The sequence below is a fragment of the Homo sapiens genome, chromosome 18 (assembly GCF_000001405.40).
Source record: "Homo sapiens chromosome 18, GRCh38.p14 Primary Assembly".
Classification (NCBI taxonomy): domain Eukaryota; kingdom Metazoa; phylum Chordata; class Mammalia; order Primates; family Hominidae; genus Homo; species Homo sapiens.
This window is the reverse complement of record NC_000018.10, coordinates 3,043,107-3,331,464: the sequence shown is the minus strand read 5'-3', so window position 1 is coordinate 3,331,464 and position 288,358 is coordinate 3,043,107. Positions and strand designations below refer to the sequence as shown.

Sequence of the window (288,358 nt, the reverse complement as noted above, 5' to 3'; positions counted from 1 at the left end):
CTCTCCCGTGCCCTTGGAAATGCTCAGTTAGGAAAAGGCCTGTTGATGTGTCTGGATGTGATGACTAGGATCTCAATGGCCATCTAGGGAGAGGATTCAACCTGCACCATATAAGGGAAACAGCAGAGGTAGAGAAGGAAGCTGAAGTGCCTACCACATCATGACTGGGGCTACCCTATCTCTGGACTTCCTATGGAAAAGAATACATTTCTTGATGGTTTATATGGATCCAAATTGTGTTTTTCTATTATTTGCAGACAAAATAATCTCACAGACATAAGAAGTTATTAAAATCCATAAAACAGTGCTTTCTGACCATTTAAACTAGTAAGTGGCAGAGCTGGGTTTGATTCCACTTAATAGCCACATGTCTTTGGGCAAGTTGTTTGACCTCTAAGTGAAACAGCCTCATTGTCTGGAGTCACACCCGAGGTTCATTTTCTCATGGCCACGGAGAACAATAATGAGGACACATAAAGATTGAGGTTGAGAGCGGAAGTTTAATATGCAAAAGAAAGAGAAGAGTTCTCTGCTGCAGAGAGGGGTCTCAGAAAAATGGGTTGCCGGATCCGCGGTGAAATGCAGGAGGTTTTATAGATGAGCTGGTGGGGAGGCGGCGTCTGATCTACATAGGCAAGAAAGGGCAAGAAAGACTGGTTAGACCAGTTGTGCTATTTGCATAGGGCACGAATCTCTGGTATCCCCCATCCTAACCTTTTTTTATTATCCAGGCGCGTCTCTGCCTGAGGTGCACCATGTTGCCCATTTCTTTATTACTGTACACGTGATAACAAAAAAAGAGAAGATGGAGCCTCCATGTTGGACATGGCCGCCCCCAGGTAGTCCTTTTCCTTTTCTATTGGCACAGCTGCCGTCATTCCCCTGTGACAGCTTCCATCTTGTGTATCTATGTATCTATGTTTGCAACTCAATTTTTCAGGCTTCTCTTTGTTATGAAAAGAAATGATTTTGAGGGCTGCTTTTTGTTAGAGGGGAAGCTCTGCTGAGGACTCTTGGGCTCTCACTATCTGCCTAAATAATTTCTTTCTACCTCCTGTATCATCAGCTTCACTTTCTTGCAGTGTTGTTGCAAATGCAGAGCTATATAGGTAAAGCAGGTAGTTTAGTGTCAATTTCTTTAACTGTAAAATGAGGATATTATTAGTATCTAGCAAATACCAAATGCTAGATACCGAATGGTATCTAAAACCTCATTGTTATGAGGATGAAATGAAGATCTATGTAAAGCCCTTAGAACAGTGTCTGATACACAGATATTTTTGTCATTGTTATTTTCAGAATACCAGAGTGGACTACAAAGACCCTGAGGGAGTGTGTCCTAACAGTTGGGCCTAATGGTGAAATTTTACAGCCTTGCCTTGCACAGTCCCTCTCACAGCCACACTATCTCCTATCTCCACTCCAGGTCTGCAGTAGGGAATTTAGGGAATTTAGAGAATTTATGGGTCTTTGGAATAGCAGTAGTTTTGGAAATATTGCCCCAAGGGATTCTGGAGATTTAAACCAGAGAAGATGGAGTTCTAAAAGTAGTTAATATTTGTCACTCATTCCTTCTAGCAACATTTATTGACACGGGGGTTACAGAGATGAACCTGACCCTCATAAACTCAAACTCCAGTGGAAGCAGAGAGACCTGTCCCTAAAAAAATTTACACCAGGTGCTGTGATGAAACTATGCTGAGTGCATAGATGGCCACAAGGGAGAAGGATGCTTCTCTTCCTGGGGGAGTCAGGAAATGACTTACAGGTGAGGCGATGCTTGGGAATGTTGAGTAGAAGCTTGAAAGATTGACTGAGATGGGGAGGAGGGGCGGGGAAGCGCTTCCAGGGAGGCGGCAGGGAGTTAAGGCGGTGCCTTTCCACTCTGGCTGCACATCCAGAATCACCTGAGGAACTTCAAAACATACTCCTGCTTGGGCCTCACCCCTGAGCAGAGTAATTGGAACCTTTAAGGGTGGGCCCAGGCATTGTCTGTTTTTAAGACTTCTCACATGCCTCTAATTTGCAGTCAAGGGTAGAACCATGGATCGAAGAGTAGGATTGGAAAAAAGTGGGTGGTGTGGCAAGGTTGGAGAGCTTAAAGAGAGAGTCTGGTTTGAATTGGGAAGACTGGCAGGAGTCATATCATGGACGATGATAAAACTTACTGTTTTGCAAGTAGCTTTGTTCCTAATTAAAAACGAAAACAAAAACTAACCCGAACACCATGGGCCTCGAGGGGACTGCTTTCATAGAGATGGTAGCATCAGCACTTAATCTTTATCTGCTGAATAAATGAGTCCACCAAAAGCCCAGTCTTTACAAGTGAAACGGCTTTTCAGGAGTTTCCTTAGAATCCTTACCAGTTTCTCTTTTCTTCCAGTCTTCCAATCAAAAGTCTGGCTAGCTTGGCAGTGATAGTGATCATGAACCAGTATTCAGAATTTTGCTTGTTCTAGAAAGGCACTTCCTCATCAACCCCTAACCTTGGATGAGGCTAGCTGCTCCCAATCTAATTTCAGCAGTTCAGATTTCAAGCAAAGTATCTACACAACTAATAATCTCATTCTATTAACATTCCCCTAATCTTCTATGTCTAGTGTGTAATTTGAGGAAGCAGTTGGGCCCTGAAAGCTCTTGGCAGACCTCTTGTCTGATAAATATTTTAGTACTTTCAGTAGCCTTTTAAAATTGGCAGTTCTTGCTCTAAAGATTCATTCAAGTACATGTGATAATTTGAAATTAACATGCTGCCAGATTTTGCGTTTATACAAGTAACTTTGATAGTCAGTACCAACAAAGGGATTTTGTCAGCCATGAATGGATAAACACAGCTGTTTTCTTTACTCATGAGAAGGATAGAAAACTAAAATTATAGGGTAGCCTATGGGCCTATGATTTAAATTCTTACACTGACTCTTCCAAAGTCTAAATAAATTAATGATGTTTATTGGGTTTAAAAAAGTGCATTGCAGTCCATGGTGTAAAAATCAAAGGTTTTAGAGTAAAATTGTTTTCATTATTTTCTAAAATAGTCAAAGGAGTGCCTAAAGCTGTTTAATTTACTTGAAATCCCTTATTGGGTAAAGAGAAAAACCCATAACTCTCTTTAATTCACAGAATCTTAAGGCATTCCCTTTTTTTTTTTCCCGCCAACTACTCAATCATACAAAAAGAAGAGTATCTTCAAAATATGATCTGTAAAATCTCTCCCAATTTAAATATCAAATAGAAGATAAATTTGTGTAATTAGAAATAACCTCTGGAGAGGAGTAAGTCTAAAAGAAGGGTGAAATATATAGGTAAATAAACATTCTTTTTAGAATGTTAATCACATAGTAAGTTATTTTCTAGTTTTAGCTTGGTAAGAAATTAGCTTGTTCAGTAAGATATGAACAACTAATCCCTATTAATCTTCATTTGTTCATTCATCTATTGAAGGTCTACTTGCTTTTGGGAATGATGAGACACATGATTAAATTACAGTCCTATCTCGGGTCACCTTACAAGTTACTGGGGAAGACAGACATGTAAATATATCATTATAGGGTAGTGTGGTAAGAGATGTAGATAAGATATTGCCAAAGAACTACCGAATTATTGGGAAAAGAATAGCTGGTTTTTAGAAACCAATGCCAATGGATTCTCCATAGAGGAAGTGCTGTTTGGACTAATCTTTACAGAAGGGGTAGTCCTACTTTTTGGGTAGGGTGATGCACTCAGGGCTATATGCTGATGTCTTCCAGATCTCCATCTTCAGCCTAGATCTCTTCATTGGCTTTTGGATTTGTACATACAGATGTCTACCAAGGAACTACATCTAGAAGTACCTCAGGCATCTCGAAGTCCAAAACAAAACCTATTTACCCCACCAAACCTATTCTTTCTCCCACATTGTCTACCTCAGTTAATAATATCACCCTCCCTCCAGTCACTCAAGCACAACCTGGTGTGTTCTCTGTGTTCTGGCTCTTTAATGCTACAAAATAAACCTCCCCAAAACTCAGTGGTGCAGCAATTTCTTACTGTCCTTCCTGATTCTGGAGGTCCATTGGCTCAGGCAGGTAGTTCTTGTTGGGTTATCTTAGGTCATTAAGGACAGATGTTGTCTGGGGCTGCCGTCATCTCATGGCTCAGCTGGACTAGCTGCCCAAGATGGCTCACTCCTGTGGCTGGTGGGTGATGCTGGCTGGTAGCTAGGAGCTCAGCTGGGTGGTTTGGGCTTCTCACGGCGTGAGAGCTGGGTTCTCATTCCAAGAGGCCCAGGCAAACCTTCCTCCAACCTAGCCTTGGAAGTCATGAGAAGTCAACGTAGTACCATCTTGCCTCATTCCCTCAGTTTGAATGGCCCAGTCCAGAATCAATGTGAGACAACACTACTGGGTGTGGTTCACTGGGAACAATCTTTAGAAACTAGCTACCACACCCTGACTTTACCCTTTCCTCCATTTGCTTTCGAAAGTTCCCTAATCTCTCCATCCCAGCTATTAATGTCCTAGTCCTGCTTCTTGTCCCCTGACACCTGGATTATTGCAATAAAAAGCCTCCCTCAACCCAGCCACTCTTCCTGACTTCTATCATGCGTCTCTACAATTCATACAAGATACTCTTCTCAAAGATGGTAAGAGATCCTTAAAGAAAAAAAAAAAATAGACTTTAGGCACAGGGGTAATCCCAGCACTTGGGGAGGCTGAGGCAGGAGGATCACTTGAGACCAGGAGTTTGGGACCAACCTGAGCAAAAAAGTGAGACCCCATCTCTACAAAAAAATAAAATAATTAGCCTGGCATAGTGGCATGTGTCTATAGATCTAGCTACTTGGGAGGCTGAGGTGGGAGGATCGCTTCATCCCAGGACGGTCCAGGCCATAGTGAGCTGTGTCCACACCACTGTCTTCCAGCCTGGGTAACAGAGCAAGATCCTGTCTCAAAAGAGAGAGAGAAAAAAAATAGACTTTATATTTAGCAATACAACCTGCTTACAGAAAAGGGCACAGAATATAAACGTACAGCTTAACACATTTTTATAAAGCAAGCTTCCTATAACCACAAGAAATCAAATATTGCCAGCATCCCAGAAGCCCCCTCACATTCCTTCCCAATCACACCATTCCCCTGCCCCACCAACCAGAAGTACTGTCTTGACTTCTGTGGAAACTACGTCTTTGCTTTGTTTGATTCTTTTATCACCTAAGCATTCATCTTGAAAATACCTAGTTTAGTTTTACCTGTTTTAAAATTTTATACAAATGGAATTATACAATACATAGTCTTGTGCCTGGCTTCTTTCATCCAAAATTGTGCAGATGTATTCATCTCATGCCTGTATCTGTAGTTCATTCATTTCATTGCTGTAGAGTATTCCATTGTACGAATATGCTACATGTTATTTATCTATTCTAGAAATTGAGTACGCTGATTACTTCTACTTTATTTTTCTTTTTCAAAATCATTTTTGTTATTCTAGTTTCTTTGCTTTTCTATGTAAATTTTAGAATGATCTTGTCTATACAAAAATCTTGCTGAGATTTTGATAAGAATTGTGTGAAACTTCAATTTGGGGAGAATTAACCATTTTTCTATGTTGAATATTCCAATCCATGAACACAGGATGTATCTTCATTTATTTAGATCTTTTCCAGTTTCTGTCATCAGCATTTTGTAGCATTTTGTGCATGAGTCCTATACATGTTTCAAATAAATAAATAAATGAAATGAAACATGAGTCCTGTACAGGTTTTGTTAGAGTACACTCACATATTTCATTTCATTCATTCATTTATTTGTTTATGTATGTATGTATGTATTTTTAGAGACAGGGTCTCGCTCTGTTGCCCAGGTTGGAGTGCAATGGCGCGACCATGGCTCACTGCAGCCTTGAACTCCTGGGCGCAAAGCGATCCTCTTGCCTAGCCTTTAAACTCTCTTAACATTTGTTTTTTTAATGAATAATTGGTACCTATTTGACATTATAGTCACAACATCTATTGACATATAAAGTATATGGGAATAAAAGTTATTTAGAGAAATATTACTTAAGAGAGAAAGCTTTCTGTTTTACTATTTTAAAATGTGTGTTAAACAAATGCTTTATAAGAAAGAACTCATCTTTTGTTGCAGGATTTTCTAGCTGGCTCAACCAGTTAAAAATAATTTACCTAAGCAGCATTATTTGAAAGGTAGAAATTTGGAATTTGGTCTTTAATGTCTACTTTATCCACTGAGATTCTTAGTCTGTAAAATGGTGTTGATGCCTACTACTTGGAAACACTAGATATTTCTAGAAGGTGTTTAATGTTTGTAAAAGATTAACATTATTATTACAGTTACGTGATTGAACACCTTCTTTAGTCTAGGCATTGTGCTAAGGCTTTTGCGTACATTACCTCTTTTAAGAATCACAGCAACCCTGCAAGGTACAGATAATAGCTGTTTTCTAGGTGAGGATCCTGAAGCCACAGGCCACAGCCATGTGGCGGCAATGACCTCCCTCCATTGTCTTTGCTTCCATGCCACCACACTGCCCAAGGGCTCTAACAATTCTTGTCCATTTTTTTTTAAATCATTCCTAAATCAATTTTAGGATATTGTTTTTACTTTGATTAGGTAGAACTGGAGCTTTTTCTATGGTGTTTGGCTGGACCAAAGTGGCTGTTGTCTAAGTGTTCTGTTTTGCTAGGCTGTTCCTCACCTGGTCCTTTGACTAGAGAGACGAGGACTTTGTTGTTACCAGGTTGGTGCAAAAGTAATTGTGGTTCTTGCCATCACTTTCAATGGCAAAAACGGCAATTATTTTTGCAACAGCCTAATATTTTTGCCTGTACTCGCCATCACTTCTGGGTTGTTGACTTCTTCAGCTCCAAGTATTAGCTATACATGGCAAAAAGCAAAGCCAAGCAACTCATTTTTTTGTTACTTGAGTCTCAAGGTTCTTAACAGATTTACTGTTTTCTTTCCACTTTTCAGAGTTTTCTTATGTGTGTTCACATATTATGTCCAGGGTTTAACGTTGTACCTAATGGGAGGAATAGAGAAAATTACATCCACTCTATATTTCCTGAAGCAAATTTTCCCTTCCATATTTTTAGCATGTATTGTAAATGTTCTCTAAATGTCTCGTTAGTAACATGAATTCTATTTTACACATCTAATAATACTAGTAGGTGTCCTAAGAGAGCCTTTCAAATGGACACCTATGACCTTGTGTAACTGGTGAAATAAATTAGGCAGGACCAACACAAATTTGAAAATAATTCTACCCTCCCCTGTTGGCCCCTGGCTGACCCTGTATTCTTCAGCCTGACTCATCACTTCCCTTTTGTTCGTTTCTAGTCTTCCTCTCCAGCCTCTCCATCTGTCGTTCTCTAACTTCTTCCTTTATTTTTCCTTTTCTCGGTTTCATTGTGATTGTTTTAAAAACCACGTCTATGGCAAATATACCCACAGGTACTTTTTAGAGGGCTTAATGACAGTGTTTATCAGCAGACTCTAGAAATGTGTTCATGACAGATCAATGCTTATTTTTGTGGTTCAAAAGAAAGTTGTAAAAATTTTTAGAAATTATTAGTATTTTCTTGCGGGAATAGTGAAAGTTAGTTGTGTGTGATCATTTTTTAAGCATCAAAGATTGGAAAGTCTGAAATTGTGTTTCAGGTGTGTTCCAACCTACTGACTTTGAATTCATCACTTATTGTTACTGAGGGTCATTTTTCCTTTCTGTAAATATGCACATTTTCACCAACTATTCCCAGGGAAATCTAGGAAGTCAGATGCAAATAGAATATGGTTGATATTCAACAATATTCAGCCTGAAGCAATATCAAGGTAGGGTATGTACTCTGCCCTTCTTGAAGGACTAGCAGTAGCTGTTAGGGTGAATCCTACTGGATCAGTGAGGAAAATCTACAATGAGCTAACCTGAGAAAACTGTGCATGCTTTGTAAAGTATAATCTATTCTTCTGAGTCGTTCTAGGAGCTGCCATATCACAGGACACAATGCAGCCATTGACGTGTGTGTTCTGCTCTCAACTCTATCAGTTAAATTACAGAAGGGCTGGACACGGTGGCTCACACCTGTAATCCCAGCACTTTGGGAGGCTGAGGCGGGCGGATCACGAGGTCACGAGTTTGAGACCAGCCTGACCAACATGGTGAAACCCCTTCTCTACTAAAAATATAAAAATTAGCTGGACGTGGTGGTGCACGCCTGTAATCCCAGCTACTCAGGAGGCTGAGGCAGGAGAATCGCTTGAACCCAGGAGGCGGAGGTTGCAGTGAGCTGAGATTGCGCCATTGCACTCCAGCCTGGGCAAGAAGAGCAAGACTCCGTCTCAAAAAAAAAAAAAAAAAAAAAAATTACAGAAGATGTGCCCACTAGGGGGCACATTTTCTGAAACAAAATAAGGTACTAAAACACAATGCAAATGTCAGGTGAGTCTTGATATTCTTTAGTTGCACAACCAAATCTAGTTAATTGTTAAACTTCCAACGTTATCATATACTAAATTGACAGCTGACAAATGCAAAACAAACCAGTTAAAAATGAAAGAGCCTCTTTGGTAGGCCAAATACAAGAAATAATCAATCTTACATCATTCAATTCTGATCTTAAAATCTGTCACTTGCCACATTTTTATTTATAAGCTACAAAAAATGTTAAAAAATGGATAATGCTCAGTGTTGGAAAGGAGGGACAGAGAAGAGGCGCCCTGCTACATGGTCAGTGGCAGGATAAATTGGCAAACATTTTGGAAGGGTAATTTTACAGTCTTCCAAAATTTAAAACACACATCATTTGACCCAGTAATTCTACTACTGGGAATTTACCTTATGGGATACATTTGCAAAAGTATTAATTAAATGCATACAGAGATGTTCATTAGAACTTTAATTGTAATGAAAAAATTCTGGGCCGGGCACCATGCTCAAGCCTGTAATCCTAGCACTTGGGGAGGTCAAGGTGGGCGGATCACTTGAGGTCAGGAGTTCAAAACCAGCCTGGCCAACATGGTGAAACCCCATCTCTACTAAAAATACAAAAAAAATTAGCCGGATGTGGTGGTGGGCGCCTGTAGTCCCAGCTACTCAGGAGGCTGAGGCAGGAGAATCACTTGAACCTGGGAGGCAGAGGTTGTAGTGAGCCGAGATGGAGCCACCGCACTCCAGCCTGGATGACAGAGCGAGACTCCATCTCAAAAAATAAAAAAAACAGAAAAAATTCTGGAAATAATCAAAACATCCATTAGTAGGAGACTGATTAAATAAATTGTGGCATACAATGAAATAATGTGTTGCTGTTAAAAAGAATGAAATAAATTTACACATTTCACATAAAGACTTCTAAGATATATTATGAAGTGAGAAAAACAGCAAAATTTAGTCAGTATTTAATATATCATTTGCATAAATGTTTTCAAGACTATACACATATATGCTGATATTTGTATAAACAATTCTTGAAGGATAAATAATTACAGACTCTAATTATATTTAAAGAAAAGGGCTGGAAGTTGATGGAGAGGAAGACTTCATTTTATATCATTTTATACTGTTTGGATTTTTTTTTTTTTTTTTTTTGCCATCTATGTATCTTATGTTTTAAAACATCGCCTCTCCCATGGGGAGAGATAACTGCCCAATACATCCATTCAAACAGTTTATAAAACTCAAAATTCTATAGCCTCATAATTCTAGACTTGAGATCTTCTTGTCTCATAAATAAGAAAATTGAGGTTGAGAGCATTCAGATGATTGAGACTTGAAAGTGATTCAGCAAGCTGGTAACAAGCCAAGATGAGGCCAGGTCCTCATCTGACATGGCCCCAGGCCAAGTGACTGACTATTGCACTCCACTATCTTGATTGTGTGGTGTCTGGGAAATTTCTCCAAGTGTGCCTCAAATTTCAATTCATTTAGATCCCAGTATTAGAGAATCATTTCCTGAAAAATGTCATACATTATATGTATTAAGCAATGGCCTCAAAGTTAGTCATTGTTTTTCACTGAATAATTTTGAAGTGGCTTAAATGCATGGGAACTAACAATCCCCTTCAAACTGAGGTTACTGCTGGTGGCCAGACACCCCTCAGATTCATGGGTGATTCAATGCACCTGCAAAGTGCAGTGTAGCATTTCGGTCCACAGTTGTGTTCACGGAACACACGTGTGAGCTGTCAGGCAGCTCAGGGCATTGCATGAAGGTAACTAGAAACACAATTTCCACCTCTTTTTAAACTAGTGTAGTTCAAACCTTCCCTCATTTTTAAGTTCTTTTTTATTGAGGTGTAACTTACATTCAGTAATGTGCCAAGTCCTATGTGTTCAGGTCAATAAATTTTTACAAACACACACACATGTGCACAACCCCCTATAGCCACCACCCAGATCAAACACCCAGGGGGCTTCCTCAGGCCACCTCTTATCAATTTCCCACAAAGGTAACCATTATTCTGGCCTTTAACACCAAAAGTTCATTTTCAAGCCTTCACTATTAAAAAACAACATCAACAACAAAAAACAAGCAACTAATGGCATGGGATCGTAGGCTGGATAAGGAAGGGCAGCCAAGAGTGTTTTAATCAATTTTATTTAAAAAAAAAAAAAGCAAAACTCTGTTACTATCTTTTAACTTATCGTCCTTGCTCACTGTGTTCTTTTAAAATATAACTGTGTGAAAGATCTTAGATTTAATACATCTCTTTTAAAGGAGAATTTTTCTAGACTTCTCTTTTTATGGTTTATTTGTGCCTGAACTTTTGGCATGCTCTAGAGATCAGAGAAAGCCTAACGACGCGGAAGGAGGAACATAATTTCAGAAGGACATTGATTTTCTTTTTTAGTCTTAAGTTCAATTTTCATACCTGTTCTATTTCTCACTGCTTTGACTCTGGACCAACACTTAGCTCTAAATATTCACCAACGTGTGTGCATACTATTGCAGAATATACATATTGAAATATTATTGTTTATTATTTAATGCTTTAGAATAACTGCAGGAAGATTGCATAGTTTCAGCATAGAGATTTCAGGGAGGAAGCAGGTTCTGAAATGGATTTTGTTTAAAGTGTGGGGGTAATTACTCTGGAGTCCCAAAGCAGCAACTTAAAGGATGCTGAAATTGGACCTGAGTGCAAAGGGAGTGTCTGGTATGGAACATCAGTGTACTGGGGGTGGGGGTAGTTCCTGATTGGGTGCAACCCAACCCAGAGTTCAGCATCTGGCCATCAGCTGACCTAATGTGACCCTTCCTACCAAGAGTAGATGCCCTCTGCTTACATCTGTTGGGACTGAGAACACTCCAACACCCTTTCAGCTGTGCTGAAGGAAGCTAACAACTTTCAAGAGGCTGGAGGTGGCAGTGGCAAACCCAGCTCTGTCCCCTACAGACAGTAGCCCTGTACCCTACAGACAGTAACCCTGTCCCCAGACACTTAAAGTCAGAGAGCTAAGACTTCAATAGAAAAGCTTACAAAACAACTGGATGCAATCTTCATGCAGCATCATAGTGAACAGTAAAGATCAGATTCATGGCTGATCCGGTATAAAACTGTAAAAGCACTCTTCTCTATACGTTCAAAACGTGGAAGCAAAACTGATCATTGATATTTATTTAAAACCTTGATTGTCCCGCCATGCCACATACTTTTCCTTTAGACTACTCTCTACAAGTATTTTCTGACGCTATTTAACAACAAATACAAACATACTGAGAGTGGTGAAAGAAAATAGGAGTGCTCTTAATTAGAGGTAAAACCACAAGCTGACACAAAATGATATTTTGCTCTAGAAATGAGAATTAAGAGGTGGGAGACTGATGCTGCTGTCTTTTCAGATGGAGCCCCGGGGGGGCCGTGGCTGGCCTGGAGCTGGGGTGGCAGAGTCTCTCTCCTGGTTTTGCTCTCACAGAGCGTGACATCTCCCTGGAGCAAGGTGGGACCACTGCTGAGCTCACATCAGTCACTGTACTTCCTAGGAAGTTTTCTGATACAACGTCATTTCCTGTAAGTTGGGATTTTTGCACACAGGACAAAACAAAGATGACAGCTCATCTCTCTTGACCCTGGTAGGTATTTAAGTGAAAACCGGAATCAATGATACATTGCCCTGGGATTTATATTTTTCTGGAAAAAGAAAAGAACAATCTCTGCCTACATCTGCATACCCAAAAGATGGATATAAAATGAAAGCCTCCCCTACTCCAAAAGGGAAGCAAAAGAGTGTTAATGAAAATCAAATGACCAAGGTCATTGACCATGTTATAGTACATCTGAGTGATGCAGAGGGGTAGTAGAGGTGATAGGAAACAGACACACACAAAGGGGAAGCTGCAATTTTGTCTTCCTTTCAGGAATGCGGGCAAGAAAGTGAGTAAGCAATATATGACAGTTCTCCGGACCTGTTAGGTTAGTATTATAATCTGGGAGTAGGGGGGAATGTCTACAATGTAAGTGTCTCATTAAAACAAAGAGGAGGGGGCCGGGCATGGTGGCTCATGCCTGTAATCCCAGCACTTTGGGAGGCCGAGGCAGGAGGATCACTTGAGGCCAGGAATTCAAGACCACCCTAGGTAACATAGTGAGACCCCATCTCTACAAAAATTTAAAAAAAACTTAGTCTGGTGTGATGGTGTGTGCCTGTAGTCCTAGTGGGAGAATCAACTGAGTGAGCCCAGGAGTTCAAGGTTATAGTGAGCTACGACTGTGCCAATGCACTCCAGCCTAGGCAACAGAGCAAAACCCAGTCTCTAAGAATAAAAAGTAAATAAATTAAAACAAAGAGGAGGGGAAAGGAAGGATATTTCCATGTGAAATAAAAGAGTATAATTTTGAAAGATATAGTTGCACTTCTTGGCTGGGCACGGTGGCTCACGCCTGTAATCCCAGCACTTTGGGAGGCCAAGGGGGGTGGATCACCTGAGGTCAGGAGTTCAAGACAAGCCTGGCCAACATGGGGAAACCCCGTCTCTACTAAAAATAATAAAATTAGCCAGGTGTGGTGGCGGATGCCTATAATCCCAGCTACTTGGGAGGCTGAGGCAGGAGAATTGCTTAAACCAGGGAGGCAGAGGTTGCAGTGAGCCAAGATGGCACCACTGCACTCCAGCCTGGGCCACAGAGTGAGACTCAGTCTCAAAAAAAAAAAAAAAAAAGAGAGAGAGAGAAATATTTGCACTTCTTTATGGTATTAAGCTGTGCTTAAGCAAGGATATTATTGGTAAGCACTTGATAAATGTCAGCTATAATTACTGGCATATCTCATTTTACTGTACCTTGCTTTATTGTGTTTCACAGGTATTGCACTTTTTACAAATTGAAGGTTTGTGGCAACCCTGCATTGAGCAAGTCTATCTGTTCCATTTTTCCAACAGCGTGTATTCACTTCCTGTCTCTGTGTTACATTTTGGTAATTCTTGTAATATTTCAAATTTTTCATAATGATATGTATTATGACGATCTTTGATGTTACTATTGCAATTTTTTTGGGGTGCCACAAACCACACCCATATAATATGGCAAACGAAATCCATCAATATTGTGTGTTCTGACTTCTCCACCAAATGTGTTACCGAGTGGCCATTCCCTCATCTCTCTCCCTCTCCTCGGGCCTCCCTGTTCCCTGAGGCACAACAATTTTGAAATTAGGCCAATAAATACGCCTACAATGGCCTCTAAGAGTTCAAATGAAAGGAAAAGCACACATCTCTCTCTTTAAATCAAAAGCAAGAAACGATTAAGCTTACTGAGGAAGGCATGTCAAAAACCAACATAGGCTAAAAGCCAGGCCTCTTGTGCTAAACAGCCATGTTGTGAAAGCAAAAACAATGTGAAATGCAAAAGAAGAAAATGTAAAATGCTACTCCAGTCAACACACAAATAATAAGAAAGTGAAACAACCTTATTGCTGATATAGCTAAGGTTTGAGTGGTGTAGATAGAAGATCAAACCAGCCATGACATTCCCTTAAGACAAAGCCTAATCCAGAGGAAGCCCCTAACTCTCTTCAATTCTATGAAGGCTCAGAGAGGTGAGGAAGCTACAGAAGAAAAGTTAGAAGCCAGCAGAAGTTGCTTCAAGAGGTTTAAGGAAAGAGGGCATCACCATAGCATGAAAGTGCAAGATGAATCCCAAGCGCTGATGGAGAAGCTGCAGCAACTTATCCACAAGATCTAGCTAAGATAATTGATGAAGGTGGGTACACTCAACAGTAGATTTTAAATGTAGACAAAACAGCCTTCTGTTGGAAGAAGATGCCATCTAGGTCTTTCATAGCTAGAGAGAAGTCAAGGCCTGGCTTCAAAGCTTCGAAGAACAAGCCGACTCTCTTGTTAGGGGCTAAGGCAGCTGGTGACTTTAAGTTGAAGCTAGTGTTCATTTACCTTTCTGAAAATCCCAGGGCTCCTAAGAATTATGCTAAGTCTACTCTTCCCACACCCCCTAAATGAAACAACAAAGCCTGGATGACAGTATATCTCTTTTTCTTTCTTTCTTTCTTTTCTTTTTTTTTTTGAGACAGAGTCTTGCTCTGTTGCCCAGGCTGTAGTGCAGTAGTGCAATTTCAGCTCACTGCAACCTCTGCCTCCTGAGTTCCAGCAATTCTCCTGCCTCAGTCTCCCAAGTAGCTGGGATTACAGGTGCCTGCCACCACGCCTGGCTAATTTTTATATTTTTAGTAGAGATAGGGCTTCACCATGTTGGTCAGGCTGGTCTCAAACTCCTGATCTCAAGTGATCCGCCTTCCTCGGCCTCCCAAAGTGCTAGGATTACAGGTGTGAGCCACCATGCCCGGCCAACAGTATATATCTTTATAGCATGGTTTACTGAATATTTTAACCCCATTGTTGAGATCTACTGCTCAGAAATAAAAATTCCTTTCAAAATATTACTGCTCATTGACAGTGCACCTGCTCACCCAAGAGCTCCGATGGAGACGTACAAGGAGATTCATGTTGTTCTCATGCCTGCTGACACAACATCCATTCTTCAGCCCATGGGTCAAGGAGTCATTTTGACTTTCAAGTCTTATTATTTAAGAAATACATTTTGTAAGGTTAGAGCTGCAATAATGATTCCCCTCACAGCTCTGAGCAAATACACTGAAAACCTTCTGGAAAAGACTCACCATCCTATATGCCATTAAGGACACTGGTGATTCATGGAAGGAGGTCAAAATATCAACATTAACAGAAGTTCAGAAGAAGTTGATTCTCTGGAACCTCAAAGATGAACCCCTCAAAGTTCATCCTCAAAGTTGAACCCCTCAAAGTTAATCCTCATGGATAAAGTTGGACACCTCAAAATTCATCCTCATGGATGACTTTGAGGGGTTCAAGACTTCAGTGGAGGAAGGAACATCAGATGGGATGGAAATAGCACAAGAACTCGAATTAGAAGTGGAGGCTGAAGATGTGACTGAATTGCTAAAATCTCATGAACAAACTTGAATGGATGAGGAGCTGCTTCTATGGATGAGCAAAGAAAGTGGTTTCTTGAGATGGAATCAACTCTTGCTGAAGATGCTGTGAACATTGTTGAAATGACAACAAATTATTTCAAATATTACATGAACTTACTTGATAAAGCAGCGGCAGGGTTTGAGAGGATTGACTCCAATTTTGAAACAAGTTCTACTGTGGTGGGTAAAATGCTATCAAACAGTATCCTGTGTTGCAGAAAAATACTTCATGAAAGACAGAGTCAATCAATGAGGCAAATTTCATTGTTGTCTTATTTTAAGAAATTGCCACAGTCATTCCAACCTTCAGCAACCACCTCCCTAATCAATCAGTAGTTATCAACATTGAGGCAAGACCCTCCACCAGCAAAAAGATTACAACTTGCTGAAGGCTCAGATAATCATTAGCATTACCAACCCAAATGTCCATCAATGATAGACTGGATAAAGAAAATGTGCCACATATATGCCATGGAATACTATGCAGCCATAAAGAAGAATGAGATCATGTCCTTTGCAGGGACATGGATGAAGCTGGAAACCATCATTCTCAGCAAACTAACACAGGAACAGAAAACCAAACACTGCATGTTCTCACTCATAAGTGGGAGTTTAACAATAAGAACACATGGACATGGGGCGGGGAACATCACACACTGGGGCCTGTAGAGGGGTGGAGGGCAAGGGGAGGGAGAGCATTAGGACAAATACCTAATGCATGAGGGGCTTAAAACCTAGATGATGGGTTGGTAGGTGCAGCAAACCACCACGGCACATGTGTACCTATGTAACAAATCTGCACGTTCTGCACATGTGTCCCAGAGCTTAAAGTAAAAAAAGAAAAGAAACCAGTAGTTGCCCCTACTGTCTGTTCTTCCTTTTTCCTTACTAGAAAAATCTACACGTTTTTATTGGGCACAAGGCCTACTCAGAAGAAAATATATATTTCTACACCAGCATTGTAGCTAAGTGCAATCGCAGTGGTGAAGTCCTATGCAATATGTAAATGTTGTGAGAAGATATTTAAATGGAGTGGACATGCCCATTTCCTCTTCTCTCTTTCTCCTGGCTATAAAGTAGATGTGATGGCTGGAGCTAGAGTGACCATCTGGAACCACCTGGTGAACTTGAGCTTGAGACTCTAACACTGCAGAGTGTCATACCAACTGTGATGACCTACTCAGACTTCTAAGTAAGACAGCAATAAACTTCATTCTGATTTAACCCACTGTTACTTTGAGCTTTTTCTATTACAGTCAAGTCTAATCCTAACCGATATATGCTCCCTTCAACTTTTCCTCAGGCACTGGGAGAAAAGACAGAGCACAAAAGATGCAACCTCAAACTGAATTTCTAAGAGGAAGACGAGTCTCAGGGCAATGGGAAAAAATAATAAAGAAAAGTAATAAATAAAAATTCATCCACACTGTATCTGCAAAAATAGAAAACATGGATAGAGCCCCACATGTTAAAGAGTAGTATGGAGAGGAGTATATGAAAATGCAAAAATATAGCAAAAAAAAAAAAAAAAGGAACAAAAGATTAAAACTATTATCTGGAAAGAAACACACCTTTAAAATGTGAAGAAAAATTCCTAAAACCAAAGTTTTGTAGTCTAGGAAAAAAATTTAAAGTACAGATGGTCCCTGATTTATGATGGTTTCACTTGCAATGTTTTGACCTTACAGTAACGCAAAAGTGACACGCATTCCGTAGATGATGTTTGGTAGGTTAGGTGTATTAATGCACTTTTTACTTACATACAATATTTTCAACTTATGATGGGTTTATCAGGACATAACCCCACTGTAAGTTGAGGAGCATCTGTGTATGAATTCAATGAAACAAGAAATCAAAGGGACGTAAGGCAACAGAAAACTGAGATTGCCACGTGTGATGGTTAAATTTATGTGTTAAGTTGATCGGGCCAGGGTGTGCTGAGGCATTTGGTCAAACATTCTAGGAGTGTCTGTGAGGATGTTTCTGGAAGAGACTGAAATGTGAATCAATAGACCAAGTAAAGCAGATTGTTCTCTCTAATGTGGGTCGGCCTCATGCAATCAGTTGAGGATCTGAATAGAACAAAAACGCTGAGTAAAAGGAAGCTCCTCCTACCTGACTGCTTTGAGCTGGGACGTCAGTCTTTTCCAGCCTTTGGACTCAAACTGAGACATTGGCTGTTTTTGGGTGTCAAGCTTGCACACTTTTGGATAGGAACTTACGCTATTGCCTCTCTTGACTCTCAGGCTTTTGGGCTGAGTTAAATCTAGACTACAGCCTAAAATTAGTTTTTACATTTGTAAATCATTTAAAAATAGTTTTGACATATGAAATACCAATGTGTCTGTCCATGTAATTTTAACTGGAACACAGCCACACCCATTCATCTCTTACTATCTATGGCTGCATTTGCTATATAGGACAAATATGTAGTTGCAATAAGACTGTATGTCTGGCAAAGAGGAATATTTATTATTTTTCCCTTACAGATCTGATGTAGATAGAGCAAAATGTGGAGGAAAATTTAATAACCCTTCCTCTACATTAAATTGTCTGCGTCTTCCTTAAAAGTAAATAAGCTAAAAAATTTTGAACAAAAATTCCATAGCCTAGAAGATCTAAAAGTAAACAACCAGACTTCCAAGTTTCAAAAAGAAAAGTACACACTTAAAGCAAACAGAAATCATTAAGCAAAACAAAGGTTGTGTTAAAACTATAAATATATTCTGATGAAAAATTAACATCAAGTATATGACATATAAATAAAATAAATGTAGTAAATACATAGGAGAAAAAAATCAGATTGGGTTAAAAAAAGATTAAATGTCATATATAAGAGAGTTAGAAACAAAGTTATTCAGAAAGAAAAAAGGGAGGGCCTGGCGCGGTGGGTCACGCCTGTAATCCCAGCATTTTGAGAGGCCAAGGTGGGTGGATCACCTGAGGTCAGGAGTTCCAGAGCAGCCTGGCCAAAATGGCGAAACCCATCTCTACTAAAAATACAAAAATTAGCTGGGCATGGTGGCACGCACCTGTTGTCTCAGCTATTTGGGAGGCTGAGGCAGAAGAATTGCTTGAATCCGGGAGGCAGAGGTTGCAGTGAGCTGAGATCGCACCACTGCACTCCAGCCTGGGTGACAGAGCGAGACTCCATCTCGAAAAAGAAAAAAAAAAAAAAGAAACATAAAAGGGAAAGAGAGATTAATAAATCTCAAGACAATGAAAGCAAAAAGAGAGCTGGTATCAACATCAGTCAAGGATGAATTCAAAACAAAGACAAAGTTGAAAAATGATAAAGAAAAATTTTATGATGATAAAGAAGTGAGGCTTTACCTATCATAAATCTTTATGGACTAAATTACATATTCTTCAAATACATTAAGAAAAAATTGCAAATGCACAAAGAATTTTAAAAAGACAATAAGAGTAAAAGACATTCACTCCTTGGGAAATTCATTTCCAGTTCTTTGAAAAATACTAAAGAATAGGCCGGGCGCGGTGGCTCTCGCCTGTAATCCCAGCACTTTGGGAGGCCGAAGCGGGCGGATCACGAGGTCAGGAGATCGAGACCATCCTGGCTAACACGGTGAAACCCCGTCTCTACTAAAGATACAAAAAATTAGCCGGGCGTGGTGGCGGGCGCCTGTAGTCCCAGCTACTCGGGAGGCTGAGGCAGGAGAATGGCGTGAACCCGGGAGGCGGAGCTTGCAGTGAGCCGAGATTGCGCCACCGCACTCCAGCCTGGGCGACAGAGCGAGGCTCCATCTTGGAAAAAAAAAAGAAAAAGAAAAATATTAAAGAATAGCTAGAGGCCAGGCGCGGTGGCTCAGGCCTTTATCCCAGCACTTTAGGAGGCCAAGGCAGGCAGATCACCTGAGGTTGGGAGTTTAGAGACCAGCCTGGCCAACATGGTGAAACCCCGTCTCTACTAAAAAATAATACAAAAATTAGCTGGGTGTGGTGGTGCACACCTGTAATCCCAGCTATTCAGGAGGCTGAGACAGGAGAATCACTTGAACCCTGGAGGTGGTTGCAGTGAGCCGAGATTGTGCCACGGCATTCCAGCCTATGCGAAGAGCAAGACTCCGTCAAAAACAAAAAAAAAGAAGAGATAGAAAATAAGGAATATGATTACGCAAAAAAAAAATACTAAAAGAGAAGAGAATTGAGGGAGACTAATCCTAACAGAAGTGAGCACTGATTCCAAAACTTCAACAATTAACTGACCAATGGAGTAGATTAAAAAGTCCAGAAATAAAACAAACAAACAAAAAAAAGAAGTATTTTTAGGTGACAAAAATCTGTGGAACAAAAGTAATTATTCAATAAACATTGTTGGTTCAATTCACTAACCATTTAAAGAAAAGCATATTTTAACTCTTGCCTTATTCCAAAATAAATTTGAGGCAGAAATATGAAGCAATTGAAATGTTAGGAAATGCTAGAAAAATTGTGAACAAAGTGAGAAAATTTTAAGTACATATTGTTGAAGTAGATCTTCTTTCTAAGCAGAATACAACCCCACAAGCCAAAAAAAAAAAAAGCATACATTTAATTTGATGAAAATATAAGTTTTCTGTTTAGCTTTAAAAAAAAAATCACTCAGTATAGTTTTAGAAAACAAGCAACAGGCCGGGTGTGGTGGCCCACACCTGTAATCTCAGCACTTTGGGAGGCTGAGATGGGTGGATCCCTTGAGCCCAGGAGTTCCAGACCAGCCTGGGCAACATGGTGAAACCCTGCCTCTACAAAAAATACAAAAAATTAGCCAGGTGTGGTGGTGGGCCTGTAGTCCTAACTACTCAGGTGGCGGAGGTGGGAGAATCGCTTGAGCCCGGGAGGTTGCAGTGAGTCGTGATGGGGCCATTGCACTCCAGCCTGGGCAGCAGAGCGAGACCCTGTCTCCAAACAAACGAACAAACAAAAAAAAAACAGGGAAGTAGTTGCCACGCACATCATTGAAAAGGGCTAATTTCATTGACAGATTTAAAATTTCTTATTCAAAAAATATTTGATAAAATTGAGTTTGTGGAGTGTGTGAGTAAACACATTACAAACTCCTGAAAACCTTTTGTTTTATTTTTTAAAATTCTTTATTGAGATAACATTGACATGTAAAAAACTGCACATATTTAAATGATTTGATCAGTTTTGACGTGTAAATAAATCTGTGAAACTATGACGGCTTGAAAATAATGAAGATATCTGTCACCTCAAAATGTCCTTGTGTCCCTGCAATCTCTCCCTCCCTCACTCCTCTTTTCCACCCCCAGTCCCTAGGCAACCACTGAACTGTTTTTTTGCTCTTACGGATTAATTTGCATTTTTGTCATTGTATACAAATGGAATTATACAGTAATACTCTTTTTGTGTGTGGCTTAACTCAGCATAAATATTTTGAGATTCATCCATGTTGTTGTATATATCAATAGTTCATTCTTTTTTCTTTTTTAATTTTTTTTTTTTTTGAGACGGAATCTCCCTCTGTCGCCCAGGCTGGAGTGCAGTGGCGCGATCTCGGCTCACTGCAACCTCCGCCTCCCAGGTTCAAGCGATTCTCCTGCCTCAGCCTCCGGAGTAGCTGGGATTACAGGTGTGCACCATGCCCAGCTAATTTTTGTATTTTTGGTAGAGATGGGGTTTCGCCATGTTGGCCAGGCTGGTCTCAAACTCCTGACCTCAGGTGATCTGCCTGCCTCCACCTCCCAAAGTGCTGGGATTACAGGCGTGAGCCACCGTGCCTGGCCAGTTCATTCTTAATCATTGATAAGCATTCCATCATCAGAATGTTCTACAATTCATCTAGCCATTCACCTGTTGATGGACACTTGGGTTGTTTCCAGGTTGGAGTTATTGCAAATGGAGCTGCAATGAGCATTGGCGTACAAGTCTCATATGGACATATGCTTTTATTTCTGTTGGATGAATATCTATCTAGGGGCGGTAAATCCTGATATGGAAAAATATCCATGATATGTCACTAAATTTAAAAATTAAATATAGCATGTGTACTTGAGTCTCATTCATGTACATTTTTAAAAGATACACAATTTTATATGTGCTTCATCACTAACTTCACAGTTTGGCTGAACTCCAAATGTCTGACAATTAAAATCAATATTTCATTAAAACAATAACTAAAGCAGATTATACCACCATAGAACGAAACTGCTGGGTTACAAGAATAAATCTGGAATTAATTTAAAAATTCAAATATTAGTTAAAAATTTACTAGTCATATTTTTAGATGATAAACATCTGTGGGACAAGAGTAATTACTGAATAAGTGGTGTTGGTTCAATTGGTTAACCATTTAAGGAAAAACATATTTCAATTCCTGTCTTATTTCAAAATAAATTCAAGGCAGTGTTTCATGTAAAATATAAAGTAATCAAAATGGTTGAAAATTTTGTGTGAAATGTGAAATTTTAAAATATAATTTTGAAGTAAATTTTAAATATAATTTTGAAGCAGAGCACAACCCCACAAGTGAAAAAATAAAACATGCAATTCATTTGTGGAAAATATAAAGTTACTGTTTGGCTAAAATAAAAGTTACATAAATATAGTTTTTAAAAAACAACCAATAAAACTAAGAAAATATTAAATACCAAATAACTAAATAAAACTCTTAAGGTGTATTTGGCTTACCTAATTCACCAAACAAGTCTACAGAAATTTGAATTTTGATACTCTCTGATCTCAATTATTCTTCCTTTTATTAATACTTTTTATAAACACTTGTGGACTCAAAAAAGTGTTGGATTTTTTCTTAAAGTTATCAAACTATTTTTTTTTTTTTTGAGACAGAGTCTCGCTCTGTCTCCCAGGCTGGAGTGCAGTGGCACGATCTCGGCTCACTGCAAGCACTGCCTCACGGGTTCACGCCATTCTCCTGCCTCAGCCTCCCGAGTAGCTGGGACTACAGGCGCCCACCACCACGCCCGGCTAATTTTTTGTATTTTTAGTAGAGATGGGGTTTCACTGTGTTAGCCAGGATGGTCTCGATCTCCTGACCTCGTGATCCGCCCGCCTCGGCCTCCCAAAATGCTGGGATTACAGGCGTGAGCCACCGTGCCCAGCCTAAGTTATCAAACTATTTTAATCTGTGCACTGCCAGTCTATTGCCTTATTTATTTAACTATTTGAAAATTCTTAATATATCTAAATGAATGAATGTGGTAAGTTGCAATAAATATTTACAAAAGCAGAAGGGAGACTAGATTTCACCGAAGAGCTGTGAATTGCAGATCCCCTGACCTGGGTGATAATTGATCATGCCCTGAGAATGCTAGAATGGGGATGCTGAATTTGGCATTTGACTATTAAGTCGACCCCAGGCCAAATATGAAACCAGATAGATTATGGCAGAACATTGAGACCAAGGTGAACTACAAAGCTTCCAAAATATACACCAGTAGAAGCATCACGAAATTTTTAGAAAGATAAATAATTGTCTTGGTTATGTCTGGGGAGTGGAGACGAGGCTGGGGTAGGGAGACTTTTGCTTTTCATTTCATATTGTTTACTTTGAAGTTTTTATCATGTGCATTTATTACTTTAAAACAAAGTCGGCTGGGCACAGTGGCTCACGCCTGTAATCTCAGCACTTTGGGAGGCCGAGGCGGGTGGATCACGAGGTCAGGAGATTGAGACTATCTTGGCTAACATGGTGAAACCCTGTCTCTACTAAAAATACAAAAAAAAATTAGCCGGGCGTGGTGGTGGGCACCTGTAGTCCCAGCTACTCGGGAGGCTGAGGCAGGAGAATGGCGTGAACCAGGGAGGCAGAGCTTGCGGTGAGCTGAGATCACGTCACTGCACTCCAGCCTGGGTGACAGAGCGAGGCTCAGTCTCAAAAACAAAACAAAAAACAAAGTCTAAGGGCAATTCCTTGCTGAAGGACAGGATACACAGAATCAGAAAGTTTGCTGTTTAGTATCAAATAAATATTTGTTGTTGTGGCATTTTCTTTTTTTTTTTTTTTTGGACAGAATCTTGCTCTGTCACCAGGCTGGAGTTCAGTGGTGCGATCTCAGCTCACTGCAACCTTCGTCTCCCATGTTCAAGCAAATTTCCCCTGCCTTGGCCTCCCGCGTAGCTGGGACTACAGGTGCACGCCACCATGCCCGGCTAATTTTTTTGTACTTTAGTAGAGACGGGGTTTCACCGTGTTGACCAGGATGGTCTCGATCTCCTGACCCTCGTGATCCACCCGCCTTGGCCTCCCAAAGTGCTGGGATTACAGGATGAGCCACCTCGCGCGGCCACATTTTATTTTGAATAGAAGATTAAGATTAGCAGACCACTTTTCTTTGCCATCGTGGTGTGTGCTTGCCTTCGCTTCTCCCCATGTCTCCTCACAAGACTTTCAGGATTAAGCGATTCCTGGTCAAGAAACTAAAGCAAATCGTTCCATTCCCCAGTGGATTCAGATGAAAGCTGGTAATAGAATCAGGCACACTACAAAAGGAAACACTGGAGAAGAAGCAAGCTGGATCTGTAAGGAATTGCACATGAGATGGCACACATATTTATGCTGGGCCGAGGTCAGACCATCTTACCGTATCAAGCTGAAAATGCCACCACTATCTGGACAGTTGGACATATTTTATTGGGAATATATTTTTTCTTTCTATGTGTGCTATGAAGGGATTGGTTGGCTGGGTTCAGTAATGAATGTGTGAGGCCTTTACTTTAAAAAAAAGAAAAAGATTAGCAGACCTCTGAAATGCCCTTCTGATGATAATATATGACAATTCCTGTATCAGGATAATTGACTTAGTTGTGTTTTGGCACCCAACAATCGTTGCACAGGCAACCTAGGATGTATTCAAATGCTACAAAGGAATAAGGAACATATTTAACATATTGGACTAAATAATATTGAAAGACATGAAAACTTTAATTCAGTTCATTGATTATGTTTTTAGTCTTCTCTTATCATATTTATCATATCTTTGATTCAAATAATTTTTACCCAAAATGACTTTATAATTAATGATAATAATGTGCAGCAAGACAGAATATTGATCAATGAAACTTGGAGAAATATGAATGACTAATGTCTCTTGAGCACTTATAATGAGCCAGACACTATGCTAAGTGCTTACCATGAGCTATAATAATCACTGCTCATAACACCCCTGTGAAGCGTGTGCTCGTATTTTCTCCATTTTACAGGTGATAAACATGAGGCTTGAAAGGGTTTACAATTTTGTCCAAAATTTAAAGTAATATATATTTACTTTATATTTTACATGAAATGCTGCCTTGAATTTATTTTGGAATGAGACAGGAATTGAAACTTACATTTTCCCCTAGTTCTGAGATTCCAACCTAAGCAATGTGATTTGATATGTGCCTGTTATTTCCTGTTACTCTTGCTACCTGCCCCACGGGAGAGGACGGAGAGGATGATTCAGAACGCATTTCAGTTGCCTGTGGAAGCCACTTTATGACTTCCCAGTGGATCAGGAGGGACAAGGATAGGGAGGGTTTGGGGGGACAGAGTCACCTCCCCAGTGAATAAAATTGGTATTCCATTTCTGACAAAATGTCATTTGGGCTCAAGAAGAAACCTGTACTTTTTAGAGCATCAGTAAAATTTGTTCAGATTTTTAAATGGATCGGTGTCAGGTATGACTCTATCTGCTCACAGAAGAGTAATCGTAATGAAAAAAGACCTCAATTCAACATCACCAATTCTTCCTGTAACCTAAATACCCTAATGCGGTGGAAACACTACAGGGTTTCTCAAAATGTGTGGGAATGCCAATAACACACACTCGGCAGCAGGCTGACCTTGGGCGAGGGCCAGAGGAGACAGAAGACAAGAAGCAACAGAGCAGAGGAAGCGATGAGCTCAGGTCTGAGGGAGAGGAACCAGAGCCTTATCTGCTGCGTGTGAGTACGAAGCAACCTGTGGCTGGAAGAGGAAATCACATAAACATTTGAACAAGGAGGCTCCCTCTAATCCTTAGAAGTCCGTGCTTGCCCTCTGAATGACTGAAGCCCATAGAAAGATGAAATTTACAACCAAGCCACCGGTTTGCTGCAAACATTAGGGCCACAAGAGACAACCCAGCCTGAAAGGTCAGGGGCCCAAGGTTCCACGGCCCAGAAAGCTCTGGCCACTGTGCTCAAATGTTCCACTGTTGAATCTTTTCTCTTCTTGGTAAAGTTTGGCTTCATGACTGAAAACAAAGTACTGAAACTTGTAAATCACTTACAAATTCTGTTTCCATTTTTCTTGTCTGATATCCAATTATTCCGGAGCCTGGCAACTCTAAGTTCATCTAATTAATCTGAAAATTCAACCTAATTGGCATGTGAATGGTGCGGTATACAAAAGCACCAACACCACATTCCTGCACACAGGTAAATGCACGGGCTGCATTCATGCCTCAGCCGGTAAATGAAAAAACACATCCAGACTACCAAGTGCCTGCCAAGTATGAGAGTGCACGGAAACCCTAGGCCCTGAATAAATGCAGCCATGAGTCACTTAACCACAGGACATGTTCTGTGAAACACATGGTAGGCAACTTTGACACTGTATGAACGTCATAGAGTATACTTACATAAACCTAGATGGTCTAGCCTCCTACACACATAGGCTATACGTGATATCCTACTGCTCTTAGGCTACAAACCTGTACAGTATGTTACTGTACTGAATACTGTCAGCAACTATAACACAATGATAGGTATTTGTGTATCTAAACATAGAAAAGGTAGAGTAAAAATATGACAGAAAAGACTAAAAAATGGTACACTTGTATAGGGCACTTACCATAACTTTTATACCAAAAACTATAAAGATACCAGTGGAAAACTTCCAAATTGTTCAAATGTATATTTTGGAAAGAACATTAAAAGTTACAGAAAAGAAGGTTGTTTCCATGCAGTTCAGAAGATCCAACCATCAGTTTAGAGGGAACAGAAAAATATGGTAATGACATCATGATGCAACCATCAGAATGCAGACTGCAGGCAGCTCTAGACTTTGCTACTCTAAGTGTGGTCCATGGATGGTCAGCATCCACCTCACCTGGGAGCTTGCCAGAAATGCCACATCTCAGACCCACTGCAGATCCCTGCACTAAAGCAGAATCTACTAATTTATTTATGTATTTATTTTTTGAGACGCAATCTTGCTCTTGTTGCCCAGGCTGGAGTGCAGTGGTGCAATCTCGGCTCACTGCTCAACTGCAACCCCCAACTCCTCCTGCTTCAGCCTCCTGAGTAGCTGGGATTACAGGCACCCGCCACCACGCCCGGCTAATTTTTATACTGTTAGTAGATACGGGATTTTGCCACATTGGCCAGGCTGGAGAATCTACTTTTTAACAAGATCCCCAGGTGGTTTGTATACACTTTAGCATTTGAGAAGTAGCACTCTATTGGAGAAGGCACCCAATTTCTTCAACAAATAAATTACAACCAAAAGAAAAAGAGAGAAGGTAATAAATAGATTAAAAGAGGTAAGACAGCCTGAGCAACATGACAAGATCCCATCTCTACAAAAAATTTTTAAAAACTAGCCAGACATGATGATGTGTACCTGTAGTCCCAGCTACTAGGGAGACTGAGGCGGCAGGATCGCTAAGTCTAGGAGTTTGAGACTGAGGTGAGCTATGATCATGCCACTGCACTCCAAGCTGGGTGACAGAGTCAGATCCTGTCTATAAAATAAATAAGTAAAAGAGATTAAGAGACCTTCAATAAGATGCAATGTGTGGACTTTGCTTGGATTCTGAGATTTTATTTTATTTTTTTTTTTATATACAGTTTTTACAATTTCAATAGCTTTTGGGGTACAAGTGGTTTTCAGTTACATGGATGAATTGTATAGTTAAGTCTGAGATCTTAGTGTACTCGTCACCCAATTAGTGCACATTGTACCCAATATGTAGTTTTAAAAAATCTCTTATCCCCCTCCTACTTCCCCTTCTGAGTCTCTAGTATCCGTTTTACCACTCTGTATGCCTTTGCTTACCTATAGCTTAGTTCCTACTTATAAGTGAAAACATATGGTATTTGATTTTCCATTCCTGAGTTACTCCACTTAGAATAATGACCTCCACTTCCAGCCAAGTTGCTGCAAAAGACATTATTTCCTTCTTTTTTATGGCTGAGTAGTATTCTCTCGTGTATATATACCACATTTTCTTTATCCACTCACTGGCTGATGGCCACTTAGGTTGGTTCCATATCTTTGCAATTGTGAATTGTTCTGCATAAACATATATGTGCAGGTGTCTTTTTGATATAATGACATCTTTTCCTTTGGGTACATACCCAGTAGTCAGATTGCTGGATCAAATGGTAGATCCACTTTTAGAAATAGATCTACTTGGGCTGGGTGCGGTGGCTCACGCCTGTAATCGCAGCACTTTGGGAGGCTGAAGCAGGCAGATCACCTGAGGTCAAGAGTTTGAGACCAGCCTGGCCAACATGGTGAAACTCTGTCTCTACTAAAAATACAAAAATTAGCCAGACGTGGAGGCAGAAGCCTGTAATCCCAGCTACTCAGGAGGCTGAGGCAAGAGAATCACTTGAGCCCGGTAGGTGGAGGTTTCAGTGAGCCGAGATTGCGCTATTGCACTCCAGCCTGGGTGACAGAGTGAGATTCTGTCTCAAAAAATAAATAAATAAAATGAAATAAAATAAAATAAAACAGAAATAGATCTACTTGGATGGGTGTGGTGGTTCATGCCTGTAATCCCAGCACTTTCGGAGGCTGAGGTGGGTGGATCACTTGAGCCCACAAGTTCATGACCAGCCTGGGCAACATAGTGAGACCCCCATCTGTTTTTCTTAAGATAAATACATTTTTAAAAAAAGAAATAGATCACTTTGGTAAATCTCCGTACTGTTTTTATAGAGGTTGTACTAATTTACATTCCCACCAGCAGCATATAAGTGTTCCTTTTTCGCCATATCCACACCAACATCTATTGTTTTTTGACTTTTTAATAATGGCCATTCTGGCTGGGGTAAGGTTGTATCTCATTGTGGTTTTAATTTGAATTTCTCTGATGATTAGTGATGTTGCACATTTTTCACATGTTTCTTGGCTATTTGTGTATCTTCTTTTGAGAAATGTTTTTTCATGTCACTTGTTCACTTTTTAGTGGGATTATGTTTTTATTTTCTTGCTAATTTGTTTGAGTTCCTTGTATATTCTGCATATTAGTCCTTTGTCAGATGCATAGTTTGCAAATATTTTCTCCCATTCTATGGGTTGTCTGTTTGATGATTATTTCTTTTCCTGTGAAGAAGCTTTTTAGTTTAATTAGGTGCCATTTATTTATTTTTATTTTTGTTGCATTTACTTTTGGGGTCTTAGTCATAAATTCTTTGTTTAAGCCAATGTCCAGAAATATTTTAGCTAGGTTTTCTTCTAAAATTGTTATGGTTTTATTTTAGCTAGGTTTTCTTCTAAAATTGTTATGGTTTCAGGTTTCAGGTCTCAGATTTTTTTTTTTTTTTTGAGACAGAGTTTCTCTCTTGTTGCCCAAGTTGGAGTGCAATGGCACGATCTCGGCTCACTGCAACCTCCGCCTCCCAGGTCCAAGTGATTCTCCTGCCTCAGCCTCCCGAGTAGCTGGGACTACGGGCACCCGCCACCACGCCCGGCTAACTTTTTGTATTTTTAGTTGAGACGGGATTTCACCTTGTTAGCCAGGATGGTCTCAATCTTTTGAACTCGTGATCTGCCCGCCTTGGCCTCCCAAAGTGCTGGGATTACAGGCGTGAGCCACCGCGCCTGGCCTCATGTCTTAGATTTAAGTCTTTTATCCATCTCGAGCTGATGTTTGTAGATAGTGAGAGATAGGGGTCCATTTCATTCTTCTACATGTGGCTATCCAGTTGTCCCAGCACCATCTATTGAATAGAATGTCTTTTCCCTGATTTATGTTTTTGTATGCTCTGTCAAAAGATCAATTACTTGTAAGTATTCAGCTTTATTTCTCGGTTCTCTATTCTGTTCCATTGGTCTATGTGTCTACTTTTATACCAGTATCATGTTGTTTGGATTACTATAGCCTTGTAGTATAATTTGAGGTTGGATAGTGTGATGCGTCCATATTTGTTTTTTTTTTTTGCTTAGGATTGTGTTAGCTATTCGAGCTCTTTTTTTGGTTCCATATGAATTTTAGGATGGTTTTTTTCTAGCTCTGCAAAAAAAGATGTTGGTATTTTGATAGAAATTGCATTGAATCTGCAGATTTCTTTGGGTAGTATGATCATTTTCATGGTATTGGTTATCCAAACCATGAGCATGGGATGTATTTCCATTTGTTTGTGTCATTTATGATCTCTTTCAGCAGCATTTTATAGTTTTCTTGTAGAGATCTTTCACCTTCTTGGTTAAGTATAGTCCTAGGCATTTCATTTTTTTATAGCAATTGTAAAAGATATTGAGTTCTTGATTTGATCCTCAGCTTGGTTATTGTTGGTGTTTAGCAGTGCTACTGATTTGTGTACATTGATTTTGTAACCTGAGATTTTACTGAGTTTGTTTATCAAATCTAGAAGTCTTCTGGTGAAGTCTGTAGGATTTTCTAGGTTTATGATCATGTCATCAGCAAACAGATGTTTGACTTCTTCTCTAATTTGGATGCTTTTTATTTCCTTTTCTTGCTTGATTGCTCTGACTAGGACTTACAGTACTACGTTGAACAGAAGTGGTCAAAGTAGGCATCCTTGTCTTGTTCCATTTCTTAGGGGGAATGCTTTCAACTTTTCCCCTTTCAGTATGATGTAGACTGTGGGTTTGTCCTATGTGGCTTTTATTATTTTGAGATGCGTTCCTTCTATGCTTAGTTTGTTGAGGGTTTTTTATCACAAAGTGATGCTGGGTTTTATTAAATGCTTTTTCTGAGTCTATTGAGATGATCACATCGTTTTTGTTTTTAATTCTGTTTATGAGATAAATCACATTTATTGACTTGTGTATGTTGAACCATCCCTGCATCCCTGGAATGAAACTCATTTTATCATGGTGAATTCTATTTTTGATGTGCTGTTGGATTCAGTTTGCTAGCACTTTGTTGAGGATTTTTGCACCTATGTTCATCAAAGATATTGGTCTGTAGTTTTCTCTTTTTATGTCCTTTTCTGGTTTTGGTATCAGGCTGATACTGGCTTTGTAGAATGAGTTAGGGAGGAGGCTCTCTTTCTCAATCTTTTAGGATAGTTTCAGTAGGATTGGTATCAATTCTTCTAGAATATCTGGTAGAATTTAGCTGTGAATCCATCTGGCCCTGGGTATTTTTGTTCTAGGTGGTAATTATTTTTCTTTGAGATAGGGTCTCACCTTTTGCTCAAGCTGCAGTACAGTGGCACAATCACAGCTCACTGCACCCATGACCTCCCAAAGCTTAAGTGATCCTCCAACCTTTGCCTCCCGAGTAGCTGGGATTACATGCGTGCACCACCACATTTGGCTAAATTTTGTATTTTTTTGTAGAGATGGGGTTTCGCCATGTTGCCCAGGCTGGTCTCTAACTCCCGGGCTCAAGCGATCTGCCTGCCTCTGCCTTCCAAAGTGCTAAGATTACAGGCATGAGCAACCATGCCTAGCTGGTAATTTTTTATTACTGATTGAATCTCACTGCTTGTAATTGGTTTGCTCAGAATTCCTATTTCTTCCTGATTCAAGCTAGGAGGGTTGTATGTTTCCAGGAACTTATTCATTTCCTCTAAATATTCCAGTTTTTGTGCATAGAGGTGTTCATAGTAGTCTCTAATGATCTTTTGTATTTCTGTGGTGTTGGTTGTAATGTCTCCATTTTTATTTCTAATTGAGCTAATTTGAATCTTCTCTCTTTTTGGTTAATCTAGCTAATGGTGTATTGATTTTATTTCTCCTTTCAAAGAACCAACTTTTTGTTTCATTAATCTTTTGTAATTTTTGTTTCAATTTCATTTAGTTCTTCTCTGATCTTTGTTATTTCTTTTCTTCTGCTAGTTTTGGGTTTGGTTTGTTCTTCTTTCTTCAGTTCCTTAAGGTGTGATCTTAGGTTGTCAATTTGTGACCTTTCAGACTTTTTGATATAGGGATTTAGTACTATAAACTGTCCCCTTAGCACTGCTTTTGCTGTATTCCAGAGGTTTTGATACCCTGTATCACTATTATCATTCATTTTGAATAATTTTTAAATTTCTATCTCAATTTCATTGTTAACCCGAAAATCATTCAGCAGCAGATTGTTTAATTTCCATGTATTTGTATAGTTTTGAAGGCTCTTTTTGGAGTTGATTTCTAGTTTTATTCCACTGTAGTCTGAGAAGATACTTGACATTATTTTGATTTTTTAAAGTTTTTTGAGACTTGTTTTGTGGCCTGTCATATGGTTTATCTTGGAGAATGTTCCATGTGCTGATAAGAAGAATGTATATTGTGCAGTTCTTGGGTAGAATGTTCCGTAAATACCTGTTAGGTCCCTTTGTTCTGGAGTGTAGTTTAAGACTAGCATTTCTTTGTTGACCTTCTGCCACAATGATCTGTCTAGGACTGTTAGTGAAGTGTTGAAGTCCCCTACCATTATTATGTTACTGTCTATCTCTCATCTTAGATCTAGAAGTAATAGTTTTATGAATCTGGGAGCTCCAGAGTTAGGTGCATATGTATTTAGGATTATAGTATCTTCTTGTTGGATTCATCCTTTTATCATTATGTAATGACTTTTTTGTCTTTTTTCTATTGTTCTTGCTTTAAAGTCTGTTTTATCTAACATAAAAATAGATACTTCTGCTCACTTTTGGTTTTCTTTTGCACAGAATATTTTTTGCCACTCCTTTACCTTGAATCTATAAGAATCCTTATGTGTTAGGTGAGTCTCTCGAAGACTGAAGATATGTGGTTTGTGATTTTTTATCCATTCTGCCCATTTATACCTTAAAGTAGAGCATTTAGACCATTTACATTCAACATTAATATTGAGATGTGAGCTACTGTTCCAGCCATCATGTTGATTGTTACCTAGATATTTTGTTTTCTTCATTGTGTTATTGTTTTATAGACCCTATGAGGTTTATGTGTCAAGAGGTTCTGTTCTGGTTTATATCAACCTTTTGTTTCAAGCTTTAGAAATCCTTTGAGCATTTCTTGTAGGGCTGGTCTGATAGTGACAAATTCCCTCACCATTTGCTTATCTGAACAAGACTTTATTTTGTCTGTATTTATAAGACTTAATTTTACTGAATACAAAATTCTTGGCTGAGGGTTATTCCATTTAAGAAGGCTAAAGACACTTTGGGAGGCTGAGGCAGGTGAATCACAAGGTCAGGAGTTCGAGACCAGCCTGACCAACATGGTGAAACCTCGTCTCTACTAAAAATACAAAAATTAGCTGGGCTTGGTGGCATGTACCTGTATTCCCAGCTATTCAGGAGGCTGAGGCAGGAGAATTGCTTGAACCTGGGAGGTGGAGGTTGCAGTGAGCTGAGATTGCACCACTGCACTCCAGCCTGGGCAACAGGGCAAGACTCCATCTCAAAAAAAAAAGAAGGCTAAAGATAGGATTCGAATTCCTTCTGGTTTGTAAATTTTATACTGAAAAGTCTACTATTTGTCTGATAGGTTTCCCTTTATAGCTTACCTGATGCTTTTGACTCACTGCTCTTAGAATTCTTTCCTTCACACTGACTATAGATAGTCTGATGACTATGTTCCTTGGTGATATCCTTTTTGCAATGAATCTCCCAGGACTTCTTTGAGCTTCTTGTATTTGGATGTCTAAATCTCCAGCAAGGACAGGGAAGTTTTTCTCAATTATTCCCTCAAAGAAGTTTTTCACTTTTTTTTTTTTTTTTTTTTTTTGCTTTTTCTTCTCCTTCAGGGACACCAATAGTTCTTATACTTGTCCATTTTACATAATACCATATTTCTTGGACGCTTTATTCATTTCTATTAATTCTTTTTTCTTTATTTTTGTCTGATTGGGTTAATTTGAAAGCCTTGTCTTAGAGCTCTGAAATTCTTTCTTCTATTTGGTCTAGAATATTGTTAAAACTTTCCAGCTCATTTTGTAATTCCCTAAATCCCTAAATGTGTCCTTCATTTCAAAAAGTTCTGGTTGATTTTTTAAAAAAATCTATCTCTTTAGAAAATATTTCATCTATATCCTGAATTGATTTTTAAATTTCTATATGTTGTTTTTCACCTTTCTCTTATATCTCCTTGAGTAGCTTAATGATCAACCTTTTGAATTCTTTGTCTGGTAAAGATTTCTCAAATGCCAGTAGTAGTAGTAATGAATTGGTCATGTGGACAGACTCAGGACCCCCTGGTTAGCCAGAACGATGCAGGCAATGGTGACAGCTGAGGTCATGCACAAGTTTTCTCCTTCCTTGGTGCAGTGTTACACTACTTGGAGATGCTGTAATGGACTGTCAATTGGCCTCCAGCCAGAAGGTGGCGCTTGCCAAAGAGCACCAGCTGCCGTAGTAGCAGTGGGATTTGTGCTTGCCTCATGTTACCCAGGGGAGGTACTCTGGTGACTCAGGTAATGGGTGGGGCCATAGAGCGCCAAAAAATTTCTGTCCTTTGTGTTAAGCTACCAGAGCAAGTGAAGGAGCAAAGCCAGGTGGCGGCTGGATCAGGCAGGTTCACGCTGTGGCTCCCCACATGCGGGGTAAGCAGTGGCCCCTGTGGGGGTCAGAGAGCATTTTTCTGGCCGCAGGGGTAATGTTGCAGGGAGGGGTGCAGCTGCCTCTGCTGCACAGAAGTCTCTCTACAGGGGTTGGGGAGTAGCAGGCGGCAGTAAGCCCCACCAGCGCCCATGCACTTGGCAAGGCCGGTCCCTCACCCGCAGGGTTCCGCTTGCAGCAGCTCGTTAGAATCCAGGCAGTCCGCATTCAGAACTCAAGACTGCCCCATGCCATAAGCCTTCCTGAAGGAGAGAACAACCAATGCTTTCAAGCCACGCCCCTCCCAGTCTGCCCGTGAAGCAGGGGCGCCCAGCTCCTGCACCCGTGGCTGCAGCACATTTCCCAGTCACTCCTTGGTTCTGCCCAAGGGGGTTTGTCCCCATTCGGCATTATATTGTGAACCCAGTTGGGAACTTCTGCCAACCTGTGACTGCTGTCTGAGTTAGCTGGCAGATTTCTGCACAGTCCTCTGTGAGGTAGGGTCGGGAATGTCTTCCCTCCATCCTCACTGGAGCCTGGGAGTGCATGCAAAGCCCGTCCCAATGATGCTTTTTCTCATACATTCCCCACTGCTCACTAAAATCAGCTCCATTGCTGGATAGGGTTAAGTTCTTCCCTCATGGGCCTCTATTGCCAGATTCCCAAGTGGGAGTGTATGTTCCAGAGGCAATTTATTCCTCTTTCACTCTGGGGAACTTAGTTTTCCACTGGCTTATGGTGTAGGCTGCAGCCCAGTGCTTCTTTCAAAGGGTCAGTGGCTTCTTTCAGTTCTCCTGTTAAGTTCCTGTGTTGCTTCTAGGAGAAAAGTTCACAGTGTGTGAGTCTCTACACACTATCTTGTCTTTCCAAGTGGAAGAGGCATGCTAACACTGCCTCCAATCTGCCATCTTGGGAGCAACAGAGTGAGAACTTGTCTCTTAAAAAAAAGGTGGGGAGGCCGGGCGCGGTGGCTCACGCCTGTAATCCCAGCATTTGGGAGGCCAAGGCAGGCAGATTATGAGGTCAGGAGTTCGAGGCCAGCCTGGCCAACATGGTGAAACCCCATCTCTACTAAAGATATAAAAAATTAGCCGGGCGTGGTGACGCCCGCCTGTGATCCCAGCTACTCAGGAGGCTGAGGCAGGAGAATCGCTTGAACCTGGGAGGTGGAGGTTGCAGTGAGCAGAGATAGCGCCATTGCACTCCAGCCTGGGTGACAGGGTGAGACTCTGTCTCAAAAAAAAAAAAAAAAAAAAAAGTGGGAGGGGAAGCGGTCTTTTGTTTTAGAGATATCTGCTTTAATATGTATGAACAAATATCAGTGATTTGCTGACAAAATGATTTGTCAGTGATTTACTTCAAAGTAATCTAGTGATGCAGGTAAGAGGGCTGAGGGATAATGATGAAAGGAAAATGGGAGGGGTTATAGATGAAACAAGTTTGGCCATGAGCTGATTATTATTGAAGCTAGGTGATGCCTACAAGGGGATCCATACATTATTTTCTCTTTGCAATACAATCCTGACCTGGAGTAAGGTCAAATTTCACAGGTTAAGGGAACAGCCACTCACAGGATGCCTCTTACCCCAGATACCAGCTGTTATATGTTCCAGGGTTCCTGAGCCACCGGTGCTTCTGACCAACTGACCACAAATGCAGGGATTCCCACTAACTCCTCAGGTTTAATAATGGACCAGAACAACTCACAGAATGCAGGCACGCACTATACTTAGGCTTAGTGTTTCATTATAAAAGACACAAACCAGGGACATCCAAATGAAAAGGTGCAGGGAGCAAAGTCTGGGAGGGTCCCAAATTCAAAGCTTCTTTATGCTCAGGACCTGTCATCCTCCTGGCACACTGATGTATGATTATCAACCTGGAAGTTTCCCCTAGCTTTCATGTCCAGAGTTTTTATTTGGGTTTTATTTTGTAGGCATGATTGGTTGAATCATTGGCAGTGTGATCGAATTCAGTCTCCAGCCCCCTGCTCCTTCCTGGGGGTCAGAGGTCAGAAGTCAGGCTGATATCCACATTGCTCAAAGCCCCAACCCTCCAGTCACATGGATGGCTTTTGTGGCATGTCCAGCCCCTATCCTGAGTGATATCATTAACATAAAGTCAGGCATGATCTGAGGATATTATTTCATAGAAATACAGCCTTCCACAAACGTTGGAACTGGTTAAAGAGTCTCTGTAAGACTGTAGTCCTTTCATCTGGTACTGGAGCTTGAAGTCCAGAGGGCAGAGAGTTGGAAAGCGACAATGGATATAAAGTGAGGAAGATCAAGAAAAGACTGGAACCCACAGCATGAACTAGAACCCAGCAGGACAAATTGAAACTCATGTCAGTTCATATTCCTTCTGGTGTTGATAGTGGGGACCCAACCTCATGGAACTAAACACACACACACCAGGCCCAGGAGTCAGGGAAGCTGAGGGAAAACCCAGTGGAAGGTAGAGCAGGCCCAGCTGCCGCTTCATGCTGATGAGGTGAGTCAGCAGATCAGCAACAATGTGTGTGAGCTACAAAATGACTGCAGCTTCCCATCTGCTTTCTGAATCTCACAAGAATCTCCCTCATGGCCCACCATAACCAGAAACATACAAGAAACAAAATTGTGGAAAACGTAGTTCAGCTTAGCCAAGTCAATACATTACAAGGCCACCACACCACACTTAATAAAAAGTAAACATTTGTAAATCAATCAACCAGTGCCTGGAAGTACTTATTTAAGAGCCAAATTATTTCACAAAGTAAACTGAAACACACCTGGTGAATCCCACCCACCACTGGATACATATTTGCATTGCCACCCATTATTCCTTCCCTCTTCTCCTGTAAGAGAATACGATCTCCTACCAATTCTCCCTCCACCTTTTATTCTCTCTCAGTAATCATGCTTCATCAATTAACTTCTGTCTCTGGCTGTTCTTTATCTTCAGCTTCTTTTTTTTTAAGCTTCCCATGATTCTGTAAATCCCTATAGCAAATAACTTTTTTTTCTCTTTTCCATTACAGCCAAGTGTTGAGTACAAAAAGTCTATTTATGCTATCGTTACTTCTATAATGTGATTTTTCTGTAGTATTTGAGAATATTCAATTCTTCTGAAATTAACAAGAGAAACAAACAAGTAGAACAATAGGTGACACTCATAAAACATGTTGAGGAATGATAGCAAATGTACTAAGTTAGAAATCTTTTAGGTTAAACATAAATAGCATATACAGAACATATGTTTGGTAAGCATAGATTAAAAGAATGGAAATACCAAGTGTGCTACTTGTAGATAGGAAAGGATAGAAGGACCAAGTAAACCTAAAATATTAGTAAAATCACAGATCATGTATCCTCCTGAATGACAGCTATGTCATATTTAAATCAGCTGCTGAATCGTGACAGCTATTCTTGCCCCAGGTGACCTCTGTCCAAGATATGCAGATAAATCCACAGCTCCTCAGCACTTCATTGGTGAATTTCAGTTGTGCACAGGCTCCTTGTCCTCCATCTCTTTGAAAGAGGAAGCATGTGTTGGCTTCAGGCACCTTCAATTTGCTGAGTCTCCTTGCTCACCCTTGACTCTGGTCACTGCATCAGACCATGCCATCAGTAGGAAATTCTGATGTGTCTTTGTAGGTGAGAGAGATAGGATATGAACATTGTGTGACTCAGGATTTTTTTTGTATGGCTCTTACATCCAACTTGGATCCTATCCTTAGTGTGATAACTTATCTCAGTTTCCACTTGCTTCTTGCTTTGTGTTTAAAATTTACACATAGGCTGGACATGGTGGCTCAAACTTGTAATTCTAGCACTTTGGAAGGCTGAGGTGGGAGGACTGCTTGAGCCCAGGAGTTCAAGACCAGCCTGGGCAACATAGCGAGACCTTGTCTCTAAAACAAAAATAAAAACAAAAAATTAGCTGAGCATGCTAGTGTGTGCCTGTAGTCCTAGCTACTAGGGAGTTTGAGGTGGGAGGATTGCTTAAGCCCAGGAGGATGAGGCTGCAATGAGCCATGATGACACCACTGCACTCCAGCCTGGGTGACAGAGCAAGACCCTGTCTCAAAAAAGAAAAGAAAACATAAATAAACCTTGTGATTCCAGCGTCTTTGCAATTTTCTCTCACCCTGTCTCTTTTATGAACTCTAGAGCAGCCTGCCTGATAGTGTACTTGGAGGTAGCATGAACAACTTGTCCTGATTTGTAGCTTTTGCACGCAAATCCAGTATCCTAGAAACCCCCTCAGTTCTGTGCAAATGGGGACAATTGGTCACCCTACTTGGAAGTAATTATTACATCAAGTTCATTTCCCACTGAAGCAGTCCCCTTACCTCTCCTTTTCTTCTTCAATTATTGTAATCTGGTTTCTACTGACACAAATTGCTATGGGTTGAATGTGTTCTCCAAAGTTCATGTGTTGTAAACTTAATCCCCAATGCAAAAGTGTTGAGAGGTGGGACTTTTAAGAGGTAATTAGGTCATGAGAGCTCAGTCCTCATGAATGGATTAATGCCATTATTGTGGAAATGGATTTCTGATAAAAGGATAAGTTCAGCCCTCTTCCCATCTCTCTCTCACATGCTTTATTGCCCTTCTGCCTTCCATGATGGGATGATGCATCAAGAAGGCCCCCTTCAGATATAGGCCCTTCAATCTTGGACTCCCCAGCCTCCAGAACTGTAAGAAATAAATTTCTGTTCTTTATAAATTATCCAATCTCAGATATTCTGTTATAGCAGTACAAAATGAACTAAGACAGCATTCTACCAAAAATGTTTTCACTGGGAGCACCAGTTACTTCCATATTGTCAAAACAAATGGACACTTATTTGATTTCACTGAAGCAATTAACACTTTTGTCACATTTTCTTTCTTGAGATTCTTTTCTCTTAGGTTCTACGACATCTCTTGCATTACCTAGATGCTTTCTGGATTTAATGTGGACCAGTTGGATACCAAGCATCTGTAATTCAAAAAGTTCAAATAAGGGTTATAGGCCTTAAAGGGGAGGTAAATAGAGAGATCAGAATAGAAAGTTTATTCAAAGGAATAATAACAGAGAACTTCCCAAACCTAGAGAAGATATCAATATTCAAGTACAAGAAAGTTATAGAACACCAAGCAGATTTAATCCAAATAAGACTACCTCATGACATTTAATAATCAGACTTCCAAAGGTCAAGGACAAAGAAAGGATCCTAAAAGCAGCAAGAGAAAGAAACAAATAACATACAATGGAGCTCCAATACATCTGGCAGCAGACTTCTCAGTGGAAACCTTACAGGCCAAGAAGGAGTGGTGTGACATATTTAAAGTGCTAAAGAAAAAAACCTTTTATCCTAAAATGGTATGTCCAACAAAAATATACCTTAAACATGAAGGGGAAATAAAGACTCCTCCACTGTACCCCAGACAAAAAAAAAAGAGGCCAAGGGATTTCATCAATGCTAGACCTGTCTTACAAGGAATGCTAAAGGGAGTTTTTCAATCTGAAAGAAAGGGACGTTAATGAGCAATAGGAAATCATCTGAAGGTTCAAAACTCACTGGTAATAGTAAGAACACAGAAAACAACAGAATATTATAACACTGTAATTGTGGTGTGTAAACTAGTCATATCTTGAGTAGAAAGACTAAAAGATGAGCCTATCAAAAATAGCCACAACAACTTTTCAAGACATAGTACAATAAGACATAAATAGAAACAACAAAAAGTTAAAAAGTAGGGGATGGAGTTAAAGTGTAGAGTTTTTATTAGTTTTCTCTTTGCTTATTAGTTTGTTTATGCAATCACTATTATCAGCTTAAAATAATCAGTTATAAGACTAGTTATATATGCAGGCCTCATGGTAACCTCAAATAAAAAAACACACACAAAAAATGAAAAGCAGAAAATTAAAACATACCACCAGAGAAAATCACCTTTACTAAAAGAAAGACAGGAAGAAAGGAAAAAAGGAAGAGAAGACTATGAAATAACCAGAAGACAAACAACAAAATGGCAGAAATTCATTCTTAACATGGAATGTAAATGGACTAAATTCTCCAATCAAAAGATACCGAGTGGCTGAATATTAATAGATCTTAAAAAACAAAACCCAATGATCTGTTGCTTACAAGGAACACACTTCATATATAAAGTCGCACATGGACTGAAAATGAAGAGATGGAAAAAGATACTTTATGCAAATGGAAACCAGAAAAGAGCAGAGATAAAAAAAGAGATATTACAACTAATATTGCAGAAATTCAAAGGATCATTAGAGGTTACTATGAGAAACTCTCTGCCAATAAATTGGAAAACCTAGAAGAAATGGATAAATTCCTAGACACATAAAACCTACTGAGATTGAACCACGAAGAAATCCAACAGCTGAACAGACCAATAACAAGTGATGAGATCAAAGCCATAATAAAAAGTCTCCCAGTAAAGAAAAGCCTAGGACCTAATGGCTTCACTCGTGAATTTTACCAAACATTTAAAGAACTAATACCAGTCCTACTCAAACTATTCTGAAAAATAGGGGAGGAAATATCTCCAAACTCATTCTACAAGGCCATTATTACCCTGACAGCAAAACTAGACAAAGATACATCAAATAAAGAAAACCACAGGCCAATATCCCTGATGAATCTTGATGCAGAAATCCTCAAAATAATATTAACAAACCAAATTCAACAACACATTGAAACTTCATTCATCATGACCAAGTGGAATTTATCCCAGAGATGCAAGGATGGTTCAAAACATGCAGATCAATCAATATGATGCATCATATCAACAGAATAAAAACAAAAACCATACGATCCTTTCAACTGATGCAGAAAGGCATTTGACAAAATTCAACATCCCTTCATGATAAAACCCTAAAAAAAACTGGGTATAGAAGTAACATACCTCAAGATAATAAAAGCCATATATGACAGGCCCACAGCTAGTGTCATAGGCAATGAGGAAAAACTGAAAGCCTTTACTCTAAGATCTGAAACAAGACAAGGATGCCCACTTTCACCACTGTTATTCTACATAGTACTGGAAGTCCTAGCTAGAAAAATCAGATAAAACACAGAAATAAAGGGGATCCAAATTGGAAAGGAAGAGTTAAATTATCCTTGTTGGCAGATAATAGAATCCTATATTTGGAAAAACCTAAAGACTCTACCAAAAAACTATTAGAACTGATGAACAGCCAGACACAGTGGCTCCCACCTGTAATCCCAGCACTTTGGGAGGCCAAGGCAGGTGGATCACCTAAGGTCAGGGGTTTGAGACCAGCCTGGCCAACATGGTGAAACCCTGTCTCTACTAAAAATACAAAAATTAGCTGGCTGTGGTGGTGTGTGCCTGTAATCCCGCCTACTTGGGAGGCTGAGGCAGGAGAATTGCTTGAACCTGGGAGGTGGAGGCTGCAGTGAGCTGAGATCGTGCTACTGCACTCTAGCCTAGACGACAGAGTAAGACTCTGTCTCAAAAACAAAAAAAAGAAAAAAGAACTGATGAACAAATTCAGTGAAGTTGCAGGATACAAAATCAACATACAAAAATCAGTAGCATTTCTATATGTCAATATTGAACAATCTGAAAAAGAAATTAAGAAAGTAATCCCATTTATATCAGCTAAAAATAAAATAAAATATCTAGGAATGAACTTAACCAAAGAAGTGAAATGGGCATGGTGGCTCATCCCTATAATCCCAGCAATTTGAGAGAACAAGGTGGGAGGATCACTTGAGCCCAGGAGTTCAAGACCAGCCTGGATAACATAGCAAGACCTCATCTCTACTAAAAGTAAAAAAGTTAGCTGGGTGTGGTGGTGCATGCTTGTAGTCCCAGATACTCAGGAGGCCGAGTTAGAAGGATCACTTGAGCAAAGTAGTTTCAGATTGCAGTGAGCTATGATAATACTACTGCACTCCATACTTCAGCCTGGGCAACAGAGAGAGACCACCTTGTCTCAAAAAAAAAAAAAAAAAAAAAAAGGAAGAAGAAGTGAAAGAGCTCTACGATGAAAACTATCAAGCAATGATGCAAGAAGTTGAAGACACACAAAAAAATGGAAAGATATTTCATGTTCTCGGATTGGAAGAATCAATATTGTTAAAAATGTGCATACTACCCAAAGCAATCTACAGATTCAATGTAATCTCTATTAAAATACCAATGACGTTGTTCTCCAAAATAGAAAAAAAATCCTAAAATTTACGTGAAACCACAAAAGTACCAGAGTAGCCAAAGCTATCCTGAGCAAAAAGAATAAAACTTGAGGAATCACATTACCTGACTTCAAATTGTACTACAGAGCTATAGTAATCAAAACAGCACAGTAATGGCATGACAGACACATAGACCATGGAAAAGAATAGAGAATCCAGGCCAGGCACAGTGGCTCACACCTGTAATCCCAGCACTTTGGGAGGCCGAGGCAGGCAGACCACGAGGTTAGGGATTCGAGACCAGCCTGACCAACATGGTGAAATCCCGTCTCTACTAAAAAAAAAAAAATACAAAAATTAGCTGGGCGTGGTGGTGCACGCCTGTAATCCCAGCTACTCAGGAGGCTGAGGCAGGAGAATCGCTTGAACCTGGGAGGCAGAGGTTGCAGTGAGCCAAGATTGCGCCATTGCACTCCAGCCTGGCCTGGGCGACAGAGTGAGACTCCATCTCAAAAAAAAAAAAAAAAAGAATAGAGAATCCAGAAATAAATCCATGCATCTATAGTGAACTCGTTTTTGACAAAAGTGCCAGGAACACACATTGGGAAAAGGACTGTCTCTTCAATACATGGTCCTGGGAAAACTGGATATCCATATGCAGAAGAATGAAACTAGACTCTTATCTCTCACCGTATACAAAAATCAAATCAAGATGGAGTAAACACTTAAATTTAAGACCTCAAATTATGAAAACACTTTAAGAAAACATTGAGGAAACTCTACAGGACATTGGTCTGGGCAAAGATTTCTTGAGTAATGCTCCACAAGCACAGGCAACCAAAGCAAAAATACACAAATGGGATCACTTCAAGTTCAAAAGCTTCTGCACAGCAAAGGAAACAACAAAGTGAAGAGACAACCCACAGAATGGGAGAACGTATTTGCAAGCTATCCATTTAACAAGGGATTAATATCCAGAATATATAAGGAGCTCACACAACTCAATAGGAAAAAAATCTAATTATTCAATTTAAAAATGGACAAAATATCTGAATAGACATTTCTTTAAAGAATATATACAAGCCAGGTGCAGTGGCTCATGCCTGTAATCCCAGCACTTTGGGAGGCCGAGGTGAGGGGATCACTTGAGGTCAGGAGTTTGAGACTGGCCTGATCAACATGGTGAAGCCCCATCTCTACTAAAAACACAAAAGTTATCCAGGCATGGTGGCGCATGCCTGTAATCCCAGCTACTCGGGAGGCTAAGGAAGGAGAATTGCTTGAACCCAGGAGGCAGAGGTTGCAGTGAGCCGAGATCATGCCACTGCACTCCAGCCTGGGTGACGGAATGAGACTCTATCTCAGAAAAAACAAAAAAAAAAGATATACAAATAATCAACAGGTATATGAAAAGGTGCTCTACATCATTGATCAACAGAAATGCAAATCAAAACAGCAATGAGATATCAATCACCCAGCTAAAATGGCTTCTATCCAAAAGATAAGCAATAATGAATGCTGGAGAGGATATGGAGAAAAAGGAAACCTTGTACACTTTTGGTAGAAATGTGTGTTAGTACAACCACTATGGAGAAGAGTTTGGAGGCTCCTCAAAAGACTAAACATAGAATTACCACAAGATCCAGCAATCCCACTGCTAGGTATATGCCCAAAAGAAAGGGAATCAGTATATCCGAGAAATGTCTGACTCCCATGTTTATTGCAGCACTATTCACAATAGCCAAGATCTGAAAGCAACCTAACTGTCCATCAACAGATGAATGGATAAAGAAAATGTGGTATGTATACATGGTGGAGAACTATTCAGCCATAAAAAAGAAAAAAGAGTTCCTGTCATTTGCAACAACATGGATAGAACTGGAGATCATTATATTAAGTGAAATAAGCCAGGCACAGAAAGACAAACTTCACATGTTCTCACTCATTTGTGGGAGATAAAAATTAAAACAATTGAACTCATGGAGATAGAAGAAGGATGGTTACCAGAGGCTAGGAAGGGTAGTCGGAGGCAGGGGAAAGTGGGGATGGTTAACGGGTACAAAAATAAAGTTAGAGAGAATGAATAAGATCTAGTATTTGGTAGCGTAACAGGGTGACTACAGTCAATGATAATTTATTGTACATCTTTAAGTAGTTGAAAGAGTATAGTTGGAATGTTTGTAACACAAAGAAATGCTAAATGCTTGAGGTAATGGAAACCCCATTTACATGGATGTGATTATTATGCATTGCATGCCTGTATCAAAATATCTCATATATGCCATAAATATATTTGCCTACTGTGGACCCACAAAAATGAAAAATTAAAATTGAAAAAAAAAATGTTTAAAACTGAACTCGTCATTTTCTCCCCCAAAACTTTGTCCTGAACTCTCTATCTCTCTTGACTACACCTCCACCCACTCAGCTACTCCGTAAGCCTGAAAGTGAGTGATCCCAGACTCCTATCCATCCCCATATATGTGTTCCCTGTGTCTCCTTCAGGGCTCCTAGTATGCTCACCAGCAGCTGCAAGTGACCCACAAAATCAGGCCACTCTGGCATCTACTTGCACTTTCTCCCTTCACTCTCCATCCCACCTGGTCTGATCCTTTAGCTCCCTCCTCCTGGCGAAGTTGGATGCATTTGATACTGCCTTTGCACGAGTTCCCTAGGCCTTGATCTGACATAGGCTTGGATGTTGATATGGTTTGGCTCTGTGTCCCCACCCAAATCTCATGTCGAATTGTAATTCCTAGTGTTGGAGGAAAGGCCTGGTTGGGGTGGGTGTCCCCCTTGCCGTTCCTGTGATAGAGCTCTCACAAGATCTGGTCATTTGAAAGTATGTAGCACTTCCCCTTTCGCTCTTTCTCTTCCCTCCTCCCGCTCTCTCTCTTCCTCCTCCTCCCGCCATGTAAGACGTGCTGGCTTCCCCTTCAGCCATGATTGTAAGTTTCTTGAGGCCTCCCAGCCAAGCCTCCTGTACAGCCTGCAGATCTGTGAGTCAGTTAAACCTATTTCCTTTATAAATTACCCAGTCTCAAGTATGTCTTTGTAGCAGTGTAAGAACTGACTAATACAGATGCTGTCTGTCCATTTCTACTGATACCTTCAAGTAGACCTGCAGCGACATCCTGATCCCTGTCTTCCAGGGGAGGGAAAGCACGGTGTCACTCCTATCATTTCTGCAACTGCCCGCTTCTTCACCATCTCACTCCTTTTTGGCCGAAGTGCTGCAGGAGCTCCTTAACTAGTCTCCTACTTCTAATATTAGAATATAATATTTCCCACCCCCAATGTATTTTTTTCTACTGCTATTAGTGATCTTTGTTGTTGTTTTTTTCTGGGATTGGTTTTCACATTTGTATTGGGGGCCACAGGGAAGGGAGCTCTTCCCTGTCAATAGAGGAGCTCACAGATTCTTCAGTCACTCCTACTTCTTCAGAATCTTCTTCCAATTCATTCATTTTCTCAATCTCCACCACTCCAGCTCAGATCTTTCTAAGAATACGGGTGAACCAATGACAGGGCCAGGAAGGTGGCATCCAGGCCCAACCAACACAAACACCAAAGTTCTCACCATCTTTGCCGTAGCACTGCTATCAGGAGCCCCCGAACCCATGGTACTCAAGAGCCACTTGCTTACTTGGGAACATATGCTTGGCCCTTCAACATCTCTGTAGTAAAGTCATAAAGGAAAGATAACCCACTTTAACCTCCCTTCAAACTGAGGTGACAACTAGGATTTTATTCCCCTTATGCCAAGGAAGAAATTGCTTAATGGGACTACTTTGAGATTTTTCCTATGCTTGTAAAGAATATATCCTTTAGTTAAGATGATTATCATATGTTTTAGTTTTAATGGGAAATGCAAGTGCACATTCTAAAATTTTAAAAAGAAAGTGTTTACAATGTAATTAAGTTTTCCTCTCACCCCTGGCCCATGGCTACAAATTCCCACCACAACAGCAACTAGCTTCTGGTGTGTCTTTCCAGAGATGTTTGATTTATGGCTGCATGAACACACATGTGCACATATGCATGGAACACACATATTATATATAAATTGATTTCAAAATACAATACCTGGGCTCTATTTTTTTTGTTGTTTTTTGAGAGGGAGTTTCACTCTTGTTGCCCAGGCTGCAGTACAGTGGCGTGATCTCGGCTCACCGCAACCTCCGCCTCCCGGGTTCAAGTGATTCTCCTGCCTCAGCCTCCCGAGTAGCTGGGATTACAGGCATAGGCCACCATGCCCAGCTAATTTTGTATTTTTAGAAGAGACGGGGTTTCTCCACGTTGGTCAGGCGGTCTCGAACTCCCAACCTCAGGTGATCCGCCCGCCTCGGCCTCCCAGAGTGCTGGGATTAGAGGTGTGAGCCCCTGTGCCCGGCCTACCTGGGCTCTATTTTAAACCAAAGCCACAGATTTCCCTATCTGCTTGTCATTTCTGACCTCTGTGACACAAGCACAAAAGCTGGAACACATACTTGTCCCTGACTCACACTGCCCTGGCCTGGACAACCCCGACCTGCACCACAGGTCCTCACGGCCGGCCCATCCCACCCTCAATCTGTTATCAGTGTCTCTTTCACAGGTGAGGAGGTAGCTAATTTTGATACCTATGTCCAATTTAGCCCAGGTGCAAAGAAAGTAGGAGAGTGCCTTTGTATTTTCTAAATCAAACGCATCTTTTCAAATAAAAGAAAAATGTGCCACGGAAGAGTTTCAAAATCGAGGTCCGTTTTCACATATTCAGGTAAAGTAGCAAAGTGGTAGCAGTGACATGACAGATAGGTGCAACATATGAGGTCAAAAAGAAAAAAATCACAACAAAAATCATATGCATAAAAACACAGATATGCACTGAAAAGGTAAGCAAGAATCTAACCTTTTCCATCTCCATGATTATGCAGAGTAGAAAAGCTTATTTTTCATCTCTTTAAAATTACCTTGTCTGTTTCCTCTTGGCAATAACTTGGTCACATCCATCTGTCTTCTGTTTCACTTGATTTACTCAGGCCTGGCCAATGCTGCCAGCCTGACAATGAGCCCGGATTTGCACGGCCAGCCCGGATTTGCAGGTCTCTCCAGTGTGGCCGCTGTGGACTGGCAGTGGGCTCTCCTCCGCCCCTCCCCTCCACAGGGCAGGATGGGCTTGCTTCCCATCTGCCAGGCAACTCAGGGTCCGCAGCTCTGCATGGCAAGCCCATCAGATAAAGAGGGATTCCTGCTCTTGTTTGGTGGGTGTTCTATGACGAGGTTGGGGTTTTGTCTTTTAACAGGGAAAGAAATAGCCAGACTCACAAACAAGGGAGGGGCAAGGTTATATAAATGTGATATTGTTCAAGGAGTGTGCTGTGAAGATCCCCTAGCTACCTTAGACTGGGAACTAAGACCAGATTTGGAGCAAGGAGAGAGGCCCACCCCAGAGAGACACAAGCCTTTTTTGCTTGGGAAGAGTTTCTCAGCACCACTGATTAAAATTTGCCGTTATGAATGGCAAATGTTCTAGGGTTGCTGAGTTTATTCCCATGAATGCGGGCCTTGTTTCCTGCTCGCTTCTCTGTTTACAGATCCTTGTCTTTTCCTGTTGACATCCTTGGTGTTTTCATACCCACGGGGAAGAGGAGAAGAGCAGCGCAGAACTCAAGGGCAATTCCAAAACAAAAGGAAAAGCTCTGGAGTTGGGTGGGGCAGACAGATCCCACTGCCTGATAAACGGGGTGAGACCACAGTGGCTAAGAAGAAGCCTGGATTAAGAGGCTAGATCTGGAGGCTTTGGGGCCTTAGTCTTCCGATCTGAGAAGTGGGAGCATATCTCTCAAGATGCCTTTCAGCAAGTGGTCCCTGCTCCCAAATGTTTATCATCTGGCAGCGATGAAACGCAGGTCATCTACTGAATTTCGTTAGCTTGTCTGTAAAATAATCAGGAAATCCTGGATATTTTCAATATAAAACTCTTCAAATTGAGGTTTTTCTATTTCGTGCTTGCTTGAGTTCTCAGCTATGCGATTGGCTGGTATGAAGGCGATCAGCGGTAGCACTGAGAGAACAAACATCACTGTCAGGGCAAGCATTTCTCAAAGCTCTCTTTGACCTCTTCAGTGAGCAGTTAGACACCCGTCGCAGCTCCTGAACAGCTGTTTGGCACCCTGGTAACAGATAAGAACTCACATTCGTTACGTGCTTCCAAAGTGCTGGGCATTAAAACACTCCCAGAGAGTAGGGTCCTAGTTTCGCTATCACCCTCGGCTCTCAGATGTAATGTACACTTCAGTAAGTAAGAACTGAATAAATAGATTGAATAAAAGATTACTTGAGAAAAAGTACAGTAAGCACAACCTCCCAAATGAGCCAACCTCAATTTACACTCGGATTATTAAAAAATGCGAGTAGACGAAGGTCCTCAGATTGGTTTTCGCTGTGCTAGTTACCAGTGTCCACGAGGAAATATGAATCATCATCAAGTTCATTAAGAATGACTGTCTGAAAGGAAGCCTGTGTCCTGGCAATACAATCAACTGCAGTTAAGTGCGGCTGGTAAAAGATTAGGCTGGTCTCCTGTGAGACGTGTTAGAACAGTGTTTTATATTTAAACACCCCCATTCATACGCATCTCACAAAATACTTTTCGTACCTTTTGAGACCAGCCTGGCCAACATGGCAAAACCCTGTCTCTACTAAAAATACAAAAATTAGCTGGGCGTGGTGGCAGGCGCCTGTAGTCCCAGCTACTTGGGAGGCTGAGGCGGGAGAATCTCTTGAACCTGGGAGGTGGAGGTTGCAGTGAGCCGAGATCACGCCATTGCACTCCAGCCTGGGTGACAGAGCAAGACTCCATCTCAAAGAAAAAAAAAATAGAAGCTGTCTCATAGTCATTTGTGCTAGACCTGTTTTTCATCAGCTTAGGTGCCTTATTAGAGTATATTATCTAGAACTATAATAGATACAGTTCTCAACATTCCTGAGGTGGTAATAATAGCATTCCTATATAAAGCATAATTTTACAGAGTATTTTCATACATAACCACTAGCTCTGTGCTTTAGCCTTCTCATCTCTAAAATTGAAGTGATGGTAACAAGAACGACTTGTTCAAGTCAGTAAGTGGAGGAAGTCTGGTCTTTTCAGTGCAAAGCCTATGATCTCATGTTCAACAAAGGTCATTATTTCGGTGTAAAAGCCACTGGAGCCAAGCTGAGATTCTGGCACTTTCCAAGCACTCAATAAATACTTGTAAATTAATGAAGGAAGGAGGAAGGAAGGAAGGAAGGAAGGAAGGAAGGAAGGAAGGAAGGAAAAAAGAGGGGAGGGGAAGGGGAAGGAAAAGGCAAAAGGGGTGGAGAAGGGGAAGGGAATTTGCCATTGATATTTGTAAAAAGGAGTCCTAGAGATTATTCCCTACATTTGGGGCTCATGAAATAGTATGAATTTAATTGTAAGACTTTTCATCAATTATTTAAGAAACAACTTTGAGAAAGTCACAGCATTACTGACAATAATGCTGTCTAGATACTCATGATTTGGCTGCTTTATCTCAAATTCATTAGGGAATGGGTTAAGACAGTACTATATTAAGAACAATAGTGCCACCTAGTGACACTTCTAGTTATTGTCTCTAAAATTGCCTATGACAACCATTCTAAAAAAAAAAGATCCACTTAAGAGACTGTGTGATATGTGCAATCCATCATCTTCATCATTTTTCTATACAAGAAACCTTTTCTTGAAATTTTAGTATGTGATAAATCTTTACATCCTCATTCAGATTTCCCAGATGATGTTTCTAAGGGATCTTTTTATACCCGATTTTTCAGTAGTTTATGTTTCTATTTCAAAAACTGTGTTTCTTATAATTTAAGAAATATAAATTTATTTTATATTTCTGTTTCTTATATTTTAACACATATCAATTTTGAGATGCAAATCAGTATAATTGCTGCTCGTAGGATAGACAGTATTAAATATATACATTGTGAGACATTCTGATCAGGCTACAGGTACTAATTATGTAATTAGGAAATTATAGGTTTAATGAGAAGCACCCATCTCGGTCAAAAAGGTTAGAAGCTCGACATTTCTCTAGCTTCTTTAGTTATACAAAGTTGAGCAGGTCAGGTAACTTCAGTAATCTCATCTGTGAAATGGGATGACAATTCCTACTTTATCCACTTCCTAGCGTTCTGAGGATCAAGCACAATTCACAAACGCTTGTAAAACTGGCTCATGACCATAAGAAACTATCGACGGTGTTTCCATAATCACTTTCTTGGGAGGAGCACAACTGCCTGCGCTCAGGTGACTGCCCCACTGCTTATTCCCTGTGTAACTTTGGGAAGTTACTTCCTTGCCCCCTGACATTTCATTTGTAGAACAGGGATAACAATACCTACCTCAGGCCGGCCGCGGTGGCTCATGCCTGTAATCCCAGCACTTTGGGAGGCTGAGGCGGGCGGATCACTTGAGGCCAGGAGTTTGAGTCCAGCTTGGCCAACATAGTGAAACCCCATCTCTACTAAAAATACGAAAATTAGCCAGGTGTGGTGGTGCACACCTGTAATTCCAACTACTTGGGAGGCCGAGGCACGAGAATCGCTTGATTGAACCTGCAAGTGGAGGTTGCAGTGAGCCAAGACTGTGCCACTGTACTTCAGCCTGAGTGACTCTGTCTCAAAAAAAAAAAACAAAAAAAACCCAAAAAGACCTACCTCAAAGGGCAGTTGTGTAACGTGCTTCGTACATAGTGAATACTCAGTGCATTTTCACTATGTGACCACACACACACACTCACTGCAGTGGCCACAGAATCAACCATCAACTTAGGAGATTGTCACTATGTGGTTCTCAAAAGGAGATATTAAGTAGACAAAGTTTTCATCGTCATCATTAATAATATTTACTGGACACCAAAAAGAAACAAAGTCTTGGCCCAGGTGTCTTCCACTACTGGATTCCACAACACTCTTCACAAATAATACAGATGAAACAGAACAGTGTGTCAGGTAAACGTAAGGCAGTCGAGAAACAACTAAGTTTTTTTGTTTTTAATCTTCAAAACTTTTCTCTCAATTTTTCAAATCTGGCTTTAAGCAGATCAATAAAATAAGCACAGTTACGATTATGCCAGAGATGGAAACAAGGCTGAGCTGGAGGGGAGGAAACAGATAGGACCCGGAGAGGCGTTTTATAGCTATCTCCCCTGGACCTGAGTCCATGCTGCCCCCTCTTGCCTGGACGACGGCAACAGCCTCCATACCGGCCTTCTTGCTTCTCTTCGTGCCCCTCCATTCAAGACACAGCACCAACACTGATTTTAAAAATATAAATCACCTTTCTTCCCTGCATTTCACATTAGGACTCTGCTCCAAATACCCTCCCTGGACCCGTATCATCCATGTGCTCTCCCGATGCTCCTACCACACGACAGCCTCGCCCTGATCCTCACATGGGTCCGGACCTCCTTCCTGTCATTCAGATCTCAGCTTACCACCCAGAGGCCTTTCCTGACCACCCTGTCATGCATGCCCAGTTCTCTGCACAGCACTTAACCTGAAATTGCACATGGATTGTCTGCCAGCAGAGAATGCAGTCCCACGAGGGCAGCATCCTTGTCTGTCCCACCCCCCAGTTATCCCCAACCCTTACAACAGTGTAGGGTACATAACAGGTGGTTGACAATGGTTCAATAATCATCAAGATTATCCCACCGTATTTTTCTGTTTCCTGTGAAACACACAATTCTCCACCTGGTTTTGTGACACATTGTGGTGAGTTTAAGCTTCTAAGTGGAAAAAAGAGCCAGATGTAGATTCTTATATTTGTTAGATCTTGGGCAGGAGCTTCAGTCTAAACTTCAGGTCTATTAATAAAAAGTAGAACTGATACCTCAGAGACTAAGAGGATTGGGTGATAAATGTGACAGTTCATATGAGCTGCTCCCTCATTCTAATGATAAAAGGAAGCCCAGGCAAATTGTTAGCAAGTGAATACAGACCAGCCTACTGCCCCAAGTTGTAAAGCACCAATATTAAACAACATATAAATGCTTTGGTGTTAAGCAGACAAAATACCATCACAATACTTTTAAGAGGGGAAATCGGTATTGAACAACGTTGGGTAATTTTTTAAAACGGATTTTTTCCTTTTTTAGATTGTTCTCTTTATTCTCGTATTGCTTGGCCTTGAGGATTCTGAGCTCACAGCAACCTTGTCTTTCGGCTCTTTTCTAGTCTATATATTACATGAAGTGCCTTCAAACACACAATAGTATTGTTTATTTTAACCTGGAATAGAATTTTCTGAAATTCTGTTCCAATCATCAATTACCCCAAGATTATTTTAAATTTCAATAATGACCACAGAATTGTATCATAATAGAACAGAAATGTCTTGACTCTTTTAGACATTTGGGGCTTTTCAGAGACAGTATCGTGGTTCCAGCACTGTGAGCTCTGAAGTTAGGTGCCCTAGGTTGGAATTCCAACTCATGTCCTAATAGTTACCCTAATCAACTGCTCAAGTATGCTAGGTCCTCCCACTTGAAATACAGGGCTAATAAAAATCCCACAAGGTTGTTGGGAAGATTCAAGAAAAATTGTGTAGGCACAACGCTCCACATATAGTAAATGTACAATAACTAATCTTCGGAATTTTGCCTCTTCTCAGAATCTTAGATGAACGCAATGTTTAATGTTTTCCCAGATACATTCTATATTTATCATTTAATAAACATCTGACTAGAAGCGTGAAAAACAATGGCATAACTAGTTTTTACTGCATAATAATGTTAAAGGGTACTTAAAAGTTCTGAAGAACACTGTCCCATATATGTGAAAAATCAATTTTACCATAAAACCTGAATCATATGAAGTTGAAAACCTGAAAAAAGGACTACCCCCACCTATCAATCATTTGTTTAACTTGCCATTACATTGCATTTGAGTCAGCATAATCTTTATTTCAAAATAACATTTTTATTATATAAAAATGTAAAAATCCAGCAAAACCAGAAATACGAATATATTTTTCTGGGCTTTCACATTTGTTGATTTTTATTCGCGATCTTTTTCAATACAATTTACACCCTCATCCCCATTTCCAGTCTGATTATACAAGTGCTAAGTGGCAGAAAGGTCTGGAATAAATACATCAAAAAGAAGAGGCAAAGCTGTGAAACTAAGTTGCATGCAACAGGTTCTATGAGGGTGGGGGAAGTGTCTGAGAAGTAAAAGAGAGTAAGACAATGTAACTGGAAGATTTTAGCTAAAGTTCTTTCAGTCATCTTTGTCTTTGGCTCCATGTTTCAGGATGCGTGTGAACTCGATGTAATTGAAATTCCCCTTTTTGTCAATAGGTGCTTCTCTGTACAGCTCATCCACTTCCTCATCTGTAAACCGATCCCCCATGGTTGTCAGCAGCTCTCTTAGGTAATCTTCCTGAATGGTGCCTGGAAGACAATAGAAAGAAGAAAGCAGTCATCAATACTTCCTGGCACTTTGATGGTTCATTCCTAAAGCTTGTCAATCGTATAAAATATTTCAGAATATCCATATCTATAAACAAAGTAAGTTAGTGAACTAAGGCTATATGAACTATATCATTATGTTTTCCAATTATTCTTAGAGTTCTGTGTTAATATTAGATCAAATCATTTAAAAGCTCAGAAACAGATCATATGCTTACAAAATTATTCTTAAGCAAATATTTTCTAAAGGTAAAAAAAGAAAACCCCTTCTATTTCACAGAAGTACTTTATATAGTGTGGAATGAGGCTGGGCATAAACAAATAGCACTCACCTGTTGCTTCTTCATCAAAGCAAGCAAAGGCGTTTCTGATGACATCTTCAGGATCTGTGCCATTTAACTTCTCACCAAACATGGTCAGGAACATGGTGAAATTGATGGGCCCTGGGGCCTCATTCATCATGGCATCAAGGTATGCATCAGTGGGATTCTTCCCTGTAAGAATACACATTTTAACATTTAAAGACAAAAACATTTAATTTCAATAGTTATTTCACTATTATTATGCTCCCCAACATATTTTTAAAATGTACATCATTTGAAACTAATTTTTCAATTAACTTTAAGAACATTTTAAAAAGATTATTTTTGACAACTTAAAAAATATTGGATACATCATTATAAAAATGTATTCCAGGCTTATATTGAAGGTTATTTATTCGTTTATGTGAACTTTCTGTTCATTATTTTTCATTAAAAACAAAACAAAAACCTGAAGCCAGGCAGTGCCACATTATTACATCTTAATTTTTTTTTTTTTTTTTTTTTGGACTATAGGCATGTGCCACCATGCCCTGCTAATTTTTTGTTTTTTGTAAAGACTGGGTTTCACTATGTTGCCCAGGCTGGTCTTGAACTCCTGAGCTCAAGTGATCCACCTGCCTTGGCCTCCCAAAGTGATGGGATTGCAGGCGTGCATCACCGCGCCCGGCCTACATCCTGAATGTTGATAACATCAATGGTCCATCGGGGAGTCAGTTCAATACCAGTCATACAAAAAAATCTAAATATTCACACTTCCAGTTGTGGTACAGATGCCCATAAGTTGATATGCTTCAAAGTTGTATTTATAAGTTGGCCATTTAAGTTTAAACTATTAGCATGGTTTTGAATTGGCAGCTTATTTTGAACAATGTTAGATATCTTCAAACACTGTTTACACATGTCATTGAACTGTGGTCTTCTTTGGTATTGTTTGTAATGGGAAATCTTAATCTCCATTCCAAGTGTGAACACTTCTTTTAGTGCAGTGGTGAGGGAACTCCCCTGACCTTTCCCTAGGAGCTGAAAGAAATCTCCCTGGAATGGCCAGACATGGTGGGAGTGTTTTTGAGGCCCCGTGGTGTGGGAAAAGCAGCACTGAACCAAGGATCTGGAATACTGGGTTTGAATCCCAGTTCTACCACTGGTTGTGTGATATAGGAGGAAGTGGCAGAACTGGCATTCAAACCCAGTATTCCAGATCCTTCGTTCAGTGCTGCCTTATGTAGAATTTACTTCTTTTTTTAAAAAAGTCTAACATTGACTGGTTAAAGTTGGTATCTCAAAGGTATCTTCCAACATTAAGTTTATATGATTTTACATGAAAAGAACATCTATTAGTCAGATATTCATATCTAAGGAACCATCTCAAAATTATACCCAACTAAGTCAAAGCTAGAATGACAATCAAAGCTACCATTATAGTTCATATGTAAGTTTTAATTCTGGGAATTTGGGTGAAATGTAAACATCATGTTGGCATCTATTTCACTGCATTGCAGTCCTACCTGATTACACTTACTCAATGTTCCAATATCAAAATTAGCCCAAAATTAAACTCAAGATTCACTGAATAAGTTAAAGTAGCTAAAAAGATCTACTTTTCTACCTCCAGATTTAACCCAACTCACTTGCAGCATTTTTTGGGGGGAAGAAAAACTGTAACCAAAAGGTGTGAAGAGAACGCTAGGGTACAAAAAGTTACAGGGATTTAAAATGAATTGGTTTAGGCTAAGCACTTATGGACCCGCTCAAGACATCCAATGTAATCTGTTGATTTGAAAGGTAAATACGTATCTTTTAAAAATTCATATTTATTTAAATTGCTTTGGGTACACAAGAGGTGTATATATTTATGGGGTACATGAGATACTTTGATACAGGCATATAATGCAAAATAATCACATCAAGGTAAATGGCATAGCCATCCCTTCAAGCATTTATCATTTCTTTGTGTTACCAACATTCCAACTATACTGAGTTATTTTAAAATGTACAACAAATTACTGCTGACTGCAGTCACCTTGTTATTCTATCCAATACTAGATCTTATTCATTCTATCTATACTTTTGTATCTATTAACAGTTCCCACTCTTCTCCCTGCCCTTCCCAGTCTCTGATAACCATCCTTCTACTTTCCATCTCCATGAGTTCAATTATTTTAACTTTTAGCTCCCACAAGTGTGTGAGAACATGTGAAGTTTGTCTTTCTGTGCCTGGCTTATTTCACTTAACATAATGTCTTCCATTCCATCCATGTTGCTGCAATGACAGGATCTCATTTTTTATGGTCGAACAGTATTCCATTGTACATAAGTACCACATTTTTAAAATCCGTTCATCTGGTGACGGACACTTACGGTGTTTTCAAATCATGGCTGCTGTGAATAGTGCTGGAATAAACATGGGAGTGCAGATACCTCTTCAATGATACTACTGATTTCCTTTTTTGGGGGTATATACCTAGCAGTGGGATTGCTGGATCATATGGGAGAGCTCCTATTTTTAGTTCTCTGAGGAACCTCCATAATGTCCTTCACAGTGGCTGTACTTATTTACATTCCTACCAATAATGTATGAAGGTTCCCCTAAAAGGTAAATACATATGTTAAAGCAAACTAAATATGGCCTGAGAAAGACTCCGTACTTCTACAGTTGAGTCCTTGTGAATGAATTATAACCTAGCTTAATAGTCAGACAAGACTGAAAACCTAACTTAGGAGTATGAGCCTGTAACAACTGCTAAGCCTTGGCCAATCTCAGCAGCCATACTTCAACCATTCATACACTGCTGAGTGTTCAAACCATGTTCAAATAAGGCATATGCCGAGCTGTAATCAATCAAGCCATTCCATACCTCACTTCCAATTCCTGTACGTCATTTCCCTTTTTTTGTCTATAAATCTTCTTCTACCACGTGGCTGCACTGGAGTCTCTGTGAATCTGCTGTGATTCTGGGGTTACCTGATTCGCAAATTGTTCATTGCTCAATTAAACTCCATTAAATTTAATTAGGCTGAAATTGTTCTTTTAACACGTATCTTTAAAAGGATGGGTTTCTGCAAAACAGAAGGTCTCAAAGACAACCTCTGACTCTACCATGACTTGTTCGTTCAACAAATATCTATTGAGCATCTATTATAAGCAGAGTATAGACTTGAGAGTTCAATCTTTGGAAGATGGCTACATTCCTCAATTTTCCTCAGAGGCCTTCTTCAGTACTGACTTGCCCAAGAACATACTCAGACATTCTGAATGTGAGAAACACTAGGTTATAATCTAACTACAAGTCAACAAATCAGATAAAAATCTTTGATTCTACTCTCACCCTAGATAAAGAAAAGTTACAAAATGTTAACAATCAGTGAATATAGCTAAAGATGTATAGGTGTTCACTATAATGTTCTTTCCACTTTTTGTAGGCTTAAAAGTTTTCAAAATCATATGTTGGATAGGAATAAGTACACACCTAAACTTTACTTTCAATGTGTTAGGAGAAATAATCAAAATCAAAAGTTAGAAGAATAAAAGCTAGCTGATCATTTTGTAGGCATTAAAAGAGAGAAAAAAAAAACCCCCACCTCTTTCTTTGCCTTTTTGGCCAGTCAGCCAAGCAGGAGGACAGAGCGCAAAGTCTCACTGTAGGCCATCCCTGACCCACTCCCAGCCTGCCTCACCCCCTCCGCTTTGGCCTATCAAGGTCTCCTTTGCCTGCAGTTCCTTGACTCCCAACTGTAAATTAACTGCTGACTCTGGCCAGAACATGTAGGATGCATGTTAAGAAACAATAACAAAATCATACAAGGAATATTAACACCCATATACCAACATACAAATGGCTGTTTATGTGTGCTTTAAATCCTGTATCTTTACATTTTAGTTATTAAAAAAATCATACAAAATATTGTGAAAGTCTTCTTCACTGTGTTCCCTTTTCCAGTCGCACTGCCCCTCCTTCCCAGAGATAACCATCATCACTTACTGTCACTCCTTGTTTATAACCTGTACTCAACCTTTATTAAGTATATTATTTAGCTACACTTGTTTGAAACTCTGGTATTTTGCTGCCTAGCCATGCCCTGGCTTTCCATCTAGAGACCTAAAAAATTTAGCTAACAGGAACATTAGCCTACCCGGGCACAGCATCTGCCAGGTCCCCAACCTTGTAGGCTTATCTCCATATGACTGGCCAAGCCCCAAAATAGCACCTCCCACACCCAGAAATCTCTCCAGAGGCCTTTTGAGACAAGGAGAGAAATATTTGTACATCGCACAAAAAAAAGATTCATAAAGAGACAAATTATTATTTTAGGGAAAATACAAATAAAGAATATAAAGTCTACCTAGAGAAGCAAGCATATCATGCAAATCTTCCTTGTCGATGAAGCCATCTCTGTTCTGATCAATCATGTTGAAGGCCTCTTTGAACTCCTGAATCTGTGACTGGTCAAACATGGCAAACACATTGGATGTTGCACGCTGAGGGCGCTTCTTGGTGGTCTTGGTCTTTGCCTTTTTGCTCGACATGGTGGTTGTTTAATTCTGGATTAAAAAAAAAACACAAAAACGTAAAACAAAACAATGTATAAAACAAAGCAAAAACAGAATACATAATACCTAAAGTCTGTAGGTAAAAATATCAATAAGGAATTATTACTTCAATTGGGTAGGAATAAGTATGCACCTAAACTTTATTTTCAATGTGACAATTAAATGACTGAGTGGAAAAAAAGCAGTTTTGAAACATTAAGGAACAGAATTTGCCAGACACCAGTGGCTCATGCCTATAATCCCAACACTTTGGGAGGCCAAGGTGGGAGGCTCACTTGAGACTAGGAGTTCGAGACTTGCCTGGGCAACATAGTGAGACTCCCATCTCTAAAAAAGAAAGAAACACAATAGAAATTATTGATGTACCTTGTCCTAAACTTCAGGGGATCAATTTTTATGAAGTGAGAATTTAAAATATCTAACAATAGCTAGCATCTATGGAGTACTTACTCTGGCCAAGCACTGTTATGAAGGCATAGGGCTTCCTCAAAGAGAAAGTCTCCAAAGTTGATTTCTTACTCTGACAAAGACTGTCCCCATTTAATCCTCACAACAGTTGCCTATGGTAGGTACTCTTATTCCCATTTTACTACCAGTATAACATAACCTCTCTGAGCCTCAATTTTTCATCAGTAAAACATGATATCTACTTCAATGCAAAGAACTAATTGAGATAACATATGTAAAAAGACTAGTCATGTTCAAAAAAGGTCTCATCTTTATAAATATCAAACCCACCCTTTCATCTTTCTAGCTATCCCTGCATTTCCCTTTTCCCTTGACAAGACTTTCAGAATACCAGTCTAATGCTGAACTGTCTTCATTTTTCCTTCTGTTTTTTATTTTAGAGATGGGGGGTTTCTCACTATATTGCCCAGTCTGATCTTGAACTCTGAGGCTCGAGATCCTCCCAAACTGCTGGGATTACAGACATGAGCCACCGTGCCCAGCCCCTTTTCTCTTCTTCCCAATCATTCCTCCATTCTCCGTAATATGGCTTTGGTAGTAGCTTCCAACACTCTACTGAAAGCCACCAATAATTTAAATGTCAAGCAGAAAAGGCACTTGTCATTTCATTTTTAATTTGCAGTTTTAAATAATAAATAAAACACAAAAATACCATCAGCTCTGGAGTTAGGAAGTCCTGAGTTCAAATCTCAGCTCCACCGTTACTAGCTACATATAACCTCTGAAAACCTATGTATCTGTGAGCCTAACAGCTTTCAGTGAGTTCTGTGAGTCTTAGCAAATAATCAAACGCAAGGGTGGTCTTAGGACATCCAAACTTGAAACTGCTGTCAGAAATGATGGTCTTGCAGACTGTTTCCGTAACTTCCTGCAATGTGAAAAACAAATGACTAGAGAGGTCAATGACTGAGCAAGGGGATTTTGGACCTAAGTCTCCAGGACTTCTGGTATTGGGATTTTTTATATAAATGTATTGTCTACTTCTATTTATTCAAGCTAAAGAACATCCCACAGGGTGTTTTGAAGCTTGGCTTAGTGGTGTTGTTTTGAAGTACACCAGCCTTACAGTCCTTACTCTAACATTCCAACTCCTTACCCTCCCCATATACAAGTCCTAAATAAATGTTAATTTTCTTCTCTTCCTTGTAACTTAGTTTGTTATTTGACCTTAGTTATATCGAAGGTTAAATCAGAGACAGAATGTAGTCTACTAACAAGGCATTTGATTATGTTTTCATTCTTCTTCACATACCAAAACTTAGATTAAGGTTCATTCTCATGCTAAAAATTTTGACTCAATTTCTTCAAGATTAGTCAAATACATCTGAAGGCAAAAATTATTAGTTCTCTCTCAGTATCAGCAAGTAATTTTTGTAATCGAGTTATTTAGAAAAAGTTCCAAAAGAGTTAAATATTTATTTTTAAAAACGAATCAGGCCGGGTGCGGTGGCTCACACCTATAATCTCAACACTTTGGGAGGCTGAGGCCAGAAGACTGCTTGAGCCCAGGAATTTGAGATAGGCCTGGGCAACAAAGTGATACTCTGTCCCTACAAAAAATTTAAAAAATTAGCCAGGTGTGGTGGCACATGCCTGTGGTCCCAGCTACTATTTGGGAGGCTGGGGTGGAAGGATCATTTGAGCCTGGGAGGTCGAGGCTGGTGAACCGTAATGGTGCCCCTAACCTCAGCCTGGGTGACAAAACGAGACACTGTCTCAAAAAATCAAATCAAATCAAATCAGAATCAGTCAATTGTATCATGCTACTTCTACAGTTAACCCAAAAATATACTATATTTAAACATTTTTGAAGTTTAGTCCGAGTTCTCTAAGAAGCTGATACCAAGACAGAATGAAACACCCAAGGATTTTATTAGGGGAAATGCCTGTGAGAAAGAATAGGGAGTTAGTTAGCCTGATAACTAGAAGAGCCATCACCATCTGATGGTGACACCCAAGAGAAGGAAACAGAAGGCAAGTTGATGGAAGAGAACAAAAAACAATTCACTAACTGGTCCCAATCAAAATATGTTAGAGCAGATATAGGCTCAATGTAGTAATACTATATTTTAAATTTTTTTCATACTTCATTTAAAAACAGTGGTACATTTGTATACGTATATGGTACCTATAAAAACTACACATACAGTATCAGCTGAAAAGTGAGGCAAAGTTGCATCAAAATAATCAATCTGAAGGGAACTCTGGCCCCCAAAGAAATTACCACCCTCTCTCCTTCCCTTCTGAAATAAGTATCTTGGCTTCCTCCACCTTCTCACTTCCCACTCACTTTTCAACCCACCACAATCTGGCTTTCTGTTCTCTACTGCAACTGCTTTAATTGCCAAATCTGGTCTAAATCTTCTTGGATCAGTCTACTGCATCACACTATTTTATCCCTCTTTTCTTTGGAGAGACAGCCACTGTTAGCCTGGTGCTCCATAACAGTAGAAATGAACTTTCCCAGGTGGAAAGGGTCCCAACCTTGAAGAACTTACGCTCTAATCAGGAAGACTGCTAAGCATTATATTGGAAAGACTGATTATGTAAAATGGTGTATTTGACTTACTCTAGCTCAGTTCTCCTATTTCTAAGATTTCCTCCTCCATTTTCCTCTTAGATGTTTATCTCCGTTTAAATATTCATGTTTCCCAGTATTCTAGCAGCACATGGTTTAAAGTTCTTTTCAGTCTTCATTCCTTGGATGATCTCATCAACTTTCACTGTTATGACAATGCCTGCACCTCCTAAATCCGAACCTCCAGGCCTGACCTTTCCTTGGAGCCTTGGACTCAAACATCCAAATGCCTGTGAAAGGCACCCATCTGGATATGCCACAGACACTCATAATCAACATGCTGAAAACTCAATTATCTCTCCCCTCCTGAACTTTACCATCTTTGTTTCCAATCATCTACCCAGCAGCCAGAAACCTAGGAGTCACCCTCCCCAATCCCTCTCCCTGATGAACCAAGCCCTGCCTCTGAGAAATATTTCTCAGAGTTGCTCATCTTCCTCATTCCTCTGTCATCACCCTAAACTGGATCCTCATTATCTCTTGTGTAAAATATCTCTATGGCCTCTTCACTATCCCCTTGCCTCTCGGCTCTCTCAAAACTACCCTTAGTTTTCTAGGCAGGGCTGTCTAAAACATGAATATGACCTCATCATTCCACTTTTTAAAATCTTCTTTGGCTCTCCACTTTCTAAAGGATAAAGTACCAAGTTCCTAAACATGGTGCATGAGTCTTCCTTTCCCTACTCTAGAATGACCTTTCCAGCCTCCTCTCTAGCCATTCCCTGCTTTGTACTTTTCCTTTAGCAACACCAAACTGCAAATGTCCCCAAGGTACCATGCCACATCTTATCTTGTATATCTTTGTTCCTGCTATTTTTCCAGCCCCAGTTGCCCTGATCTACTTCTCTGCCTTAGGAACAGAGAGAGAATTAAAGATCTACTCAACTTACAGCTACTACCATTTATTAAGTGACTCATGTGCTAGAAACATTATGTACATTAAATGAAACATGCCCACCTGCCAAATGAAGAAACTGAAGGTCAAAGATATTAAATAATCTTGCCCAAGGTCACCTAGTGGCAGAGCTAGGATTCAAATCCCATTTGTTACAGGTTGTTTCTCCTTGTATATTTTCTACTTCCTACTAAATACTCTTCTAATTATTTTGAGTTCAGCACAAAATTTTTTAAAACTTGCAATGCCACCAATATAATTCAACACTGATTTCTGAGCACCTACAATCCTCTAAATTCAAATCCTAGACAAACTGAGTTTTCAAATCAAGTCAATCTACACCAGAAAAACCAAGGTACAGAATAGAGTTGCAGTGAGTAAATGAAATGTGAGTGGCACTCCCTGGAACTGTGCAGTGTAGTAGCCCTGGTTGGGTTTAGTCAGGTGGCAACTATCAGTTATGGCTTTCCTTTGAAACTTTGATCTAGGACTGTCCAATTTATTAATGTTTAACCAAGAAGCATTCAAAAACAACAACAAACAAAAACACAAAAAACTAATCCAACCCTTACAGACAGAAAATAGCCATACAGAACACAGCACAAAATGAATGTAATAACCCTCAATAGCAGTAAAAACACTTCTTCCTTCCTCTGCAACACTGTTACTCTGATATTGCTATAAATTTCTAATACAAAGTGAACTACAGGATATAAGTAGTACTCAGAGGTTACATCAAAGGCAGGCATGTAGGAATTGATACAGCAGTCCCTCCTTATCTGAGGGGGATATATTCCAAGACCCCAGTGGATGCCTGAAACCAGGGATAGTACCCAACCCATACAGTTAGCCCTCCATATCCACAGGTTCCGCACTCACAGATTCAACCGAGAATCAATTGTTCATTTATTTGGAAAAATACAACAATAAAAATACAAATAAAAAATACACTATAACAACTATTTATATAGTATTTGCATTATATGAGGTATTATAAGCAATCTAGAGATGATTTAAAGTATTCAGGAGGATATGTGTAGGTTATATGCAAATACTATGCCATTTTATATGGGAGACTTGAGCATCTGCAGATTCTAGTATCTGCAGGAGGGTCCTGGAACCAACCCTCTGCAGATACAGATGAATGACTATATACACTGTTTTTTCTTATACATACATACCTACGATAAAGTTTAATTTATAAATTAAGCACAGTAAGAGATTAACAATAATAAAATAGAACAATTATAATACACTGTAATAAAAATTATGTGAATGAGATCTCTCTCTGAAAATATCTCACTGTACTGTACTCACTTATTTTCAGACTTCAGTTGACCACAGGCAACTGAAACCGAGGAAGCAAAACCATGGACCGTGGAAAGAAGCATCATATAGGACTACTGTATTATGTATTATAGGTGGCTGTGGTATCAACATACTTAGTTGATAATAAAAATGTTTGTAAAGTCACCTGCAGTACTGATATGCAAACAGAAACATGGACACCATCATCATTAATAAGCAGAAATTGTCTATATACTTCAGCATATATTGCTTTATCAAAGCTTGGGGAAGATGCTCACAGAGCACATTCTGTCAGCTACCTATGATTTCCTCAACATTGTTTTGAGGCTTCTTCCTTTAAGTATCTCAAGTCAGCTAGAGCAAGTAAATACGGCTCTTAAAGCAGTTAAATCCTCTGGTTTCAATCTTGGCTGCACATCAGAATCACCTCAGAAGTTTCAAAAAAGTGATGCCTATAGCCTCAAGGTAATGGAATGTCTGGGGGTGGAGCCCAGGCATCTGTATTTTCAAAAACGCACCAGGTGATTTCAATGCACATTGAAGGTTGAGAACCACTTAGATTATTAAGTTAACCACTTAGATCACATTGGCTGTTTATGCATCTAGTTCCCCTTAGTTTTTCAATGTTGTCATTATGGTTTAATGGAGATGCTGGAGACATGGATTCCAATTCCAGTTCTATCATTCACAAGTTGTATGACTGCTGGTCATTTCGGCTTCCCCAGGCCTCATTTTCCTCATCCATTAAATAAGTGTTAAGTAGATCAGAAGTCATAACCTGGCAGCTACCAAACTACATGCAGTCTGCACAGAGGTTCATTTAGTAATCCCCAGGATGACCTTTAAAATGCCTCTTTTAAAAACTGAATTAGTTTGCCAACATTTAAAAAAAACTGAACATTTTACATAACCTAAATTTCAGATATTTTAAACAACTGTACAATAAGGAATCACTTGACCAGCATCCTGGAAATTCCTGCAGGCCATAAGTGTTCAACAAGCAATCCCCTCTACTCCCTACATCTCCTTATCCCAGCTGGTATTAGTTTGTTATCTGTCTGACCCCTCAGAACACTTTAACTTGCTCCTCTGGTCATGGTGGTAGCCAGGTTCCAAGAAAGCCCTCAACAATTTTCATGCCCTTGTGCAGTCCCCTCCAACAATGAAAAGTGTTGACCCGTGTAACCAGTAAGATATTGTGACAATAAGATATTGTGAAATGAGGGTGTTTGGCTTTGTCATAATACACCTTGCAGCTTTTGCCCTGCTCTGTCATGGATCACTCAATCGGCGGGAGCCAGGTCATGCAGACACACAGCCCTGTGGAGAGATCCATGTGGCAGGGAACTGAGGATTCTTGCCGACAGCCAGCACCAACTTGTCGGCTATGCGTCAGCCATCTTGGAGGCTGATCTTCCTTCAGACGACTGCAGCCTCCCCATGTGACCTCATGAGAGACCCTGTGCCAGAACCACCCACCTAAGCTGCTCTGGCTCTGACCCTCAAAAATTGTTCATTGTTTCTGAGGTGCTAGGTTTTGGAGTATTCTGTTATACACCAATAGAAAAGTAATAAAGCCACTGTCTCCTTGACCTCTTTAATGTTAAAATAGGGCAATGCCTTTATTTCAGAATTACAGCCACAGTCCAAGTTCCAAGGGACCGCAGTCAAATTTGCATAGCACGGGGAATTTTCCATTTCTGAACAGAAAAGTTTAAAGTCCTTCTACTCAGTTTCCATCCAAGTTCTGTAGGTTCTTCTCTTTACTGCACGAGTCACCCTTCCTCAACATTCCCACCACCACCATCCTATTCTTTTGGCTGAATTCCTCTGGCTCTGACCAGCAAATCACTTCCTGATTTGCTAGTTATTCCTGCTTTCTAATTGGAGTCTCAAAGCTCTGTCCTTTTTCCTAAGTGCTGACTGAAAACCTGGTAGTATAAAGCTACCACTCAAAAATGAGGTAATTGGGGAGGGGAGGGAGGAGCTGGTTTTGTCAGCAAAGGATGATAAATAACTCAAATTTTATCTGGGCCACAGTAGAATGCTAGTAGAGGACAGGACTCTGAGAGGGTCTTGTTAGCAGTGCTGATTTGTGAGCAGAGGCACAAGGTAAAGCCCTCAGAGTAGATGAACTCACACAGAAAAGCAGAGAGTAGTTCTTGGGCTAAAACCTAAGGTCATTTTTACTCCACCTCATCTTCACCAAGGTCTATCAGAATCTTTAGAAATTTCTCATGGATTCTTATGGTTATTACTGTAGTCAAGTTGAATGTTCTAACTGGAAGACTCAAATGACTGGATATATAAGCAACAGTCCGAAAACAGCAGTCATAAACAGAATTTAGTATATATCAAGTTAAAAATACTTCACAAAAGTAACCTCATCTACCTAATGACATATAATTGCTTTTGTGCTGCATATTTAGGCAAAAAAATAGTTCCATAAATTATTAGAAGTATTTTTTTTAGGGAGCCAAACTCAATTTTTTCAACTTTTTTTAACACCAGGGAAGCATTTCCCCTAGTACTCTATATGTATTTTAACACTTACCACATACACATTATAACAATGACATTTCTTTCTCTATTATAGGTTTTATGATCATTACAGTTGGCTGCAAACTTTCTATTCTCTGAGCTCCTATATCATTTTGTTTTACTGCAGTGAAATTTATATAGTCAAATGTACAAACCTTAATAAGTTTTTATAATGTGTATACCCATGTAACCATCACCCCCATTAAGTTACAAATGTTAACACTGTTCCAGAAAATTCTCTCCAAGTTAATCACCATCTCCCATAGGCAACCACTGTTCAGATTTCTATCACCATAGATTAGTTTTGTTTTTGAACTTCTTATAAATGGAATTGTACAGTATATATTCATATATATGCCTGTCTTCTTTCATTCAATACAATGTTTTTGAAATTCACCTCTCTTATTGGGTTTATGGCACAATCATAGTTCACTGTAGCCTTGAACTCCTGGACTCAAGTGATCCTCCTGACTCAGCCTCGAGCAGCTGGGACTACAGGCATGAGTCACCATACACAGCTACTTTGCAAGGAGTGGGTGGCAGGGTAGAGACAGGGTCTCGCTATGTTGCCCAGGTTGGTCTTGAACCCCTGGCTTCAAATGATCCCCCCACATTGGCTTCTCAAAGCATTAGGATTACAGGTATGAGCCACCATGCCTGGCCATATTCATTCTTTTTATTGCCTTTTGCCTTTCCACCTTGGACTGCAGAACTTAGCAGTGTGCCTTGCACATGGCAGGTGCTCAAATAATCCTAGTTAAGCAAATACATATATATATGTATAAATATATGTATAGTATACACAGTTGTATATAGTGTATATACATATATAGTTCTTTCCTGTCACAAACAGAATTACACATATATGTTCATTACAAGGTAGGTCCCGGATCTGAATTCCAACATGAGGCTTTTCTCTACGGTCTACCTATGGTTCCAGTCTCTTCCCCAAGAGATCCCTAAGGAAACTTAGTAGCTACCCACTGCTCCATACCTGGAAGAAGCAGTAGCAACCAGGGACAACTGGGTGCTAAAGATGTGCCAGGCACTGATTTAAGCATTTTGTATGTGTTAACACATTTAATCCTCACGACAACTCATCATATAGGTATTGTTATCATCCTCTTCTCTCAGATACGAAAATCAGGGTAAAGAGAATAAACAACTTGCCACACAGCTAGAAAATGGCAGAGCTCAGTCAGGATCTGTACTCAGGAAATCTAGCTCCAGAGCTTGAACCACTAGCCAGTAACATCCTGCATACAGGCAGCTGAAATTCTCTACCATGAAAATGTGGATACCTGGGCATAACAAGCAATGACACCCCAAAGCTAATGTGTAGAATGAGGAAGGAAGATCACAAAGATGCTGGCAAAAAGGGTATGATAAACTCATCCCCAGATATACCTGGAGCCTTTGAATCTTGGGAGAAAGGGAAAACTAGCCCCATGTCGGGGCTCTAAATCCTGTTCTTTCCTAACCCTAGCAACTCTTGTCTGGACATCTGTCCTTCAGAAATTGCAGTTCATCTTGTTCAAGCTTAGTTTCATCAAAGCATAAACGAACATCGAGTCAGCCATCATAAAAGCTGTTTCACTCAAAAGAGCCTAAAGCACTCAAAAGTGCTCTTAGTTATAAAGTCCAGGAGGGTCCACCACCTTCGACAAATTACCTCACCTCTCTGGGTTTCACTTTCCTCAGTTATAAAACGCAAAGCCTTCACAAGGTAATCTATCAGGTCCTACTGAATTCTAAATGCTTTGATTCTTCTCTTACCAAAAGACCATTCCAAATCTACCTTAAACTAAAGCGGCCAAACGAATCCTCTAAACATCCCTTTCTTATTACTCCGTTAGTGAAGACTCCAAAATTACTCTCTATGGCTTCTTAGATAATCTTTTCTTTCTCCTAAGTTTTCAAGACATCCATAAGAAGGTCCTACTTACCTATCTACCCTTATTTCCGACTATTAGTCATTACAGTTCTGTTCCATACCCGCCGGTGTCCCCACGGCCTGCTTTTCACAGGACACAATTCCCAGCTTTTGAGTTTTGCTCGTTACCACCTCCCACACATCTAGCCGGAAACGCTAAGTTCTCCCTCTTAAGGTTGAATCCAAGGCCTTCAGTGAGGTCACGACTCTTTTCCAAGTAACCTTTCCCTATTTCTGTTAATGGTCCTTTCTTCAATCAACACGAATAAACTAAACCTTTACAAGATGCAAGACACACTGAGCGAATTACAACTCTATGTAAATCATCACATTTGAGCCCGTATCAACCACACACTCGGTTACCGGCATGCTAATGGCTTCCTTGGAGGCTTCACCTTAGGCAAGACCGTGCAACAGGAGGCTCCTCCACCCTCCAAAGCATCTAGGATAGTGTTGGGCACAGGGCAGGTGCTCCACACGAACACGCCCGGGTCGGCCCCAATCCACCGCCAGGACCCGCCGCGGCGCCGGGAGGGCAGGCGTTGGCCGCCGGGCAGCCGGGCCGTCCAAGGCCCAGGTGTCTGAGGTCACCCAGGTGGCGCAGGGCCGGCCCACGCACGGCCGGGACCCGGCCACTTCTCCAGCAGGGCGTCTCCCCATACCGGCTCCATCGCCTGCAGCCTCCCGGCCCCTGGACGTCCGGGCCAGGGCCTCGCCACCAACCCTCCTCCCGCCGCCAACCCTCCTCCCTCCACCTCCGGCCCCGCGCCCCCTTCTCAGCCAGTCTGACAGGTCCTGCCGCCGCCTGGCCGCCCTGGGGCGGGGTCCGGCCGCAGGCGCGCGACGGGAGGGGGCGCGGGGGTACGGAGACGGCGGCCCGAGGGGTCTCGCGAGCAGAGTCGAGCGCGACTCACCCGACGCCAAACACCAGAACCGGGGCCGCCCTGCGCGAGACCACAAACGACAGCGAAGAGCGTTAGGCTGTGGCCGGACAGTGGCGGCGCCGACACTTCCTGCCTGAAGGGGCGGAGCGGAAGGCGCACCGGAAGGCGCACCGGAAGGCGCACCGGAAGGCGCGGCGGGACCAAGTGGAACGGGGGTGCGCTGAGTGTTCGCGCCCGGGCCGGCGGGGTCTGCGTGTCCGCCGAGCGGCGGGGCTGCTGAGGCCGGACGCACACGGCCGGGGTCTTAATTGCCCCTCCGGCCTGCTCCGATCCGCTGCGATATCGCGGCCTGCGCTGCGGCGGTCGTCCGCAGCCCGGCCCTCGTCCCCCGCTCCTTTGGTAGCTCCGCCACCCTTCCGCATTCCTGGGCCCGCTGGGCGCGGCTGGGCAGGCCGCTGGAATTTGACCCGAGTGGGCCGCGATCGGCCGAGGATTTGGGGTCCCCTTTGACCCAGGCGGGGCGCGATCCGCCTAGGATTTGGGGTCCCCTGGCGCCGAACCCTGAGTTGCCAGATGTAGCAAGTAAAAGTACAGTTCTTCTAAATTTGAATTTCAGACAAGACAGGTTTTAGGGTTCGTCTCATGTAATGTTGAGAAGGTGAGGGCGGCGCCTGGGCGGATTCTTCTCCGTTCCAGAATCCCTTTCTCTTTTCAAACCGCATTACAGCCCGAGTTAAATTCTTTAACCTACTCCTCTCTGCTTACCCTCATAAGGTTTACGGCCGTATCAGGCTACGGCCGCAGCCTACGGCTGTTTGATTCCCCTTTTGGCCACAAGAAAGTTTTATTCGAACTACTTGCTTTCCTTTATCAAGAAAATGGCAACGCACACACATACATGCACACACAAATAAAAACACAAAGCTACGTTTTTCAGGTTTTGTTCTAGATCGTGTTTGTGGCTGTGTTCTTCAGGATATTTTCCCTCACCTTGAGGTAATCTAGCATTACTTCATCTAGCATTACTAAAATAGCATTACTTCAGGATGGTGGAGGATCGGCAATCTAATAGCAAATCTTTATTGAACTCTTCTTACTGCCTTAACATGTGCCGGATGCTGAGAGATGAATTCAAAGCCTCTTAGGGAGTTTATATTCTAGAAATCTTTGATCAGAAATTCCTAGAAGAGAGGGACCTTGTGTTCAGCACTCTGTAGCAGTTCTTAAACAGTAGCACGCATAATAACAGGGCTTTTAAAAACATTTTTGAGCCTCAAAACCGGGTATCAGGATTCAGTGAGTAAGGGGTGGAGGATAATTCGAATTTCTGGTAAGCACACATGATGCTGATGGGGTGGTCGCCATCCCAGCAGCACAGCTCTAAACGCGGTTCATAACTGTGTGTATTTTCTCAATAGTGTTAGAAAAGCAATTGCTGAAAAGTCACACCTGGTTCTACAATATTTACTCTTAGGTTTTGGTTCGATAGTCTAAATTAAAAAAAAAAAAGTTTCTAGAATTGTGCTGTCCAATACAATCGTCACTAACCACATGCAGCTAAACTTAAATTTAGTTCCTCAGTTGTATTTGATACGTTTTATTTTTAGAGATGGGGTCACCCTATGTTGCCTAACCTGGAATGCACTGGCTATTCACAGGCGTGATCATAATGCACTACAACCTGGAACTCCTGGCCTCAAGCGATCCTCTCACTTGAGCCTCCCAAGTAGTTGGGACTACAGGTGAGAGACACCGCACCAGTGCGTCTGGCAGTATTAGACACTTTTTTTTTTCTTGAGACGGAGTCTTGCTCCGTCGCCCAGGCTGGAGTGCAGTGGTTTGATCTCGGCTCACTGCAACCTCTGCCTCCCGGGTTCATGTGATTCTTCTGCCTTAGCCTCCCGAGTAGCAGGGACTACAGGCCTGTGCCACGACGCCCAGCTAATTTTTGTATTTTTAGTAGAGACGGGGTTTCACCATGTTGGCCAGGATGGTCTCAATCTCTTGTCCTCATGATCCGCCCACCTGGGCCTCCAAAAGTGCTGGGATTACAGGCGTGAGCCACCGCGCCTGGCTAGTATTAGACACATTTTAAGTGCTCAATAGCCACATGTGGTTAGTGTCCTTATTGTATGGCACAGAGAGCATTTCCTTAATTACAGAAGCTTCTATTTGACAGCACTATTCTGAAGAAATAATTCTAAGGTATATTGTTCTCTCTAGATGCAAAAGAAAAGCCTATAATAGGCTTTGTTTAATCATGAATAAAAATTTATTCACTAATAAAAATAGCTGGATAGCTAAATATCTATCATTGGGAAATTGTTAATTATAGCATGCCCACATCAAAGATAACTGAAGTTAAGAATGGTTGAAAAAGAAATATACTCAAAACAATGGTGGCTATGCCAAAACATGAGATATAATTTAAGTAGTAAACGAAAAAACAAGTTGTAAACTCATTACAACTCTAAAATGTGTGTGGATAAATACTGGAGAAAAGTCACATTTCCTGCTATTTGAGCAGACACAGAGAAATCTAGACTAAAAAGATATAGGGACTTGGAAGATGGAAGAGCAAGTGGAAATGACTCGAATAAGCAGCAATGGGAAAACTGGGCATTTCTTCAATGTGGGATTAGCTACTACAATCCCTTTATGGACAGAAAAAATAAACTGTACCCGTGAAGAGGACCTAATTCGACACACACAAGTCTGGCATATTGGACCTGCTCAGGAAATCGAAAGTGAACTATTTCAGAATCCACTAGTACCAAACTGACAGGCATTTGTATGCATAGTCTTATAAAATCTTCCTAACAACCTGTTAATGAAATTCTACCTTGAAATCCATCCACTTTTCTAAGGGCAATCCTACGTGGTCTAGGTTCTGTCACATCCTAGCTCTTAGACATGATCCATTTTGTTTCACTAATTGTTCCCCCCTAGTTTGTTGTCTTCTACTCTGCCTATAAACAGGCTTGAATTTGAAGATATGCCCTTTGCCCCTTCTCACTGGCCCACTCGTAAACAAAATAACTACTATTTGGAGACCTAATGTGTCCCAGACCATTTGTCTTTCATGCTTCTAATTTTCAGAAGAAACTTGGATGGTATTGGCCATTTTACAGATGAGGAAACTGGCAATTAAGAACACAAAGTCAAATAGGCAGGTGCAATTCACTTAAGTATGGCTCCAAATCCGTGCTGCTCTTAATCACACAAATGCTGCTTTATATATTATGTTCCTAATATGAACCAACAGTATTATTTCCGTTTTATAAATGAATAAATAGGCCAAGGAAGTTTAAATAACTGACTTAAGGTTATAGAGCCATGACGTAGCAACAAACGGGAATTAAGTGTAGGTCTGCCTGACCCCACACCTAGGCATTATTCACTATCCTGTGCTGCATTATGGATTCTGCACTCAGAACTCTAATAACTCTAGCAAACATGACTAACGACTTGTCACATCTGGGAGGGTCTCATTTAAACCTTCCCATACTCCACTTTTCTGTGTTGGACACTGCCAACCTCCTTACTCTTGAAATTAACTAGGTTTCCGTAAGACTGTTTTTGTGGCTCTATTTACCTCTCCAAACTCTGATCATTTTTTATCTGATCCTCAAGTCTAGGTGTTAAGCCTCTTGCTGTCCTTCCTCTTTTCACTTTGTAGCAAATGGTTTCCTTTCCTTCTCAATTTGCTGTTACTTGTCTCTTATGCTCAGGCCTTCCTCCTTTCTTTCCCAGGAGCATTCAATTCCTGCTCTCATCAAGTTATAGATTCTTTCATCAAGTAAAATTTGGGGCCTGGAATCAAAATGACCATATCATCATATGCAGGTGGATAAGGATGCCACCCCCATTAGGCTGGTTTTGTCCGATTTTTGTTTTCTTTTTCAAGACAGGGTCTCGCTGTCACCCCAGGCTGGAGTACAGTGGCACAGTCAGCTCACTCCAGCCTCAAACTCCTGGGCTCAAGCAATCCTTCCACCTTAGCTTCCAGAGTAGCTGGGACTATAGGCACCCACCACCATGTCCGGCTAATTTTTAATTTTTATGTAGAGATGGGGTTTTGCTTTGTTGCCCAGGCTGATGTCAATCTTCTGGCTTCAAGCAGTCTTCCTACTTCGACCTTCCAAAGTGCTGGGATTACAGATGTGCGCCAACGTGCCTAGCCAGATCTTTTGAAATGGTTTAAGTATGACTTTCATCATGGAAACTTTTGAGACTGATTTTTCAGTCAAACACACCATTGAAATGGATGCTTTTACCTTTCTGTTGGCAATCACTCTTGTTTAAGCAAAGAATGCTATTACTAAATTAGGAGAATTATTTCATTCAGGGTACATCATTGTTCTTAATGCAAGTTGGTTCATTAAGCACTTATCTGAAAGGGAAACAGGGGCCCTGCAAGAGATCCTTTTAGTAGTACCTTGTTTTTCATATAGTGCAAACAATGCTATCTGTTCTTCACTAGAGATGTAACAAAGCATATGATAATTTTTTCTCTTGACATGGAAATTCAATTCAAAAAACAAGATTTTAGCACCATGGCCATAGCCTGGAAAAAGTATTTTGGCTTAACCAGTGAATAAAATTCAGAAACAAAAGACAAAGAATGAAGGCAGGTTCTAAGATTCTAATGCTGAAGAGGTCAAGGACTAGCTTTGACTAGTCCTTCTATTCCTATAGCACTGGCCTTCCCACGTTACAGGATCTAGCTGATCTATCTTATTGGCTGCAAAGGCCTGCTGCCCAGAAGGCTTTTAGTAATTGTTTACTGAATGAGGTAATGGTTTTGTCCAAGGAGAGTCATGTTAATCGTAGCATAAAACTTAAAGTTATTATAGTAATTGTCAATTACTCATCTTCATAGGCTAATTGTCAAATCTTTTCAACCAAATTTTTCTCCATTTCAAATCTTTTAAAACTCATGCTCTTTGAGAGTCAGAGTTTTGGGCTGGGCATGGTTGCTCACACCTGTAATCCCAGCACTTTAGGAGGCAGAGGTGGGAAGATCACTTGAGTACAGGAGTTTTAGACCAGCCTAGGCAACATAATGAGACCTTGTCTCTACAACAAATTAAGAAATTAGCCAGGCATGGTGGTGCCTGCCTGTAGTCCCAACTACTCAGGTGGCTGTGGATCACTTGAGCCCAGGAGGTCAAGGCTGCAGTGAGCTGTGATCGTGCCATTGCACTCCAGCCTGGGTGATAGAGCGAGAGACCCTGTCTGGAAAAAAAAGAGAATCTTGAAGCCCTTTGAGAGTCAGATTTTTAAAGCTGAAAAAGAACGAAACTGTCTGCCACTCCCTGATTAACTGTGAAACAGTTCTGCATTTCTGCAAATAGTAGAAGTTATTTTTAGGACTGAAATAATGACCTCACTTTCCCAGGCATGCAGGTTCAGCTGTTTTGATTGTGGGAAGGTCAGGAATGTCCAAAACTCAAACATGGACTCATGGTGAATCTCTGCATAAACAAATATCTTTCAATACACATTGCTGTGTTAAAGAAAAACTACATATAATAAAAAAAATACTGCATTATATTTCCAGCACTTTAAAACATAACATAAAAATCTCTCTTTGGTAGCATTCCACAGAACCTTTAAGCCAAAATGGTTTTTAAAAATATGACAAATTGAAATTATACTCAGTAACCTGGTCTAATTTTAAATGACCAGAAATTACAAAAGTTTAAATAAAGTGGAAATGTTGGCAGGTATGTCAACTTAAGGACTTAAAGCTATGGAAACTATCATATATGCAAATTCTACAGGAAATTATTTTAAAAATTGGAAGACAAAGTGCAGAAAACCTGATTAGGGCAGTTAAAATTGGATATCCTTGGGAGGAGGAGGAGGAATGGATAGTAGAGGAGATAGGATTGTTAGGAAAACTGGAGGAAGAGAAAGCTAACAACCATATCATTTTCTAGGATTTCCCTCATCTACCTTTCTTTGGGAGATACGACTGAAACCAACAAAAGCCAAGTTTGGTAAATAAGAAGTTTAAACAAGTAAGTATTTTATCATAAAGTTTAATTATGATTCAGAAAAAATCGAGCGAATAACTTTCTCTGAAAAAATATATTGACTCTGTATAGACCACAGTTATTGGGGGAGAAGGGCTGGTAGGTTAAATTATCCTATTTTTTATTCTGAAAATGATATTAATAGAAAGTCCCGTTTCCAGTCTGATTATAAAGATACATATGCCCAAAATGGCTGAGAATAAATACAACAGGAAATGCAAAAGCTGTAAAGCTAAGGGCATGCAAGAGAAAATCTCAGAATACCCAAAGTGGCAACAAGGAACGTTTGGCTGGAATTTGAAGTTATTTCAGTCATCTTTGTCTTTGGCTCCATGTTTCAGGATGCGTGTGAACTCGATGTAATTGAAATTCCCCTTTTTATCAATAGGTGCTTCTCTGTACAGCTCATCCACTTCCTCATCTGTAAACCGATCCCCCATGGTTGTCAGCAGCTCTCTCAAGTAATCTTCCTGTATGGTGCCTGGAGAATAAAGAACAAGGGATCAGAATACATACTATTCTGAGGGTTAATTACAAAGAATATCTATACTTGACTAAGCATGTTCTGTATGTTACAAACTATAAACATGCAAATATATGAACTACAGGGTGTCCACCTACTTAAAACAGCCTCAGCAGAGAAGTGCCTAGAAAAATGCCTAGCTGCTTAGCAGCACTGCTCCGCTCTATCATTTGCTCTATCATTCTGCCTCCACATTCAGCTTCTGATCTCTTGATAAGAGAGACTAAACCTATGCCTAAACAAAGTAATAAAAAGTATGGTTAAAGAATCTAAGCCTTACGGTTCCTTCAAGTGGCATGAATGGTCACATCTTATTCTACAAACAAGTAACATTTACCTGCCAGGCTAAAATCAACACTACATCATACACATCAATAAAGTGGTACAGTGGAAAGAATACCGGAAGCTTGAGGCCCAGTTTTAAGAAGCTATTTTATTTCAGGCATTTCACTTCATCCCTGACTTTGGTTTTCTCAGATGTAAAATGAGATTTTTACTGTTTACAAATCCAATTATTGTAATAAATATGGCCAGTCCCAGCACATGCAAAAACATGGAATAAATATTTGAGCACTAACTATGTGGCAGGCACTGTGCTGGGCAGTGGGGATGTGCAGTGGTAAGCTGAAAGGTGTGTGCTCTTTACTTTGGGAATTTGATACCAGGGTTCTCATAAAACCTGCCTGCCTACAAGAATCTGATGTCACCCGATTTATTTTCTGGTATTGGTATTTTTAAGATTTCCCAAATAACTGGCATGCACATGTGGGGAGCCTTGAAAGCCACAGACCATGCTTCCATCAGCAGGCCCTGGCAACCACCCAGTATTTAAACTCGTCCCACTAATGGAGGCAACCAAAGATTGTGCCTTCCTTCACTAAACACACTTGGCTACGCCATGTTGAGCTGGGAATCACGGAAAATATTCCCTCATTATGTTTTCTCTTACATACACTTCTGCCAAAGGATCAGGCCCCTATATAGATAACATTTTGTTTTTTTGAGAGTTAACTCTGTGCCACACAGTATGCTAAGTACTTCATGTACATCTCACTTCTTCACTTAATTCTCACAACAACCCTATGAGGTAGGTAATACTGCTCATTTTACAAATAAGAAAACAGAGGCTTAGAGAAAGTTAAGCAACTTGCCCCAAATTATACAGCTATTATGTGGAAGAGGAATTTGAAGCCAGATAGTCTAATTCCAGACCCTAAGTTCTACTGGGTGTATTTTAAAATAAAGGTTAGATGTCAGATTTAAACAATTTGAGAGCTGACAGATACCTGGTAAACATATACAGGATTGTAGTGGTGCATGGCCTATAACAATTTATACTTCATCAAGATTATTCTGGTAAAAGTTTTTTATTCAATACATATTTTCTGAGAGCCTAACCCTTGTGGAGTTAACATGGTAGGAAAGGGGTAATATAAGCTTCCCAATGAGGTTTCAAATACAACCTATTCATTGTAAACTACTACTTAGGGCAGAAGCAGCAAAGTGAGTGACAAACATGCCAAGAGAACTCTGTCTAAAAAAATAGGTGTAGTACAAACCTGAGAGCGTTATCATATTTTAAGTTACTGTATATTTTAGTTACCATAACTAAAAATTAAATCACTTTATAATTAAAGGTTACCTCTCACTTACCAGTTGCTTCTTCATCAAAGCAAGCAAAGGCATTTCTGATGACATCTTCAGGATCTGTGCCATTTAACTTCTCACCAAACATGGTGAGGAACATGGTGAAATTGATGGGGCCTGGAGCCTCATTCATCATGGCATCTAGATACTCATCAGTTGGATTCTTCCCTAAATTTTTAAAAGGGGTCATAATTTTAATTACATTACAATACATATCAACTATTAATGACAGTAAACATTTTGGTAACAAAGATTATCATTCATACAGTTTACTGTTTGCACTCATGAGAGTGAAACTATTTGGGGGGAAAGTTTTCTTAATGAATAGGGCCTATTAAAGAGTCTGGAAAGTATATGATAGTCCATTGGAATGTCAGAAGGAATAATACTGCTTCCATAATCAAGATCAGTGTTTTTATACACACACACACACACACGAACCCCAACCCAATCCTAAGACAGGGTCACGAATCTGCTGGTGATCCGGTGGGAAACACTGTTCCACACTTTACTCAAACCTTAGTAGACTCATTAGACAGGCTTTACAGAGCTTTAAGACTCATGAAATCAAGATGAAAGGCACCATGGAAATTCTATCCAATAGATTAATATTTAAACTGAGCATTACCCAATGAAGCAAGCATATCATGCAAATCTTCCTTGTCGATGAAACCATCTCTGTTCTGATCAATCATGTTGAAGGCCTCTTTGAACTCCTGAATCTGTGACTGGTCAAACATAGCAAACACATTGGATGTTGCACGCTGAGGGCGCTTCTTGGTCTTGGTCTTTGTTCTTTTGCTCGACATGGTGGTGGTTAAGTCCTAATTAGGAAAGGAAATACAATAAAAACCAAATCAACATCTAAGATTACTTAAGTTTGAATCAAAACAATGATTAACAAAAGTACACAGAACCAACTTTCCTGATATGTTTGAGCTACTCAGAAATGTGTCTTTAGAAGACACATCTCAACAAGATTACATATGTCCTGTACTGCTATATAACTAACAACAGCTGATAACCAAATCTGCTGATTTGATAACAATAAAAAACCAAGAAGCAAAAAAAATTAGGTACTTAGGAAACTCCCAAGTTCTATACTTCAGCAGTATAGGGGTGCTGAGGGATACTAATTCATCTTCAGTAGGTCCCTGCTTTGCAGCCTTAGCCTAAACTGGCTATTCCATAGTACGGTGGACAGAAAGGTGAAGAATAGTAAGAATGACTAACTGATGGAACAGGTCTTCATCTCCTAATCTCTATTGACAAATATTGTTAAAGCTTTCACTTTCAACTAACATTTTTTATTGTACCCTCACCACTAGGCAAAAGTAGTTCAAAAAAACTATTTGTTGAAAGGCTAATAGTAAAGTATAAAAAAACTGAAGGGAATTCATCTATAGTTTTTATAGACATTGCACTCTATCCAAACCAGTTTCTTGCATTACAGTCACACTAAATCACTGGAAGTATCTAAGATCTCTAAACAGAAATCAGAGCACAAGCTTTTAAAATAATTTTAAAAGTTTTAGAAAACATCTTAAACGTAGAAACTACCTTTGCTCTCTTACCTAAATTTATCCCGGTAAAATTTAAGTTAAAATTAAAAAGAATGTCTAATAATACCTAAAATAAAAAGGCAATTTTCAATACTCAATCTGTTAAAAACTACAAAAATTTGTTTCAAGTTAAAAATCTCAGTCATCAGACAATAAAATTCTACCATACCATCCTTCAGAGTTGCAGGGAAGATGGTAGTCTGCAAAACCGCTCAGCAGCAAAAGTAAGACACTGCATTGAGTTATATTCTTCCAAGCAGGTCTAAAATAGGCACTACTGATTTCACTCTGACCAGGATAACAATTTTAAAGCTTACGTTCTGAAAACAACATTTAGCTATGATCTGGCAAAACACTATGCCATTGGTCTAAAAATAAGTCTGTGGACTGCAAAGAATGAACTACCACCTAGATCTCAGCACTCCAAAGTGACCCTAAGAATGTGTTTCCGATGTGTTTAAAAAGTAATTTCTTACATTCTTTCCTTGATTATAACCATATCGTCCAGACTAAATACAATTATGGAATGATTAGAAAAGCTCTGCCTCAAATTTTTTAAAGCTAAATCTGTTTTCAGATTTTAATAGGAAATTCCACAAAGGATAGTCACAAATTCCAGCCCATCCAATACAGCACCGTATGGCAACTGGAATATATTGTTGAAAAGATATATCCTACATAGCACAGAAGTTATGATATATATGCTGTTCCCAAATTTCCTAGAATTCTTTAATCAACTTTTAGGATGCTGCCTTTCATGACTTAAAACTATTCATAAATGCATATTTTCATTCTATAACACCTTTGGGGGTAGTAAATCCCATTCACATCTAAACTACATGAGGATGTACTTTCCTCGTCTGTTATAAATGCTGTCTTTAAAAAATACAAAGAGATATAGAATATATTATTCCTCCAATTCTTAAATGTACGCAAGGACTTGGAGCAAGAGGTTGAAACCCAATGAGTGACACGTTTACCAGTCCATATCGCTTTAATATTTTAGGCATGTCACGCCTTTGCAAGCCAAAGCACATCTTTAAAAATAGTCTGTTTTGTGTGACAACATTGTCTTTCCCTAATGATGCAGAAATGTCAGCTATTTTAAGAACAAAGAAACTGATGAGGTCAAACGGCTGACACATCTGATTTTTTAATCTATTATATAAAATCTCATATAACTAAATTTACGAGGGTCCTCTAGATACATTTTCAAAATGCTTAGTTTTGGTTGTAAAGTAGTATGTTTTCTGAATTCTGATATATTTCCTATTCTTTTAATCACGCACTTTTTTGAATTGTAAATGTATTATAAAATAGATTTTTAAAGTAAAAAAGCTTTTTTTTTTTTTTGGGTCAGCACTGACAATGGCCTCATATAGAGCTCTTCTTCAGCACATTCAATACTTAATCTTATCAATTTTATTATGAAGTTAATTAAACTAATATGTATCAAACGTCATATTAATTATGTTGAATACTAGCTAAGAGTTAAGAAATGTAAGGCATGTGTCCTATCTTCAAGGAGCTTAATATAGTTGGGGAGGCAACTATAAAGAAATGAGATGATTGGTTCAACTTATGAAATGAGTCATAGTTTTCATTCCAGAAGTATGACTCTAAACTTAAAACGTGTGACAATAATGAAAAATAATTCCTAACATGGTACATAATTATCAAATGCTGTGAGTTCAGAAAAGATGTTTCTGAGTAATTAAGGGATTGGGGAGGAGGAAGACCTTGAAAAACCCCGTGTGGGATCATTTAGAAGCTACAAAGCATTGTTAGAATGAAGAGATTCGGCTGTTAGTCTCAATTCTAACAAATTAAGGTAGTTAATTCTATCAAAAACTGGCAGTGTAATGTTGAGGAAGTTACTACCTAGGCCTTTACTTTTTCAAGGAGGCTGGATTCTGATCTATGAGTTATTTTCCACCAGAAACCTTTCAGCGATAGGGAGTTTGGCTGCACAGTCACTGTTCCAAAATACAGAAACTGTGGGGTTTTTTCCCTACCAAACTAAAAGTGTGGGGAGAATAAATAATGGTGGAGGGAGTCAAATCAGGAACAGTGCTATGATCTCAAGGAGCAGATCATTTCTGATATTGTCAGGGTCCTCTTTGCTGATTCTAGTTTGTTGTTCATTTTACTTTCCTTCAAACAATTTAGACTGTCACTCTTCATGTAATAAGCCTTCAGCAAATGCACAACTCTCATCGAAGTTTAGAAAACTAGGGTATACCCCTTAATCTAAAAAAGTTGAAATTGCTTTATTATTATACTTTAAGTTTTAGGGTACATGTGCACAACGTGCAGGTTACATATGTATACATGTGCCATGTTGGTGTGCTGCACCCATTAACTCGTCATTTAACATTAGGTATATCTCCTAATGCTATCCCTCCCCCCTCCCCCCTGAAATTGCTTTTTACAAAAAGCAAGCTAGGGTAAAATAAATTGAAAAGATTTCATGTCAATGTAATTATTCTTTAGGATGCAAAGATCGCCAGGTAAGGACCTGAGGTTTCCAAATTACGAAGCTCCTCAATCATAAAGTCGAGTCTTTATTTACTTATTTATTTTTATTTATTTATTTTTGAGACGGAGTCTTGCTCTGTCGCCCAGGGTGGAGTGCAGTGGCGCGATCTCAACCTCCACCTCCAGGGTTCAAGCAATTCTCTGCCTCAGCCTCTGGAGTAGCTGGGATTACAGGCACCCACCACCATGCCCAGCTAATTTTTGTATTTTTAGTAGAGACGGGGTTTCACCACCTTGTGCAGGCTGGTCTTGAACTCCTGACTTCGTGATCCACCTGCCTCGGCCTCCCAAAGTGCTGGAATTACAGGCGTGAGCCACCGCACCCAGCTCGAGTCTTTATTTTTGAGGGATTAAGTGAAAGATCCTTGGTGTCAAGGAGTGTCTGTTGTACGAAACTGGAAAGTAGAGAGACTTACAGAACAGGCTTCTACAAAATATGAGGATTTCAGATGCATGAGAAAGTGGATGAAGGGCAGTTAGGAGACTGAGTTTACAGATCTAAAGGAGCATAACCTTTTTTTTAAGTCAGGCGAGGTGAGCGCTGGTGGCAATGAATCTGGTTTTTATTTTGTGTTTTAGCTCAGAATCATTGTGGGCTGTAACGAGAGATACACAACATGATTAAGGAAAATGTTAGACTAGATTAATAGGTGGGAGAAATAGAAGAGATTCTCAAAGTGGCTTTCCCCACACACCAAAGGACACAAGAAGTTTTCAGAATCTCTAGAAACTATGTTCATTTATAAAATGGGATTAATCCATACCAATATATACATTAGAGTTCTGTGGTTAGAATCCTAGAGTCCAGCATTTATTTACAAAGTGGCAATAAATGTAAAATAACCTAGAAACTTCTTCTACAAAACGAACACTCAAATTGATAATATTCTGAGAAATATCACACATTCTGCAAGAAAAAACCACCATCTTACAAAACACTGCGTACTGTGATAGCACCTAGTATTTGGTGGGCTTTCTAAACCCTGACCAAATATACCGCCTCATTTAATCAATGCACTTAAAAAAAAAAAGCCTAAGTATAACTTATTTTCTGGTGCTAACCACAATTTTTAAAAAGTGTATTTCAAGTTGGTGCTTCCGTTCCAAGTAAACCAAGTTTCATTTCTTATGCAAACTTCCGGTTGAAGGTAGGATTCGTTCTCTTGGACTGCCACACCCAAAAGTTCTCACCACTGGACAAAGACAATTAGCTGTGAGGGCTGACTTGCCAGTAAAGCCTCGCTTTTGAAAATAGAGTGCTTTTCTGATTACCGTTTATTAGAGCCCTTCCAGAACATGAAACAAATACCAATAATTTTAAGAAATATTCGCTTTATTCGCCTTTAAATATGAAACTTTTTGCACTTAAGTTAAAATCTCTGCTAAATCCATAGGTCTCTCAAGAACTGACAGATACATTCATATACCTACTAAACTACTTTAAAAAGAAGACACTTCCATGGCGAATTGAATTAGCCCAAACTTTCCCCCCAAATGGGACAAGGTATTACATTTTGGAGTTTTTCTTCGAGTCACAAACTAAACTCCAGATCTCTCTGTCCAAAATTTCATCGCTTAAAGAAAAAAAGTTCTAATTACAGGAGCGGATACTGAGCTGAAGAACTTCCCAATTTGAGTTGGTTATTCCTACTAAACGCAGCCACACAGCTGCAACAACAGCTGCAGCAGGGGGACAACGGGCTACGTTTTTGCGCAAACCCTCTTGAATCGGGCAAGTTGACGTTAGAAACTAAAATAGTCCCGGAGTCAGCTCTGCAGGGGTCGGGTTTCGCGGGCCCGGCAGTCGCCCAAGCTCAAGGCGCCAGTGAGCGAAGCCACATTTCCAGAGTTCCAAGTTTGGGCACAGGAGCGAAGTTCGGGTCTGGGCCACTCCAAGCCATGGCCTCGGATCCCAGAACCGGGGACCTGGCTGGCACACCTGCCCAGGTGCGCTACCGGCGCCAGGAGCCCCGCCGCCCTCCAGCTGCCCCCGCGGAGACGGGTCCCCGGGATGGGTCTCACGCGCCCGAACGCGAGCGCCACTCACCCGGCACAGCTACGAGAATCCGAGCACCTCTCCGAGCCCCTCGCTGCCGCTATCACACCACCCTGCTACCCAGAGAGCCGCTAAAAACCACCGCTTCCGGCCTCTGCTTAGCAAGCCGGAAGGAAGCCCGGTCACCTTTCTTGGCCCGCAGAGTGGGTCTGACTTCACGGAGGGGCGACAGAGAGGGAAGTCGCCAGTGTGGTCAGCGGGCGTGGTATTGACCAAGTGCATGAGAAGGAAGTGTAAAGTGGGCGACCTAGAATATAGAGCAATATATAATGGTCCTCTGGGTCCTGTTACTGAGTTTCCTTCTTTTTTGTACCTGTTGTTGCAGTGTTAAGTCTTCCTCCCCCCTATCCTTTCCGCAGATGGTTGCGTCCGTCCTGTGGCTTTGCCTGGCCGCACATTCCAGGGCACGGCGAAGGGCGGGGCCCGTCGGCCCAAGTCCTTGTAGGGAAATCGAGGAGAGGGCTGCGGGCCCACGTGACTGACCCTCGCCCCGCCCCGAAGCCGGGCTCCAGCTTGTGGGCGGTAGTGCGCCTGCGCTTGACGCCCCGCGCGGGGTCTGGGTCTCCGCCTGAGGGCCCCGGAGCAGTGCGCGTATCCCGGGAGCGGATCTTGATGCTAGCTCTGTGTGCAGTGTAATTTTATTAAGAGTCCCGCCCCCTCCATACGGGAGGAAACGTGTGTCCCTGGGGCCCTCAGCCAAGCCTCCACTATCTTTTTGGCCCAGACGGATTTCCCAGGTCACAAGTGGCTGGAGACTTCCTCTTGAAAAACATTTGCCGTCGTTTTTCCCTGGCAGAGCCCCTTTGACCCTGGCTAACAAGGACAGCCTGACTTGGATCCCACTATGCAGGAAGGAAGGCGACTCTTCCCCGCACCTCTTGCTACGATTAGGACTTGCGACTTGGTGAAAACAGGAATCAAAACTTGGGCCTATTTCTCCTGAGGTCTGCTTGCCTAGAACAATTCGTAACGATGAATCTTATTAAAAAGAGAAAGTCCTCCCCGACTTTATCTTTTTCCGCCCAGAATCCGATAAGGAAGACTTGTTCTGGCCCCCTCAGCTCTCTGACCTCACCTACCAGAGGAGAGAGTGGGATCCTCTAACACTCGAGCCGTCATCCCAGCACTAGGGGACAGTGACCAGTGTGGCTCCCGTGGCCAGAACCCTTCTGAAGTTTGGGTTGCCCTGTGGTCTTCGCCTTCAAAGCAGGCCGCCACTTGAATCCTTCTGGAACGGACAGTGTTGCTGTAAACGCCGCGGAATAGTATCTTCTAAGTATTCGTAGCTTCTTTCTTGAGGGATCTCGGGAACGTTCCGTGTATTAACCACTAACGTATTCCAAAGTTAACTTCGTGGTAAAGTCGCTGGGGAAAAAAATAACTGCTCCAGTTCCACAGGTGATTGAAACAAAAGTGATCTGTTTCCCAAACTTCCTTGATGGTAAAGAATGACTTGGGGTACTAATTAAAAATAAAAATAATTGCGTCATTTCCAACCTACTAAATCGGAGTCTTTAAGGGCAGGTCCTGGGAAGCCATCCATGTAATGGGGGTCCTAAGTGGGCTCTTATCGGCGAGGGCGGGGACTCAGCGAGAGGGCTGGCAGCGACGGGACAAACCCCAGACGGCTGCGCGGATGCGTTTGTTCCTGGAGCTTGCGAGCACTTGCAATGCATGGACACCTCCACAGGGTGGTGGCCTGCCACCACGAGAGCACCAGCTCCGCCAGCGTCCTCTCCAGAGGACACTTTAGAGCAGAAAGAAACGGACAGTTCAGTCTTCCCCTCAGCTTGAAGGCAGCATTCTTTTGCTTCTCTTTGAGTCAGGTAATTGTTTTGTCTTCCTTCCACTCAGTCAGCAGGTATTAAACAGCAACCGCATTGCCAAGCACTGTGGTGGGGGCTGTGGCTTATGCTTTCCGGAGCAGAACATAGTTGTTGCTACCTTGGGGATGGGGGCGGGAGGAATAGAAAAAATGCGGAGTTAGCGGAGTATCAGGGAACAAGGGTGGAACAGATATAATAATTGCAGTACAGTTAGTTAGGGCCTATTGAAGGAGCACAAACGAAGCGTAAACTTGTCTGGGAACTAGTGGAAGGTGTCCCCCAGGGGATGTTAAAGAGCTAATTCTAGAATTAATTCAGTGGGGAAAGAAAAGGAGAGGGAGATGCCAGGCAGAGGGAGCAGCATGCCTGATTGTCTGGAGGTGATCAGAGGGCCTGGCTGATTGAAGATGAACAGGAATTGTGTAGTCTGTGTTCATTCATTCATTTATTCATTCCACAACTATGGATTTAAAAACGGTTAGTCAACCAATGTGGAAAAATAGCATCTCGATAAAATGTTCTTCAAATGTCCACCTAGTATTTTGATACTCAGTTTTCATGACTGGACCCACCATCAAAGGCCTCTGACTCTGATATTTCTATCCTTTGGACCCTATGGGAGATCTTTGCCTCCATGTGATAATCTCCTTCTCACGTTTTTACTAAAAGTTTGGAGACTTGAATTCTGCTCCAAATAGAGTGAAACAGGGTCTTGCTCTATTGCCCAGGCTGGAGTGCTGTGTTCTATCACAGCTCACTGCAGCCTCCATCTCCCAGGCTCAAGCCATCCTCCCTCAATCTTTTGACCAATACTCATAGTAAGAAATTTATTTCACTAAGAAATACTTGACTACCTATAATGTTTTTCAAGGATTTCTATTCTGTTCTTTTCAATTCTGTTATTAGTCTGCTTTAGCTGCCATACAAAATACTACACACTGGGCGGCTTAAACAACAGAAATTTATTTCTTATACTTCTGGAGGCCGGGAAGTCCAAGATCAAAGTGCTGGCCAATTCGATTGAAGGCCCTCATCCTGACTTGCAGATAGTCAGTCGCCTTCTCCCTGTGTTCTCATGTGGCAGAGAGATCTCACTCTCTTCCTCTTTTTTTTTTTTCCTTTTTAAATTTTTTTTTTTGTATTTTTATTTTTTTACTTTTATTTACTTATTTTTTTGAGATGGAGTCTCACTCTGTCGCCCAGGCTGGAGTGCAGTGGCACGATCTCAGCTCACTGCAACCTCTGCCTCCTAGGTTCAGGTGATTCTTGTGCCTCAGCCTCCCAAGTAGCTGGGATTACAGGCATGTGCCACCACGCCTGGCTAATTTTTTTTTTTTTTTTGTATTTTAGTAGAGACGGTTTCACCATGTTGGCCAGGCTGGTTGCCAACTCCTGACCTCAGGTGATCCACCCGCCTCAGCCTCCCAAAGTGCTTGGATTACAGGCATGAGACGCCACACCTGGCCTCTTTTTTTGTACTTTTAGTAGAGACAGAGTTTCACCATGTTGGCCAGGCTGGTCTCAAACTCCTGACATCAAGTGATCTGCCCGTCTGTGCCTCCCAAATGGCTGGGATCTCTTCCTCTTATGAGCCTTCAGTGTTAATGGAATTAGGGCCGACCGTTATGACTTCATTTAACCTTAATTATATTTTAATTATATCTCCAGATACAGTCACACTGGGGGTTAGGCCTTCAACATATGAATTTGGCAGGGAGGGGACACACAATTCAGTCCATAGCAAATTCTATGTCATTTAATTTTTAGAATACCTCTCAAGGCCCACTAAATGTGAGCTTATGATCCACTATTGCAGTGGTTCTCAATAGTGGAGGAGTGGTGGTTGGGTTTTGCCCTGAAGGAACATTTGGCGATGTCTGGAGAGACAGTTTTGCTTTTCACAAACGGGACAGATACTGCATCTAGTGGGGAGAAGCCAGGGACGCTGCGAAACATCCTACTATGCACAGGACGGCCCTCGACAACAGAACGTTATTCAGCCCAAAAAGTCAGTAGTGCTTAGGTTGAGAAAACCCAGCACTAATCATTTGGAAACTCAATATTTATAGCAATCAATTATTTCGGGAGTACTATAATTTCTACAAGGTCACTATCCATTGCTCCTGCCTCAGAGTAAGGTGGTGGTGTTTTTTTTCCCCAAGTGAGATCTAAAGGGAGAAAAAAATGGAATGGACAGTTATTATTATCTGTGCCTATTATGTGCTAGGTATTCTATATAAACATTTCTAATATATAATTCTTACAACAACCCTGTGAGATAGACATTATTACCTCCGTTTCATTGATTGGGACACAAGCTCAAATACTTGAATGATCTGCACAGGTTTCCCAAAAGGTAATGAAAGAACCTGGGTTATAAATCCTGTCTCTGATTGTCCGGGGGTAGAATAGAAAGGAAAACAGTAAATATGTGGATATTTATCCACATATCTCTAACTCCTAATACAATGCCTAATATCCACAGGTGCCGGTAAATACATGGTAACTGGTCAATTGTTCAAGTGCACATAGCTAGTAAGTGGCCCAGCCCGAAGCCCATATTTTATTTTACTGTACTGTGCTTTCTCCTTTGGTCCAAAGTAGGAAAATTTCGTTACCCAAACAACAGCAAGGAAGCATAGCAGAATGGATCCTTGGTATTTACAACCTAAGTCAATGATTTTATATGGATCACTTGCAATTTTTATTGCATGTAAGAAACTATTGAATGTTAAGGGACATGGCTTACATTCTGGTTTTGCCTACATACATGGAATTCTAATTCTTCATACATGAAATATTTATGATGTAACAATTAGCATTAATCCTTTAATTCAGGAAAACAGTAGGAGGAGCTCCTTTCTTTTAAATGAATAAGCGTTTACATAAATCTGTATAATAATTAATTTTAGAGCACCAAAACTACAAATAATATATTACAAAGATATAGAAGATTCTACATATATAAAGAATTGCTTTTTAAAAAACTTTAGTCAGAATTATCATTAAAGTCAGGGATGATAAATGAGATAAAAAATTATGTGAAATTGAATTAAGGGTATTTGGGGATACTTATTACTTCCATACTAGAAAATTTGAAAAAATAAGTTAAATAGATACATGCTTAGAAAAATTAAAATACTAAATGAGATGTAAGAACAGAGAATATGAATAAAGCAAACAAAAAAAGGAATAAGGATTATATAGATAATAAATTATCTGGCAGTATTAGTCTGTTTTCATTCTGCTGATAAAGACATACCCGAGGTCAGGCGCAGAGGCTCATGCCTGTAATCCCAGCACTTTGGGAGGCCAAAGTGACTGGATCGCTTGAGGTCAGGAGTTCGAGACTAGCCTGGCCAACATGGTGAAACCCCATCTCTACTAAAAATACAAAAATTAACTGGGCGTGGTGGTGCGTGCCTGTAATTCCAGCTACTCGGGAGGCTGAGGTTGGAGAATCACTTGAACCTGAGAGACGGAGGTTGCAGTGAGCCGAGATCATGCCGCTGCCCTCAAGCCTGGGCTACAGAGCAAGACTCCATCTCAGAAAAGAAAAAAAGACATACCTGAGACTGGGTAATTTACAAAAGAAAGAGGTTTAATGGACTTACAGTTCCATGTGGCTGGGGAGGCTTCACAATCATTGCGGAAGATGAAAGTCACATCTCACATGGTGGCAGAGAAGAGCTTATGCAGGGAAACTCTCCTTTTTAAAGCCATCAGATCTCATGAGACTTATTAACTATCATGAGAATAGCACAGGAAAGAACTGCCCCCATGATTCAATTACCTCCCACTGGGTCCGTCCCACAACACGTGGGAATTTAAGATGAGATTTGGGTGGGGACACAGAGCCAAGCCGTATCCTTCCACCCTGGCCCCTCCTAAATCTCATGTCCTCACTTTTCAAAACCAATCATGCCTTCCCAGCAGCCCCCCAAAGTGTTATTTCAGCATTAACTCAGAAGTCCACAGTCCAAAATCTCATCTGAGTCAAGGCAAGTCCCTTGCACCTGTGAGCCTGTAAAATTAAAAGCAAGTTAGTTACTTCCTAGATACAAGGGGGGTACAGGCATTGGGTAAATATAGCCATTCCAAATAGGAGAAATTGGCCAAAACAAAGGGACTACAGGCTCCAAGCAAGTCCAAAATCCAGCAGGGCAGTCAAATCTTAAAGCTCCAAAATGATCTCCTTTGACTCCATGTCTCACATCCAGGTCACGCTGATGTAAGAGGTGGGTTCCCACGGTCTTGGGAAGCTCTGCTCCTGTGGCTTTGCAGGGTACAGCCTCCCTCCTGGCTGCTTTCCCAGGCTGACGCTGAGTGTCTGTTGCTTTCCAGGCACACAGTGCAAGTTGTCGGTGTATCCATCACTCTGTGGTCTGGAGGACAGTGGTCCTCTTCTCACAGCTCCACTGAGTGGGGCCCCAGTAGGGAGTCTGTGTTGGGTCTCCCACCCCACATTTCCTTTCTGCACTGCCCTAGCAGAGGTTCTCCATGAGGGCCCCGCCCCTGCAGCAAACTTCTGCTTGGGCATCCAGGTGTTTCCATACAACCTCTGAAATCTAGGTGGAGTTTCCCAAACCCCAATTTTTGACTTCTGTGCACTGCAGGCCCAACACCATGTGGAAGCTGCCAAGGCTTGGGTCTTGCACCCTTTGAGGCCACGGCCCGAGCTGTACCTTGGCCCCTTTCAGCCATGGCTGGAGCAGCTGGGATGCAGGGCACCAAGTCCCTAGGCTGCCTGCAGCATAGGGACCCTGGACCTGGCCCATGAAATCACTTTTTCCTCCTTGGCCTCCAGTCCTGTGATGGGAGGGGCTGCCATGAAGACCTCTGAGATGCCCTGGAAATATTTTCCCCATTGTCTTGGGATTAACATTCACCTCCTCGTTACTTATTCAAATTTCTGCAACCGGCTTAAATTTCTCCTCAGAAAATGGAATTTTCTTTTCTATTGCATTTTCAGGCTGCAAATTTTCCAGACTTTCATGCTCTGCTTCCCTTACAAAACTGAATGCCTTTAACAGCACCAAGTCATCTCCTAAATTCTTTGCTGCTTAGAAATTTCTTCTGCCAGATACCCTAAATCATCTCTCTCAAGTTCGGAGTTCCACAAATCTCTATGGCAGGGGCGAAATGTCACCAGTCTCTTTGCTAAAACATAGCAAGAGTCACCTTTACTCCAGTTCCCAACAAGTTCCTCATCTCCATCTGAGACCACCTCAACCTGGATTTCATTGTCACTATCAGTATCAGCATTTTGGGCAAAGCCATTCAACTAGTCTCTAGGAAGTTCCAAACTTTTCCACATTTTCCTCTCTTCTTCTGAGCCCTCCAAACTGTTCCAGCCTCTGTGTGTTACCTAGTTACAAAGTCACTTCCACATTTTTGGGTATCTTTTCAGCAGCGCCCACTCTACTGGTACCAATTTGCTATATTAATCCATTTTTATGCTACTGATAAAGACATACCTGATACTGGGCAATTTAAAAAAGAATGAGGTTTAGTGGACTTACATTTCCATGTGGCTGAGGAGGCCTCACAATTATGGCAGAAGATGAAAGGCATGTCTACATGGTGGCAGACAAGAGAAGAAAAACTTGTGCAGGGAAACTCTCCTTTTTAAAACCATCAGATCTCGTCAGAGTTATTCACTATCATGAGAACAGCACGGGAAAGACCTGCCCCCATGATTCAGTTACCTCCCACCGGATCCCTCCCACAACATGTGGGAATTCAGGATGAGATTTGGGTGGGGACACAGCCAAACCATATCACTGGCTCTGATAGTTAACTGGAGAAATGCTGTTTTAACTGTTAAAAGACAAAGATTCCTGATATCTAAGCTGTTTTGAAGTATATAGCCTAACATAGTGATACTATAATAGTTCGTTAATGAATAAACGTAGTGATTAAATTACATTTACTAAATTAATCTTATGACACAAATATTATTTTTGAATCCCCGAAATAAAACTAATACCTAAAACAAAAATTATAGTCGATGCTTACTTTAGCCAATCTTTTAGTTTCCTCATCTGTAAAAGGGCATAATAATAGTGCCCACTTTATTCAGTGGTTGTGAGGATAAAGCACAATAATCCATGTAAATTTCTTAGGGAGAAATTTACTACTCTGACTAATAAATATATGAATTCTTTGTCCACTTGAGTGTAGGAAACAAGCTAAGTGGTTGCACTTTAAGTTAATGACCACAGACTTCAAGTGGGCCCTCGATGCCCACAACATTTCTCTAGTCTTTTCATGCTCCGCTCTCTCAATTTCTTTTTTTTTTTTTTTTTTTTTTTTTTTGAGACAAGGTGTTGCTGTGTCACCCAGGCCAGACTGCAGTGGTACCATCATGGCTCACTGCAGCCTTGGCCTCCTAAGGGTCAATCAGTCCTCCCACCTCAGCTTCCTGAGTAGCTAGGACTACAGGTGTACACCACTACACCTGGCTAATTTTTGTATTATTTGTAGAGACAGGATTTCTCCACGTTGCTCAGGCTTGGTCTTGAACTCCTGAGCTCTAGCTCTCTGCCTGCGTTGGCCTCAAAAGTGTTGAGATTACAGGCATGAGGCACCATCCCCTGGCCCATGCTCTTGTCTATTTGATGTCAGTTTTATAACTTTTGTCTCTTCACACCTCTAACACATTCTATTCTATCCTCACTCTCAGTTGACAACCTTGCTGCTAAGTCACTGAGAAGATAATGGCTCTCACGAGCCCCCACCACATTTACCCACCAGCCAACATCTGTCTTCATGCATTGTCCTCCCCCTCCTCTCCTGCTAACTAGAGAGGAACTCTCCTTGCTCCTATAGAAAGCCAGCTCCTCTGTTTTCTTGCTCATGCCACACCAGCAATTCTGCCCTCTCCTGCATCATCAAGTTCTCTCTGTTGGAGTATCCCCATCAACATGAATGCTGTAATGTACCCCGTATGTATAAGCAGACTAAGGACCCCCAAAAGATATCCCTGTCCTAATTCCCAGAACCTGTGATTGTGTTAGGTTACACAGCAGAGGAGAATCAAGGGAGAAGATGGAATGAGGTTAATAATGAGCTGATCTTAAAATACAGAGATTATCCTGTACTATCTGGGTATACCCAGCGTTGCCACAAGAGGTCTTGGAAGAAGAGGGAGGCAGAAGAAGACTGTTAGAGAAAGATGTGACTGTGGAAGAAGGGTCAAAGAGATACAATGTTGCTGGCCTTAAAGATGGAAGAAGGGGTCAGGAGCCAGGGAATGCAGGAAGCCTCTAGAAGCTGAAACAGGCTAGGAAACTGATTCTCCCCTAGAGCCTCAGGAAAGGAACACAGTCTCCCTGACAGCTTAATTTTAGCCTGGTGAGATCCACATTGGACTTCCAACCTACAAGATTGTAAGATGACTAAGTTGTGTTGTTTTAAGCCACTAAATTTGTGGTAATTTGTTACAGCAGCAATAAAAAACTAATGTACCGTATCACAAACAAACAACAAAAACTCGCTTCAGCTGTTGTCCTATTTTCTTGCTCCCTTATAGAAAACCCTTTAAATAAGTCACCAAGTCACCTGTACTCACTGGTTCTCGATGCCCCCACCCCCCCACCAATTTAGTAAAATGTACATAACATGAAATTTCCCATCTTCACCATGTTTATTGTATAGCTCAGTGCAGGGGTCCCCAACACCCCCTGCCTCCCCCCTCCCCCAGGTCGGAGGGAGTGATGCTTTGTCTGTACTTACAACTGCTCCCCATCGCTCACATTACTGCGTGAGCTCTGTCTGCTGTCAGATCGGCAGTGGCTTTAGATTCTCTTAGGAGCATGAGCCCTATTGTGAACTGTGCATTGCGAGGAATCTAGGTCATGTTCTCCTTTTGAGAATCTAATGCCTGATGATCTGTCACTGTCTCCCATCACCCCTGAGATGGGACCGTCCAGTTGTAGGAGAACAAGCCCAGGGCTCCCACTGATTCTACATTATGGTGAGTTGTATATGTATTTCATTATATATTACAATGTAATAATAACAGAAATAAGATGCACTATAAATGTAATGAGTTGAATCATTCTGAAATCATTGCCCCCCGACCGCCACCCCTGCCCCAGTCCCTGGAAATATCGTCTTCCTCGAAACTGATCCCTGGTGCCAAAAAGGTTGGGAACTAAAAGCTTAGTGGATTAAATATATTTGTAGTGTTATGCATCACCACCATCCAGCTCCATAACTCTTTGCATCTTGTAAAACTGAAATTCTATGACCATTAAACAATAACTCCCCATTCCTCCCTTCCCCCAGTAACCACCATTCTACTTTCTGTCTAGAATTCTGGCCACTCTAAGTATTTCATGTAAGTTATGGAATCATAAGAGTATTTGTCTTTTTGTGACTGGCTTATTTCACTTAGCATAATGTTCTTGAGGTTCACCGATGTTGTAACATGTCAGAATGTATTTCCTTTTTTTTTTTTTTTTTTTTTTTTGAGACGGAGTCTTGCACTGTTGCCCAGGCTGGAGTGCAGTGGTGTGATCTCGGCTCACTGCAAGCTCCACCTCCCGGGTTCACGCCATTCTCCTGCCTCAGCCTCCCAAGTAGCTGGGATTCCAGGTGCCCGCCACCACGCCCGGCTAATTTTTGTATTTTTAGTAGAGACTGGGTTTCACCTTGTTAGCCAGGATGGTCTTGATCTCCTGACCTCGTGATCCACCTGCCTCAGCCTCCCACCGTGCTGGGATTACAGGCGTGAGCCACCACACCCGGCCATGTCTTTCCTTTTTAAGGCTGAATGATATTCCACGATATGTATACACCACATTTTCCTTATCTGTTCATTTGTTGATGGACACTTGGGTTGCTTCTACATTTTAGCTATTGTGAGTAGTGCTGCTATGAACATGGGTATACAAACCCAATTCTCTCTTTATTTTAGTTTTTACTTTTTTCTTTCTCAGTGATCCTTTTCTGACCAATTATCTCTTGAATCTGCTATAATAAATCTTTTTTTTCTGACCACTCCATCAAATGTGTGCTCGTCAAGGTCACCAGTGACCTCTACATCCTCATAGCCAATTCACAGTTCTCAAATAGTATTAGAAAAGGTGCTCACTCCCTCACCTTTGAAATACCTTCTTCTCTGGCTTCCAGGATGCCACACTGTCCTGGTTTCTGCCTTCATTTGTGGTTACTCTTCAGTCTCCTTTGCCAATTCCTCCTAATTTCGCTAATCACATGGAGTAGCCTAGGATTCAGTGCTTGGATCTCTTCTCTTTTCTGTCAGCCGTCCTTTTGAGCTGACCTCATCCACTCTCATAGCTTTAAATACCACTTATACACCGATCACCAAGTGTGTATCTCTAGCCAAGACCTGTGACCTTTACTCCAGACTCACATATCTAACCTCTCACTTGACAGCTCCATGAGGATGTCTGTTGGGCATGTAAACCTTCACACTCCACAAATGATCTAATCTTACCTCCAAAACCTGCTCATCCTGTTTGTCTTCTCCATCCTTTAAGTTGCTCAGGCCGAAAACTTTGACTCACCTTTGCCACCTCTTTTTCTTTCCTGCCCCTCACTCAACTTTTCAGTCAATTCTGGTAGGATTTTCTGTCTTCTTTGTTCATAGATGTATCTCCATGGCCTAAAACCATAATTAGCACAAGCCTATTAGCAAAGTCCTTCAAAATATATCCAGAATTTTATTAAGTCTCACCACTTCTACTGCCACTATCCCAGTGCAAGTCATTTTCATCTCAAGCCTGGACTTTTGTTAAAGCCTCCTAAAGAGGTCTAAGTAGTTTTCTTACTTCCTTTTCTTCCTATAGTCTGTTCTCCACATAGCAGATAGAGTAATCCTTTAACTATAAACTAGAGCACATCATTGTTCTGCCTGACACCCTCCATGGTGAAGTGAAGTGTCCTACCACCTCTACTTACGTGACTATGCTGAGTGAAGTGTCCTACTTCACTCAGAGTAAAAGCCCAGTGCTTTACCATGGCCTGCAAGGCCCAATAACTCAGGTTCTGGGAACTTCCCCACCCTCTTCTCCTACTTCCTGCCCTCCCCAGTCTGCTCAGCCATATTGACATCCTAAATGTTTCTTGAACAAGTCACATAACTTTCCACCTCAAGACCTTTGCATTTGATGTTCCTGATTTCAATGCTCTTTCTTCAGATTCTTCACTACTCATGCCCTCAACTCTTTCGCATCTTCAAGAAGATACTACCATCTCAGTAAAGCCTTCTCTGGTCATTCCATTTTAAGTCTCCATCACCCAGCTTCCACCCACAGCGTTCCCCTCTCTCGGTTTATTTTTTCCATTGCACTTATTACTTCCAACACACCAGGCACTTTACTCATTTTGTTTACCATCTGTCTCCCCTACTAAGTTCCATGAAGAGGATCTTTTGGCTGCTTTGTTTACTAAAGTATCCCAAGGTCCAGAAGAGTAGTTGGCACATTATAGGCATTCAATGTATAAAGATGCATATTTGAATGAATGAATTGCTAGAAGGCAGAATATAAAGGGAAAATTTAGAAACATGAGGCCAACAAGGGAAGCAGGGACTGTGTCCTCAGTGACTTCTAAGCCATGTTTCAAAGGTCAGTGGGATGCCATGCATACATTTTAAGTATGGGATTAGTATGTTCAGAATCGTATTATTTAAAAAGCACTCTAGTAATAGTATGGAGGATTAGCAGAGGGTAAGTCTGGGAGAAGCTCAAGATTTCTGACAGATGGTAAGGCCACTCACTGAAGTAAGGAGGAGAAATAGTTTGGAGGGCAGAGTGTGGTAATGGTAGGAAATGACAGTTATCATTTGGGACATTTTGAGGTAATGGATTAGAAGTACTGAGGCCTTAACCCAAACACAGTACAAAGAGACAAAAAGAAAAAAATGTAGAAGTGCTGTCAAGAATCATGGAGGATGTATTGAGATGACATGGTATAAATTTGTGTATAGGAAAGCCAGAACAAGATAAAGTGAGAATGATGGAAAAAACAATATCAAAAGTATGTCGGGCCAGGCGCAGTGGCTTACACCTGTAATCCCAGTACTTTGGGAGGCTGAGGAGGGAGAACTGCTTGAGGCCAGGAGTTCGAGACCAGCCTGGGCAATCCAGCGTGAACCCCCATCTCTAAAAAAAAAAAAAATTTAAAGAGATAATGACAGAGTTTTCTGAAACTGAAAGAGAGACCAAATTTTTCATTCAAATGGAGAGTGTACTCTGACTATCAAGCAGGAAAAATAAAATATATAAAATCTGTAGTAAGTTCTATCACAATGAAGCTGCAGAACATGCAGGGTAAAAGGGAAATGGTAAAAGCTGCCAGAAAAAAAGGGAGTGTCTTCAATGGAACAATAATTAGGCTGGCAGCCTGCTTTCCTGTAGCAACCGTGCAAGCTGAAGGTGGCACAGCAATAGCTTCAAAATGCTGTGAGAATCGCCGCCCACTCCTCACTGTGTGTGGGCTGGGTGTGGCACGCTGGCAACTCTCCCCAAACGACTCTGGATGCTGGTGTCCCTAGAATCTCTTGGGTCTAAAGATTGATCTTCTTACCTCCTATAATTCCTGAGGTGGATAATTAACTAGGGGGTCACAAAATTAATTCCACAATCTTGTAACATGTCCTGTATAGATGTTTTGACAATGAACGTTTCCAGCTTTTGGGACAGCTCCCACAATTCTAAAATAATGGGAATGTCATGCTTAACATCCTAGTACGGTGAACAATGTTACATAATTTGGGATTTTCCTCTACTGTTTCCTGTATGTTTGACTTGCTTCCCAAACTGGCTTGTAAACATATATTACTTTTACATTAGCTAAGTAGAAGTTTTTCAATGTATACTTTTAACAATAATAATAAACATTATATTCTTCTTCTTCTTCTTTATTGAGCACGTCCTATGAGCCAAGCTCTCTGCAAAGTGTTTTATTCACATTATCTCTCATTAACATTAGCTGCAAGGTAATGACTGTCACCTCCATTTTACAGATGAGTGAGCTGAAGCTTAGCAAGGTTAGTGACCTGCCCAGGGTCATATTCTGGGTAAGAGGAAAAGGTAGGAATGTGACGCATGTCTGTATAACTTCAAAGCCTGACCTTTCAGCCTCTGTGCTATATTGATCTGTGAAACATACTAACTATTGATAAGAATGACTGTGTTAATAATTTGGAGTGGGAATATTTACTTGAAATGTTGACTTTTTTGTTGTTATTCTTCCCGGAAAAAGAGTCTGTATGGTCTCTTGCAGAATTTCCAGCAAGGCCTAATTCCACTGAAATCAGTGCCTCTACCAGCCACCTGTAGATGTATTATGGACTTTGATTGAGTTCTTCTTTCCTCTGGAGAAGGAATGGTAGATGAATCCGTGGACAGTTTCCATTCATATGACTTGTCAGCATTGAACACATAACACCTCTTTTTGCATTACCTCACAGAGTGTTGATTCAGTAAAGCATTAAAGCTGTGGGCTGGCAGTGCTACCCAGTAATCCCTGAAGGGCCAGAGAGCCATAGGTTAAGTTTGGAGGGGCTTTACCAGGGTCTATTATTCAGTGTCCTGCCATGTGCTACACAGTTCATTATTTGCTTGAGGAAAAAGAGCAAGCCCTGATAGTAAGCGGGTAAGGGGACATGCTTCCCAAGAGTAACTTACTCTGTTTGTACTCTCAATACCTTGCAGAGTGCTAGCCATGTCATGTGTGCTTAGTAAAACCTCAGTTAAATCTATAAACTTTAAGAACTTTGGAACAAAAGTAGTAGAAAAAGTAAGGGAGTTTTAGCAAGTGGGTAAATGATGAAAGTAATCCTGTGTTGAAACTCAACCAGATGAATGTTGTTACCAAACTTCTGTACGGTCCACTAGGTCCAAAAATAAATTTTTGTGGTACATAGGTAGTAGAAGTGGCCAGATTAGCCATAGACAGATCTTGTTTACATATAAAGGCACAATAAAAACTATTGTCCAAGGCAGGGGAGAACAATGCATAAAATCTTTAATATATCTATACTAGTTCTTACAGTAATTATTTCTATTATATGCTCTTTCCATTATAAAATGCTCATTAGGGTGCATGCCTTAGCATGACTTTAAAACACTACAAAGGAACAAAATTTCAAACCTCCAAATCAGATTGTACTACGTTTAAAAATAGGAAAATTGGCCAAGGAATGAAAAATATTAATAGAAATAAATTTAAAACTGCAGTGCTCAACACATGATTTTCCAATGGTGAAACATATTTATGTGAAATACAGTTGGAAAATAGATTATTAAAACTGAAAAATATAAACATATAATTAATTTCTTATAGCATATATCACAACTGCAGGTGAATTATAGGTAAGCATGGAACATAAAGCATAATAAGTTGAATAGAATTGTATAAGTATCCTTGTTGGGAAGAAGAGTAGACATTTTTAAAAATGGCTTTAACTAATGTATTATTAGAACACAATAAACTACACATATTTAAACTGTACCAAGTGACAAATTTTAATACATGTATACACTTGTGAAACCATCATCGCAATCAAGATAGTAACATACCCATCACCCCAGAGTGCTCTCGGGCTCCACTGTGACCCATTGCTCCCAAGTCTTCCCACCTGTCCCCTCTCCCAGACCCACACAACCACTGATCTGCTTTCTGTTACTATCATTTGCATGAATTTAAGTTTTTGACTAGTAAAGTGGTTATTGATTATATGACGGATGGTTCTACTTTTTTTTTTTTCCATGATGGAGTCTTACTCTGTTGCCCAGGCTGGAGTACAAGGGCACCATCTCGGCTCACTGCAAGCTCCGCCTCCAGGATTCAAGCAATTCTTGTGCCTCAGCCTCTCGAGTAGCTGGGATTACAGGAGTGTGCCACAACACCCCGCTAATTTTTGTATTTTTAGTTGAGACGGGGTTTTACCATGTTGGCCAGGCTGGTCTTGAACTCCTGACCTTAGGTGATCCGCCAGCCTCAGCCTCCCAAAGTGCTGGGATTACAGGTGTGAGTCGCTGCTCCTGGCCGGGTTCTACTTTTAAAAATTCAAAATATAATTAAAAAAAGCAAGGAAATAACTGAAATGGAAACTTTTTGTGGTAAATGACAAGTAAAAGCTTAATATCTACACTAGCAAACATTTAATAGAAAGAATATTTTATTTTGGCTTGTTTGATTGCAAGGAACAGGGACAGTCCAATTAACTAAAAAAAAAAAAAAAAAAAAAGGATGCGGCTGGGCGCAGTGGCTCATGCCTGTAATCCCAGCACTTTGGGAGGCCGAGGCTGGCAGATCACGAGGTCAAGAAATCGAGACCATCCTGGCCAACATGGTGAAACCCCGTCTCTACTAAAAATACAAAAATTAGCTGGGCGTGGTGGCACGCACCTGTAGTTAATTCCAGCTACTGGGGAGGCTGAGGCAGGAGAATTGCTTGAACCCGGGAGGCAGAGGTTGTAGCGAGCCAAGATCGCGCCATTGCACACCAGCCTGGGCAGCAAGAGTGAAATTCCGTCTAAAAAAAAAAAAAAAAAAAAAAAGGATGCATATTTTAGGGATACACATGACTGGATTACTGCTGAAAACAGAGGTAGTTTGAAGGCTTGGCTCTTCAGGTTTTCTCTCAAGGGTTTCATGGGCCAAATGTTTGTTCTCCAGTTGCACCTCTGCTTCTTTAAGCCCATTTGTTTTGTTTGCTCCCTGCCACCCATCTTTGCTAACTTTAGTTTGCGGTCCCTCATAATTTCAGCATGCTGTGGCTCATCTGATTCCAAATACACCCGTGGCATACCTTGATTCAGCCTCTTTGACTTTCGTTCCTTCTATTAAGTGTATTGACACTCAGTCTTTTCAAATTCAAATTCTTACGGGAGGAGTGTGATTGGCTTGGCTCGCCTTTTTGGCCCAGGCCATTCACTGTTACCTTTAGATCAGAAATGACCCATCACCTGGGATCAAAAAGCAAGGTCACCTAGTTCTAAACATCAGCAGGGCAGCTTTCCTCAGGAAGGGGTATGAGTAGTGCAGGCATTGAGTGCTTTCCTGTCTAGCAAAGATAATGGTGCTTGAGAGCCAGCTGGAACTGGGTTCAAATCCCAGCTCTATTATTTAGTAGCTGTGTCACTTTGGGGTACTTGCCTAACCTCTCTGAGCCTTGGTTTTTTTGTTACTGTTGGAAGGTGTCCAAGTTCTTGGCATCATGAACAAAGAATTGGACAAAATGCACAAACAAAGCAAGGACAGAATGATGCAACAAAAGCAGAGATTTATTGAAAATGAAAGTATACTCCATATGGTGGGAGCGGCCCAAGTAAGTGGCTCAAGAGCCCAGTTACGGAATTTTCCGGGGTTTAAATACCCTCTAGAAGTTCCCCATTGGTTACTTGGTGTACACCCTAGGTAAAGGAAGTAGTGGCCTGAGATCAGTCTGATTGATTGCAGGAGAGGGCCAATCAGAGGCTGAAGCAAGGTTACAAAGTTACACCCTATGCAAAGGTCTGATTGGTTGCAGAAAGTGACCAATCAGAGGCTGAAGTGAAGTTACAAAGTTATACTACTATGCAAATGAAAACTTGGCCGGCAACCAGCCTGATTGTCTCCCAGAGGGGACAAATCAGAGGCACTTTCAATTTTTCATCTGTCACTCAGAAAACGGGAGGTTGCAAATGTATTAGCCTCTGGTCCTTTCGTTACCTGGGCATGGAAAGTTGGGGTTTTCCTTGTGATTTAGTTCTGGGAAGTCAGCATGAATTCGGCCTTAGGTTCCCTGCCTCCAGACCCTATTCTCCTGCCTCATTTTCATTTTAGCTTGGGAATAATAACTGCCTTGAAGAGATTTTGTAACAAATATATAAAATAATATCTGTAAAGCACTGGTATAGTATCTAGCACACAATAGGTCTCAAATAATGGTAGCTATTTTATTATCACATTAACAGATTAATAATGATCTCAGGAAAAAGATACCTCACAGAAGAGGAAAGCCAAATAGTGGGATAACATTTAAGGACATGCTCAGCCTCACAAATAATTTTTTAAACGCATTTGAGGATAGCTATGAGACATATCTCACTTCTTTTTTTTTTTTTTTTTTTTTTTGAGATGGAGTTTCACTCTTGTTGCCTAGGATGGAGTGCAATGGCGCAATCTCGGCTCACTGCAACCTCCGCCTCCTGGGTTCAACTGATTCTCCATTCTCCTGCTTCATCCTCCTGAGTAGCTGGGATTACAGGCATGCACCACCACGCCTGGCTAATTTTGTATTTTTAATAGAGACAAGTTTTCTCCATGTTGGTCAGGCTGGTCTTGAACTCTCGACCTCAGGTGATCCGCATGCCTTGACCTCCCAAAGTGCTGGGATTACAGGCGTGAGCCACCGCGCCCGGCCACATCTCACTACTGTTAAACTTGCAAAAATAAATTAAAATTAACCATTCCAATATTGATGGGGCAATGAGGAAAGAGTACATTCATATTTGGTTGATGACATTATACATTAGCCTAATTATTCCAAATAGCAATCTCATAAAACATACCCTCCAATTCATAGTACCTTCTGGGCAAATACTTCCCAAGGAGGTAGTTAAAAAGGAATACTTCTATTTGTGCAAAATATTTATAGCTTTCTTTTTAATTCAGGCTTTTATCCTTTTCGAACTGAAAGAGACCTAAGAGGTTTTTTTTTTTTTTCTCTTGGGTTGCATGTTAGAATCATTTAGGAGCTTTTAAAAAATACTGATGTTCATGTCTCATGCCAGAGATATGGAGTTAATTGTCCTAGAATATGGCCTAGGCCTGAGTACAGTTTCAAAGCTCCTCAGGTGATACTAATGTATAGCCAGGAAGGAGAACCACTCTTCCAATCCCACTCTATTGGGGGAACTATGAATAAACAAGAGCCCGAGAGGCTAAAAAAGGCCTCTCAAAAGAAGTCACAGAGAGGTGATAAAAGAGCTGGGTTGAAACTAAAGATGCTCCAAATGCCTGCTTCCAGCTTCTAGTCCTGGTGAATGACTGGAAATTTCCAGGTGCTCAACACTTAGAGACCAGGTAACAAATTATAGCAGAGCAATACAACACATTCATTCATTGTTATTGAAAGGACAACTGCGGACAGGGTAGGACATTGGTGAGAACCAAGTGCAATACTGGTGCATCCAGTATCCAGATGAAACTCAAAAACATCTTGCCAAGTGAAAGAAACCAGACACAAATGACTACATATGGTAGGATTCCATTTGTGTGAAATTTCTAGAAAAAGCTGAACTGTAGAGACAGAGGTCAGTGGTGGCCTCGGTCACGCGCGGGACCCAGGATTAACTGCAGACAAGCCTGAGGAAACTTTTCTGGGTGATGGAAGTGTTTTAAAACTGGATTTTGGTGATGGTTGCACAATGTAAAAATTGACTAAAACTCCCTGAACTTTACTCTTAAAATGGATTAATTTATGGTGTGTCAATTTTATTGCTATAAACTGTTAAAAGGAAATTCGAAATGAATTGAAACTGAAAACTCAGATCTGCTGATCTTTATTCTGGTTCTTACTTTTAAAGGAAAAAAAAAACCATATGATTTTTGTAAAAGTAACACACAGTCATTGTCGGGAGACAGTTCTCCGCGGGCTTCTTGTGTTTCGGCACATGTTGCAAGCGAAGATCTGGCTCTCCGTTGTTCCAGCCTGTTTCTGCAGGACTGTTCATATAGTGAACAGCCTTTGAAGACAGAGTAAGTGTCTCCAGCCACAGCAAAAGGCAGACACGCTTACTATCCAGTGTAACAAGAATATCTCCCTCTGAAGCAAAGGGCAGGTATGCTGAATGCTCATGATGAAATATTCAGGTGCTCTAAAGTCAAGATTCTTCTTCTGTAATGCAGCCCACTGTGACTGCAGGTGTCACCTGGTCTTCATCACGTTGTCCTTTGGGAACATGGGGATTGGGGGCTGGCAAACCAGTGAAGAATATGCTGACACTTGGCCACTGCTCTTGCTGTCAGGAGTAAAGCTCTTTGTCTTCTTGTGTCTTCTGTCAACACTCATGAAACTGTAGCAGGATCACTTTTTAGTTTGCAAGTAGGGTAAAATCTCTGACTCCTGCGTTCCTTTTTTTAAAAAATTGTGGTAAAATATACACAACATTAAATTTACCATTTTAGCCATTTTAGGGATACAGTTCAGTGGCAGTAAGTACATTTACACTGTTGTATAACTATCGCCATTACACATCTCTACAGCTTTTTAAAAATTAATTAATTTTTTTTTGAGATGGAGTCTCGTACGGCCCCCTGGCCTAGAGTGCAGTGGCTCGATGGCTCACTGCAACCTCCGCCTGCTGGGTTCAAGCGATTCTCCTGCCTCAGCCTCCCAAGTAGCTGGGATTACAGGTGCCTGCCACCATACCCAGCTAATTTTTTTGTATTTTTAGTAAAAGCAGGGTTTCACCATGTTGGCCAGGCTGGTCTCAAACTCCTGACCTTGTGACTCGCCCACCTCGGTCTCCCAAAGTGTTGGGATTACAGGTGTGAGCCACCGCGCCCGGCTCACATTGCTCTAGAGCTTTTTAATCATCCCATGTTGAAACTCTACCCATTAAGCTATACTCCTCATTACCCCCTTTCCCCAGCCCCTGGCAACCACTGTTCTGCTTTCTCTATAAACTCGACTACTCTAGGTACCTCATATAAGTGGAATCATACACTATTTGTCCTTGTGTGACTGGCTTATTTCACTTTGCATAATGTCTTCAGGGTTCATCCATGTTGTAGTGTGTGTCAGGATTTCACTCCTTTTTAAGGCTGAATAATATTCCATTGTATGTATATACCTTCACAGTTCTTGATGCTAATTATATCTTAAAATCAAGTAAAAAAAATACAAACAAGAAAGTTAAAAAAAAACAAAAGAAAGAGAAAGCATCTCATCATTTGGAAGTCATTATCATACCAGATATCTATTTATGAATAGACAGAAAAACAGGTAGAGACAAAAAATGTTAGAAAATGGGCTTTGGGGTCTTGCTTTCTAATACTCACCTCCAGTTCCCTGGCCTGGACTATGCGTGCAGGCAGCTTTCTGGCTTAGGGGCTTGTCCCTCTCCCAGAATCTACCCACCAGCTCCTGAGCCTCACACGCAGGTTAAGAGGGGCTCACAGCAGTTGTCCTCCCCGCAGCTGAACAGCTGATCCCTGGCCACACTGACTCCTAGCCCTTGTTTTTTCCCATCTCTAAGGAGTCCCTATGTCCTGAGGAGTTGTCCTTTGCCACATTTCCCAGTTTTCCTCATTCAGTAATTCTTTATTAAATGCCTGTTGTGGGTCAGGAGCTTTGCTGGGTACTGGGAGCACCTAGCCATAGAGATCCCGCTCCTACCAGTGAGTACTCATTGTGCAGAGACAGAAAAGTAAACACGTAAATACCACACGAAAAACTTCCCATCCTAGTGGAAGTAGGGAAGTCTCCCGGAAGGAGATGGCACGGGGTGTTGAAGGAGCGGGGTGAAGGAAGTGAGGAAGTGTGCGCGTGTTGGCAGGGCTGAGAGGAGCACCAGGTGTGAGGGAACCGGGGTGCTGGAGTCCTGGAGTTTGAGGGCTTGCAAGGAATTACCCGTGGTTGAAACTCAGGAGGCAGGCAGGGGAATGGAGAGGGGCGGAGCTGGAGAATTATGGAGGCTCATAGGGTGAAGATGCCCTCGTGCCATGCTGAGGAGGCCACCTGGGGAAGAATAGGCAGTGAGGAGCCATTGGAAGGTTTGAAGCAGAAGAGGACATAGTGAGCTCTGTCTGAATGCATTCTCCCTTTGTCATAGCGTCAGCTCACATTCTGTCCTCAATCCCAGTGCCTGGCTTACTGCAGCACTTCTACTCTCCAACCCGTGCACCACTCATGCTGACGAATGAATGGAACACAATGTTCCTTAGGTCTTCAGCAAATGCCACATAATGTATGCATTAGGGTTACAAATGAACAGATTCATGAAATGGAATTTTGATTCTCCAGTAGTTTGGTTCTAGTTCTAGTTGCGAATGCCATTATGTGAAAATACTGATGGGGCCATCTCTCTTCTCGAAGTGCAAGATTTTGAAATTGTGTCATATTTCTGGAAATTCAAACACATCATTTACTGACAATCACTGGTGAATGATGAAAGGGCAATACTTCAGTCTAAGTCAACCCAATTCCTGACAGACCACAGGAAAGCAAAAAGATTAATCAGCCTTGGCTGCCTGACCTGTTCTTTGTCCTCAGCCATAATACAGCATGCAGACAATTCTTCATTAACCAGAGAGGGGGAAGAAGGGGCGTGCTGGGAGGAGGGTGTGGATCAGCATAACCATGGTCAACTTTCCATGGCCTTGGGACATATTAAATGTGGCTAAGGCTCAGCTGGACTTTGGACATGTTCGGCATTTAAGACGCTGCCCATTCATACTGAGTCTGCCCTCCTTCACCTCCAAAAGGAGTAGTCTAGGAAGAGAGGTGCCAAGCCTTTGTTCTGGAGTCTGGGGCTCTGGAAGAGGCCAAGATCACTCCTCCCCCTCTGTATTGGGAGCTTCAACAGAGGCCACTTGCTACCCCCCTCCTTTGGCTTATAGGGAAGTAGTTTATCAGCTTCTATTCAATTATCCAACAATTCAAGGGGCAGGTGCACCTTAACAAATAAAGGGCTTCCCTCCCTTCTCCTGTGAACAGGGGAAGAAGGTTCAGATGGGCAAAATGAGCTTCTTTGATGCAGGAAGGAATTGAGAAGAGAGAGAAGTATGGGCGACTAATGAAGAATAAAAAGTAATCCCAGGCCTGGCACGGTGGCTCACGCCTGTAATCCCGGCACTTTGGGAGGCCAAGGCGGGCAGATCACGAGGTCAGGAGATCGAGACCATCCTGGCTAACACGGTGAAACTCTCTACTAAAAAAAAATACAAAAAATTAGTTGGGCGTGGTGGCAGGTGCCTGTAGTCCCAGCTACTCAGGAGGCTGAGGCAGGAGAACGGTGTGAACCCGGGAGGTGGAGCTTGCAGTGAGCTGAGATGGCGCCACTGCGCTCCAGCCTGGGTGAAAGAGCGAGACTCCGTCTCAAAATAAAATAAAATAAAATAAAATAATAATACTAATAATAGGCCGGGCACGGTGGCTCACGCCTGTAATCCCAGCACTTTGGGAGGCCGAGTTGGGTGGATCACGAGGTCAGCAGTTCAATACCAACCTGGCCAAGATGGTGAAACCCTGTCTCTACTAAAAACACACAAAAAATTAGCCGGGCATGGTGGTGGGCGCCTGCAATCCCAGCTATTTAGGAGGCTGAGGCAGAGAATTGCTTGAACCCAAGAGGCGGAGGTTGCAGTGAGCCGAGATTATGCCACTGCATTCCAGCCTGGGCGACAGAGTGAGACTCCATTTCAAAAATAATAATAATAATAATGATAATTCCATTTCCATAACCATGAGTGGAGCATTTCACAACAAATTATGTTTGTGCTTCCTAATGGCCTGGAGTCTGGTCTAGAGGACAGGGTAATAGGCAAGGATCTGACTAAGGCTCGGGCCCTATCCCACTTACCTGCCAGTTCTGCACCATGGCAGGCATGCCCTCTTCCAAGGCTGGGCTTTCAGCCCAGCACTTCTTCCCCTTTCCAAAACTGGGAAAGGAGCTCACAGGGGCCCCTCCCAGTCTGTGGATTCTGATGCAAGATGTCAACAGCATTGGCCTTAATTTTGCCATTGCCCAGATACACTCAACATTCAAACTAGATCTAATTTTATGTCGGGTGCAGTAGCTCATGCCTGTAATCCCAGAACTTTGGGAGGCTGAGGCAGGCAGATCACTTGAGGTCAGAAGTTCGAGGCCAGCCTGGCCAACATGGCGAAACCTACTAAAAATACAAAAATTAGCCGGGTGACAAGGCGGGCGCCTGTAGTCCCAGCTACTCGGGAGGCTGAAGCAGGAGAATCTCTTGAACCTGGGAGGTGGAGGTTGCAGTGAGCTGAGATCATGCCATTGCACTCCAGCCTGGGTGACACAGTGAGCCTGTGTCTCAAAAAAAAAAAAAAAAAATCTAATGTTAGATTTAGTTCACCTAGTTTAGATCTAGGTCATTTAATAACTAGATGAAATTTGGCTTCTGATAAGAGTCCTAGGCCCCACTCTCCAGCCACTCGCACCCTCACCGCTGGCTCTGCTTCCCTCCCTCTCCGCTACTCATTATACACAAAGACTTAAAAGAAACAATAACATATTGAAATACCTTTCTGGGTTATTTTCAGCATAGTAGGGATTAAAGTCATAAAATGACACTCTCAGGGAGGAGTATTTCAGATGTGAGCCAGCAGGTAGAAGCAGAGTTTTTGGATCAGGGATGATTTGTTTTATTCTTCCCACAAATTGCTCCACACAGAATGTTGCTAATCTGCTTATGAGCAAGGCAAGAATAGAATAGTTACTTTGTGGATTGATAGCACAGGTTATTAGAGCTGGAAAGCACCTTAGTGATCATCTAGCTCTAAGCCCTTTAGTTTACAGATGAGAAAATGGAGCTTCAGAGAGGTGAAATGATTTTTCAAAGTTACTCAGTAAACCACAGGACTAGATGCCAAATATGATACCTTTCTTATTTTAGTGTTGCCTATAAATTAGTCAACACTGAAGTAGGAAGGATACAGCAAATTTATGGCTTTCAAAAGAGCTCACTGAACAATTTATTTAAGCTTTTCCTTCCGTGGAAAACATCCGCATTGAAGAAAAAATGAACAAAAATAGGAGATATAAGTCCTCATAATGGTAGCTAATATTTAATGACTATTTGCTATATGCCAGGAAGTAATACTGTTTTACAATATCTTATTTGATTATCTTATGCATGATTATCATGAAAACATTTTATGAATTAAGAAATTGAGATTTACAGCCAGACATGGTGGCTCACACCTGTAATCCCAGCACTTTGGGAGGCCAAGGCAGGCAGATTGCTTGAACTCAGGAGTTCGAGACCATCCTGGCAACATGGTGAAACCCCATCTCTACAAAAGTACAAACATTAGCCAGGTGTTGTGGCATGTGCCTGTAGTCCCACCTACTCGGGAGGCTGAGGTGGGAGAATTGCTTGAGGCTGAGGAGGTCGAGGTTGCAGTGAGCCAAGATTGCACCACTGCATTCCAGCCTGAGCAACAGAGCGAGAGACCCTGTCTCAAAAAGAAAAAAAAAATTGAGATTTAGAGAGATTAATATCCTTAAAGTCACAACCAGAAGGTGACAGAGGATGGAACCCAGGACTGTTCCACACAGAGCATAGCCTCCTATATATGATACTATGCTGCCTCTCAACCATTTAACTGTGTGTGTATGCCTGTTTGTGTGTGTATGTGTGTATGTGCACACGTACACATTTATGTTGATAGAGAGCACCATGTGCCAATACTGTCCATTAGAAGGAAGAAATGTTACAGAAGAAGAGTTTCATTTATGTTTCTTATTAACAGACAATAATTTATTAGGTCAAAATGTACTGGCTACAAGTATCAATACATTTAAATATTTACTGAACTTTCATCCTTGTTAAAAATACAAAAATGAGAGAAGTGCACACACACTATAGAAAAACTAAAATATTATCATTGATTCATTGATACTCAAGATCCCTGTGAAAGCAAGAGTTTATTCCAAACAAATATACAGTAAGTTTAGACAAAAGAAGCATGAGCTAGACCCAGCAGAATCTCCTAAGTGATCTTTCTGCTGTGGCATCATCTAGATTCAGGTTTTTCTAACAGCAAATTTATCTGAATTACAACTAGCTACATAATAAATTACATATGGTGATGTACTGGATAATAAAACTAAAGAAGAAAAACTTGGGCTCATATGAATCAATTATTGTAACTTAGTTATGATTCCTTTATATATGTGGACTCTGGTCAATTACACTTACTCATGATACCCTTACAGATATGTGATTATCCTGAAAACTTAATGGAGTGGTTAGCCAGCTGTTAATTTCAAATTTCCCAGAAAATCATCTAATGTAAAACACTTTTTAAAAAGCATATAAGTTTATTTTTCCTCTTTTCTGCTTTGAGAAGATTTGGGGCAATTGACCAATGTTCTCTAGAGAAACAGCTCACCAGGAATCATCCTAATGGCTGGTGGATAAGACTTGAGAAGAATCACTGCATTCTGTATTGGATATTTAGAGAACAAATGGATGCTTGGGGAACATAACACTTGGAAAACTCGCCTATGGCTTCCAGATAGCTAAAATGTCCACATGCTTACTAATAGCAGAGGTATGTATATGAAGAAATTCCAGGTTGAATTTCACAGGTACCTGGATCAGAACTAGGTGGAACAGATTCTTTTACATACTTTGAGTAGCTCAGAAGCTAACCGTCTATTACAAGTGAAGACCCGTATTGCCATTTCAAAATGTCTAGTTTCTTACTATCAAAGTGCCACTGGAGGAGCCAGCAATACATGACTACAAGTACACGGGCTTTGGAATCAAATGTCTCTGAATGAAGTTGCGTTTCTGTCATCTACCCGCTGTGTGATCTTTGGCAAATGCCTTCCCTTCTGGAAGCTTTGCTTTCCTCAACGGGGTAATGAAGCTGTACCTTGCAAGGTATGATAAGTCAGTGGGATCATGTATATAAACTGCCTATCCCAGTGTCTGGCACTGGATAGGTCCTCAACAGTGTTAACTGTAGTTATCATCAAGAAAGTCATGATGAAGTATACTATAATATTGAGTCTGTTCAATATCTTGATAGAGACTGGGTGCAGTGGCTCACGCCTGTAATTCCAGCACTTTGTGAGACTGAGGCAGGTGGATTACTCGAGTCCAGGAGTTTGAGACCAGCCTGGGCAACATGGTGAAACTCCATTTCTACCAAGAGTTAAAAAAAAAAATTAGCCGAGTGTGATGGCATGCGCCTGTAGCTACTCGGGAGGCTGAGGTGGGAGGATTGCTTGAGCCTGGGAGGCAGAGGTTGCAGTGAGCCAAGACTGCACCACTGCACTCCAGCCTGGGCAACAGAGTGAGACCCTGTCTCAGAAAGAAAAACAATTTTGATAGACACAGGTGACCTTTATTCAGTTGATGTAATATCACTGTCAGAACATAAGGCCAGTAGATCAAAATACCAACCTGCTGCATACATGTAATCTAACAATGAGCTTTTATATTATTGGTATCAGTAATAACAGCTGATATTTACTGAGTCTATATTATGTGACTGTCACTAGGTCAAGTGCTCTGTCTGCAGTATCACATTTAATCACCACAGCAATCCTATAATTTGGATATGATTATCCCCATTTTATAGACAAAAAACCTGAAGCTTAGGAAGGAGAAATAAATTGCTGGAGATTACATGGCTACTAAGTGCTATCAATATAGTGGGATCTAGATCTGGTCTGAATCCACAACACAGGCTCTCACAACCGGGTTACACCTCCTCTTAATTGGTCACACCATTTAAAGAACAAAGAAAGAGAATCTCTTATTAGATGGACTGACCCTACTCTGAGTTAGGAAAGATAAAACACTGAGTTGCGTCTCAAAAGGCTTTAGTTAATGAACAGGAAATCACATATTCAGGCTTGAAGCTAAGACTTAACCTTGTAAATTTTCCTGAAGTGAGAGAAATAGTGACCGTGATGTCAGGCAAAAATCGCCACCACGTGTAACCCATTTCTTCCTTGTTTTGCCTTTAGTTAGCTTCAAGTTCTTTTTTCACATTGTATCTTTTAAATGTACCGTACGTGTGTTGTTAACAGCACACTCAGAATCATATCTTGGCATTAAAATTCCACGAAGTCCATTTTGAGAATCATATTACTACACCTATTTTTAGCTGTTAACACAAACCACTCTTTCCATTACACTTTTAAATTATCTACTGATAAAGTGACATTGAAAATAACTCTTGTTGCCAAATAAAAACCCTATATTTGGTTTAATCGGGCCAGACCCATTGACCGGCATTATGCAATTATATTACTAAGGCTGCTACCTGCCCATGCCCCTCTCCTCCTCCTGGTTTGGAACTACCCTCCCCATCTGCTGCTATATTTATCTGCCTTCTTGGCCATAAAAGGCTGGTTGTGTGGCCTGACATTCGACTGCCTGACCACATGCATTATTTTTGAACTGGCCCCCAGGGTCCTGTCTTTAGCCCTGCCTCTTAACATTGTCTTGGATTCAACCTAGGTGGAGTCTTCATTCTCTCATCCAGCTCCTCGGCCTCATCGGAACATTTCCACCACCATTACTCCTTTGGAAACTGGTAAGTGTGACACTGAGGCAGAAGAATGCACTTGATAGCTTATGAGCTTAGCAGCAGTGCAGTGTAAGTGCTTTCTTTCTGTCTTCTGAACTCAGCAGTTTTCTCAAAGAGATGTCAGAATAACAGAGAAATAGGAAAGTGAAGCTCCAGGGAGGGAAACCAGAACAGCCGGGTGCCAGTCGGGCTGGCACAGCTCTTCTCTCACATCACTGTATTCTTCTGAAATTAAGCTGCTGTTCCTGGAACTGTAAGGAGGTCATATCTGCCTCGGATTGAACTGTAAGCGTGTGTTTAATGCTATTTCCAAGTACGGTTTGGTTGAAATCTGAAATGGATGAGAGACAGGAGGCCCTGCATTTTCAATCCTGCATGTGCCATACAATGCTCCCTGGTTACAAATTAGACCGAAAGAAGGAAAATTAACTCTGAAGTCACTAGTTTATAATTCAGGGATCTTGCTGTGACGATGCAATGTGGATAAATGTGAGCGCGCACAATGATATGGCCTCAAATGGTTAAGTAATATTTCAGAGGCAACATAGAGCCCCACATAGTGATTTTTCTGGGAATCGTTTTCATCAGCTTCTGCCCTCTAATGCCTGCACAAAAGTATCATAAATTACAGCTATGGAATTTGTATTTCTTCCTAAATTCTCAAATTATTTTCAGAAAGAAAATTTAGGTCTTAAAGAAACAAAAGACACTAAAACCATCTTTCCTCCCAACGTACTCCAGCCGTCATGTGTTGGAGCTAATCCTGGCTTTAGTTAACTTCAAGGGCTTACTTGATGAAGAGGAGGTGGTTGTACCTTTGTTCCAGAGGTCAGGGCTGTGACAATCAGCAATGTGGGCTTCAAGTCAAACCCTGTTTACTTGTAACTTACTATCTATGTGAGAGGAATAGTAAGTATTATTAAAAATAAATGTATTTGGGAGAAATAGAAATAAAGAGAGTAAAAAATAGTATTGGGGCAAGATATTTAAAGATTTTATTTTGTGAAAATAACAGCATTTCAAGTCATCTGGGGAATGAATTTAGTTTATAACATAACAAGTTTCTTTATTATTTATTTGAAAAATCATTCAAATAACATGTGCCATGTTACAATGTAGTATCATAACAGAAACTTCTCTAATATCTTTATAACTGCCTAACGTAATTCTGTATTAACATTTTCTAACCCCTTTGTTTTATCAAAATTCATCTAGTAGTTATTAATTATACATGGTAATTATCCTCCATATTTTGTAACAGAAAATAGCCATCTATTTAAGGGTTGAAGCAAAGTTGCTTGCTAGTAGCTATTTTTTTCCCTTAGGAAATGCCCTGTAGACTGATATCTTCCATGAACCCTAAGATAAATATTTCTGGAGTGAAGTTTGCTCAGTTTTCTTCTCTGGGGAATACATGCTGACTTTTAAAATAGTTTAAATAAAAAGTAGTTTTAAACTTGACAAAGAATATGCTGAGTTTAGAAGGATTCATTCTTCATTTTGAATTTTTTTAAAAATGACATTTGGAGAAAACAGATCACTTTAAAACTAATTCTACAGCATTAAAACACTTGGGGGTGGAGCTTTTATAAAACTATTACTTCATCCAGGGTTGTCAACGTGGCTGATAGGCCTGCTTCAGTGGATAAACTATTCAAGAATGCTAAGGCCATGTGACATCTCCCCACCCTATGCTAAACAAACATACCTTTGACTTTTAGTAGAACTGCTAGCTCAAGTTCACAATGCCAGCTGTCACCCTGGGAATCGACTCTCTTACCTCTTTAAGTAGGGAGACTAGAAGCCTGCATGTTCCTTATAGAGCAAACAGGTTTTTTTGTTTGTTTTGTTTTGTTTTCTGGTTTGAGACTATACCTTTGCTTGAAATGTTTGTGAGATTTGAGAGAGCTTATATATAAGATTAGCATACTCCAGGGTTCAGTTCTAGGACTTTATTTTACTTATTTTATTTTATCTTAAATTTTTATAATAGAGACAAGGTCTCACCACGTTGCCCAGGCTGGTCTCAAACTCCTGGGCTCAGGAAATCCTCCTGCCTTGGCCTCTCAAAGTGCTGGAATTACAAGCATGAGCCACCATGCCTGTAATTTCCTTTTCTGTGTATAATGGTCCTCATCTGTTTTCTTTTAGGACTTTCTTTTCCGTGTACAATGGTTCTCACCTATTTTCTTGGCTTTCGATACCACCTATATGCTGTTGACTCCCAAATGTATATCTGCATCCTGGACCTCTCTCCTGCACTCCAGAGTCATGTATCCAGCTTCCCACTTAAAATGTCTCCTCTGGGAGGTCTAACAGGCATCTCAGATGTAGAGCATTGAAACCAATCTCCTGTTCTTCCACCCCAAACTGATACTTTCCCACATTCCTCCCCATCTCAGTTAATAGCAACTTGTCTTTCAATTGCTCAGGCAAAAACCTTGGAGTCATCTCTTTCTTTCACATCCTAATTCAGAACTTTCAGCAAATGCCATTGGTTCTAACTTCAAAAGCTGTGCAGAGCTTGACCACCTCTCACACTTTCGCTGCTACCCCTGTCACCTCTAGCCTGGACCATTGCAGTGGACTTTGTATTCTTTTGCCCGGGCTATCATAGCTAAGCGCCATGGACTGGGTGGCTTAAACAACAGAAACTTATTACCTTACAACTCTGGAGGCTGGAAGTCCAAGATCAAGGTGTCAGCTGGGTGGTTTCTTCTCAGGTCTCTTCTCGGCTCATGGATGGCTGTCTTCTCCCTGTGTCTCCACGTGGCCTTCCCTCTGTTATATACATATTTGGATCTTGGTTTTCTTTTCCTATAGAGACACCATCATATAGAATTACGGCCCATCCTAATGGCCTAATTTTAACTCAACTTCCTCTTTAAGGACCCTATCTCCAAATATGGTCACATGTTGAGGTACTGGAGGTTAGGGCTTCAACACAGGAATTTTGAGAGGATACAACTCAGCCCTTTCATAGGTCTTCTGGCTTTCACTCTCATCCCTCCACAGTCCATCTTCAGACATCGGCGAGAATGAGTCTCAGCTCAGAGTCTTCCAATGGCCTCTCAGCCCTTTCACAGTATTAGCTGAAGTCCTTACTGCTACCTACAGGACCCTACACTACTGGCCCTTCCACCAGGCACATAGCTCACCTCTTTGACATCATCTCCTATACCTCTCCCATCCCAGAACCCCTGCCAATCAGTGGTTCCTGGAGCACAATAGTCATGTTCATTCCTCAGTGCCTTTGCTCTGGTCTTCCTTCTGGAATACTCTTCCCCAGAAAGTCTCATGCTCAGATGTTACTGTCTAGAGAAGCCATCCCTGCTGAGGCTGTTGAAAATTGCATCCATCCCTCTTACCTGCTTTGTTTTTCTCTGGTTCTTGGCACATTAACCTATCTCATACTTGACTTACTTGTTTTCTCTATTGTCTTTCTCCTGCAGTAGACTGTACAGTTCTGTACAAGGTAATTAGAGCAGGCATTTTGTCTGTTTTGTTTACCACTGTATTTCTTTTTTGTTTTGTTTCATTGTGAGACAGAGTCTTTCTCTGTTGCCCAGTATGGAGTGCAGTGGCGCAACCTCGGCTCACTGCAAACTCCGCCTCTGAGTTCAAGTGATTCTCCTGCCTCAGCCACCGGAGTAGCTGGGACTACAGGTGCCCACCACCATGCCAGGCTAATTTTTGTATTTTTAGTAGAGATGGGGTTTCGCCATGTTGGCCGGGCTGGTCTTGAACTCCTGACCTCAAGTGATCCGCCTGCCTCGGCCTCCCAAAGTGCTGGGATTACAGGCGTGACCCACTGTGCCCGGCCTCACTACTGGATTTCATGGGCTGGATGGCGTCAGGCACACAGTAGGTGCTGCTAATTATTTGTTGAATGAACACCACATGACTCTCTATCCTTCCACATTCTCCCAAATGAAGTCCCAAATGAAGAATGAAATGGCAGAAAATTAGAAATATGTATTATGAAGAGTCTGAGGAAAGAGCACAATAGCCAGGGTAGAAAAACTTTGTTTTTCTAGGAAAACCTCCTAGATACAATTTTTTTTAAAAAAAGGTACAATGACAGGAGGGGCATATCTGGGCTATGAAGTGGAGAGTTTTTTGAATATCCAGTTATGTTAAACTTCATACCCTTTTTGGTTTACTCTTCGGAAAAGATAAGAATATTAATTTTTATTTTATTTTGTTTTTAGACAGTGTCTTGCTCTGTCACCCAAGCTGAGTGCAATGGTCAATCATAGCTCCCTGCAGCCTCGAAGTCTTGGGCTCAAGCAATCCTCCTGCCTCAGCCTCCGGAGTAGCTGGGACTACAGACACACACACCACACCCGGCTAATTTTTTCTTTTTGTAGAGATAGGGTCTCACTGTGTTGGCCAGGTTGATTTTGAGCTCCCGGCCTCGAGAGATCCTCGTTGGGATTTCAAGCATGAACCACCGCACCCAGCCAAGAGTATTGATTTTTACACATTGATTTAGATGACTTGGTCTATGGAATTTGTTCCTTAATAAGTCACTCAAAAAGTGTTGTTTTCCTTCAGGTGGCCCGGTTCCTTCAAGGGGCACAGGATGTCTTTGCCTTTTTATCAGAGGTGCCACCAGCACTATGATCTCAGCTACCGCAACAAGGACGTGCGCAGCACCGTGAGTCACTACCAGCGGGAGAAGAAACGCTCCGCCGTCTACACCCAGGGCTCCACGGCCTACAGCAGCCGCTCCTCCGCCGCGCACCGCCGGGAGTCCGAGGCCTTCCGTCGGGCGTCCGCCTCCTCCTCCCAGCAGCAGGCCTCGCAGCACGCCCTGAGCTCTGAAGTCAGTCGGAAGGCAGCCTCAGCCTACGATTATGGCTCCTCCCATGGGTATGTCGGACGCCCTCCTCCAACCTTCCAACCTCAGGAAGAGGCGTGTGCTCTGAGTAACCCTCCCAGTTACTTCTCGCTTTGTTTCGGTTCGGTTTTGGTTTTTTGAGACAGAGTTTCGCTCTTGTTGCCCAGGCTGGAGTGCAATGGCGTGATCTCGGCTCCCTGCAACCTCTGCTGCCTCCTGGGTTCAATCGATTCTCCTGCCTCCGCCTCCCGAGTAGCTGGGATTACAGGCGTGCACCACCACGCCCGGCTCATGTCGTGTTTTTAGTGGAGACAGGGTTTCACCATGTTGGCTAGGCTGGTTTTGAGCCCCTGACCTCAGGTGTTCCACCCGCCTGGGCCTCTCAAAGTGCTAGGATTACAGGCGTGAGCCACCGTGCCCAGCCTCTCCCAGTTACTTCTTAAATACGGCAGCCCTGCATTTCAACCAAGTGTGCAGACAGACCTTGTTTGGGAGACCCGGGACCCGTGCCTACCTATTTCCCTTTATTGTCTCTTTTAGCTTCACTAAGAGCCTGGTGTTCTCACGGGCGAGTCTTGCTTGTGTTGCCAATTTGCTATTTCTAAGAGCAGGCAAATTTTGCCACAGGTTACTTTAGCAGCAGCAGGGCGAGAAAAGATCATTTCAGTATTCACAGCGGGTTTCCTTGCGCTCAGAATGTTTCTGCCTAGATGAGAAGCTGATATATACAATTTAAAATTCACAGGGCACAGGAGACTGAACTACTGCGAAGATATATTCTATTAAATATTTTTTCAATATCTAATAGCAAATACTTAAAATTCGGAACTACTATTTATGCAGCAGATAATTTCTTTAGCTCGACCATTTGATAAAAACATGGCCCTATCTCAGTCAGTCTAAGAATAATAGGAACCAACCTGTATTCCGACAAAATTAGGTTTATTGACCCAATGCAATGAAGGAGACTAAACACTAGAGGAAAAAAGGTTATTTTAGGTTTCTAGGAAGAGTGGAGCTTAGACGCAGGTCTGGTCTGCAAAGTGAACCCAGGGTGCTATTTCTTTGGAAACAATAAAGTTAAGATAAATGTGGACTGTTGCATCCCCAAGCCCCTTATCTGGGACTTCTCACCAGAAGTGGGAATTGAGGTTGCTTCTCTGCTTCAATTAAGCAACTAAGATCCTGCAGGCAAGAGTGAGATGTTTTATTCTTACTGATATAATTTTAAACAGCAAGCTCACTGATTGTCTTTGATATTAGAGAAGAAAGTTTCTCAGTGAATCTATAGTCACTCAAAGAAGGACGTTACCATGACACTTTACAACAGCAACGTCCCTGGGAGAAATGTCATTTCCTGTTCACTTTGCAGTTGGCTTATCTGTGTCTGCTGTTTCAGCCTGATGAATGTTGGGCAGATATTTACTTTCTCAGTCCAAGGCAAGTTTTATTTTCTTCATATTCAGAATGAAATATTTCATGGAGATTAAAAAACACTTGCAAGATACACGTGACTTTTATTTAAAATCTATCTAGAGTCCACAGAAAAAAACTGCTGATCTTCAAAACATAGACATTTCTGGGCTATGTGGTCGATAACCACCTGCTGCCTCTTTTCCTCTTCTCCAAAGTACCTGGCATAGGTTGCATTTTTTGCTATAAACATAACATACTTTTCAGTCTTACAAAATTTAAGCCCACAAAATATCTGGTAGGGCAACTAGAAAAGCTGTTTTCTCTGGGAATCTAAAAAGTTATTGAGAAAATAATAGAGTGGTCGGTTTAACTAGAAGTGAGGCATGCTTCCAAAGGCAGAAATTCCGAAATCCCTGTTGGGTTTGAGCAGCACCTGATCTACAGCTATCATTTTATCAGTGATGGTGGCCTCCTGGGAGCTTCTGCTGGGTTGAGTAACAGAGCCAGACTCTGCTGGGGTTTACCTGGAGTGTATGATGGCAACACTCTGAAATTCCATTAAAATGGAACAGGATCACTTCGCAGTCTCAATTTCATAGGTCATATTCTGCCGTGGGATATTCATAAGGATCACACATTGGCTGCAGATAGGGAAATACTGTCACTGAGGTGAATTCATTTCTTTTAGCACTTGCCTCAGACGAACTGCTTCCAAATAAAAGCTGGGAGGAATTAATACCATATGTATATGACAGCCTCAATTTGTTTCCCTGAAAAACGTTCTGCAGATATGCTTAAGAACCTCATTTAGGAAAGCACATGTAATAGAGAAAGATTACATTTTAAATATCCATTTTCCTGGACTGTTTGTGCTAGGTTTATAGAAGATGGGCATTTTCATTATAAGGCAGTTGTCAATGTAACTCCTTGTGTACTTATTTCATTTCCCCAGTGCTGTAGAATCTAGAGTTTTATGAATTTGTATTTTTAAAGGATCTTTATTTTCTCAACTCTATTGCAAAATTTTATATTAAAATTATCTTAATTTTATACAAATCCTTCTTTTAGCCACATATGCAATCTTTATATTTATTCATAGTCTGATATATCATTAATAATTAAACCTTTGAGCAAATTTTATTGTGAAAACATTTGCTCTATATAATCCTCGGAAGACTTATCCATTTTGGCCATAAAGAGCCTTAGATAATAAACTTTCTCTAGGGAATGGAACTGTAATTATTTTTCTGTGTTCAAACTCATTACTTTTTCCTTCCTACTATGTATATATTTTTGTAGGTAGGTATTTATTATGGCTTGTTATGTTTGAACAACTTAAACTTTTTGGTAGAAGCATGCTGACCTAGAAACAAGAGGAGGGAAAATGCCAATATGTTTTCCTTTGAATAATTCAATGTGAAAGGCAAAGAAAGCCAACTCAATCCTGAAGGTATTTTAGTCTTTCTTTTTTTAGACCTAGAACACAGGTGCAGATAATATTTTTTGAACACTTCAAAGTCTTCATAATTCCTTTAGGTTGTATTTTAGCTTGCTCAAAATGAAGCAACTTTTTCCTGCTAAATGAAAGCATTCTCTTTGGATTGTGAACAGTGTTGTTGATTAAAACCCCTGGGGTTGGAAATGCATCTCTGTGGAGTGTAAGTGCTCGGCTTGGTCTATTTTTAGCTCTGCTTTGTAGTTAGATGTCCAGGGTTAAAGTGGAAACTATGGAGAGTTACATGTGCTCAGGGCTTGGCTGACCTTAGTGAGTCTTAGGAACAATGACTAGTTTACTGTCAGTGCGCTTGCAGTACAGATCAGTTACCAATTGTGTTCTGAGCCACGAGCTATAAAGTAAATTCTGGATGGCTTACTCTAAATGCCTTTGTTCTTGGTCACAGTGGGAAAAATAAAGAAAATAATTTAGGAAAACAAACTCTTAAAATGACAGATTACTGTTTCATGCTAATAATAACAAAATATCATCAGGATTAAAGGAGCAGTATTACTTATGACCATGTTGCAACCATTAGGCAAGGGTTCTTAACCTCTGTCCATGAATGGTTTCAGTAGAGTCTTGGATGATCTGAAATTATATGCAAAATTATGCACAGATGAGAATTTTTCTGGAGAGAGGGACTGTAGTTTTCATCGGATTTTCAAGGAGCTCCGTGACTCAACAAAGGTCAGAACCATTGCTCTAGAAAGTCTAAAAATGAATAACAGAGAGTCTAGTGTATGACCTGAGGACCTCTTTCCTAATGCCAATGTTATAAGGACTTGGGATGAAATAAGGCAGATGTTTACAGAAAAGGTGGTATTATGGAAAGCAGGGACCTTCCATTCTTGCAAGTAAGCTGGATCATACATTAGGATGAAAATAATTTAAAAAGAATGTTTTCTTATTCTTCTAAGTAGAGTGAATAACTTACAAGAATGAATAGCTTACAAAAACCAGAGAACAGCACAGCAGGTTTCTTAGGTTGTGGGATGATTTAGAGTTGTTCCTCAACCTTCCATGGTGACAGTAGACATTTAGTTGTCTTATTCTAAACAGATTAAAATTCAGCCTATATGACGTAATTCAGCATTGCATTCTCTATACCACTGAGTCTTTACAACAACCCTGAGCAGTAGAAATTTTTATCTTCATTTTATAAATGAGAAAATTGGAAACCAAGGAGATTAAATGACTTTTCTTCATTACACTAGAAAGTAGCAGAGTAGTTATTTGAACCCTCGTCATACCCAGGTCCCCACCCTTTCCACGGGCACCCAATGCCAGTTACAGTCAGCAACTCCCCTTGATCATACACCACCGGGTTTTCCTTGAAGCATCAATATGTAGTTTTTGCATTGTGCTTCCTTTGATTTAGCCTTCTTCTAGAGAAGCTATTGAATACCAAAATAACCAAGATTTACAGCAGGGAACAGCAGATGGAAGGACACAAATTCTAACAAAGAAAACCCAAGGAGTGTCCATGAATGCCAAGCCTGGGACCTTACAGACACTTTAACCCACTATTTAGAATCAGACATAGATATTTGCAAAGGACTCTAAGAGAGCAGTTTGGGGATGAAAACACTGAGGCTTGAGTGACTTTCCCTGGGCACCCTAACTTTAAACCATGCCCCTCACCTACCCCTATGTCACATTGATCAACCACCCCCACTCCCACGTGTCACCCAGATTATAACCTCTTGAAACTACTAGAGTTGGTGAAGACCACACTAACATTCAAAGCTGTTATAATTCAGACAAAAGATACCAATGCTAAAAATAGAGACGACCAAACACAGCAGAGAGTGCAGAGAACTTGAAAGCTTGTTCCATCTCCTACCCCAATATCCTTTCAAAATGTGTTACCAAAGAAATCTGCCTTGTGGACACTTTTGTGTCCTAACCTCAGCTATGAGCTGTAGATTCATGTCATTTTCTACATATCTATTTCTGTAAAATGAGGAAAATGACTGTCCCTCATGTTGTGAGGTCGAAAAGAGATAATCATGTAAGATGTTGAGTGTGGTGGCTGGCACAGGGGGAACACCCAGTGAGGTTTAGGCATTATGAGTCATTCATTCAATAAATATTTACTGAGCGCTAAGCACTGCTCTAGGTGCTTGGGATAAATTACCAAGCACATTGTATTGAATCTATTATATTAAGTAGAATTATATTTTATACCAGAAGGTAATACATGTTATAGAAACAATAAGAAACAGAGCAGGGTAAGAGAGATCAGGGACATGGGCCAAGAGTGCAGGTTAGAATTTTCAAGAGGGCAGTCAGGCCTTGTTGAGAAGGTGATATCTGAGCAAAGAAGTGAAGTAGCTCAGAGAGGTAGCCATGAGGTTATCTGGGTAAAGGTGCACCAGGCATCAGGGACAGCCACTGCCAGGCCTTCCAGCACAGAACAGCATCGAGGCCCATGCAAGGGAATGGGGGAGTGATGGATAGTGCAGGTGGAGAGGATGTCAGAAAGGTGATGGGTTGGGCAGGACTGATCATGGAGGGCCTGTGGGCCATTGAAGGGAGTTGATATTCTGAGTTAAAGAAGGAATCCATGACAGTTTTGAGCAGAATAGCGACATGCTCTGACTCAGTGGTAACAGCATCACTGTGACTGTTGCAGAAGCAAGTTCCCTTGTTAGGAGGCTAGTGCTGTAGTCCAGCCAGGGCCAGATGTGCAGTAAGAGCGGATGTGCGAGCAGTGGCCAGATGTGAGGATCTACTGGTCATGGCTGAGTTCTGAATTCCGTCAGATTTCTCCCAGAGTTCCTCAGCACCCTTAGCCAGGGAGTTTTGAGGCTGTGAAATGGTCTGTGGAGATTTTGCGCATACAATGAATCTTCTGAGACTCTCTTTAGGTGGTATGATGATAGTAAAACCATTCACTTGTTCCCCATTTTCCCAGATTCCCTCTACATCGTGTCAAAGAAATGCCTTATTCTTTTGTTAGTGTTTTTCTGGTATTTAATAGGAAAAGCACCTTGAAATAACCATAGTTGTATGGAGACTCAAATCCATCTGGAGACTGAAGTGACTGAATCTGAATAATAAAAAATATTGAGCCAATTGACTGTTACCGGAAATGAAATTTGCTTAGGAAGCTGCTGATAGTCTGGGCACAGTGGCTCATGCCTGTAATCCCAACACTTGAGGAGGCCAAGGCAGGAGGATTGCTGGAGCCCAGGAGTTTCAGACCAGCCTGGGCAAAATAGTGAAACCTTGTCTCTATTGTTGCTGATATATCAAGGTTTTACTTTTTTTCCTTTAGAAACGATTTTATTGCTTCTTCTCTAAATAAAATTTTAATTATTATATATAAGAAAAAAGCATCATAGTTCATGGGTAACAAAAATCAATACAATATTCTAAGGTTTGTCTTCCAGTATTTAAATACCAACAAAATGATGAGCCACATTATTTCCTGAACGGTAGAAGTTCAGAGGGAAATATCTATGAAAGCAGAAAAGCCAGAGAGTTACTTTGTTTAAAAGGCTGTTGCATTATGGTTTTTTTTTAATAGATGGGATCTTGCCCTGTTGCCCAGGCTGGAGTGCAGTGGTGCGATCTCAGCTCACTGCAACCTCCACCTCCTGGGCTCAGGCAGATCCTCTTGGCTCAGTCCTCTCAGCCCGCAAGTAGCTGGAACTATAGGCGCGTGCCACTATGCCTAGTTAATTTTTGTGTTTTTTGTAGAGACGGGGTTTCACCATGTTGCTCAGGCTGGTCTCAAACTCCCGAGCTAGCTCGGACAATCCACCCACCTTGGCATCCCAAAGTGCTGGGATTACAGGTGTGTGCCACCGTGCCTGGCCTGTTGCATTATGTTCTGAATCCCAAAGACCAACCCTAAATCCAAGGAGAATGGTCCTTTCTATGTATCAGCCTCCTGCTCCAACTTCCTCAGCTGTAAACACAGGGAGAGAGAGCTAGGATTCTCACTCCTGGTAACAACAGGTTCACATAATTGGCAATTTATAGATCCATAGAACTGTGGAATGTTAAAGCAAGAAAGGACCAAAAGTTCATATAATTTAAGCCCCTCCTTTCATAGATGTGTAGACTGAGGCCCAGAAAGATGTGGTTCCTTCTTTGCCTGCTGTGCTTGACTCTTTTACCAGGCTCTCATGCAGCCTAAATCAAGTTGAGATGGCACCAGATATACCCAGAATGGCATAGTCTTCCCTAGGCAGGTGAATCATGCTGTGAGAAGGCATGTCCTTTTCCTAGAGTAGAGCAGAGTAGAATGAGTCAGCCAGAGGCGGAGGAAGGGCAAAGCTGCTACCTCCCTGGGCTCAGAGGTGAAACATTTGCTCTGTCCCTGCAGGCCCTTGGCCTCCATAGTGTCGGCACTGGCCAGGTAGTGGGGTGTAACTGAGCTTCCACAGAGAGACCTCTGGACTCTGGAAGCCCAAGGGTGCCTTTGCAACAGGCTTGAGGTTTCCCACAGCCATCTTTTAGATGAAACAAGAAAGCAAGAGTAAGGTAACTTTCGTGCAATGTCTAGTCAATCCCAGTGACCATCCCAAAGTAGAGTGGATATTGGTGTCTGGGCTGCTTTATAAATAAGTTAATAAGACCTGCTTTGACAAACCCTGGACACCTCAGTTCACAAAGAAACAACCTTAGACTTAGTAAGGCATCTCCTGATACTATTGTCAAGTGTCTTTATACTATAATGTCTAGGAAATATGGGGTTAAACTCTTTTACTCTTGCTTAAAAACTATAATGTAGTCCGATTAAATTCACTTATGGAATAGTCAGAAGTGAATAACAACTGAAGGATGTATATAGACAAGAACCATAAGAGATTTAATTCTCTCAGAGTTTTACACATCCACCTTTTCTAGAACACATGAATATTCTACATTCCTAGGGCATTTGTTTTTATATCATGGCTATACACTAACTGTGTAAAGTTACTGAAAAAGCAAGGAAAATGTTACATATCAATGGAAATTTAAATCATGGAAAAAATAAAGCAATAAATTAAATGAAAAAATTGCGGTTATATTCCTATTTAAATAGTTTTTTTTAAAAAAAACTGAAAGTGAGATATGGCTAAGAGTAAAATGAAGAGAAGAGATTAGTGTAAGATAAATAATGCAAAAAAAATTAAAATCCAAGGGAAGGCTATTTATTTTGACATCATAATATTTATTATGACGCTACCTGTCAGTAAATTTCAAGGATCATGTCGATCTAACTAAATTCATGTTTGTACCATAAGAAACTTTTTCTGAAAAGTGTATTAGCAAAAAGAGGACTCTTCAGCTTTCTACTTGTCCGCGAACTTTGATGTTCTCCTGAAACCTCCATGTGTGTCAAGATTGGGAAATGGGAGAATCAAGAATCAGTAGGTGTTAGGCCACCGGGATTGCCTGTATCAAAGGAGGAGCACAAAACCAAGCTGTTCTCAATCAAAAGTAGATCCAAAACAACGTTTTCACAAAAGTCCAAAGAAAAGTATCATTTTTCAGGTTTTGCGAAGAGGAAATTGTGGCGAACAGAAAATTGGAGAGTAGAAAAGAGAATGCAAATTCCCAGCGACTCTGCACAGGGTCCTAAAGATGAGAGATGTAATTCAGATGCTGAAGCCCTGCGGAGGAGCAGCTAACTGGAGCAAAGACAGCCCAGAAGAGGCCCAGAAAAAGCTGACCCACAGTTTAAAAACATGGCCTCTTTCTCTCTTCCAGTAAACGGCTGAGCATTTCGCATATATGTGAACAGTACGGAGCTGTAAATATATGTAAAGATGAAGTTTTTAAAGGAACATTTTTAGAATAGAAAAAATGAATTCAGCTCTTTTGTGGCCTTTCAGTAAAGCCTAATGAAAACACATAGATAAGTCAGCATTAAAAACAGAGCTTTTCATCCTGGGATGTCCTACCCATCTTTGAATGTCCAGCTCTTCCACGAAGGATTCCCTGATAACCCCAGACAGAAGCTCACTCTCGAGTGTGTGAATTCACATTTTGTTTGCACTGGCCTTTGTGGTTACTGGCCTTCCTTCTTTGTGTTCTTCCATCCTTTCTTCCTTGATTGACATAATATATTTGCTCCCTTACTAGACCGTAAAGCTCTCAGAAGACAAGGGTTTTACATTTATCCTTGTATCCTACTCCTACCCCAGTGCCAAACACAGTATTTTGCACACAGTAGATACTCAATAATTTTTTTTGTCAAATAAATGAAATTGCTACAGAATGTTAAGAAATAAACCCGTGAGGATTTCAGTGGTATTATAACGTGTTATATGTATATACATTGTGAACGATTGAACAAGGAGATTGTTCAATAATGTTTGAAATAAACTTTCTCGTGCACTTTCTGAAATACCAGCTGGGTTGTATGCTAAGTTTACATTTAACTCTATAAGAAACTACCCAGTGGTTTTCCAAAGTGGTTGTACTGTTTTACCTTCCCACAAAAATGTATGGGGATTCTAGTTTATCCACATCCTTGTCAACATTTATTGTTTTCTGTCTTATTTATTATAGCCATTATAATGTGTGTGTAATAGAGTTTTGTTGTGGTTTTGATTTGCATTTGCTTAATGACCAATTTTGTTAACCATCTTTTTTGCATTTAGTAGCCATTTCTGTATCTTCTTTAGTGAAATGCCTATTCAAATGTTTTGCCCATTTTTTAATTGGATTTTTTTCTTATTGAGTTGTCATAGTTATTTAAATGGTTTGGATACAAGTCCTTTATTAGATATGTTTGCAAATATTTTCTCATATTCTGTGCCTTGTCTTTTCCTTCTCTTTACTGCAGTGTCTTTCCAAAACCAGAAGTTTTTAATTTTGATGAAGTTCAGTTCAACAATTTTGTTCCTTTCAAATCATGCTTTTGGTATTTTATCTAAGAACTCTTTGATTAAGTCAACACCTTAGGGAGTTTCTCTGATCTTTTCTTCTAAGAGTTTTACCATTTCAGCACTTATATTTAGAACTGTGATGCATTTTGAAGTAACTTTTTGTGTATAATATTGAGTAAAGCTCTAAATTCGTCCTTTCACATATGGGTTTACAGTACAACTGATTGCCCCAGCACCATTTGTTATAAAGATTATCCCTTCCCCCATTAAATTTCTTGATACCTTTATCAAAAATCACTTGACCATAAATGTAGAGGTTTATTTCTGGACTATCAATTCTGTTCCCTTAATCTATATGCTTGTTCTTATACCAGTACCATAGTGCTACTGTTGCTTTATAAAAAGTTTGAAACTGGTGAATGTAAGTCCTCTTAGTTCTTCTTTTACAATATTGTTTGCCTATGTCGTTCCTTCATATTTCCATATAAATTTTAGAATCACCTTGTCAATTTCTACAAAGAACAAAGTCTACTGGGATTTTGATTAGGATCATGTTGAATCTGTAGATCAATTTTGAAAAAAAGTATCATTTTAATAATGTTGAGTTTTCCATTCCATGAACATGAAATACTTATTTATTTAGTTGTTCTTTCACTTCTCATAATAATGTTTTGTAATTGTCAATGTACAAGTGTTATACTTCTTTGTTAAAGTTATTCCTTAGTATTTTATTCTCTTTGATGCTATTGTGAATGGAGTTGTCTTAATTTAATTTTTGGATTATTCATTGCTAGTATATGGAAATATAATTGATTTTTGTGTTTTGATTTTATATCCTATGACCTTGCTGAACTCATTTATTAGTACCAACAATTTTTGTGTGTATTTTTTAGGATTTTCTACACATAGGATTATATCATCTGTAACAAAAGGTAGATTTACATCTTTTCAATTTTTAAAAAGTTAATTACCCAGACTAGAACCTCCACTACAATGTTGAACAGAAGTGGCAAGAGCAGATCATTGCCTTGTTTCAGTCTTAAGAGGAAAGCATTTGGTTTTTACCATTAAGTATGACATTAGGTGTAGATTTTTCGTAGATGGCCTTTATCAGTTTAAGGAAGTTCCCTTCTGTTTCTATTCTATTGAGAGTTATTAATAAGAATGCTGACTTTTGTCAAATGCTTTTTCTGCATCTATTGAGATGATAATATGGTTTTTGCTTTTTATTCTATTAATATGGTATATTACACTGACTGATTTTCATATGTTAAATCAACCTTGCATTTCTGGGGTAATCTTCACTTGGTTTTATATGTTGCTGGATTCCATTTCTTAATATTTTATGAAGGATTTTTGCGTCTCTATGATGGATATTGGTCTGTAGTTTCCTTTTATTATAACGTCTTTGTTTGCTTTGATATCATGTAATACTGACCTTGTAGAATGAGTTGGAAAGTGTTCCCTTCTCTATTTTTGGAAAAAAAAAAAAAGAGAAATGATTGGTATTATTTCTTTAAGTATTTGATAGACTTCATTAGCGAAGCTATTTGGGCATGGACTTTTCGTTGTAGGAAAATTTTAAATTACCAATTCGAGTTCTTTACTTGTTATTGATCTCTTCAGATTTTGTAATTTTTTCTCAAGTTAGCCTTAGTAATTTGAGTCTTTATAGGAATTTTCCTATTTTGTCTAAGTTGTCTAATTTGTTGGCATAAAGGCATCTACATTATTTCTTTGTGAGCCTCTTAATTCTTATAAGGTTGTTAGTGATGTCTCCTCTTTCATTCTTGATTTTAGTAATTTGTGTCTTCTATTATTTGTAGTCAATTTAGCAAAAGCCTTACTAATTGTCATGATCTTTTCAAAGAACCAACTTTTGTTTCATTAATTTTATTGTTTTTCTGTTTTCTTTTTCATTTATTTCCCCTCTAGTCTTCATTATATTGCCCTTCTGCTTGTTTTGTGTTTAGTTTTATCTTTTTCTAGCTACTTATGATGGAAGCTTAAATTATTAGTTTGAGATCTTCTTTTCTAATATAAACACTTAAAGCTATATATGTCCCTCTAAGTACTGCTTTAGCTGTATCCCATATATTTTAATAAGTTGTGTTTTTGTTTTTATATAGTTCGAAGTATTTTCTAATTTCCTTTGTGATTTCTTCTTGACCAATAGGTTATTTAAAAGTATGTTGTTAGTTTCCTTATATTTGAGAATTTTCTAAATTTTTTTCTATTGTAGATTATTGTTTAATTCTTCTGTTATCTGGGGATATATTTCCCATGATTCTAGCTCTTTTAAATTGATTGAGATTGTTTTGTGGACTACCATATGAACCCTCCTTGAGAATGTTGAAAAGAGTAAGTATTCTGTCGTCCTTGGGTAAAGTACTCAAGAAAGATCAGTCACGTCAAGGTGATTGATAGTGTTTTGCAAGTATTCTATGTTCCTGATGATTTTTTAAATCTAGTTGTTCTATCAGTTATTGAGAGTGGAATATTGAAGTCTCCAACTATTATTTTTCAGTTTTATATTTCTTTCAATTCTGTCATTTTTGCTTTATGTATTTTGGGGATCTGTTGTTAGGTGTATATACATTTACAATTATGCTTTTCTTAGAAATTGACCATTTTATCATATGAAATATTCCTCTTTGTCTCTAATAATATTTCTTGATGTAAAGTATATTATGTTTTATATTACTATAGCTTACCATTTGCATGGTATATATTTTTTATCCTTTTACTAACAAATGTGTCTTTAAATTTAGGGTGTGCCTCTTGTGGCAGCATATAAGTGGATTAGTTGAATCTGTATTTTTCCATTCAGTCTGACAGCCTCTGCCTGTTCCTTGGAGTTTTTTATTCCATTTACGTTTGCTAAAATTACTGATATGGTTGTATTTATGTCTGCCACTTTTTAAAGTATATCTCATTATCTCTTTAATTACTCCTTTATTGCCTTATTTTGTATTAAATGGACCTTTTTAGTGTATTGTTTTAATTCTTTTGTTTCTTGACTATATTCTTTGAGCTATTTTCCTAGGGATTGCCTTAGGAATTACAATATACATATTAACTTATTTCTATCTACTTCAGATAATATATACTCACTGAATACCAGTAAACATAGAAACTTTCCTCTAATATAGCTTCATTTCCTTCTCCCTCCTTTGCACTGTTGTCAAGTATATTACAACTATGAATGTTGTAAACCCAACAACACAATGCAATAAGTATTTTATACAATATTATATCTTTTAAAGAATTTAAGAGAAGCCTGGGTGCAGTGGCTTACATGTGCAATTCCAGCACTTTCAGAGGCCGAGGTGGGTGACTCACTTGAGCTCAAGAGTTTGAGACCAGCCTGGGCAGCATGGTGAAATCCCAGTTCTACAAAAAATACAGAAATTAGCTGGGCATGGTGATGTGTGCCTGTAGTCCCAACTACTTGAGAGGCTGAGGTGGGAGGATGGCTTGAGCCCGGGAGATCGAGGTTATAGTTATGACCACGCCATTGCACTCCAGCCTGGGTGACAGAGCAAGACTCTGTCTCAAAAAAAAAAAAAAGAATTTAATAGAATATATATGTAAAAATTTACATACATATATGTGTATAAGCTTATATACGTATAAATTTATATACATATGTGTGTATAAACTTATATACATATATGTGCATGTACATGTGTGTATGTGTGTATGTACACACACTGTCTTTTGTATTTACCCAATTATTTACTGTCTGGTTGTTCTCCATCTTTTCGTGTGGGTTTAAATTACAATTAAATTACCTTTAGTCTTTTTTTCTTTTTTTTTTTGAGACGGAGTCTCACTCTGTCGCCAGGGCTGGAGTGCAGTGTGGCACGATCTTGGCTCACTGCAAGCTCTGCCTCCCAGGTTCAAGCAATTCTCCTGCCTCAGCCTCCTGAGTAGCTGGGATTACAGGAGTGCACCACCATGCCCGGCTAATTTTTGTATTTTTAGTAGAGGCAGGGTTCCACCATGTTGGACAGGCTGGTCTCAAACTCCTGACCTCAAGTGATGCACCCCCTTCAGCCTCCCAAAGTGCTAGGATTACAGGCATGAGCCACTGCGCCCGGCCAGATATAGAATTCTTGATTAACATTGTTTTTCAGCACTTAAATATGTCATGTCGGTGCCATTTTTCCTGATGAGAAGTCTACCATTAACAGTATTATTGTTCCCCTGTGTGTAAAGAATCATTTTACTCTTGATGCTTTCAAGGTTTCTCTCTGGCTTTGACTTTCAACAGTTTGACTTCGATATTTCCAGGTCTAAGTATCTTTTTCTGTGTTATTCTACTTGGGTTTTTTGAGCATCTTGGATCCATAGATTAATATTTTCATCAAATTTTGGAAGCTTTAGTCTATTATTTCTTCAAATATATTTTCCTGCCCTTTCTCTCTCTCTTCCCTTTCTGGCACTGCCATTACTCATATGTTAGTATGTTTGACATTGTCTCACACGTTTCTGAGGCTCTTTTAATTTTTCTTTATTCTTTTATCTCTCTTTGCTTTAGAATGGGTAATTTCTATTTTCAACTTTATTGATTATTTCTTCCCTTATCTAACATCTGCTGTTGAGTCCCTCTAAGAAATTTTCATTTGTTATCGTACTTTTTAACTCCAGAGTGTCCTTTGATTTTATTTTATAATTTATATTTCTTTGTTGACATTCTCTATTTGTTGAGTCACTGTTGTAATACATTCCTTTAACTCTTTAAACATGGTTTCCTTCAGTTTTTGAACATATTTATAATTGCTGCTTTGAAGTCTTTGTCTGCTAAACCCAACATCAAGGACAACCCAGAGACAATTTTTGCTTACTACTATTTTCCCATTGGTGTGGGTTACATTTTCCTATTTCTTGGCATGTCTCATAACTTTTATTGTTGTTAAAAATGGGACATGTCAGATAATATATTGTTACAATTCTGAATTCTGAATTTTCCTCAGAGTGTGTTGTTGCTGTATTTTGGTTTTGTTTTTTGTTTTTTGGGTTTTTTTGTTTTTGTTTTTGTTTTTGTTTTCAGCTGGAGTCTCACTCTGTTGCCCAGTCTGGAGTGCAGTGGTGTGATCTCAGTTTTGTTTAATAATAATTTGGCTGGACATGCTTGTAGAATCTCCTTAACTGCTGTGTGGCTGCAGGTGTCTCTGCTCAGCTTTGTTTTGTTTTTTAAATTCTTGTTCTCATTTTTAAGCCGGAATTCCTAGGAATCACACTGTGTTTGCATAGATTAATGGTGGTCAGACATTGTGCCCAAACAGCTCAAGACAGTAAATCTTCCACCCTCTGGCAGTAGATCTGAGTGTGTGTTAGGGAGCACAGCTAAAGTGTGCAGGTAATTTTTTTTTTTTTGAGACGGAGTCTCACTCTGTCACCCAGGCTGGAGTGCAGTGGCACGATCTCAGCTCGCTGCAACCTCCACCTCCCGGGTTCAAGTGATTCTCCTGCCTCAGCCTCTAGAGTAGCTGGGACTATAGGCATGTGCCACCATGCCTAGCTAATTTTTGTATTTTTAGTAGAGACAGGGTTTCACCATGTTGACCAGGATGGTCTTGATTTCTTGACCTCGTGATCCACCCACCTTGGCCTCCCAAAGTGCTGGGATTACAGGTGTGAGCCACCGTGCCCAGCCGGTGTGCAGGTAATTTTTACGTAAATCTGGTTTTGCTTAATTCCAGGCTCTCTTGCCTGTCCTCTGCACATGTGCACAGGCTTGCAGTCAACCAATGATGTGTGGAAAACTTGGCCCTCTCCAATTTTTCCCACACATATATGTATGGAGAGCTTATGAAGGACCCTGTGACTACCTTATTTTCCAGATCTTCCTGGTAAATTTCTGGCTGATCTACCAATCTGCTGCTTGCCCCAAGCCTGACTGTAACCTCAGGCTAGCTGAGCTGCTGGTTTTCCCTTGTTTGTTTGCCACCTAGATTATTGCTACTGTTATTCACAGTGCTGCTGGATGTGGGGTTTTATCACATTGTTCCCCAAATCAAGTCAGTCTTCCCTGGCTGCTCCTTTTCATGCCTTTTCTCATCTTGGTTGAACTACCTTATGGACTAAGCTGGGGGTAAGGGATGGGAGAAGCCTAGGCAGGAATGACACCCTGCTCATACGTGAAGTTCAGTTGTTTGTTTGTTCTATGAATAGCGAATTCTCAGTGTAGTGTACGCCTTTGATTGATTTTCAGAGCCCTGATTGGTTATTTTTGACAATGTGTTATATATCATCACTGCTTTGGGGAGAGGAACTGAGGAACTACTCCTTCCACCATACTGGAAGTCCCACCTCTGCATCAGTCATTTTTAATCATTCCTCAGCTGATTCTGATGTGAAACCAGGGTTGAGAATCCTTGAGCTAGGGTTTTACTACAGGAGAATAAATCTTTTTTTTTTTTTTTCTTTTTTTGAGACAGAGTCTCCCTCTGTCACCCAGGCTGGAGGGCAGTGGTGCGATCTTGGCTCACTGCAACCTCCCTCTTCCGGGTTGAAGCAGTTCTCTGCCACAGCCTCCTTAGTAGCTGGGATTACAGGCGCCCGCCACCACGCCCAGCTAAGTTTTGTATTTTTAGTAGAGACGGGGTTTCACCATCTTGGCCAGGCTGGTCGTGAACTCCTGACCTCCTGATCCACCCACCTCGGCCTCCCAAAGTGCTGAGATTACAGGTGTAAGCCACTGCGCCTGGCCATAAATCTTTATTTCACTTCATTCAGTAAACATTTATTGAATTATGTCAGGCACTGGGCACAGTGCTGAGAATATAAAAATCACTGAGACCATCCCTCTTCTGGAGTAGTCACAGGCAGTGGGAAAGACAGAGAAACCAATAATGCAGCCTAACCCTGAACACATAAGGATGGGTGATGCTGGCTTTGGTGGCACAGTCAGCGGAGACAATGCCCACAGTTCATCCTTTCTCTGAAACGTGCTGATAGGCTGTCAGAATGTTTTCAGAAAATAACATAGCCATTAAGCAGATCTATACTTCCCATAAGCATGAATACATTTATTCATCCTAGTGAACCTGGAAAAATTTCCCCAAATTATATAGTGATTATAAACATAACTTTAAGGGGCCAGCATTTTACTTTATGTTCAGTTTAATGAGTTTTTTTTTGTGCTTTATTTTTAGCTGTAACTGATGATTTCATAACTTCAATTTAGGTGAATAAATTCAGGGAGAGCAAATCAACATCAAAGTCATCATGGGCAGTATGACATGGTTTTATGGTCTGCAAACTGGGGAGTCCACAAAGGCAAGCCATTGGAGTATAGAACGAAATAGTAACATTTCTTTTTCTTTTTCTTTTTCTTTTTTGAGATGGAGTCTCGCTCTGTCACCCAGGCCAGAGTGCAGTGGTGCGATCTCGGCTCACTGCAAGCTCTGCCTCCCAGGTTCACGCCATTCTCCTGCCTCAGCCTCCCGAGTAGCTGGGACCACAGGCGCCTGCCACCATGCCCAGCTAATTTTTTGTATTTTTAGTAAAGACGGGGTTTCACCATGTTAGCTAGGATGGTCTCGATCTCCTGACCTCGTGATCCGCCCGCCTTGGCCTCCCAACGTGCTGGGATTACAGGCGTGAGCCACCGCGCCCAGCCTTAACACTTCTTTTTTTAAAAAAAATCAAGTGTGGTCTTTAGTATTTTTCTATTGATTGAATGTTTCATAAAATTAGACTATTTATACAGTAGTATATGGATAGAACTTATAAATAAACATATATAGGTAGTATGCTCCCAATTTTTTTAAATTGAGAGTACTTGATCATAAAGGTTGGAGATCCCAGCACTTTGGGAGGCCAAGGCAGGCGGATCACCTGAGATCAGGAGTTTGAGACCAGCCTGGCCAACATGGCGAAACTCTGTCTCTACTAAAACGTACAAAAATTAGCTGGCCATGGTGGCGTGCGCCTGTAATCCCAGCTATTCAGGAGGCTGAGGCAGGAGAATTGTTTGAACTCGGGAGGCAGAGGTTGCAGTGAGCCGAGATCGCGCCATTGCACTCCAGCCTGGGTGACAGAGTGAGACTCCGTCTCAAAAAAAAAAAAAAAAAAGGAAGTTGGAGATGACTGGTATAGTGTAAAGAACACTAACCTGAAAATCAAGAAGAGATGAATGCTAGTCCCAGTTCACCACCAACTCACTGTGTGAGCATGGGTGAGTTACAAACACTCTCCAGGCTTTGCTTTCCACATCTGTCAAATCAAGGGCCTGATATAAATATCCCCGAGTCCTCTTTCAGCTCTGAGATTCTATAAATGGTTTTGTTCTTGCTTTTCCTGTTACGAAGTTGAACAAGTAGGTGGTTATGATATTTTCTGTTCAGTATTTGAATTAAATGCAGGTGTAAGTCTACTTCTGAGTTCCTGGAATATTTCCGGAGAGTGCATTTTGTACCTTGGCTACATCTCTTCCCTGTGGTGCTACCAGTCATAGATGTATGTGATAATGTCCTACACACCAGGATATGTATTTAAAATCTGTTAACTGTAGACATATTAACAAGGACTAGCATAATTGGTGGGGGAGTACAAAAAGATGTACCTAGATATAGATACAGTTACAGGCTCATAGATACCTGCACACACACACAATTAACCCTTGCCTTTTGCTTAATTTGATTGCTTTCATCAAAATTCAGAAAGCTTCAAGATTTAAGCTAAGTACATTAAAAAACACTACATGTAGTTTTAATAGGTAAAGACTGACACCAGTCCATACATATTGTTTGGTATCTACTCAGAAACTGAGTTGTTGGCTTATTTTCAAAATTTAAATACATAAAAGCCCAAGGGGTTAGCAATCCCTTATTTAACTCTTTGATTTAAGATCAAAGAAATTTAAAATCTACATATTCGATGTAACTCCTTTAGAAACATTATTCAACTTTAAAATTTGATAGAGTAAGATGTTGGACTTCAGAGTTCATGGATCATGACAAAATAGACTATGGATGGTTTTTCTTAAGATAATTATGCTTATTATAACATAGTCACTTTCTTTAAAGTTTGTGTCTCTCTGATTTAGTTTTGTTTGGTAGCCTCAATACATAAACGTCTTAGCATTACTAAATCATCAGTTTGCATTGTATTTTAACACCTAATTCTTCAATACTCTTTATTAGAAATCAAAGGCTTGAAGAAATATTAGCATAATAAAAGTGAAGATCTTGCGTTTTCTAAGCAGTACTATATAACACATAACATCATAATGCTTTTTAAAAATTCTTCTGTTCCAAATGAAATATGAAGTGGAAGCTGATGAAAGTGCCATGAGTCTTTAGCATAAAGTTCAACTATTAAAAATCAGCTCTTACATTGGAAGGACATAAAGAAAAAAAAAAGCAGCGCCTGTGATTTACTTGTGAGAATGGAATACTCATATTATGGCACATTCTATGTAATAAATGCATTATTTTAAGAATTTGTCTTAAAGGATAAATGACAGAAAAAGGAGCAATGCAATGAAAAGAATAACAAATCATAGCTATTTTGATGTAAATAAATGTCAAAAAATAATGAGCTCATGAGACTATGACTGTGGCCACTAGAATGGAAGTAAAGAGAGAAAAGCAAAAGCAGAAAAACAGGAGAGAAATTAGAAATCCAACTGTTCTGGAAACAGGGGAAAAAATGAAACTCTTAAGCCCCATAAGTATGTTATTTTGGATGCTAATGGAATAAAGAGGTGAGGGAAAATACCACTTTAAACTTAGACCTGTATAAGCACAGCCTGTACTTTGTGACCTGCCGGGGTATAGAATGCAGTCGTTTTGCTGCTGCCCAGGACAGCTGGCCAGGAACAAATGTCACCCTGGCTTCCAGTTTGTAACCAATCCACAAGCTTAAATTCAAAGTTCTAACCTTTAGTTTTAATGCTCATCATAGAAAAAGAGATGGATATTCCCCACTGGGGGAGGTGGTAGATAGTGGGGAAGGAAGAGTTTGGCCATTTCCATGCGACCTCCCTGGAGGATTCAAGGGGCCGCTGCCTGCCCTGCATGTCAAAGTCCTGTGCTACTTGTTTTCTCGCATCGTCATATATCCATTTTGTACCATGTATGTGCTTGGCCTCTCTTCTGCTTTTGATTAGGTAATCCCTTTTGCTTTTTCAAATGATTTTCCAAGATTAGGAAATGGTCAAGGTTTGGATGGTTTGGAAGGTTTTTCTATTTCAACTGGGCAGCTTGGCTTTTCCCATGCCACAATACCCCTGTTCACCTTGTCTTTAGAGATTCTCTAGACGGGGGCTCTTAAAAAATACATTAACTTTTTTTTTTTTAAGAATAGTTTCAAATTTACAAAATGATTACAAGGATAGTGCAGAGGGTTCCCATACAGATCCCTATTGTTAACATCTTTCTTAATGTGTAGATCAGGGACTTTTAGCCCCAAGTTCATGGATTGACTTCAGGGAGTTCATGAACTCCTGAAGTTTATGCCAAATTGTTTATGTTTGTATGAAAATGCATTTCATTTCATTCAAGAGCTATATAAATTAAGACTATTCTTTTCATTTCATCAGTCCTTTTCCTCTGCTATCTCTGCTCTCATGTTTTCCACTTCCCTAGTCAATTTTTTGGTTTATTAGAACACTACCTGCCTCCAAGTGCACATTTGTACCAGTGTGCACAGGAAGCCAGAACTGACCAAAGGCTTCCTTATCGCACCCGTGTGCACCACTGAGTCAATCGGCATCGTGTGTTCCCATAAAATATGTTAACTCTATCATTTAATAAGCCCCACGTCCCTTCAAAGGCAGGAGTTGCCTATAATACATAAAGGTCTCAGTGTAAACCAAGGGTCCTACATCAGGATGGACCTGTCTAGAAAAGTATGCATTTTAAATAAGCTCCCAAAAGAATTTGGATGCACCATGTATCAAACCATTTATATAGACTGCCTAAATTTCCAACATGACATTAACACAAAAGGGCATTTAGAACTATCATAAAAACATCACTCTTTTCCCTTGAAACTTTAAGTGGGGGAAAAAGCCATGCAATTACTGTAGCCATAAAGTTATTATCACTATTTTTCTTTTCTGTCTATATAGAATCCATTATTTGAAATCTTTCTAACTCTACTTTAATTCTAAAGATAAGAGATAATTGTAACATTAGAGATCTAGGATTTGGTAAAATTTCTCCCAAGTTAAAACTTCCTCTATCGTATTTTGAATATTGTAAATGCCTTTTTTTGTTACTGTCTGATGTTAGGTGGTTTATTTCAGACTTACAGATTCCAGTCTGCTGTTAGATGATTATTCATCCAAGTTGAGCCCCAAACCAAAGAGAGCCAAGCACAGCCTACTGTCTGGAGAAGAGAAAGAAAATTTGCCCAGTGACTACATGGTACCCATTTTCTCAGGACGGTGAGTGTGCTTTTTCTTCCTGGCTTTAATTTTTAAGAAGTATATAGTAAGTGCTATAGGAATGGCAGATTATAGTCATAATTGTTGTGGACAGATTATAGAAATAGCAGCTAACATTTATTGAGCACTTGTTAGATTATAGTAAAAGCAGCTAACCTTTTATTAAGCACTTACTATATACTGATTCAGATCTGAGGAAGCTGGGAACCCTGCACTGAGAGAGATGTGTTAACTGTGTTAAAAGGGACTTCCTCTTCAGAAATTTTGCCATCACGTAGGATGGTTACATGACAAACAAGAATGATCAGAACTTAATGCTGCTTATAAAACTAGCTGGAATGGGAAGTGGATCCTGGGATGCTTGTGATTGGACAGGACAGCCAGAGTAAAAAGAAAGCTTCAAAAACTACAAAATGTTGGGTGAATTTTTATTATTGTGTGTGTGTGTGTGTGTGTATATATATATATATGTATATGTACATATATATGTATATGTACATATACATATATATATGTATGTATATGTATATATATTTATGTATTTGAGATAGGGTCTCACTCTGTTACCCAGGCTGGAGTGCAGTGGCACAAACATAGCTCACTGCAGCCTCAACCTCCCAGACTCAGGCAATCCTCCTACCTCAGCCTCCCAAGTAGCTGGGTCCACAGGCACGAGCCACCACACCCAGCTAATTTTTTTAAAAAATTATGTGTAGTGATGGGGTCTCACTATATCGCCCAGGTTGGTCTTGAACTCCTGGGCTCAAGTGATCTTCCCTGCTTGGCCTCCCAAAGTGCTGGAATTACAGGCATGAGCCACCACACCTGGCCTGGGTGAACTTTTAAAAAAAAACCCAAGATGACACATTTAGGTAGCTGAAAAATATCTTGGTTATCAATGTGGTTTTAATTATTATTCATTGGGGGAAAAAATCTCATCATAATTTGAATGCCTTGTTCAATGGGAAATAGATTGCTATTTACTTTGAGGTAAACTTCAGACAAAATAATCACTAAATCACAAGTCTGTGTGATGCCACTTTTCTATCTTTATTGCATAAACATTATTTTTGAGCAGTAATAATATTTAAAGGAATCTTGAAAGGAAACTTGTCCTGGACACCAAGATTAAAGCTCAACAGGAGCTTTCTGGTTCATCTCCTATTTATTTCTCTTTGAACAGAGAGTTATTCCCATAGCTCAGGTGACACTCAAAGTGAGGCCATCCTCTAAGAGCAAATGTCATGGAAAAGTAGATCCTCTTGGAAGTCAGGAAATAATTTGGTTGTGATTGATGGTGACCTACTTCTGTTGCCTGTGTTTTTCTTTCCATTGCCCTCTGACAGTTCCTTTCTGACTTGTGTCAGAGGCTAATGTCATAATTGCTCTGAACCCAATTAGGAAGGTAAAGGGATAAATAACATTCTATTTTTAGCTTTTTATTTGATATCTTTGCTATCTCTGATTTTTTTAAGTGAACTTTCCAGACAAACATGTTTTCACTGCTAAGTATGGATGCCCAGCCTTTTGACCTCTTCACAGTAGCTTAATGTAACTCGCATTCCTTATAAGAGATGGTAGGCTAGAGCGGTAAAATCTTTTGTCTCCAGTATTTTTCCCACTCTGTTTCAAAAAATCATTTAAAAACCACATCAGCTTAACACCAGCCTACGTGACATGACTCCACCTGGCAGGGCACAAAATGAAGCTTCTTACTCCTAACATCTTCTCCCTGCTCTGTCCACACCAAACTATTTTTCTCTTCCGGGCCAATCTCAAGAAGTGATCATTTACAAATACACTGTGATAAAAGAAGACGTGAGGCCAGGCACGGTGGCTCATGCCTGTAATTCCAGCACTTTGGGAGGCTGAGGCGGGCAGATCACAATGTCAGGAGATTGAGACCATCCTGGCTAACACGGTGAAACCCGGTCTCTACTAAAAATACAAAAAAATTAGCCGGGCGTGGTGGCGGGCACCTGTAGTCCCAGCTACTCGGGAGGCTGAGGCAGGAAAATCGCTTAAACCTGGGAGGCAGAGGTTGCAGTGAGCTGAGATCACGCCACTGCACTCCAGCCTGGGCCACAGAGTGAGACCCCATCTCAAAAAGAAAAAAAAAAAAGATGTGAAGAAAAATTGATCTTCTAGGCTTTATTTCTAGTTCTCCATTATATCTTATATGATGTCATCACCTATACTCTGTTACTGTGTCAAAAATAACATTTCACAGTGGTTTTGGCAGTATTAACAATCTGAGGAGAGGATGGAAAAGAAATGAACATTTGTTGAGTGTCTATTATTATTTGCTGGGACTCACGCAAGGTGCTTTATATAAACCATCTTGCTAAATTCTCCATACAACCCTGCAGAGATATTAATATATCAACGTTTTGGACAAGGAAATCATGGCAGAGTGACTTGCTGAAAGCTGCATGCCTGGGAGGTAAAGAATTGAAAGTCCCACGTAGGCCTGGCGAATGCAGTGGACATGCCCTCTGCACTCACAGTGTGCTTCTGGAAAATACCATTTCCTCTGCATGGCACCTGAAATTTCCACTTATATTCCAATAAATCGAGTAAACTTTGTGTCAACAAGAGATTTTTGAATTGAGACTGTCAGAGATTCGCAGAGTACCGGGAGATTTTAAATTTATTTTTACTTTGTAGTAGTATACTTTTGTCAACATGTTAGCCTCACAGTTTTGCTTTTGTGTCCACATTATAGAAGGGTTATCACTGATAAATCCTGACTTTTACTTAAAGGAGAATATCCCTATTGCCTGGGTCTAACATACTTTTTAACTGTAGTTGAGTTCTCGTGTGAAATAATTAGTTTTTTTTCGAAGTTTAGCTTCTTTGTAAATGGAAAAGGCAAGGAGACTATCACTTCATTTGGCCCTCTAGAGCTGTGCCAACATATCCAGTATCAGTAGTAATGAGAACTTAAACATAAAGTTCTCTTACTTGGAGCCTGGGGCAAGACTAGCACTGAATATGATCCATCATTACATGAATTGAAACAGCTCACAAAGCTCATTTCACATCTCCCTATTGCATATTGACTTCCATAGAGAATTCCAAGCAAATTCTCCTGATGGTTTGTTTTGTATTCAGTTAGTAATTCATTCATTTCCTATCTTGTTCAAAAAAGAATGAGAGGTCATTATGTGAGGACACTAAGCTAAAAATCTTTCATCTTCTTCCTGCCCCCCAAATAATAATGGACATATTACTAACATCCATAGTAGGGATTAGCTTATTAATATTTACGGAGAGAGAAAAAAACTTAAAATTTACTCACTACATTTAGTCAGAAACAACGTGGACTCATCTCGTCTGCCAGATGTTTTAGGAATAGTCCATGAGAAACCCCAATCTTGGCAAATGTGGAATCTCATTCCTCAGCAAGCAGCATAGATTTAGATGCTAGGAACTTGCTAACACAATGGCAGCATTTGCTTACATTCTGAAGTAATCATTCTTAGAATGCACGATTCTGTCTTAAGAGGTCTAAGGAGACTCAATGTCAAGAGAATCTTCGATGTAATCAATACACTCTCTCACGAAACATTTGAGGGGGTTAACAACAAAAGGCATTGAAATATGTTAAAATAATTCAAATATTTTTAAACGACATGAATAAATCACAGCACAGATTCTATCATAAACTGCCACAGTAGGCATTGCACTTGGGATGTTGCCACTCCCTTACTATTGTCAATTATGAATAATAACGAGTCACATTTATAAACGTCACCACTTCCATCACAAGTTTGATAATTTCTTAGTATATAGTATAGGTACACACATAGTATATGCACACACAACATGTATTATCTTAGAAAGAAACCCAGTAGGCATAAGGAACCTCATGTAAATTCAGAACTTATTCATACCTGTAACAACTCCAGGCAATGCATTACATCAGCAAAGTGACAGAACCCAGATCAAGCTCCTACTCATGTATCAGGGTCACAGGCACACAAACTAGATCTCATTTGACAATATAGCTTTTCTGGAAAGGAACCATAATCTTTTATTTTAAACAAAATCATGTTTAAACACACTAAGACAACCAGTGAGACGACCTTGGCCAAGTTATCTAACTTATCTGAACTTCGTTACCATATATTTAAAACAGAAATAATAATTTATCTTGGCCAGGCACGGTGGATCATGCCTGTAATCCCAGCACTTTGGGAGGCCAAGGCTGGTGGATCACCTCAGGTCAGGAATTCGAGACCAGCCTGGCCAACATGGTGAAACCCTGTCTCTACTAAAATTACAAAATATTAGCCAGGCATGGTAGCAGGAGCCTGTAATCCCAGCTCCTTGAGAGGCTGAGGCAGGAGAATTGCTTGAACAAGGAGGCCAAGGTTGCAGTGAGCTGAGATCGCACCACTGCACTCCAGCCTGGGCAACAAGAGCGAGACTCCATATCAAAAAAAAAAAAAAAGTTTATCTCATAGGGTTTGTAAGGGGATGAAACAAGATAGTGTATGTGAAAAGCACCAGGGCCATCATAGGTGTTATTATTGTTGTTATTTGTTAAGGTGAGGAATACTTCTGTACATGAAGTGTCAGCTTCTGATTCACCTGCTTTTTCTATGTCGGATTTTCTTTTGGTGCAGGATACAGTGTCTGAGATGTGGTACTTTGAACTTAGTAAAATTACTCAATCTTATCACTGCCATCCACAACATCTACATTTTGCCATTGTTGTGTTTTAGTCAAAAGCATGTCAGTGGAATTACTGATACGGAAGAAGAAAGAATTAAAGAAGCTGCTGCTTATATAGCCCAGAGGAATCTTCTTGCTAGTGAGGAAGGAATCACAACATCTAAACAGTCCACGGCATCCAAGCAGACCACGGCATCTAAGCAGTCCACGGCATCCAAGCAGTCCACAGCATCCAAGCAGTCCACGGCATCCAGGCAGTCCACGGCATCCAGGCAGTCTGTGGTTTCCAAACAGGCCACATCCGCTCTTCAACAGGAAGAAACTTCTGAAAAGAAGTCAAGGAAAGTTGTGATTCGAGAAAAGGCAGAACGCCTGTCCCTGAGGAAAACAGTAAGAAAAGACAGTTTAAAGTAACTTACAAAGGTGGAAATGCATGTCATAAGGGGTGTGTGTGTGTGTGTGTGTGTGTGTAGATATAGATTGATTTGTTTCTTTTTTTTTTTCCTTTTGAGATGGAGTCTCACTCTGTCCCCCAGGTTGGAGTGCAGTGGCGCAGTCTCAGCTCACTGCAGCCTCCGCCTCCCGGATTCAAGCGATTCTTCTGCCTCAGCCTCCCAAGTAGCTGGGATTACAGGCACGTGCCACCACACCCAGCTAATTTTCGTTGTTGTTTTTTTTTTTCTGGTAGAGGTGGGGTTTCGCCATGTTGGCAAGGCTGGTCTTGAACTCGTGACCTCAAGTGATCCACCCACCTCGGCCTCCCCAAATGTTGGGATTATAGGTGTGAGCCACTGCACCCAGCTGATTTGTTTCAAATGAAGAATATGTGGTCTTTTGGAGAAACAAAACGTAAGAAAACAAGGAGAAAGACATTAAAATATTAATATGTAGGTCAAAGAAAGCAAACAATAGTTTTAAACTCCATGGAATTTTAGGTTTTAAGAAAATTAAAGATTTTAGAGAGCCTTAAGAAATCCACCTTGGAGAAGTAAAATATGATCAGGTGTGGCGGCTCACACCTGTAATCCCAGTTTTGGGAGGCCAAGGCAGGAGAATTACTTGAGGACAGGAGTTCGAGACCAGCCTAGCCAACATGGTGAAACCCCTAAAATCTCTACTAAAAATACAAAAATTAGCCAGGCATGGTGGTGCATGCCTGTAATCCCAGCTACTCGGGAGGCTGAGGCACAAGAATCGCATGAACCTGGGAGGCAGAGGCTGCAGTGATGCAGGTTGCACCAGTGCACTCCAGTCCGGGCCAAAAAAAAAAAAAAAAAAAAGAAAAAGAAATCAAAGATGTTGCTTAAGCTTAGAATGTTAAATGTCAAATAACTACCTCTGTTCTTAAAAGGGAGAAGGGAGTGCATTTTCTCTACAAAAAATTAAGCTTCCAAATGGAAAAATAAAACTTTTGCCTTCTACTTGTTATTTTAGCACCAAAATTCACTTTGATTTATTGGTATTTTGGTAATATGTTTGTTTGCATATTTGTTTTTTCAGTTAGAAGAAACCGAGACATATCATGCCAAGCTGAATGAAGACCATCTTCTCCATGCTCCTGAGTTTATCATTAAACCTCGCTCCCACACGGTTTGGGAGAAGGAGAATGTAAAATTGCATTGCTCCATAGCAGGCTGGCCAGAACCTCGTGTCACGTGGTATGTTATCTTTATGAAAGCTAACAGAATTCATTACACCAAGTTAAGTTCGCCTCTAGTGGAAACACACAGAACAACCATATGCAAGAGTCAATGAAGACATCTACAAGATTGTATAGGTTTTTAAAAGAGTGAAGAAGGGTAGGCATTGAGATGAATTTGTATGCATGGGAAGAAAAAACAGTCTTGCATATATACGCTACATGATAATACTCTATAATCCTATTATACAAATGGATCTTTATTTTATATGAAGTATTGCATTTTAGTCAACATATGTACCAACATACCAAATATATGTCTATAACTCTTACGGATGATAAAAGTTAGGTAAAAATCAGCTTCCAGCAATGAACTTTACACAACATGGCAGGATTTTGTGATCAGAAGCAATGCTGCCTTTTACAAAACTCCCTTTAACTAAAACTCCCATCTCTACCCCTCATGTGAGCTGAGGCCTCAATGTGCCTTTCTTCCTTTCTTTCTTTCTTTTTTTCTTTCTTCTTTCTTTTCTTTTTCTTTCTTTCTCTCTTTTCCTTTTTTCTTTCTTTTTCTTTATCTTCCTCTTTCTTTCCTTCCTTCTTTCTCTTTCTTTCTTTCTCTCTCTCCCTTCCTTCCTTCCTTTCCCTTTCTTTCTTTTCTCTTCTTTCTTTCTCTTTCTTTCTTTCTTTCTTTCTCTTTCTTTCTTTCTCTCTCTCCTTCCTTCCTTCCTTTCCTTCCTTCCTTCTTTCTCTCTTTCTTTCTTCCTTTCTTATTTATTTATTTTTTTTACCAGAGAGCATAAGCAAGTTGCATCAATTTGTTTTCTGACACCAAACAAAAGAAAGAATTGGAAGGCAGATATTACCCAATATGGGGCATGAGATATTTTCTTTCCATAAAGAATAAGCACTCTTTTTCCTCCTTCATAATATATCCTATTGCAATTGTCAATGACTTTTTGATCCCTAACCTGAGAACTTTCCTGTCACATGTCACAAATATCTGCCATAGATGGCAGAAGTATGAAAATAATTGAGCCAATTAAAAAAGATATTTCAGTTTTACTCTCTGGTGCAGGTATTTGCATGCTTTTTTCTTATTTTCAGGAGTGGTGGTAAATGCACCTTAGGTTGCAATATAAACACTACATGAATGTCACTGTCACCCAGAGTGTCTGCGTCCTTCTCCTTTCTTTTCTGTTATTTCTAATGTTGATCAGATGCCTGCCTAGCACTGTGGAGGTAGCTGACAAGATAAACCCAATTAACTCTCTAAGGTTATTCTTTTTTTTTTTCCTTTTTTGAGACAGAGTCCCGCCTTGTCACCCAGGCTGGAATGCAGTGATGTAATCTCAGCTCACTGCAACCTCTGCCTCCTGGGTTCAAGCAATTCTCCTGCCTCAGCCTCCCAAGTAGCTGGGAATACAGGTGCATACCACCACACCTGGCTGATTTTTGTATTTTCAGTAGAGACGGGGTTTTGCCGTGTTGGCCAGGCTGGTCTCGAACTCCTGACCTCAGGTGATTTGCCCACCTCGGCCTCCCAAAGTGCTGGGACTACCGGAGTGAGCCAGCGCTCCTGGCTTCTAAGGTTGTTCTTAAGGAGCACATGGTGAGTTTTTACTTGTAATCTTAATCTGTCTTTGATGATTTTGGATTTACTTACAATTTTTCTATGTATGTAAACTCTTTTCAGGGCTTCTGAGTTTGAAAACCAAAGAATAAAAATCAAAGCTGGCTATGAATTATCAGGGCAAATAATTTATAGATGAGAACTGTGGAAACATATTTCTATAAAAATGAAGTTTAAAAAAATCAATTTACAAGCTTTAAAATGGAAAAGTAAGTTAGCAATCACTCTGCCTTTGCCTGCCCTTCTCTGTGACTATAGAGTTGCACAATTTGGCCTGTTAAAGGGACATTTCTTCTTAAAAAACCAATTACTTCCCACCTCAAAAAAAAAATTCCAAACTTTCCTATAGAAATGCACAAACAATAACAAATTTTTGGCTGCAAGAAATATTAGTAAAAATATTTCTTCTTTCATGAATTAAAATGTATCAATAATAAATGAATAATTAGAGGCCTTTGTTGAATAAATGTGTTTATTACACAGTTTCCTATCTGTGTTTTCCCACTTTAAAAAAATTAGAATTTAAGATGATTATCAAAAGGATACAAAGTAGCTTCTGGGAGATAAACATTCAATTCCTAAGCATTTATTTATTCTGTTAAGTACACAGCAACTGGAATAAAAACCCGGCCACATACCGCTGATGGTGTTATTAAGCAAAAGTGATGTGATTTCACGAAAGCAGAGCTGAACTTCAGAGATTAGACTCCTTACATTGTGCTCTGTTGATCTGGAAAAAAAGTAATTAAAAACAAAAACAAAAAGAATGGAAACTCTCCGGAAAAATAGGAGATGACCAAACTGTCAACCCTTCAAATTCCAGTTAAATTCAAAAATAGAAATACTGTCCATTTCCAGTGATCCTCACTAACAGAGCTAAGAAGCAGTAGAGTTGATCCCCAAACCCTTTACAGGTGGCTTTGAAATATCTGCATCCTTTACATGTGAAGTTTATGTCCTAGGGGCTCATTTCAAACAAAAGGGAAGACACAGAGACAAGCTTCCTCTCCAGAAGTACTGGATGAGCCTCCTCTGGTCCCTGCACCTCCGTTAGTGCTCTTGGAGAGAACAACTCCCTTGAGCCCCGTGCAAAGCATCAGTCCTAGTGACTTCATTCTTTATCGTACATTCTCCCACGAGGGACAGACCAGAGCATTTCACAGTCTCCTTGCCTTGCAAGCTAAGTGGAAAATAAATATTAAAACAAACGAACAACAAGGCTTCAGTGAGCTCTGATCTCGCCACTGCATCCCAGCCTGGGTAACTGAGCTAAAAAAACAAAAAAACAAACAAACAAAAAAAGAACTGGGAGACAACTAGGAAAATAGTTAACTATACTTCTGAGAGCAAGAGTTGCCCTGGGTAAAGCTGAAACTTGGACAATCAGTTAGCAGATAACTGATGACTGGAAATGGCAGTAAACAGGGTCAGGGTCAGGTTTTGTTGGCATGAAGCTGATACAACTTGGAGGGCACTCTTTACAAACTAAATAAATAAATTAGCAGTATAAGTTAGGACATAAGGTCTTGCAGGGATTTGGGTAGTGAGAGACCCTGAAATTTAAGCTTCATTTGCTTCAAGTTAAATCCACCTCTGGGAGTTGACTTCTGGATAGGATTAGTATATATTCCTGGGCATGTTTTTAAAAAGTCATTAACTGGGCTGGGCCAGCTGGCTCACACCTGTAATCCCAGCACTTTGGGAGGCCGAGGTGGGCAGATCACTTGAGGCCAGGAGTTTGAGACCAGCCTGGCCAACATGGAGAAAACGTGTCTCTACTAAAAATACAAAAATTAGCCAGGTGTGTTGGTGCATACCTGTAATCCCAGCTACTCGGGAGGCTGAGGCACAAGAATCACTTGAATCCAGGAAGCAGAGGTTGCAGTGAGCTGAGATGGCACTACTGCACTCCAGCCTGAGCAATAGAGTGTGACCCTGTCTCAAAAAAAAAAAAAAGAGAGAGAACGAAAAATGATTCACTGGAGTGCTAATTGACTTTGCACCACTGGTACAGAGCATGAAATCTTCAATAAGCAGCCTTTCCCTTGAAGACCTGGGAACCCGCAGCCCAAGCAACAACCAAGATTGTTGGTGATAACATTGCTGGCATTTATACCTTTTTGGTATCCAATTGCAGCTTCCTGGGCCTGACACTGAGGAGAAGTACAAAGGGAATATTGAGAATGCCCTTCCTGAATATCAGCAGGTTTATTAAAGGAGTAAATTTGTGATGATGCTTCATATAATCACACTGCCTCCACTCATAGCAGTTATGTCCTTAGCCACATCTTTCAAAGGCACGTGTGGCGGGCCTGTCTCCGGCAGAGCCCTTTCCAAAGAGGGTTTGGCTGGACACCAACCAACCAGTTTCCACTGGACACCTTCACTCATGGGAGTTCCTGAGGCCTAACAAATGATACAAGCACTCAGCAGCCGCTCTCCAACCAATCCCACATTACTAACCAAATCTATTCATGTGGAACCTAGAGGTTACCAGAGAGCACTGAATAAGGGCACACACATCCCTCATTAAAGTCAGGTGCAGAGACAGGATGCAGTACCGTCCTATTCCCAACTCGCTCTGACAGCAGCAGGGAGCCTGTCTAAGCACTGGCCTCGGTAGAAAAGTTAGTTACAGGCCGGGCGTGGTGGCCCACGCCTGTAATCCCAGCACTTTGGGAGGCCGAGTCGGGCGGATGACCTGAGGTCGGGAGTCCGAGACCAGCCTAACCAACATGGAGAGACCCTGTCTCTACTAAAAATACAAAATTAGCCGGGTGTGGTGGAGCATGCCTGTAATCCCAGCTACTGGGGAGGCTGAGGCAGGAGAATCGATGGAACGCGGAAGGCGGAGGTTGCGGTGAGCTGAGATCACGCCACTGCACTCCAGGCAGCCTGGGCAACAAGAGCGAAACTCTGTCTCAAAAAAAAAAAAAAAAAAAAAAAAAAAAAGAAGAAAGAAAAGTTAGTTGCAGAGGATGCTGCTGCACCCCTACCGTGAAGCTGGCCATCCTGCAGGAGGACTCTGTCGACATAGAAGGGAAAATACATATGTAGTGAAAAAAATTAAAGTTTTAAAATTTAATAGGGTACATTTATGTAATAACTTGTATAATAAGAGTCTTTCTGTTTAAAGGGGGAAGAAAAAAGCATTTATGTTTGTTTTTGTTTTATTTGCATAATGAAATTCTGGAAGGATATGGAAGAACCCAAGAAAAGCTATTGACCCTGAGGGGGAGCCTTGTCAAAGGGACAAAAGTTCTAGGAAGTTACCAGGAAGGGTTCACTGTGCACCCTTAGTTCTTTCTGGTTCTTGAACCATGTAAACGTATTACCTAGTCAGATTTTAAACATTATGTGAAATAGTGGAGAAGGAAAAAGTTTTCTTTAAAAGGAGAGAATAGTGTTAATTGTATACTTTTTATTATTATTATAATACTTTAAGTTCTAGGGTACATGTGCACAACGTGCAGGTTTGTTACATATGTATACATGTGCCATGTTGGTGTACTGCACCCATCAACTCGTCATTTACATTAGGTATATCTCCCAATGCTATCCCTCCCCCTCCCCTCACCTCATGACAGGCATACTTTTTAAAGAGCAGGATTCATTTGGGTTTCTGGCCTGAAGCCTAGATTGAATTTGTCCATGGAAATCTTGATTGTAGCCTGCAGGAAGATCAGGAAAACTCATTGGAGCAATGTGTTGGTATCAGTGTGTACCTGTCATTCACTCACTCGGCACTCATGTTTTCATATCTATATGTTGGACACTGGACTAGATCCTCAAGCAAAGCATTTATAATACATGTTTAAAATTCTTCAGTTTCAGCCAGGCGCGAGGGCTCACGCCTGTAATCCCAGCTCTTTAGGAGGCCGAGTCGGGCGGATTACCTGAGGTCCAGAGTTCGAGACCAGCCTGGCCAACATGGTGAAACTCCATCTGTACTAAAAGTACAAAAATTAGCCGGGTGTGGTGGCAGGAACCTGTAGTACCAGCTACACAGGAGGCTGAGGCAGGAGAATTGCTTGAATCTGGGAGGTGGAAGTTGCAGTGAGTGAGATCGCACCACTGCGCTACAGCCTGGGGGACAGAGCAAGACCCTGTCTCAAAAAAAAAAAAAAAAAAAATTATTCAGTTTCACCCAAAGGTCGTTGTCAAATAGATACTTAAAGAAATGTGTCATTAAGCCCATTATAATAATTCAAAACCTAGGAATAAAATAGTTACAAAGGCAGAGATTCAGAAAACTCTTCTATTCTCACAAATTATGAGGGTTTGTAAATTTCATAATAGAATCATGCATTGAGTTTATTTTCAAGATTAGAATTATTAATCACATATTCAAATTTAGCAGTTACTACCATATTATCATAGAAAAAACAGCTTATATTTAAAATGGTTAACACAAATTATTTACAATTTACAACAGTTTTCCAACATAAGGATTTGGAGTTTTACTTTGGATTTTTCTTATTTACTTAATTCCAAAATCTATCCCAATGGGATCTCTCTCTCTCTCTCAATCTCTCTCAGATAGTTTTTAAAGTGGGTCTAGAGTGATTTACTCAAAACAGGTTGGATTATAAGCAGCAATCTCATTTGTGGTGAGATTCAGTATATTAAAGATCATCTTTGGCCGGGCGTGGTGGTTCATGCCTGTAATCCCAGCACTTTGGGGGCCGAAGCAGGCAGATCACCTGAGGTCAGGAGTTTGAGACCAGCCTGGCCAACATGGTGAAAGCCCATGTCTACTAAAAATACAAAAAGTAGCTGGACGTGGTGGCACGCTCCTATAGTCCCAGCTACTTGGGAGGCTGAGGCAGGGGAACCACTTGAACCCGGAAGGCGGAGGTTGCAGTGAGCACAGATCGTGCCACTGCTCTTCAGCCTGGGTGACAGAGTAAGTAAGACTCCGTCTCAAAAAAAAAAAAAAAGATCATCTCGGTGTGCATTATTTGTGGGTAGAAAATAATTTTTGTGAAGTCTTTTGCTTGATCATGCTTTACACTGCCAAAGAGCTTTTACTGTGACCCCATACTATAAACTCGGCCCAACATCCAAACTGACATTTGTCTGGGAGAATTGTGTGTTTTACACACATAAAGGAAATGTCACTGGAAAAACTTATAGTATACTGAAAGCTCATTAGCAATTCATAGACATTACATAAAAATGATAAGGGAGATAGTATACATCTGAATATTCACAGGGATTTAAGAAAGCTTTTGATATGTAATCCCAGGGTGTGGATTAACCTCCAAAATTAGCCGATGACTACTCAGCTTGGAATTTCATGTTCTAGAAATAACAAGCTGTGAAGTATATACAGAACAGGCCCCAAATCCTTCTTTTCTTCCCTGACTTAAAGCTAAAGATAGCCAGTCTCAAGTGACTGCAAACCTAAATGCCTCACTGGGTGGAATTCTTTGGAGAATAGAATCAAATACCTTTCTGACTTAATCCTTGACCACCGCTTTAAATGAAGAATTTCTCACATTGGTATCTGGAGCTCCAGAGAAAAGACTACAAGCTCTGCAGTCAAAGTGATGTGTGGTGTGTGTGTATTTTAAACCCATTTCTCTTGCCATGTGGTGATAATAGAAAAGTTGTTAGCTGGGGAAAAGGTATTAGGGTGCTAAATTGAGTAGTAATGGAAAGAAAGGATGGTGAAGCAACTATGGGAGCTGCAAAATAGTTTTTTATTTTATTTTTAAAAATTCATTTTTTACAGTCATGGAGTCTTGCCATGTTACCCAGCTGGTCTCGAACTCCTGGCCTCAAACGATCCTCCTGCTTCAGCCTCCCAAAGTTCTGGGATTACAGGCATGAACTGCCACTGCTGACCTGCAGAATACTTTGTAATGAAAATTTTATAGAGATATGAGCAATACTTTTGATCCGAAGCCGAATTGAGTGTCACTGAGTCATTTGGTCAAACAGCACATGTCACAGCCGTTGGTATCACAGCGCTTTTCTTAGGCAAAGAGGAACCACTGAAAACCCTCCAGCACAAGAAAGAGCAGAGCCAGAGTGAGCTTGAGTCCAGTGTGAAATTACCTAAACCAATTATAGAAGAAGAGCATGCCAATTAACATGTTCTACCCTGTACTTCATCTAAACGGGGAATGCGGGAGATTAGAAGTGGCCAGTGGATTTCTTTTTCCAGGCCATCTCTGATCAGATAGTCCTGTCTGCTCGAGCCATGTTGAGACAGCTGTCTGAAGCTGCTGGCAGGAAATAGCACTGCATCAACTTGCAGGGTCTTCTGTGTTTGGAGAAGGTTATGTTGCTGCACCTGCCACACAGCTGCGATTCTTAAGCCAGTCCCACCCTCTCCATTTCACATCTGAGGGAACTGAGACTGTCAACTTACTTTCTTCGTGTGCATTTATTTAAAATCATCCAACTTTGGGAGGCTGAGGCAGGGGGATCGCTTGAGCCCAGGAATTTGAGACCAACTTGAGCAACATAGTGAGACCTCATCGCTATTTATTTAAAATAAAATCATCCATATCATGACATATATGCTTGTCAGAACTCTGTTCTCTCAGACAAAAAATTATGAAGCTACAATTAATCTATTGCATTACGTGCTAATTCTGTTCAACCAAATTTAACCAATTCTGAGCGCCTGCTGTTTGCCCATGACTCATTCTTCCTCAGGAGTAGGAATAGAAGTAAATGTGGATCAGGCCAGGCACAGTGGCTCATGGCTGTAATCCTAGCATTTTGGGAGGCCGAGGTGGGAGGATTGCTTGAGCCCAGGAGTTTAAGACCAGCATAGGCAACATAGCAAGAGCCTGTCTCTACAAAAAATAGAAAAAATTAGCTGAGTGTGGTGGTGCACACTTGTAGTCCCAGCTACTTGGTAGTCTGAGGTGGGAAGATTGCTCGAGCCTGGGAGGTGGAGGTTGCAGGGAGCTATAATCACACCATTGCACTCCAGCATGGGAGACAGAGCGAGACACTGTCTCAAAAAAAAAAAGTAAATGTGGATCAGACACAATCCCAACCTCAAAGGTTTGGCAACATAATAGAAGAGACACATATCCAACCATAATTTTGATAAATGTTATATTTAGTAACTTGAAGCAAGGAACCCTGATGCAGAGAGGCAGGAACGATTCATACTGTGTCATATTTTAGGGAAGAGTTTATTGAAGAAGTTGCATTTGATCTGAATCTTGAAGGATGAGTTCGGGTTCTGTTATATGGAGGAGAGTGTTTGTTTGTTTTAAGTGTAGAAAATGAATAACGTGCTTTAGGGACGGAGGGGTGTATGTGTATGTGAGAGAGAGAGCTGGGGAAAGGAAGGAGCTGACTGAAGCCAGTATTCTTCCTTCCTCTCCCTTTCCATCATGTTCCCTACTCCCAAACCTCCTTATGATCGTGTCCACAAGTCTGAAGAAATGAAATGCAGACAGAACAATTGGAAAATGGAAGCATCATGTGGGTCAGCAGCCAGGCTGCCGGTTCAAATCCCTCCTCTGCTGTTCCTGGCTGTGTGACTGGGCAAGTTCCTGAAACCCCCATGCCTTGGTTTCTTCATCTGGAAAATGAGGTTAAAAACAGCACTATCTCATACGGTGGTTGTGAGAACTGAACTTACCAATGTATGCATAAAGCGCTTAGAGCATTGCCTGGCTCATAGTCAATTCTCTGTGTCAGCTATGTTAATCAGGGTTATTGACGTCATCTGTGCGTGCGAAGTGGGCTGTCTGAAAGGGAAACAAGTGAAACCCAGTTCCTCTTTTGGGCAGAAAATGGTTTAAGTAGAAAAGCCTGGTCCAGCACCATAGCCACTGGCTACTGAGAACATGAGGAAGTGGTGAAGAATCCAGGCGCCACGTACAGACCCAGAAGACAGGGTCCCAGGGAGAGGCCCGCCTGCGTAGTCCACTCTCCGAGGGCTGTGAGGCTTAACCAGATATGGAACAGTCAGAAAAAGGGAGGCTTTCAGCTCTTACTTGTCAGAAGTTTCCTTTCATGATTTATATTATAAATTCTTCCAAGGCAAGAGCCATGTTTGTTTATGACATTGAATAAAACACTTAAATATAATGATCGTTCAATACAATGATATTGCAGGCCGAGCATAGTGGCTCACACCTGTAATCCCAGCACTTTGGGAGGTCAAGGCAGGTGGATGACCTGAGGTCAGGGGTTCGAGATCAGCCTGACCAACATGGTGAAACCCCATCTGTACTAAAAATACAAAAAACTAGCCAGGCGTAGTGGCCGGTGCCTGTAATCCCAGCTACTGGGGAGGCTGAGGCAGGAGAATCACTTGAACCCGGGAGGTGGAGTTTGCAGTGAGCCAAGATGATGCCATTGCACTCCAGCCTGGGCAACAAGAGTGAAACTCTGTCTCAAATAATAATAATAATAATAATAATAATAATAATAATAATAATGATATTGCTTCTAACAACATGCAAGAATGTTAGCAGGAAGAATGTTTTGCTCTCATCCTACACAGATAGCCAGCAATAAAACCCCCAACAGAAAGCCTTCCTCTCTGTTACATCAATAGTGGTCAACTTTTTAAAAAGCTTATTTATGTATTTATTTGTTTTATTTATTTTTAAAAAGCTTATTTGTTTGTTTGTTTTATTTATTTTAAGACACGGTCTCACTCTGTTGCCCAGGCTGGAGTGCAGTGGTGCGATCATAGCTCACTGCAGCCTCAGCCTCTCAGGCTCAAGCTATTCTCCCACTGCAGCCTCCAAAGTAGTTGGGACTACAGGTTTACACTCAGCTAATTTTTTGTAGTTTTTGTAGATTCAGGGTCTTGCTTATTGCCCAGGCTGGTCACAAACTCCTGGCCTCAAGTGATTCTTCCACTTCAGCCTCCCAAAGTGCTGGGATTACAGGAATTACATGCATAAGCCACCATGCCTGGCCTAAAACCTTTTAAATTATAATATAACATGCACACAAAAAGTGTGCATATTATATACTGCAAATTTTTTTTTTTCGAGATGGAGTCTCACTCCGTCGCCCAGGCTGGAGTGCAGTGGCACAATCTCAGCTCACTGCAACCTCCGCCTCCTGGGTTCAAACAATTCTTGTGCCTGAGCCTCCTGAGTAGCTGGGATTACAGGTGTGTGCTACCATGCCTGGCTAATTTTTAGTATTACTAGTAGAGATGGTATTTCACCACGTTGGCCAGGCTGGTCTCAAACTCCTGACCTCAAGTGATTTGCCCGCCTCGGCTTCCCAAAGACTGCACACTTTTACAAATGAATTGCTTTAGTGAATTTTTGTAGATTGCACACACCCATGTAACTGACACCCAAATCAATAAACATTATTGACACCCAAGAAGCCTCCTTCTTGCGTCCCAACACACTACTGATTTCTAGTAGCATTAATTAGTTTTTTGTTTTTGTATTCTATATAAAAGCAATCATTCTGCTGTGCACTGTTTTGTAACTGGCTTTTTTCGGTAACTATGTTACATGATATTCAGCCATATTGCTGTGAATCGTCAACATTTTTCATGTAAGTTTATAGAGGAGGGGAAAGCACTTCATCAAGAAGTGTGATGTATTGCTGGTGCACTTCACGTAAGCCAATATGATTTACATTTATTTAATCGATGCTGCTGCTACCCTCAGTGCCCTGTTTACAGATGTTCCTGCAAGAACAAGAATTGTGTGTGTGTTTAATCATGAAGTTGTTTACACTTCAACTTACTTCATTTTGTTTCCATTCTGTTATAGGTATAAAAACCAGGTGCCAATAAATGTCCATGCAAACCCTGGAAAGTATATTATTGAGAGTCGATATGGGATGCACACTCTGGAGATTAATGGGTAAGAGAACATTAGTGTCCATGTGTTGCTCACCATTGCTCAGGGAGGCTTCTCACCCCTGCAGTTAACAGCCACTCTCCCCACTTCATCCCAATGCTGTGTGATCACACTGAGGGACATTCGTATACGGTGCTTCTCTGGGTGCACACCTGAAAGTGATATGTATGACTGATCCTTACCATACCCACACTACCTCCCAAAGTGATTTTATATTTGGATTCGGTCAAAGATGATGAGAAAAAAACCAATTTGCATGTTTTTATTTATCTTTTTATATACTTGGGAATTTTTCTTAGATGTAAGTAAGAAAAATATGTTGCATAAAGAGGCATTTATATTCAGTAATCATTTCAGAGTCCCAAATCAATATCATCATCACAGTCTCTTGTTTTTAATAACTAAAGGCCATGGAGATCCGGGTAGGTGGCATTGAATGTGGGCTAAACTTGGAGATAATGTTCTTTCCTTCAGCTTGCCAGGAACCATGGGAAAGTATGCACTCTGTCAATCTGTGTATGTGAAGCAGGCTAGACATTGAGATGTTTGAGCTTAAAGTAAAATCCAAAGCAAAATTTGAAAACGAAACCTACATCAAAATTCCTAAGTTCCCAAATGTTTATTTTGCCTCCCAAGATGATTTTGAAATTCAAACCTAATTAGGTCAATGAAAAGCTAAACAAGTTCCCAGAATTTTCAGTTTAGATAAAACCATGATGTGCCTAAGTGTCAAGGTGAAATTTATACCATTCATTCTCAGGAGACTTATAGCCTTCTCCTCAGATCAGAGGAGTTGGCCAAATGATGCTAGGACCCTGTGCCATTTGCCAGGCACTGACCCTGACCCAAAGTCAGGTCAGTTCTGCCAGTGGGTGGTTCTGCTAAAGCAACAGTGAGCTATGTGGTTACTTTCAAAATTAAGTAGTTATGAGAAGGGCAACTGTGTTTGCCTTGCTGGGGTTCTATTGATGTCTGTAAAATTTCAGCAAGAAAAAAAATTTACACAAATGAAACTAAACCCCGAGAAACAATGAAGAACACGAGAAACTGGTAATGATAAGACATAAAACAACCTGCTTTGAAACCTTAGCCTCTTCATCTCTCCATGAAACCATTCTCTCCCTAATGGTCCATTTTTATAAGAATTCCAGTTTCTGTATTATAACTTAGAAGAACATCCAAATGGCGCTTCTTGTGTGCTGTGAGCTGAAATTCCAAGTATGGCCTGAACCTTAGTGGAAATGAAGTGTAAATAACTTAGATGAGCTTTGAAGCTAGAACACATAGACCAACGTGGCTCAGGGAGGTTGTGGGAATCTACACGGAGGGACTGCTTCTTTCTCTTCCCTATTTCCTGGTTGCCCCCAGACTGAAACCCACCACAAGGGCAGGACAGCAGGAAAGCCACGCCCTCCAGTGTGCCTCTGGGTAGTTACTTGCTACAAAGGTACACGCCTGCACATTTTCTCCTCCCAATGCAACTTTAGACAAGTAAGCGGATCACAATGCTGTTCACTCTATAATTTATGTGCCTAGCACTTGGTTGACTTTTTTTTTTGACATTTTAAATGAACCCAGGCTAGGGTCACAGTGAACTATAGGTGTTCTCTCCCCAGTCTATGCTGCTGGCATGAAACTGCAGTAGATCACTTGGACTAGGTAATATCCCACAGGTAGCTAGATCAGAGACAAATAGCTGTACCAGGAGAACCAAAGAGCCATGTGTTAGCCACTGATTTGCAGGGGGCTGTGATAGCAAAGAGTTCCTTGATAGAACAGCTAGTAATTACAAGGATTGTCACTACGATGGATATTCATTTCCGTCTGTTCTTTCAGATGTGATTTTGAAGATACAGCTCAGTACCGGGCCTCGGCGATGAATGTTAAAGGAGAGCTTTCGGCATATGCTTCAGTTGTGGTAAAAAGTAGGTTTGCTAGATTTGTTTTCTTCAAAGTGTGTGTGTGTTTTTAAAAATTTCTTCCCATGGTTTTAAAATAAATCGATCACAAAGCAGTTCACATGCGTTTCTGTTTTCTTCTCTAGGGTATAAGGGAGAGTTTGATGAGACTCGCTTCCACGCTGGGGCTTCCACCATGCCCCTCAGCTGTAAGTTTAAAAACACATTTACTAAGTGTCACCTCTATGTAAAATATGGCATAATAAGTTAGCCCATAATGCTGAAATAAATGCATACTATATATAACATAGTATATGCTAGGTTGGATGTAGTAGGTACCTGTGGTTATTTTATTTACTTATTTTTTTAGATTTTTTGGTTACTGTTCTCTTTCTGAATCGAATTGCTTTGTGCTGGTTTTATGAAAGCCCAGATATGATGGGCTAAAAATAGCAAATGTTTTTACATCTTTCTGGGTTAAACTGCGAAAGATCATTATGCAAACCTGGGCAGAACGACTTAACCAAACACACACACACACACACACACACACACACACACACACACACACACGAGTCTGGACTATATCAAAGCGCTCTTTCTCACCCTTAAATATCCAGATGGGCATCACTTCCTTGAGAAAGCAGGTCTGACCCCCACTGCCGCCCCTACACCCTACCCAGTCAGGGTTAGGTGTCCTGGGTGAGGCCATGGCACCTCATCGGAGCGTCAGTGAGGCTGTACACTGTTACCTGTTGTGTGTCAGTCTCTCTCACTGGTCCATGAGCCACTTGAAGGCAAGGTTGGGCCTGCCACAGAGTGGGTATTCAATAATGAAATGAATAAATAAATGCATTAAGTTATAAAGTACAATCTAAAATGAAGTCTAAATATGATTAAATAAAAACCTATTAAAAATATTCTGGTCAGTAGTAATTTACAAATTTGTGAATGTCAGTCATTTCATTTACATCAGAACTTCTATTTATGAGAAGCAATAAAAGTAAAATCTTTATGGTTGTTGAAATAATTATATACTTACAGTGGTCAGACTAAAAAAGGTAGTCAAGCCCTAATTTGGTTTTCAAACATTAAAAAATTAGTGGTAGTTTTGAAAATGGCTGATAGCAGTTTTTCACCTGGCTGGTTAGCTTGATGTCTGTGGCTGACCTGCTCCACTGATTTCATGGAATGGCTTCTCGTTTAATATCCCAAGTTGTGATCACTGGCATCAGCCCCATGGGTGAGAAGGGATGACTGGTAGAGCAACAGAGAAGCACATCCCGAATCATGTTCTTCTCCCATCTCTTGATTTATGTTGAGATAGAATAGTTGGGGCCAGGCACGGTGGCTCACGCCTGTAATCCCAACACTTTGCGAGGCGGAGGTGGGTGGATCACCTGAGGTCAGGAGTTCGAGACCAGCCTGGTGCAACATCATGAAACCCTATCTCTACTAAAAATACAAAAATTAGCCAGGCATGGTGGTGGGCATCTGTAATCCCAGCTACTCAGGAGGCTGAGGCAGGAGAATCGCTTGAACTGGGGAGGCAGAGGTTGCAGTAAGCCGAGATCACGCCACTGCATTCCAGCCTGGGCAACAGAGTGAGACTCCATCTCAAAAAAAAAAAGAATAGTTGGAAATTCTGAACCTATGACTTGTCTCCCAGTGTCCCCAGGAGTGGCCTATTGATCACGTCACAATCCTCTGAATGTAGCTTGCCCATCTCCACAACTGTATCATCATCCATGTTTCTCCCTTTCCTCTCTTCTCTGTCAAGGCGGGGACTGAAAGCCCAACTCACTCTCACTTCTCTTATTGCTAAATCTTACAGAGCCTCCTCTCTGATGACCCCCGAATTGAATGCAGTTGTTCCTAACAGAAAACAGAGTGCTTATATTCACATATTTGGTTAATATTTACTAAGCACCTGTTATGTGCTAGGTAGGGGTTTAGGTGCTTGGAATGTTGGTAAATATCACAGACAAAGCTCTCTGCTCTTTTTTTCTAATAGTTAACATTTATTGATCAGTTCTGCCAGACAATGTACTAAGACTTTTTTATACACATTGATTCATTTAATGTTTCCCAGAAGCTTATGAAGTAGTTGCATTTCTATCTGCGCTATGCCAATGAGGAAACAGTTTAGAGAAGAACACAGAGTGGTAGAATAGGGATGTGTAACCTGGTCTTTTTAATTCTAAACCATTATTTCAAACAAGGAGTCACCAAACATTTTCTGTAAAGGACTAGACTGTAAATATTGTAGACTTTGTGGGCCATATGGTCTCTGTCACAGCCACTCAACTCTGCCTCTGTAACACAAAAGCAGCCGTAACAGTAGGAGAATGAATGAGCATGGCTGTGTTCCAATAAAACCTTTATGAACGTTGAAATTTAAATTTCCTGTGACTTTTCACATCGCAAAATACTGTACTTCTTTTTATTTTTTTCAACCACTAAAACATGCAAAAACCATTCTTAATGGTCTAAACAAGAGACATCCTAGATTTGCCCCACAGACTTGCCAACCCCTGCCCTAAACCATTTTTCTCAGGATAGTAAGTACATGTGATAAAAGATTGAGGACGTGACAACGAAATGATGTGTTGTCTTCTGGTTGTTAAACTGGGGTGCCTCCTACTGAACCCCAAAGTTATCGCAGACAGTGCAGTCCAATCTCAGATACAGAAGAGAACCTAGAAGTTAGGTCCGTTTCTAGGGGACCTACTTGCCTTTCCAGCTGAGTCTGGAACATCTGGCGGTAGCCCTCACCTCTACCCCCTAAGGCAGCTCTGGAACCAGCCCAGCCTCCCAGCGCTGTGCAAGATCTGTCAAGTTGTTTCTCTCTCTGGTCTCAGTGAACATCAACACATAAAAAAAAGTGAGGCAGATGGGAGATGTGCTTCCAAAGAGGTTACTTCACTGTTGATTAGGGTTACCTGGGAACACACGAAATCAAGACAGTACAATGTATTGGCCAAGAGCACAGAAACGGCCAGCCGGTGCAAATCTGGCTCTGCAGGGGAATGTGGTCAGTTATTTTGCCTTCCTATGCATCAGTTTCTTCTTCTATAAAATGCAGATATTAGTGGTACTTACCTAATAGCATTATTATGGGATTTCTGTTAATATGGGGTATTAAATGCTTGGACCAATACTTGGTCAAAGTTGAACTCAATAAATGTCAGCTTGCATTTTCAAGTGTAATGAAAGAAGTCTTAGGAAGAGGGACAAAAGATGTGAGAAAGGGCCTAAGTTTTGGGGTCGAGAAGTTATGAGTGTGAATTTCAATTTCACACATGCTACCTGTGAAATTCTGGCATTAGGTGTGTGTTACTTTTGTGAACTTCCATATACCCACCTGAAAGAGAGGAAGAAAATAGTATCTACGGCATAGATTTGTTGCAAGGGATTGATGATATGTCAAATGTGAAAGTGTCTGGCATGTAATAACCCATCAATAAACAGTCGTTTCTTTCCCAAGTCCTTTCTTTGGTGAAAAGAGGAAATAAAGCCTAGGAGAGTTGATTACGCAGGCTGCATTTACTCAATCTGTAAATAAGATATTTCTGAGAATAATATTTTTAAAAGTTAGAATATTTTAAACTTTTCCATTTTCTCCTGTGGACATTTCTTATAATATTTATCACTCAGATCATTAAAGAAACTGAAGCAACTTATTTTAAAACTCCATTAAAATTATTTAATTTAAAATTATTTTTATTTTTATGGATACATAGTAGTTGTACATATTGATGGGGTACATGCGATATTTAGATACAAGCATACAATGTGTAATGATCAAATCAGGGTAATTGGAGCATCCATCATCTCAAACATGTCTTATTTCTTTGTATTAGGGACGTTCCAATTCCACTCTTCTCATTGTTTGAAAATATGCAATAAATTATTAACTGTAGACTAGATCTTATTCCTTGCATCTAATTGTATTTTTGTACCCATTAACTAACCCTTCTTTATTTCCCCTTGCACTACAGTTCCCAGCCTCTGGTAACCATCATTCTACTCTCTATCTCCATGGGTTCAATTCTTTTTAGCTCTCACATTTGAGTGAGAACACATGATATCGGTTCTTCTGTGCCTGGCTTACTTCCCTTAACATAATGTCCTCTAGTTCCATCTATGTTGTTGCAAATGACAGGATTTCAATCTTTTTTTTTGCTGAATAACATTCCATTGAGTATATGTACCACGTTTTCTTTATTCATTCTGCCATGGTTGAACACTTAGGTTAATTTCACATCCTGGCCTATTGTGAAAAGGGCTGCAATAAACATCGGAGTGCAGATGTCTCTGCTATATATTGTTTTCCTTTCTTTAAGATATAAACCCAGCAATGGGATTGCTGGATTATATGGAAATTTTTTATTTTTTTGAGGAACCTCCATACTGTTCTCCATAGTGGTTGTACTAATTTACGTTCCCACCAACAGCGTAAGAGGGTTTCCTTGTCTCCACATCTTTGTCAGCGTTATTGCCTGTCTTTTGGATACATTTTAATTGGGGTGAAATGATATCTCATTGTCATTTTGATTTGCATTTCTCTCAATGATTAGTGATGTTGAGCATTTTTCCGTATACCGGTTGGCCATTTGTATGTCTTTTTAGAAACGTCTATTCAGATCTTTTGCTCATTTTTAAATTGGATTACTTGAATTTTTTGCTATTGAGTACTTTGAGCTTCTTATAAATTCTGGTTATTAATCCCTTGTCAGATGAAAAACGCCATTTTTATGAATAATGGATATGGCTATTTTGTCCCAAGAGTACAAGCAGTAGAGTTTAACTCAACATCTAAAATTACAAAGTGCATATGTTGCAGCTAAAGATTTAAATCTAGGCTAAATGTGGTATTAATTTGCATTGAAGACATTAAACCTGACCCTTTAAATTCTATTCATTACAATAATAAAAATAAGCATTTAGCTTATATAACCAATGAAGTAAGAATTTCCATACAAATGATATATGCATATGTTCTAAATACTTCTTATGTACGGTTTCATTTTGACCCAGTTAAATCATTTGCTCATTTGTTCATTTTTTTTTTGCTGTGACTGCTTTCTGCCTGTGCTTATTAAAATGCTTGTGTCTCTTTGATGAAGAAAAAAATTACTGATATTTGTTATTTTTGTACCCAGTTGGTGTGACCCCATATGGTTATGCATCCCGGTTTGAGATCCACTTTGATGACAAATTTGATGTGTCTTTTGGGAGAGAGGGAGAGACAATGAGTCTAGGCTGTCGTGTTGTCATCACTCCTGAAATTAAACATTTCCAGCCAGAGATCCAGTGGTACAGAAACGGTGAGTCTTTACAATGAATGCTCACTTAGGTTCTTATTCGAAGGTTGTAGACCAGATTGCAGATCTGTTTATCGGAGCTGGTGGAATCTGGAAGTTAGAAGGGACTACCTTTACACGATTAAAAGGTTTTCACATGTGTAGCAAAGTAGCAACACTTTCATATTTGTGGAGATGATATTTTCCTTTTAACAAGTAAGATGTGGAAAGAATCATAAAGAATGTATATTCTGCTGGGCGTGGTGGCTCATGCCTGTAATCTCAGCACTTTGGGAGGCTGAGATGGGCAGATAACCTGAGGTCAGGAGTTTGAGACCAGACTGGCCAACATGACGAAACCCTGTCTCTACTAAAAATACGAAAATTAGCCAGGCGTGGTGGTGTGCACCTGTAATCCCAGCTACTCAGGAGGCTGAAGCAGGAGAATCACTTGAACCCAGGAGGCAGAGGTTGCAGTGAGTGGAGATGGCGCCATTGCACTCCGCCTGGGCGACGGAGAGACTGTCTCAAAAAAAAAAAAGTATATTCATTTTGTAAGTTAATCCATTTGGTAAAATACCCATCCTCATAGACTTATTTATACCATAAAAATGGTATGTAACTTTAAAAAACATAACCTTATGAAACAATAAAATCCTGATATTATTATTAATTAACCAGAAGAGTACATTCAGAAGAATTTCAGACTCTGGCACTTTTGTTTTAACGTATTAAAGGCTTTTTATAATTTTGAAATTTTTGATAAGTGTATTCTGCATGCAATATATCCAAGTTCTACTGATGTCCCTGAAGGACACAAAAATAGATAAAATGATCCTTTTGTTTTACATCATATTATAACAGGCTGGTAGAACAGAAAGAAAATCCTTCCATTGTCAGTTCCTCTGACTCTGGCTTTAAATCACAATTCAATCTCACTTTGCTTCAAAAGGGCCTAGAGCCATGATAGTTTGGTGTGAGAAAGAAATAAGGATTTAATTTCCCCTTTTTAAACTCCATTTGGGTTAAAGTATATTTAAAGTAACACTCCAGATAAAACCCAGTCAAAGCAAAACAAGATGAAGAAGCTATCAAAACAAGTTGATGAGTTGAAGCACTGGACTTGAAAAATAATGCTATTTCTAAAATAACAATAGGCCGGGCACAGCGGCTCACACCTGTAATCCCAGCACTTTGGGAGGCTGAAGTGGGCAGATCACCTGAGGTCAGGAGTTTGAGACCAGCCTGGCCAACATGGTGAAACCCTGTCTCTACCAAAAAATACAAAAATTAGCCGGGCGTGGTGGCGCACACCTGTAGTCCCAGCTACTTGCGTGGCTGAGGCAGGGGAATCGCTTGAACTCAGAAGGCAGAAGTTGCAGTGAACCAAGATTGCGCCATTGCACTCCAGCCTGGGCTATAGAGCGGGACTCCATCTCAAAACAAAACAAAACAAAAAACATAAAATAAAATAACAATAAATCTCAGGTCCAAATACACTAAGTTTCTATACTAGAGTATCTCATAGAATAGACCAAGATATAGAAACTGTCTGAAGAGAATAAGGGATTGCCCCAAATCACACAGTCAAATCCTTGCCACGGGAGACCTCCAGACCTGCTGGTGTTTACTCTAAGCCTGGACATCTTTTCACTACCATGTGCCTCCTTTTATATTGTCTGTATTAGGTCTAACACAGACAAAAAGCCTCCTGAGAAAACTTGTACTTTCTCTGACTTGTCTGCCTCCCTTTATGCCTAGGTATTGAAAAAAGCATTGAAATTTAAGAAATTGAATTTGCCCGTACATACATATCTGCGAGGCCCATGCTAGCTCCTAGCTAACAGAAGATGTGTCATGGAGAGAGCAATGAATAAGGCCTAGGGACTTTCATCATCCCTTTTAATTTATCTTAAAGTTTTCTCTAGGTTTATTTATAGAGACGATTATGTTTTAAAGCTCTTAAAAACTTTAAAATTCCAGACATATTTAGTAGTGTACTAGTAAGATTACCATATAATTTTTCTGTTTAATTGTTTTAGAAAATAAATTTTGGAAAAATACAGAAAAATGAAAGAAAAAGTAGTAAATGATAATGCCTTGCGGTATTGTCCTATAAGGTCCTTTATTACTATTATTTGTATGACTATTTATTATTCAAACTCCATTTTGTTCAGGTAAAAAAACAAAGGCACGGAGAGGTTAAGTAATTTCCCTGAAAGTTACATAATTAGTTAGTGAAAGAGATCAGACTGAGCTGGGCACGGTGGCTCAGGCCTGTGATCCCAGCACTTTGGGAGGCTGAGGTGGGCAGATCACTTGAGGTCTGGAGTTTGAGACCAGCCTGGCCAACCTGGTAAAACCCCATATCTACTAAAAAAACAAAACAAAACAAAAAAAGAATTAGCCAGGCGTGGTGGTGCATGCCTGTAATCCCAGCTACTCAGGAGGCTGAGGCACTATAATCGCTTGAACCCGGGAGGCGGAGGTTGCAATGAGCTGAGATCACACCGCTGCACTCTAGCCTGGATGACAGACTGAGACGCCGCCTCAAATAAAAAAAAAAAAAAAAAAAAAGACTTGAGATAGAAAGAGATCAGACTGAAATATAGCTCCTCTCCAGAGCTGACTTTTTGGGCCTGTGAATGGTGCCATTTTACAGGACCAAGAGATCTGGGCTTCATTTAATGCTCTGCTGTCACCCCTTGAAGTTCATAATCACTTTATCTTTGATCTTGTGTTTTATACATGGAGTCCAGTGGGACTATGGCACATGCACATGATCGGAGGAAATACGGGAATGGCAGTGCAGACAAATGTAGGTGCAGGCTCCTGGGCACAGTGGGCAGTGGGTAGTAGGCAGTGTGAGCACCAAGCTGCAGGTGTGGTCTTCAGTTGTGCACATGAGCACTTGGGGCAGTCTGTGGCACCATGGCATTCCAAGGTGATGAAAGAGACCAGGACCTAAGGCCAGACTGGAATTAGCAATGGTGGTGGCACCAGCAGCAGTAGCAGTGGTGATGGGTCCCATGGCTGCAGAGGAGAGAAGGGGCTCGGCATGGAGGCAGCATAGGGACACACAGTGTGGGGACAGATTGCCTGGCCTTCCCCAGAACTCAGCTCTGTGGGATCTGCACAAATATTAACTCCTGGCCTGAGCATGGGGACAGGAACTGCTGGCAATAGGACAGTAAATTTTGTCACTAAAATATTATAAAATAAAAGTGTACATGTAGACACTGCAATAAAGCACATAAGGCAGTTATTAGAATTCTTCAAGGAGGTTTGAATCTCTGGTTTTGAGGCTTAGAATTAGAAGTTACATTTAAAGATTGTAGCATTTGATGGAAAAGAACATTTTCATATGAAACTTTGGATAAGCCTATTATTAACAAGGAAGACAGTTTTAAAATTACCACTTATAATTGAAGATACAGTAATAGAATACATAAACAGGCATCCTGAATTTTATACAAATCATGAAATCATGTTCGGCTTGTAGTGTCACCTCCACAGGTTAAAGCCATATTGGACAAAGCATTAAAATGAAACTGTATAAATTCACACTTAAAATTAAATAGAGATTTACATGAAACTGATTTGTATGAAGAGTTAAATCTTTTTAGAATAATTGTCCCTTTATTCTAGATTCTAGATTGTCCCTTTATTCTAGGTTCTAGAATCTGGAGTCATCAGTTCTAGATTGCTAAAATTTATATTTTGAAATAGTTTCTCAGAAAGTTAACCCAATGTTGTCATAGCCTATATAACTTTTTTAACAGCTCCAGTAACAGTTACATCAGCAGAAAGGTCCTTCTAAAAAAATTATGGGAATTAATTCATGAGCTTGCATTTATAAATAGTTACTGATGTTGCTTTTGATTATATTGATTTAAAATGAAGTTGCTAAAAGTATAAATTTTGATGACTAATAAATGAATTTGCAGAAAAGCAGACAGCAATATCTTATTATCAATCAAGGTCTCCTACTAGTAACGTATTATTATTGATTGCATATACAATTATGGCACCAAAATACGATTTTTTGCAACTTGTATTACCCCTATTACATTACTATAAGTAATAAAATATTTTTAAAGGAAGAAGACATATTTTAGCACCTTTAATTGCACTTTTTCTCTGCTTTTTGAACAAGGGGCCTTGTAATGTAATTTTACACGAGGCCCCTGCGGATTATGTGTCTGCCCCTTATCCCCTTACTTTTGGTCCAGTATTTTTACCAATGTAAACATATCAGGATGGCTCAAAGTCCTAGAGACTTCCTCTAGTAGTTAAATTACTTTCATTATAGAAAAGGCTAAGGAGAGGAATGGAGGGGAGACAAGAAGGAAGTTATAAAACAAAAATAAGTTAATTTGCTTACTTTTAAAATATTTCTAGGAGTACCTCTTTCTCCATCAAAATGGGTGCAAACACTTTGGAGTGGAGAGCGGGCAACGCTGACATTTTCCCATCTCAACAAAGAAGATGAAGGCCTCTATACAATCCGTGTACGGATGGGAGAATATTATGAACAATATAGTGCTTATGTCTTTGTTCGAGGTAAGTCCTAGCAAAAAACAAAACACCTAACAATATTTAGTACACTGAAGCCAAAGCAGTTTTTGATTACAAAACAGTTCAAACATGTTTCATAATGATGGAAGAGTCATTTCAAAATTCTGGCAGGGTGCAATGTCTCACGCCTGTAATCCCAGCACTTTGGGAGGCCAAGGTGGGAGGATCTCTTGAACCCAGGGATTCAAGACCAGCCCAGTAACATAGGCAAGAACCCATTTCTACAAAAAAAAATTTTTTTGATTAGCTGGGCATGGCGGCATGCACCTGTGGTCCCAGCTACTTGGGAGGCTGAAGAGGGAGGATCACTCAAGCCCGAGAAGTCAAGGCTGCAGTGAGCTGTGATTGCACCACTGCACTCCAGCCTGGGTGATAGAACAAGACCCCGTCTCAAAAAACAAAACAAAATGAAACAAAACAAAACAAAACCAAAAAAAAAAGAAAGAAAAGAAAAAGGAAATTCTTGCAGATTACATTGAATAAGAATATGTTCGTTTCCAATAAAATAGACCTAGGCCCGGTGGCTCATGCCTGTAATCCCAGCACTTTAGGAAGCTGAGATGTGTGGATCACTTGAGCTCAGGAGTTCAAGACCAGCCTGGGCAACATGGTAAAATCTCATCTCTACAAAAAATACAAAAAATTAGCCGGGCATGGTGGTGCGCGCTTGTAGTCTCAGCTACTTGGGAGGCTGGAGTGGGAGGATGGCTTGGGCCTGGCAGGCAGAAGTTCAAGTTGGCTGAGATTATGCCACTGCACTCCAGCCTGGGTGACAGAGTGAGACCCTGTCTCAAAAGAAAAACAAAAAAAAAAGTAGACCTAGTGTAAAAGGTGAGCCCTGAGGGCACCAACTCAAAAGTCACCATTTTCCAGACCATGTTTCCATCATTAATATCAGGACTTTCTTCGTCTTCAGGGAGCTGCTAGTACAGTTCCCTATGACTGTTCCGGTGGAGATGCTAAATCCTAATGATACCAGCCATCTCAGTTTAAGGAAGCTGCTGCAAAAGAGGGATCTGTTATTTTGGGTGTAAGTCTTTAATGTGTATTTCAGAGAGTAAATTTATTATTTCATTTCAGGTCCCTTGGCCCATAACTGAACTTTATAGCCTCTGTTTTGATGAACTAGGAAGCAAGGGGTTTCAGCTTAATTCTTGAGACAAACCAAAATTGTTGACTTTAGGAGTCTTTCTTTTTTTCAGTGGTGTGTGGTTTTTTGTTTTTTTTTGTTTTTTTGAGTGGGAGTCTCAGTCACCCAGGCTGGAGTGCAGTGCAGTGGCTTGATCTCGGCTCACTGCAAGCTCCGCCTCCTGGGTTCACACCATTCTCTTGCGTCAGCCTCCCGAGTAGCTGGGACTACAGGCGCCCACCACCATGCCCGGCTAATTTTTTTGTATTTTTAGTAGAGATGGGGTTTCACCGTGTTAGCCAGGATGGTCTCGATCTCCTGACCTCGTGATCCACCGGTCTCGGTCTCCCAAAGTGCTGGGATTACAGGCGTGAGCCCACGCCCGGCCTTTTCAGTGGTGTCTTAAATGGATTGGATATGCACATGTGGAATATTATTCCTCCACGGGATCCTAGCACTTGGGAAGACCATTAGCACTTTTAGGCTACCAGGGTAGTGTTCTGTGTTTTTTTATGGCATGATTAGTCAGGTGCAGTCATAAGAAGAGATCTAGTAGAGGCACAAGAAAACAATGTTTATAATACTCACAGGTCCTAGAACAGGAACAGCTGGGACACGTGGGAAAGTGCCAGTGTCAGTCATGAGTCAGAAGGGGCAGGAGGAGCAAAGGAGTGCCTAGACCAAGCCCTTTATTGGAGTTTCCTTGGGTAGGGAAAGCAGGGCAAGTAAACAAGTTAGGATTGGCTAGTTCAAATAATTTCAGTAGGCTGTAAGTTACAGGTGTGGTCCCTACTTGCCTGGTATCTGGCCCCGGGGATGATTAAGGCAGAACCATATTGTTTCCTGGGTTCTACAGGCCAGATAAAGGAGGTGTGGCTGAAGTGGCTAGTTTGCATATCAGTCATGCTCCCCTCTGGGCCCTAAGAATTGGCTCGCCTCAGGAAGGCAGGCCCTCCTTAGCCAGAATGGTGTCTAAGATGTTAAAGCATCATAATATAGAGAAAATTTAAAATATAAACAATGCAGGTAGACTAGCTCATTTTTATCTCTCTTACACTAAATAGAGTCATAAACTCATAAACATTTTGAGTACTCAACTGGGATCCACAGACTTCCAAAAGGTCTATGATTAGAACTGTATTTCAATATATTTAGGTTTTCTGGTAATCACATGAGTTTTATTTTATGTGTGTAAATGCATTACTCTCAGAAGGACCTCTAGGCTTTACCGGCTTGTCAAAGGGGTCGATGGCTCAAAAAATGTTAGAATTCTCATCCTAGTACAACCCCTTAATTTTATGATGCAGAAACTGAGGTTCAAAAAAGTACGGTAATTTACCAAAAACTTCAGTTAATTAGAAGCAGAAGTGGAACTAGCTTATAGGTCTTCCAGTGGCTAACCCAGGATTTTAATTAGGATCTAGACTAAGCTGCTGAAATGAAATAACAAAAGATTTGTTTCTCTCCTGTATGTGAAAGTTGGGTATGATCCAGATGCCTCTTCCTAGGTCCCCTCTATGTTGTTATTGCACTGTGCCCTGGGGTACTGTCCCAGGTTCTCATCCCAGCCTATGGGGAGGAGAAAGAAAGGGAGTGGAGGGGCAGAGGCCGAATTGCCCTCATCACTTCTGCTTAGTGCCCTCATCACTTCTGCTTAGTGCACACTTAGCACATGCAGACACTTCACAGTGAGGGGAGCTAGCAGGTACTGTCTCTTGTTAGCCAGCCATGTTTCCTGCTAACGCTCAGGGGTCCTAGTACTAAAAGGAAGCAGGAAGAATGATTGCTGGGGACAGTTAGCAGGCCACACCACATCGGCATTGAACAGTAAAAATGACCACTGAATTCTGTCCCAGACCGGCAACTGGTATAGATACCTGAATATCTAAACATCTGAAAAGCATATAAGGCTTTCTCCACCACAAAGGCATCATGAAAAAGTCTATATCATCAGGGAAGACAGGAGCTGGCCTTCTGGGAAAATTGCAGTGAGAACCAACACACTGCAATTAGCAAGTGCGTTCATTTAGCCAAATCACCAGGATCAACCTGGCTAGATGAGGATGAACTAAGCTAAGTCTTTGCTTCCACTTTCCACTGTTTTACTAGAGCCAGAGAACATCGCTGGCTATTCCAAAAACCTTTGTCATGCTATGGTCCTTCCTTCATGAACTTTTTCTAGGAACCCTGACCCAGTCTAGGGTTCCTCAACATTTCTCAGCGCCCACACCCAGAATGGTGCCTCTTTGCCAGGTTTAGGCCAGACTCCACGTTACTAACTATGGATGGGGCGAAGGTGTTCCAATTTAAAATTTATACTTAAGCCAGCTTTCAAATCCACAAATTAAGGAAATGGAAAGATTCTCAGTTTATCAGAGGTTGATGTGAGAGCATTGAAAAGATAAATAGAAAAGGCAAAATTGGAAAGGTAAATTTCAGCAATTGCATTGTGAATTTTACAATCTTTAGAAAAAGATTTCACTTATAAATGTATTTTAAATGATATATATTAGGTTTTTTAAAGCATATTTTTGAGATATAATTTGTATACCATAAAGTTCACTCATGTTAAGTATACAATTTGGTGCTTTTTAGTATATTTACAGAGTTGGGCAACCATTACCCACACTCCACTTTTAGAAAATGTTGACCAGGTACAATGGCTCACGCCTGTAATCCCAGCACTTTGGGAGGCCAAGATAGGAGGATCTCTTGAGCCCAGGAGTGTGAGACCAGCCTGGGCCACATAGCAAGACCCCATCTCTACAAAAACTGAAAACAATTAGCTGGGTGTGATGCATGCCTGTAGTCCCAGCTACTCAGGAGGCTGAGATGGGAGGATTGCTTGAGCCCAAGAGGTCGAGGCTGCAATGACTGGTGATTGCAACACTGCACTCCAGCTTGGGTGACAGAACGAGACCCTGTCTCAAAAAAAAGAAAGAAAAAAAAGAGAGAGAGAAGAAGAAAAGGAAAGGAAGGGAAGGGAAGGGAAAGGAAGGAGGAGGAGGAGGAGGAAGAGAAGAAGAAGAAGGAGGAGGAGAAGAAGGAGGAGGAGGAAGAGAAGAAGAAGAAGGAGGAGGAGGAGGAGAAGGAGGAGGAAGAGGAGAAGGAGAAGAAGAAGTAGGAGAAGAAGAAAAGAGAATAAGAGAGGGAGAGAGAGAAGGAAGGCAGGCAGGGAAGGAAGGAGGGAAGGAGAGAAGGAAGGAAGGAAGGAAGGAAGGAAGGAAGGAAGGAAGGAAGGAAGGAAGGAAGGAAGGAAAAGAAAGAAAATTTACATCACCCCAAAAAGATTTCTCCTCCCTATTTCCCTCTCCCATAACCAGTCTAGTCTCCCGCAACTACTAATTCACTTTCTATCTCTGTAGATTTGTCTTTCTGGACATTTCTGGATCTCTATGGTTTTTTATGTCGGCCTTCTTTGGCTTTACATGTTTTGAGGTTCATTCATGTTGTAAGACATATTGTTCCTTTTTCTTATTAAATTGCATTCCAATACATGGATATGCATCCTTTTGCCTATACGTTCACCCGCTGATGGACAGTGCGATTGTTTTCACTCTTTGGTTATTATAAACATGTGTGTTCATATTTATAGGCCTATATCTTCATTTCTCTTGGGTATCTACCTACAAGTGGAATTGCTAGGTCATATGGTAAATTTGTGTTTAACTTTGTAAGAAACTGCCATTGCTTAAATAATATTTTATTTTTAAAAAAACTTTGTATTCATTGAGCTGCACGAGGTCACTTCAGGGCATTGTTTTGGAGCTCTGATATTCTTACAGCTTAGAAAACAGCTTCCACACCAGAACGATCAGTGTATAAAGCACCATATGTCTGCAGAAACACATTGTAAAGAGCTGTACACATTTGGCCAAGATTTTATTACATAGATAATATGTGTTCATTGTGAAAAAAATAGATAATATAAATTTAACAAATAAAAAGTAAAGCCATCCGTAAGTCTGCCACCCACAGGTATCCAGTGTTATCATTTTATTACATATTCCTTGAGGCTTTGATGTATTCTTTCCTTCTCTTTCTCTTTTCTTTTTTTTTCACACTCTGTTTCTCTTGCTCTCTCTCATGCAGAGAGGAGACAGAGAAATAATAAAGTGATAAAGGATGTCATTAAAATGTCATGAAAGAAGAATTGAAAATGGCAAATAAGTGTATGAAAAAATTTTCATTAGCAATCAAAACAATGAAAATTGAAATGAGGCTGGGCACAGTGGCTCATGCCGGTAATCCCAGCACTTTGGGAGGCCCAGGTGGGAGGATCACTTGAGCCCAGGAGTTCAAGACCAGCCTGGGCAACACAGTGAGACCCTGTCTCTACAAAAAATAAAAAAATTAGCTGGGCATAGTGGAGTATACCTATAATCCTAGCTACTTGGGAGGCTGAAGAGGGAGGAGAGCTTGAGCCTGGGAGGTCAAAGCCACCGGGAACTATGATTGCCTCACTGCACTCCAGCCTGGGCCACAGAGTGAGACCCTATCTCAAAAAAAGAAAGAAAAAAAGAAAATTGAAATGAGATTGTTTTTCCTATCATATTGAAAAGATGTAAAGTTTTTTGAAATCCACTGGGGTAAAGGAATGGAGGAACAGGCACTGCTGCAGTGGCTGGTGAGTATAAATTTGTTCAACTTTTCTCAGGCTCTTTGCCACTAAATATCAAAAACACACATTTCCAACAATTCTAGTTCTAAGAACTGAGGGGACAGAGGTGAAAAAAATGTTTGGGGGAAAATTGGAAGAAATATAGATATTCACCAATATGCAAGTTGTAGAGTAAAGTATAATAGATGCTCCATGAAACGATGACATACCACACAGCAATGAAAACCAATGTCTACCCACATGTATTGATATGGAAATATATCAAGAAAAAACAGCTTACATGAAACTATATAGTACAATCACTTTGTTTCAAAAATAATCATTTCTGAGTTTATAAATATAGAATAAAAGTCTAGAAAGATTTAGGCCAATATGGTAATAGTAGTTATCTCTGGGTTGTAAAAAAGGGATTTTAACATATTTTTTGATTATCATATAGTTCATATAAAATATATGTAACACTTTTACAATAAAGACAATAGAATTACTTACATTTTGCAAAAAGTTATTAATAGTCTGTGTCAGAGGTCAAAATATAAAGAGTAGTAGGCTAATCTTTGATCTAATAATCAAACTTATAAAAAGTTTGGCTATTTGGAGGGCTGGGAGAGGGAAGGGCAGAGGCGTAGAAGAGGATTAATGTTGTCTGAAGGGTGCTGTGGGCCCCACACTGTGTAGCAGCTGCTAGAAGCCAAATACTGTGTTTCCTTGCTTCACAGCTGCCTCTTGTCATCCCAAGTATGTTTTGTTTCTCACACTATATCGTAGCTTCTTGAGAAAAAGAAGGATTATTATTATTATTATTATTATTATTATTATTATTATTATTATTTTTGGAGACAAGGTCTTGCTCTGTCACCCAGGCTGGAGTGTAGTGGTGCAATCATAGCTTACTGCAGCCTCTACCTCCCAGGCTCAAGCAATCCTCTTCCCTCAGCCTCTCAAGTTACTGGAAACATAGGCCCGCACTACCACACCTGGCTATTTTTTTAAAATGCATAGAGACAGAGTCTCACCATGTTGCCCAGGCTGCTCTTGAATTCCTAGGCTCAAGTGATCTACCCAAAGTGCTAGGATTACAGGCGTGACCCACTGCACCCAGCTAGGATCCTTATTTTTTAACTTTTGCAGTTAACACCTAGAAGAGTACTGAATGAATGAATGAGAGAATGAATGAATGAGAGAATGAATGAGAGAATGAATGCCTGAGTAACTTGGAAGATTGTCAAGCCCACCTCAGTTCCAAGCAATGCTATACAAATGTTGAACAATGGCTCCCTGAATGCCCGCTGTCTGCCAGGCTCCATTACAGCGTATTCCTGCCATCGTGCATCTATGCCATGGATGCCCAGCTCACTGAGCTCTGCTCTATCAATGCAGGGGCTCCTGGTTGTTGTGGTATAGGCCGTTAGCAAAAGGACATGGCTAGAGGTTGCCAGCTGTCCCTCTTGTAGCTGATGGCTTTCTAGCAGTGCCTCTTTTGCAGCCCAAGCATGTCAGCCTCAGCATCCCCACCTCCTCTGCAGCTCTGCTCTGCCTTTGCCATCAGCAGCCCCACTCTCCGCCATCCAGTGCTCTGAAAGCCTGGAAGGAAAGAAGTGTCTCGCCGGGCGCGGTGGCTCACGCCTGTAATCCCAGCACTTTGGGAGGCCGAGGCGGGCGGATCACAAGGTCAGGAGTTCGAGACCATCCTGGCTAATACGGTGAATCCCCATCTCTACTAAAAATACAAAAAAAATTAGCCGGGCATAGGTGGTGCACGCCTGTAGTCCCAGCTACTCAGGAGGCTTGAGGCAGGAGAATGGCGTGAACCCGGGAGGTGGAGCTTGCAGTGAGCTGAGATCCCACCTCTGCCCTCCAGCCTGGGTGACAGAGCAAGACTCTGTCTCAAAAAAAAAAAAAAAGAAAGAAGTGTCTCCTCATCAAAATGCTCATTTCCCACTGAGTGGCACGCAGAGATTCTGCATTAAGTTTTAGGCACAATGAGTTAGTTACATTCTCCTATAGCACTTCTGCAGGAGATATTTGCCTAGATGCTTTCCTGCTGGTTCACAGAACAAGAAACAGAATGTTCAAAACCCAAGTGGCTTGAGCTCTTCACAGATAATGCAAATCTATTAAATGCAGAAGTAGACAGATATTTCTGCTATGTTATCAAATGTCCTTGTAACTCATAAGAGTTACAGAATGTAGATCATAGGGAAAGAAAGTGTTTGTTTGGTCGACATGGGTGCTTTCCCTTGAGTGAGTGGCTCCTGCATGTCTCAGCCTCTTCTACTAACTCCGTTTATGAAAGCGTTGGTCAAATGCCAGGAGGAATTGGCAAATGTGGGCCTCCACCCCCAGGGACCCTGCCTCTTGTCTTAATTATTCTCACTTAAAAGGTTACTAACTGAATATTTTCATTCCCCCTTCTCTCCCTCCTATAAACAGCCCTGATTCACTAATTCAGCTGTGCCTGAGGGGCCGTGTGGTCAGGGGATCCCATTTCATAAAAAGGGATTGTAGTGTTTCCTGTATTATCCCGGACTTTTACTAAACTCAGATAAACTGAGCTCAGATGTGAGTATTGCATTGGAGTTCTTTTCCTAAGTGTTCAGTTTGGTAACAATCATTTGATTAAAACGAATGTTTTCTCTTTCAAAATGGTAGTGTCTTGCCTAGGGACTGGCAAAGCTCTATGACTCGTATTTTCTTGTGGATGCCTCCAGAAGGGGTATTTGTCTCCCTTGGGAGCCTTTCTTAGTTTTTCTTAGCAACGTTGCACAATCAATGTCATGAGAACAGACTTTCTGGCACAACTGACTTGTCTGAATGCAATCTTCAGCATCTCTATATTAATTTTCTTTTGGAACATTTTGGGCCACAGGGACCATGAGGCAAAGGTCATGGGTTCTTTTCAGAGCACTTTCTATTTTCTGACACAATGTTCTTCCTGCTGAAGGTGAAAAACACACATTGTTATGTTGGTCAACAAATAGCAAGATTTGGCCGGGTGTGATGGCTCACGCCTGTAATCCCAGCACTTTGGGAGGCCGAGGCGGGCGGATCACAAGGTCAGGAGATCAAGACCATCCTGGCTAACACGGTGAAACCCCATCTCTACCAAAAATACAAAAAGAAATTAGCTGGGCGTGGTGGCGGGTGCCTGTAGTCCCAGCTACTCAGGAGGCTGAGGCAGGAGAATGGCGTGAACCCGGGAGGTGGAGCTTGCAGTGAGCTGAGATCCCACCTCTGCCCTCCAGCCTGGGTGACAGAGCGAGACTCCGTCTCAAAAAAAAAATAGCAAGATTTGATGCTTGCTGCGTTGGGGCCAAAGATTGAGCCACTGTGATGATGTGGTAAGAAGCGTGTGCGCTGAGACCTGCCTGCCGACTGACAGCATGTCTGAGAGGGTTAATGGGATCCTTCTCTGTCTCCACAGATGCTGATGCAGAGATTGAAGGAGCCCCAGCTGCTCCCTTGGATGTGAAGTGCTTGGAGGCCAACAAAGATTATATCATCATCTCCTGGAAACAGCCAGCTGTCGATGGAGGGAGTCCTATTCTCGGATATTTTATTGATAAGTTAGTGCTTAGGCTAACATCAATTACAGTTATTTGGTCATAGAGATGCGTGCTTGATTTCTCCCATCATTTCTAGTGGAAATATTTTCTTTTCTGGCTTTCCTCTCCTCCTCTTTCTATTTCTGTATCTCTCTTCATCTTTCTTTTTCTCTATTTGTCTCTGTCTCAGTCTCTCGCTCTCTCTTTCTCTCTGTATGTATATATCTACACAAACATATACATACATACATATATACACATACATATAATGGTACCTACATATATATATAAAATGGGTATATATACCCATTATAAATGTGTGTGTGTGTGTGTGTGTGTGTGTGTGTGTGTATTGAGTAGGTACTTAGAAACGCTGATTTCTAATTGAGTGCTTTTACAGCAGTTAGTACCTGCAGATGGAGTGGGTCACTCCCCAGCAGACAAATGTGACAGCTCATATCATAGTGTCACAAAATTCATCTTTGGAACTTAGGTAAATAGGTAGGTAGATATATATACATATATATATATTTCATTTCCAAGATGGCCTCTGTTAGGTCTCTATTAGGTCTACGAATTCATAGCATTCTTGCCAAATTAGTAACATGAGCTGGTAGTCAAATTCAAAAAATTCTTTTTTGGAATTTAGGTAAAAGTTCCAAAAATGAATTAAATATTTACCTAAATTCCAAAGATGAATTTTTTTAAATTTGGCTACCAGCTTATGTCACTAATTTGGCAAGAATGCTATGAATTTGTAGACCTCATAGAGGCCACCTTGGAAATGAAATCATTGGAATTCAGCATAATGTCCATATTCCTAATATGTCAATAATTTAAGAATATTTACTTTGGTAATACTACCAAAGTCTTATTTCTACCTCAGGATGTGTTTTCAAGTTATACAAAGAAGTAACAACAAAAAATCAATAGAAGCAAATTATTCACTATCTATAAGTTCTTGTCTATATTCTCCAAAACTTAGAGGCTCTGATATTTATAGTAACTGGGCTTTACACATTAATTATGACATGAGTTTGGACGATACAGACAGCAAATTTAGATTTGGCCTAAATAACATTGTTCTCTGACTTGGTTTCTATTCAGATCGTTGTTCCAATTCTCTTTTCATTTTTGAGTAATGAAATCTCATTGTAGAAATCACTAGAGATGGATAATCTGTGTCATATTAGCACAATGGGTTTGCACCAAGGGTGTGTTGAACTTCGCAGTACATAAATACATGCAATTGTGCTCAGAACTATTTGTAAGAAATATTTCTAATAAATTATATACTATTTAACCATCCATGTGAACTAATGCTTCCACAACATTTCATCATTTAGTAGTGATGAATTGTGAAGGTTTAGATATATTCTTTTTTGTGCTTTATTGTCTTTGGCACATTTCCAGGGGATTTTTAAACTTTGACCAGTGAAAGGCCAGGGACAATAAGTACATTTTGTTCTCCTCTGGCCTTAGTCATAGTGAAAATACCCACCTTGTGGCTATTATTTATTAAGCATTTACTGTGTGCATGGCACTGTTCTAAACACTTCGCATATATTAACCACTAACCCATAACCGCCCTTTAAGGTCGTTGCTATTATTTCAAGTAGGAAATGAGGCCCGAGACCACATATCAGTGAGGAAGCACTAACTCACCTAAGATCACGCGGGTAATAAGTAGCAGAACTAGAATTCAGATGTGAGCCTGGCTGTAGGTTTGTGTTCTTTCTGCTCCAACGTGCTGCGGAAAGTGTCAGGAGCAGTGAGTTCCACCTTTCTTTCTGCCCACATGAGGTTAGGAAGGATGCTCTAGTGTCACTGGGTCACCATAGCAGTATCTGCACAGAGAAGAGGCTGAGTCCTGGCAGAATCTCTGGAGACAGGTGTAGATTGAAGAATTGTCCTGGCCCTATCAGCTTCTGCCACAGCCCCACCTCCCCAAACCCCTAGCAGCTCCAGAATTTCTACCAAGGAGGATTAGGGGAAATGATGGAAGGCAGGGATTGAAGCCACATTTGACAGCACTTTACATAAGGAAAGTGAGGAAGTTGTCTATTCCACTTTACATAAGGAAATTGTCTATTGTCCATATCAAAGAGAGGAAGGTGATTGTGAGGAGGGGAGATACACCCCCCACACCAGCCACCTCTGTCCTGCCACTGGCAACCCCCACGCCCCTGAGAATCATTTGGGAATTACACATTTTGGACATAGAGCCCATGTTGGGGAAATGATATGAGCTAAAAGTACAGCACTCTGCTCATAAAAAAAGTAAGAGCTGCTTAATCCTAATCTGTAAAATTTAATCACATGTTGAACCCCTAAAGCTTTGTTGATCAGGCCAACAGCATGATATGAGCTGTCATATTTGTCTGCTGGGAATGACCCACTCCATCCCCAGGTACCAACTGCTGTAAAAGCACTCAATTAGAAATCAGTGTTTCCAAGTACCCACTCAATCTGCCCCTGCCAGGACTGGGCATCTCCCCACCTGTCATCAGTCTCTTCTGTTAAAGAAACAAACATCTTCACAATAACCTTCTTACCCTCTACACAGGATGGAATGACCATGAAGTGAGGAAATATGGTGAACTCTTTTCCAAACTACAGTGCAAATAGTTAGGTTTTAAGACGCCAATTTTCTCAATAATACCTCTGTTTTTCAAAGAAAATACCTAAAGAAGACAAAGAAGTCACTAATGGTAGAATTGAAGGCATCAGCCGGGGAGATGTTTGGGGATCTTCTCCAATGCTAAGATTGGAGATATTTATCTGCTTATCCCAGCAACCCCCAAACCCCTCTGCTTTCTACACAAGGCCCCTCAGATGCCTGCTTTTTACGAGTTCAGGAAGGACCTGAGGCTTCTTTCCTCTTGGTAAAGAAGACACAGTGCATTTGAGTGAAACGGAGTGCCTGCATGCAGTTCACCAGGTAGCGAGCCACGCCTGACTTGGATATTTTATAGGGAGAAGATCTGAAACAACTGGGTGATTCTGCAGCTCTGGAGATATTCATTAAGCCATACTTCTTTTAATATTTTTGTCAATCACGCTCATTCCTTTAGGTGTGAGGTGGGCACAGATAGCTGGTCGCAGTGCAATGACACACCTGTGAAGTTTGCTCGTTTTCCTGTCACTGGATTGATCGAAGGTCGTTCCTATATCTTCCGAGTTCGAGCTGTGAATAAAATGGGAATAGGTTTCCCATCTCGAGTTTCCGAGCCCGTGGCTGCTCTGGATCCGGCTGAGAAAGCTAGACTTAAAAGTAAGCACTTTTCATTTTTCAGGACCTTCCCTAAACCTTTTTAAAATGACTGCAAGAATCAGCTTCATTGCAAGGTTGTTTCTCTCCCTTCCACTAGAGGGAGACAAGAACAAGAAATCCTTTTTTCATCAGAAAATCCGAGGGGGAGAATCCTTCGCAAACATTGCCTTAGCCATTCTCTTAAGGGTTTTATTTTATTTTATTTTATTTTATTTTATTTATTTTATTTTATTTTATTATTTTATATTTTATTTTATTTTATTCAGAAACATTTATGTTGTTAAACTGAGTTCCAGGCATTGTGTGTGGAATGAAGTATAAAAGCAAAGAGGCTGGAGAGCATTTTTATTCCTGTTATTATACATTCCAAAAATAATAAAAATAATTTTCTTTCTGGCTCAAGGTCTATTTCTTTACCTTGGAGTCCACCCTTAGAGCATTAATATCTCAGCACAGTGCGTCTCTCTATATCAAAGGAAAAACAGATAGACAACGTTATATCTAATCTATGTCTGAGTTCTCATATTAGACTGTCAAAAATCATTTTTTCAGGCCTGGCGTGGTGGCTCACACCTGTAATCCCAGCACTTGGAGAGGCTAAGGTGGGAGGATGGCTTGAGCCTAGGAGTTCTGAGACCAACCTGGGCAACATAGAGAGACCCCATCTTTTAAAAAAAAAAAATGAAAAAAATGAAAAAAAAAAAAAAAAAAAAAGCCAGGCATGGTAGCACACAGCTGTAAGTCCCAGCTACTCAGGAGGCTGAGGTGGGAGGATCGCTAGAGCCCAGGAGGTCAAGGCTGCAGTGAGCTGTGATTACACCATTGCACTCTAGCCTGGGCAACAGAGCAAGACCCTGTCTCAATAATAACAATAATAATAATCTTTTAATATATGTAGTCTCCAAGTCTTAATGTCAAAACCATGGTACATGAATCATGCCCTGTAATCATGCCTTGTATTTGTTTCATGGAAACCCATATGGCATCTCCAACAATAGGGAACGTAAAATGACATTATGAGAAGAGTTGGATAGTAACATTTCAGGCTTATGCCAGGCTTCTCAACCTTGGCCCTACTGGCACTTTAGGCCAGTAATTCTTTGTTGTTGTGGGAGGTGGCTAGGGGTGTTCTGTTCATTGCAGGAGGCTGAGCAACATCCCTTGTCTCTACCCACTAGATGCCAGCAGTGTCATGGAGACACTACCAAATGTCACCTAAAGGGCAAAACCACCTTTGTAGAGGACTGCTGGTCTGTGCTACATTCACAATGTTATTCTTTACCTTCAGTACGTGTAGTGGCATCGTAAAAGTCTAAATAAAATAATGTCACTGGCTGGGCATGGTGGCTCACACCTGTAATCCCAGCACTCTGGGAGGTCGAGGCGGGTGGATCACCTGAGGTCAGGAGTTCGTGACCAGCCGGGCCAACATGGCGAAACCCCGTCTCTACTAAAAATTACAAAAAATTAGCCAGGCGTGGTGGCGGGCGCCTGTAATCCCAGCTACTCGGGAGGCTGAGGCAGGAGAATCATTTGAACCCGGGAGGCGGAGGTTGCAGTGAGCTGAGATCGCGCCACTGCACTCCAGCCTAGGCGACAGAGCGAGACTCCATCTGAAAATAATAATAATAATAATGTTACCATTTCCCCGGCAACCGTGTCTCATCAGGCTCCTTGATTGCTCTTCAGTCACTCTTCACCAACCCTCCAACTTCCTGCCCTCCTTTCTAAACTTGCAAATTCCATCTCATACTTTCGTTTGCTCCTCTTTTATCAATTCCAATCAAAATAAGATTTGTTTGAACTAAAAATAAGTTACCTTCTTTACTGCCTTTCTGTTTTTCACAAACCCTGACAAAAAGTCCCCTGGTTAATGCAAGAGTAGAACTACTCTGTCTTTCTGATGTTTATGGGATCATACAAGTGAATTTCCTCTTTAACTTTGTACCCGTATCATTCATTTTCCTTGCTCAGGATCTCAACTGATTTCCTTTGGAGATAATATTTTTCAAAATATAATGGGAAAAATTTGCTTTGCTGAGCTTTACCGCAGGATCGGCACCCCCTCTCCTCTTTCATCTTATTATGACAATAAATAACTACTGGGCTTACAATTGTTCTGGAAATGTTTCTCCCAAACGCATGCTATCCTTCAGAGGGGATGAGCAAGCCTACCTGTTCCAGGAGATTCATATTGAACAGTTACATGAACACAGGTTACTTACCTAGCTTGTGCAAGTACAGTTCCAGAAACATCTACTCAGCCAGTCCAGGCAGATTCTAGGCTCCAGCAGATTATGAGTCCCTTGAGGACCGGGGCTGTGCTTCCCACAGTGCCCTCTACATGATTGATACCATTCATGGGAAAACACATAAGTCTATTAGTAACAAACCCAGTTGTGACTAATCTGGCCACTTTCCCAATTCATCAGTGCAGCTGATAAATTGCACACTTGTAAACGTTTGTGATTCTTATATTTGTCTTTATTCAGGTCGCCCCTCAGCACCCTGGACTGGACAGATCATTGTTACTGAAGAGGAACCTTCAGGTAAGAAGTCTGGTTGCCCCAGATACTATTGCTGATGTTTTGCTAAGCAGTTTGCCTTTTGTTGTGGAGGGTGCAGTGTGTATTGCTTAAGATGTTTTGGTAAGAACATTCTAAAATATCTGGAGATTGTAAATAACTTATGTCAGAGAATCCCATTTTATTTTTAAAGCTTTCTTGAGGTGTAATTGTCATACGGTATACTGCAAATATGTAACATGTACAATTTGATAAATTTTACACATGTATATACCCATGAAACCATCACCATTTTCTTTTTTTTTTTTTTTTTTTTTTTTTTTTGGATGGAGTCTCGCTCTGTCGCCCAGGGTGGAGTGCAATGGTGCGATCTCGGCTCACTACAAGCTCCGCCTCCCGGGTTCACGCCATTCTCCTGCCTCAGCCTCCCGAGCAGCTGGGACTACAGGCGCCCGCCACTACGCCTGGCTAATTTTTGTATTTTTAGTAGAGACGGGATTTCACCGTGTTAGCCAGGATGGTCTCGATCTCCTGACCTCGTGATCCGCCCGTCTCGGCCTCCCAAAGTGCTGGGATGACAGACGTGAGCCACCGCGCCCGGCCACCATCACCATTTTCAAAATAATGAACGTATTTGTCACCCCTAAATTTCCCCTGCCCATTCGTAATTCCTCCTTTTCATGTTTCCCCATCTCCAGCCATCACTGATCTGCTTTCTGCCACTGTAGTTTACATTGTCCACAATTGTAGATCAGTTGAATCATGTTCATTTTTGTCTGTTTTTCTTTACTCAGCATAATTATTTTGAGACTTATCTACGTTGGTGTGTGTATCAATTCGTTCCAAAGTATTTATCCATTCACTGTTGAAAGCTTCTATGAACATTCTTAACTGTTTCTGTGGACATATGCTTTCATTTATGTCTTGTGTAAATACCTAGGAGTTGAATGGATGTGTTCTGTGGTAGGTGTATGCTTAATTTTTAAAGGAACTGCCAGCTGTTTTCTGAAATGATTGTACCACGTTCCCTTCCCCTCCAGCCCTACGTGAGAGTTCCACTTGCTCCCGCATTGTCACTAGCACTTAGTGTGGCCAGTCTTTTCAATTTTAGCCATTCTAGTGGGTTCATAGTGGTATTTCTTTGTGGCTTTGATTTGCATTTTACTCATAATGTCGAGCATCTTTTCATGTGTTTATTTGCCAGTTTTTGTGACATTGGGCATCTTTGTCAAATCCAGGTATTTTTCCTGTTTTTTTCCCCCTGGAAATGTTATAGCATTAGTTTTTACTTTTCACTCTGTGATGCATTTAAAATTAATTTTTTCTACATTACAAGAAGTAAGGGCCTCAATTATTACTATCGTTCATACTTGCATATGGCTATTAAATTATTTCAGCAATATCTATTGAAAAGATTGTTCTTTACCCAACGAATTTGTATTGGCACCATTGTCAAATTCAATTGATTACATATGTGTGGATCAATTTCTGGAATCTCTATTGGTCAATTTTTTTCCCCTTCCATCAATACCATACTGTCTTTATTACTATAGCTTTTCTGAGCTTCATTTTTTCATATATAAATTTTAGCATCTTCAAATCAGTATAAGTCTTCTAATCTTGTGTTGGGTTTTTCCCCCCCAAAGTTGTTTCAGCTATTCTGTCTTTACATTTCTATAAAAATTTTAAAATCAGCTTATCAACTTCTACAAAAAACATGCTGGGATTTCAGCCGAACAGCATTGAGTCCTTTGATTTATGAACATAGCCTGTATCTCCATTCATTTAGCTTTGTTTTCATTTCTCTCACCTTAGTAGTAGTTTTAGTGAGCAGGTCCTGCACATTTTTATAGATATAATCTCATACATTCGTTTGCTCCTCTTTTATCAATTCCAATCAAAATAAGATTTGTTTGAATTGAAAATAAGTTACCTTCTTTACTGCCTTTCTGTTTTTGCACAAACTCTGACAAAAAGTTAGAGTATCTGACTTTTTATATATATATATTTCTATATAATATATATATTTATCTATAATATATAATATTTATATATAAATATATATATTTATCTATAATGTATAATATTTATATATAAGATATATATTTATATATAATATATAATATTTATATATAATATTTCTGATGATGCTGTAAATGGTATTGTTTTTTATTTTAATTTGTTTTTATGCTAGTATAAAGAAACACAATTGATTTTTGTATATTGATTTTGTGTCCTGCATCCTTGCTGAACTAATTTATTAATTCTCACAAACATTAGGGTTTTTTATGAAATTTATTATGGATTTTCTATTACAGGATTATGCCATCTATAAGTAAAGATAAATTAACTTCTTCCTTTTCAATCTGGATACCTTTTATTTCTTTTTCTTTCCTTATTGCTCCATCTAGAACCTTTAGTACAATGTTGAATAGAAGTGGTAGACTGGTCATCTTTGCCTTTTCCTGATGTCAGGGGGAAAGCATTCAGTCTTTCACCATTAAGTCTAACATTAAGTGTAGGTTTTGTATAGCTATCCTTTATCAAGTTGAGGAAAATTTCTTCTACTCCTGGTTTTCTGAGAGTTTATATTAGGAAAAAGTGTTGGATTTTGTCAAATGCTTTTCCTGTATCTATTGAGACGATCGTATGATTTTTATTTTTCCATTAACATGTTGAATTACATTGATTAATTTTAGATTATTAAACCGAAATAAAATAAATAACGCAAACTAAACCTCACAGTCCTGGGTTGAATGTCACTATGTTATGCTGTGTTATCCTTTTTATACATTGCTGGAGTTTATTTGCTAAAAATTTTTAAAGGAATTTTTGTGTCTATATTCATAAAAGATATTGGTCTGTGGTTTTTCCCAGTAAAGTCTTGGTTTGGTTTTGGTATTGGGGTACTGAGTGGAAAGTATTACCATTATTTTAATTTTTTGAAAGAGCTTGTGTTAACTTTTATTATTTTTTTTAATTAAACATTCAGTATAATTTACCAGCAGAGCCATCTAGGCCTGGAGGTTTGTTTTTTGGTTTGTTTGTTTTGTTTTGTTGTGGGAAGCTTTTATACTGCAAATTCAATTTTTAAAATAAATTTAGGACTATTCAGGTTATTTACTTTTTCTTGAGTAAAATTTAATAGTTTTCATCTTTCAAGAAACTTTTTCATTCATAAAGTTGTTCATATTTTCTTATTATCCTTTTAATACCTGCAGAATCTGTAGTGGTGTCACCTCTCTCATTCCTAATATTCGTGTTTTACTTCCTTTGTCCTGACCTGACTAGAAGTTTATCAACTTTATTGATGTTCCCAAAGAAACAGCTTTTGGTTTCATTGATTTTCTATATTTTTCTTCTGTTTCCAGTTTTATTTATTTCTGTTCTTATCTTTATTATTTCCTTTTTTCTGCTTATTTGAGTTTAATTTGCTGGGTTTTTTTCTTGTTTCTTAAGGTAGAAGCTGAGGTCCTTAATTTGAAGTATTCTTTTATAACGCATGCATTTAGTGCTAAATATTTTTTTCTAAGTACTCCTTTAGCTGTATTTCACACATTTTGATCTGTTGTGTTTTCATTTTTATTTTGTGCAAAATACTTTCCAATTTTTTGATACCTTCTTTGATACATGGATTATTTGGAGTATGTTATTTAGTTACTAAATATTTGCAGATTTCCCAAGTATATTTCTCTTATTTGTTTTTAATTTAATTCTATTATGAAAATTAAATAGAACATATTTTGTGTTATTTGAATCCTTGTAGATTTTCTTGAACTTGTTTTATGGTCCAGAAAAAGATCTATCTTGGTGAATATTTAGTGTGCGCTTGAAAAGCATTGTATTTTTTTTTTTTTTTGAGATGGAGTCTCACTCTGTTTCCCAGGCTGGAGTGCAGCAGCTCAATGTTGGCTCACTGCAACCTCCGTCTCCCAGGTTCAAGTGATTCTCCTGCTTCAGCCCCCATGAGTAGCTGGGATTATAGGCACATACCACCATGCCAGGCTAATTTTTGTATTTTTAGTAGAGATGGGGTTTCACCATGTTGGCCAGGCTGGTCTCGAACTCCTGACCTCAGGTTACCTGCCTGCCTCAGCCTCCCAAAGTGCTGGGATTACAGGCGTTAGCCACACACCCAGCCAAAAAGCATAGTATTCTGCTATTGTTGAGTTTTATAAATATTAATTAGGTCAAGTTAGTTGATAGCATTGCTCAAGTCTTTTAGATCCATAATTATTTACTATTGCTAATATCTACATGTTCTATCAATTATTGAGAGAGTAGTGATGAAATAGCCAACCAAATGGTGCATTTATCTATTTCTTCTTGCAGTTCTACCAGTTTCTTCATGTATTTTGGGATGTTATTAGATGTATTAACATTTTTATTATTATATCCTCTTATGAATTGACCACTTTATTGTTATAACATGACTTCTTTTACCCATGGTAATGTTTTTTTGCTTGGAAATCTACTTTTAATATAGCTATTCCAGCTTTCTTTTGATTAGTGTTAGCATGGTATATTATTTCCATCCTTTTACACTTAGCCTATGTGTGCCTTTATATTAATACAATGTGTTTCTCATAGGCAGCATATATTTGGGTCTTGCTTTTTAAAAATCTAAATTGGTAATCTTTGCCTTTTAATTGGGGTGTTTTAACCATTTACATTTCATCTGATCGTTGATATGGTTGGATTTAAATCAATCATCTTGCTATTTGGTTTCCATCTATTCCATTTATTTGTTTCATTTTTTCTCTTTTTCTACTTTTTTTGGATTGAGTATTTTTTATTATTCCATTTTATCTGTATTCTCTTGTTGGCTATGATTTTTTATTTTGCTTTTTAGTAGTTTAGAATTTATAATATACATCTTTTCACAGTCTACCTTCCAGTAATATTATATTACTTCACATGTAGTGTAAGAATTTACAACAGTGCCTTTTTTTGTTTGTTTTTTGAGATGGAGTCTTGCTCTGTCGCCCAGTCTGGAGTGTAGTGCTGCAGTCTCGGCTCACTGCAAGCTCCGCCTCCCAGGTTCATGCCATTCTCCTGCCTCAGGCTCCTGAGTAGCTGGGACTACAGATGCCCGCCACAATGCCCGGCTAATTTTTTGTATTTTTAGTAGAGATGGGGTTTCACTGTGTTAGTCAGGATGGTCTTGATCTCCTGACCTTGTGATCCACCCTCCTCGGCCTCCCAAAGTGCTGGGATTACAGGTGTGAGCCACCGTGCCTGGCCTTTTTTTTTTTTTTTTTTTTTTTTGAGACAGGGTCTCACTCTGTTGCCCAAGCTGGAGTGCAGTGGCATGATCATGGCTCACTGCAGCCTCGACCTCTTGGGCTCAAGCAATTCTCTCACCTCAGCCTCCCAAGTAGCTGGGGCTATAGGTACACACCACCATACCTGGCTAATTTTTGTATTTTTTGTAGAGATGGGTTTTCACCATGTTGCCCAGGCTCATCTCAAACTCCTGAGCTCAAGCGATTCACCTGCCTTGGCCTCTCAAAGTGTCTGGATTACAGGCATGAGCCATCGTGCCTGTCCTGCAACAGTATTATTCCATTTCCCACTCTTAGCCTTGGTGCTGTTATTGTCATACATTTTATTTGCATATTTATGGTAAACTACACAATACGATATTATTATTTTGACTGTGGTCAATTATCTTTCAGAGATACAAAATGTAAGAAAAAGGCTTTATTGACTCACATTTTTATCATTTCCATTGCTTTTCATTTATTTGTTTAAATCCAGATTTCCATCTGATATGATTTTCTTTTCACCTGAAGCACTTCCTTGAACATTTCTCGTAGTGCAGGTATTTTATCTTTTGTTATGTAAAAAAAATCCTCTATTTTACCTTCATTCTTGAAATATATCTTCACTGAGTATAGAATTCTAGGTTGACAGTTTTTTCTCTCAGTACTTTAAGAGCTTTGTCCAGCATAGTGCAGATCTACACTACAAGAATGATTGCTTTTATTCTTATTTTTGTTCCTCAATATATAATGTGTCTTCTCTATCTGCTTTTAATATATTCTCTTTATCACTGTTTTTTCAGCATTTGATTATGATATGCATTGTGTAGCTTTCTTCATATATCTTGTGCTTATAGGGTTTGCAAGTTTCTCTAATCTGTGAGTTCGTAGTTTTCATCAGATTTGGAAATTTTTCATCATTATTTCTTTAAATATTTCTTCTGTACCCCATTATTTTTCTTGACCTCTGGAGTCTATGTATTTCCAGTCTCCTCCCTCCCTGCCTGATAAGACCAACTTTACTGTAACTGTAAACTAAAACTGTCCTAAACTTTACTAAAACTATAAACTCAACTCCACTGGGACCTTGGCTCCTGCCTATCTGCTTATAGGATTCTGTGCCCTGCTTATTTTCATATCTGAGCCAGGGTAAATCCTGCTTGTGGAGGGTTCATGTGGCTCTAAACTCTAGATGCTCTGGGACTTCTGGGATCTGGGTGCTTCTGGAAGTTTGTCCTTGCTTTCACCCGAACACTCCTGACCTGGCCTCAGAACTATTTAAAGATAAGAAGAGTATCCTAGATTCTTAGCTCTATATTCTAAATGAGCAATGGGGCTGGCTGCAGTGGCTCACACCTGTAATCCCAGCAATTTGGGAGGCCAAGGCAGGAGGATCACTTCAGCTCAGGAGTTCAAGACCAGCCTGGGCAACATAGGGAGTCCTCAACTCTACAAAAAAAAATATTTTTTTTTGAATTATGTAGGTGTGGTGGTGTGCACCTGTGGTCCCAGCTGTTTGGAAGGCTGAGGTGGGAGGATCACTTGGGCCCAGAAGGTCAGGGCTGCAGTGAGCCATAATTGCACCACTGCATGCCAGCGTGGGTGATAGAGTGAAACCCTTCCCCCCCTCCAAAAAAAACCAAAACAACAGCAACTGCTCAATGGCATTTGAAGAATGAATGAATGAATGATGTTTTGGGGGAATTTTAGAGAGAAGGTACTTCTTTAAACTGTGGAGACATAATTAACTCTTCCTCAGGAGGAGAGCAGCGTCTTTGGCTCTCTGAGTATCCTGGGCTACCCAGAATGTGTGCTTCTCATTTTTCCTTGTTGTTTTTCAGAGGGTATTGTGCCTGGCCCCCCGACAGACCTCTCTGTCACTGAGGCCACCCGGAGCTATGTGGTGCTCAGCTGGAAGCCCCCTGGCCAGCGTGGTCATGAGGGCATTATGTACTTTGTGGAAAAGGTAAGACTCTAGAATCAACATGACCTCATACTACCTCCTAAGGATTTCTTTAGAAAAGTGGAGGCTAAATTCCCAGGGACAATGGAGTGAGGGAGGAGGAGGGAGCATGTCCTGATCTCACTAGATTGTTATCAACTGTGAACTGTCTCCATAGAACAAAGTATATCACACAGAACTGTGCCTGAAAATCAAGGGGTTTATGGATCCCCAAGACTCACCCATAGACTCCTAAGAGATCCAGACCCAACATCATAGCACCTACAAGAAGAGAAATGTTCCTGAAATGGTAGATTGCCTGTATGACAATGTTTTCTAGAGACCTTCCTGTCTCCCTTGCTTTGGTAATGGCTTTTCATCTCTCTACCACTCCTCCTTCTGTAGTAGGACATGAACATCGTGAGGCTAGAAGGGAGGGGGTAACGGAGAAGGGGCAATACTCTCAAATGGCCGGGAGTGTGGAAGACAGCAACCTCATGCCACTGCACTTGGCTAGCTCCACTCTGAGTACAGGTAGCGGAATGAGGTCAGGGATCACAAAACAATAAATATTGGCAAGTTCTTTCCCAGATATCTTACAATTATGTCAGGAATTAGAACATTAGAGAGGACAGCATGCAATGAAGGCCCAGAATGGGTGGAATGAAGGAGAACGGTATGTGAATCAAACACATATCCGTATTTGAGGGTAGTTCTGATAAGGATTTATGCCCAACAAATGGAGAAGAGCCAAGACCTGTACAGAACATTATTTCGGCAGAACTGACTCAGCCACAAGTGTAGAAATAGGAGAGCCGGCCACGCAAGGCACAGGTCTTAGTGGGGGTAAGAAGTCCTTGGCTAACAGGATCATTGCTACTGGAAAACGACATTTAAAGAGAATTTGCTTAAAATGAGGTTCAAAATCCATTTGTTAAAAAGGTTCTGATTAGGATATAATTGAGAAAATGAAAGAAAATAAGTTTATTTTATCCCATATGTAAGAACATTTATTGGTAGTGATGCACCATTTTTTAGAACAATAAATGAAACAAGTGTTTGTACTTTTAAATTTTATTTTTATAAAATTGTGTGATAGCATGAAAAGGTATCATTTACTTTACATTTTAGTTTCATAGCAAAATCGTAGAATTTTTTTTTATAAAAATATGGTGTTCAGTTAATTTTCCTAAAGGTCTTTCTCTTTTATCCTTAATACTGTTTTGATCATTCAATTTTGTAACACCTATTAGGTCACCTTCCCTGATAATTATTGCAAGAGAATACATTTCATAGGTATGTAGGTGTATGCAAACTTCTGAAAATTAGGTAACAACATAAAGACAATATGCAAATATCTTTGAGCTGCATTCTTTACTTCCTTTTTATTCCTAGCAAATCAGTAACAATGAATGCCTTATCTCCTCTACATGCAATATGGATATCTTCCAAGAGAGTCTTGTTTTACAAAGACAATATTTAATTTTTATATGCTTTCCAGATATCAGCTTCAAATATAATATAACTTGAGTAGCATTCTAAGCCTTTTTTTTTTTTTGAGACAGCCTCACTCTGTTGCCCAGGCTGGAGTGCAATGGCACAATCTCAGCTCACTGCAACCTCCGCCTCCCTGGTTTAAGCAATTCTCCTGCCTCAGCCTCCCTAGTAGCTGGGATTACAGGCGTGAGCCACCACGCCTGGCTAAATTTTGTATTTTTAGTAGAGACAGGGTTTCACCATGTTAGCCAGGGTGATCTCGAACTCCTGACCTCAAGTAATCCTCCTGCCTCAGCCTCCCAAAGTGCTGGGATTACAGGCATGACCCACCACGCCCGGCTGCATTCTAAGCTTTTTAAAAGAAAATAGATGGCAAAAATAGAGTGGTGGATCAATGTTCATTTCCTAGTGTGTTTAATACACACCCCCACTGAATCTCTTTGAAACACTCCACAGGAAGAAGGTTCTGAATAACCTCTGTGACAGTAGTTACCATCTTTCCTATAATAAGGGCACATAACAACTATTTGGAGGCGTTTTCTGCAGATGAGTCAACTTTGGCTTCTGTTGAACTTTTCCTCTGGTCATATAAACTCTAATTTCTCTGTGGAAGTCTATAACTTCCCTCGACCTAAATACCTGTGAGTTTGTAATTAAAAATTTAAATATTCTTCCCCCAGCACACCTATTGGCATGGAACAGAAGGGGACGTTTATGAACACAGTACTATGTAGGGAGGCCTGCACAGGGCATAGAACACCCAGGATGTTGGGTATTGAGGACACAGAGCACGTCCAGGGACCTGGGGTACATTTGCAGAACCATCCAAATGTCAAACTGTTCTGAGCTGAGGCTAAAATTATTTCTGATGTAGCTGTTCTGATATGCTAACCTTTCTAAAGGGAAAAGGTCTGTGTGCTCCTGTCCCTGCTGCGTCTGTTCCAGGATGCCCTGCACCCAGCATGCTGCCTCTTGGGCCACCGCTGTGCTTGTTCTTCTTCACGGCATGTCCTTGATCCCTGGAATGGGTGAAATTGAAGGGTTTATAGCAAGGGACTCAGATAAATCAGTCCTTGGCACTTCCAGCCTCCCCATCCTACTGTGTTCTTTTTACACCCAAACTTTTTCCTCAGGTGTCTTACGTCTTGAGCTCTTTTTCTCACTCCCCTATCAAAAATCTGGTCGTGTCAGAGACAAGGACTGTATCACTCGTTAACAGCAGGAACGAACATAGCCAAGATTTGCACTGTTCTAAGCACCTTACATGAGTTAACCCACTTAATTCTTAGAGTAGTCCTATGAGGTAAATATCTTTGTTTTCATCATGCCTGTATATTTTTAAGTGTTTTGTAGAGATGGGGTCTCCCTATGTTGCCCAGGCTGATCTCGAACTCCTGGGCTCAAGCTATCCTCCCCTGTTAGCCTCCTAAAGTGCTGGGATTATAGTTGTGAGCCACTGTGCCTGGCAGATCATGCCTATTTTGTAGATGAGGAAACTGAGGCATAGAAAGGTATATAATTTGCCCGAGGTCACAGAGCTGGTAAAACACAGAACTGAGATTTGAACCCCAGCAGTCTGGTTCAGGTGCGTAAATCCAACTATTACACTGGGCCACCTTTCAATCTTCCCAGGCTTGTCTTCTCCTCTGGAAAACGTTGACAATCATACAATACTACCTCCACAATACCTACTCCATGGCATAGTTGAGAGGAGTAAAGAGTAATAATGGCTTATAAAGTTTTCGGCACAGTGAAAGGCAGCTATTTTTTTATGAGAGTATAAACAACTGATAACAGCTTAAGAATTTGCCAGGGTGGAATATGTTAAAAGAAATCAAAGCCATAAATGAAAAGATTAAAGGTCTGAGAGAGTTTCGTCCCTCAGGAGACAGCAGACACACAAAAGATAATGTTATCATAAAAAACACTGCAAGGAACTTTAGAGGTTACCTTGTCAAATTTGCTCGTTTCATAGAAGACGAAACCAAGGCCAAGAGCATGCGTGTGGCTTTCCAAGGTCACGTGGCTTGTTATTAACACAAAGGGACCAGATCCCATCCCTTTGTCTCCTCTATGCCATGCCATGTTGCCTGTCTGTCAAGTCAACGAAGATCATCCTGTGTGGTGGACTGATAAACTTAAAGTCCCAAAAATGTACCATCCTGACAGCTGGTCAACCTGTCACGAGATCTGGACTTCAGAAAAGTCTTTTGAAAACGTTACAAAATTCTGTAGTGAAATCAGGCAAGAGTTTCTAAATTTCTTCTCTTACCAACCATGGGCAAAGTTGGAAATTAAAATAGGAGGGAATAAGGATTACCAAAGACTTCTGACAGTTTTGTTACTGTATCTTCTACCAGAGCTCAAATATACACCACGTCCTTCATTCGAGGATTTCCAAGTCACTCTAAATCATTTTAATTTTAAGAATAGAGTCTCATTAAAAATTAATTTTCCCATTAATTATTCTAAGACTTGGGCAAAAAAAGAGAACATCTTTTTTTAATCTGGTTTTTATTGATACACAATCATTGCACATATTTACAGGGTACACTGAATATTTTGATACATCTTTGCAATGTGTAATGATCAAATCAGAGTAATTGGGGTACCCATCACCTCAAACATTTGTCATTTTTGTGGAGAAAATTCCAAATCTTATCTTTTAGGTATTTTGAAATATATAATAAATTACTGATAACTATAGTCACCCTACTGTGCTATTGAACACTAGAACTTATTTCTTCTAATTGTATTTTTGTGCCCACTAACAAACCTCTCTTCACCACCACCCCCAACCCTTCCCAGCCTCTGGTAACCACCATTCCACTCTCTACCTCCATGAGATCAAATTTTTTAGCTCCCATATATGAATGAGAACATGAGATATTTGTCTTTATGTGCCTGACTTATTTCACTTAGCGACCTCCAATTATATTCATATTGCTGCAAATGACAGTACTTCATTCTTTTTTGTGGCTGAATAACATTACATTGTGCATATTTACCACATTTTCTTTATCCATTCATCCACTGATGGGCACTTGGGTTGATTCCATATTTTGGCTTTTGTGAGTGCAGCAATAAACATGGGAGTACAGATATCTCCTTGACATACTGATTTTCTTTCTTTTGGATAGATACCCAGCAGTGGGATTGCTGGATCATATAGTAGAAAAACATCTTCATCTTTCAGTCATTTAGAAAAAAAACACTGGGCCGGGCATGGTGGCTCACGCCTGTAATCCCAGCACTTTGGGAGGCTGAGGTGGGCGGATCACGAGGTCAGGAGATCGAGACCATCCTGGCTAACACGGTGAAACCCCCCTCTACTAAAAATACAAAAAATTAGCCAGGTGTGGTGGGGGGCGCCTGTAGTCCCAGCTACTCGGGAGGCTGAGGCAGGAGAATGGCGTGAACCCAGGAGGCGGAGCTTGCAGTGAGCCGAGATTGTGCCACTGCACTCCAGCCTGGGCGACCCAGCGAGACTCCGTCTCAAAAAAAAAAAAAGAAAAAAGAAAGAAAAAAAATACTGTAGTTGATTATGTACTATTTGCCAGATGGAATTCTATGCTCTGTCATAAAGCAGTGAACAAAGCTCCTTGAGCTTATGTGATTTGCTCTTCAGTGGAGGAGACAACAAATAACTTAATTTCAAATAGTGATACATGATTGAAGAAGAATAAAGCAGGCTAAGAAACAGAGAGTGATAAGAAAAGGACCAAGAATTCTTTTAAATAGGTAATGGGCAGGCCAGGTGCAGTGGCTCATGCCTGTGGGAGGCTGAAGTGGGTGAATCGCTTGAGCCCAGGAGTTCGAGACCAGCCTAGGCAACATGGGGAAACCTTGTCTCTACCAAAAAAATACAAAAATTAGCCAGGTGTGGTGGCATGTGCCTGTAGTCCCAACTACTTGGGAGGCTGAGGTGGGAGGATCACTTGAACCCAAAGAAGTCAAGGCTGCAGTGAGCCGTGATTGTGCCACTGTACTCCAGCCCAGGTGACAGGGTAAGACCCTGTCTCAAAAATAAAATAAAATAAAATTTAATTTAATTTAATTAAAATTAGAAAATTACCTGACCCCAAACGATCCTCAAAATAAGACTTTTGTAAGCAGATTATTGTATTTAGTTAACAAAGGAAGAGAAATATTAAAGTAGCATATTTTTCAAACAATACAACGCTGTATTAGTCCATTTTCATGTTGTTGATCGACATACCAGAGACTGGGTAATTTATAAAGAAAAAGAGGTTTAATGGACTCACAGTTCCATGTGGCTGGGGAGGCCTCACAATCATGGTGGAAGGCGAAAGGCACGTCTTACACGGTGGCAGGCAAGACAGAAGGAGAGCCAAGTGAAAGAGGTTTCTCCTTATAAAACCATCAGCTCTCATGAGACTTACTCACTACCACGAGAACAGTATGGGGGAAACCGCCCCCATGATTCAATTATCTCCCACCAGGTCCCTCCCACACACATGGGAATTATGGGAGCTACAATTGTAGATGAGATTTGGGCAGGGACACAGCCAAACCGTATCAAAAGCCAAGTTTGATTTAGAGAATCCTACGAACTTCAGATGCCTCATCCCCTATTTCCTCCTCATCTCTCCTCCAGTCCAGCTTGCATTACAGGGAGTGGTTTGTTGCAGATGAATGAAACTTGGAGTTGCCTGGCCTGGATTCTCGCTTGTGTTTGCTGTGCTTTCAATGGGTTTCCCTGTTCTTGCTGCAGTGTGAGGCAGGAACAGAAAACTGGCAGCGAGTGAACACGGAGCTCCCTGTGAAGTCTCCCCGCTTTGCTCTGTTTGACTTGGCCGAGGGGAAATCCTACTGTTTCCGTGTCCGCTGTTCTAATTCTGCAGGAGTTGGTGAGCCCTCAGAGGCAACGGAGGTGACTGTGGTAGGGGACAAACTTGGTAAGCAACTGTAAACTTCTTTTACTTCAAGAGAAAATTTCAAAGCAAGGATCTAGTATATGTATATTTGGCCAGGAGTAAAAATGGTGACATCCTTCTTTCATATTATAAATTTACTCGATGGCTGTACTTAACCTATACATTAAACAAAAATTCATTATTTTTGTTTATGAAAAGTAAACTTCTTTGGGAGTTTCAACAATATTGATAATGTGTTTTTTCTGAAGTTCATGGACATTTAGTTTATCCATGCTCCCTAACTGTTTTAAAATTTTTTGCTTTAAAAAATACAATGTAGGCCAGGCGCGGTGGCTCATGTCTGTAATCTGAGCACTTTGGGAGGCCGAGGCAGGCAGATCACCTGAGTCCAAGAGTTTGAGACCAGCCTGGCCAACATGGTGAAACCCCATCTCTACTGAAAACACAAAAATTAGCCAGGCGTTGTGGCACATGCCTGGTAATTCCAGCTACTCAGGAGGCTGAGGTGGGAAAATTGCCTGAACCCAGGAGGTGGGGGCTGCAGTGAGCCGAGATCCCGCCACTGCTCTCCAGCCTGGGTGACAGAGCGAGACTCAGTCTCAAAAAAAAAAATCGTAAAATAAAGCAGCTGTTCTTTTGACATGACGAAGTGTGTAAAATACCTAGGTGTGTGTTTGTGCATAGATGATAAGGATGAATTTTTAAAACCACTTGAGTTTGATCACCATTTTCCTCTTTCTCAGATATCCCCAAGGCTCCTGGCAAAATCATCCCAAGCAGAAACACAGACACCTCAGTGGTAGTTTCGTGGGAGGAGTCCAAAGATGCCAAAGAGCTGGTCGGGTACTACATAGAGGCGAGCGTTGCTGGCTCTGGCAAGTGGGAGCCCTGTAACAACAACCCCGTGAAGGGCTCACGGTAACTCAGTCGGGTGTGCAGGGCGGGCAATGGCCTCTGGAGCTGCCATAGACACATACGGCACACAGACATCCAATGGAGGAGATTTTTTTAAAAAATTTTACTTTTTGGCTGGATGTGGTGGCTTACACCTGTAATCCTAGCACTTTCGGAGGCTGAGGTGGGAAGATTGCTTGAAGCCAGGATTTCAAGACCAACCTGGCCAACACAGTGAGACCCTATCTTTACAAACTGAAAAAAAAAACAAGAAAACATTATACTTTAAATAAGCCAAGGCAGTGGCAGGCCTGTAGTCCTAGCTACTCAGGAGGCTGAGGAGGGAGGATCCCTTGAGCTTGAGTTCAACTTGAGTTCAACTACAGCTTGAGTTTGAAGTTGTAGGATACAATGACCAGGCCTGTAAATAGCCACTGCCAGCCTGGACAGCATAGGGAGACCCCATCTCTAAAAAACAAAACAGAACAAGGCTGGGTGTGGTGGCTCATGCCTGTAATCTCAACACTTTGGGAGGCCAAGGTGGGCGGATTGCTTGAGCCCAGGAGTTTGAGACCTGCTTGAGCCCAGGAGTTTGAGACCAGCCTGGGCAACCTGGCGAAAACCTGCCTCTACAAAAAATACAAAAATCAGCCCAGCATGGTGGTGTGCTGTAGTCCCAGCTACTCAAGAGGTTGAAGTGGGAGAATTCCTTGAGCCTGGGAGATCAAGGCTGCAGTGAGCTATGATCACAACACTGTACTCTGGCCTGGGCAACAGAGCAAGACCCTGTCTCAAAAAACAAACAAGCAAAACAAAACAATTACACTTTAGATATTTAAATGAATTTAAAATTGAACACATTAGATGCAATACATCTTTTTTTAAAAGGTTCACTTATGATGTTAAACACTTAGCAACACATAATGCCAACTATTGTAAGAGTTCATTTCATAGTGCTTTTGCTGCTTCTTCCTTTTTTACCCCTCTGATTTTATATCTAATATGCAACGTGATATTAGATTCTGAGGATATAATACACTCTACTTAACATAAATTACCCAGGAATTTTAAATGAAGAGAAAAAAGTATCGAAATTTTACAAATTCTGGACATCAACATGATTAAACCCAGTGCTAAGCAGACATAGTTACACCAAAACAAAGACATTCAGAATAATTTGCTGCCTCTTTGTATTTGTTTCTAATGGGGAGAGGGTTGGTTTCTTCCTTGCTTTCAACTATTTTATCAATCAGCTTTGCACATTGATGGTGAATTCTGATCTGCACCCAGACCAGAGACCAGTATGAGAGGGGGATGCTGCCCTCCCAGAAATTGTCAAATAGACTCGTTCGGCAGCTTCTGGCTTGGATCACTTCTCAGTCCGAGGACCCCAACAGAATGAGTTGGTTTTGCGGAACGTGAGAGAGTAGAGATAAATGATTAATTAGGGAAGGCAATATGTTTTGCAAGAGATTCATTTAGCCTGTTGGTGTATTTCATTTTTCCTTGGAGTTACCCAGCATTTTCCTGGGACTATTCAGAAATGCTGGTGGTGCGTAGGCAGGAGCTGCTAGAGGGCAGGCACCATTTTTTGTTCATCTTTTGTCCACAGTACCTAACTCAGTGTCTGGAACACCGAGACCCCAATAAATCTTTGCTGAAGCAAAGCTGACTCTAAGGACTGAAGGGCTGGCCTAGATTATGGCTCCTTTGTTAAATACTTGAACATGCGAATAGTCATAGATTCGTTAGCAGACCTGTTATTTCCTCTGGCTGCAGTCCTTAGGATGGATTCAAATGTTACAGTGATTCATGAAACAGCTATTTATAGCCATAATAGCTATGAAAAGAGTTAGGTTGTTTTTATGGATGAAACTTCCCATGGATTCACACCTCATTATTGAATCTTCATATCTAAATGGTAATTCTAGAATCCATTGTTCACCTTATCTTCAGATTCTATAGTAATTTCCCAAGTAAGTACCTTCCTTGGCATGCAGCGAGACAGTGACTAGGCCTCTATGACAAGGAGCCACCAATGCCTTACAGCCATAGTTATATACCTAAAATAGTCATTGATCATATTATTAATTGGGTATTAGGCTTAATACCTGGGTGATGAAATAATCCGTCAACAAACCCCTGTGACACGAGTTTACCAATATAACAAACCTTCCCATGTATCCCTGAGCCTAAAATAAAAGTTAAAAAATATATATGAGTTGGCTGGGCTTGGTGGCTCTTGCCTGTAATCCCAGAACTTTGGGAGGCCGAGGTGGGTGGATCACGAGGTCGGAGTTCAAGACCAGCCTGGCCAAGATGGTGAAACTCCATCTCTAGTAAAAATACAAAAAAATTAGCCAGGCGTGGTGGTGGGTGCCTGTAGTCCCAGCTACTCAGGAGGCTGAGGCAGAGAATTGCTTGAACCTGGGAGTTGGAGGTTGCAGTGAGCTGAGATTGCACTACTGCACTCCAGCCTGGGCAACAGAGCGAGACTCCGTCTCAAAATATATATATATATATTTTAGAGTATAACTCATATATATATATATATACACACACATATATAATAATAATTTTAGAGTATAACTCATATATATTATTATATATGTATATATTATTATTATATATACATATATATAATAATATTAATACTAATAATTTTAATACTAATTATTATTTATTAAGTACCTCATATATGCCAGGCCCTATATAGGTACTTTATATACTTTATAACTAACCTCTACATGAAAATTATCATGTAAGCATCATTATCCCTATTTTACTGGTGAGCATTTGGGGAAGACCAGGGCTCCTCATTTTTTGACAGAGTGGGTTTAGAAAAGTGCCTTAGTTACCTTCTTGTCTAAAGTATATATATTACCTGAATCTTTCTACATCTTTTTCTTCCTTTAAAAAATGAATTATTAGCTGGGCATGCTGCTTACAACTGTAATCCCAGCACTTTAGGAGGCTGAGGTGGGAGAGAGGATGGCTCGAGGCCAGGAGTTCAAGACTAGCCTGGGAAACACAGCAAGACCCCATTTCTGTTCAAAATAAATCACAATAAAAAAAAAAGAATTGTTTTCATAAAGCCAGATCCACTCCATTAAGCTAACAATCATCTTCCTTAATCTTCCTCCTAGGAAAATTTTTTAAAACTTGTTTTCCTTTTAGATTCACTTGTCATGGATTAGTGACTGGTCAGAGTTATATTTTCCGGGTCAGAGCAGTCAATGCAGCTGGACTTAGTGAATATTCCCAGGATTCAGAAGCTATTGAAGTCAAAGCTGCTATTGGTAAGTTCCTTATGCATAACTGTATGGGGGAAAAATGGATTTTTCTATGTTAGAAAGGAAGATACCATCCTCTCCAGAAATTATTTAGCTTCCAATATTGCTGGATGATTGCATCCTTAGATGATCATTTTCTCTGACTCTAGGTGATGTCTAACCTTCCATAGCTGCCATTTTACAGACCTTCATCACTTATCCAGATTCTGTGCATCCATAGCCTTTTCATCTTCACGAACCCAAGTTTCCTCAGATATTTCACATTGTGTGAAACTCCATTCTAACTTCATGCTCATCCTGGGACTGTGAAGGGCCATTCCGATTCCATGAAGTGGTATATCACCCATAACACAGATCATCTTGTCCCTAAAAGCCATTTGGTCTATGCCAGAGCCTGGCTTGTTTTTGCTAACAGAACATTAACATGCTTCTTATAAACCCCTCTAAAATTCATGCAAGGCACATGTAATTGCTTAATCATATGTTTCATCTTTGCTTGCAAAGTAACCAACAGAATAAAACCAGTAATAAAGTAATTATATGTGTGTATGTGATGTACCTCCCAATCTTGGATAAAGTAGAAAAGGGACCCAGGTGGTTAGAAACAATACAAATAATATTTGTGGGCTGAGCACGGGGGCTTACACCTGTAATCCCAGCACTTTGGGAGGGAGAGGCAGGCAGATTGCTTGAGTCCAGGAGTTTGAGACCAACTTGGGCAACATAGTGAAATCCCATTTCTAAAAATAACAATAAAAAAAATTAGCCAGGCATGGTGGTGCATGTCTGTAGTCCCAGCTATTCAGAAGGCTGAGGCACGTGGATCACTTGAGTCCAAGAGTTCAAGGCTGCAGTGAACTATGATCTCACCACTGCACTCCACCCTGGACAACAAAGCAAGATCCTGTGTCTGAAATAAATAAATAAATAAAATAAAATTTATTATATAGTAACGCATGTTTTTTAAAAAGCTGATTTAATATTGATTGTCTTCAGTTAGCATCTCATATAGCTTTTTCATATTCCTTATAACATAGGGATCGGGCACAGTGGCTCACGCCTGTAATCCCAGCACTTTGGGAGGCTAAGGCGGGTGGATCACTTGAGGTCAGGAGTTTGAGATCAACCTGGCCTACATGGCTAAACCCTGTCTCTACTGAAAATACAAAAATTAGCCGGGTATGGTGGTGCATGCCTATAATCCCAGCTACTTAGGAGGCTGAGGCACGAGAATTGTTTGAACCCAGAAGGTGGAGGTTGCAGTGAGCCGAGATTGCGCCAGTGCACTCCAGCCTGGGGGACAGAGTGAGACTCCAAAAAAAAAAAAAAGAAGAAAGAAAACGAAGGAAGGAAGATTCCTTATAATGTGAACCATTCTAAACATGTCTCTTTGAGGTTGAGAGGTACAGACCATTACTATTGTAGTACTGCACATAATTCGAGGTGTTATAAAATTAGGATCTTTAATATGATGTCTCTTGTGCACTTTATAGTCCTTTTTTCATTCTGTTGAATAATAGGGCTTACATCTCTCAATATTTGTGTCTAAGATTTGCTTTTCCTTATATATACTAAAAGCCCTTTGGGTTCTGCAAATCGAAATGGTTCCTATTCTATCTTTGGCTTCTTTGTTCTCATTTCTTCTTTTTCCAGAATACGGGGAAGGTGAAATGTTCCTTGGCGTATATTGTGTGAAATGTAGTCTTTCCATATTTCTTGCAAATGTGAGCGATTTTCTTTAAGCCAAGACTGTTTTTGTTCTGCTTGTGGTCCTAATGTTTTTCTCTTTGTTCTATCCTATAAGAGCAGCTGATACTCTGTCCGGGCTCAATGCGTTTCTGTTGTTGTCTGGCAACTGTAGGGGGAGGAGTGTCTCCAGATGTGTGTCCCGCACTGAGCGATGAGCCTGGTGGACTAACCGCCTCCAGGGGGCGCGTGCATGAAGCCTCCCCGCCAACCTTCCAGAAAGATGCTTTGCTTGGCAGCAAACCTAACAAACCTTCACTACCCAGTAGCTCTCAAAACCTGGGCCAAACAGAAGTGAGTAAAGTAAGTGAAACAGTTCAGGAAGAGCTTACCCCGCCACCACAGAAAGCGGCTCCTCAGGGGAAAAGTAAGTCTGACCCCCTGAAAAAGAAGACAGACAGAGGTGAGAGTTGAGAAAGGGAAGCTGTTCCATCCGTCTCCATCACTGTCCTCACCTCTCATCGTCTACATCACATCCTTCATCCATGTTTGCTTTCATCAATGTCCATTCTTATTGTATGTGTTTTCAGCTAGCCATCTGAAATGTGTACTTTCATCTGATGACTTGGAAAAGTAATTGTCTATGGGTTTGGCTTGTACACATCATTTTGGGTGCTTAATGATGCTAGAATGTTTCAAGTAATTTGGTTATAGAGCCTTTCTTGGTTTGTCAGGCAGATACACCTCTGGCCTGATTTTGCTAAGAGAATTCGATGTGAGAGCAGGACTTGGTACTGCTAGCCTGTGTGAGGTCCTTTGAAATAGTCATGTTTGGAACATGTAGAGGAGAAAGATCTCACAAAGAAGGTGACATCGTACCAGGGTCATAGTTGTTACCTTCTTGCTCATCCTCAGATTATTAAGCGATTATTCACATTTAATTTAAATAGTTTGCAAGAAAAATCAACACTGGAAAATTAAATACTTTAAGTGAAAAAAGTATATAAAAAGATTAAAAATTTCTAAAATAATAATAATCTAAATAGCTACTTACCTACTACTTTTTGAAATGAAAAAAGAAAAGAAAAAAACAGCTATAAATATATCTTTGAGTTACCATGAAAAGTTTAAAAGTTAAAATTATAATCACATATAGCTATATTGTATGATATATGATCCTCATTCCCAGAAGTGATTTATTTAAGATGATTTATCAGTAGGCTAAGAATGATCTGATTAGGATATTTGGTACCTGTGGCTAATATATCCTAGGAGACATTGTTTTTCCTATCAAACAACAATGAACTGAAGCACATGTGCTGATAAATTTTTAAATGCCTCTCATCCAGTTCTTTTTTCTAACCCCACCCCAACTTCTATAACCTCCTCTGTTTTATGACACCTTTCTTTGTCCCTCAACTCGAGAGGAGATATTCATTTGAGAGCACATATTCAACAATGCTCTGAAATAGAGGGAGAGAGAGAAAGCTTTTTTAAAATGTGAGGAATAAAGGAGGTTGGTAAGTGGAGAAGAGATAAATGTATTTTATTTTAAAAGCCTTCATTCTTCTGATACTCTTTTTGGGTAAGAATGAGATAGTTTCTTTATCTCCTATAATCCAAATAAACATTCAGAAAATTCTCTTCGATGTTATTGCATATCTAGATGTATTTCTTTCCACCACTTCACCCCCTCTCTTCATTGAAAACTGTAATTTCAGTAGTTGAGTGAAAAGCTGATCAGCAAAGCCACATAAATGAAGGAGGACTTTTGAAATATCCTCCAGATATTTTTCTAGCTAAGCACTGATAAACATGGTGACAGCTGTATAGTATTGTACCACATGAAAAATATTCCAACATCAGATTAAAAATAATGTGATAAAAGTATTATACACTAAGAGAAAGTCACATAGCAGATTGTGTCTGTTTTTTAAAAATGTTTTCTAAAGCTGTCATTTAGCTGAGCTCTAGAGTAAATTTTTTTCTTGTGTGCAGACAGAGTTGTGTAGTTGTAAGGTCTCACAAGGGTAAGTGTGCCTGAATGGTGAAAGGCTAACCATTTGAGAAATATATGGAAATTCTGGGCCAGGTGTGGTGATTCACACCTGTAATCCCAGCACTTTGGGAGGCTGAGGTGGGTGGATCACCTAAGGTCAGGAGTTCGAGACCAGCCTAGCCAACATGGTGAAACCCTGTCTCTCCTAATAATACAAAAATTAGCCGGGCATGGTGGTGCACACCTATAATCCCAACTACTTGGGAGGCTGAGGCAGGAGAATTGCTTGAACCCAGAAGACGGAAGTTGCATTGAGCCAAGATGGTGCCATTGCACTCAAGCCTGGGTGACAAGAGCAAAACCCCAGCTCAAAAAAAAAAAAAAAAAAAATATATATATATATATATATATATGGAAATTCTGAATAAGCAAATTGCAGCAGAAATTGATATACACATTCCATTTTCATCAGGGAACAAATGAAAACTAAACCACATAAAGAAACAAAAATTATACCTTGGGAAAAATATTTCTTCTTATGGGGAAAAGAATCATTTTCTTTCAGGGTATTGTACCATTTTGCTAGGACAGGTTCATTTTATCTTTGGAATAATAATTGTAGTGTACTTTTTACTGTGTCCATTGCATTCACCAAGTTCAATGCCAAGTTCATCAGCCTCGAATTTTAGTTTTATACTGCAAGATCTAGTGCCCTCATATGTGGCACCCATGGAAATGTTTATATATAGAATCATAAATGCATTTCTGCCTACTCACAAGCTATTCATATTGCTACAGCACCACCATCTCCACCCTGTGATATCACCTGTCTTGAAAGTTTTCGTGACTCAATGGTTCTTGGATGGAAGCAACCAGATAAGATTGGAGGGGCAGAAATTACTGGCTATTATGTGAACTATCGCGAGGTCATTGATGGGGTACCAGGAAAATGGAGAGAAGCCAATGTCAAGGCTGTCAGTGAGGAGGCATACAAGGTAAGCACGTGACTTTCTGTAGTGTGGCGTGTCCTATGTATGACGCTATGCTTGCACGCCCAGGCAGGCACACACCCAGCACCTTGTAAGAGAGTCACGTCATTTCTCCAGAGTCCATTGTCTGCAGTGGCATGAGTCTTGTGAAAAATATACTGTGGTGAATACAAGTAGTTTGGCTAACCAGGCAGGATTTATATTTTCTGATCCATACACATAAGCATAATAAATTCCTAGAATATTTACTATGAAATGTGCGCTTACTGTACAAACTAATTTTTTTTTCAAAACTTACAAAATATCTACAATTAATATGCCACTAGCCTCAAGAGTCCCAGGATCCTTCTGCAGCCCTCAAGTTGAGGGGGAAAAAAAAAAAAGATTCCCAGGATTTAATGACACTCTGGATTTTTAACTTTCTTTTTTTTTTTTTTTTTTTGAGATGAAGTCTTGCTCTGTCCCCCAGGCTGGAATGCAGGAGTGTGATCTCAACTCACTGCAAACTCCACCTCCCAGGTTAAAGTGATTCTCCTGCCTCAGCCTCCTGAGTAGCTGGGATTGCAAGTGAAAGCCACCATGCTCAGCTAAATTTTCTATTTTTAGTAGAGGGTTTCACCATGTTGGCCAGGCTGGTCTCAAACTCCTGGCCTCAAGTGATCCGCTCACCTCAGCCTCCCAAAGTGCTGGGATTATAGGCATGAGCCACCGCGGCCGGCTGGGTTTTTAACTTTCAGTGTCCAAATTACAGCGGATGAAGGGACATGGGCTTGATGGCTAGACTCAGCTCACCAGCTGTGAAGTGGTGCTTGTTATAGTCGCTTGATGGCCACAAAGGGTGGCCTCACATGTGTTCTCCTCTACATGGGGGCCTCCACTGCTCAGGTCACATAAGAGAACCAGAACAGTCTCACTGTTGCCTTAGCTGATGACTTTCTTCTCTAGAGCTTCATCAGCTACATCCAAGCTACCACCTCTTAACACTCACAGAATCCTCTGCCATGAGGGTTCAGAGCAGGGTGAGGCCAGGGATGACAGCTGCCCCAACTCAACACCATGCTCTTTTAATTTAACATTTGAAATTTATGAAATATCACACACATGCTGAGAATGCGTAAAACAAAGTTGCTTTTTTTTTTTTTTTGAGATGGAGTTTCGCTCCTGGCCTCAAGTGATCTGCCCACCTCAGCCTCCCAAAGTGCTGGGATTACAAGCGTGAGCCACTGCGCCTATACAAAATTGTATTTTTAAGATTCTTCCCTGTTAGTGCATGTGGCTATAACTCATTCTTTTTCATTGCTATATGGTATGGTATTCCATTATGTGGTCATATCACAATATATTCTTTCATTCAATTCTTATTGCTATTTGGGTATTTTTGCATTTTTAGCTACATCAAGCAAAGTAGCTATGAACAATTTTGTATACATCTATCTGCTGCTACATATGTGCACCAGTTTCTCTGGGTGATCACCTAAATGTAGAATGGCTGGGTCAGGGGGTCTGTTTATCTTCCACTTTACTAGATAATTCCATACTGTCTTCTGAAGAGTGTGTGAGAATTCCCATCACTCTGCATCCTTGCCAACACTTGGTCTATTCACACATTTTCAGCTTTGACAATCTGAGTGTCAAATGAGTTTGAACATCCTTTCCTATGTACACAGTCCATTTTGATATCCTCTTTTATGCCTGTTCAAGGTTTTTGCCCATTTTTCTAATGCATTCTTGTTGACTTGCAAAGTTCTTTACATGTTATGAGTAGAAATCCTTTGCAGGTCTGTAAGTCGCATACATCTTCTCTGACTTTAATTTTAATGTCAAATTCATTGTAGTCATATTTACTAACATATGCTTTGTCCTTAGTGATTTTTGTGCCTTTGTGGTGAAATGCCTTCTCTATTCCAAGATCATGGAGGTACTGTAGTTGATTACATTCTAAAAGCTATACTATTTTGCCACTTACATTTCTGTCATTAATTCACCTTTATATTTTTATATGCTGTGAGTTAAGCATCAAAATTAACCCCCCCCCACAGAGACATAGTTGTCCCAGCATTATCTATTGAAAAGTTTGGGGCCGGGCGCGGTGGCTCACGCCTGTAATCCCAGCACTTTGGGAGGCCGAGGCAGGTGGATCATGAGGTCAGGAGATCGAGACTATCCTGGCTAACACGGTGAAACCCTGTCTCTACTAAAAATACAAAAAAATTAGCCGGGCGTGGTGGCGGGCACTCAGCTCCTCGGGAGTCCCAGGAGTGGTGGAGTCCCAGCTCCTCAGGAGGCTGAGGCAGGAGAATGGCGTGAACCTGGGAGGCGGAGCTTGCAGTGAGCCAAGATCGCACGCCACTGCACTCCAGCCTGGGCGACAGAGTGAGACTCCATCTCAAAAAAAAAAAAAAAGAAAAAAGAAAAGTTTGTCGTCTGCCTGCTATTCTGCAGGGGTATCTGTATCATATATCGTTTCCTTATATGCGTGAGTCTGTGTTCGTGCTTCCCATGCTGTTCCACTGGTCTGTTTGTGTAACAGTGGGTGACTACCACACTGATTTAAATATTATAGCTTTATAGGCCGGGCATGGTGGCTCGCACCTGTAGTCTCAGCACTTTGGGAGGCCGAGGTGGGGGGATCACTTGAGGCCAGGAGTTTGAGACCAGCCTGGCCAACATGGTGAAACCCTGTCTCTACTAAAAATACAAAAATTAGCCAGGAGTGGTGGCTCTCATGTGTAATCCCAGCTACTTTTATACCTTTTACTCAGGAGGCTGAGGCATGAGAATCACTTGAACCCGGGAGGTGGAGGTTGCAGTGAGCTGAGATCACACCACTGCACTCCAGGCTTGGTGACAGAGCGAGATCCTGTCTCAAAAAAAATAAATAAATAAAAATAAATTATAGCTTTATAGTAAAGTTGATGACTGATAGATCAGCTTCTCCTGGTTTATTCTTTTTCCAGAGCTACTCTTAGCCCTTTGCACTTGATATAAATTTAAGTATTAGGGTCCCAAGTTCTACCAAAAAAAAAAAAATAGTAATAATAATAAGTAAGACAAAACAAAAGAAAACAACAATAAAAAAACTTACATTCAACCCAACTAAACCCATTAGAATTCTGATTGAGGATGCATTGAATCTGTAAAAAAATTAAGGAATAATTGACATTTAAAAAATATTGAACCTTCTAATCCATGAACATGTTATTTTTCTTCATTCGTTTTGGTCTTTTTAAAGCCTCTTATTAAAGTTTTACGATTCTCTACAGAGGTTTGTATATCATTTGTTATTTATTAATAGAGACGATATATTTTCAGTATATTTTTATATCAGTTTTTATTGCTAGTAAAGAGAAATATAACTTTTATATATTGATTTCACATATAATTATTATATGTAGTCTTTTGTTAAATTTTTTAAATAATTTGAATGTTACCTTGAAGTTCTTTTGGAGTCTATGTATATTCATATCATCTGCAAATAGTGGCAATTTACTTCATTTCCAAATTTTATAACTTTTACTTCATTTTCTTACCTTACTTTCTGCATAGTGACTTTAGCACTATATTGAATAAAAGTGGTGGTGCTGGGGGCATGGTGGCTCACACCTGTAATCCCAGCACTTTGGGAGCCTGAGGCGGTGGATTGCTTCAACCCGGGAGTTCAAGACCAGCCTGGGCAACACAGCACGACACCGTCTCAGATTTTCTTCTTTTTTTTTAAAGTGGTGATGTTGGTCATTCTAGGCTTGATAGTTATCTTAAAGGGAAATTTTACAACATTTCACCATTAAATACTGTATTGTGTGTTACAGGTGTTTTGTAGACATCTATTATCGGTTAAAGGAAGTTTCCTTCTATTCCCCGTTTGCCAACAGTTAATTAAAATTATCAAAAACATTTTTGGGGTCTATTGAGAAGATTATATGATTTTTTTCCCTTTTATTATAATTTGGTATATTCTAGTAATTGTCTAATGTTAAAACTACCTTGCATTCCTGGAATAAATTCAACTTGGATACTATATATACTCTGTTTATATCACCTGGATTTTGTTTGCCAATTATCGTTTAGGATTTTTGCTTCTATGTTCATGAGTGAGATTATTCTGAGACTAGAATTAATTTAATACTAATATCTGACAAGGATAGTACAGGAAGGAAAAAAATGCAGGATAGTCTCCCTTTATTAAGATATAATTCACACATCATAAAGTTCACTCATTTAAAATGTTGCCTTATGAATTTTGAAGTGATATTTTTAAATGGATACAAAGTGACTCTTTACCATTATGAATACATTTTACCTTAAAGTCTATATTGCCTGTTATTACCATAGATACACTAGGGTTTTGGGGTGGGGTGACTTTTGCATGGTATGTAGCTTTTCATCCTTTAACTTTCTATCTTTCTGAAACTTTCTGCTTTACATGTGTCTCTTAAAAATAGCACGGAGTTAAATTTTGTGTTTTTCCTCCCTGACAGTCTTTGTCATTTGTTTGCTATTACTGATTACTTAAAAAAAAAAAAAAACTAATATCTTATTTTGTACTTTCTATTTGTCCTTTCTGTTCTGTGTTTCTTTCTCTTTTTTTGAGACAAAGTCTCACTCTGTCCCTGAGGCTGGAGTACAGTGGCATGATCTTGACTCACTGCAACCTCCGCCTCCTGGGTTCAAACAATTCCCGTGCCTCAGCCTCCCAAGTAGCTGGAATTACAGGCATGTGCCACCACGCCTGGCTAATTTTTGTATTTTTAGAAGAAACAGGGTTTCACCATGTTGGCCAGGCTGGTCTCAAACTCCTGACCTCAAGTGATCCGCCCGCCTCGGCCTCCCAAAGTGCTGGGATTACAGGCGTCAGACACCACACCTGGCCTGTTCTGTGTTTCATTTTCTGTCCTTTTTTGACTATTTTTGAATCGTTTTTAAAAGTTGTTCAATTTTTCCTTCTATTCTACCTTAAAAGTTATAGATTCCGAGTTTCTTTCGTTTTGGTGACTGTGCAACTTAAAGTCTGAAGTTATTTCATTTGTTTTACTCTTGTCTCAGAAACAGAAGGGCCTTAAAAACTTTACCCCTTTACCTTTTTCCCAACTTGTATGCTATTGTGTATGTATGTGTCTGTGTTTTAATTCTTTTTAAAATCCAAACAGCAATGTGATTATTGTTTTATAGATTCAACTTACCAATATATTTACCATTTTATTTGCTTTTAATTAAGTGCTTTGAAGATGTAATTGCACCATCTTCTGGCCCATTGTTGCCGCTGACATTCAACTCTTGGTCTGCTTGCTTGTTTGAGGGTAATTTGCCTTTTTTCTTGGACAGCTTTTGATATGTTCACTTTATCTTTGGTGTGCTATACTTAAAATACTATAGGTCTAGATGTGGGTTTTTAAAAAAGATGTATCTACCCGGGATTTTAGGGGGCAGAGGATTTTTCATCTGTGGGTTGGATTTTTCAGAAGATCTTTCTAGAAAATTCTGTATCTCCTAAAATATTGTTTCTCCCTCATTTTCTCTCTCTCTGCACTTCTCCCAAAACTAATTAAACATATGTTTGATGTTCTCATTCTATCTTCCATGTCTATTAATCAACTTTTCTCTCTTTCCCATTTTTGAGTCTTTCCACATCATGTTCTGTGTAATTTCTTCTGACTTTCTGTCAGTTTACAAACTCTCTCTTCTTTTGCATCTGATACTCTGTTGAAAATGTCTGTTATTTTTTTCTTACTGTATTTTCCATCTCTTGTCGGTCACATTTTACATATTTTATAGTTTGCTGCTTCCTACAAATGTTTTTCACACTAATATATTCCATCACTTCTATTTTGCAAATGTTTTAACATTTATTATTTTGTCATGTATATTTACCCTCACAACAACCCAGTTCCTACTGAGTGATACGGAAAATATTAGGTCACTCAGTAAAGAGCAGAAACATTATGAGAACTTGAGCATTTTGATTCCTAGCTTAGAACTCGTTTAAATTTCACCTGTACATGCCCTAGCTTTCTATTGCTACATAGCAAATTACCACAGACTCGGTGGCTGAAAACAATGCACATTTGTTGTATCACGGTGTCCTTGAGTCAGGGGTCTGCGCACGGCGTTGCAGGGTCGTCTGTTCAGGATCTCACAGGGCTGCAATCCGGTTATCAGCTGGGCCACATTCATGTTGAGTTCCTCTTCCAAGCCCGCTCAGGTTGTTGGCAGAATTCAGTTCCTTGCAGCTGTAGGGCTGAGGCTTCCACTCCTAGATGTTGCCTTTCTCCAAATGTGAGTGGGTAGGCAGCTCTCAGTGTGACATTTACCTCCTCAAGGCCATTGGCACCATGTTTTTCTTTAGGAGGGGCCCGAACCCCATTGTAAGAGTTCTTACCTGATAACATCAGGCCCATCCAGGATAATTTCCCTTTTAATTAACCTCAAATCAGCTGACTAGGGACCCTAATCTATAATATCTTTTCTCCTTTGCCATATGGGGTGACACAATCACAGGACTTGATCTCCCAATCCCTTTGCCACATTCTATTGTAGGCTACAAGGAGGTCACGGTTTCATCCACACCCAGGAGATTACAAAAGGGGTGTGACTCATTGAGGGTCACCCTAGGGTGTGTCTGACATGGAAGGTAAATAAATAAAATGCTCAACAAGTAGAAAAAAAAAAACAAACCTGGAACATTCAGTATCTGTGATGTTGTCAATGTTGCAGATTAGCAACTTGAAGGAAAACATGGTGTATCAGTTCCAAGTGGCAGCCATGAACATGGCTGGGCTGGGCGCGCCCTCCGCAGTAAGCGAATGCTTCAAATGTGAAGAGTGGACCATCGCCGTCCCAGGTAAACCACAGACACCTGCCTCCACACCGCACCTCGGAATTTCCTCCAAGAGAACCTACAACCTGGAATGAAATTCAAAGTACTATATGGTCAATATTTAAGGGAAAAGAATTCTCTTGGCCCCTTGTGTTTACCTAAAATATTTTAATGATAATATTAAATAATAGGTAGCAATGTAAAACTGAGTATAAATTCCTTATGCTTGTGTTCCCAGTAAATCCTAGAGCCCTCATCGCTCAGCCTGTGCGAGGAGTAGGATTAGCACAGGCAGCCGGCTTGAGTGCAAATGAATGTTTAAAAGGAATTCCAATCTTTGTTTTTGCTTCTGAAAGGCCACTTAAAGGTTATCCAATTTATATCCCACAGCAAAATTTCTCAAACACTTCTCCCTGCACTTCTTTGTTCTCATATATTGTTATGCTGCTGGGAAGGTTCTCATTTATTAGCCCCCCAAAATCTCTCCCTCCATACCCAAGCTATGTGGCTTCTTAGGCTCTCCTTCTCCCTCCTCCCAGCTCTTCATCATATCACATGGATGGATTTCGTGCACCTGTCTAGGGTTTAAGGCTGACCTCTCTCCGCTTGCCTCTCTGCACTGACTTTTCCAGCCCTTTCTCTCTAAGCATTTTCCAAACTCTGAGCCAAAAGAAATTTCCTGGAACCTGGCAAATACTGTTCTTCAGAGGTCATCATAGGGAGTGGTTGGGTGGGCAGGGAAGAAAGTGGGAAGTGGGGCGAGGATGGGGCTGGGGGAAACTTACCTTGCTTGTAACTCTTACAGAGTTATAAAGACAAAATAAAATAAAATAAAAATTGAATGCAAATTTACTAAGCCGTTAAGATTTAAACTAGCAATAGTAAGGTATGCGGGGGGTGATTTTATGTCCCTGGTGCCTCTTGCTTCCTCTGTTTGAAACCCTTTGCCCTTGAAGACCATCACGTTGCCTTTGCTGAACTTCTCTGTCAGGTGTGAATAACAAGATTCCAAGAGAAACTCAAGAGCAGTTCAGGTGCTCTCTCGACTTCAGCAAATAGAGAGAGACAAACACATTGCTCTTTCCTTGCAGTTCCTTGAGGCCAGTTGGTATTTCTTAAGTCCTTTCTGCCACCTGCATAAAAGTGGGTCTATTTTCAAATTCTTGCAATTCCTGAGTAAAGTGAAATGCAATCGACTAGAGACTAAGAAATTCCGAGCAGGCCTGTAGAAATTTTTTTTGATCAAAAGTGATGTCGTTGGCTGGGTGCGGTGGCTCATTCCTGTAATCCCAGTGCTTTGGGAGGCTGAGGCAGGGGGATTGCCTGAGCCCAGGGGTTCAAGACCAGGCTGGGCAACGTGGTGAGGCCTCATCTCTTAAAAAATGTTTTTTAATTAGCTGGGCATGATGGTGCATGCCTGTAGTCCCAGCTACTCAGGAGGATTGCTTGAGCTCACGAGGTCAAGGCTGCAGTGAGCTGTGATCACACCACTGTGCTCCAGCCTGGATAAGAGTGAGGCTCTGTCTGTCTTTAAAAAAAAGTGATGCAGTTGACAAAGAAAGGTTGCAGGTGAGCGCTGTCAACTTAGAGAAGAAATGGAGGGGGCAGCCCTCCACCCTCCTGACACCCTGGCTTCTCAGTCCCATCCTTGACTTACTGAGTAGTGTAAAGCAAGTCTCACTTCAAGAAATCCCTTATGGAAGAAAGCAATAAGAATGTTTTGTCATCCTGTTTTACAGATGAAAAAATTGACACTCAGGTTAAATGATGCCCAGAGGGTCACAGAGGTAACAAGTAGCATAATTAGGGTAGGAAACTAGGTCTGCTTTTCCCTAGACTAGAGCTGCTAGGAAACAGCAGAGCATAGTTCCTCATCTGTAGGGCAGGGATACTGCTCCCAATCTAGATGCCTCCCTGGGTTCTCAGGATGACACAAGATCATGGTTATAAAAGCCCTTTGCAAAACAGAACATGCCACATTCGTGTGAGGTATTTGGTATTAATATTTAAATATAGCTTTATACAAAACATCGGAAGGCAAGCATGACGCATATTTGTAGCCATGAAGCCAAGGTAAAGGGCCAAACAAATATTGAACTATCAATTACACAACACCAAAGCATGGCATAACAGAGTATGTCCTTCTACAAGTTGGCTTTCAGGCTACTGTGAGTCACTTCAGGTGATTTTGATTGGTTGGCTAGATGTCAGTTGTTATTTAAAAAAAAAAAAAGGAAAGGAAAAAATAAATTTTTTCACCTGCGTAGCAGCTGGTGGTCATGCAAAGATACAGGCAATCACTTAGTAGTTTGGACTTTGCCAAGAATGTGAATAGCATTCATACAGGCCACATTTTGGCTTTCTCCCTGCAGAGGGTTATGAAGTGTCTTGGCTTCTCTGAGCTTTCTTTCTGTTAATTGTCTTAAGGAAGAGGGAGATAAATGAATGTAAGGTACCTGGCAGTATTTAGTGCAGATGCAGGGCCCATAGGATTGATTATATTTAATTTGGTAAAAGGATTTTGTAAACCATAACCTATCGTTTGTTTTTACCCATTTGTGGGCTGCGCATACTCTTTACGGGGAAGATTTTCCTCCAATTGGGAGTGATGCTTTTTCCTTTGAAAGAGCTATTACTCTCTATATTCATATGCCATCAAATAGAGCTGCTTTCTTTATACTATTTGAGATTAAGGGGAAATTTTAGGCTGTCACTCAAAAATTATCTGAAACTGGGTGCCAGATATGGTGGCTCCCACCTGTAATCCCAACACTTTGGGAGGCTGAGGCAGAAGAACCACTTGAACCCAAGAGTTCAAGACCAGCCTGGTCAACACAGCAAGACCCTATCTCTATAAAAACTTAAAAAATTAGCCGGGTGTGGTGGTGCACACTTGTAGGTCCAGCTGCTCAGAAGGCTAAGGTGAGAGGATCCCTTGAGCCCAGGAGCTCGAGGTTACAGTGAGCTACCATCACACCACTGCACTCCAGCCTGGGTAACAGGGCAAAACCCTGTGTCTAAAAATAAAAATCAAAAAATATGAATCTGCAGCTAAATCAGACTGTTCCAATAAAAGGTCTTTGAGACTAATGCAGGCCAGAGAATGGCCTGAAGGGAAGTTTTGGGTCCACCCTTTGAGAGGCACCTCAGAGTGGCCTTACCTACCTGCCACCCTTAAAGGGACTCAGTGGGCTAATGTAGAGCAGTACGAAAACGTTGTGAAATGACCACAGAATACTTATTTTTCATGGGAAAGCTAGATTTTGAAAAAAGAACACCAGTGTTAGATTAGCTTGAAGACTTACAAGTGGTTCTAAACGTGTGGAGACGAGTTTTCTCTGTTATGATTTCTACTCATTGGCTTCTCTCTCTCTCAGGACCACCGCACAGTCTCAAGTGTAGTGAAGTCAGGAAAGACTCACTGGTTCTCCAGTGGAAGCCGCCAGTCCACTCCGGGCGGACTCCGGTCACTGGTTACTTCGTGGACTTGAAGGAGGCCAAGGCCAAAGAAGACCAGTGGCGAGGGCTCAATGAGGCGGCTATTAAAAACGTATACCTGAAGGTAAGAGGCTGCTCAGTTCTAGAGCTTCCTCTACTAACTGCTCTACTAATACGAACTTTAAAGTTAGCAAGATAAAACAGAATATCTCCGCTTTGATCTGTTTCATATATTGGGCTCCTGGTAAGATTCCACTGGCAGAGGTTGGGGCTGGGAGAAGTTTCTGATGCTTGAAAGAGTTTGGTTATATTTAACCTGAATTCCTTAGCATAGCTTTGAAATGCACCCAGCAGCTCCTTCCTCTCTCCTTTCTCTCCTTGCCTCAACTTACCCACTACACATTTTTGTTACTCATAGTCTTAAAACCTTACTGCTTACCATCCCCAAAAGGTGATTTTTTCATTCCTCTTTTTTCTAGGGGGATGGTTGATTTGAGGGTGCTGTTTTTATAAAGTTCACACCAGGAAGCCTGTGACTACTGATCCTCTCGAGTCACTCCTGTCTCACGTTACCTCCTCCCTCAGGCCGGTTCTCACATGAGCTCTCAGAGATTAGTGGAACAGGTTCACTCAACCCCCTTATCCATGTCACTGCCTTTCAGGTTCCTCTAGAGTGTGCTCATTGAACCATTTCCTAACTCTGTTGGCCAAAGACTGTTCTGCCATAGCCACCAAATCTCTCATTTGTAGCAAAAGGAAATTTCGAAAGAATATTTTCCGCTAGTGTTAGCAGTGGCACCTGGAGACCCTGATGCCCCAGCGGGGCCTCAGAAACTGTAGGGAATATGATTGCATTACTTACTACTTAGAATGAAATGTGACTGACTTCACCACAGTCACTCAGGAAGTTACACACTGCGTTTGCACAGTCCTATCTTTTGGCAGAAGAGGTCATTGCCTATAAGGTGGGCTTTGGAAGATACTCAAAGTATACCTGGCCAAAAAGATCTCTCCCTGACCTGCCTCATGAACTAAGTCCCTTCCATCTATCAGCCACTCTCCAGGGTTAGGGTATTTCCAGCCACTCTAAACTATGTAAATATATCCTCCAGGAGATACAGCCCATAAACCATTATACCCAACTTGCCATTAACTCAACTTAGCATATGCCAATCAGCTCTCCAGCTTCTTGCAAAACTCTGAAGAAATAAGACAGGTCATCTTTTCATGAGGAAGAGAAAAGTTCAAGGAAGGACTGAAGCCTATGATGTTGTTTGCTGTCAAGATGAGTCCAGAGGTCCCTGGATTCCGAGAAACCCCCAAAGTACAGTGTAAAATAAAGGTCAGGAACATCCTAGATGATGGTGGTGGGTGTATATGGCTGGGATGAAGATTTCCAAGTCTTCAGTCTGCCACTGTAGAGGATGCCAAGGGCCTGAGGTTTGAACTGACTAGGGTGAAGCGAAACAAAGGTGAAGAAGCAAACAAAAAGAAAAAAAAAAGTAGAGTTTAAATGTGTGAAAGAATGGTTAATGTCACTCATTTTTAAAAAGAAAAAGAATAACGGGAATTTTAACAGAGAGACAGAGAGAGAAAGAGAGACTGAGGTTAAGTATACCTAACAAACCTGGAAGTGAACTTCCGTAAGGAGAGTTCTTACATTTTATCAACAGTTTTTATAAAGTGAAAATAATCTTTTTTTATTTTTCTGATTATAAAACTAACAATTTAAATGAAAAATTCAAACATAAGAAGCACAAAGAAGAAAGTAGGCCAGGCACGGTGACTCATGCCTATAATCCCAGGGCTTTGGGAGGCCAAGGCAGGCAAATCACTTGAGCCCAGGAGTTCAAGACCATGGGAAACATGGCAAAACCCTGTCTCTAAAAAAAAAAAAAAAAAAAAAAAAATTAGCTGACCATGGTGGCATGTGCCTGTATTCCCAGCTACTCAGGAGGCTGAGATGGGAGGATTGCTTGAACCAGGGAGGCGGAAGCTGCAGTGAGCTGTGATTGCACCACTGCACTCCAGCCCGGGCAACAGAACGAGACTCTGTCTCGAAAAAAAAAAAAAAGGGAAAATAGATCTGCATCGATGATCTCGATTACGTATTTGTGGTACTGTTGAGGCCAGTGGTCATTGCCCCTGTGGTGATGGAAGAGCAGAGAGTGCCCCTGTCACCCCAGGGACCAGACACTGGAATATGAACAGACTTCCTGTACATGTTGCAGAAATCTGACTCACAGCCATACATCATCACCTAGGTGGCAGGTGCAGATGTGTCAGGTACCTGGCGATTACTCTATTTTTATTACACGGAAATGTTTCTGTGTTCTTCTGGAAATCCACAGTTTCCTGGCATTATTTCTAAACATAGAATTTAAATATGTCAGGCTCTATACATTTAACCTATAACTAAGTTAAAGTTCATTTACAGAATAAAATCCATTTCAAAAATCCGTTAGTGCCAGTGAGGGCTATTACTACATAAATAGTGACATTCTGCTGTAAACAAATACAATTAGTTAGATTAAAAACCTAACAATTTAATACGTACCTCATTTAAATACATGGTCACAAACACTTCACATAATTGAATAACTTTATTCCAACATTGTTTGATTTAAATCACATTTTGGATATTGGTCTCTATCACATCTTGGGGAAAAATTATGCCCTCTGTGTAATAAATTCCTTCTTATAACATAGCTTTTAAAAGTCACATGTTTTTAAAATAAAAATGTTGATAAAACATTAACAGTATTGGTAATAGTAATGAGATTATTCAAAACCCAAAGAAAGTTACAAAAAATTAAGTAGGAAACCAGGCATGGTGGCTCACTCCTGTAATCCCAACACTGTGGGAGGCTGAGGTGGGAAAATTGCTTGAGCCCAGGAGTTTGAGACCAGCCTGGGCAACATGGAGAAATCCCGTATCTATAAAAAAAATTGTTTTTAGGTAGCCTGGTGTGCTGGCACATGTCTGTGGTCCCAACTATTCAAGAGGCTGAGGCAGGAGGATTGCTTGATCCCAGGAGGTCCAGGCTACAGTGAGCTGAGATTGTGCCACTGTACTCCGCCTGAGCAACAGAGTGAAACTCTGTCTCAGAAATACATACATATATATATATATATATATATATATATATATATATAGACACAAACACATACACACATATATATACATACACATATACACACATAGATGTGTGTGTATATATATATACATGTGTGTATATATATATACATGTGTGTATATATGTATGTGTGTGTATATATACATGAAGTGGGACTGTCATACAAAAATAAATTATAAATGCTTTTTTTTTACAGCTCTTAGTAATTCTAGTTTAGTGGCACATATGTAGTGGATTCTCAGCACACATCTTGATCATTAAAAACTTGAGGATTTAGAATTTTAATACACTTTGGTTATTCACAAATTATTCAAACTCACAATTGTGTTAATTTCATGTCTATTTAGTAAGAAATAGCTATATTAAATTTACAGGAACAATTATTGTTTGTTTTGGTTTTAGTAGTTTAACATGCTTTTAAACAAATGGAAAGTGTTCATGATTCATGCTTTTAATTCTCCTCTTTTGCCAAGAATTCCATCTGAAATTATTCATGGAATGTCTCAAAAGGATTGGGGGGAAAAGCGACATATATGCTATAATGAGCACTTTGTATTTTGTCCTTTTGACCAAAGAATACAGTGGCTAACGCATGTGACACCTACGTACACTAGTCTCTGTTTCTGATGTTGGTGGCCACTAAATTAACTAAAAAGGAGAAACATCAAAGTGAGAATGGATATTGGAAACTCCTCTCTATCTACAGATGGTCTAGAGAGAAGACCATCTACAGCTAAAGTCACCTGCGTAGTGTTTGACAGAATCAAATCTAGACCACAAGTCTTGTATCCCTGGTGCTAGGTCACTAAATCATTACTACAGAGGAAGAGCCCCGTCTGTTTAAATGACATAAAACAGCCACTGCTTCATCAAACACCCATTGCTTCTACACCTGCTTCTACCAGGTTCGAGGCCTCAAGGAGGGCGTCAGCTACGTGTTCCGTGTTCGAGCCATAAACCAGGCGGGAGTTGGGAAGCCATCTGACCTTGCTGGCCCTGTTGTGGCAGAGACCCGTCCAGGTGGGCTTTCACCTTTTCATTAAAACTAATCCTATCTGTGTAAGATACTGAACTAAGGTTCGGCCTTTCTGTGCTTTCCTCTAATTTTCAAAACAATCAATGTGTGCTATCTGAATATAATTGATAAGTAATGATCTTAGAACATGACAGTCATTGGTCCCATCACAGGCACCTCAGGACAGGGTTGAGCCAGGTTTGACGTGGTCTAGGGGCTGTTCTGATGCATACCTAAAAACCCGGAAGTTCTTGATCAAGTTAAGCTTCCCGGACCAACTGTTCCAAGCATTCATTCCTGGAATGTTATTCCTATTACACCCTGGCCATTAAGTCTCATAAGAATATTTTCCCAATCATAGGGGAAGCTAGAACAGCCCAGCTAGTGGGCACAATCCTTAAACGAAAGTAGGATTTATGTAATTGTAGCTATTATGTTTAAACCAGAGGTCAGCAAACTTTTTCTGTGGAGGGCCAGATAATATTTATCACTCAACAGCCCTGTGGTCTCTGTCACAACTTCTTAACTCTGCCATGACACAAAAGAAGCCATTGAGGATACATAAACTAATGAGCATGGCTGTGTTCTAATAAAACTTTATCATGCACATTATATGTATTATATAATGTGATGCGTTATATGCATTATAAAATTTCAATCTTGTATAATTTTCCTGTGTTTTGAAATAGTAATCTTCTTTCAATTTTTTCAACTATTTAAAAATATAAAAACCATTCTTAGCTTGCAGCCCTTGCAAAAAGAGGTAATGGGCCAGATTTAGCCCACAGGCCATAGTTTGCTGACCCCTGGGCTAAACTAACAGTGGTCCCAACTGAATGGTTTATAGATTCGAGGCAGCCCTCATTTCCCAGTTTCAAAGATGCCGTGATTACTAGAGAAGACAGACTTGCCGTTTCTTATGAGAACAGAGTTTACTGTGTTCATTGTCCAACGAGTTTCAGATCATTACATAATAATTTCTTTTATCATTTAACCTGTATTATTTTTCAACGTTATCATATATTTCAGTTCATTAAAGTTACATAAAGGAAAGCACCGGAGGCCAGGCACTGTGGCTCATGTCTGTAATCCCAACACTTTGGGCAGCTGAGGCTGGAGGAACCTAGGAATTCGAGAGCAGCCTGGGCAACTTGGCAGAACCCCACCTCTACCAAATTTTTAAATTAGCTGGATGTGGTGGTGAGTGCCTGTAATCCTAGCTGCTCGGGAGGCTGAGGCAGGAAAATCGCGTGAACCCAGGAGGCAGAGGTTGCAGTGAGCTGAGATTGTGCCATTGCACTCCATCCCAGGCGACAGTGAGAGACTCCATCCCAAAAAAAGAAAGAAAATTTAAAAAAGAAAACTGCACTTGTATTTGCTTGCTAACTGATCTCTTTCATCTGCTAGAACCGTAGTTTTCAATCTTGCCTGTACATTAGAATCATACGAGGACTGTTTTGAAAATACTGCTATCTGGACTCAACTCCAGACCAATTAAATCAGGATCTTTAGGGCTGATGGGATGATGACAGAAGATCAGATATTCTAAAAAAAAAAAAAAAGAAAAAAAAGAATCTCTTAGGCTGGGTACCTGAACATAGGCTTATTGCTGTTTGTTTGTTTACTTAGCAATTTGGGTAATTCCAGTGTGAAAACAGGCTTGTGAACTGTACTTTAGACCATAGCTCCTCAAAATAGGAACTGTGTCTTTTCTGTACATGTGCTGAGAGTCTAACATAGTACCAGGTATATAATAGCTAATTTATTAAATGAAAAAATAATGAATGACTAGCATGTTTGCCAGTGAGTGTGACACTGTCTTGAAGCCTCAGTGTGTGCACTTCACCCCAGTCGTCTTGTACTGCCTGCCCTGGTTATGATGGGTGAGCTGGGGAAGAAATGTCTGGTGGAGGCTCCAAGGTGGGCATGAGGCTGAATGGTCAGCCGCCAGTCCTCGTCTGAAACCCAGGGCAGCTCAGTACTACACGTGACCCATTACATTAACTCACTTTCCTCTGCTTCTATTCTGTCCCATGCTTCAGTTTTTTAAACATCACCACACACACACGCACACCCCCACGCACACCCACAGCATGGAGAACAAATAATTAAAGCTTATAAAAGTGATATATTCATGCTCATGTAAAACACTTTATATGAGAAAGAATTATCATATCAGATTACAAAATGTATAGGAACGTGAACAGTTTACTGTGATTTTATTTAAGCTTTTAAATTTTATCCTTTATTATCATTTTTTGTGGGGAAGAGAAAGAAAAGTGGGATGAAATGAGTTAATTTCCAAATAGTTCATTTTAGTCCTGAGCCACACTTGAACCCATTAGGATACCAGGAGTTCTGGGCAAGCCTTGGAGGGATCATTGGAATGCTGTCTTGGCCCTGTAATCCCAACACTTTGGGAGTCCAGATAGGAGGATCACTTGAGCCCAGGAGTTGGAGACCACCCTGAGCAACATAGTGGGACCTGTCTCTATTAGAAAAGAATAGGAAAGAAAAAATAATAATAATAGTAATGTAAAATGAGATCTGTTAAAATCAGTTATCTCTGTGTCTGTATTAAGGATTCGCTTAGGTTGAGGAGTTGACTAGTGACAACTCTTCTTAAATCCTTTTTAGGCAACAACGACAACAACTCTCTCATGTTCTATACATAAACCTCCTGAGATCTTAGTTAAGTTCTTCACATTCATGAGCAGGTTAAGAGGTTGTTTCTGAGAAAATCTAAGTTATGCCAAATTTTGGTCCACTTTTCCAGCCCAACTTTGTGGGAAAGTGGGATGGCCTCTCATCTGGATAAGAATACCACAAAGACCACTTTACTTTGATAGCAGAACATCAAACTTGCTTCCTGCCCATTAATTATCAGAACCACATCCCTCAATCAACTTGAGAGAATATGCCTCTTTAGGCATTTCTCAGAGTTCAACCATAATTAATTGATAGGAGCTCAGCTCTGGAAAACCTCAGCTAAGTTGTGGGATATTCTAAAGAGAAAATTTGGCTAGGTACGGTGATTCACGCCTGTAATCCCAGCACTTTGGGAGGCCAAGGCGGGCGGATTACCTGAGGTCAGGGGTTCGAGACTAGCCTGGCCAACATGGTGAAACCCCATCTCTACTAAAAATACAAAAAAAATTAGCTGGGCGTGTGGCGGGCATCTGTAATCCCAGCTTCTCAGGAGGATAAGGCAGGAGAATCACTTGAACCTGGGAGGCAGAGGTCACAGTGAGCCAAGATCACATCACTGCACTCCAGCCTGGGCAACAGAGCAAGACTCCATCTCAAAAAAAAAAAGGAAAAAGAAAAAGGAAAATTTGAGGAGGATGTTATAGGTAGACTTTTCTGTCAGGCTTTTTCTGTGATATTGTACCAAGTTAATCTCCACAAGGCACTACCTGGTGGGTTAGCCTGGGGCATGTTAGAAATTCTGAAATGCTGTCATTGGCCGGACACGGTGCCTCACGCCTATTATCCCAGCACTTTGGGAGGCCAAGACAGGCGGATCACAAGGTCAGGAGTTCGAGATCAGCCTGGCCAACATGGTGAAACCCTGTTTCTACTGAAAATACAAAAATTAGCTGGGTGTGGTGGTCCGCACCTGTAATCCCAGCTACTTGGGAGACTGAGGCAGAATTGCTTGGACCCAGGAGGTGGAGGTTGCAGTGAGCTGAGATCACGCCACTGCACTCCAGCCTGGGTGACAGAGCAAGACTCCATCTCGAAAAAAAAAAAATGCTGTCATTGCTTTATAGGCTAATATATGGGCTTTGGTTTTGCTAGGGCATCTATAGAAAGAATCATCCATTTGAGTATCATGTACCTTTTGTTAAATTGCAATAGAATTTTTTGTCTACTATGTACAGGACCCTTATTTAAATAATTATTTAATTCCTCATCAAATTTATCAAGGAGGAGATCCAGCTTCAAATTCTGAGTATAAAATTAAGTAGGAAACCCACTGCCACTAGAATATTTTCTTTGTTAGTGTAATCGCCCATTAGGTTCTCCCTTCCCACTGCATAGACAAAATCAATCCACTGCGACTGCAGCATTGCAGTTGAGAATTTAATTGACCTGAGGCCAGCTGAAGCGAGAGACCTAGAGTTATCAGTCAAATCAGTCTCCCTGAAGGCTCAGAGGTTCTTTGAGTAAGGGCATTTTTTTAAGAGTGACTTAGAAGACCAAGATGCCTACAATGGGGAAAGTAAATTGAGTCACAAGTCAGGAGTCTGGGTGGGGTCAGTCTTAAAAACATCTAAAAGAAAACAATCTTAGGTTCTACAATACTGATGTTATCTATAGGAGCAACTGGGAAGCTCACAGATCTTGTGACCTCTGGCCACATAACATCTAAGCAGTAAGGGATAATAGAAACTACACCTGTCTTGTAACCTCCCATTAGTGGTTTCAGCCCCTGAACAGAGAGGACTATTATCATTCTTGCTTTCAAGTTAAACTATAAACTAACCTTCTCCCAAAGTTAGCTTAGCCTGTGCTCAGGAATGACCAAGGGCAGCTTGGAGGTCAGAAACAAGATGAAGTCAACTATGTCATAATTTTGCAAAGGCGGTTTCATTGGTAATTTTGTTTCCTCTCACCTCTTTATCAAAATATTGGTGTTATACTTTAGCTTTAACAAGACAGTTTCCAATAAAATAAATGTCATAATCTTAAACTGGCATTTATCTTTTAAAGATGGTTTTTTTAAATCTCAATCCAGTCCTGCATGTGTAAATAGGTAGGGGAAATATAAGACATTTGTGGAATTTAACCCTATTCTCAATAAACTAAACAACCAGTGCAACTTTTTGAAAAATGAATATCCAATCAAATAATCCTCTTAGCCAGTTTTAATTTTTAAACCTGGCCGGGTGCGGTGGCTCACGCCTGTAATCCCAGCACTTTGGGAGGCCAAGGTGGGTGGATCATGAGATCAGGAGATTGAGACCATCTTGGCTAACATGGTGAAACCCCCTCTCTACTAAAAATACAAAAAATTAGCCCAGCGTGGTGGCACATGCCTGTAGTCCCACCCACTCGGGAGGCTGAGGCAGGAGAATCACTTGAACCCAGGAGACAGAGGTTGCAGTGAGCCGAGATCGTGCCACTGCACTCCAGCCTGGGCAACAGAGTGAGACTCCGTCTCAAAAAAAAAAGAAATTTTTAAACCTTAAGTGCCAAATATAGTTTTAATAGTTTTTATTTGTTTCCTTTATTGTTCATTTATTTAATAAATCCACCAGTAGCACCCACAATTATGTGTGCATAAATTGAAGAAATGTTCATGCCTCTCTTTTCTACCCACTACAGATATTGCTTATGATATACTGATTTGACATAATTAATCAAGAAAAGCTTCACAGATAAGGGAAACTCTTAGATACTGATTGATATTACAGCTAATCCTTACCTCTTTGGCTCTCTCCTAGCAATTACTTAAGTTTGTTTGTTTTTGTTTTGCGACAGGATCTGATTTTGTCACCCAGGCTGGAGTGCAGTGGCATGATCATTGCTCACCACAGCCTCCATCTCCCAGGCTCAAGTGATCCTCCTACCTCAGCTTCCCTAGTAGCTGGTGCTACAGGTGTCAGCCACCACATCCCACTAATTAAAAATTTTTTTTGTAGATACAGAGTCTCATTTTGTTGCCCAGGCTGGTCTCAAACTCCTGGGCTCAAGCAATCCTACTTTGGCCTCCCAAAGTGCTGGGATTACAGGTGTGAGCCAGTGAGCCCAGCCAATTACCTAATTTTAAATTACAATTTTTAATGTAAGACTTTGAAAAAATTTCCACATTCTTTTCTAAAAAGTATGCATGATCCCATTTCTTATGTTACAACTCAACTATAAGGTAATGATGTACGACTCATAGGTTGAAGTTGAAACACAGATGTGGCTTAGAACCTAAAAATAACATCTTTTATTTAAAAAGGCAAATAAGCAACATCTTTTGTTTCATTTCATATTTTCACAAAAGATCTCGAAATGCTTTACAAAGTTTATTTTTCAGAATACAGTTATCCCTCTTTATCCTGGGGGATCAGTTCCAGGACCCCCTGTGGATACCAAAATCCAGGAACACTCAAGACCCTTCATAAAATGGCATAGCATATGCACATAGCCTACAGACATCCTCCTTTATACTTTAAATCATCTCTAGCTTACTTACAATACCTAATATGATGTAAACGCTATGTAAAGAGTTGGGATACTGTATTGTTTTTTAATTTGCATTGTTTTTATTGATGTGTTGTTACTTTTATTGTTTTTTCCCCAAGTATTTTCAATCCACAGTTGGTTGAATCCACGGTTGCAGAACCCATAGATATGAAGGACCAATGTACTTCAGTGATTCAGCTCTATATTCTTTGCTCAGTAACTGAGGCAATTGAGACAAAAACTAAACGGGATTTTCTTTCTTTTTTTTGAGACAGAGTCTTGCTCTGTTGCCCAGGCTGGACTGCAGTGGTGTGATCTCAGCTCACTGCAACCTCCGTCTCTCAGGTCCAAGCGATTCTTGTGCCTCAGCCTCTCAAGTAGCTGGGATTACAGACATGCGCCACCACGCCTGGCTAATTTTTATATTTTTAATAGAGACAGGGTTTCACCTTGTTGGCCAGGCTGGTTTTGAACTCCTGGCCTCAAGTGATCCCCCTGCCACGGCCTCCTAAAGTGCTGTGATTACAGGCATGAGCCACCATGCCTGGCCAGGATTTTCTTATTCTCCAAGTTTCATGGGTTTGGGACCAAATTTGGCCATTCAAAAACCTGAACAAATTATTGTTTTAGATGACCATTTGTTCCATTTGCCTGAGGGTTTACCGCTAAAGCATTAATACTTTAAAATTTCATTTAAGACTTTCTGATGAAAATCGTTTTAAAATAAAGTATGCAATTCAATAAGAGCTTTTCATCCTTCTTGGATGCAGTATACTGAATCTTATTTACCTTTTTCTGTGACTCAGAGCCGTAAGTATCACCTTTATTTAATACACAGTGTTGTGATACAGCAATGTTGTTATGGGGTGGAGAAGCTATCTGCCCCTATAGCAAATAATGTTTTTGTGCCTGCTTTTTAGTTTTTCTCCCTCCTTTCTTGCTGTCATTTTCTTTATTCTCAATGCTCCTGCTCATAGTAGCTTCTTACCTCCCTGTCTTTTTTTAATCTACTGAGAGAAACCAACCAAGTAGGCTTGTTAGAATTGTCTCAAGCAAAGTATAAAAAGACTCCAAGGCTGGGCACAGTGGCTCATGTCTGTAATCCCAGCACTTTGGGCGGCCAAGGCGGGTGGATCACTTGAGCTCAGGAGTTTGAGACCAGCCTGGCCAACATGGCAAAAGCCTGTCCCTACAAAAAATGCAAAAAAATTGGCCGGATGTGGTGCCATGCACCTGTGATCCCAGCTACTTGGGAGGCAGAGGTGGGAGGATGACCTGGGAGGCCAAGGCCACAGCGAGGCAAGATCACACCACTGTACTCCAGCCTGGGTGACAGAGTGAGACCCTGTCTCAAAAAAAAAAAAAAAAAAAAAAAAAGATTCCAATTCCCTGGTGAGTGTGCAGCATACTAGTGTGTGGACTTTGTCACATCAGAACTGGTATTAGAGGCTTATTTTCCTTATTTCTTGGTTTTGGGCAGTTTTCCAAATGGGTGAGGTGTTACACTACAAAAGTTATCTACAGCATTTAGAGAATGGCGAGGCTGATTAAATTGTTCGTATTCTTTCTGTTTTGTGGCTATTTTGTTTTCAGAAAAGTCAAATCTTTCACAATCAAGATTCTTAAGCTAACCAATATTTTTGTTGTACACTTGTCATACCTCTAATGTAATAAACAACAAGCATATGGATGATTCACTTCCTTTTAAAAAGGGATCACAGATAGAACAATGAATGATTAATATAAGCAATCTGTCATGCTTCCAAAATAGAGATTATGCAAAAAGCAAGATTACCTCACTTCTTTTCTCTCTGTAACAATACAGATATACAAAAATTTCTGTTTACATTCTTTCTGTGACTCAGTCACACAAACTGTATATTATAATACAGTCTAAACCTCAACACTCTTCAGTGTTAGCCTTTTCTTAAGTTTTAATAAAAGCATTTGTTCAACATTTATTATACGAAAATAGAGTGTGAAGATTAGTCACGTGTTATCAGGAATAGAAATAAAATGTGGGCTGCAACTTACAATGGAATACATATAGCCCTTTAAAAGTAACATATGGTGGACAATTAAGGAATACTTAAGCCTTTAATTGATTGTTATTTCACTTTATGTAACCAAATATGAAAGTAGCCCTTTGTTTAAGAAAAAGGAATTTTAAAAAATTTTCTAGAACCAGTCTTCTCTAAGCTTTGCATGTGCTAACAATCACTTTTTGGAAGTTTATAGTTGAAGCATACACTGCCATCTGTACGGACACAAGTTAGATCAACTATCAGGCTCAGGAACCAAGATCATCCTGCCAGGCACAATTTGGGCACTGGTTTCCTCTTGGCCTTCCCTTGGGAAAACGTTTGCAATTTTTTTTCCACTAACAAGTTTTATTGGACAGTAGGCCAGGATGTTGGCCTCTTGTAATACAATCCAGACAGAAAATATTCAATTCTTTTGGAAGGTTTTTTTATGCTTTTTAAAAAAATACAGCTGTACTTTTCTGGGATTAAATGTAATATATTTTATATATATTTTTCCTAATGTACTGAAACAAACCAAGTTTAGACTGGCAATTGAATGAGTATAAATCTGAGTAGAGCATTTTACTCCTTTCAACTGGATTTAGGCATAGATGTGAATGTTTCATATGCTGTACAAATTCTCCTTGAATTCTCTATTAGGTGCAGGTGCAATTTATTATAACTCTCAAAAATAGAATAACTCAAAACACTAACTGAATTTTTTTTAATCCAAAAACCAATCTTCCTGAAAGAGCTGAATCTCTTGAAACTCATTTCCATTTAAATTTCCATGCAGTTCAATAATAGTCATTTCTCAGTTGCTATCACTCTAATCTAGAGGGGCATCTTTAAATTGATTTATGGTTCTGTGATCCACAGAGCAGGCATCCATATATTTCTCCACTCTTAAATGACTTAAAGACTTTGAATATGTGAATATAGGCTATTCTTAGTCTCTCTACTTTCTCCCATTCAATTTCCTTTTGGGTTCTTCATCTCTATCCTTCCCTGATGACTGATTGCATGCGGACTTTCTCCCATTCAATTTCCTTTTGGGTTCTTCATCTCTATCCTTCCCTGATGACTGATTGCATGTGGATATTGTTGAAACAAAAGTCATGAATGAGGGTCTGATAAAGATCAATTGACTTTCCCTTTTCCCAAAGCTGCCTTGTTTCCTCATTGCAATCAATCCACTCCCATAACTGTACCATCAGTCACATCACAAACAATACTGTCCATGGTGTTGACTCTACCTAAGAAATGTGGTGCAACCATCTAATTTCATGTTATGGCATAAAAGTTGAATTGTGGAGTAGGACTGTCCACCTGCATGAGTAGTGAAGCTTTTCCCTGACCTAGGATCAGGGCCCTACTTTAGGGTTAAAGTAAAGAATCTCAAGGTAACAAATTCTTACTTGGTTGCTTTCCTCCACGAAGTATCAGTGCCTTCTTTTTGATCTTGTAGGAACCAAAGAGGTTGTTGTAAATGTGGATGATGATGGAGTCATTTCATTGAACTTCGAGTGTGATAAGATGACTCCAAAGTCCGAGTTCTCCTGGTCCAAAGATTATGTATCCACTGAGGACTCTCCACGATTGGAAGTCGAAAGCAAGGGCAACAAGTAAGGACTATGTCAATCACAATCATGGGTTTCCTTTTCACTGTAGGAGAATGAGGTGAGCTCTGATTTCCACTTAAATTGCTTGGAATAAGAGGATGAAGTCACTTATATTTTATATCTGGTATTGTAGAAAATAATAACCAACTTAAACCTTAAAAATAATCATCCTAGGCCGAGCGCGGTGGCTCACACCTCTAATCCCAGCACTTTGGGAGGCCAAGGCAGGTGGATCACGAGGTCAGGAGATCGAAACCATCCTGGCTAACATGGTGAAACCCCGTCTCTGCTAAAAATACAAAAAAAAATTAGCCGGGTGTGGTGGTGGGTGCCTGTAGTCCCAGCTACTCGGGAGGCTGAGGCAGGAGAATGGCGTGAACCCGGAAGGCGGAGCTTGCAGTGAGCCGAGATCGCGCCACTGCACTCCAGCCTGGGCAACAGAGCCAGACTCTGTCTCAAAAAAAAAAAAAAAAAAAAAAAAAAAAAATCCCAGACTGACTCATTGGCTCACACCTGAAATCCTAGCAACTCAGGAGGCTGAGGCAGAAAGATCACTTGAGCCTAGGGGTTCAAGACCAGCCTGGGCAACATAGTGAGTCCCTGACTCTAATAAAATAAATACTAACAACTCTTATGAAATACTTTTTACATTATTCCATTTAAAGTGCTTTCTTATTTATTATCTCATTTATGCTATTAGAAACATTCAATTGACATAAAGATCAGCTTTAATAATGATTCTCATTATCTATGAAATTTTGAAATCTTAAAGTAACAATAAGGATACTTATAGGGGGCTAGGAAGAACTCGCTGGTTCAAGTTATGGTAAATTAAATGGATTGAGGATAATCTTTTCTGCTTTTTTGATCATCACTCATGCGTGACACAATAGTACATGGGAAGAAAGCTCTATGTGGAAGTATAAGATGAACGAGCTCTAGGCCCATCTCTACCAGGAGCTGGCTATATAACCTTGGGCAGCTATTTAACTTCCATAAACCTCGGATTTCTTTTTCTATAAAATGAGCATGGGGAGAATGGAGGAATTGTATGATCTATCATTGCCTTTCAACGCCAAGATTTTGAGTATTCTTTTTACTTTGCTTTATAGCAAAAGCTTACCAAGCTTTGTATTTTCATAGTGTCAACCACATTGGATTGATATGATAAAGCAAATATTTGATAAAGCACAGTATTTCTAAGTACTTTTTTCTATTACAATGAAGCCCAGTGTGTCTCAGAAATCAAAGAAAAAACTAGCAATTTTGCTGTAGAATGACAAGGAAATACCAAATATAATTAAAGGATGTTTTTCTGCCACCATGCTGTAAATTTCTTGACATAAAACACATTTGCCCCAAGAAAAGATAATTGAACGATAATTTTTTCTCCCAGTTTATACACTTAACATTTCAATGTTTGGTTGATCTTAGACACTGCCTAGCAATATAGCTTACCAAAGTTAGAAAACCCAGTGAACTTGGCCACTGAGCCATTCATTTACTTATTACACATACTATGTGCCAGACAAGGTACAGGGTGCTGGGGGTGACACAGTAAACAAAGCAGTTCCTGTCTCTGAAGGCACAGGGATTACACAGTGAGGAGAATACAGATGCTTTGAGCTCAAGATGCTTATAATAAGTTCAGAAAAGGGAAGAGCAGGAGATGGCATAGGAGAGGCACCCAGAGTTACCAACAGCAGGTTCTGCCCTTGGCGGGGGAAGTGTCTGGCTCCCAGCAGGGACTGATCAGCTGGGTATTTTTCTGCAGGATATGCACTGATAAGCAACATAGCTTGGGCATGTGGAATTTGTGCCAGTTCCACTCTCCCGTCACCATCACCCCCTGGAAGGAGGTAAGGAAAGTCCTCCCAGAGTAAATGACATTGAATCTGAGACACCAAGAACATGTAGGCTGTAGCTCAGCAAGATGAGAGGAGGTGTCCAGATGAAAGGAGTAGTATACACAAATGCCCAGATTCAGGGGAAACACAGGCCCACAGATCCCACACAGCCTCATTTCTAAGAAAAATATTTTGTTCCGAAGGACGAAAATGACCTTCAAAGACCTTGGGATGGATGACTTGGGTATTTACTCTTGCGATGTAACAGACACTGATGGAATAGCATCAAGCTACTTAATAGATGAGGAAGGTAAGTTTAAAATCAGTGCATTCACACATCGAATGTTGCTTTGAATTCTCAGTTATTCTTAAGTGACTTTTATTTTAGTAGTTTAAGGTTTAACTGCCTTCTTTTTCCCCCTACAGAATTGAAACGTTTACTTGCTCTCAGCCATGAACACAAGTTCCCAAGTAAGTATCCACAATACATTCACAGGTTTTTAGCAGTCTTACTAGGCAGCAACTTCTGGAATAGATCAGATGACAGCTCTGATGGGATTAAGAGAGAGACTCTTGAGAACATATAATGGAACACACATCAGTAGCTACAGATGTGCTTTCTAGAAGTGATGCCTTTTCCTTTGCGGTTGTTCTCCAGAGATACCAAGGATACTAACATAGAAAATATATCCCATGCTCCATTACATGGCGAAGTGTCAGGCTACACAGGTGTAACATCTGAGTAATTAAGTTCTTCACTTTTTGCCCACATATGTTGGAATCACATATATATTTTCTGGATATATTCACTTATATGTCTTTATGCAAACTAATCTTTTCCTAAGTAAGATTGGCACTTAAAAGCAGAATCATACCTCTAAATAAAGACAATATAAAGACAGTGCCTACCATTTTCAACTCCTGGAAAATTGGGCAAACATGCCTTCGTCAGAAAAAGAATCCCTCTGAACAATGTACAACCCTTCAATAAAGCACCTTCTACATAAAAGATTAAATTCCACACTTGACACTAAGAGAAGAGAAGGAAGTCAGAAATGACCCTTGGAAGGTTCCACTGGCCAGATGGGGGGATCTCTTGCCATTAGTACCCACTGGCCAAGGTAGTGAAGCATCCAGAAAGTTGCACCCTGGAGTTTGAGAAAACAAGTAGAAAGTGATAGTATACACCCATTCTTTTTAAATCAGAAATTTTAATACTTAAAATATAAATCCTCCACTAATAAAGGAGTTTCAGGAACCCAGAAAACTATATTCCTATTCCAGACTATGGACAAACAGCCTTTGTATATTGATATATGTGCATTTTTCTAGGAAGAGTATCCTTCACTTTTAGTAAATTCCCCAATGGAGACTGTAATTTAAAAACACACACCACTGCTCTAGAATGAATTGCGGACCTTCTCTTACATCTGCAAGGAGTGACTTGTTTGATAGTGAGGCTGAGTGCTGGTGATATTGGCCTCAGCTGTAATGTTCTCAAAACCAACTTTGGCTGGGCACAGCGGTTCACACCTGTACTCCCAGCACTTTGGGAGGCCGGAGCGAGAGGATCACTTGAGGCCAGGAGTTCAAGGCTGCAGTGAGCCATGATCACGCTACTGCACTCCACCCTGGGCAACAGAGCGAGTCCGTATCTCTAAAAACAAAAACTAACCCAACTTTGTTCAGCAAAGTAGCAGAGTGGAGGGCCCATGAGACACGACTGTAGGGCGCAGACTTCTAAATTCTAGGGAAGAACCCTCTATGCCACCATGTGGCATTAGGCAAGCCATTTCTCATCTGTATGCTTATTCACCATAAAACTGGAAAAGTAATATCATGAGTGAGGTTTCAAATGTTAATTTTGAAAAAGTTTATGGAAAGTACTAAAGTGTATTGCAAAGTGTTTGGACTGGACTCTCTTTGTTCTGGACTTTTGACTCAAGCTGTGCGCCTGGGCAGCTCACTTTTATTTCTCTGTGCCTTGGTTTCTTTTCCAGGAATGGCTATCACAGTGGTTTATAGCACCTCCCATATAGAAATGCTGTAAGAGGGTGGGGTGTGGTGGCTCACACCTGTAATCCCAGCACCTTGGGAGGCCAAGGTGGGTGGATCATGAGGTCAGGAGTTCAAGACCAGCCTGACCAACATAGTGAAACCCCATCTCTACTAAAAATACAAAAAATTAGCTGGGTGTGGTGGTGGGCGCCTGTAATCCCAGCTACTCAGGAGGCTGAAGCAGGATAATTGCTTGAACCCGGGAGGCGAAGGTTGCAGTGAGCCGAGATCGTGCCACTGCACTCCAGCCTGGGTGACAGAGCAAGACTCCATCTCAAAAAATAAAAATAAATAAAAATAAAATAAAATAAATGCTGTAAGAGATAATAAATATGGTATTGATGAATCCATGAACTATTCAGGAAAAATATGAACATTAATTGAAACAGACCAGTGATCCCTGAACCTGCTGCCCAACGCAGAAGTCTCCAAGCTACATAAGATGGTTGTACTTTCTACTCTCGAACATTGACAGAAATGGGGAGAAACAGCAGCACCTACTAATCTAGTCAGATAATAAACATTGATTAAGTGTCTAGACAACAACTAGTCCAAACAACATTTACATTCAGCTTAAAGGTTGGAGATGAGAGAAGATGGGGTGTCACTTTTGAGCTCAAGATGCCCAGGCCTCCCTGGAGTTTAGTGTTCATATGGACTTGGAGAGAGAATTAGTCCGGGCAGTAGGCATTGCCTGATGTCATTATCATTTATGCTGAGATATTTTATCTTGCATAAGCCCAAGAACTCTGATTATTGGTGCTACGAGAGAGGGTAGCAGCAAACTCAGTTATCCTTTTATTAGAGACCCAGTGTCGCATTTTGGTAGAGAGACCCTGAGAATGTGATTAAAACTCTGACATTCGGCTGGGCAAGGTGGCTCATGCCTGTAATCCCAGCACTTAGGAAAGCCAAGGCGGGAGGATCACTTGAGCCCAGGAGTTCAAGACCAGCCTGGTCAACATGGTGAAACCCTATCTCTACAAAAATACAAAAATTAGCCAGGTGTGGCCGCAGCTCCTCGAGAGACTGAGGCGGGAGGATCACTTGAGCCCAGCAGTTGGAGGCTGCAGTGAGCCGTGATCATGCCACTGCACTTCAGCCTGGGTGACAGAGTGAGAATCTGTCACAAAAAAATGAGTATAAAAATCACAAAATAACAAACTCTGACATGCAAGTATCAGAGCCCCCAACCCAAGGGTGTTTTGGTTAACCCAAGGAAGCAACATTTTTCAATACTAAAACTCCAGCTCTTTTCTTTCCCCTACCACTATCAGACCAATGAGGTCACAAGGTGAATATCTTCAGAGGTCTGGTGGTAGGATCAAAGTAGCACATGCAATTTCTTGATTCATACCCACTTCCTGTTGGTAAATGCTGGCATGTTGATGAAGTCGTTTTCTTGAGATTTTGTAAAGTTTTAAACTGTCTTATTTCTTAGAGAATGTAATAAAGAGTATAGTATTCCTTTATCCTTTGGCACAGTAAATTCTCCTATTTTAAGCTGTTTTCAAAATTATTTTGAAAACCACTAAACACGTGCCTTAAACCTACAAATAACATATTTCGCTGAGGCACATTAACTGCCAGAGAAAAGAGCCTAAGGAAATTTGGAGCTGAGTAAATAGAAAAAATAGAAATGCACAAAGCTAAAAATAGAAATCGACTTAGTCTATCTTGCCAGTATTGATACTAAATTGCAGTGTGGAAAGATAGCTTATTTGAATATATATCCATACACCAAGAATTCAAGGTATTTTGAGGGGGTGGGTGGAGGGTACACTTTGGTATTATCAGCATGCTGCATAATAGCCCTTCATTTGCAGACACCGGTTTTTACCCCTCTTGTATACATGCACTATATGTGGGGAGGCAAGCACAAGCACGTATACATAAATACAGATATGTTGGTGTGTCCTCTTAGGTGTCAACATATTATATTCTAAAATTAGTGGTTGTAAAATTTAACCAGGTGTGGTGGCTCTCGCCTGTAATCCCAGCTACTCTGGAGGCTAAGGTACAAGAATCTCTTGAACCTGGGAGGTGGAGGTTGCAGTGAGCCGAGATCATGCCATTGCCTAGGTGACAGAGTGAGACTCCATCTCAAAAAAAAAAAAAATGGTGTTTCTAGGGTGTTGTAGAAGCAACTAGAGGAGGAGAGAGATAACAAAATATTAACAGCCAACATTAATAGAGCATTTATTATATGCCAGGCTCTTTATAGAGTATTTAAGCAGTATATATTATTTGAATTCCACAATGACCTTAAAAGGGTTGGTATTGTGGCGATTTGATTTTAGAGGGGAAGAACATGAGGCCCAGAGAGGTTAAGTAACTAGATCATTTGCAAACAGCTGGTTAAACCCAGGTGGTCTGCCTCTGGAGCCTGCTCCCCTGACTGTGATGTGGGCTATCTCTATGTAGGCACGGCCACATTTGCTCCGTGCCCACTGTGGACATTCAAGGCGGCCAGCATTCCCCAGACGATGTTCTCAGGACTCAGGGAGGACAGTGAACATTAAGGGAGCTGGAGACTTCCAGGAGGGCCTGTTCCTCCTCCTCCCTCATCACTCTGGGCCTCTTAGGTAACCTCCTCACTCACATAGTAAGTTTCCTAGAATGAGGTCTCCAGATATTTTTAGAAGAAATTGTGCTTTCTACTCTCCTCAAGACTTAGTTGTAGCAAGCATGAGCATCCTGTAAGGGAGAAGCTTAGCCTCTGCCCTTGCTGCCCTGGTGCACTCAGACATCCTGCTCACACTGGAAAACCACCGTGTGGACAACGAGGACCAAGAGGAATACAGAAGAGAGGGAGTGACCCTGCTCTCAGCTCCACCACCCAGACGTGTTACCACTGTCTCCTGGGGTGCAGTTGAGATTTTGTAAAGAGACCAGTAAAGTGAGGGGAGGAAGATAACCAACCTTCTTGAACACAGACCACTATTCACAGTACCTTAATGTGTTCTCTTACTATATTTACATTTGTTTGTTTGTTTATTTATTTGAGACAGAGTCTCACTTTGTTGCCCAGGCTGGAGTGCAGTGGCGCGATCTCGGCTCACTGCAACCTCCGCCTCCCAGGTTCAAGCAGTTCTCCTGCCTCAGCCTCTTGAGTAGCTGGGATATAGGCGCCCACCACCACGCCTGGCTAATTTTTGTAATTTTAGTAGAGATGGGGTTTCACCATGTTGGCCAGGCTGGTCTCGAACTTCTGACCTCAAGGGATTTGCCCCCCTCGGCCTCCCCAAGTATTAGGATTACAGGCGTGAGCCACCATGCCCGGCCTTATATTTACTCTTCATAGCACATCCATGTTAGCAGGTGAGGGACACGAGGTCTAAAGGAGGAGAGTAACTGGTCCAGATCTTGGTGGGACTCCAAAGCCCACCTTCTCTCCACCTTGAAACCCCCTCAATAGATGACATCTGAGCCCCCTCTCAGTCCTGCATTGGAATGAATGTATCACACTGAACTTGGTAGTGAATATGGAATAATGCAAAGAAAATCATCCCTTGAAACTTGAAAAGGGTAGTTTTAAAATAAATACAAAGAAATATTAATTTACATTTGACATAAGTTTAGGAAGCTTCTAATTTAAAATACAGCACATGCCAACTAGATGAGGTGGCTCACACCTGTAATCCCAACACCTTGGGAGGCCAAGGAGGATCACTTGAGGTTAGGAGTTCAAGACCACCTGGGCAACATAGTGAGTCTCTTTCTAATAAAAGAAAAATAAAAAACTAGCCGAATGTGGTGGTGCGTGACTGTTGTGTGAGCTACTCAGGAGGCGGAGGTGAGAGGATCGCCTGAACCCAGGAGGCAGAGGTTGCAGTGAGCCGAGATCATGCCACTGCACTCCAGCCTGGGCAACAGAGTGAGAACCTATTGCAAAAAAAAAAAGAAAAAGAAAAAGAAAAAACACCAACCAAAAGCCACAGTAGAAAGTTACAGATATTAGCTACAAGTGCCCCTATGCCCCTAGAGGTAAGTTCATCTTCCTCATTTTTACAGTTGAGACAACTATGATTCAAAGAGAATGAACAACTTGCTCCAAGTGACAGTCCCAGCATCAGAGCTGAGTCCCTCTGTCTTTAATCTAAGGCTTTCCCTGCAACTCTCACTGCCTCTGGGCTTTGCAAGAAGCAGGTGCTACATTGTCATTTCCATTGTGTGGTTTTTTTTTTTTTTTCACTTGATGGAAAATGAGTACCAATATAATTGGTTACCAATATAATTACTGTGTTTATTTTTACTTTTCATAGCTGTCCCAGTTAAATCAGAGTTGGCAGTTGAAATTTTGGAGAAAGGCCAGGTCCGGTTTTGGATGCAGGCTGAGAAACTGTCTGGCAATGCCAAAGTCAACTACATATTTAACGAGAAGGAAATTTTTGAAGGCCCGGTAGGTTTTACACTGTTTAGACTTTTTAATGTATCATTGTAGAATACACTGAGGAAGCCTTATGTGGATGTGGATATGTTGTTATAAAAACCGCTGGGTGGTGGAGTGGGAGAGTTTAAATCCTTCTCACAAGTGAAAACTGTGAAATGAAAATACAGATTGACTATAACATATTATGCAAACTGGGACGCTTTGAGAATGAAAGGACAACAGTCATAAATAGTCATAAACCAAAACGGTCTCAGGCAAACCGAGATGTATGATCCCCATGAAAATAGAGAGGCTCTCCTGGGAGGCAGAGGAGCCCATACCCTACCCTGAATTCACATCTTACTCACACTGGACACCCCAGCACGGACTTGATTCATTATATGAAGAATAGGCCTCTTGTCCCAATGGCTCTGAAAAATGCAATAAAAATACCTTTCATTGCTTTTCTGGTTAAAAACACGATACATCCTTATTGTAAAAAGCATTAAAGACTCAGAAAGGACTAATCACACATTCTTACGGCTTTTCTTAATTTGGTGGTGGTGGTGGGGAGTCTTTCCAGCAAAAACCGGAAAGCCTGCTAGACAAATTCTAAAAGAGCTGTAACACTTCTTATGGCTTTTTGATGTACATATTGGTATATACTTTTTTAGACTTTTTTCTATGCTTCTCTGTGTGTACGTCTGTTTGAGTCATATTTACGTAGGTGATTTTGTATATATATAAAATACTCTTTCCTTTCCTTTTAACATAAACATAGTTTTTGTAGATAGAGTTACAACATCTAAGTTTTATTTGTCCTCCCCACAGATGTCAGTCAAGTCAAGATCAGGCCAGTGCCCAGCAGTACTGAAGAACTGGGGGTTCAGGGGCACTGACCTGTGCTATCATGGGTGTAAATGGGAAACTGAAAGGGCAGAGGAGGTGTGGTTTGTGGCCATTAGTAGCAACCCTTTCCCTTTTCACTGAGATGTATTTTTAAAACATTTGAGGACTTGTTAGTGAGAGGGAAACGAGTACCATGAATATTAGGAGAGTATGCAGTATAGTCCTTTCCAGTGCATAGAGTGACTTGCTGTGGGGCCAGAACAAGTCACTCCTGACTCCTGTGTCCACTGCGACCCGTCTCCTCTCCACTTTCAAAATGTTCCCTCGACTGCTGTGATCACCACCTGGTCAGGGGAGAGGAAGGAAAAGTGTTGTTGGCCTCACTCATCACCCCACAGCCATTGAGTGAACATTCATGCATATGTGCATATAGACGTACTCCCCTTCACGTGTTCAAGCGTGCATACATGTTGCCTTGAGGGTATGCAGCTGCTCTCTTAAGTTTCTTAGAAAGAGAGTCTGAAGTAGTTTCTCGTTCAAGTGATTTATTGTTGGGGAGCAGGATAGGATGGGGGGATGCTAAGCAAAAATGTGGTCTCAGTTGGAGACTGACTTCCTGCAGGTGAGGCTCGGGAGCATGAATTGCATCACAGAGTTCATCCCAGACCTGAGCCTTCATTCTGTGACATTTTATATATAGCAAAAGTTAACCAATTCAAATCCATCATGGTATTTGTGCTTGCATGCCTAGCAACTAAAACTTATCTTTACATTCTGGGAAAAAAAAAAGTTGTCTAAACAATATGATAAAATAAGTATAGTCTAATAGGGCTATTTCCATTCATTAAGAGCAAATAGGGCCAGTCATGGTGGCTCACACGTGTAATCCCAGCACTTTGGGAGGCCAAGGCAGGGGAATTACTTGAGGCTCAGAGTTTGAAACCAGCTTGGGCAACATAGTGAAACCTCATCTCTACAAAAAATTTTTAAAAATTGGTGAGGCATAGTGGTGTGTGCCTGTAGTCCTAGCCTCAAGATCCTGAGGCCTGAGGCTTCAGTCCAGGAGTTCGAGGCTGCAGTGAGCTATGATTGCACCACTGCACTCCAGCCTGGGCATCAGAGCGAGACCCTATCTCTAAAAAGAGAGAGTAAACACATTTAGAAGCATTTTTTTTCATGTATTAGTTCAGCAGATATTTATTAATTGACTACTATATACCATGTATGTGCAAGATGCCAAGGAGATAGCGATGAATGAGCAAGATACCTGCCTCTGCTGCCTATAGTTTTACATTATTCTACTCATTAAAAATAATGTAGGCCGGGAGCAGTGGCTTATGCCTGTAATCCCAGCACTTTGGGAGGCCGAGGTGGGCAGATCACTTGAGGTCAGGACTTCAAGACCAGCCTGGCCATCATGGTAAAACTCTGTCTCTACTAAAAATACAAAAATCAGCTGGGTATGGTGGCACACGCCTGTAGTCCCAGCTACTCAGGAGGCTGAGGCAGCAGAATCACTTGAACCTGGGAGGCCGAGGTTGCAATTAGCCAAGATTGCACCACTGCACTCCAGCCTGGGCGACAGAACAAGAATCCGTCTCTAAATAAATAAATAAATAAATAATGTAATCTGGAAGGTAATGTGAGAGTCTAAAGACAACTTTTTGACATTTTGTGACTTGGGGTAACAAAACTTTATTTAGATTTAAGAAACTAAATTTCAGACTTTTTAGTAATCTATTCTGGTCTAGGTCATAAACTCCACATAATATTTCCCTTTACCTGGGTATAAGAATATAAAGCACTTGTTCAGTTATGAAGAGATTTTATTTAAATTATTATTCTAATTTTTAATGTTTAATTTTTTTTTTTTAGACATGGTCTCCTTCTGTTGCTCAGGCTGGAGTGCAGTGGCACAATCATGGCTCACTGTAGCCTTGACCTCCTGGGTTCAAGAGATCCTCCCATCTGAGTGGCTGGGATTAAAGGTGCACACCACCATGCCCAACCAATTTTTCAATGTTTTTTTTTTTTTAGACAGAGTTTTGCTCTTGTTGCCCAGGCTGGAGTGCAATGGTGCGATCTCGGCTCACTGCAACCTCTGCCTCCTAGGTTCAAGCAATTCTCCTGGCTCAGCCTCCCAGGTAGCTGGGATTACAGGCGCATCCCACCACACCAGGCTAATTTTTGTGTTTTTAGTAGAGACGGGGTTTCATCATATTGGTCAGGCTGGTCTCGAACTCCTGACCTCAGGTGATCTGCCCACCTCAGCCTCCCAAAGTGCTGGGATTACAGGCGTGAGCCACTGTGCCTAGCCTATTTTTCTATTTTTATATAGACAAGGTCTCGCTTTGCTGCTCAGGCTGTTCTCAAACTTCTGGCCTCAAGTAATCCTCCCACCTCGACCTCCCAAAGTACTGGGATTACAGGCATGAACAGGCACTGCATCTAGCCTTTGGGGTTTATTTTTATTTCATCAAGCTTGTTGTCATTCCAAGTAAAATATATGCCTCAGTGATTTCTCTGTCATTTTCTTTTCACACTGAAGAAATATAAAATGCATATTGACCGAAACACTGGCATCATCGAAATGTTCATGGAAAAGCTACAGGATGAGGATGAGGGAACGTACACTTTCCAGCTTCAAGATGGAAAAGCAACTAACCATTCTACTGTTGTTCTCGTTGGAGATGGTAAGAATTCCGTGGAACATTAACCAGCAGGCTTTGCTACTCCCTTCAATCTAAGTACCCCATGGCACAAAAGTTGTTATTTGAAAGGTAGTAGGAATTTTTTCTTAATTGACTTCTAATGTTCAAAATACAATTTTCAGCTGGGCGCGGTGGCTCATGCCTATAATCCCAGCACTTTGAGAGGCCGAGGCGGGTGGATCACCTAAGGTCAAGAGTTTAAGACCAGCCTGGCCAACATGGTGAAACCCCGCCTCTATTAAAAATACAAAAATTAGCCAGGCATGGTGGTGTGCACCTGTAGTCCCAGCTACTTGGGAGGCTGAGGCATGAGAATCATTTGAACCCGGGAAGCAGAGATTGCAGTGAGCCAAGATCGCACCACTGCACTCCAGCCTGGGGGACAGAGTGAGACCCTGTCTCAAAAAAAAAAAAAAAAAAAATACAGTTTTCAGTTAATACTTTACATGGTATTTTATTTCATGGAAATGAAAGTGAATTTAAAGGAACACCAAATTTATTCCTAGCTCACAGGCAAGACTGCGTTTAAATACTTTCATATATAAACAAATGTTTATTGCTAAAATTCTCCAGTGAGGGAGATTGCAATACAACAAAGACTGTATGTGTCTCAGAAACAAACCATGAGACTGTTTTGCCACGTGTACTTACTGTAAATTACTAAAATTGAGAAGAAAAATATGCAAAAGTAGTGCCTGCCGAATCTACTAATCATACATTGTAACTGGATTGTAGTAAATCAGCTGCTCACTTACTACCACCCAGATTTAAAATGTGGCAGTTACGAAGGCAATGGAAAGGCCGGCCAGATCTCTGTATTTGCAACATCCAATATTATGTCACTGTTTCCTAGCTTTATGACCTTGTACAATTTATTTAACCTTCCTAAGCCTATTTCTTCATCTATAAAGATAAAAAATGAGCAGGGTTGTCACAATGTATGAGTGTTACAATAATGAATATAAATCACTTAGTGCAGTGGCTGACATGTGCATTTATACCACCCAACTCAATTTCACACTTCCTTGTTTTTCAATTTGTAGTTTTCAAAAAGCTCCAGAAAGAAGCTGAATTCCAGCGGCAAGAATGGATCAGGAAACAAGGTAAAAATAGGCCGTGGATAAAGAGAAAATTTTTAATTTTTTTGTACAAAAGATTCCAAGGTTATTTCCATAACAAATTAAAATGAATATTATTGATTATGTTAATAATGCCTAGTAAATTAAAATAATTAAAAATATTTACTGTTAAATATGTAGACATTAAAATATTTAAAAGCTAAATCTAGAATTTTAAAAATCTGACTTCAGATGTAAATCACCTTAGGACTTAAGTGTGAGCTTTGATTTTGCATTTGTGATTAATAGAGTAATTGCTAATGTCATTAAAATTTTATAGGTCCTCACTTTGTTGAGTATTTGAGCTGGGAAGTGACTGGTGAATGTAATGTACTATTGAAATGCAAGGTAAGAGGTAGATAAATTTTTAATATTTGATTCAAGGGAAATAAAATAGAATGTAGAGAAGAGGAAGCTCAATTTTTCATCTCTTCCATCTGAGCCAAAATGATAAGTGGGACACATATTTACTGTTCAATGTTACTGTAACCATTTGTTGATAAGAAAGATTTAAAATAAAATGACATAAAATATGACAAGGCAAGGTGATCATTCCTAGTCACTACTCATGATCTAGTTAGTAACACCCTAGACTTTTATCTAATTAGTAATCTCCAAAGACTCTCACGTTTTTGTTTTAAGCCAAATCTGTATTCTAAGTCATAGACCTATTCCAGAATCACTCCAGCTGCAATGTTTCGTGGACCTTGCCATGTAAATTGTGAGGCTGGTGCAACAATACCCCTGGGTATTCCCCAGCTGTGCCACTGACTCCAAGGGAGACATGTGGAAAAGAGTTGGCAGCTCACAACCAATTGTCTTATTAGGACTTTGGAAAGATTCAGGAAAAAAAAATTCTATACAGCATTCTAAACAAGTTTGTACTTTAGCATGTGGTGTGTAGCTGAGTCATCAGAAATGTTTTGGGTAAGGAACCGGTGGGTGAGGTTGGAGCGTGAAGGTCCTGCTGGCTGACAAGGACAGGTGGAAGCATAGGTGTGGCATTTGGTCTGGATTTCACAATTGTCATGATAAAAGCCAGAACCCAAGTGCCCCAGTGTCTACTAGATGTGATAAACTCAAAGAAACAGCAGTCTATCAGAAATACATATAAGGAAAATCAGTTCTAGGTTTTAGCCTCACAGGAAATGGCAACGCTGCTTGAAAAACTCTTTCTCTGGCAGCAGCTGAAGCCCTCACCTTCTCTCTCATCCCAGCTGCTCCGTCTTGCTGTCCCACTCACTTCTTCATTTGCGTGGCCCCTCCCTATAAGCTATCCTTTTTCAAAAGCCCACACATCCCTCGCCTTCTGCGCTTGCTGTTTCCCTCTGCACCAGAGGAGCTCTGGTGTCCTGTGATGGCCTTCCTCAGGACAATCAGCCCCATACCCAGATTCTGAGCAACCAAGGGCAGTCTGGAAATGGATTGTGAATATTCACACAGTTCTGTTATGCTGTCGTTCCAATGCCTGGAATGACGTTCTTTCAGCTTCTCTGACAAAATCCTTTCCCAGGCCCAGCTCAGTCATCTCTAGAAGGCCTCCCGCTTCCTCTGTCTTCGCATAGCTCTTTGTTCCGTTACTGTGGCAATTCCTGTAAATTTAGCCACTCACGTGTCGCATTACAGTTCATGGAGTATGCGCAGCGAATCATTCAGACTCACTGGAGTATCGTGGGTCTTGCTTGGCGCTAGTCTACTCAAAAAAAAAAATAAATAAATAAAAAGTAGGAGGGGCAGGGAGCGGTGGCTCATGCCTGTAATCCCAGCACTTTGGGAGGCCAAAGCAGGCAGATCACTTGAGGTCAGGACTTCAAGACCAGCCTGGCCAACATGGTGAAACCCCGTCTCTACTAAAAATACAAAAATTAGCTGGGCATGGTGGCAGGCACCTGTGGTTCCAGCTAGTTGGCAGGCTGAGGCAGGAGAATCACTTGAACCCGGGAGGCTGAGGTTGCAGTGAGCCGAGATCATGCCACTGCACTCCAGCCTGGGTGATAGAGTGAGACTCTGTCTCAAAAAAAAAAAAAAAAAAAGAACGTAGGAGGAACCCTAGCTTGCACACTGGGACCTTCCTCTCCCTCAGGAGTCCACATGTGGAGCTATGACCTTTGCCATCCCGGACAACAGAAAGCTCAGATGCAAGGAGACAAGATCCACTTTGGGCAGGTGCAGGAAGTCACCACGGCTTTAAAAAAAAAAAAAGCCCAAAAAAACTTCATGCCCTGAGGAACTAGTATCTTTTCTAACAACTGCCTAAACAGAGCTTCTGGGATCCACACAAGGGATGTGTCCAAATTTCATGAGCAATGTACTCAGCAAAGCCCAAAGCTGCGGAGTGCATTTCTAGTCCTCTGGGTCCAGACACAGCTTTCCAATCGAGGTCATTTTTATCGTAAGCAATGTCAGCTGGTAACACACTTTCTACAATTCAGGAACCAGTTTCCAGGGTCATAAAGAATGATTGTGTGTAGTGGTTTCACTACAGTTGCCAGGGTGGTTCCTATGTTTATTTATTAGCTGAAATTGTTTCACATTTTAAAACCTGTATATTGTCACGTATAATGAGACAACATTGTCTTTGTCTGTTGGTTTTATGGTTGTATTTTCTCTTTGGGGAATGGTATGTAGTTTTCACCCATTATTCAGTGGGGTCTTTGAGACGGTTTTCTTGATTTGTAGGAAGTCTTTACTTTTTCATACAATTTGAATTATACAAGAAATACATGAGTATATTCTCCTTTGTAAAAAAAATTCAAGCATTGTAGATGAAACTCAAGATCCCTTTAACCATATGCAGTTGTTTAGTCCATTTGAAATAGATGATATGATGAGAAGATTAGTGTATCTAAGTGAGTCTCCTCGAAATTGCTAAGTAATTAATTTACTTAGCATACCTCCCCTCCACATATATTTGCAATGCTTCATTTATCTTTCATTAAACTTTTAGATATAGATTGGCGCTTACTCATTCTGTTCCTTTAATAAAGCCATTTGTTTTTGTAACACAGCCTGTATTTTAATCTGATGGGATTTTTCTCCCTTTGGTTTTGTGACTTCTATTTTCATTTAAGTTTGTATGTCAGTATGAATGTATCTATTCTCTCTTTTCTTTCCTACCACATGATTTTAGAGTCAATTTTCACTGCTGGAAATAGAGATGCTATTGATTTAGGTTTATTCATTGGTGTCCACTTGATTCTAAACTCTTTTCTCAATTAAAATAGTTTTCAATTCATTCCTTTAGAAATCTGTGTCTTCTCACTCCACGTTCAGTGCTTTTTCTTTTATATCTTGCTGCATTAAGAACTATTCAACTTCACAAGAGTACACTTTCTTATTTTAAGAAAAGTAATTATGGTTTTTCTCCTAGGTGGCAAATATTAAGAAGGAGACTCATATTGTGTGGTACAAAGATGAGAGGGAGATATCAGTGGATGAAAAGCATGACTTTAAGGATGGTATATGTACCCTGCTTATAACAGAGGTAGGCGATTATAAATGTAAAATGTAATATATTAGCTCTCTACCCTCTATCTTACCCCAAAACAGTAACTAGATTCTGTATTCCTTTCATGACCAGGGGATTTATATTAGCTTACTTCCAACTGCTGTAGGAACACAAAAGCTTCTCTAACCTTGTGATGTGTGTGGATTTGTTAGGTAGCAAACCAGTATGAGCTGAATGCCACAACTCTTGCTTTTCTGAGTTGCTTTTATCCATATATGGGCAGTGAAGTGGATCATTCTTCATTTGTGCTTAAGCCTCGTGGTCCTAAAAGTACAGAGACATCAGACATGGTATTCATTTAAGGATAGATTTTTATCTACTTCTTGTCTAAAAGAGCACAGCATTTAAATATATCACTATAAAACTAGTGATCACTAGTTTTTAATAAATGAAGGCAGAGTAAAAAGTAAGGACATTAAGCCTCATATCAATTACAGCCTTGGAAGGTAAAAAGTCAGGACTGCTAGCTCGCTGGTCAAATTATTATGGAGAGGTGCATCTCTGCATCTGTGAACGGTTCACCACTCACAAGTTAGATGCTTGTTCAAAGAGTGTTTTGATGGCAATTCTGTAAATCAAGGGCCTTTAAAAATGCAGATAGCAGGTGAGGTGCAGTGGCTCACACCTGTAATCCCAGTGCTTTTGGTAGGTCAAGGCTTGAGGCCAGGCGTTCAAGGATACAGTGAGCTATAATCACACATCTGCACTCCAGCCTGGCTGATAGAGTGAGACCCTTGTCTCAAAAAAAAAAAAAAAAAAAAAAAAAAAAAAAAAAAAAAAAAAAGCAGCAGCAGCAGAAGAAGCAGAAGAAAAAAAAAAATCACAGATACCGTGCCCTGGGGCTACGAAAGGTGCAATGTGGTATATCTATTCCCCCTTAGTTTTCCAAGAAAGATGCTGGGATTTATGAAGTTATCCTGAAAGATGACCGAGGAAAAGATAAGAGCAGACTGAAGCTTGTGGATGAAGGTCAGTCCACCAACTGCTGGGGTCTGTCTTGTGTGTTTCTGCATACAGCTTACCAGAATGATGATTGAGGCCGAGCTGACGATTGAAATCATGCTGATTTTTTTTGTCCACAGATTTTGGCTTAATTGAAATTCCAACAGAGTGAACTGTTTTATTCAAAAATACCTCACTTCTAGTCATCTTCGAAATCAGAAGTGTATTTTTGATCCTTAGAGAATTTATAGTCCAGAGTCCACAAGGGATCTGTTTTCAATTTAAATCATTTTTGTTTCAACTCTATAAAAATGTTCCAGGCTCAAAAACTTCTGTGAGAAGCATGACAAAAAATAGTCCACTCTAAAGGTAGCAAGCAAGATTTATATATGAAATGTGAAGCCTTGCAGTTTTTAGCACAGCAAGAAAGCAAATTCCATTTTTCAGAGACTACTAAGGACAAATATATCATGATGATGAAAATCTACATGGGAACTCCAAACTTACAATTTTGTTCCTGAACAAGATTTTTAAAACAATATTGCTAACAAACAGCAGAAGTCTGACTAATTTCACCTTCCTACTTTGGGTGGAAGTGGGGCTAAATGTGTTTATTGGCAAAAAGCATTATCAGGCTGATGAAGGCCAGGAGACCTACATGGTTAATTCATTATGAATCGATGACACGGCTAAGAAAATGTCCTCTAATGTAAACTAAGGCTTCCTGGGAATTAAGAAGAAAGAGAATCCCAAAGCCAAGAACCTTCCTAGAAATCTCTTGTGGCCCTTTCTCTAGAATGTAAATATGGCGATTGTGACAAAGAATTCAAGGGAAAAAAAATCAAAATAAGCAGGGATCTTTTAAAACCTGATAAAATTGAACTATTTCCTCAAAGAATACTCATTATCAGTGGGTCGACAAATTCACCTTGTTTCCATTTCCTTTCAACCAGAAAGGGAATTTTTGAGAGCTAAGAATTTGAGATTTAACCTTACATTGAGAATTTTTATGCTAAAGTTTTGGCTCTGAATCTCTCTCCACAGCCTTTAAGGAACTGATGATGGAAGTATGCAAAAAAATAGGTGAGTCAAACATTTCGCACCACAACAATGCTTTATGATCCTCCTGCCAGGAGGGGCATGCAGATGTATGAAATATGCTATTTTCTTCTTTCAGCTTTGTCTGCTACAGACCTGAAAATCCAGAGCACAGCCGAGGGCATCCAACTGTACTCTTTTGTAACTTACTATGTGGAGGATTTGAAAGTTAACTGGTCCCACAAGTAAGTAAATGAGAACTTACTTGCTGTGTAGAAATTCTTTCCCTGCCAGGCGCGGCAGCTCACACCTGTAATCCCAGCACTTTGGGAGGCCGAGGCAGGTGGATCATTTGAGGTCAGGAGTTCGAGACCAGCCTGGCCAACATGGTGAAACCCTGTCTATACTAAAAATACAAAAAAAAAAAAAAAAAAAAAATGAGCTGGGCGCAGTGGCAGACACCTGTAATCTGAGCTACTGGGGAGGCTGAGGCATGAGAATTGCTTGAACCCAGGAGGCGGATGTTGCAGTGAGCCGAGATTGCACCACTGTACTTCAGCCTGGGTGTCAGAGTGAGACACTGTCTCAAAAAAAAAAAAAAAAAAAGAAAAAGAAAAAGAAAAAAGAAAAGAAAGAAAGAAAAAGAAATTCTTTCCCCACTGGAAGAGGGGAGGATAGGGAAAAAATTTTTCTGTTCTTCTCAAGTAAGGAGTCTTCTTAATTCTCAAGTCTGACATTGGTGAGCCCAGGAGATAAACATCCAAGGCATTCTGTTACTGTGAGGTTAGCTCTTTCCCTCAACATGTACATGCTGAGGCCAGTCATAGTTACAGTACATCTTTCTTTGTGATTTAAGAAGTACCATAATTCATAGACATCTCTATAATGCAGCCTCCACCTCCAGACAGTCATGCTTGGGCTCTCTCTGCTGTGCCAGGCATCTGGAGCCACATTCTTACCTTTCTTTCTATACACACGGTTAACACATCTGTGGTCTGGAACAGAAATGAAGCAGTGTGCACCAGGAGGCACCAAATTTCCCATGATATGAATGAATGGGCATTCACCAAAGAAGCCTAATCCAACGAGTGCCCAAGATTATTGTTGTTGTTATAGCATCTGGCAGAGTGAGACATTAGCATGTTTCTGGTCCACTCTCAGAAGGCTTTGGAGATCTCAAGTTGACTTTGGGGAAGGTGAGTTTGAACCTCTGTGCAGTTATACAGGGACTCTATTCAAGTTCACTTCTGGGATTCCAAGAGCTGAAATCAGTTTCCAAATCAAACCAGGCCTCCCATTTACACTCTTGACAGTGTCCTTAACCTCTGTGTTTCCTTGAAATATCCTGAGCTGAAAGAGAACGGAGGCCTGGCAAAGATAATCCAATGGAATGTAGCCACATTCAGTCCAACTTCAGGATGCAAATGTTCCAAACTGCAAATGTTCCTAGGAGCCCCACTGAGAAGAAGGTCACATGGCATCCCCAGGAGGGTGCAGATAATAAGTTTCCTTACACTGTACCCTCAGTGGCATTGACAATATGGGGGGCACTGCTCAAAGCCCTTTACATATGTGAATTCATTTCACATTCACCATTCTACATGGTAGGTGCTCCTCACTTGAGGGATGAGGGAGCTAGGGCTCGGGGAGGTGACCGGCCTAAGGTCACACAGCTAAGAGGTAGGTCAAGGCTGAGCCTAGGCAGCCTGGCTCCAGAGCCCGGTTCATCATGGTACTACCTGCCACTGGATTCCAGCCGTGTGAAGTCTAGATTAGAGATCCCCAAACCCCAGGCCATGGACCGGTACCAGTCCGTGGCCTACTAGGAGCTGGGCCGTGTAACAGGAGGTGAGTGGTGGGCGAGGGAGCGAGCATGACCACCTGAGCTCCGCCTCCTGTCAGATCAGCTGCGGCATTAGATTCTCATAGGAGCGCGAACCCTATTGTGAACTGCGCATGCGAGGGATCTAGGTTGTGCGCTCCTTATAAGAATCTGATGATAAATGTTATGTGCTTGAGTCATCCCCAAACCCACCCCCGACCTGGTCTGTGGAAAAATCGTCTTCCATGAAACCGGTCCCTGGTGCCAAAAAGGTTGGGGACCACTGGGCTAGATTGAACAGTTAGCCAGAGCCAGGCCCCACAAAGCAGCCATTTGTGTTTTCTTTAAGATGACTTTACTGTTATATAAAACAGTGTTTTCGTTAGTATTATGATTTATTATTTCCTGAGTCATAAAAATGAGAATTAGTAAAATTCCAATGTAGAATGCTTGGGGCTTATTCCTTTGTTCTGTTTCTTTCAGAATACATTTTAGGAAAGTAATTATTAGCTAAAATAGATCAAATTCCAGGAAATTCCTCTGTGGCATCTAGGACATTCTAATATATCAGTCTGAAGAATGAGAGAAGTAAAATTCATTGAATCATCAATCAAAAAGCTTTATATCTTCTCTAAAAGAATTAACTTGTTCAAAAATGAGAACACTGAAAGTATGTTTTGAGGAAATTGCTATTAGGCCAGCAAAGCATAAGTATCTTAATTATTTGGTCTAGTCAATCAATTATGTCTCTTGTGTTTCCGTGTACCTATGACATTCAGGGATAAGGATGGTCTTTGCTGTCTGTATGTGGCATAGAGGGGAAAAAAACCCTTGAAACGGATTTTAGTCTTCACTTTGTTCCTATCTTGCCTTATGATCTTAGACAGGTCATTTAATTTTCTGAATCTCAGTTTTCTCTTATATAAAATAGGACCAATAGTACCTATTCCATCGGAAGCACATTACAGATGTAAGGTACCCTTATTCATGTTACCCAGAGATTAAAGATTTAAAACAGATTTATTATAGCAAAGCAGAGGACAATCTTTCTGTTTAACTCTCTCTCTTTTTTTTTTTTTTTGAGACGGAGTCTCACTCTGTCACCCAGGCTGGAGTGCAGTGGCGTGATCCCGGCTCACTGCAACCTCTGCCTCCAGGGTCAAGCAATTCTCCTGCCTCAGCTTCCCAAATAGCTGGGATTACAAGCGTGTGCCACCATGCCTGGCTAATTTTTGTATTTTTAGTAAAGACGAGGTTTCACCATGCTGGCCAGGCTGGTTTCAAACTCCTGACTTCGTGATCCACCTGCCTCGGCCTCCCAAAGTACTGGGATTACAGGCGTGAGCCACCACGCCCGGCCCTGTTTAACTCTCTAAGACACATCTATTGCTCATGCCAAAATCTGTCTTTACATTTTATGGCATCTTTATTTTTAATATCTTTTTAGATAAATAATGTTATTTAAAAAATGTAATATTATTAAAAATGCTAAATATTAGAAAGCTAAAAGCTTTTAGGTAGGAAATTTTTTTTTTTTTGAGATGGAGCCTCACTTTGTCACCCAGGCTGGAGTGCAATGGCGTGATCTCGGTTCATTGCAACCTCCGCCTCCCGGGTTCAAGCGATTCTCCTGCCTCAGCCTCCTGAGTAGCTGGGACTACAGGCACATGCCACCATGCCCAGCTAGTATTTGTGTTTTTAGTAGAGACAGGGTTTCACCATGTTGGCCAGGCTGGTCTGGAACTCCTGACCTCAGGTGATCCGCCTGCCTCCGCTTCCCAAAGTGCTGGGATTACAGGTGTGAGCCACCGTGACCAGCCAGAAAATTTGTTTTTCTATGTTTTCCAAAGTTCATTTTGTTTATTACAACAGACGTAAGACATGCTTGTTTCAGAAAATACATTTATAATAATATAAATTAGAAAAAACTATAATATAATAGTATCCATAGTTTTACCAGCCATAATATGAACATTTTAGGGTACTTCCTGCTAGCCTTTTTTCTATGCATGATGGTTACTATAATAACGTCATTTTATATACCACTTTTTAACGTCATTTTGTATGCCACTTTTTAAACATTTCCTCAGTTTTAATAACTTCTTCATAAAGTTTCTTTTAACATAATTAAAAGTACATCTACCTAGCTTTCTCTTAGTTCGTCTATATCTGTAGTATTTCTACACCAAGATCACACAAAAAAGGGTTGTATTTCCTAATATTCTCTTGCAGAGAATATATTGCATGGGTCTGCTCATGACCTACTGTAGAATTCTGAGAAACTCACATCCCGGGACAGAGAACATGCCTCATTCGTGTTGGCGGCAACTCTGCTTTTCATTCACTCTTGGCTCTACTACCAAGTGCATATTTATCTGTTTTAAATAGCTTTCTAACAACATATGTCAATAGATGTCAGGCACAGATGAGCCTCCATAAGTGTGTTTTTGGACTAGCTTGTAGAATCTGATTTATAGCCATAGATTATCTAGATGAAATATGCAGTAAAATAGTATGTAGTTTGGCCTTTTAGCTTTATAGATTACCCTAGTCCTACAAATAAACCCAAACAAAAACAAAGATAATTAATGCCACCGAGAAGTATTAGTATTGTGATTTGCACTGGGCCTCAGACTGCTATGAGGAGTTATTAACAAATAAATGTTCAGACTGTCACACCTTGGGCCCTGGAATCCCGGTTCTGTGTGTCATGGCCCATAATTTTTCTGAAGCAGAAGAATAACATATGCAGATCCCTCGTTTTTTGAAAGCCTACAAAACTTTATGGCAAGAGCTTCAATGAGAGACAAAGTAAAGATCAGCCCTGGATGGAAGCAAATGCTAAGGAAGTTTTCTTCGATTTTCACAGTGGGTCCGCCATTAGGTACTCAGACAGAGTTAAGACCGGGGTCACTGGAGAGCAGATCTGGCTACAAATCAACGAGCCCACCCCGAATGACAAAGGGAAGTATGTCATGGAGCTCTTTGATGGCAAAACTGGACATCAGAAGACAGTGGATCTCTCTGGACAAGGTAAACAGATATTTTGCAGATTCAAATTTACTCTAGATGAATGAGCCTTTTAAAAGGAATGAAGGGAGTTGGGCATGGTGGCTTATGCCTGTAATCCCAACACCTTGAGAGGCCAAGGCAGGAGGATGACTTGAAGTCAGGAGTTCAAGACCAGCCTGGGCAACAGAGTAAAATCTCATCTCTAAAAAAAAAAAAAAAAAAAAAAGTAGCTGGGTAAAGTGGCACACACCTGTAGTCCCAGTTACTGTGGGAGGCAGGAGAATCAGTTGAGCCCAGGAGTTCAAGACCAGCCAGCCTGTAGCAACATAGTGAAACCCCATCTCTATAAAAATAAATAAATATTAAAAATGCTCACTTATAAGCAAAAAGTCAAAAAAAATACTGGACCATTTATCCCTTTCCCAGAACTATACTCTTCATCTTATTCTTTCTTACAAAAATAAAATAGTCTGCCGGCATGGTGGCCTTTAATCCTAGCACTTTGGGAGGCCAAGGTGGGAGGATCACTTGAGGCCAGGAATTTAAGACCAGTCTGGGCAACATAGTGAGGCCCCAGCTCTTCAAATATAAAATTTTAAGAAATTAGCCAAGTGTGGTAGCATATGCCTATAATCCCTACTACTCAGGAGGCTGAGCTAGGATGATCACTTGGGCCCTGGAGGTTGAGGCTGCTGTGAGCCAAGATCACACTACTGCACTCCAGCCTGGGCAACAGAGCAAGATTCTGTCTCTAAAAAAATAAAAAATAAATAAAATAAAATAGTCTATACTGTATTAAAGTTAATAAAGACAACTGTGGACTAACTTTTCCTCCACTTCATTTTAAAATACAATCTCAGGTGGGCATGGTGGCTCATGCCTGTAATCCTAGCGCTTTGGGAGGCTGAGGCGGGTGGATCACCTGAGGTCAGGAGTTCGACACCAGCCTGGCCAACATGGTGAAACCGCGTCTCTACTAAAAATACAAAAATTAGCTGGCTGTGGTGGCACATGCCTGTAATCCCAGCTACTTGGGAGGCTGAGGCAGGAGAATCATTTGAACCCATGTGGCGGAGGTTGCAGTGATTTGAGATCACGCCACTGTACTCCAGCCTGGGCTACAGAGCGAGACTCTGTCTCAAAAAAAAAAAAAAATACAACCTCAATATGCAGTAACTCAGGTTTTCTCAACCTCAGAGAGCAGATTCATCACTTAGAGCGTCGCCCTTCAGCCCTGCTGTGAGTGTTTTTGGTGCTGAATCCCCTTGTCTTCACCTCACCCATTCACGGCGACTAGAAAGACTCGCTGCAGGACCTTTCAGTAATGGGAGCAGCTGCTCCAGAGGGACGCGGACTTTCTAGGACACACTTTGCCTGCATCACAAGTGCACAGTGACAGGGGATTCATTCCACACTCCATCTGACAATGTGAAACACAATGGAAAAAGGGAGGCAGTCAGTGGGTGGAAAATGTTTAATTTTTTTAAATTTTATTTTTACTCTCTGGTTCACCAAAGCTTATTTAACTACACCACTCTGAAATCCCTTTTAAGGAAAAGGCTGTAGATTGTCCTACCAGCATTGCCACTGCCACCAAGCACAGATTGGCTCGGCCATTCCCACCTCTCTGTCAGAGTGGTGCGGGGACAAGAGGAAGCACTAACCTCAGCCTGGGTCCGCCTAACTGGTCTACCCTTCATTTTACAGATGAGAAAAAATCAGGACTAGCAACTGTAAGCCTAGCTTTATACTTATTTTTCCCATCTGTAACATGAGGGAATAAACTAGTATTATCTAAGCATTCTCTAGACTTAAAATATGATTCCTAGACCACTGAGGAGATTAAAAATGAGGTGAGAGGGATTTCAAAATGAAGCGACCTGCCAGACATGGTGGCTCACAGCTGTCATCCCAACATTTTGAGAGACTGAGGCAGGGGGATCGATTGAGCCCAGGAGTTCAAGACCAGCCTGGACAACATCGCAAGACCCTGTCTCTACAAAATAAAAAAAATGTAAAAATAGCTAGGTGTGGTGGCACACACCTATAGTCCCAGCTACTCGAGAAGCAGAGGTAAGAGGATCATGTGAGCCCAGGAGTTCGAGGCTACCTCAAGCTATGATTGCACTACTGCACTCCAGCCTGGGCAACGGCAAGACCCTGTCTCTTGAAAAAAAAAAAAAAACAAGGCTGGGAGCTGTGGCTCACGCCTGTAATCCCAGCAGTTTGGGAGGCCAAAGCGGGTGGATCACGAGGTCGGGAGATCGAGACCATCCTGGCCAATGTGGTGAAACCCCGTCTCTACAAAAAATACAAAAATTAGCTGGTCATGGTGGTGGGTGCCTGAAGTCCCAGCTACTCAGGAGGCTGAGGCAGAAGAATCACTTGAACTGGGGAGGTGGAGGTTGCAGTGAGCCGAGATCTCGCCACTGCACTCCAGCCTGGTGACAGAACTCCGTCTCAAAAAAAAAAAAAAAGCTGCCATTTTGCTTGAATCTTTAATCAAAGTGGCTTACTCGGCAGGCACAGAAAAAAATTATTTGAGAACTATATAGATCTCATTTTCTTGTCCCACTTGCCTTTCATCCCCTCTCCATCATGGCATAAGAAACATTGCTTCAGGCAAGCACCAGCACCCTCTGTGATTACAGTAACTCATTGTGCTTTTTTGCCCAAACAGACCAGACAGCATAACAGAAAGAGAGTTAACTGCCTATCTAGGAGGCTCTGATGTCTGGGATAATTTAATAAGACAAAGTTTTTGTTTTCCTTTTTGTTTGACACTCAGGATGTTTACTCAACAACCAGCTTTTCTTTGAAACAGACTTTTATGGCTGGGCGCAGTGGCTCATGCCTGTAATCCCAGCACTTTGGGAGGCCGAGACGGGCAAATCACTTAAGGTCAGGAGTTTGAGACCACCCTGCCCAAAATGGTGAAACCCCGTATCTACTAAAAACACAAAAATTAACTGGGTGTGATGGCGCATGCTACTTGAGTGGCCCCAGCTACTTGAGAGGCTGAGGCAGGAGAATCGTTTGTACCTGGGAGGTGGAGGTTGCAGTGAGCCGAGATTGCACCACTGCACTCCAGCCTGGGCACAGCAAGACTCCGTCTCAAAAAAAGAAAAGAAACAGACTTTTATTCCCATTTTTTCTTTGTTGGAGTTAATCTTTGCCTTTCCGTTTGAGGGGCTGAAGCCCTCTTGCTGAGTTGAAAGCTTCTAAAATCTACTATTTCATATTTTGTGCCTACAATGTATTTCCTGGCCTTGTTAAGTACATTAAGCTGTGGAGTGAACACATAAGCACAGTCTTAATCAAAGTCGGTTTAGTCATGTCTGGACCGATCACAGCAATCTCCAGTTGTGAATTTTAATCGCCCCTGTGTGTCATCAATTCTGGGTGAGAAAATTCTAACTTTTCTTTTTTCTTTTAAAGCATACGATGAGGCCTATGCTGAATTCCAGAGGTTGAAGTAAGTCCCTGGTCCTAGCAAATGCCACTTGCATGCACTAATTTCCCGGGAAGCTTGCATGCTGCTCGCCCCTCTGAGTGTTAGAAAGAGCCTTTTATTTCAGAAAGTACAGTAGAAGCAGCACTTCCCATTGTTATATTGAACAGCAAAATGTCTCTGAGGCAAGGAAAATGTCGTCAAGTTTAGCTACTTTGAAGTAACACTAACACAAAATTCTTCGTCTGTTTGTTCGTTTCTCTCAACCACAGACAAGCTGCCATTGCCGAGAAAAGTAAGTAAACTTTTTTTTTACTTTTCACAAGTACTCCTGGGATAGATTCAAAAGATAATTTTATTTTGCTATTATAACTACAGATGGAGGAGAATGGAAGTGGTTTTTTTCTTTTTTAAATCTTAGGTGTTCTACATATGTTTTCATTTTAGTCTTTTGAGTAAGAATATCTAGGAAAAGAAGGTCTCAGGTTACATTGTAAAGAATGTCACCCTACCCTTGACTTGAGCTACAACCCAGACATCCTGAGAAACCTCTTGGCTGCAAATCATACAGTAGGTTGTTAGTGACTTGCAGGTACAGTGTTTCATAAAAATATGTATATATTGGAGAAAAGAAGCAACAAGAAACATTGTAAGGGCCAGGCATGGTGGCTCACGCCTGCAATCCTAGCACTTTGGGAGGCCGAGGTGGGCGGATCACCTGAGGTCAGGAGTTCAAGACCAGTCTGGCCAACATGGCAAAACCCCGTCTCTACTAAAAAATACAAAAATTAGCCGGGTGTAGTGGCGGGTGCCTGTAATCCCAGCTACTTGGGAGGCTGAGGCAGGAGAATCACTTGAACCCGTGAGCCAAGATCACGCCACTGCACTCCAGCCTGGGCAACAGAGCAAGACTCCGTCTCAAAAACAAAACAAAACAACAACAACAAAAGAAAATAGAAAACTGTAAATTTGATATCAAGTAATTCACTGTAACTTGGCCCCAACAAATACTGTACATTTTCCTGGGAGCCCCTGCGAGATAAAAGCTACCAAATAAGGCCTTCCTTACTTTCATATAACTAGACACAGTCCAAGCAAAGCAACACCAATCTGTCAAGTCTGCATGTGTACCCAGAAACACACACACTGCAGTATTTCTGTGAGCTGTTTGTTTCACACACACAGATTTTTAGAAGAACTCAGTCTTACAGGATCTTAGGAGTCACTGACTAATCCATAATACTAATTCAGCTTCTTTGTCCGAGTGGGAGCCAGAATTTTAAAATTGTTACAGGCTAAAATGGTAGAGTCCACCTGAGCTGGATGTGAAGGGGACAGGGAGAAGGAGCAAGAAGGGAAGTCATCCTTCCCCACAGGGCTCCATGTGCCTCTGGGTGCAACTTTGAACTTTGAACCTGAAACTTGCACTGCTCCCCTCCACTCCCTTCTCCACTTTCCCCCTCCTGCTCAGGCCCTGTGTATGTGGACTGCAGCTGGGGGTAAGGGACAGAGGCTGGTACTGGGGCACCAGAGGTCAAGGGGGAAGTGGGGTGTTGAGCAAGAGAGAGCTGTTCTTGTTTGGTACTGAGCAAAGCCTACATCCACAAGCAGTTTTCTGTCTTTCCAGATTCTTGAACTCTTCTGTGGGCAAGGAGTTCATGAACTCTTTAGAACTGGAAGCAACCTTAGAGCTTTTCTAGCTCCATGTTTGTAAACTTTTGTAAGCTATGGAACACTTACTTCAAATTGATGCAGGATTTTTGCTCCTTAGTTCAGCTAAATCCAGGTTCTTGTCTCACAACCAGGAAAAATTAGACATGCGGACACATTGAAGGGTGAGGCAGGCAGAATTTATTAAGCGAAAGGAAAACTCTCGGCAAAGAGAGGGTTTCTCCAAGCAGGTTTCCCTCTCACAGTTGAATACCAGGTCTACCGTGGATGAGCTGAAGAGGCCAGGCCCCTCCCCTGCATAAGGTGCAAATTCCTGGTGGATCCCCCCATTCCCCCAATGCACATGTGGGCATGCCCAGGCAAGCCATAGGTAGCATCGGAAAAGGCAACATTCGATTGGTTAAAAGGCATTATTCAGAAATAATCATAGTATCCCCAGGTCTAATGCAACCCTTGTCCCCCATTCTACAAATTAGGAGACTGAGGCCAACACAGTGAAGTGACTGGCCCAGTATCACACAGCATGTCACACAGGAAACCAGAAGAAGGGTTAGGCTTACAGGTGGCATGATGGAATTAGCAGTAGAATGCTGTCATGTTTCACCAAAAGCAAAGCTTTAGCCTCACTTAATGGAGAAGGGAATTGTAGACAGGGAAGTCAAGAGTCACACATTAATTGAAGCAGGCCGAAAAATGAGAGGGAGGTGGCTGCTGTGTTCATGCCAGAGAGAACACCTTTGAATGAATGACAGGAAGGTGCCCTTTCCAGGGACTGAGGCAGTCATGCCCAGGGCATATAGCTTGGCTGAGGGCACCCAGGATCCCAGCACCCATCCTGTGCCTCGTCCCCTCACCTGCAGGCCTTTATACTCCTAGCCATAGACAGTGGCCTGCACAGCACTACCAAGAACTACCGGGAGACAAGAAAGGGACACTCTCTAGAGAAGGCTTCAAGGAAAGCTTATGGCCAGGCCTGGTGGCTTGTGCCTGTAATCCTAACACTTTGGGAAGCCAAGGCAGGATGATGGCTGGAGCCCAGGAGTTCAAGACCAGCCTGGGTAACATAAGACCCTGTCTCTTAAAAAAAAAAAAAAAAAAAAAAAATGCTTACATCTGCATGAGCCTCCAATCTCCCTAGCATGTAGCCCTTCCATTATGCAACCTTTTCTCATCATATGGAAACCCATAAAAGAGGCCAAGCTACGCTTGGAGGCTGTCCATAGAGATCTGTTCTACTTCCTTGAGCTTAGCCCTACTAAGCTGCAGAAGGGTCAGGGCCAAAAACAGCCATGAAAATGATAGAGCGGGTCTTGATATGGCAAAGCTATCACACACTGGTATTTTAGATACAGATACAGGCACTCCCCCACCGCCCCCCACACACACACAATATGACGGTGAAGAAGGATTAAAATCCTGAATCCAGCCAGGCATGGTGGCTCACACCTGTAATCCCAGCAATTTGGGAGGCAGAGGCGGGCAGATCACTTGAGGTCCGGAGCTCAAGACCAACCTGGCCAACATGGTGAAATCCTGTCTCTACTAAGAATACAAAAATTAGCCAGGCGTGGTGGTACAGGCCTGTAATTCCAGATACTCAGGAGGCTGAGGCAGGAGAATCACTTGAACCTGGGAGGCGGAGGTCGCAGTGAGCTGAGATTGCGCCACTGCATTCCACCCTGGGTGACAGAGCGAGACTCTGCCTCAAAAAAAAAAAAAAAAAAAAAGCCGGGTGCGGTGGCTCACGCCTGCTGTAATCCCAGCATTTTCAGAGGCTGAAGTGGATGGATCACGAGGTCAGGAGTTCAAGACCAGCCTGGCCAAGATGGCAAAACCCCATCTCTACTAAAAATACAAAAATTAGCTGGGCACGGTGGCAGGTGCCTATAATCCCAGCTACTCGGGAGGCTGAGGCAGGAGAACCGCTTGAACCTAGTGGGCAGAGGTTGCAGTGAGCCGAGATCCCGCCATTGCACTCCAGCCTGGGTGACAGAGTGAGACTCTGTCTCAAAAAAAAAAAAAATCCTGAATCCCTGGATCATTTTCTTTTTTTGCATGTTGAAAACTGTATAAAAGAACTATCAGGAGAAGGAAACTAAATTGGAAATGTAGCTTCCTGGGTGGTTTTGTGAGTATGACCGCTGGCCTTGCCACTGCAGTGATTAACCCAAAATGCCTATGCTTGCAGATCGTGCCCGGGTGTTGGGAGGTCTCCCAGACGTGGTCACCATCCAGGAGGGGAAGGTAAGCATGAAGCCTGCCTGTGCCTGCTCCTTCTGCACTATGAACAGGTTCCAGCACCCCAGATTTTGTTCCTTCTTTTAAGGCACACTTAACAGCCCACCACCTTCATCGTACTCCATAGCTGCTTATACTTGACCAGAGTAACCAAACACAAGGTTAAAAATCAGTCAGTTTTCTGGCCAGGCACGATGGCTCACGCCTGTAATCCCAACACTGGGAGGCTGAGGCGGGCGGATCACCTGAGGTCAGCAGTTCAAGACCAGCCTGGCCAACATGGTGAAACCCCGTCTCTATTAAAAATACAAAAATTAGCTGGGTGTGGTGGCTGGTGCCTGTAATCCCAGCTATTTGGTAGGCTGAGGCAGGAGAGTTGCTTGAACCTGGGAGGTGGAGGTTACAGTGAGCCAAGATCATGCCACTGCACTCCAGCCCAGGCAACAGAGTGAGACTCCATCTCAAAAAAAATCAGTCGGTTTTCCAATCATCTTAACGTTTCATAGGTCAAGCATCGGCATAAAAGTTTGTCTCTAATAGACATATGTAGACCACTTAGTATCTTTGAAGAGTCACCCTTTAAAATTATGAGAAAATGAACATGTTCTGTGTTAACTCTATGACAAATAAAATTGAAGAAAGAAATTACCTCCAACAGAGTGGAATATGAAAATTTCTATAGGCTCTAGTTCTGTTGAAAACAGGCTTCTTTCTTTCTTTTTTTAATAATTTTTTTCCCCTGTGACAGAACTCCAGGGGCTCCTGAGAGCATGTGCCCCTAGGCCGGGCACAGTGGCTCACGCCTGTAATCTCAACACTTTGGGAGGCCAAGGCACGCAGATCACTTGAGCCCAGGAGTTTGAGACCAGCCTGGGCAACACGACGAAACCCCATCTCTACAAAAAATACAAAATTTAGCCAAATGTAGTGGTGCACACCTGTAGTCCCAGCTACTCGGGAGTCTGAGTGGGAGGACCGCTTGAGCCCAGGAGGCGGAGTTTGCAGTGAGCCAAGATCACTCCAGCCCGGGCGACAGACACCCTGTCATACAAACACACACACGTGCACACACACACACACACACACACACACACACACACACAAAGAACATGCACCTCTGGTTTCTTTCCATTTGGTTTTAAACTGATGTAACCTGTTTCTGTAATAATCTCTCCAAGAGATTACAACGTTGTAAATTTGGCATCAGGTAAATCACTGAAACTTGTCCCCAACAAGTACTGTGCATTTTCCGAAGAGCCCCTGTAAGATAAGATGCCAAATAAGGCCTTCCTTACTTTCATTTAACTAGATACAGTCTGAGCGAACCAACATAATTTCTAATCTGGATTCGCTTTTTTTATCTTTATGTTTCATTAAAAAGTTTACAGCCACTGGGTGCAGTGGCTCATGCCTGTAAACCAGCACTTTGGGAGGCCAAGGCAGGAGGATTGCTTACACCCAGGAGTTCAAACTAGCCTGGGCAACATAATGAGACCCCGACTCTACAAAAACAATTTTTAAAAGTCAGCTGGGTATGGTGGTGCACACCTGTAGTCTTAGCTACTCTGGAGGCTGAGATGGGAGGATCGCCTGAGCCCAGGAGGTCAAAGCTGCAGTGAGTCATGACACCATACCACTTCACTTCAGCCTGGACAACACAGTGAGACACTGTCTACAAAAAATAAATGGAAAATAAATTAAAACAAGTTTAACATACCAGTCCTAGGGGTAGAGATATTTGTAGTGGAACAAATTTTCCACTTCAAAGGGCAGTGAAGACATACAGTGGGTGACTGGAATTCGGGTAACAAAGCAAGGCATGTGGAAATGCTTTAGCAAGAGGTAGGTTTCATTCAACTGCATTTCCTCATGGTTGGAAAATATGATCACGGTTGATTTTAAGCTCAGCCACTGCAGGGGTTCTTTTGTTCCTCAACTGTCTTTTCCATTTTCCTCACCTAATAAGGTTAAAAATATACAACTCTCTAGGTCGTACTGAGAATTAAGAAAGAGAATGTATATGAAAGTACTTTGTAATGCAGAACCCAAATCTGAAGTGTGGATAAGAGTTTTCCATGATGCCTAAGGTGTTTGGGAGTTTTGTTTTTTCTTTTTCACATTTTTTTTTCCTAACCACTAGACTGTCAGGGGGTGTTTGGGACTTTGTTTCATTTTGTTAAAAGTTTTAACTACAAGTAATCACAGTTTCCAAAAGCATATACCTAATCTGCTCATTAAGTTTAAGGATAATAATTGGACTCCTCTTTTTTTGACTGAAATGTATTTGTAGGATAATTCAGTAAGAAATATTAATTAGTGATGGGAGAAAAACAGATTTCTTAATCTATCCAATTTTAAATGATATACCTGCAAAAGGGGTAACAAATAATCATGTAAGACCCTTTAGAAAGCTATGTAGATGGGTGTTCTTTCTCTGTACATTGTGAGCCCTAGTTCTTTCCTTATCACATCTGGATTTTAGTAAGAGAAAAATACAAGAATGGAATTTTAAAATGTGAAGTAAATTCAACATCATTAACCACCAGGCAAGTGAACATTAAAACCACAATGAAATATCACACCACACCTATCAGAATTGCTGTAATAAAGAATAGTAGCTGGGTGGGCTGGTGTACAACAACAAATGGTGGGGAGGCTGTGGAGAAACCGAATCACTTGTATATTCTGGTGGGAATGTAAGCCAAAATTGTATAGCCGCTCAGAAAAACCGTTTGGCAATTTCTGGGAAAAAAAAAGAAAACATGGGCTGGGTGTGGTGGCCCATGCCTGTAATCTCAGCACTTTGGGAGGCCACGATGGGAAGATTGCTTGAGACCAGGAGTTCAAGACCAGCCTGGTCAACATAATGAGACCCCATCTCTATTCTCTATTTTTTTAATTAAAAAAAATAAAGAAAAAATGAAACATGCATTTATCATACATTCCAGCAATTGTATCCCTGGGCATTTATCCCAGAGAAATGACAGCTTATGCTCACATAAAAACCTGTACACAAATGTTCATAGCAACTTAGTGCATCATAGTTAAAACTGGAAAAAGCTCAGATGACCCTTACGGGCATAAACATAGTATGACATTCTAGTCAGCAAGAACAAGGGATAAACTATCGATACATGCAGCATCTTGGATGAATCTGGATGTAATTATGCTGAGTTACAAAGGTTATTCTGAAAGGTTATACAGTGCATGATTCTATTTATATAATATCTTTGACCTGACAAAATTTTAGAAATGGAAAACAGATGAGTGGTTGCCAGAGATTAGGAACAGAGTTTGGAAGTTGGAGGAGAGGTGGGTGTGGGTATAAAAGGACAACGCAAGGGGTTCTTGTGGTGATGAAAATATTCTGTAAATTGAATAGAATGAAACACACACAAACACAAATAAGCACCAGTAAAATTAGAGAAATCTAAATAAGGTCGGTGGATTGCATCAATGTCAATATACTGGTTATGACATTCTACTATAGTTTTGTAAAATGTTACCACTGGGAAGCTGGGTAGACAGCATACCAGATCTCTTTATTATTTCTTATGGATTTCTTTATTATTTCTTACAACTGCATGTGAATTTACAATTATCTAAATCCTTTTCAATTAAAAAAAGTAAGGTAAAATAAAACTGTAGACCTTGTGTCTACATACATATCTAGAATATCGATCTTTTAGAATAAGGTTTCAGCACAGATGGGAATATTTTCTTTAGGAATACGTTTTGGTAGGGGACCACTGCAACTGCAGCAGATTGGATGGGCTTTGAGGAGAGAAGTAAAATAAGGGTGGTGGAATTTGAAAATCAGTAACATTATCTGAAGCAGCTGCCGTGATTCTGCTGCCCGGCTCTTTGATGCAAATGAAAGGCAAAAGTGAGCAGGTGGCAATTACAGCAATGAGATTCCTGTACCGAGACAGAACCCAAAATGCCACAATAGAGCAAAAGGCATCTATATGTTTATGAAAGAGAAAGTGAAAATGGGGAATAGACATAAACTCTTTCGTGTGTTTTTGATAATAAGCATTCCAGAAGCCAGAAAGCATATAAAGGCCTTGAGGAGCATTAAAAGGCCTTGAGGAGATCCCCTCACATGTTATTTCAAACTGTAACTCACACAGGTGCATACACAGAACTACTTTAAACCCTGGTCCGGGAGGCTTTTACTTATCCTCCCTTTGGTCATGCCAAGCCACCAGCCGGCAAGATTGTTGACAGTGTGTCTATTACATCTAATTTATCTTCTTCTCTCCCATAAAACCTGTCTTGCAGGCCCTTAATCTCACTTGCAACGTGTGGGGAGACCCGCCTCCGGAGGTGTCGTGGTTGAAGAACGAGAAGGCCCTGGCCTCAGACGACCACTGCAACCTCAAGTTCGAGGCTGGGAGGACCGCGTACTTCACCATCAACGGCGTGAGCACCGCTGACTCGGGCAAATACGGGCTGGTTGTGAAGAACAAGTATGGCTCGGAGACCAGCGACTTCACCGTCAGCGTGTTCATCCCAGAGGAGGAGGCGAGGATGGCCGCCTTGGAGTCCCTGAAAGGTGGCAAGAAGGCCAAGTGACCGGAGGTGCGAGGAGAGCCAGCCGGCCTGTGTGACTTGGGTGTGAATGGTTTGGGTTAAGGATGAGACGTCTTCATGCTTTCTCCTCCCTATTATTTTCTGGCTTGAGGGGAAAATAATGTCAGGTCTTTCACTCATATAAAAAAGCACCAACTAATGACACTTTAATTGTTTTTCTTTATCTACAAAATTATGTGTTAAGAAAATACCATTCATAGCATGAAGATTAGGAAACAGTTTTAAGGAGAAGACTTGAATGAAGTTGGAGGGACATTGAATGATGGTCAGAGGGCAGACGAATGTGTCGTGGGGCGAATTGGGATTTGCTGCAGCTGTGAAGCCATGGCCGTGTCTCGTGTGTTGTTACAGAGGTGATGTGCTTTTCGACGGGCGCCTCGTGGCTTGGAACCTCCTCTGTATGAATAAACAGTTTTCACGTCTGTCCTCTTCCCCGACACTGTTTCTCAAATTCCTGCTGTTTTGCTGCTAGGTTGGGTGGCTTCTTGGTGCTTCTTTCTCAACGCGTCTTGTGCCACATCTTCTGATTTAAATTCCTTTTGGTGAAAGCAGTACCTTGCAACATGATCAGATAAGTCGTTTGAGCTCAACGAGGTTCAGGGGTGTGAAATTACACGGCCACTGCACATCTGGTGGCTTACCACACAATCAAGCCAATTCCATTAATAAGATACACAAGGCAATTGAATGTAATGTGACAATTACATGTGATAAGATGGTGTGAGGCGCCTCCTGCCAGAACTGGAGACTAAGGGCCCACAGCTAAGAATAAAAGGTACATAAGAAGCCTCATTCTGAGCTCAGAGAACTGCCAGCTGTGGAAATTGCCACTCCCTGAGGGGTTTGCTGAGGGTCAGCATCCCAGCAGCAGCTGTTGTAGAAAGTTTTGTCCTCCCCAACCCCAGCACCACACACACACACACACACACACACACACACACACACACACATAACACACACCATTCTAGGAAAATCGTCATGGTGTTTTTTTCTGTTGGGTGCAGTATCTCACACCTGTAATCCCAGCACTTTGGAAGGCTGAGGCGGGAGGATTGCTTGAGTCTAGGAGTTCAAGACCAGCCTGGGCAACACAGCGAGACCCCTCTCTACAACAAATTTTAAAAATCAGCTGGGTGTGGTGGTGCCCACCTATAGTCACAGCTACTTGGGAAGCTGAGGTGGGAGGATCATTTGAGCCTGGGAGGTCAAGCCTGCAATGAGCCATGATGGCGCCACTGCACTCCAGCCTGGGCAACAGAACAAGACCATCTCATAAAAACAATTTTTTCCCCTTCTTTCTCCTGCCAAAGGTAGCGGATGAGACAAGAAATTTCCTTATACAGTTGGCAGGGGCTCCTACACACCCTCTCCTTTACAAGTTTAAGGCTGGAAATTGCTTCTCATCTGACTGTGGCCAATCCACTTGTCCAAACAAGTGCTGGATGCTGCTGCTATGACACTGAACACCAGGCAGGAGCCAGATGCTGTGTTCTCACTCCCAGATATGGCAAGGAGATGAGCTTCCCAAGGGTCAAGCGGACCCCATGGAAGGTGGCTGGCCATGAGCAGTCTGCGGTTCTGCCTGCCTCAGTAAGAGGGCTACATCTGAACAAGCTGACCCGGAAGGAAACTGCCAGTGGGTGGACACCTGCTGGGGAGCTAAAGATGGGAGGGTGGCGGGGTGGGGGTGGGGGTGGGAAAGGTTCAAGCGGCGGCAGACCTCCCATGCCAAGGGCCAAGGGCTGTGCAAGCGAGAGGCCCCTAAGACTCTCCGAAAAGCCCCCACCACACCCCTCAAAAAGCCAGCAACAGAGCTCCCAGTGTCAGAGAGGTGAGGTTTCTGCAAGCAGCACCTCCCACCCCTTCCCTAATTTCCACCTGCTGGATCCCAGACTGGGGAGAAAGCAAGACGGGTGTTGAATCAGGTGGAAACAAAATTTTAAAACAGTGTATTCCAAATTCTGAAATTGTGCAAAAATGTATGAAATCAAAGTGTGCCCTAAGACCCCTGCGCCCAGCAGAGGGGTTTGCTGGGACACAGCAGCAGTGAGTTGGGGAGATGGCTTTTGTGTTCGGAGCTCCATACGCTGAGATTGCTCAACAAAACAGCTATAAGAATTATTTCAGCCATTATTATGACCAAACTAAACCAGTGACCTCAAGATTTAATAGCTTAGGTAAAAAGCTGCTATTTCTACAGGGGAAAATAGAACTGAAACTATAGATCCATCACTTTAATGGTGCCGAAGATACTTTGTAACACATAAAAATTTATGAATCTGTGACCTGGTAAATGTGAAGTAGTGGTACTTAAAGGATCAACTTGGAACACAGAAAAGACCATTCAGAGTTTACTTCAGTTTTATAAAATTAATATATAGGCTGGGGTGCAGTGGCTCACGCCTGTAATCCCAGCACTTCGGGAGGCCGAGGCGGGCGGATCACCTGAGGTCGGGAGTTTGAGACCAGCCTGGCCAGCATGGAGAAACTCCATCTCTACTAAAAATACAAAACTAGCCGGGCGTGGTGGCACATGCCTGTAATCCCAGCTACTCAGGAGGCTGAGGCAGGAGAATTGCTTGAACCCAGGAGGCGGAGGTTGTGGCGAGCCGAGATCTCACCATTGCACTCCAGCCTGGGCAACAAGAGCGAAACTCCATCACAAAAAAATTAAAAAAATAAAAAAATTAATATATATATATATATATAATAGTCAAGTGACACATTTTAAAACCTAGATCTTCCTAAATTCTTGAAGTTCAACTTTAAAACATTATTTTTCCATTTAAAAATCTGACTATTGAAGAACATTAAGTTTAAGGCTGCTTTTTATAGCATAACTTAATTCCCTTTAATTTGTTAAGCTTTATTTATAAATTAATATATTTTCTCTCCACTTTAAGGACTACTATTGTCTGACTTAAACAAAACTGTCTCAAGAACTTAAATAACTTTATCTACTAAACTAAGTATATAAATACAGAAAATTTGGAGTTTTCATAAATATTCTCATATTGTATATAAACCTAGTAAGATGAACATAAAATCACAGTCAATTAAACATTTTACATTGGAATCACAAAGCTGGAGGCTGGGTGCAGTGGCTTACACCTGTAATCCCAGCACTTTGGGAAGCCCAGGCAGGAGGATCACTCGAGCCCAGGAGTTTGAGACTAGCCTGGAGAACATGGTGAAAGCCCATCTCTACAAAAAATCCAAAATTAGCTGGGGGTGGTGGCACGAGCCTGTAGTTCCAGCTACTCGGGAGGCTGAAGCAGGAGGATCGCTTGAGCCTGGGAGGTCAAGGCTGCAGTGAGCTGTGATTGCACCACTGCACTCCAGCCTGGAAGACAGAGTGATACTCTGTCAAAAAAAAAAAAAAAAAATTGGACTTAGTCACTAGGCTAAGACATTTCAAGTACATGAAAATCAAATATGCACAGCCTACATAATGCAGAAATACTAATTTTTGCCTAGATATAGCCTCTAAGATCTGGGACTGGAGTTTTAATACACATGCCAGAATGAGAGATGTAGACCTGGATTGTTCAAGGTAGTGAGTTGGTACCCAAGATGCCTGCACAAATCTGAGATGCACAAAGAGTGGCTTAGTCAAAACAAAAATGGGAATAGTAAAAATATCACCAACTGACATAGAGAAGCTATACAGAAGCTTTCCATCTGCCTGGGGGCGGTTCTGGATGGAAGAAAATTTAATGGATTCCTCAAACTAGTACTGCATGTTTGTGGGGTGCAAATTTACAGCACCACATGGTAACAATCTCAAGCCAAGAATTCCCATAAAAATGGTCGAGGTCCGGGGCCTCAGGGAAGCAAATGCAAAACTACGCTAGACGGGATTCTCTGTCTGCCCACAAAGGATTACTGTTATGGAAATTGTCCTCCCACCATGAACAACTAGAAAAACAGGCAAAATATCAAAACATATGGAAAAATAACCGTTTAGGGCATTGGCCAGCAGATGTGCAGGCCCAAGATGCCTGAGAGAAGGGGAAAGTGATGAGACACCTGTGATTGCTCCAGCTTCTTCTTGCCTAGACAGAGTGCTCAGGCTGCAGCCCAGCAGGGGGAGCCTGTCAGTCTCATTGAATTGAGGGGACAGAGACTGAGGTTCAATGAGGCGGGGTCGTCTAAAATGTATGAGAAAGAATAAGAGAGAGAGGAGAGTTGCACGAAGACAGGGTGCTGGAGGCTGCACATGCTCTTTGGCTGAGTACTATTCAGCAAATGCACGGGAGAAAGAAATCTGGAAAGCCTCAGGCCAAGCAATTCTTGGAGCTCACGCGGGCTGGAAACAGAGTCCGTGTCCACCAGCCGGAATGAAAAGACTTTGTAATACGTGGGCCTCGGGTAGAGTCCTCAGAAGTTTCTCCTCCATAGTGGGGCACTACTAAGGTGAGAAATTAATCCTGGATTAAAAACTCCTCTGGCCCCACCCTAACAGAGCTTAAAAGCAAGCCTCAAGAGGATCAAATATCTACAACAAATCGAGTGTCAGAACAAGGTGCAGCGCATTTTAAATGAACACACTGGCACGGTCTCAGGTGTTCATTAGTTCTGTTCTGTGGGCCTGCTTCACATACCCACAGCAAGATGTTTAGATAAAATACTAATACATCAGTTATATGGAGGATTACAAACTGGATACATAGTGACCATCACATCACAGCCTCAAATATTTGCATTTTGACCTCTACCTTGGGCTTTAGAGATAAGATTATGTTTAAAAAACAGTCTTAAGTTATTTAAATTGCTTCTGAAGAATCAACTGATATATGTAAATGAAAATCTCAATCTCTAAAATGCACACCAAAGTTTCCAAAATTACTTAGCTCATACTTACTAACATCTAAGTGCATTTTTTACTTTTTTTAGAACATGCTTTAATTGTAGCCCAGCATCAAGAAGGCATAGTAGACTTGTCACAAAGCTCAGACACACACACTGTGGTTACTCAGACAGTCCATACTCCCTGCTACTCACTTTTGAGGATGAATATTTACATTCCAAATGATACACAACTAAGTTTAATTTAAAACACTTTGGAAACAAAATAGGCACTGTTTGCAATAAATTATGAAGGTAATGCTCGCCTCCCCTGGGGTTGAGTTTCTACAGTTTCCTTCTGTGGTTTCTTTCCTCTCGTTTCTGGTTTTAGAAGGTTAAGGGCATAACCTATCAGGCCGGGACTTCAGCCTGAGGCGTTACTAGTGCCCATGGTATCACACAAAAGCCACCCACTCTGCTTGCTAAGAGCTGGTTCTAAGCCGGGAGAAAAGGTGTTACATTGCTGAGCCAAACTGAAGCCAAGTGTTTCCTTTCAGAGACGAGGGGGACGTGTCCCAGAATCAGAGAGTGTTTTATTACATTGACTCTATTTTGGTTGTTCCAGGGCTCATCTTAGTTATCTAAATGTCCCTACTGAATGCACCCATAGTTGCCCACAGGAAGCCTCTCCAAGGAGACCCCCATGCCAACTGCAGTACATATGTGAATGCTCCCTCCATTTCCTTGTTCTTTACAGCTTAATATTCCCGGCTAGAAAGAGCTAACCAGTTCTCGGAACCCTCTTTGCTCACAGGCTTCTGTCAGTACAGGCACCTCTGGTTCATAAGCTTCCCACGCAGTCCGGAGACATTCTCCAGAATTTCACGAGAAGCGTGTGTCTTCCTTACACACTCAAAACCAGGAGCTGAATTGCAAGGAGGCATTTGGCTTCATGAAAGTGAAGACTGTGCAGAGAAAGAAGAGAAGCAACTCGTTGCGGGGGCAGAATCGAGAAATCTGAAATCCTCCTCTCAGGTGAAAGTTTCAGCAGCACTGAAGTACAGATGAAAAAATAATGAAAATGAAACCAATTCCTTGTTTTCATCTCAAAACAGAAAGAAAAAACAATTACCTCTACGTCATTCTATTAAAAACACGGGGCATTGCCTGGGCACGGTGGCTCACACCTATAATCCCAGCACTTCAGGAGGCCAGGAATTTGAGACCAGCCTGGGCAACACAGAGAGTCCCCGTCTCTACCAAAAACAAAAAATAAAAATAAATTAGCTGAGCATGGTGGCACATGACTGTAGTCCTAGCTACTTGGGAGGCTGAGATGGGTGGATGCTTGAGCCCAGGAGCTCGAGGCTGCAGAGAGCCATGATCGTGCCACCACTCTCCAGGCAGGGCAACAGCAAGACTCTGTCTCCAAAAAAGACAAACCATAAGATACCATTTCTTCCATTCATTCATTCATTCAACAAATATTTACTTGGTGTGGGTCAGGCCCTGTTCCCCCAGGCCCTTCTGACCTGCCATGGTAGAAAGCCCTCTGTCCCTAAAATTCCTGCCTTTTTGCCAGGTTTATGTCCAGCACAAGTGGAAAATCACCAACAGCTTTGACCTCTGAACAGACACTGCCGGAAGTCATGGAAGTGAACTGGGGTGAAGAATTGGTTTTTTCCATCTCACTCAAGTGTGGCAGGACAGTTGCTCTGTAGCACCGGCGGCCAGGAAGTGAGGGGGAAGAGGCAGGAAATGTGTATTGGCTTCTACACATAAACTTCGTATCTATAAAGAATGAGACTATTTTGTTTAAACGTTTTTAGTTGGAATGTTTCTCAATTTTGTATTTCTTGAGGCTCTTAATTTTGTTTCTTATCTGGGCTGCATTATGGTGGTTAACATTTCAAAAAGTGGTTGAGCATTTCTAACGCTGTGTAAAAAAAGATTGTTGCCTTTAAATACAAGGCAGCAAAGAAAAAGAAAAGCTGTAAGTAAAAATATAGGCCAGGCACCGTGGCTCACGCCTATAATCCCAGCACTTTGGGAAGCCGAGGTGGGTGGATCACCTGAGGTCAGGAGTTTGAGACCAGCCTGGCTAACATGGGGAAACTTTATCTCTACTAAAAATACAAAAATCGTCTGGGCGTGGTGGTGCACGCCTGTAATCCCAGCTACTTGGGAGGCTGAGGCAGGAGAATCATCTGAATCCAGGAGGTAGAGGTTGCAGTGAGCTGAGATTGCGCCACTGCACTCCAGCCTGGGCAACAGAGCGAGATTCCTTCTCAAAGAAAACATAAAAATATAAAAACATAATGATAATGAGAAGCCATTTTAGCTAGAGTAATAGAAAAAATTCATTTGCATTTTAAAATATGGTCATGCTAAAATCACTTTAGCTTTTAAATAGACACTTTGATGTCCCTGGTTCTACTAGAACCTGTCAGTGACATTTGAACAACTTTTATGAAGTAGAAGCAGATTGATCTCCTGCATAGCTAAGGTTCAGAGACAATTTGTCTCATTTTCACTCTATTTTGATAATACAAAACTAAAATAATGAGGAAATGTATCACCATAAGGCAGAGGTTATTAAGTGTTCAGACCTTTGTTGATAAATAATTTAAAGCAAAATAAGTCCAAAGACTAGGGGAAGTTAAAAAAAAAAAAACCCACATGTCACTTCAAATGTTTATTATAGTGGTATGCTGTAGAGTTATTGTTGTAAAGTATTGTTACTGTGTTATTTGTGTATTATATAGAGATATATAGAGATACAGTTGTTTATTATTGTTATAGTAATATTATCTTGTTTTATGGTTGTATATTATAGAGCTACAAACATAATAAAAATTAGAAAACTTGAAAGAAATTGTATAAAGGCCTTAATTCAGTGAGACGATTGGAACTGCTCTCATTTCTGTGGTAGCCACAGTAACAGAAATTCAGCGTGTCCTTTGTCAACACAGGAAGTTTGTTACAAAGACATCATTCAAAACAAGAGTCAAATTCTGGGAACTCCCTTTAAAATGAAAAGGGAAAAAAAATCAGAAAGAATTTACTTTTATAGCCTTTAAAGTACTTTTTGTAGAGATTAGGCTAGTCACTGCAAAATAAATAAATAAATAAATTCTAATTCAATTCACTTCTTCTATGGACCGCTTGCATGAGTCCTTGAAAATTACACACCCTTAGAGCATGATATTTTCTTTTGCCGGAGGTATTCATTGGCCTGTATAAAGGTATGCATTAGTTACGTGCCTCCTCTGCCCCACAAGGCAGGCTTTTGAAGCATTAACATTTTTGTTGTTTTTCTCTTTTGTGGGGTGGGGGTGTTGTTGTTGTTGTTTTGAGACAAGGTCTCCCTGTGTCACCCAGGCTGGAGTGCAGTGGCTCACTGCAGCCTTGAACTCCTGGGCTCAATTGATCCTCCCAACTCAGCCTCCCAAGTAGCTGGAACTACAGGTGCAGGCCACCACACCTGTCTAATTTTTGTATTTTTTGTAGAGATAGGGTTTTGCTGTGTTGCCCAGACTAATCTCGAACTCCTGGGCTCAGGTGATTCACCTGCCTTGGCCTTGAAAGTGCTGAGATTACAGGTGTGCCTGGCCTTGAAGCATTTACTCTGGGGAGCTGAAAAAATTCTGCTAAGCACATTATGTCTTAAAATTAGTCAAGTATTGATCATGGATTTGGGGAACTTCTCGATACTTGACTTTAGGTGTAAAATATATGCCAGTTTTGTTGCTATTGTTATCATTCACTTATTCCTTCAACAAATGTTTACTGAGCAATGTCTGTGAGAAAACAAAGATGAATCAGATGGAGATTCGCCCTCAGGATGTTTACTGCTAACTGATGTGTTAGCAGTACCAGAATGTGAACAACCACAGTATAAGCAACGTGTTCATAGGGAAGAGACAGACAGCATGCTATCCTCTGAGTTCAAGGAGAGTGCGATGCTTGCTGTGCAGTGAGGTTAGGGTACAGGGGAAGGTGGATTACAGGAATCAGAAAAGGTTTTGTGGACACAGAAGCATTTACTCTGTGTTTTGATGAGCAGGAGGGTTTTAGCCAGTTTCAAGACTGAAGGGAAGAGTATTTATGTTAAAGAAATCCCTCGGCTGGCTGGGCGCAGTGGCTCACACCTGTTAATCCCAGCACTTTGGGAGGCCAAGGTAGGCAGATCACTTGAGGTCAGGAGTTCCAGACCAGCCTGGCCAACATGGTGAAACCACATCTCTACTAAAAATACAAAAATTAGCCAGGCGTGGTGCACACAACTGTAGTCCCAGTTATTTGAGAGACTGAGGCAGGAGACTCGCTTGAACCTGGGAGGCAGAGGTTGCAGTGAGCCGAGATCGCACCACTGCACTCCAGCCTGGGAGATAAGAGCAAAACTCCATCTCCAAAAAAAAAAAAAAATCCCTCGGTACCACGAAGGCATCCCCAGAGCAGACAGGTATACACAGGTGTGAGCTTCAATATCTACTCCCAGACAAAAAAGGCATTGGCCAAACTCATTCTGTCTTTATTACAGGCTGAATTGTGTCCTTCAAAATTCATATGTTGAAGCCCCAACCCCCAGTACCTTAATATGTGACTGTATTTGGAGGTTATGTCTTTAAAGAGGTAATTGAGTTACAATGAGGTCACTGTAGTGAGCTCTAACCCAAAATGACTGCTGTCCTTGTGAGAAGTTTAGGACACAGACTCAAAGGGAAGACCACGTGGAGAAGCAGGGAAAATGTGGCCATGTGCAAGCCGAGGAGGGAGGCCCTGGGAGAAGCCAACCCCACAAACATCTTGATCTCAGACGGTAATACATGTCTGTTGCTTAAGCCACATAGTCTGTGATCCTTCGTTATGTGGCAGCACCAGCAAACTAACACAGTCCCCATGGAGGCTTCAGACATTCTCCTGGTTTGAACTTGGTTTGGTTTCCGGGCCCCCCACCTTGCTCCAGCTTACAACTCAGCCCAGCAAGGCTGGTGGACTGCTGTGATGGGCCATCTCACCAGCAGGTCCTGACCCACAAGGTGTGCAGGTAGCAGAAACCAAATACAACAAATAAGGCAACAAGAAACACCTCTCCAACACCTACTAGTCCTAGAGCCTTGTGATTGGCACTGGGTCATTGATGTTTACGCTGCCTCTATTCATAAGTACTTATAATGTGCCAGCTCCTGTCCTAAGCCGTTTACTCACTGAATCCTTTCTATAAGCATGTAGGGGAGATACTATTATTGGGCTGCTTTTCCACATGAGGAATCTAAGGAACCAAGAGGGTTCCTTTTGTCCAAGACCACACAGCTAGTAAGTGGTCTGGGATTTGAGCCTCGGCATTTCGGCTCCAGACTTCATTTTCTTAACAGTTAGTTATACCCAGCTGCCTCTGGATAGAAATATTTTCACAGTCTTTAAGATATGCCAGGAGCATACTTCGCAGGGTCACATGTAAGGGAGGGGTGACCTCTGGGTATTACTGCAGGTTGAGCTACCTCCGTCATAGGACCTCCACAAACCCACACGCTCCAAACACACAACCATGCAAGATCAAATATAACAGGACTGTCTTTAGTACATTTAGAGCATGGAAGGAGAAAGAGAAACCTCTTGAATGCACAATTGTTCAGGGAAAAGACATTATTTACTTCACTGCTGATGGTCTAGGGCTTAGAATCATGCCTGGCACATTAGTAAGCATTTGATAAATATCTATTGAATGAAAAAAATTGGGGGTAGAAATGAACAAAATAGTGCGCAAGTAGTGTGCAAGTGTAAAAGTGAATGGATAAAGAGGGTGTTGGAACTCAAACTTCAGGAGTGTGGAGCTGGGGTCTTGTTCATACATCAAATGATCATAGATCAAATACATAGTGTTCACTCATGTCAAAAGATGAAGCTGGCCGGGCGCGGTGGCTCAAGTCTGTAATTCCAGCACTTTGGGGAGCCAAGGCAGGCGGATCACAAGGTCAGGAGATCAAGACCATCCTGGCTAACACGGTGGAATCCTGTCTCTATTTAAAAAAAAACAACAACAAAAAAAAAATTAGCCGGGTGTGGTACCTGGCACCTGTAGTCCCAGCTGCTCAGGAGGCTGAGGCAGGAAAATGGCGTGAACCCAGGAGGCGGAGCTTGCAGTGAGCCGAGACAGCACCACTGCACCCCAGCCTGGGCGACAGAGTGAGACTCCATCTCAAAAAAAAAAAAGAAAAAAAGAAAAAAAAGATGAAGCCACAAACCTGTGTGAGGAGAGTTCCCTGTATAAAGCCAAGGAATTGTCCTATCTGTGAAACTGAGACCAGAACATTCTAACTGGACAAGCAGTCCTGAGAAGCCTCAGCCAGCTGACCAGCTCCTCCTGTAACTTCTTGTAACTATACAACCCGAGGAATGTGGCTCCTGAGAGAAAATTGGTGGAAAATACCTACTACAGATGAGCTCATAGGTAAAAATTTAAAACCATCTGGGAAAGGAAGTAGCACAAGGAAGAATCACAAAAGAGATCATTCCCATCCAAGAACTAGAGTTAATGAATGGGAATGATCCGTTAACTCATGGACTCCTCCGGAGTCCCCAAAGTCCATTATGTCATTCTTATGCCTTTGCGTCCTCATAGCTTAGCTCCCAAAAATAATCGTGTTTAAAATATTGAAGGAAAAAATATAACCTATAGGGCGGGAACAGTATATTATTAGGGGAAAAAAGCTAAATGACTGGAAAATAACGTATAGAAATCCTACACTGAAAAATATATGAATTAATTTTTTTTAATTTAATGGATGGTACGGGAGCAATCTGCCCTTCATTCTTGCCCACTCTTCACAAAGTTGGACTTCAATGGGCCAGAAGAGTGCCACTTTGGCAGGGGTATCAGAGGTCTACCCTGTCAACCGTGGGAGGTGGATAGATTAGGGGATGGTGGCTAGATTATCATTTTATTACAGTGTCAGGAACTATCTCAAAAGGAGCATTTAAAACAGCTGGCTATGAAATGATGTCAACATACTATTTGTAACTCTATTGCTGTTCCTCTCAACTTTAATCCTGCTTCAGTTTTGGATAGATGCCCAAGAATATGCTTTTATTTATTTATTTATTGAGACAGGGTTTTTATTCCCTGACTTCGAGAAAAAATAAAAATAAGTCAGGGTTTTTCTCTGTCACCCAGGCTGGAGTGCAGTGGTGTAATCATAGCTCACTGCAGCCTCAAACTCCTGGGCTTGAGAAATCCTCCTGCCTTAGCCTCCAGAGTAGCTGGGACTACAAGCATGCACCTCCATGTCCAGGTAATATTTTCTTTTCTTATTTTTGTAAAGACAGGGTCTCGCTATGTTCCCCAAGCTGGTCTTGCACTCCTGGCCTCAAGCAATCCTCCCACCTTGCCTTCTCAAAGTGCTGAGATTATAGGTGTGAGCCAGCATACCTGAGCCAAACATATTCTTTACTGGAAAATAATTAAATCATGAGTCAACCAACAAACAGTCTTCATTGCACAGCATCACTTATTTCTTCAAAAAATATTTATTGGCTGGGCGAGGTGGCTCACACTTGTAATCCTAGCACTTTGGGAGGCTGGAGATGGGTGGATCACCTGAGTTCAGGAGTTCAAGACCAGCCTGGACAACATGATGAAACCTCGTCTCTACTAAAAATACAAAAAAAAAAAAAAATTAGCCAGACGTGGTGGCATGTGCCTATAGTCCCAGCTACTTGGGAAGCTGAGGCAGGAGAATCACTTGAATCCAGGAGGCAGAGGTTGCAATGAGCCAAGATCGTGCCACTGCACTCCAGCCTGGGTGACAGAGGGAAACCTTGTCTCAAAAAAAAAATTTTCTTTGAGTGCCTACTGAGAGTAGGATACTGTGTTGAATATGTTAGAGTGAAGAGCTGTGAAGACGTGACCCGACAATGAGTGGTAGAGACGATGAATGGTATAGATGATGAATGGTACAGATGATGAATGGTAGGCTTGAACTGGTTTACATAGGATGATCCAGGCAGAGGGCACAGCAAGTGCAAAGGCCCAGGGGCATATCTGCCCTTCACATGTTTGAATAACAGCAAGTTGGTCAGTATGCCTGGAATGTAGGCACAAGGTCAGAAAGGGAAGCAGGGGTCAGATCTTGTGGGGCCACGTAGAGTGAGGTAAGGAATTTCGACTTTATTCTAAATCCAGTGGGAATCCACTGGAGGGTTTTAAGCGAGGAACATGGGTTCAATAACTTTTTTAAAAGATCACTCTGGGCCGGGCGTGGTGGCTCATGCCTGTAATCCCAGCATTTTGGGAGGCTGAGGCGGGTGGATCACGAGGTCAGGAGATCGAGACCATCCTGGCTAACAAGGTGAAACCCCGTCTCTACTAAAAATACAAAAAATTAGCCGGGCGCGGTGGCGGGCGCCTGTAGTCCCAGCTACTCGGGAGGCTGAGGCCGGAGAATGGTTTGAACCCGGGAGGCAGAGCTTGCAGTGAGCCGAGATCGCGCCACTGCACTCCAGCCTGGGAGACAGTGAGATTCTGTCTCAAAAAAAAAAAAAAAAGAAAGGATCACTCTGGGTGCTTAGTTGGAGAATGGATTGAAGAAGGACAAAAATGAAAGGGGAAACGGTCAAGTTGCTCTTCCACTGTTCAGAATAAAATTGAGGACAGCTTAGACTAAAGCTAGCAGTAGAGATGCAGAGAGGCTGACAGATTCGAGGTATAACTTCAGGGTAAAGTTCTGTTGATGCCCTGGATATAGGGAATGAGGAAGAGAAGGAAGAGCCACAGATAACCTGGAGACTTTTAGCCTATCGGCTGGAAGGGGCTGGGCACCACTACTTGAGATATGAAAAAATGCGGAGAAAGAGTTTTGGAGGAAAATCAAGCCTCCCATATTGGGCATGTTAATTTTGAGACACCTGTTAGACCTACAAATGGATATGACAAGGAAGAAGCTGGATAAGTAAGTCTGTGATTCAGGGGAGAGATCATGGGAGAGATGGAGATTTAAGAGTCACTGGACTACAGATGCTCCTGAAATCCATGGGTTTCCAAGACAGGACCACTTCTGGAAAGAGGGAAGGAAGGAAAAGAGAGCCCTGGTGCACGCCAACATTTAGAGTTCTAGAAGAGGACAGGAACCAGCAAAGACAACTAAGAAGAAGAAACTTGGGAGGCAGAAGAAGGACCAGGGAGTGTCAGGGAGGTGAAAGAGAAGAGCATGTGTCCCCCAGATAGAATGGTCAGCTGTGTCCAGTAAGGATGAAGTTGTCATAGAGTTTAGTTTTTGTGACAGAAGCCTTGGAGTGAATTTGAAAGAAAATGGAGGTTGAAAAAAATGGGACACAAGGCTGGGCGTCGTGGCTCACGCCTGTAATCTCAGCACTTTGGGAGGCCGAGGCAAGTGGGTCGCCTGAGGTCAGAAGTTCACAACCTAGTCTGGCCAACATGGCCAAACCCCGTCTCTACTAAAAATACAAAAATTAGCCGGCTGTGGTGGTGAGCGCCTGTAACCCCAGCTACTTGGGAGGCTGAGGCAGGAGAATCACTTGAACCCGGGACACAGAGGTTTCAGTGAGCCAAGGTCGCACCATTGCACTCCAGCCTGGGCAACAAGAGCAAAACTCCATCTCAAAAAAAAAAAAAAGAAAAAAAAGAAAGAAAGGAAAAATGGGACACAGAGCACAGATAATGATTTCCAGTAGTTTTTTTTTGACTGGGGAGTAAAGAAATGAGATGGTAGCTGAAGGGAACTCAGTGTAGGGTGGGGGACTTTAGGATGACAGGTGATAGATTAGAAGATGCTGATGAGACTGACTGAGGAAGAGGGAGGAGGGGACAATGCAGACAGATCTCAGGAGACAAGAAAGGGTGACATTCAGAGGACAGGTGGGGTTCATCTGTGCTTGGGTGAGGACACTTACCCTCTACCTTCATAGGACAGGAGGCAAGAACATGAGCACAGATACAGGTGGTTAATGGTGAGATGATGAGGACGTTCCTTTCTGTTTCCATATTCTTAAGGAATTATGAGGCCACGTCATCAGTTGAGAGTGAATAATTAAGAGGAAGATGGAAAATGAGGTAAGTGGAGAGAGGAAAAGGCATGATATAAATATCTTAGAGAGCAGGGGGATGTGAGAGGTTTCCAGGAAGTGCCAGAGTCCATTTGAAATCTATGTTTCACATTAGTGGCACCATTGTGCAATTATCTGCAACATTCATTTGCACAAGTGTGGTTATGCTGAAGGACGGGGCTGTGTCAGGTAGGTAAACAAATGGAGAGAGAACAAAGGAACAAAGTCGGGGTGGTTTTTTTTTTTTTTTTGATACAGAGTCTTGCCCTGTCACCCAGGCTGGAGTGCAGTGGCAGGATCTTGGCTCATTGCAACCTCCACCTCCGGGGTTCAAGCAATTCTTGTGCCTCAACCTCCCAAGTAGCTGGACTACAGGCACACGTCACCAAAACCAGCTAATCTTTGTATTTTTTTAGAAGACATGGGGTTTCGCCTGTTGGCCAGGCTGGTCTTAAACTCCTGATCTCAAGTGATCTGCCCACCTCGGCCTCCCGAAGTGCTGGGATTATAGGTATGAGTCACTGTGTCTGGCCAAGGGTGGTTCTCAAGGAAGTGATTATAGTGTTGGACCTTGGAGTCTAAGGCTGGGTAAGAAGAATCAGAAGAACATTTGATAAATGATGCTCAATAAACTGGTAGTCCCGATGAGAGAGGAATATTTGGAATTTAAGCTTTTGGGTAAGCAGGCCAGAGGATATTATGGTCAGACAGTGGAATGCTTAAGTTTGAGATTTCAAAGACTATTTTCCCCACTAACCTCTCTTTATTAGTAGGCAGAGTAGTTAATAATCCATGAAATGAGATTCCAGAAATAGAAAAAAAAGGTGCATTGTCCTCACCTCACCCAAAATATATATCCCCTTATTTCCTCTCAGTGGGCTGAAATTGCATAATAAGAAAGCCATTCGCCCTTCATCAAGTTACTTCCTATGACTTATGCCAACAGGGCACTGCATCTACTCCTTCTGCTAGCGAGTATGAATAAAGCCCCTCTCGGCCCAAAGTCTCATGCGATCAAGTCACCCATGCACAGCACTGGGCAGGACCGATGCTGCTCCCAACTTCACGCAGTGAGCATCTTCCCTGCTTCACGTTTCTGTGAGAATTAATTTATCAGATTACTTCCAGAGAATGAGTTTTTATGTGATAAAGAGAAGAGAAGGCACCTGTAATCCCAGCACCTGGGGAGGTCAAGTCGGGAGGACTGCTTGACCCCAGGAGTTCAAGAGACCAGCACTGACAACAAAACAAGACCTTATCTCTACAAAAAATTTTAAAATTAGCTGGGCATGTTGGCATGCACCTGTGGCCCCAGCTACCCTGGAGGCTGAGGCAGGAGGATCACTTGAGCCCCGGATTTTTTTTTTTTTTTGACAGAAACAGATCTTATAGCTTTATAAGATTCTTCATTTGCCAGTTTGCAGATAATCTCTCCCTGTTTAGACTACCAGTTCCTTGATTACTTATTTCATTGCCCTAAACAGTTGTTTAGCTAGGTAACCCTAAATTGCAAACATTACTCTTAGGTGAAAATTGATACCCCCAGAGGCATAGAACGTATATCTATATACCATTATTTGCTGAAACAAAAAGAATCAGTCAAGATAAGATTGCCAGGAAAAGTATCTTTAAACATAGGTAAGGTTTGTTACGTAAACTTTAAGCCAGTGTCTTTCCCATTGTAAAGATTTCTAGCTGCTTTGGTATAGGGGGATGTCCTTACAAATGGAGATTTCCTTTATAGAAGTAAATTTATTTTACATAGAGTTTCAAAGTAGCCCGCTAAGTGCTAGAAAGTTGTATTTTGGAGACTAATCTTGTTAGATACTTAGTTCGTTTCTTGATTACATTACTGACTTCAAAGTGGAGCCCTTTCATGAATGGGACCAGGAAAGTATTTGCAGTTTCCAGGGCCTAATACATATATATTTTAAAAATTTCTTTCTTTCTCTCTCTTTTTTTAAATTTTTTTAGTATTTATTGATCATTCTTGGGTGTTTCTCGGAGAGGGGGATTTGGCAGGGTCATGGGACAATAGTGGAGGGAAGGTCAGCAGATAAACATGTGAACAAAGGTCTCTGGTTTTCCTAGGCAGAGGACCCTGCGGCCTTCCGCAGTGTTTGTGTCCCTGGGTACTTGAGATTAGGGAGTGGTGATGACTCTTAACCAGCATGCTGCCTTCAAGCATCTGTTTAACAAAGCACATCTTGCACCGCCCTTAATCCATTTAACCCTGAGTGGACACAGCACATGTTTCAGAGAGCAGGGGGTTGGGGGTAAGGCTATAGATTAACAGCATCCCAAGGCAGAAGAATTTTTCTTAGTACAGAACAAAATGGAGTCTCCTATGTCTACTTCTTTCTACACAGACACAGTAACAATCTGATCTCTCTTTCTTTTCCCCACATTTCCCCCTTTTCTATTCGACAAAACCACCATCGTCATCATGGCCCGTTCTCAATGAGCTGTTGGGTACACCTCCCAGACGGGGTGGTGGCCGGGCAGAGGGGCTCCTCACTTCCCAGACGGGGTGGCCAGGCAGAGGCGCCCCCCACCTCCCGGACAGGGTGGCTGGCCGGGCAGGGGATGCCCCCCACCTCCAGGAGAGCCCCGGATTTTGAGGTTATAGTGAGCTATGATCGCATCACTGCACTCCATCCTGGGCAACAGAGCTAAATCCTGTCTGTTAAAAATAAGTAAATAATACAAAATAAAGAGCAGAGAAGGTTTGGGCCTTCACAATTTGCTTTGTGCTGGCATTGTTTTTCTAAAGGTAGAGCAAAACTGCAAGTTTTATAAAAGGGACTAAAAAGCAGAAATATGTAACAAAAATCTTAAAATTATATATCCTTAGACACAGAAATTCTGCATTAAATAATTTTACCATAAGAAAATAGATAATGGACTAAGATGTTTGAATAAGAATGTTCACCACAATATTATTTACACATCAAATCACACTCAAAGCATTTCAACGCTAAAGAATGAGACCTCATCTCTATTTTTTAAAAAGTTAATCCTAAAAAATAGGAGATTTAAAAAAAAACAAAAAACCTGTGGTAATCCACAGAGGAAATGCTATGTAGCTGACAAAATGTTAATTGATATATTGCTTAACTGGTAAAGAAAGTTTATTTTCTTTTCTTCAACTTAAAATCACACAAATGGGCCAGGCACAGTGGCTCATGCCTGCAATCCCAGAACTTTGGGAGGCCAGAGAGGGAGGATCACTGAGGCCGAGAATTTGAGACCAGCCTGGCCAATATAGCAAAACCCTGTCTCTACTAAAAATACAAAAAATTAGCCAGGCATGGTGTTGCACACCTGTAATCTCGGCTACTCGGGAGGCTAAGGAAGGAGAATCACTTGAACCTAGGAGGTAGAGGTTGTGGTGAGCAGAGATTGCATCACTGCACTCCAGCCTGGGCAATAGAGCAAGACTCTGTCTCAAAACATTAAAAAAAAAAAACAAAACACATAAATAAATGTGGAGGAAGAAAGATGAAAGGGGCATAAATCAAATTGTTATGGCTGTAGGGTGAGATTATGTGGGATTTTTAGTTTATTTTGGGATTTTTTTGTGCTTTACTGTTTTTGTGGAAAAGCCAACTAAATGTAAGTGTATTTAATCATGAAGAAAAACATCCAATTTGATTTTATTCTCTAGCTGTACAAAATGTATTCATCAACCAGCCTCAAAATTCTGCCATAAGACTTAATTAACTCTAACAAATAAAGCTTTTCATGGGCAATACTTATTCTAATAGCATCCATCACAAAAAAAAACAGTTGATTCAAACTAAATTACTTGAAAATATAAAAGAAATTCTTGCCAGAAAATAATGATGCCCATGAACAGACAAGAAGGTACAGCATTCTTTTTCTAATATATATTTTTTTCTGATAACAAAATTATCCTACTTTGGAAAATGTAGTTAGTGCAGTAGCTTGAGCCTGGAGACCGGCAGTATTGTAAGGCAAAAACAGTTCTGGCATCTTCCTGGAGTCTGACTGGGAGCATCGCTGGAGGAAATGATGGGGAGTAATTGCAGAGACTGCCATCTGTCTCTGCATGCAGAGAAGTCGCAGACGGCCCTGGGATGTGCTGCCTTCTAGCCCACTTCCTATGCTTCTACTTTAGACTCCAAACAGAGCAAGAGGGACGGGAGGGAGAGGACGGAGGGCAATGAATCCAAAGATGGAAAAGCAGAGAAGATTTAAAAAGGAAAGACAGAGGGGCAGAAGAGAGAGACCCATGTCACTTGTTCTTTGGAATGAAAGAGGACGGGTGATACATTTATTATTCAATAAGACAATCATATATTCATTCATTCTCTCAACAAACACAAACCAGGCTCCCACAATAGCCCAGACCCTAGGTTATGACAGGAAAGAAAACCATCTTTCCATCCAGGTGAACACAATAGACCAGTCTTCTAGATGTACTTTTTTTAAAGACAGAGACTCAGTTTGTTGCCCAGGCTGCAGTGCAGTGGCACCACGATGGCTCATTGTAGCCTTCAACTCCGGAACTCAAGCAATGCTCCTACCTCAGCCTCCGAATAGCTGGGACTACAGGTAAGCATCACCCAGCTGCCTACTGTTTAAATGTTTTGGGTTGAGCACGGTGGCTCATGCCTGTAATCTCAACACTTTGGGAGGCCAAGGCAGGAGGATCACTGGAAGACAGGAGTTTGAGACCAGCCTGGGCAACAAAGCAAGACCCCGTCTATATAAAAATAAATTAATTGGGCTGAGCGCGGTGGCTCATGCCTATAATCTCAGCACTTTGGGAGGCCGAGATGGGCGGATCACCTCAGGTCGGGAGTTCAAGACCAGCCTGATCAACATGGAGAAACCCCGTCTCTACTAAAAATACAAAATTATCTGGGTGTGGTGGCGCATGCCTGTAATCCCAGCTACTCAGGAGGCTGAGGCAGGAGAATCGCTTGAACCAGGGAGGCGAAGGTTGCGGTGAGCTGAGATTGCGCCATTGCACTCCAGCCTGGGCAACAAGAGCAAAACTTCGTCTCAAAATAAATAAATAAATACTAAAAATAAATAAATTAATTAATTAAAATAATTTTTTTGTAGAGATGGGGTCTTTCCATGTTGCCAGGGTGGATCTTGAACTTCTGGGTTCAAGCGAGCTTCCCATCTCAACCTCCCAAAGTGCTGGGATTGCAGACGTGAGTAGAATATATTTTTTGTTATTCCTCTACACAAAACTTTGTGACCTTGGCTCACGAACATGCTTAATAAACTTGGCTCATGATTTTCCAGCCCCTGGAATCACTTTTTCCTCCATGTTGCCTAGCCAAATTCTGATTATTCTCTGCTGCTTATCTGTTCCACAGAGTCATCTTTAACTATTTCTTCTAAGCCATGTGGGTATTTCATTGAACTCCAATTTCATTAATAATGAGCACTAGACTTACATGTTAGAATAACATTATTCTTTATTTGTGGGCATTTTCTATTCAGTTTGTAAGGTAGGTCTTGTGGGTTCCTCACACTAATACAACAAGAATAACAAACATCTATTTAGCATCTCTATGAACTATAAACTAGGTAACATGTATAGGGTGAAATCATGAATGAAACATGGACCCCACACATGAGAAGCTCAATTGTCTCAATGGAGCAAAATAAGCATGTTACCCATACGTTTTGCTTGGCAGTATCTGGAGGCTGTGTGGGTATCACTTAATCACCTGAGAGAACACACAGTCTTAGTGGTAACCCAGCTTAAACACACCCTATGTCTAGAGAGGACAGAAATGAGTCTTAATTTTCACATCCAACCCCCCTGCCACTCACACAGATCACACAGAACTCTTTCCATTCAGATGCTTACTATAAGTTCCATCGACTTCTGGTCTCCCTCCCACTTTTCTTCCTTTATGTTTCCAGGGGCCTTTTCTGCCCCTCTGCCCTCCTCCTGCAGACACCAGGCATTGTCCCGGGCCCTCCTGCACCAGAGCAGCTGTGGGCCCCTGGTGGGCCTAGGCCTCACACATTCTTCAGACTGGACAGTCTATGAGACAAACAAACCTTCCTCCTGCTAATCTTGAGACCATCCCTGTAGTCTGTGATCAAGGTAGAAAGGGAGGGCCCAGGACCTGAAACATCCTGTACTGATGCAGATCCACAACAAAATACAGTCGTGTGCTGCATAATGACCTTTTGGTCAACAATGGACCACATATATGACAGCAGTCCCGTAAAATTATAATAGCGTATTTTTTACTGTATCTTTTTGTTGTTGTTGTTGTTAATTGAGACTGAGTCTCACTCTGTCACCCAGGCTGGAGTTTAGTGGTGCAATCTTGGCTCACTGCACCCTCTGCCTCCTGGGTTCAAGCAATTCTCCTGCCTCAGCCTCCCGAGTAGCTGGGATTACAGGCACGCACCACCACGCCCGGCTAATTTTTGTGTTTTTAGTAGAGACAGGGTTTCACCATGTTGGCCACGCTGGTCTTGAGCTCCTGACCTCAAAAGATCCGTCCGCCTAGGCTTTACAAAGTGCTGGGATTACAAGCATGAGCCACCATGCCCAGACTTACTGTACTTTTTCTATGCCTAGATATGTTTCAATACACACTTACCTCATTATATCTTCCAACTCCCTGTCACATAGGAGCTTCTCGGTAAGTATTTTATTATACACTAATGAGCTGAGTATAAGATGCAAAACACGAAGAAAGTGCCTACTGAGTAACCCAGACAGACGCAGGACAAAGACAGGGCATCTCTGGCCCAGGCAGTCAGGTCAGTTGAGGGAATGCTATGCACAGAAACTTCCTCTTGGCTTGTTGCCCGCAGTGGGGCTGTTAGCCTTTCTGCCCTTTATTTGCTTACTTTATTAGATTTTTTAAACTTGTTTTTGCATCTAGCACAGTGTCTTGCACAGGGTAAACACTCAATGCACACTCACAGAACTTAATGCAAACCGTGCCGTGATTGGTATTTGGGGGCGTTTTTGTTTGCTTGATTGTTGATGAATGGTGAGCGTAAAGCCTGCTGCATATAGGAATTGCTGCTTTTGCTGCTTTTGTTTCCTGCCACCCTCCCTTGATTTCACTATGCAATCTATCTTGTTCATTTTACAACTACCTGCGCAGCCTCAGTACAGTCCCCTGCAAGCCTCCATTCCTTCCACCCTCAGCTGGCCTTGAGATAAGCACCCCTAAGAGTATTCAGCATGGGGGCTGCCCAGCCTAATCTGGCATGGCATTTCCCACCGTGTCCTCACAGATGGATCCCCTGCCTACTCCGGGCACCCTCTCAGGGTGCTCAGTGCAGCTTTCCTACGTCTTGGCTACATTCCACCAGATACAGTTCTTGCTCAGACGATCTTGAGTAAATACTTCTCCCTGCTGAATCCAAATCTGGGCCATCTGTGGGTGGCCCATCTGCACAGTTTACCCTTTTCAGCAAGCAGAAACTAGACCAGACTTGTTGCTTATCCTCAAACCATTTAAATCTATAATTCTGGAATTCACTGACTATTTTCCCACAATGAAGTCTTTCTAAGAGGCTAGTTTGGGGGCATGAGAAAATCTAGGGGAAGTTACTAGAGCTATGGCAGCCGTGTAAGGGAAGGCAGGACAGAAGCCATTGCCTCTGCGATATAGATATACAGTCGTCCCTCCATATCCACAGGGAATTGTTTCCAAGACTGCCCCAAAGATACCAAAATCTACAGATGGTCAAGTCCCTTATATAAAAGGGCATAGTATTTTCAGATAACCTATGCACATCCTTCCGTATATATTATTTATTGATTGATTTAATTAATTTATTTTTGAGACAGAGTCTTACTCTGTTGTCCAGGCTGGAGTGCAGTGGCTCGATCTTGGCTCACTGCAACCTCCGCCTCCCAGTTTCAAGTGACTCTCCTGCCACAGCCTCCCAAGTAGCTGGGATTACAGGTGTGCAACACCACACCCAGCGAATTTTTGTATTTTTAGTAGAGATGGGGTTTCACCATGTTGGCCAAGCTGATCTCAAACTCCTGACCTCAGGTGATCCACCTGCCTCGGCCTCCCAAATTGCTGGGATTACAGGCGTGAGCCGTGCTTCTGTATATTTTAAATCCTCTCTAGATTACTTATAATTCCTTATGCAATGTAAATGCTGTGTAAATTGTTGTTATATTATATTGTTGAAGGAATAATGACAAGAAAAAAGCCTGTACCTTTTCGGTACGGATGCAACTATCCATATTTTTTTCTGCATATTTTCAATCCGAGGTTGGTTGAATCCTCCGATGTGGAACCCACAGATATGGAGGGTTGACTGTATTTAAAAACTCTCCAAGAAGGGTGAATAGTGCCATAACTTCTTTTTATTTCCTAAGAATGCCAGCTCTTGCCAATGACGAAAATAAGCATAGAAAATAATGTATAGAGTAGACATGAGGCAGGACCAAAAATCTGAACCCACAGCTCCCAACTGTTAACAGAAGGTCACCTATAGGATTTCTCACATCAGATTATATCTTTTCATTTTTTCTGAGACAGTGTCTTTCTCTGTTGCCCAGGCTAAAGTGCAATGGAGAAAACATGGCTCACTGCAGCCTTGACCTCCTGGGCTCAAATGATTCTCCCACCTCAGCCTCCCAAGTAGCTGGGACTACAGGAATGTAGGCCCACACCAGCTAATTTTTAAAATTTTTTTATAGAGACAGGGATCCCACTATGTTGCCCAGGCTGGTCTTGAACTCCTGGGCCCAAGTGATCCTCCCACATTGGCCTCCCAAAGGGCTAGGGTTTCAGGTATGAGCCACCGCACCCAGCCTCAGATTATATTTTGTTAAATATTTCAATGAAGGTGGAGCAGTATTGACGTTATTAAGCTGAACCTATTCAAAATGAACCTTGCTACGCACAATCAAAGGTTATCTTGTGCTAAAAGCATGACTAATTAAAGGCCACTTGGGGAAAAATAAATAGGTGCTTTGTGTGTAACTTTTGCTCCGCTGGTAACTCTGCTATCACCTTTCCCCAGTAGATCAGCAAGCAAGTTAAGCACAGTCCAGCGGCAGAATCCTGGGGTTAGGCAGATTGGCTTCACCTCCACCCCTTTCTCACTGTGGGAAAGTTAGACCCCCTCCCCACAAGTCCTCCTCTAAAGTGGGGATAAGGACACTACACTGTCTCCCACATGGAGATTTTGCCAGGATTAAAGGGGTTTATTCATTTTTAACAGTGCCTAGGAGAGCACGTGGCACATAGTAGGCCTTCAGGAAGGGGCTTTCCCCCTCCCTGTGCTTCCTGCCT

The 288,358-nt window shown here is 41.0% G+C and overlaps 3 protein-coding genes, 1 long non-coding RNA gene and 1 pseudogene across 18 annotated transcripts, besides 14 other annotated features; 2 read left to right on the top strand and 3 right to left on the bottom strand.

The window, feature by feature from the left end:
• Nucleotides 34,180-34,259: an enhancer, noted in NCBI's record as "active region_13043". NCBI's record gives its function as "activates an Ori minimal core promoter by ATAC-STARR-seq in GM12878 lymphoblastoid cells {active_cell/tissue: GM12878}" and the evidence as "EXISTENCE:reporter gene assay evidence [ECO:0000049][PMID:35858748]".
• Nucleotides 36,420-36,714: an enhancer, noted in NCBI's record as "tiled region #9674; HepG2 Activating non-DNase unmatched - State 24:Quies, and K562 Activating DNase unmatched - State 5:Enh". NCBI's record gives its function as "activates a minimal TATA promoter and a strong SV40 promoter by Sharpr-MPRA in HepG2 and K562 cells {active_cell/tissue: HepG2 | K562}" and the evidence as "EXISTENCE:reporter gene assay evidence [ECO:0000049][PMID:27701403]".
• MYL12B (myosin light chain 12B) lies at nt 53,004-69,332 on the bottom strand. 3 transcript variants are annotated; one of them, NM_033546.4, is made up of 4 exons: nt 69,228-69,332; nt 58,383-58,581; nt 54,051-54,212; nt 53,004-53,700 (listed from the first exon to the last, which is right to left on the bottom strand). In NM_033546.4, the coding sequence occupies exons 2-4, from the start codon at nt 58,564-58,566 to the stop codon at nt 53,528-53,530; spliced, it is 519 nt and encodes a 172-aa protein (NP_291024.1). In that variant the 5' UTR covers nt 58,567-58,581; nt 69,228-69,332; the 3' UTR covers nt 53,004-53,527. The 3 variants fall into 3 exon arrangements, with proteins under 3 accessions (NP_291024.1, NP_001138416.1, NP_001138417.1); NM_001144944.1 differs by lacking the exon at nt 69,228-69,332 and adding an exon at nt 68,709-68,852 and having other exon boundaries at nt 53,181-53,700; NM_001144945.1 differs by lacking the exon at nt 69,228-69,332 and adding an exon at nt 68,681-68,746 and having other exon boundaries at nt 53,181-53,700.
• Nucleotides 68,787-69,676: a silencer, noted in NCBI's record as "silent region_9253". NCBI's record gives its function as "represses an Ori minimal core promoter by ATAC-STARR-seq in GM12878 lymphoblastoid cells {active_cell/tissue: GM12878}" and the evidence as "EXISTENCE:reporter gene assay evidence [ECO:0000049][PMID:35858748]".
• Nucleotides 69,106-76,029, top strand: MYL12-AS1 (MYL12A and MYL12B antisense RNA 1). Of its 3 annotated transcripts, NR_130145.1 has the most exons (4): nt 69,106-69,412; nt 70,135-70,193; nt 75,143-75,223; nt 75,627-76,029. It is a non-coding gene; the product is annotated as an MYL12A and MYL12B antisense RNA 1 (long non-coding RNA). The 3 variants fall into 3 exon arrangements; NR_130144.2 differs by lacking the exons at nt 69,106-69,412; nt 70,135-70,193 and adding an exon at nt 69,647-69,855; NR_130143.2 differs by lacking the exon at nt 69,106-69,412 and having other exon boundaries at nt 69,647-70,193.
• Nucleotides 69,887-69,936: an enhancer, noted in NCBI's record as "active region_13042". NCBI's record gives its function as "activates an Ori minimal core promoter by ATAC-STARR-seq in GM12878 lymphoblastoid cells {active_cell/tissue: GM12878}" and the evidence as "EXISTENCE:reporter gene assay evidence [ECO:0000049][PMID:35858748]".
• Nucleotides 75,228-83,983, bottom strand: MYL12A (myosin light chain 12A). Of its 5 annotated transcripts, XM_047437270.1 has the most exons (6): nt 83,556-83,664; nt 82,022-82,104; nt 79,140-81,903; nt 78,037-78,232; nt 77,415-77,576; nt 75,228-75,719 (listed from the first exon to the last, which is right to left on the bottom strand). In XM_047437270.1, the coding sequence occupies exons 3-6, from the start codon at nt 79,140-79,142 to the stop codon at nt 75,547-75,549; spliced, it is 534 nt and encodes a 177-aa protein (XP_047293226.1). In that variant the 5' UTR covers nt 79,143-81,903; nt 82,022-82,104; nt 83,556-83,664; the 3' UTR covers nt 75,228-75,546. The 5 variants fall into 5 exon arrangements, with proteins under 5 accessions (XP_047293226.1, NP_001289977.1, NP_001289976.1 ...); NM_001303047.2 differs by lacking the exon at nt 79,140-81,903 and having other exon boundaries at nt 75,229-75,719; NM_001303048.1 differs by lacking the exons at nt 79,140-81,903; nt 82,022-82,104; nt 83,556-83,664 and adding an exon at nt 83,878-83,983.
• Nucleotides 82,526-82,595: an enhancer, noted in NCBI's record as "active region_13041". NCBI's record gives its function as "activates an Ori minimal core promoter by ATAC-STARR-seq in GM12878 lymphoblastoid cells {active_cell/tissue: GM12878}" and the evidence as "EXISTENCE:reporter gene assay evidence [ECO:0000049][PMID:35858748]".
• Nucleotides 83,358-83,437: a silencer, noted in NCBI's record as "silent region_9252". NCBI's record gives its function as "represses an Ori minimal core promoter by ATAC-STARR-seq in GM12878 lymphoblastoid cells {active_cell/tissue: GM12878}" and the evidence as "EXISTENCE:reporter gene assay evidence [ECO:0000049][PMID:35858748]".
• Nucleotides 83,728-83,957: an enhancer, noted in NCBI's record as "active region_13040". NCBI's record gives its function as "activates an Ori minimal core promoter by ATAC-STARR-seq in GM12878 lymphoblastoid cells {active_cell/tissue: GM12878}" and the evidence as "EXISTENCE:reporter gene assay evidence [ECO:0000049][PMID:35858748]".
• Nucleotides 84,089-264,658, top strand: MYOM1 (myomesin 1). Of its 7 annotated transcripts, none has more exons than XM_047437910.1 (39): nt 84,089-85,390; nt 111,587-111,662; nt 116,214-116,531; nt 137,507-137,647; nt 142,378-142,717; nt 143,828-143,985; nt 155,331-155,423; nt 157,257-157,345; nt 157,465-157,527; nt 162,484-162,648; nt 167,026-167,187; nt 176,377-176,518; nt 179,572-179,771; nt 182,264-182,320; nt 189,402-189,526; nt 195,735-195,918; nt 196,641-196,815; nt 199,969-200,090; nt 201,946-202,233; nt 204,568-204,764; nt 211,470-211,596; nt 214,950-215,134; nt 219,053-219,167; nt 228,835-228,991; nt 231,039-231,145; nt 231,262-231,306; nt 237,159-237,295; nt 240,663-240,807; nt 241,869-241,928; nt 242,224-242,291; nt 245,314-245,427; nt 246,333-246,420; nt 247,438-247,476; nt 247,571-247,676; nt 252,123-252,286; nt 255,704-255,740; nt 255,989-256,011; nt 259,576-259,631; nt 263,910-264,658. In XM_047437910.1, exons 3-39 carry the CDS (start codon nt 116,242-116,244, stop codon nt 264,201-264,203), a joined length of 5,058 nt encoding a protein of 1,685 aa, XP_047293866.1. In that variant the 5' UTR covers nt 84,089-85,390; nt 111,587-111,662; nt 116,214-116,241; the 3' UTR covers nt 264,204-264,658. The 7 variants fall into 7 exon arrangements, 6 of the variants coding, with proteins under 6 accessions (XP_047293866.1, XP_016881551.2, XP_047293865.1 ...); XM_017026062.2 differs by lacking the exon at nt 84,089-85,390 and adding an exon at nt 109,463-109,661 and having other exon boundaries at nt 201,946-202,197; XM_047437909.1 differs by lacking the exon at nt 84,089-85,390 and adding an exon at nt 109,463-109,661.
• Nucleotides 113,200-113,494: a silencer, noted in NCBI's record as "tiled region #2253; K562 Repressive DNase unmatched - State 5:Enh". NCBI's record gives its function as "represses a minimal TATA promoter and a strong SV40 promoter by Sharpr-MPRA in K562 cells {active_cell/tissue: K562}" and the evidence as "EXISTENCE:reporter gene assay evidence [ECO:0000049][PMID:27701403]".
• Nucleotides 153,136-153,525: an enhancer, noted in NCBI's record as "active region_13039". NCBI's record gives its function as "activates an Ori minimal core promoter by ATAC-STARR-seq in GM12878 lymphoblastoid cells {active_cell/tissue: GM12878}" and the evidence as "EXISTENCE:reporter gene assay evidence [ECO:0000049][PMID:35858748]".
• Nucleotides 153,546-153,665: an enhancer, noted in NCBI's record as "active region_13038". NCBI's record gives its function as "activates an Ori minimal core promoter by ATAC-STARR-seq in GM12878 lymphoblastoid cells {active_cell/tissue: GM12878}" and the evidence as "EXISTENCE:reporter gene assay evidence [ECO:0000049][PMID:35858748]".
• Nucleotides 178,232-178,321: an enhancer, noted in NCBI's record as "active region_13037". NCBI's record gives its function as "activates an Ori minimal core promoter by ATAC-STARR-seq in GM12878 lymphoblastoid cells {active_cell/tissue: GM12878}" and the evidence as "EXISTENCE:reporter gene assay evidence [ECO:0000049][PMID:35858748]".
• Nucleotides 237,834-237,896, bottom strand: RNU7-25P (RNA, U7 small nuclear 25 pseudogene; annotated as a pseudogene).
• Nucleotides 270,023-270,152: an enhancer, noted in NCBI's record as "active region_13036". NCBI's record gives its function as "activates an Ori minimal core promoter by ATAC-STARR-seq in GM12878 lymphoblastoid cells {active_cell/tissue: GM12878}" and the evidence as "EXISTENCE:reporter gene assay evidence [ECO:0000049][PMID:35858748]".
• Nucleotides 270,520-270,814: an enhancer, noted in NCBI's record as "tiled region #10665; HepG2 Activating DNase matched - State 5:Enh". NCBI's record gives its function as "activates a minimal TATA promoter and a strong SV40 promoter by Sharpr-MPRA in HepG2 cells {active_cell/tissue: HepG2}" and the evidence as "EXISTENCE:reporter gene assay evidence [ECO:0000049][PMID:27701403]".
• Nucleotides 279,441-279,941: an enhancer, noted in NCBI's record as "H3K4me1 hESC enhancer chr18:3051522-3052022 (GRCh37/hg19 assembly coordinates)". NCBI's record gives its function as "activates a minimal SCP1, AML or CMV promoter by ChIP-STARR-seq in primed H9 embryonic stem cells {active_cell/tissue: H9 hESC(primed)}" and the evidence as "EXISTENCE:reporter gene assay evidence [ECO:0000049][PMID:30033119]".

Excerpts from the sequence above, each read along its gene's own strand:
- MYL12A (XM_047437270.1), bottom strand. Across the intron at positions 77,577-78,036 it reads TGATATGCTTGCTTCATTGG|GGAAGAATCCAACTGATGAG; the intron begins GTAATGCTCAGT and ends TTAAAAATTTAG. Across the intron at positions 75,720-77,414 it reads CTTTGATGAAGAAGCAACTG|GCACCATACAGGAAGATTAC; the intron begins GTAAGTGAGAGG and ends TTTATTCTCCAG.
- MYOM1 (XM_047437909.1), top strand. Across the intron at positions 195,919-196,640 it reads TGTGGTAGGGGACAAACTTG|ATATCCCCAAGGCTCCTGGC; the intron begins GTAAGCAACTGT and ends CCTCTTTCTCAG. Across the intron at positions 231,146-231,261 it reads CTACTTAATAGATGAGGAAG|AATTGAAACGTTTACTTGCT; the intron begins GTAAGTTTAAAA and ends TTCCCCCTACAG.
- MYL12B (NM_033546.4), bottom strand. The coding sequence starts at position 58,566 with ATGTCGAGCAAAAAGGCAAAGACCAAGACCACCAAGAAGCGCCCTCAG. Across the intron at positions 54,213-58,382 it reads TGATATGCTTGCTTCTCTAG|GGAAGAATCCCACTGATGCA; the intron begins GTAGACTTTATA and ends GTATTCTTACAG. Across the intron at positions 53,701-54,050 it reads CTTTGATGAAGAAGCAACAG|GCACCATTCAGGAAGATTAC; the intron begins GTGAGTGCTATT and ends ATTGTCTTCCAG.